The sequence below is a fragment of the Mytilus trossulus genome, chromosome 7 (genome assembly GCF_036588685.1).
Source record: "Mytilus trossulus isolate FHL-02 chromosome 7, PNRI_Mtr1.1.1.hap1, whole genome shotgun sequence".
Taxonomy (NCBI): domain Eukaryota; kingdom Metazoa; phylum Mollusca; class Bivalvia; order Mytilida; family Mytilidae; genus Mytilus; species Mytilus trossulus.
The window spans coordinates 67936525-68224882 of record NC_086379.1 but is presented as its reverse complement, the minus strand read 5'-3'; the positions used below and the strand labels follow the sequence as shown (position 1 = coordinate 68224882).

General features: G+C 32.2%; 7 protein-coding genes across 13 annotated transcripts; 2 read left to right on the top strand and 5 right to left on the bottom strand.

The window, feature by feature from the left end:
• Window positions 1-14647: 14647 nt before the first annotated feature.
• LOC134725655 (modulator of smoothened protein-like) lies at window positions 14648-17421 on the bottom strand. The gene is made up of 3 exons (XM_063589651.1): window positions 17183-17421; window positions 15741-15962; window positions 14648-14905 (listed from the first exon to the last, which is right to left on the bottom strand). Exons 1-3 carry the CDS (start codon window positions 17283-17285, stop codon window positions 14718-14720), a joined length of 513 nt encoding a protein of 170 aa, XP_063445721.1. The 5' UTR covers window positions 17286-17421; the 3' UTR covers window positions 14648-14717.
• A 4248-nt stretch (window positions 17422-21669) lies between these two features.
• On the bottom strand, window positions 21670-34897 carry LOC134725653 (sphingomyelin synthase-related protein 1-like). Of its 7 annotated transcripts, none has more exons than XM_063589643.1 (5): window positions 34656-34897; window positions 24972-25572; window positions 24246-24363; window positions 23437-23587; window positions 21670-22940 (listed from the first exon to the last, which is right to left on the bottom strand). In XM_063589643.1, exons 2-5 carry the CDS (start codon window positions 25556-25558, stop codon window positions 22597-22599), a joined length of 1200 nt encoding a protein of 399 aa, XP_063445713.1. In that variant the 5' UTR covers window positions 25559-25572; window positions 34656-34897; the 3' UTR covers window positions 21670-22596. The 7 variants fall into 7 exon arrangements, with proteins under 7 accessions (XP_063445713.1, XP_063445718.1, XP_063445714.1 ...); XM_063589648.1 differs by lacking the exon at window positions 34656-34897 and adding an exon at window positions 33801-33825; XM_063589644.1 differs by lacking the exon at window positions 34656-34897 and adding an exon at window positions 27559-27662.
• Window positions 34898-40068: 5171 nt separating this feature from the next.
• LOC134725652 (sphingomyelin synthase-related protein 1-like) lies at window positions 40069-47942 on the bottom strand. Its single transcript, XM_063589642.1, has 5 exons — window positions 47830-47942; window positions 45979-46642; window positions 45138-45255; window positions 44672-44822; window positions 40069-44326 (listed from the first exon to the last, which is right to left on the bottom strand). The coding sequence occupies exons 2-5, from the start codon at window positions 46638-46640 to the stop codon at window positions 43968-43970; spliced, it is 1290 nt and encodes a 429-aa protein (XP_063445712.1). The 5' UTR covers window positions 46641-46642; window positions 47830-47942; the 3' UTR covers window positions 40069-43967.
• Window positions 47943-52101: 4159 nt separating this feature from the next.
• Window positions 52102-60982, top strand: LOC134725651 (voltage-dependent anion-selective channel protein 2-like). Its single transcript, XM_063589641.1, has 9 exons — window positions 52102-52260; window positions 53879-53947; window positions 54513-54647; window positions 55261-55381; window positions 57472-57582; window positions 58050-58166; window positions 58934-59084; window positions 59474-59531; window positions 60585-60982. Exons 2-9 carry the CDS (start codon window positions 53884-53886, stop codon window positions 60674-60676), a joined length of 849 nt encoding a protein of 282 aa, XP_063445711.1. The 5' UTR covers window positions 52102-52260; window positions 53879-53883; the 3' UTR covers window positions 60677-60982.
• Window positions 60983-65501: 4519 nt separating this feature from the next.
• LOC134727229 (uncharacterized) lies at window positions 65502-66946 on the top strand. Its single transcript, XM_063591605.1, has 2 exons — window positions 65502-65941; window positions 66442-66946. Exons 1-2 carry the CDS (start codon window positions 65596-65598, stop codon window positions 66855-66857), a joined length of 762 nt encoding a protein of 253 aa, XP_063447675.1. The 5' UTR covers window positions 65502-65595; the 3' UTR covers window positions 66858-66946.
• A 2513-nt stretch (window positions 66947-69459) lies between these two features.
• Window positions 69460-70182, bottom strand: LOC134726619 (serine-enriched protein-like). Its single transcript, XM_063591030.1, has one exon. The coding sequence runs from the start codon at window positions 70180-70182 to the stop codon at window positions 69460-69462; it is 723 nt and encodes a 240-aa protein (XP_063447100.1).
• Window positions 70183-76123: 5941 nt separating this feature from the next.
• On the bottom strand, window positions 76124-280412 carry LOC134726618 (uncharacterized). Its single transcript, XM_063591029.1, has 166 exons — window positions 280302-280412; window positions 279699-279792; window positions 279040-279151; window positions 277811-277985; window positions 274793-274982; window positions 273322-273530; window positions 272347-272465; window positions 271904-272112; window positions 271464-271609; window positions 270701-270874; window positions 270205-270363; window positions 268624-268766; window positions 267913-267983; window positions 263251-263408; window positions 262828-262997; window positions 261934-262120; window positions 261042-261203; window positions 260164-260337; window positions 259723-259873; window positions 259441-259509; window positions 258967-259118; window positions 258202-258340; window positions 257164-257373; window positions 256706-256769; window positions 256108-256271; window positions 255304-255888; window positions 253120-253262; window positions 252263-252404; window positions 251037-251288; window positions 250451-250493; window positions 248838-248989; window positions 248368-248456; window positions 248089-248134; window positions 247167-247415; window positions 245691-245734; window positions 245250-245418; window positions 244021-244596; window positions 243277-243456; window positions 242451-242663; window positions 241854-241899; window positions 241203-241360; window positions 240523-240696; window positions 238820-239026; window positions 236006-236048; window positions 234950-235110; window positions 234320-234496; window positions 232976-233185; window positions 232478-232520; window positions 230546-230715; window positions 230136-230306; window positions 224043-224523; window positions 223186-223349; window positions 222802-222975; window positions 221980-222189; window positions 221701-221743; window positions 221095-221252; window positions 218940-219107; window positions 218253-218471; window positions 215794-215836; window positions 215451-215611; window positions 214164-214337; window positions 213448-213660; window positions 213167-213209; window positions 212759-212922; window positions 205974-206144; window positions 203712-203921; window positions 199755-199797; window positions 199304-199467; window positions 198727-198879; window positions 198266-198518; window positions 197410-197579; window positions 196819-196998; window positions 195884-196139; window positions 192760-192917; window positions 192082-192252; window positions 190187-190439; window positions 189350-189513; window positions 188819-189001; window positions 187893-188142; window positions 187306-187469; window positions 186810-186989; window positions 185728-185983; window positions 183589-183752; window positions 182283-182858; window positions 181451-181615; window positions 180897-181146; window positions 180285-180445; window positions 179212-179388; window positions 176958-177210; window positions 176169-176332; window positions 175539-175703; window positions 174457-174712; window positions 174041-174210; window positions 171237-171392; window positions 170368-170571; window positions 170063-170105; window positions 169353-169510; window positions 168804-168980; window positions 165485-165694; window positions 164865-164907; window positions 164285-164445; window positions 164000-164062; window positions 162932-163138; window positions 162054-162276; window positions 161731-161833; window positions 161182-161335; window positions 159929-160155; window positions 158915-159074; window positions 158240-158468; window positions 157636-157867; window positions 156710-156907; window positions 155792-156101; window positions 154967-155383; window positions 154564-154687; window positions 150942-151036; window positions 150102-150287; window positions 149662-149842; window positions 149144-149310; window positions 148815-148942; window positions 138416-138662; window positions 138043-138214; window positions 137355-137598; window positions 136653-136770; window positions 135976-136154; window positions 135335-135494; window positions 134646-134843; window positions 133078-133314; window positions 132267-132426; window positions 131848-132083; window positions 130835-130965; window positions 126339-126492; window positions 125204-125425; window positions 124871-124964; window positions 118709-118826; window positions 116819-116967; window positions 116133-116266; window positions 115713-115985; window positions 114934-115224; window positions 114165-114313; window positions 113226-113367; window positions 112475-112578; window positions 107159-107362; window positions 106639-106813; window positions 105739-106013; window positions 103561-103716; window positions 103102-103285; window positions 100970-101118; window positions 100125-100617; window positions 98952-99160; window positions 98141-98327; window positions 96759-96929; window positions 95685-96080; window positions 94805-94955; window positions 94416-94549; window positions 94023-94111; window positions 92578-92761; window positions 92445-92516; window positions 92131-92242; window positions 91530-91676; window positions 91215-91416; window positions 90366-90560; window positions 89022-89244; window positions 88372-88669; window positions 81907-81959; window positions 79317-79387; window positions 76124-78487 (listed from the first exon to the last, which is right to left on the bottom strand). Exons 1-166 carry the CDS (start codon window positions 280410-280412, stop codon window positions 77267-77269), a joined length of 30669 nt encoding a protein of 10222 aa, XP_063447099.1. The 3' UTR covers window positions 76124-77266.
• Between the last annotated feature and the right edge of the window lie 7946 nt (window positions 280413-288358).

Here is a 288358-nt window from a genome sequence, read left to right as displayed (position 1 = left end):
CAGATTTGCTCTAAATGCTTTGGTTTCAAAGTTATAAGCCAAAATCTACACTTTACCCCAATGTTTTATTCATAGCCATGGTGGCCATCTTGGTTGGCCTGGTCACTGGACATATTTTTATACGACCGCAAAATTTGAAAAAAATTTCGTCGTATATTGCTGTCACGTTGGCGTCGTTGTTGTCGTCCGAATACTTTTAGTTTTCGCACTCTAACTTTAGTAAAAGTGAATAGAAATCTATGAAATTTTAACACAAGGTTCATGACCACAAAAGGAAGGTTGGGATTGATTTTGGGAGTTTTGGTTTCAACATTTTAGGAATTAGGGGCCAAAAAGGGCCCAAATAAGCATTTTCTTTGTTTTCGCACTATAACTTTAGTTTAAGTTAATAGAAATCTATGAAATTTTGACACACGGTTTATGACCACAAAAGAAAGGTTGGGATTGGTTTTGGGAGTTTTGGTTCCAACAGTTTAGGAATTTGGGGCCAAAAAAGGGCCCAAATAAGCATTATTCTTGATTTTCGCACAATAACTTTCTTATTAACTGTGTATGTAGATTCTTAATTTTTGGTCCCGTTTTAAAATTGGTCTACATTAAAGTCCAAAGGGTCCAAAATTAAACCAAGTTTGATTTTAACAAAAATTGAATTCTTGGGCCTCTTTGATATGCTGAATCTAAACATTTGTACTTAGATTTTTGATTATGGGCCCAGTTTTCAAGTTGGTCCAAATCAGGATCCAAAATTTTTATATTAAGTATTGTGCAATAGCAAATTTTCAATTGCACAGTATTCAGCAATAGCAAGAAATCTTCAATTGCACAGTATTGTGCAATAGCAAGAAATCTTCAATTGCACAGTATTGTGCAATAGCAAATATTTTCAATTGCACAGTATTGCACAATATTGTGCAATAGCAAGAAATTCCAATTGGATTTCAATTGGAGTTATCTTTCTTTGTCCAGAATAGTAGTTGAATCAACTTAAATCATTGTTTTATACAATATACAATGTATATTCACTTTTACTACCAACTGATAGATTTAAACAATCTTTACCATTCAGTGATAACAAGCACTTTTTTTACATTTTAATATTTTATGATGTATTTAAATGAGTAGTTATTGTTGCAAACTTCATTAGCAATTTGAATTGAGATCAGTTTTGAAATAAGGGAAAGGGGGATGTGAAAAAAAAATTGGAGGGTCGATTTTTTTTCATTTCAGATTTCATAAATAAAAAGAAAATTTAGAGCTGAATCCAGCTTGAATGTTGTGTCCATACTTGCCCCAACCGTTCAGGGTTCGACCTCTGCGGTCGTATAAAGCTGCGCCCTGCGGAGCATCCGGTTAAACTAGATGCCCTAATAATGATTGTGGCTAAGTTTGATTAAGTTTGGCCCAGTAGTTTCAGAGAAAAAGATTACAAAAAGGAGTAGGTCCAGTAAGACCCTTTTTTTGCCCCAAAATATAGCAGTTTTACAAAATTGTTAAAATATAAATTTTAAGTTATTCATTAGGCAGTACAATGATTCTGTTACATAAATATGGGCTGGTTTTGACAATACAATACACATATATCGGGTATAAGCACCAATAAGTCATGCTAAATTACTGAAATCCTCACAATTCTAGCATTTTAGTAAAATTTTAGACGGTTTTCGTGTAAAAAAAAAGTGGCGGCATTCGTGTTCATCCTTAATATTGAAATGTAAGTTGTATTTTTTGATAAAACATAACATATATAAAGGTTGAGGATGAACACGAATGAGGCCACTTTCATTTTTGACAAAAAAACATCTGAAAAGTGACATTTTGGGGCATTTTTTGTAATTTTTTCATATTTGAGCTTAAATCAGATCATTTTTTTATGACTAAATCAGTTGAAATCATTGACATAAAATAATTGATTCAAATGAAATAGACACTTCAGTGGTTAAAAAGGGGTCAAAATCTTACCTCAGATGAACCTGAAATTTGAGGCCAAATTTGGTGCTTACCGGACCTACTCCTTTACGAAAAAATGGTAAAAAATTACTATAAGGAGCAATAACTCCTTCAGGGGTCAACTGAACATTTTGGTCATGTTGACTTATTTGTAGATCTTACTTTGCTGAACATTATTGCTGTTTACAGTTTATCTCTATCTATAATAATATTCAAGGTAATAATCAAAAACAGCAAAATTTCCTTAAAATTACCGATTCAGGGGCAGAAACCCAACAACCGGTTGTCTGATTCATTTGAAAATTTCAGGGCAGATAGATTTACACTTGATAAACAATTTTACCCCGTCAGATTTGCTCTAAATGCTTTAGTTTCAGAGTAATAAGCCAAAATCTACATTTTACCCCTATGTTCTATTTTTAGCCATGGCGGCCATCTTGGTTGGTTGGCCGGACACGCCACACATTTTTTAAACTATATACCCCAATGATGATTGTGGCTAAGTTTGGTTAAATATCACCCAGTAGTTTCAGAGGAGAAGATTTTTGTAAAAGTTAACGACGACGACGGACGACGACGGACGCCGGACGCAAAGTGATGAGAAAAGCTCACTTGGCCCTTTGACCCAGGTGAGCTAAAAATGGGTCAATAAGGCATAAAAATTGGTCAGCTAGGCAAAGAAGCAAACAAACAAGACACAGCAATGATTTCCATCTCTAACCCTCAAAAGGCAGGAATAAACACGTTTCGAACTGATTTTATTCTGATCTACATAATACCAGACCAAAACGCTGTATATTAGATTTTTGGCAGTATCATTGGATCGTTCCTTATGGATTGGTGATGGAAATAAGGATGTAGATTGCCATCCCATTACACCCCATACAGCATTTCAAAATATCAAACTTGTAGGAGATAAATTGAGGATAATATCAAGTTATAAAATAGATGTATGGGATATAACTGTTACTCCTACCAATGATATTTTACTGGCTACAAGCGAACCAGGATTGAAACAGATCGAGGCTCGATCTAATAAAGTGGTAACCACACCCCTAGACAATGTTATTGTGGCTGCTTAATGCAATTATAAACTACACATACTGGACAACTTTGATCATCTACAATACCAAGGTCATAGGTTGGGAATATCCATCATCCCTCACCAACACCATGGAAGGACGCTCTGCAGTATTATATGTCATTCACATGAAATTATTTCCAAAACTGGAAAGCTGTACAAAATGAAAATTTTGGGATGTTAAACCAGTTGCCTTTAATCCATTATGAAAATAAAACATTTAAAAATATGTGAACTGTAAATTTAACAAACAAAGGACAATACAAAATCAATCTGATCTTGTTGTGTAAAGTTCGCAGCTTATAGATGTAACAAATTACATAGATATATGATATAGTTATCAGTAAATGTTTGAGAAAGTATTCTCTTATTCTTTTAATAATTTTCTAAATTTATAACACTTTAACGTACCCTCTACCTCTAGTTAATTAAAAAAATATGTAGTATGAAAAACATGCCGAACACAATTCAGTAACAACATGTACAAGAAAAAAGGGAACAAAAAATACCGAACTCCAAGGAAAATTCAAAATGGAAAGTCCCTAATAAAATGATAAAATCAAAAGCTCATACACATTGTCTAAACCAATGGATTGCAATTGTAGTTTCCTAACTTTTTACAGGCATTAGTTGATTAGTTGAAATCGTTCCCTTCCGTTGAGGTCAGGAACACGTTGGCCAATATTTTCCTTAAAATTGAAAATTGGTTAAATTCAAAAGCATCGGAAAACAGGAGGTGGTTGCACGGCAGACGTAAAAATTTACGCAGCATATCAAATGTGTATATGACTCCATTATGGGAGATGTATACCGTCAGCAGGTATGCAATCTTTCTTGATCTGGATTGAAACCAGTAACAGGAGCTGATAACTCAAAACAAAGGTTTAGTCTTCAACAAAATTTCTTCACTGGGACATCGAGGCGAAATTTCTCAAATAACTTCTGAACTTCAATGACCCCTCATATCATCTTCGGTACTACGATGCAGCCAATTTTCAAGCTAGTTTGACATTTTTATGATCTTATTTTATATTTCATTTCTATCTTTATAACATTCAAGGCAGTCCCTTAAACTCGGGATAAGTGATTTTTGAATTCAAATATGTTTTCTTGCACTTAATCAGACGTGGATACTTGCAAAATTGCAAGGATCCTTTATCTTTATATAATCGTACAAAAATATTAACACATCTTACTTTTCTTCACTTTACACAAATATTTCCCATTCCAGCCTCAAAGACAAATTGAAATAGTTCGTCCTGCTTTGTTTCTCAAAACAAATGCATTACCAATGTAGATACAAGTTTCATTAAAGATTGCATATTTTGGCTTTAATATTGATTCACTTATAGGGTCTTTGTAGCGGAACTAAACACATTTATTTGAATAACAGTTGTTGGCATGACACGGGTTATGTTCTTCTCATATATTTTATAATAGTATGATACTAAATCCATAACGGGAGGGATTGTACCTGATATTCATATGATGAAGACATACACTTTCAATCAGTTTATTTGAGGCCTGGAGCTGGCATGTCAGTTAACTGCTAGTAGTCTGTTGTTATGCATTATTGTCATTTTATTTATTTTCTTTTGTTACATTATCTGACATCGGACTCGGACTTTTCTTGAACTGAATTTTAATGTGCGTATTGTTATGCGTTTACTTTTCTACATTGACTAGAGGTATACGGAGGGTTGAGATCTCATAAACATTGTTAACCCCGCTGCAATGTTGAGCCAGTGCCAAGTCAGGTGCCTCTGGCCTTTGTTAGACATGTATGATTTTTAATTTAAGTTTCTTGTGTATAATTCGGAGTTTAATATGACGTCCATTATCACTGTACTAGTGTACATATTTTTTAAGGAGCCAGCTGAAGGACACCTACGGTGCGGGAGTTTCTCGCTACATTGAAGACCCATTGGTGGCCTTAGGCTGTTGTCTGCTCTATGGTCGGATTGTTGTTGCTTTGACACATCCCCCATTTCCTTTCTCAATTTTATCGTTTCTTCATGAGGGATAAATCCTACTTTTTAAAATTAATTCCGATTCAAACATAAATTCTCGAAAACCGACATTTTCAATATGCCTGATTTCTTAATTGACAACATATTTGTAACGTTTAGATGGGTACTTTTCAACAAACAATCGGCATTCTCTCGGGAACCAACTCTTCATGCCGGATCGTTCCTTAATTCACATGAGACTTGTTTCTATGAGTGGCCGTTCATGTCATTTGCGTGATTATATACGCGTATATGATTTTATACGCGTATGTATACGCGTATATTGTGGTTTTTAACGCGTATATTGTGGTTTTCAACGCGTATATTGTGATTTTATACGCGTATATTGTTAAAATAATCACGTTTATAATTAAATCTTATTTATTTATCATATACGCGTTAATATACGCGTTAATTCCATACATATACGCGTTTATATACGCGTTAATTCCATACATATACGCGTTTATATACGCGTTATTTGCATAAATATACGCGTTACTATACGCGTATGAAATCATAATATACGCGTTAATAAACATTCGTTTGTCTTTTTGTTTTAACCAATGAAAACTGCGTTCTTTAACTAGTTTGTATATCACAATTGTAATGAAGTGCGGTTCCTTCGACCAACATACGTAATTAATCTCAAGACTTTACACCGTTTTTTTTAAATTTAATTTCATTTATATGAAAGTTTGTTGCCTATAATTACAATAATAACGAACAGCGTTTCGGGAATATTTGCTTTTACAATTAAAGCATGGTCCCTTTTCAAAAATCTCCCAACTATTTCCTTGATTTAGCAAGGTATTCTTTGATCGTTTTGCTACGTTTATACGCTATGATAGGCACCTGCCATGGGTGAAGATTTCTCTACAGCGTTTGTCTTTTTGCAGATTGCTCAATTGTTTGTTATAACCTAACTTTACAAGTTTTTGTACCATTGGATTATATTTAGTTGCGAGAGTGAGTGGAACATTCTTTGTCCCATCGGCCTTAAATAAGGTTGTTTTTCTGCTTTCAGAATTTTTAACTTTCTAATAACATTCTCTGTTTTATTTTTACAGTATCATCTTTCAATATAAACTTATTTTGTACATGTTAGTTATTTAAATGTCGATCTAATTCATTGATGTCACTAATTTATTTCTAATATGACGTATAGATTCACTTGCAAACTGTAATACTTGTGAATGTGTGTTTTCGGATGTGGACTAGTGATTGGTAAATATTGATACGTTTCAGTTTTTTTAATATGTGATTTAACATCAAGGATTGCATTCTTATTGCCTATGATGTAACGTCTATGTGAACACATATGAATATTGATAACTTAGAAGAAACAGTTATCAATGCATTAGAATCAATTGACACATAAGAATATACTTTAAATATTCCCAACAAAAAAGATTTTACGGCATCTGTTAAATTTATTCAAAGAAACAATGAATTTGAATTTAATGGACAATTATACAAACAAATTATAGTGGTACATTTTCTGCGACATGCACATATGGCGCCTTCAACCTATGCCAACATTTGATAAAATATATTCAATCTATGCCTACAAACAATATACAATAGGTGTTGTTTTACCGCGCTGAAATACGTCCATTATTCATAGTTCATTATTCAATACAGAGTTGTGAAATAGTTTTAATATCAAAATATGAATAATGAATAATGAAATAGTTTATGTTTCATTATTCAAATTGAAGCGGTGAATAGTGAAAGAAATATAAAAAAAAATGACTATTGACACTAAAGCTTTATTTTGATTCGCAATGATCATAAGAGGGTTTACGGAGGACCTAAATACCACAACATGCGTAAAAATGAGGAAATATGAAAAAGAAGATGTGGTATGATTGCCAATGAAACAACTATCCACAAAAGACCAAAATGACACAGACATTAACAATTATAGGTCACCGTACGACCTTCAACAATGAGCAAAGCCCGTACCGCATAGTCAGCTATAAAAGGCCCCAATAAGACAATGTAAAACCATTCAAACAAGAAAACTAACGGCCTCATGTAAAAAATGAACGAAAAACAAATATGTAACACATAAACAACATAAAAAAAACTACAACCACTAAATTGCAGCCTTCTGACTTGGGACAGAGACATGCATAAATAATGTGGCGGGGTTAAACATGTTGGCCAATTTTGAATAATGAAATGGATATTTTGAATAATGGAATGGACTGATAGGACCCTTCGATCCCTAATTACAGATATATTTTATACCTCAATCGAAAGCTTATAAAGAGTGGACTGGCAAAATGAATATAGTCAATATGTTCCGCAACGCATATTACAGAAGTAACCCAAAAAGTGAAAATCCATCAGTATACGAGATTTCCGATCACACGTATGCGACTGAACAAAACGGTGGTAGTTTTCAATTTTAAATGATGTTGGTTTTTTTTTCAAATAATAAGAACAACGTCTGTCAAAACTTAACAAAATTTATAGAAAATTATGCCAAATATGTATTTATTCATATAACCATCTAGTATACATCAATGAAAGTGAAAACTTAACTTTAAGCCATATACGTTAAATACGCTACATGCAAAACAGACAACACGAATTATTTCAAAACATACTTTGTTGAGTTTTACAATGTCATGACGATTTCTATGAAATAAATTTGTATCAATAGGAAAATAAATCATTTTAATATTAACTTGAAACTTTAAAAAGGTATGTTTTATGGAAGAATAGCCTGTTATTCGTTTGAAAACGAAGAACGTTTCGGTTATTCAATTCCAAGCTAAGTGACGCAAGATCATACATTTTTTTATGCGGGATATATTGACATATATATCACTAAATATACATTACTTTAATCAGTAATTCAGACCTAAAATGACTTTTGTAATGTGGGAACGTTATAAAAACGTTCTGAACATTGGCTGGAATGCGTATGTTCGCAAGTGTAAGTTTTAGCAAATGTCGAATGTCAGTTATGGTCCGTATTGTTTAAAGAACACGACAAAATTCTTAAGCCACGAATCCTGTAATGATATTGCGAATATCAATGTTAAACTCCGGACATTAAACATGTTGTGTCTTGCAATAGAGTGGTGGTCATATGTTTGTGTACCACATATAGCGAGCTTTAACCATCACCATTGGACATCATCGTCATTACAAAATACACTTTGGCCATGTTCATCTATTTTATGAAGGGACATAAACAACTGAAATATTAGTGCACTTCTGGGGCTAATGTCAAAAGAACCCTGTTTTGAAAGAAACGTCTTGTCCTGCTGCTTAAAACTCAAAACATCTCTAAACAAAAGCCAAGAAAAAAACATCTGTGATCCTAATCGACAGTATACTCTAGCCATGATCACATGACTGTAGTCTGTGCAATGTTTCCAATTGTCGTGGTCGTAAAGCCCTACATTCTGGTCTGTATAAGTGATTAGATATCTGAACTAGGGATAGCATTTATATCACACTGCTGGTGGTAAAACAACTTTTTTCTGTGAATTGTAATTTAGAATACAACAGTTTGACTCCCAGTAAAGGTTTATAGTGGCTATATAACAAATAAGCACTTAAATGTTCTGTATTAGAGAATGAAATTCCTCGTCTTTGGTTGTAGTTTTCTTTATAATAGATACAAGCATATAAAAGGGAGACGAAAGACCAAAGCGGCATTAAAAGTCATAAGTCGAAAATAAACTGACAATATAGAAAAGAAGATGTGGTATGATTGCCAATGAGACAACTATCCACAAAAGACCAAAATGACACAAACATTAACATTAACAACTATAGGTCACCGTACGACCTTCAACAATGAACAAAGCCAATACCGCATAGTAAGCTATAAAAGGCCCCGATAAGACAATGTAAAACAATTCAAACGAGAAAACTAACGGCCTTATTTAAGTGAAAAAATGAACGAAAAACAAATATGTAACACATAAACCATAAACCAACGACAACCACTGAATGACAACGACATGGCCAAAAAATGAAGAAAAAAAACACAGACAAACCATAGTACACATAGCACAACCTTTGATAGCCGTGACTACGGTTTCTTGACTTGAGCCGGCTGCCATTTTGTCTGTATGTCTCAAAGAAACATTACAGGCAACAGCACGTAAGTTACCGATGGTTGTTTTAAACAAAGCTAGGGTGATTTCAGGAAAAACAAAAAATAGTTCAGTTTGGTTGTGTCAACAAGATGTTACCCGTGTCATGCGAATCAAAAGTATCAATATGTTACATTCAGGTGTTACAATTGAAACAAAATCTTCTAAACCTTTCGGGGGCACACGAGATAATCCCTCGTTTTCAGTATGTTTCGTGTTTATCTTTGATGGTCTATAAAATTGAGAATGGAAATGGGGAATGTGTCAAAGAGACAAAAACCCGACCAAATAAAAAACAACAACAGAAGGTCACCAACAGGTCTTCAATGTAGCGAGAAATTCCCGCACCCGGAGGCGTCCTTTAGCTGGCCCCTAAACAAATATATACTAGTCCAGTGATAATGAACGCCATACTAATTTCCAAATTGTACACAAGAAACTAAACTATGTAGAGTTTTGCAGAATTTTGTTTGTAATTTACGTCGTTCTCCTACTTTCAGGGGCGGATTTAGGCGGGGCGTGGCGGGCGTGCATCCCCCTTAAATTTGCAAAGTATGGGTTGTCTTCAACTGGTTTCAGTATCAGAAGAGACCATTCCGTCTTAACATTCAAAGTATAAACAGTCAGTTTAATCAGGAACTTTCTGTACTATAAAGTAACTTAGTAACAGAATCAACGTGATTACTAATTAACTGACCGACGATTTATTCAAGTTCTATAAATATTATATACTTCAACATGTTCAAAGGAAGGTGTCGTTTGCAAAAATCTAATTCTAGTATCTAGTATTGGACATGTGAGCTGATGTGATCTGTCTTGTCTCACTTTTCTTCCGTTGATCCGCCCGTCTATCTGTCAACTCTTTACATTTTATTCGTCCTAACCAAGTTTGTCGAGGATGGTGTTATGAAGTGTTAAAGTAATTCATACGTGAACCGGTTTCATTTCACATAATTGAAACCATGTTGAAGGCTAAGACACATTGACAATCTGCAAACAAGGGCTTCTTATTTTTGTGATATTTCTGTTTTTTTGTTTATCACAACTACCAGCACCAATGTCTTTCAAGGATTAGTTGACAGATATTTATGACCTGATATTGATATTTAGATTATTTTAGAAGTGCTGGTGTCTTGAGTGTAGATTGGTTTGCATGGAAACACAGAATCAAAATTAAATGTTCGCATGATCTTCAGCTTCTGTTTTGGGCTGCAGCTTTATAAACTCAATCATAGATATGCAGAATGAATCTCTGACATGTAGTGCGTAAGTTATTGGTGTTGAAGATTTTTCAAGTTTGTAGGAGACCTTGCCATCATAACTGGGAGGTTTTTCGCGGAACCGGAACATATTGTTTTACATCTGTCCGTTCATGATACTAGTGATTGTAGATGGTTGTCAGGTTGGACTTGAAACTTTAATTTCTTGCTGACTGTACCTCACAATAGTTCCAATTGTCTACATTGTACCCCTTTAGAAGAATATTTTAAAAAAATAACCTTATTTTTTTTTAAAGAATATACACTTTGCGTTTTAATATTATCGTCGACTAATATGTTTGAATATCCTATAAAATTCTGCGGCCTGTTTTAATTAGTCAGGGGTTCAGCCCTATCCAAGAAAACTGTATTGACTCAAAAAGCAACAGCGTTAGGTATTTGAGATATGTGCACATTATACGATGGCACAGAAGAGAGTAGTACATTGAGACCTAGCTGGGGAATTTTTGCCTTGTAATTTAAATTCAAATTTCCTTTGCACTTTGCCTTTAATAAATACCATACTTTTTGTTTTTGTAACATTAACTTCAAGTTTCCATAATTCACAGTATATCTGAAAAATATTTAGTGCATTTTGCATACTTTCTGCTGAATCCGCCAGAATGACAGTATCATCAGCGTACAGTATGGCAAACAGTTTCATAATTGAATTTAACTCATTTTGACATTTTCTCAAGGGGACAGCCACCAAATCAATAAAGATTTTTCTATGTCATTCAAAAAAATAGAAAAGAGAAAGGGAGATAGATTCCCTCTAGTCTTACACCAGTTAGACAGGGAAAATATTCTGACTGTTGGTTGTTGTAGTCAAGGACATAGTTGGGAGACTTTTGAAAAGGGACCCGTGCTTTAATAGTATAAGCAAAAAATCCCGAAACACTGTTAGTTATTATTTTAAATATAGGCAACAAACTTTCATATAAATGAAATGTTAAAAAAACCAGGTGTAAAGTCTCGAGATTTATTACGTATATAAAATTTTTACTAATGATACTGACGATCCACCACAAAGTAATATAAATAGAACCATACCAATAGTAAGCAAATACATATAAAAAAAATGTGGTATGATTGCCAATGAGACAATTCTCCACAAGAGACCAAAACGACACAGACATTAACAACTACATTTCACTGTACGGCCATAAACAATGAGAAACGCCAATGCCGCATAATCAGCTTTAAAAGGCCCCAAAATGACAATTTGATATAAAACAATTCAAACGAGAAAAAGAATGGCCTTATTTATGTTAAAAAAATAAACAAAAAAATAATATGTAACACATAAATGAACAGCAACTACTGAATTACAGCCCCTTATATCATGTTCTCAAATCTAGATATCATCTCCCATTTAGAAAAAAAACACGTGAAAAAATGAACCTATTATGTGTTGCTCTCCAAGCTACAAAATGTTTTCAAAACTTAGATTTAGAACATGTTCTATCATAATCATTTGGTAACTAATGTAATTACTGTTTCCCCATGCCTGTCTTGAACATAAGAAATATTTTAAATAAATAACACTCCTAATGCTCAGATCGGTTGTCATCGTGCAACACAGTTAATACATTGTAACACCATATATAGGAAAACATAGAACTCCCTTTGTCATAAGACACTATTACTATTCACACTCATCTGTGTCCACACTTGTTACGTATATTAAAAAGAAGTTGTAGGAACCGCATTTCATTACAATTCTGATCAGTTGTTATATACAAACTAGTTTAAGAACGCAGTTTTCATTGGTTAAACCAAAAAGACAAATGAGTGTTTATTAACGCGTATATAATGATTTCATACGCGTATATTAACGCGTATATAATAATTGCATACGCGTATATTAACGCGTATATTTATGCAAATAACGCGTATATTAACGCGTATATGATACAAAAATTGGATTTAAGTATAAAAGTGTTTATTTTAACAATATACGCGTATAAAATCACAATATACGCGTTGAAAACCACAATATACGCGTTGAAAACCACAATATACGCGTATATATACACGTATAAAATCATATACGCGTATATAATCACGCAAATGACATGAACGGCTACTCATATGTTTCATACAGGAACTTCTTAAGAAAGAAAAGAAGTAAGCCGTATCTTTAACTTCACATTTAGCTTTGTAGATGATTTTCTCTCACTTTATATTTAAAATGGTGACTATGTTTAACGCATGCAATAATGCAAAACTAAAAAGTAGATAATGCTTGCTTCTTTCAGTTTTACGAAGCTCCTTAAAGAAGTCAGCCTAATATGATAAAAGTACCAATCTGCCAGATTGTTTGGTGAAGAAAAAAAACCCAAACGTAACAAATATGTTGTCAATCAAGACATCAAGAATCTTGGTAATGTCAGCTTCAGAGATTTTTTGATTGATTCAGAGTGATTTAATCAAAGTACGGTTTGTTCCTTACGTACTAAGACAAGATACTTGTGTGATTCTTGTATCTACGTTGTCTATTTTTTTATACAACAAAGAAGAACCAACTTTAATTCGACTTTCAGTTTGGAATGGGTGAGTATCTGTGAAAAAAATAGAAAAGTCAAATGTTTTAATACTATTGCAGGATGAAAGTCTTAGATTGTATGTGCTCAAATAGATCTTTGATTTTTTAATATTCATGTCTTATTCACATCTCCATTGTGATATCTTGATGATAAAATTGATGTCAATAGAAAGAGGTTTGTGGTTCACTTGGAAGACTCAGCAACATAACTTTGTTCGTAGGACACTTATATATAATTTAGGTACTCAATACAGTAAGGGAGGAACAGACTTGGTTATTCAGGATTTCCTCATTGGTATATTTCGTGGGGGTATGTCGAATTTCCAGGTGAATTGTAAATACCCAATTCATTTATCAAGCAGTTCATGTAATGTGATGAACATACAAAAACGAAGTTATTTGTGGCTTTATCTGTGGGACAATAACATATTTGTCATGGGTGTAAGATAGGTGATTTGCAACTTTTTCATGGGTCTTTAAAGATTAATGAAGCATATGTATTCATAGACCCATTTTTTTATTATATAATTCAAATCAAAGACCTTACAGCTAATCCTTACGAATGAATATCTACATCTTCTTTCTAGAGTTTGGTCAATTGCCTGCCTGCCAAATGCCCGTCATAATTTGAAGTTTTGTTTCAATTGATGAATTTGGGCTCACAATATTTTTGGCATTTGTATAACACATTTCGCAGAGAAAAGTTATTGACCACATTTAGGTCACCTGTAATAATGTGGCTAGTCAGTGTGTATATGAATGTGGAACTAGCACAGGTGTAATCAGGAGGTTTAGACTTGATGTCATCAATATTGATATCCAACTTATGTATGACAGTATATATGTAATTGAAATTTTAGTTCCATTGGTTTGGTATAGGTTTACGAAATGATAAGTACATACTGATAATTAAAATAGGGAGGTATAACATTAACAATCAAAAATATTTCAAAGAATTACATTTGAAATCAATTGTCCAACATCTTGAGAAGATTTTGTTCATTTGATTACAATTGTCCAGCTTATCTTTAGATTTTGTACATTTGATTACAATTGTCTAGCTTATCTTGAGGTTTTGTACATTTGAGATCATTTGACCAGCTAATCTTGAGAAGGTTTATTTAAAACAATCACTCATATATCTTTCCACTTATTTCCAAACTGAACTGGTACTGTCCTTAATGTTGACTTCAGACTTATGTATAATCACAGATAAAATCACAATTTGTTACTATATCTGTATAATTTTATTACTTCAATGATATTTGTACACAACAAAATCAAATTTAATTGTATGATGTCTATTGCACATCTCCCATAAAGTCAAGATTATTTGCTCATTAATTTCATCTTTAAAAGTAGCAATTTTGATTATATAACAAGAGAATACATGTACATATATTAAATGGATTCCAATATTACAATTCTACTTGATCTATATACAAAATAATTATACATTGTATTCAAACATGAAAATCTTATTGTTCACATATATAGGGAATAGCATGTCGCTAATCTGTTCTGATTCTGATTGCCGTTCATAAACAGTTTCACCATAAACTTTAACTTCTGGATTTTTTTTCAACTGCTCATGTGCTCTACCAAGTGTATTCCAGTCCTGCTGATTGACACACTGTTAAGAGGGGATCTTGAAAATTACACCAATTATTATTTTTTACAACCATGTAAATGATGTAAAGATAGGCTTGCTTTTCTTTTGTTCATGCAACAATGTTAGAAACATTAGTTCTAGAAATGTGGTAAGCAGACTTTACTGGCAAAAAGTTCTGATACAACAGTTATCCATAAAGCCAGAACGAAAAAGATATATGAGATTCCAACTTGGTAATTATTAGGCAACTGATACGGCTCTCCACCAATCTGATCCATATTAAATCCTATAGGGAATACTACTGCAGCTTTACAGAACAGAATCACTGAAAATATAAAGAAAAGCATATGTATGGAACAGCATTTATGCAAGTTACTATAATGAAAATATGCATTCATGGAGAAATATTAATAGAGCAGCTTTACCAAGAGACATTGATTGTCAAAATGCTCATCTAGCAAAATTGGTACCATTCAATATGTTTGTTATTTTGTTAACAAAAAGTACTAATGACAAGAAGCATAAGTCACTCACCTGATATATATTCATAATATCAACTAACGCCTAAAATTAAGAAAGATTAAACTGTTTGACAAAGTTAGCTGCAGCCTTTTTTTTGCATTGATCTCTTAAAGTTTGAAATGTTTTTCCATGATGTTGTTTTCAAATCAAAATCACAGATTGCCTCTGACAGTCATGTTTTTCATTTGATCAGAATCAAAATATTATCATTTGAAAGATTCCTGCTAAGTTTTGATGTTACTGGTTAATTTTAACTAAGTCTAAACAAGAATGTGTCCCTAGTCCACGGATGCCCCATCCACACTATCATTTTCTATGTTCAGATAACCGTGAAAATAAGGTAAAATCTCTAATTTGGCATTTAACTTTTTAGAAAGCTCATATCATAGGGAACATGTGTACTAAGTTTCAAGTTGATTGAACTTCAAATTCATCAATAACTACCTCGACCAAAAACTGTAAACTGAAGCAGGAGGAATGGACGAAAAAGCAGATGCACAGACCAGAAAAAAAATGCCCATAAATGGGACATAAAATTCAATCTAAAGACAATCACTAGTAAGGTTCCTGACTTAGGAAAGGCACATGAACATGTTAGTGTGCTGTACTCGCCAAGGAAACACTACTAGAATACTTACTGGCAGCAAATCCAAGCCATCTTGCATGTTTCATCACTCGATATCTCCAGTGAGATATAATTAGTAGTATTATGGTTGTTGTGACACACATTATACCAAGAATTATACAGATAAATGTCAGTATCCATTCAGCACGGATAGGGGAAGGTGTAAAACACATCTCACTCTGCTGTTGTCCATACATTTCTAGACAGGATTTCAAAAGTCCAATATATGTTCGACCTACAATTAGAAAGATTACTACATTATTATTTTCATTATTTACAAAAAGGATCTTTACCTTCATTCTGTGTCATAAAAAGGTAAGTATTCTTTTCCTAACTAGAACTGATTTTAAGCCTACATGTCAAAGAACATGCAAGTTATTTAAATAAAAATCGTGTTTTTTAACAGACTGTCGGCATTCCAATGGGAACAGACTGTGCCCCTCTACTTGCCGACTTATTTCTTTATTATTATGAGGCTGACATCATGCAGGAACTTCTTAGGAAGAAGATAAGAAGTAAGCAATATCCTTTAACTCTACTTTCCGCTATATAGATGATGTTCTTTCACTAAATATTTCAAAATTTGGTGACTATGTGGAACGCATCTATCCCATAGAACTTTAGATAAAGGATACTACAGATACAGTTACATGTAAGTCGGCTTCATATCTTGACTTACATCTAGAAATTGACAATGAGGGTCGTTTGAAAACAAAACTTCACGACAAAAGAGATGATTTCAGCTTTCCAATTGTGTACTTTCCATTTCTAAGTAGCAACATTCCAGCAGCACCTGCATACGGGCTATATATCCCCCAATTGATACGATATTCCTGTGCTTGCATTTCCTATCATGATTTTCTTGATAGAGGGGTGAAGGAAGCTATTAAACCAAGAGTTCCAAATGGTGAAGTTGAAATCATCCCTTCATAAATTTTATGGACGCCATCACGAGTTGGTTGACCGTTATGGAATAACCGTTTCACAAATGATATCGGATATATTCCTCATGTCGTAACTACAATCCCCTCCCCTTTCATGAATGTGACCTACCGAATTATTTACCGGATTTGTTATCACATAAGCAACACGACGGGTGCCACATGTGGAGCAGGATCTGCTTACCCTTCTGGAGCACCTGAGATCACCCCTAGTTTTTGGTGGGGTTCATGTTGTTTATTCTTTAGTTTTTTTATGTTGGGTCATGTGAACTATTGTTTGTCTTTTTCATTTTTAGCCTTGGCGTTGTCAGTTTGTTTTAGATTTATGAGTTTGACTGTCCCTTTGGTATCTTTTGTCCCTCTTTTGAATCTATTTTCTGAACCTATATATGGTATCAATCAGTTTAGACACATGTAAGTACCTGCTGTTGCTTATTCGTTTAATAAACACAACAGATAAACATTTGAAATGCTATAATTTGACAGTTTCAAGTTGTGTTGTCATTATTTATACCTCCGATATCTGAAACAATCCACCTTGGCATGGCCAAACTTGCCACTGCAAAGACATCAGCTGTAAAAAACAGTGCTCCAGAAATTATACTTAATCGATCCATCGATGCTTGTTATAACTGTCACCAATCTAGTCATTCATATCGGTTTATTTTGGAAAGTTTATTCATTATGGGATTAACTGGTCTCCTTATATATTTCTTATATAATCCAGTGGGTTTTACCTAAAACAGTAACTGATTGCCCCGATATTAAAATCTGACCGAAAACCAAATTTCTATATAAACCTGCTACGTACTATCGGAAATAAATAAAGCTCTTTTTTCATCATCAAGTTAACAAAGTAAAACTTTTTATAAAAATGTCAATATTTTGATAAAGTTGATAAAAAAAATAAATCAATTTAATTTATCTGTTTAAAATAAAATAAAAGTATTCAAACTTGGAGTATTTAAAAATTGAGACTATCACAGTTACTTTAAATAAAATGAGTAACTAAATATATAAAAAAAATACTACACGTTATAAATAGTTTGCAAATTATAATTTCATAAAAAGTGTCTTCTCTTTCGAAAACAAATAAATCTGTTTAAAAAAAAAATGTTTATGTATTTACAATTCGTATAGCGCTTTATATATATATACTTATACGTTTACTTAAAAATTTTCTACATTGGTTAGAGGTATAGGGGGAGGAATGAGATCTCACAAACATGTTTAACCCCGCTGCATTTTTGCGCCTGTCCCAAGTCAGGAGCCTCTGGCCTTTGTTAGTCTTGTACTATTTTTAATTTTAGTTTCTTGTGCACAATTTGTAAATTAATAGTATGGCGTTCATTATCACTGAACTAGTATATATTTGTTTAGGGGCCAGCTAAAGGACGCCTCCGGGTGCGGGAATTTCTCGCTACATTGAAGACCTGTTGGTGACCTTCTGCTGTTGTTTTTTTATTTGGTCGGGTTGTTGTCTCTTTGACACATTCCCCATTTCCATTCTCAATTTTATATTCTCTGTGTTTATTCTGTCAAAGCCATCAATGAGTTCTATAGTGCATTTTAAAAAAGTTCGCATCGGATGTCTATATATAAACTACAAACATTTAAAAATGTATTTCGTGTGCTAGAGTTTGTAAAATTACAAAATTTACATTTGTCTATTATAGTTCCCCGCTCATAGATAATTGCCATTATACATCTAACAGTTCGTGGATTGTACGTCTAACAGTTTGTCGTAGATAATGCGTGTTGCTGTTTTCCCACTCAAGTCAACGGTATTGCCCGTACCAGATATGTGATAGTTCGTCTATACATTTGTTTACTTATGAATGTCAGCCCGACTTTTCTACGACGCGATGCCCAATTTGCCTTTTTTGAAATCAGCCTAATATCAACTCTCCGGACGAATTTGCATTTAAGTCGTATGCAGGATAGTTTTTGCTAACTTAAGTATGACAAGAAGATGTGTAAAGTTTGTCATATTGCCGTTTCGAATTTGCCAAATTTGGCATCAAGATCTTTATACTAGACGATTTCTCAAGTTCCCGTTCATCTTTTTTCGAATCTGCATAGTCGAGGTCTTGATTTCCACAAGAGAACGGAAAAATGGATTGCTGCACGGACGCAAATACTAAAACATATTCTCATGTTGTTCTGTAACACCACTGTTCATGATTAGGGTAGGACTCAACGCTCTCAAACATATTCTCATGTTGTTCTGTAACACCACTGTTCATGATTAGGGTAGGACTCAACGCTCTCAAACATGTCCTCATGTTGTTCTGTAACACCACTGTTCCAGATTAGGGTAGGACTGAACGCTCACAAACATGTCTTCATGTTGTTCTGTAACACAACTGTTGCAGACTAGGGTAGGGCTGAACAGACATGTTTAACCACGCTACACTATCTATGTGCCGGTCCCAAGTCATAAACCTTCAGTTCAGTGGTTGCTGTTCATGCCTGTCATTTATTTTTCGTATTTCTTTTGGTTATAAATAAGTTAGCTATAGCTTTCTCAAATGAATTCTTACATATTTTGCATGTCGGAGCCTTTTCTATCTGACTATACAGATGGGTTTTTCTAATTGTTGAATGTTATACGGTTACATATAGTTGCTTACATCCATTAAATTTGAAATTTGGTGAACACTTTCGTGTCAGGCGAAACAAAGGCAAGTAAAAGAAAACACGCTTAACTCTAAAATAAAAATTTGATAGATATCAAGCGAGGCCAAATAAACTGCAAAGAATTAATAACCAATTATACCGTGTTTAAGCAATTCAATGTTCGCATACAGCTACTAATGGAAAACTCAAGTACTAACTGGTGATGCACTTCGATAAGATAGTTTGAAATATAATACTTATTAAACTTAATCATAACTAATTCCGTGTATATGTAAAATTAAGACGGACTTTATTTCTATTACACACTTGTAAGGATTTACTGAAGATTTAGATAAAATCGTTTTCATTCAAAATAAAAGTTCTAAAAATGGGGAAAAATACCAAAGAGGGGAAAAAATCAATTAAAAAAAGGCCAAGACTAGAAAACAAACTGACGGCAACTACCCACATCACACAAAAACAAATATCTGGATCAATGAGCAACCAAAATTTGAGTGTCCTCGTGTTTTTAGGAAGGATAAGCAGGCGGTTTCTTTTCCGCTAGTGCACCATTTCAAGTTACATACAAATTACCATTGTTTATGATTAAATTAAATACAAATGGTGTTATGGTCATCTTACAACCATTCTTGACTAAACTAAATAGCTGTATTACTGTTGTAAAAGTTTTCGACAGCAGCTAAAAATAAGAGCAAATACAATATGGCAGAAATACTGCCTTGAAAAAGAAACAGGCAAAAGTCCTGCCTCGATTCTACTTGTCCTTATTTTCAGTTGTAATCTGATTTTGCATCCTGCGTCCATCCCTCTCGACAAACCTTGCAGAACAAATGTGGTCCTGGTATATGCATGACATATTTAACAATGGCTGTTTAGCTTGAACAAATGATCTATAAGTCAAGAATGTGACACTTGACTGTGACAGTTGTTATCCATTTGACTGACGTGTTAGAGTTTTTGATTTTGACATTTAGTTGGCGACTTTCCGTTTTGATTTTTTCTCGGATTTCTGTATTTATTTTTTTTTACTTTTTATTCAAACTTTTATTAAATATTACCACAAATATAGAGATTTTTTTTAGAGAAATATGTTTGACCTGCAGAAATTTGATAACTACAATTATTTGACATCAAGCTGTTTCTGGTAATATTTCTTATAGAGCTAACGTTGTCCATTTTGCTGTCAAGATGTAAAATAATAGTTGTTCAACTATATGAGCGCCTTTTCCCTACTTAATATGGAGGATGTCATTCATTAGCTGGTCTTTTGTTTGGACGATACTAAAATGTTTGATATTATTTTCTGCATGAATTGAAGCTCTGTATATATTTGATTTTTAAATAGCAAATGCATTTGATTGCCTGTTCTTGAAGTTCACGTGAGAAACCCGAGACGTCTTTTTAGTTTAGGACACGTGATTTTTTTTTAATATCATTGTTTTACTTTTGGTTGTATTTGTGATATTGGAAGACCGTCTTTATAGAGGTAAGTGAGTTTTTCCGTTAGGTTATCATTTGATTTAAATTGTCTTTGAAGATTTAATGTTTATGGCAGATCTTTGAAAGAGGGACGAAAGATACCAGAGGGACATTCAAACTCATAGATCAAAAATAAACTGACGACGCCATGGCTAAAACAGAAAAGACAAACAGACAAATAAAAGTACAATGGCACACATAGAAAACTAAAGAACACGAACCCCAAAAAACTGGGGGTGATCAACTAGGTGCTCCGGAAGGGTAACCAGATCCTGCTCCACGTGTGGCCCCCGTCGTGACGCTTATGTTATAACAAACTCGGTAAATAGTGTATTTCGGTATGCCACATTTGAAAGGATATGTTTAATTTGTTATATACAAATTTAAAGGGCGATTTAGAGCTTGTAGTAAGACTATACAAATCCTTGTATGTATGTTGACCAATCTTTTATTAAAGAGGTATAAGAAGAAGTGGTAAGAGTTCCAATGAGACAACTCTCCATCCAGTTAACATTTAAAACGTCTTTTGTCTTATACTCGTACGTGTGTTTTGGATGTGTTGTCCTATTGACACATATCCATAAATATTTGTTATTCAAATATAACTGTACTACTTAGTAGTATTAAAAGAATCGGACTATTGGAGTATCGATTTCACACTTTTATAATTAACTGTATTTGCATTGATAAATAGCATCGTATAAATTTCATCAATATAGCATACATTCTATTTGTATGTTTCCTTTTCTAATAGGAGAAGAACATTACACTATAACAAAAAAGAGCCATTATCGTCATGAAAATATTTGCAACAAATCATGATATAATATAACCAGGCTGAAGCTAGCTTTAATTTCATATAAAAGAAATCGAAAAGCGACATAACAAAAAAATAAAATTTATTCATGTAATAATGCCATAAAATTGTATAACAATGATAAAATCATAAATAAATAATAAATAAAAACTTTAAAAATAAAGTTATTGATGATAGTTCAATATGACAATACGATATGAATCCGATTCTCATATTAACGTTTGAGTACAAATATTGTTCAGTGTAAAAATGTAATCTCAATTAAAATCAAAATTACTCCCGTTGGCTCAATGTGTTATAATATTTCGTTTTACTATATCAGTTCCTGTTTCTGACTTCATCAATGTTATCAGATTTGTCAGTATTACTAAGCAACATACGAAAACACACAAAACACTATTCACATGCTTTAAAACAATCGACTTTTGCCGTCACCACTTAATTTAAAATCAAAAATAAGTGTTCCGCAAATTATACTACATGAACTAGGACAACATTAAATTAACTACTAGAATCGATAGACATACCGAAACGATATAGATGCATTGGTTTTGTGCTTGAGTCAATACCGAAACAATATAGATACATTGGTTTTGTGCTTGAGTCCATACCGAAACAATATAGATACATTGGTTTTGTGCTTGAGTCAATACCGAAACAATATAGATACATTGGTTTTGTGCTTGAGTCCATACCAAAACGATATAGATGCATTGATTTTGTGCTTGAGTCAATACCAAAACGATATAGATGCATTGGTTTTGTGCTTGAGTCAATACCAAAACGACATAGATGCATTGGTTTTGTGCTTGAGTCAATACCAAAACGATATAGATGCATTGGTTTTGTGCTTGAGTCAATACCGAAACGATATAGATGCATTGGTTTTGTGCTTGAGTCAATGTATTTTCAAACTGCAATTGAGAATTCAAAGCGATCAAAATATAACGATTTCATCTCGTCGTTAGAAAATACTAGATCAGCTGTTTATCTTATGACAGCAATGAAGATAAATAGTTCCTGAGTTTTGCACACCGTTGCATTGCTGATTCCAAAATACTTGATGGCCATTCGTATTCATTCGGAACTATTCCATCACAATTTGATTCGAAAAAATAAAAGACTGGGAACCATTTCTTAAGTCTACTCTGGTCTCTTGTCATTAAAGTTTTGTTGTTGGCTAGGATGTGGTGATATTGGAATAAACGTGATGTAATATAAAAGGCTACTATCACATCTAAGGTATAATGTCCGTGTCCTGCTAAAATGAAGATAATACCAGACAACCCCACAATCCACACCAGTATGTGTAGAAATATCCATCTTTTTGGTGTATCTGAAATAAATAATAATTAAATTATGACGTTGGTCAACGTACACACATTGATTCCGATTTTGAAAATTGAAGTAAATAACGAAACACTTGGCGAAAAATTAATTCACGAATAAATCGACTCCATCTCTGACTTTATATGTGATCGAAACAATTTTTTATGTACCTCTTTTAAAAAAAAATTAGCAGTGTAGCAATAAGTTGTGATCATTTTCAATTACAATTATATGGGATAGCAAACACCAAAAGTTAAAATGGTCTGCTATTAAATGGTACTCTATATCTTGAAATTGATTACAACTGGCCATTTATATACTGAAGATGTTTTCAGTATGGCTGAGAATATAAGTCGTTGATTTCTGTTTCTTTCTCTTTCCATGTTGTTGGTATTGGTTTTAAAAAAATCTAAATCATAAATCAATAGATTCAAAGTAAGTTCCATATGATATCATGAAGTAGATGTGATGTAACGGAACATATATACATAAGATTTACTTACATTCATTAATGAGAAGAATAAGAGTTGTTATTGTGACTGTATGTCCACTAAACATGTAATCTCCACATGTTTTTAATCCAGAGACTTTCATTCCCATTCCGGAATAAATCTCTAGAGCTCTTGAAAATCGTTCCCAGCCGTTTTTAAATACCTAAAAATATAATTTAAATTGCATGTGCAGTTGCTAAGATTTTTTCAATATGTTGCATCATTTGACTCGTGTTATTTAAGTTCTACATTATGTCTGCTATATCCTTTTTTTTAATACAATTTCAATTGTTGATTGTGCGTATCGATAATTTTGAATTTTGATATCAATCTTTAATGTAAAGATTGTTTTACAAGTAATGTACTAGTATCATGGTTGTAATTTGTCGGAGAAGTCACGTTCAATCTAAACTAAAGTCAAAGCTCAATATACATATCCATACAAGAAATTTTTTATGAGAGACTAAGTTGGCACTATACAGAGTTGTTTTCTGAATGTTCTCTTCCATTCCATATCAATGCAAAGGTATACCGTTTTAAATATTGTCAAAAGCTTTTTGAGTGTTTCATAGTTTCGGCCTTTAACTACTAGTATAATTAATTGACAATGGCCTTCATATTTTTGGGACAAAAAATAATGATGTAAAGACATAGTTGAGGGTATGTTAGATTTGTATTTTTTCCGCAGTTTTTCTTTTGGCTGCGATTCGAACTCATGCTACTGAGATATCGTGGCACCAAATCGCCTTTGCACTATGCCCGACGCACTATAGACCACTCGATCAATTTGATTTATCCTTTGTATAAAAATGATGACATACCAGTTTTTCACAGTTGAAATTTTCTTGAGGCATCGGTAATGAGGTAACGATCACACATATACTGCGAAATAAAAAGATTGAGGCGGCAATGACAAACATTCTTCTGAGTAAAATAAACCTGAAAATATACAAATCGTTTTATTATTAAATTATAGTGGTTGACTACATATCCTTAGTATTATATAGATTACATGAAATCCCAAAGCATGCAATAATTACATAACAGCTTAGGATTAGTTCTATTATTATTAGGTTTTGGAGATCAGTCTGACTTTATTCTGAAAAGTATGATTGAAGATCGCATGCTAAATCCAAATCCCTAAATTTACTTTTACTTTAATACAGATTTGAACATTTCAATAACGTGACTTTAGCATATCTAGAAAGAAAGTACGTGAACACATACCAAAACTTCACTCACTTTACTAAAAAAAAAACCAGCTTTGATACTAATTCCTAGTAAGTTGAATTGTTAGATAGTTGCCAACCTTCTACGCCATCTGGTCTTTGGTTAAGAGTTGTCTCATTAATAATCATACCATATCTTTCAATTTTATTTTATACTTTGTTTTCCTTGTTGGCGATATAAACCCGAACGAAGCCATAAACTGACTTCTAAATTAATAATTTATTTTTATTTTCTGCTTTGAATGAAAGATATTCTCTGCAAACTACTATGTCTTTCTTGCTTAGTTCATCTGAACCTATAGGCCTATATATACGTACCTATATTTGTGAAATACTAATATTATAAAATATGTAATAAATCCAGCTAAAATAACTCCCTCCGTCACTTTATATGCCCATGGTACATAAGTTATACTATCTAGCATAACGTCAGGTAATGGGCGATATTGCTTTTTGTCAGGCATGCGCTCTTGTGCAACTATGATAGCAAAACTAGTCACAAAATGTACAATGAATGTATAGACAATGCTGACACCCGTCTTCCATACTTCTTGATTTATTTTCCGTTTTGACCTATAGTTATGTTTTTCATCGTCAGAGGAATCTAGAATATCTATCATGTAGGAACTTTCTGAGGAAGAGGACGAATGACAGTCATTATGGTAATTTGGAAATTGTAACCGTGAATTCTGTCCACTCTGAAGGTCTTGGATTGCAAACAATAGTCTTTTGATATCGCCTAAAGCTGATATTTTAAGCTGATATAAATCCTTCTCTGTCAATGTTAGGAGAACACGGCCGTCGATTCTGTTCTCATCACATAGTAGTTTCTGGTATTCTTGCAATCCGTTTTCACTTAAAAATTGTTTCACTCTTTCACAGTTCCATAATAAAGGGTCGGACATTTTTCCTATGAAATCTGAAATAAAATGACAAAATAAATGAAATGATAAGATTTTTAATAACTAACTAACTAACTAACTAATTTTATTCAGTATAAAATCCAGTACAAAAGGGTCATCGCTGAAACATGTAAACACATAAAAACATATACAAAACAAAACAACAACAACATATATACACATGACATGCTCGTATCAAGGTATGGAATCAAATAAATTCGTCAATTAAAAATTTCATGTCAAAACAGAATCTGTATATAAAATTATAATGTAATAACATACATCATACAAATTGTCATTCACACGAAATATTACTTCTATTTGAATTCTTCCTTACCAATTTTGAAAACAAGATCAGAAAATGAAACTAGCTTCCTTTAATGTATGATAAATATATATTGCATACATTCTTCGTCTTTCGGAAATGATCAATTGGTGACCGGTATATGATTCTACTGGTCATTTTTTTTTATATTCCTCAAGTTGTTTTACTCTCCCGTGTGGTATATTAAAAGCTGAGGTTCTGAGCAATGCCATGCAGGCAAAATAAATCATGCCGAATTGGGAACAAATTTCCTCCAGGGTTTCAAGCTTGTACGACAATATTCATACCGGCAGTGTTCCAAATTTTGAACTACGATATAAATATGCGACACCAAATCGTTCCTTAATCACTTGTTAAGTTGAAAAATAATAAAAAAGAAAATATTGCCCTTTTAAAAAAAAAGAATGAAAAATATATATTATTACGTTACCTGTTACTTGTTAGCACATTAACACTTCTTAACTATAATATCACCAAGATATCAACGTTCTCACTATTAAACTTTTAATGATAATTAGTCATTATATTATTTAAAAGTCCGTTCTGAAATGTGACCTTCGTGTAACAGTCTGCAGTACTATAGTAACAAAACAAATAATCAGAAAAATCGCTATCGCTAATATAAAGGAAACGTTGAAATTGTTTCTTACTATTGGATTTTTAAGCGATGAATCAATCTAAAAAAAAAATCACTGATTGATGAAGTTATCGTTTTTTTCGTTATCAAATTTTTTAATGACAATATTTTTATAACCGTCGAACATTCAAAAAGAGAATCGAACTCGTCAAGCGGTCATTATTTATCGAATATCTATTACAGTAGCATTTGACAGAAAAATGAGAAAACGGAGAGAGAGAAAAAGAACATATATATTACCGAATTCTGAAGTTCTTGTCAAGCTTTTAATCAAGTTATGCTTTACTTTATATTGGGCCTGTCTGTTATGGCTACCGTTATAATATTTGTTTTCTATTGACCATAACTAAAGAAGGTTAGAATATGGGTTGATATAAAGTATTCAATTTACGTCACGTTTTAAATCAAACTATCCCAGATAATGTCGAGGTATATAAAAATAGAATTACTGCATGAATTCATCGATCACAAATATTTAAATTTCATTCTTTGAAAATATGACTTTTTTACGGTATTACTTTTGAAATGAGATTTATGCAATTTGCAGAAAAAGAATTCACGCAGGAAAAAAAAAAACGTCAATAAATTTCAACTGATTTAAAAGTGGAAAATGTTTTGGGGATATTTCATGTTCATTTCACTAGAAAAGATCACTGTGATTTAAAACCAGTATAAACATGTGTATAGGGGTCAGTTTTATTACTTATTTATTCCGGACTGTAACTTGTCATTGACGCGACTCGACGGTTTCTATGGCAATGCATTTCATATTACAGTGTATAAGTTTCTAAGGTTAGTCAGAACATACAAGAAAGTCCATGTAATTTAAAGTATTTTTTATATCATTTTATACAAAATATTTAAAAAAAATCCAATAATGTAAATCACGAAGGCTATTTAGGATATTAAATACAAAAGAATCGCAAGTTTATTTTTTATTCGAACTTTATCTTGGTGAAACTATAAAAATATACATTTCTGTTATACTTTACAAATTCTAATCAAAATTTAAAAAAAAATGAAAAATCAGTGTAAACTTACGTTTGAACTTTCCTATGTCATAGATTTAAACTACTATAAACTTACTTTCAAAAGAATTAAATACCAGGACGCTACAGTTGTTCACAGATTACAATTGACAGTAATTAAATCTTAAGCCTTTAATTGAATTCGTGTCATGTCCTGTATTTTTTATAGTTATTTTAATCAGGATTAAGACAATACATACTTAATTTCATAAAATTATATTTTTAATCAAGAAACAAAATAAAACACAATATTTTAAATGATAAAATATTAATGTGATTGCCACTCACCATCTGTCAAGTGAGACTGCGAGATTACATGGTTTACAGAGCCGTCTCTGTGACTCAAGTGACATTGGTGACGAGCATCACCACATAATGAATTGTAAATGCCTTAATTTAGAAAGAAAGACCTTTTTACCACAGTACTGTTGGTCCAGACTATCGAATACTATTAGTTAAATATGTCAGGAAACTCTCATAATGTCTTATGATGGCAGTGAAACACACCAACAACGTTTAAACATAGTTTTGACGAGAACTTCTTGCCATAAACAACAGCCCGTATTATCTGGTGATATCTTTACCATTTTGCATTTGTTAGAACACCAAACCGCCTACTGGCTTTTATCAGCTCGGAATGGACGTTACAAACTTACTGTACTGAAAGATACTGAAGATAGCGGAAAGAGAGAGGTCGACATAACCACCTTAAAAGAAGTCATCTAAGTCCCGTTCTGATAGGACATTTTTGACCAAAAAGTCCGAGTCAACTGCAGAGATTGGAACTCCAGCTCTAATGATAGACAATGACTCCTCAACATCTGATGAGCTAGGCAATACCGCTCAACTAATAGAGACGAATGCTACAACGGACGCATCGGCTGAGCAAAACTCTAAGAAAGATGAAGCTCCTTCACTTTCAACAGCCACATAATCACCAAAAGGTCCCGCTTCCACTGTAGGTGCCGAGGGTACATCTACAACTGGTAGAGAAAGAAAGGAACACCGAAAACACAAATAGAAGGAGATGAAAATAAAATAAAAATCACACTAGATCTTCCACAAAAGACTTACTTACTTGAATTGGAAGGAGAAACAACAATACTAAAAGAAAATTGTGACACCTTAAAAGAACAAGGACTGATAGAGAAACAAGACAATGAGGCCATGACCATTGGTTAGATGTCAGAGATAAGAGGAACTTTCTCTTCTCAGAACATTGAGTGAAAGACATCAAAAAGATAACAGAACAGAATAGTTTGTATCTGAATTTATTTAAATAAAGGGCGAGATAAGCCCATGCCGATTTTGAAAAAAAAAGAGTTAAACATGTCAGGCAGAGAGAGAAAAAAAAGTACTGTTGGTCCAGATCTTATATCTGTAAATCTGATCAACTATTTAACAAAACAAAAAATCTATTCAATTTGTTGAAAAAATTATTCAAATTTATTAAAGTATAAATGTGAACGTCAGTCCTTTTGCCGTTTACACATGCGTTTATATTGCGCCTTTCAGTTATGTCTGTAACTACAGAATTGCAGTTAGATGAAACACAGTCTATGGAAGAAGCGTATCGATAAAAACTTTTCTTATATCAATGAGCGATATTGTCTAATATCAATTGTAAACATGCAGACATTTCATGCGGAAAATGTTGTTTTTGGCAACGAAAAATTAAGTAAATACTAACTTTTAAACTTATTGTTCAAATATAAACAACAATTGAGTCTAATTATACATTCAGAAGTTAGCTAAACGCTAACGTTTATGTCCGTGTAAAATTTGAAGTGCTGTGTTTTTCTTATATACATAAATAAGCAATGCGATACTTTTAAAATATCAATGCGATACTTTTAAAATATCATAGCGGTGTTTTTGTTATATCAATATTAGCACTTATTAGTATCAATATTTGACTGCTGTACCCATATGTTTACAATTTTCCCATTATGTCTGTTTTGTTTACGCAACGTTGTAAATATGACAGAATTTGATGAGACTGTCATACACGTGAGAGGTTAAGCGCTATAAAACCAAGTTCAATCCACCATTTTCAAAATGTGAAAAATGCCAGTACCGATGTGGTTTAATAAACAATATCGTAATAAAATAGCTATCACATTATTGTTCACATACTATATATCATTAAGATTTAGCAATTTTATAATGAACGCATCGAAAGAATATATATCTGATATGCTCGCAATGCATGCATGTAAGACTTTCTTTATTGATAAAAATGAAACTAACTTGTGATAAAGATGAATCATACTGTTCTCGTTCAGATTGATTCGACAAAATCTGACCTGTACTCTTGAATCTCCTTTTTTTTTTAAAATTAGACCGTTGGTTTTCCTGTTTGAATGGTTTAACACTAGTATTTTTTTTGTTCCTATATAGCGTGGTGCTTGCTGTGAGCCAAGGCTCCGTGTTTAAGGCCCTACTTTGATCTATAATGGTTTACTTGAAACAAATCATTATACTTTGTGGAAAGTTGTCTCATTCGAACTCATGCACCATCTTCTTATATCTATAAATCTTTAAAATATCCCTTTATAAATAACTGCTCTCTAGACCTCCAAAAATCGTCATTTGGGTGCTGAATCTTTTGTACAGTGCAATATAAACTAGTACACTTCTTAATCTTTAACGGTAACGACAGTTATGATGGTACAAGAACGATTACGTCAATAAAAATTCCAAATAAACAGCACTGAAAGATCAAAATTTATAATTTTAGTATGACGTCGATTTGTGAACAACACTGTGACAAAATTCTCGATAGATCTAAACTTAGCGCAGACTCAGAGGTATACATAATAATTGCTGGTATGTACAATATACTTTCCGCGTAAATATGCATGCATTGGAACCTATTTGCAGACCCTTTGCCGATTTTATTGTTTTAAAAAGTGCAATTAAAAAAAAAATAACTATTATTCTTATTTGGATGCATAATAAAAAGAAGTAATGCATAATAAAAAGAAGTAATGCAGACTCGGACTTCTCTTGAACTGAATTTTAATGTGCGTATTGTTATGCGTTTACTTTTCTACATTGGTTAGAGGTATATATAGGGAGAGGGTTGAGATCTCACAAACATGTTTAACCCCGCCGCATTTTTGCGCCTGTCCCAAGTCAGGAGCCTCTGGCCTTTGTTAGTCTTGTATTATTTTAATTTTAGTTTCTTGTGGACAATTTGGAAATTAGTATGGCGTTCATTATCACTGAACTAGAATATATTTGTTTAGGGGCCAGCTGAAGGACGCCTCCGGGTGCGGGAATTTCTCGTACATTGAAGACCTGTTGGTGACCTGCTGCTGTTGATTTTTTAAATGGTCGGGTTGTTGTCTCTTTGACACATTCCCTATTTTCATTCTCAATTTTACTTGTAAGAGCTCGGAGAAATCAATAGGATAAAATTCGAATATCACGGCCCCATCCATGTGTAAATTTCCAACAATCTATGGCTTTCCTGAATTATTTCTAAAATATAGAAAATACGTATACACATTTGGATTCGAGCGTCACTGATGAGTCTTTTGTAGACGAAACGCGCGTTTGGCGTTTACATCTTATCTATTTGTTTTCTAAACATTTTTTTTTAGCATTCATTGTAGAAATGAATTTATAACAAGCGATACGGATTGTTATTTTGCACTAAGAAATGTAAGCGTATTTATACGATCGGTTACTACAGAGACATATAATATATTATATGTCTCTGGTTACTAGTAAAAAACTAAGGTCAAATCTCTGGTAACAATACAGCGAATGTCCTCGCGGTTGTCGCGATGTAAAAACATTAACGGTACCAATTTTCCTGCACCAGATGCGCATTTCGACAATACACGTCTCTTCAGCGATGCTCGTAGCCAAAATATTTGAAATCCAAAGCTTATATAAAAGATGAAGAGCTATAATCCAAAAGGTTCAAAAAGTATAGCCAAATCCGTGAAAGGAATCAGAGCTTTGCATGAGGAAGATACATTCCATAATTTATAATAATTTCTAAAAATTTGCTACAGAAAATTTAAATAGCACAAAAAAATCCGTATTTACATGCCAGTACCAGTACCAAGGTACTGGCTACTATAGGCTGGTGATATCACCGGGAACTAACCGTCCACCAACAAAGACATCGACCCAGTGGAAGTAATAACATTAACGGTCCTAATTTCCATGCACTAGATGCGCATTTCGACAATACAGTGTCTTTGAAGTGATGCTCGTTGCCAAAATATTTGAAATCGAAAGCTTATATAAAAGAGGGAGAGCTATAATCCAAGGTCCAAAATATATAGCTAAATTTGTAAATAAGCGTACATGGTGATAATAAATACAGTTTCTGTTTCACAAGATTTTTGATTTTCGTTCGATCTGAAGTTGTTCAATTTATAGTATGAGGCTACTCAGTTGGTATCTTCAAAGATCGGGACAACAGCATTTGTACATTTCAATTTGTTTGGAATATTTATTTTACCATTTGAATATTCATTGCTGTATTGAATTGGATTGTTTGAATGAATGTTTTTTTTTTCTTTTAAGTAATGATTTTTTTTTATTTCGATGTTACCCATGTGGATAGGCTATAGGAGTGTGACCTCAAGGGCGGATTCAGCCGTTTGTAAAAGGGGGGTTTCAAACCCAGGATAAAGGGTATCAACCATATATCCCCATTCAAATGCATTGATCGGCCAAAAAAGGGGGTTTCAACCCCCGCCCCCTCCGGATTCGCCACTGGACCTTTCTTAGAATCGAATAGGTCGGTAGACTATTTACAACCGCATTCATATTCCGCCATTGCATCATCACTTCAAATAGAATTTGTCGGTTAAAGCATGTGATTGCAAAACAATAGACTGAACAGGTTGTTAACACTTTCAAATATCAATAGGGTCAATCAACATTTTAAAAATGATTTAAGAATTATGTTTGCGGTTCTTTTGACATGCATTGTGACGTGTCATCGTATTAATTCTAAAACTATAGCAGTTATATTAGAAAAGTATCGCATTCATAAATATTTGATATTAAAAAAATATCGCTATGATATAAGACAAACATCGCATTGATATTTTAAAATATAGCAGTATTTTTGACTTATAGACGATTTTGGCTTATCCAACAATTTAATTCATCTCGATTGCATGCCACATAATTTGCTACATGACATTAATTGAATTTGTACATCTACAAATGATAAATCGTGCATTTATGTCTCATTTATTCAACAATTCAATTTTCTCGTTTAAATACATCTTGCTTGGTATAACTTTAAAATAATTCATGGAAATTATACAGCAGACGTATGTCTTGTTAAACGTCAGCCTGTTTTAAGAAAAGAATCATTACTTTATACCGAGAAATCTTCGTTCCTTCATAAAAATGTAAACATTCGTCTGAGATTTCCCACAATGCAACTCGTTGATATAAGACAATATCGCTCATTGATATAAGAAAAGTTTTTATCGTATCGCACCTTCCATAGACTGAAACATGTCACTTTCACTATGTACGGAAATCTTTTAAACCCTATAAATAAATGGTATTTTAAATTATTTTTTTATGCAAATGTCAATTTCTCAAAGGTACAAACATAAATAAGTATCTGTTAAATAAAACGTTCATTCATCAGAGAACTGTTTGGGTTTATTGCACCTCAATGCAAAACATGAATTCAGGGGCATGGTAAACATAAAATTTAAAATGGAAATGGGGAATGTGTCAAAGCGACAACAACCCGACCATAGAGCAGACAACAGTTGAAGGCCATCAATGGGTCTTCAATTTAGCGAGAAATACGCAAATATCTTCAAAGTCCCTCTCGAACTTGAAATATAAGTAGTACAACTTATCTTTTGGAAGTCACAGCTTTTATCTTAGGTTTGTTCCTCAGTGGACTTCTGAGATTATTAATGTCATCTTTATAGAAATATTCATAAGCATGAAGCATAAACATAAAAGATTTATTTAAAGTCGGTTATACATTTAACAGTACACCATAAGCTCTGTAGAGCTTTTATCCAACATACATGATGACACGCACAATACATAAAACAGATAAAACGCAAAGCACATCGTGCAAAGAATAAATAATCTTATCAAGCATAAAATGCAGATTAACTATAACATGCATGCAATATCTATTATATAAAGCACTAAAAGCAATTCAAGTATCTAAAACACAAATAAAAAGTTATGCCTAAAAATATATAAGCCAGAGTATACAAGATAGATAAATAAATGACCTACAGCTCACTGAGATCTGCAGGAGGAACACTGACACGAACTGTCCTCCCAATAACCAACCAAACTTTTGAACTGACCCAAAGTATTCTTCTTTCTTTATCAGTAAAATCACTATTTATAAACATGTAAAAGTAAATAATACAGAAAAAAATATTTAACTTGCTAAAAACTTGAATTCAGAAAACTGATAACAAAATTTTGATTTAGTGACCATAATTTAATAGTAGAAAAGGGAAGATACCTTAAAATTCCAAGAGAAGAAAGATTATACAAAAACTGAATACAAATTGAAGATGATTTTTTTTTTTAATATTGTATTGGAAACCATAATAATAGAAAAGTTTATTTTGATTTTTTGATAAATGACAATATCCACTTTAAACATTTAAATGACATATATAAAATAATATATATATACTCAACCCAATTTCTATCATTCAGGTAAATAAGCTATGATCCTTTTTAAAACAGTCTATTGAACTGAGGACAGGGGACTCTTGATAAATTTACTTCTACGGTGTATATTAATATTAATGTATATTAATGTTATTTTTTATTTTCATTTAGTTATGTTGTGTCACATACTCAGGGGCGGATCCAGCCATTTTCAAAAGGGGGTTCCCAACCCAGGACAAAAGGGGGGTTCCGACTATATGTCCCCATTGAAATGCATTGATCCTCTGAAAAAAAGAGGGGTTACAACCCCCCGGAACCCTCCCCCTGGGTCCGCTACTGCATACTATAAATATGTAGTTTTATGGCAATAAAGATTTGAATTGAATTGAAGTAAAATCACAAAAAAAAAACACAACACTATTTGTATCCGTTCAAAACACCTTATATGCATATATTACTCACCAATTGCATCTAAAATTTCTCAAATTCTAATACGTCTTGCACTTTTAATAGTAACAACATTCACCTCCTTGCGAAATGTATAAGCCTAGGGCCGAAATACGGTCAGACTAAATCTATTATCCGGTAACACGATTCAAGTTAAAACAGTTAATGGAATTAACATAGGATAATACACACTAGTCAATGGACAATACATACAACATATTTTTATGAATGGAGCCCTTTGATACTATTCGGAATTAAAAAAAAAAAAATTAAATGGATCTTTGTCCACTCATGTCCAATCTTGTTTCAATTCCCTGATAAATTTGTTATTGTCACTGTAAAAAGAAAATCAATACAAAATTGGTTTCATGTTAAAAAATATACTGTTTTATAATGCAGGCGTATTCTGTATCTGTATGGTTACGTCGTAGCTACCAATTCTGGCTTTTTAAATACAACGAGGTGAAGGCACCGTCGATTTACTGACGTCTCGTGAGAACAGATTTAATCTCAACGCTCGTTTCGCGCACAATAATGTCCTCAAGATGGTTCCAGTTAATAACTGTGGACACAAAGAATGAGTTTGAGTATTGCTGAGTTTTACTGGTGGGAATGTCAAAGCACCTAGTATTGTTCCTCACTTGTTTTTCCACTATGTTTGTTGCCTGGTAATTTTCAAACTTCTTCGTTGTGATGGTTCGTCTTGGTCTGGCTGATTTTAAAAAGTCGTCTGGATCGATAGCAGGTACCAATCCCTCAACCATCTTGTACAAAAATATAAGTTTTTGGCTAGTGCGTTTGGCTTTTCGTTCGTGTTTCAGTTTGGCGAGCATGTCTGTTGCGCAGCCATCTTCTCTGGTTTTGTCGTCGCCTGTTATAAAGCGTGCTGCTTGTCGTTGTATACGCTCTAGGTTGTTTGCATCTATTATATTGTAGGGGTCCCATACTGTTACCGCATATTCCATTGTTGATCTAACTAACGCAATGTAAGCGGTTTTCTTACATTCATGTGGGCAGTATCATAAATTCCTTCTGAGGAAGCCAAGGGTTGAGCTTGCCTTTTTGCAACATTTGTTGTGTGTGTGTGCTCCACTTCAGGTCTTCTGGTATCTGCACTCCTAGGTATGGGTTGTTTTGAACTTGTTGGAGTATCTGGCCGTTGAGTGAGTAAAATCTCTGGCTTTTGTTTTTGATGCTCAGGATGTAGCATTTTTTAGCGTTAAATCGCATACCCCATTTATTTGCCCAATCATATAGGTTTGCTAGGTCTTCTTGCAGCAGTTTGTGGTCTTTTTATGTTTTTATGGTTCTATACAGTAGGCAGTCATCGGCGAACAGCCGTACTGATGACTTGACAGTGTCTGGGAGGTCATTGATGTGACATGAGAAGAGTAATGGTCCAAGTACTGTTCCCTGTGGAACTCCAGAGTCCACTTTTACCTCTTCAGATTGTTCCCCCCCTCTACTACAACTTTCATCTTCCTCTGTGTAAGAAACATATTTAGCCAGTTGTTAGGTGGTCCTTGGATTCCATATTCTTCCAATTTTGATAATAGCTTGTTATGTGGCACAGTGTCAAAAGCTTTGGAAAAATCCAGGATTGCAATGTCAGTTTGTAGTCCGGCGTCAAATGCTTTCATGAAGTCTTGCAAAGTGACTAACAGTTGGGTTTCGCATGAATAGCCAGATCTAAATCCATGTTTAAGTGATGTTAAGACTCTGTGTTTATCAAGTTGTTTTAGAATGTGCTTGCATATGATTTGTTCTAGAAGTTTGCAAGGTACCGATGTAAATGAGACTGGTCTATAGTTTTCTGTGGCGTGTTTGTCTCCATTTTTGAAGACGCACGAGATGTTTTCGTTTAGCCAGTCTTCGGGTAGTAATCAAGTGTCTATTGATGTTTGGAAGATGTCAGTTAGTCCTGGTGCTATTTCTGATGCACATTCTTTAAGTATTCTGTTTGGTATTCCATCTGGTCCAGATGCATTTGATGGGTTTGCATCTTTAAGTAGTTTTTCGAGACCTAGTTGTTATAATAAGTTGTGGTATTGATTCATTGATGTATTTTGTTGTTTTAGGTATTGATGTTGATTTGTCAATTGTGAATACGGATCTAAATTGTTGAATTAGTATTTCAGCCTTCCCTTTGCTGTCACTGGTGTGTTTGTGCTTTTGAACTTACCATTTGCTATGGGACTTTTCGTTTAGAATTTTCTTCGGGCTTCGGTTTGTTTATTTAACTTTTTTGGCAAATTAATTTAAAATATCTAGGAATGATCCTTAGATAGTCAAATACCAATTTTGACTTTTTAGTTCGCAATCCAAACAAATTGATTTACACAAAAATATGAGAAATACATACACCTAGTTTCTTTATGCATAAAAAAAAACTCATCATAGATACCAGGAATAAAATTTTACAATATGCCAGACAAAAGACTCATCAGTGACGGTCGAATATTTTTTTTTAAAAGCCAAATAAAGTACGAAGTTGAAGTGCATTGAGGACCAAATATTCCTAAAAGTTTTGCCAAATACAGCTAAGGTAATATATTCCTGTGGTAGAAAAGCCTTAGTAGAATACCGTCTTATTTGGAACACTATAACTAAATTTTATCATATAAAAATCCAATAGCCTATCCAAGGTTGAGGTAAATTGTGTGGACTTCCAATTATACCATTTCGATTCTTAACATCACTGAAAAGACATTACTAGTAATTGTCGAACTTTGCACACTTTCTTTGCGCAAGTTTATTATTGTTTTCTGTTATAATATGCTGATACTTTGATATTATATGCTGATATTTTGTTATTATATGCTGATACTTTTTTTATTAAATGCTGATACTTTGTCATTATATGCTGATACTTTGTTATTTAATGCTGATACTTTGTCATTATATGCTGATACTTTTTTATTATATGCTGATATTTTGTTATTAAATGCTGATACTTTTTTATTTAATGCTGATACTTTGTCATTACATGCTGATACTTTATTATTTATATGCTGATACTTTGTTATTAAATGCTGATACTTTGTTATTAAATGCTGATACTTTGTTAGTTAATGCTGATACTTTGCCATTATATGCTGATACTTTGTCATTACATGCTGATACTTTGCCATTATATGCTGATACTTTGTCATTATAAGCATCTTCGCTAGCCAAGGGTTACGACCCACTCCCGCTCTTTTCATCCTTGGCGGATGGAGATAAAATTTCGGAGACACAGGGTAAGAATTTTTAGTGGTTGCAGTCGAAACTCGCTGCATCCAATCAAAAAGCGCCCTTAACATGACCACGTGAAAATGAAGAAAGTGTTTGTAAACAATTGTCAAGTGCTTATTGTGCAAAAAATCTTTACATCCCTAAACATACGACTATATTAAGTGACAACTTGAATGTTTTTAATCAACTAATAGAAGTTCCTGTGTATGTTTCATGCACAAATGCATGAATGTTTACATATATTTTCGTTTCCGGCTTTAACAAGTGTGTAGAATCTAGACACTACCGTGTTTTTACCTCCAAATTGAAGAGTTCAAGTGCTACAATTGGTCAGGAATAATGAATTCGGCATGACTTAAATCTTCCGACAGATGGCGCAACATTGTTTTCACAAATGTTGGCCCAATCCGCCAAGGGTGAAGAAAGCGGGAGTGGATCGTAACCCATGGCTAGCGAAGATGCATTATATGATGATACTTCGTCATTATATGCTGATACTTTGTCATTATATGTTGATACTTTGTTATTATATACTGATACTTTGTCATTATAAGTTGATACTTTGTCATTATATGCTGATACTTCGTCATTATATGCTGATACTTTGTAATTCAATGTTGATACTTTGTCATTATATGCTGATACTTCGTCATTATATGCTGATACTTTGTAATTCAATGTTGATACTTTGTCATTATATGTTGATACTTTGTCATTATATGCTGACACTTTGTCATTACATGCTCCATTTTGACCTATAATGGTTTACTTTTACAAACTGTGACTTGGCTGAAAAGTTAAGAGTTGTCTCATTGGAACTATATATATGGAAGTGTTTAACGACCTTGACTGGCCTTTCAGCCCTCGCACGGTCGGCTCGGTGCCCGAAGGCGTTTGGTGAGCTTTAAATGATTTGTTGCCATGGGTCAGGAACAAGTAGTGGAGGTCGCAATATGTAGGCCGCCATCTTGGTTTTGGTGAGTTGATTTTTCTTTGTTTACTATTTTGATGTTTTTCTTCACTAACGGCTGCTTTCAGGGCCAGTTTGGTCAGCTTGGCAGCCCGCTAGCCTCGATGAAGGAGTACTGGTAGATGATCTCGGACGTAGTTCAGAAGATGACAGGAAGCGTTATCAGGACCAAAGCCGTGAGGCAGTGAAATGAAGGTCGTATCACCCAACAGCCTAGGATACAGCCCTCGGACGTTAATCGGCATGACACTCCCCATAATAGACAATGGTTTTGGAGGCATGTTAACGCGGGTACGCCAACTACTACGTCTCTCTGTACGGCATGGATTGGTTTCTGTCATCTTAAGTAGTAAGTCGTTGAACATCTAACTGTAAACCCTCATCGAAGATAGCGGGTAAAGGAGAGCTGACCCAGCACGTCCGTTCAGCTGTAAGGACTGAGACGTGACTGTGATTGAACTCATACCACTTCTTCTTATATATATACACAAGATATCCTTTTTATTATTGTGATACTCATTTAGACTCATTATTTTCATTTATAAAATCTTCACAATAATTTATGAATTTACACTATTTCTATATTGTTGAATGGACTTTGATTTGGAAAAAAGGTCAATTGACCTTGATTTTAGACCTGAATTTTGAGTCAATAAACACAAAAGCAATCCGAATTTTATGTGTTTTTTAATTGATCTTTAGAAGCACCAACAAAGCAATGAAGAGTGGATGTTTTTGGAACAGTTACTATTGTAATGTGGTGAAAATTAGTCTAGCCCTGGTGTCAGGTCATTTTTTTGGTGGCTTAAGATATCAACCATAACTTTGAGAGATTATTAATATACAATTTATCACATGTAATGTAGCATTGACATTTGACACATTTTTTAGATTATTTTTGTGAATTTTGTGTGCATTCAAATTTGTATTAGTATTCCAACCTTTCAACTAGAACATGTATATAACAATGTGGTAAAATTCGTCAATTTTTAAAAGGAAGTGAAAACGATATCATTTCCTCAAGGTTTATTAGCAACTGGCGGTTTACAGGATTAAACAGAAGTCTTTTATTGCAATTGTGTCCAGAATTAAAATTTTAGGCACCCCGGTAACTGCAGCAGACATATTACTAACTCAGCTGCAACTGATGCTAAAAGTATTTGTACCTTTTCTACTATTGTGATAATTTCTGTTGGAAATGACATAAAAACTAGCAAGTCAGTATCAAGCAATATCTTTATTTATAGCTTTGATTGGCCGTCTTTCATACACACATACCATAATAAAATAAATATAATTTCAAAGTGCTTTTAAATCCATGTAAACTATTACACCTGTTTTTTTAACAATAAATTGTATGGCACATAATGGTAAAACTGATTAGGAGAAAAAGAGTCCACAAACTAAACCTTGCAAATTAATTCCACGAGTATATCTATACAAGCACTAATAATGTGTTTGTTAAAAATAGATATTTGTCAAATACAGAAATGTATATCTGATGTGAAACTGTGAACAGTACTCTTGATCTGCTCATTTCCAATTTACCTTTTTAATTTAATGACTATTTATAAAACATATTTAATACATCCTGTAATAAAATACTATTGAATGAATTTAATCGATATAATTATTTGGTCTAATACCAACATGATTATATAATTGTACTATTTGTCACATGATTGTATGTTTGGTCACATGATTGTATGTTTGGTCACATGATTGTATTGATGATCAAATGACTGTACTCTTGATCACATGATAGTATTCTTGATAACTCTTTACAGCAAGAAACCCTAATTAATCTATTGCTCCTATTCAAAAAGTAATAATTTATGGAAATACATTATATTCAATTGTCCATAATTCATTAACAACTTGATCCTGTCTATTCCAACCACAGCATTCAGTCAAAATTGAGACAATTTGAAGTTTTGGAGGTACATTCAAAAGCCAGATTTAATTTTTCTTTGTTATGACATTGCGTTGGGAAAATACTTTGTGTTGATATGTTAAAATCATGTTTTTCTTGATTAGAATTAAGTTCCATTTGTGCCAATTTTCCTTCGGTATTACCTCAAATCTTATATAGTTCTATGGAATTCAAACAATAAAGGTTCTTATCTCTTTATAGTCAATGCCTATTTTTGTAGGTCATTTAGAAATAAAATTCACATAAATATCAGATGGTAGCCAAAAGAGAAATCATCAATTTCAGTAAAAATGAGTACATTTCAGAATATACATTCATATTATCTCCCTTGTGTTTGCATAATTATCTCCCTTGTTCCAAAGAATAGCATTTTCTACCTTAAACATTCAATATACAATCTGCACACAGATTAACTGGAAAATTATATATTGATGTCATGTTACAAATAATTGTATAAACAGAAACTATAAATCACATTTTTACATAAATTATACAAGTTTTCTATGGCAACAGAAAAATAGTAAGAACCTAATTTCCTAATTTTGTAAAACACTAACAGTTGATAGACCACTGGAACAGTCTTGTAAACATTCCATCTTATTAACTTTACAAATATTATTTTACATAATCACATAATTAGAAATAATTATAAGTAAAAATAACATATTAGCAATAGCACATCATAACTTTTTTTTATCAACTACATGTAGCAAAACAAGAGTAAAAAAATATAGTAATATAGATATAAAAAGTTAAGCATCTAGAAATGCATAGGTTAAAATAATATTTATATACATTGCATATGAATATAGGTAAGTGTTTTGTTCACTTTTTAACATCAATAACAATTTCTTAGACAGTCAATGAAGGGGAAAAAAGATTTTTTATCATATATAGTCAAGAACAACAACAATTACAATATCATAAATCATTACCAGTATATAACATGAAAGAACCTTTGGTGTGAAAACTCACAAACAAAAAAATATGGAAATAACCCAAAATGGTTTTGGTTTTCAAGATAAAAGACAATACATGTACTTGCATTTTACCCGTATGTTCTATTTTCAGCCTTAGTGGCCATGTTGGTTGACAGGCTATGACTGATGACTACAAATGATAGTTATAGGGCCAGGTGATCTAAAATACAGGTAGTATACCAATAAGAAGACATATCATTGAATATTTGTACAAATTAACCTTGCAAGTAATGGTCCCTCATATTAGATTTTTTTTTAAACATTTTTTTTAAAAACCTTCATCACAATTTGAGGAGGATCTGGTATTAAATGAATGAACTATCATGGAGTCTAGAATTTTTTTTTACATTCCTCCTGTAAACATGGTCCTGAATTCTATATTTTTCTGATTTTTAAACTCATTTGAAAGAGTTCCGAAATAAATGAAGGTGCTCGGAAGGAATGTGAGGTATAGCTCCCCCATAAAGTGTAATGTAATATGTTTTCTTGTCAACCTGTTTATACAAGGCAAAATCACGGGTCATGTTTCAAGTTAAAGTTTAGGTTTAAAGATTTAAAGATGCAGATATGGCCAAACCTAATCCCTGAGGCATCTTTTGTTAAAATTATTATCTATGACCTAAGGACCCAAGTTAGCAAAAATCATTTAAGGTGGTACGTAACACTACAGGGAGATAACTCTGTAAAATCAGCAGAACGTTTTAATGACGTTGTGTTGTTAAGGGAATATTAAGCTTCTCAATGATCAAAATAATTTTTTGTGAAACTGCTATATAACCAGTGTAAATTTTCTGATTAAACGGTTGGTTCAATTTTTTTGAAATTTTTATATTTTTGTCAAAAGTTCAAAGTAAATACTTTGTCAAAATTTTAAGAAAATTAAACGAGCCAAATTAATTTTAGTTCAGGTGTTTGGTACCACCTTAATAAGAATGAAACCTATACTTGATCGGTAACGTTTTTGACTATATTAAAAATTCTAATAAAGTAATTCAGGTTTTCCTATGGAAGGTTATCTAATTAGTAATTACAGGTCATGGTATACTATACAAATTGTTGAGGATTTACGGTATAATCATCCTGCTTCATGAGGAAAGGCAATAGAATCATTACCAGAAGGAACACAATAGAGGCACAAGGGCTAATATGTTACCCTCAGTCATATTCACAGTAATACAAACATAGGAACTAGCATTTTCAATATATACAATGTAAAGACAATCTTGAATTTTTGTACTTTCTTTGGTAAATATAGTTGTGGCTAAATTATATTTTTTTCCCTGTATTTTTATACTCCAGTGACATAAGCCATACATTATCCCTTAAGATACAATTAATATCACATACAAAAATTATCACAGATCCATTACTAATACTTACATAGTCATGCACAATGTACAATTTAACAGACTTTTATTTTATACCCATCACTTGAAACAAGACATTTATTAAGATATGCCATTCTAAACAGTGTCTATAATTTCTGTCATGAAGTTAAACAGGACCCAAGAATTACTTAGGGAAAAAGCATAGGACTTCTCTGGATTCCATATTAAGTTGTGGGAGACATATTTTCGTAGATTTCATGGGTTAACGTTCACCATGAATTCAAATATTTAGCGAAGTATGAATATTCTAAAAGTTTTGTAAGCAAACTTTTACAAAACAACAAAAACACAAACTCAACTGTTCCTTAATTCTCAAATATTGTAGATCCTCCGTAATCAGGCCAATGTGCTAAGTTCACTGTAAAGCACAGATGTCCTATTGTAAGAACTATGTAAATAATATACCCCTTTGATCTTAAGGCATAGGTAATACAAGAATAAGTCAGTAAAAGATCTTAACAAAAAATAAACTACTGATAATGGTGGAAAGTATGTAGTTGTGAAATCAATATATATATCAAAATTTACGAAAACAAAAATGACCAAATTTGTTTAGATATCAACAGTACTGTCTAGTAACATTATTACTGAGACGTACCCAGGATAATTCAAGTTTATCTTTTTCTCACATCTAACATTCAAAATCAACTACAACTAAAATCAGAAAAAAAAAATATACAATAACCTGATTCTAAAACTTAGTGGAGAAACAAAATAAGTGTGATGTCAAAATTACAAATATTTATGTCAGTATAACTTAGCATAAGACTAGCTTAATATATAAATGAAATTGACATTTCACTTATATTAAATCTTCTTTATTCACAGCTTCTTTTTGTTCTTAGAACTGGCTGCAATGTCTGATTTCAATCCAATAAACATGTGTTTAACTTGTTCCCAACTAGGCAGCGGCCATTCAAACTCATTAGGTACAATACCATCACATCTAGACTCAAAGAACGTGAATAAAGGAAACCAGATACGTGTTCTCTTTTTATCACGTAACATAAGTGAACGGTTATTGGCAAGAGTGTGGTAATATAGAAACATACGGGACGTGATGTAGAAAGCTACGAAAACATCTATGGAGTAATGCTCATGGGCTGCTAGAATGAAGAATAGTGCAAACATGTTGGCTACCCATGCTGAAGTATGGAGATAATACATCTTTCTTGGTGTGTCTGAAAAACAGAAAGGCAATATATTAAATAGTGTATTGTCATTCAATGATACTGTCAATTCAGAAATTATTGCATGCATTTACTATTGCGAAATTGTCATTTTAGACTTAAATGCTATTTCAATTTTTGGGATACTGAGAAAAAGCCAGTTTTTTTCATATAAAAAATTTCAAAATGTGAGTTTAAATTATTGTGATTATAAGGCTGTCGCATTTTCCCCAATAATAAAAGCATTGCCATAATTTATGAGTTTATAATCAACTTTTAAAATAGTTCATCCATAACAACACAAACTCAACCTGTAAATTATTACACCAATAAACCAACAATATAATGATAACTTACATTCAGTTATGAGAAAATTGAGCATAGTAACAAAAACTGTATGTCCACTGAACATATAATCTCCACATGTCCTAACACCTGACAGTGTCATACCTAGTCCTGTCCAGATTTCAAACGTTCTACGTAGTTTGGTCCATATATCTCCATAAAGCTTAAATGAATAGAACATAAATAATAACACTCATAGCCAGCATATTATCTCCTTGCAGTTAACATGACTAACAATGTTCATACTATTAATAGCCTATAGCATTCATAAAATTAACTGTTTTGTTTAAGATTGTTTACAAAATTGCTCTTTCAAAATTTCTATTTAGGAGCCTTCATGGGGGAATCCCAAGCAAATAGTGACAGTTGGCAGGTATGGGTTTTCGGTGAGGTTCTAAATGTATTTACTCAAGACTTTTCTTCATTGAAATGTTTTGTTATCATTGGTTAATATATCTCTGTTACCATAGCAACATACCTTTCCTTCACATTTCAGATGTGCACCTGGTACAGACAATGATGTAATCAACATACAAATACAACGTAGTATAAAAATGGTTCCTATCATGGAAAACATTCTTCTCATTAATATAAATCTGTAAAACAACAGTTTTCTTAATAATATAAACTTTAAAAACAAACAAATGTACTAAATCATTGAAAGGATTTTTTTTTAACTTGAGTGGAAAGAGGAAGTTTTTCCAACATACTTTGGATCTCATTGTGTAAATTCTTTGATACATTATTATTGAAAGATTTTTTTTTTATTGCTGTATTGATAAAGACAACTTGTCTAACCACCACTAAAATGTACATGTAGCAATGCTAATGTACATGTACCTGTCCCAAGTCAAGAATTTCATCATTCTCTTCTTCTTTCTTCTATTCAAAATGAAGTGTATGTTTCAAATAATAGATTGTGATAGCTGAATTTATCACAATGTTTGCAGACTGTCGGACAGAATGGGGAATTCTCATTGTTAAAGACTGTATGAAAAGCTCTATATGTCTACACACACTCAGACCATCAATAAAAAAGGTAACTTAGTTGGTTCTTTACTCAACTTCATATTATTTGATTTGGCTTTAGAACTTTTTTAATTTGCATACTATATATTCATGAGTCTTTTTAAGATGAAAAGCTGATCTGGAGTACAAACTTTTATGTCTACTAAGTATCTTTGATGAGTTTTTTCTATAGAATAAAATTAATACAATTTGGTTTGTGTTTAATTGCCATTTGTTTAGGAAAGACTTCTACATGTATACTACATAAACTTTTGTCTTTACCAAAATCTATCATATTTTTTTTTACAAACCTGTGTTTATGAAAGAATAATAAAACAATCCATGTTAATCCTAGTCCTAATGCAATAAGTTCACATGCTTTAAATGCCCATGATATATAGGGTACATTATCTAAGAATATATCTGGCAATGGAGGATATTTCTCTGTATCTGGTACCCTATCATGGACTATAACCATTACAAAGGAAGTCATTAAGAAAACTGTAAATACATAAACGAAACTTAAAGCAGTCTTCCATAGCTCTGGGTCCAAATTTTTGGAGAAATGGCCTTGTCTCAACTGTTGTGAAATTTCATTTAAGTCAACATAATCATTGTCTTCCAAGGATTCACTGCTATCCAAGCGTTCATAGTTTGGTGAAGATGATGACTGTTGGTATGACCTTGAGAGAGGTGTTGGTGTTTTCTGGAATGTTCTGGACCCATTTGGTTGAGGGCTTTGGTTACCATTACTCTGCAATTGTACTTTTCTAATGATAAGCATTAACCGCTTAATATCTCCTAAAACCGTCAACTGTAATGGTGGCTGTTTCAAGTCATTTTCTGTCAGAACCAGTAATGCTTCACCATTGATCTTATGCTCATCACAGAGTAACTTCTTGTATTTTTCAAAACCATTTTCTTTCAACCACTGACCAACTTGTTTACAATTCCATGTAACAGGATCAACCATCACTACAACAGATATAAATATGGTAAAACGACTTTCTTAGAAGTGGGTAATAATAGAAGTTTAACCCTTTCCTACATGGAATTTTTTTTTTACATGCTTGATTTGCATAGGATTTTTTCTTTATAATAAAATCCTCAGGTTTAAAGTATTAAGGCATTGCAAATTTTGTCATTTCATAAGGGCATGTTAAAGTTGATCATATTGGTTTTGGTCATTGTTGAAGGCCATACTGCAACCTATAGCGGTTTATTTCTATGTCATTTTATCCTATGTGGAGAGATGTATAAATGGTAATCATCTTCTGATTCTTATACATTGTATGTCCCCTTGAATTGGTATAAATAAAAAAAATAAACAACTTCATTTATAATAATGTTAATTAAAATAGGCCTACTGAAGCTAAGCTGCATCATTAAATAGTATATAAAAGGTTATGAGTCTCTAAATCTAATTATAATATAACCATGATAATGTGTATGGTATAAGTATATTTTTGATAAGCAATAAGTATGCAGAATAGTTTTGATAAGTCATAAGTATGCAGAATAGTTTTGATAAGTAATATGTAATACAGTATGCAGAATAGTTTTGATAAGTAATACGTATGCAGAATAGTTTTGATGAATAATAAGTATACAGAATATTTTTGATAAGTAATAAGTATGCAGAATAGTTTTGATTAGTAAATAAGTATGCAGAATAGTTTTGATAAGTAATAAGTATACAGAATAGTTATGATAAGTAATAAGTATACAGAATAGTTATGATTAGTAATACATATGCAGAATAGTTTTGATAAGTAATTATACACAGAATAGTTTTGATTAGCATGATTTACATCGGATTGGTTCTCTTTGATATACATGTATATTAATACTCAACTAAACTTTAATGCATTCTATTTTTGGCTTGCCTGTGACAAAAAATTACATAAGGACCTAAGAGCTACAGTTCCGCAGCCAAGTCTATGCTTGTCCAAATAATTATGACGTCTGGCAAGGCTAATTTTTTTTCTTTCTGGGATACATTCCTACAAAAATATGCCAGACATCATAATTTTTGGACTAAGTCTGTGCCAACTTATGGTCCTCTCCAACTCCCATTTGAGAAATTTTAATGCATGTATCTCATGACTCATGAATCTGATCATTTGATGAGGGATTGTAATTATATTTATACAGATGTTAACCTTGATCTTAAACTTCTTTGAACTATTGATGTTTTGCAATTTTACTTAGAACAAGCATTGGCAACAAGGCATGGACCTCGGACCCTATTTCTGGACTTTTGGAGTTATCTTCTCTTTCTTAAAATATAAATTAAATACTTCAAAATCCGTGCTCTGACCCAAATTGAGTTTGATAACAGAACTCGGCTATCAATTTTACATCATCAGAACGGAAATATATGTATTGTAAAACAACATAACACTACCTAAAAAATTCCATGTAGTCATAACTGAAAATTTGATGACCATAAGAAAAAAATTAAGAATGGCAGGTTTTCCACCACAGTCATGTACTTTTTAGACTTTCGTGCATTTTTTTTTATGCCGTTTCTTATGCAATTTCTATACTAAGGTTTATCAGAGACATACAATAATTGTATTATATGTCTCTGGGTTTATACATATTAAAGAACCCGCAAATAAAAACCGTGACAAAGCACATTTACTGTGCCTTGTAATAAAGTTATCATGACAAACTGTGTTCTTCCACAGTCGCCTGAAGATTTCATAATCCTAAGCGAAAAAGTCTAAGTGAAATTTTGCTCGTTAATTTTTATGTCATTTGGTTTCTTGTATGTAATAAATTTATGTATTGTAAATATAAAATAAATGTCTACAACTTTTATTATTTAGTACATATTACTTTACCCATCGTACATTGCTGTTTTTCATGTAACAATAACGCAATGTAACCGTAGCCTCAATAATTATTGTTACATTCGTAATTAAACAGGTTCTTGTCCAACCATGCATTCCGGCATTTAGTCTCCAATGTAACAATAATATTTTTATTATTGTTACATTTCCGTGTAACCGTAGCCAGTGCCTAATTTTAAATCATCTGATCACTTTTGGTGATTATTGAATTTATGGTTAACACATGCCTTTCGCCCTATATCGCATTCTCGAATTCGTCTTCTTGTTTCCACTTTTTCATGATTGGAAATATCAAAGTTTAAATGATTTGACGGATAAATCAATAAAGGGAATATTGCATTCCTACCTTCAAAATCCATTCACTGATACTTGACAAACCAGAATCAAAAGAATAATTGTTTGTTAGCTTTATCTCAAAATCATAGTATTGTCTTTAAAACAGAACTCAAACGCAGTTTCTGCCGTCCTTGCAGTAAGCTCAAGATAATAAAAAACGAAAAAGATATAAGTAACATAAAAGACTTAACAGTTTTGTTAAAACACAATTTTACTTTGATATAATCAAATTATCATTGGAACAAACCAATATGATAATACTAAAACTATGATTAAAAGAAACCTGATTAATAAAAAAAAACAAATACTCAGTATGGCAGATAACAGCTCGGGAACCTCTGGACTCCTTTATTGTCATAAAACTGACAAAGATAAACAACAGACACCTTACATTGCATGTTTTCTCTGGCCAATCAGCCTTTGTCTTGCAATCACATTCCGGCTACAATGTACACTACCAAACTATGTTCAATTGTGTCTATTTGGTTTGTTGTATGTCTTCTGTTTATCATTGTAATTATTATGCATAGAATATGTGTAACCAGGAACATATATATTGTTAGATATACTGTTCCAAGGTGTTGCTTTCTATTATTTTCATGTTCAAATAGAAAGAAATTATTTTTTTAGCAGAATGTATGATTTGAAAATGTATTGGAACCAATTTGATATTTGGCATCATTACTGCTGTTATCCTTTCATTTCTCATTGGCTGTCTCGGAGTCTTCGAAGTATGTATACAGAGAGTCAAGTCCAAGTTTCAACTCGATATTGTGTTCGACGGTTTAGTAAAATGAATACATAGGGTTTTGAACTAAATAATTTACTTACAGATGTAATAATATATGTACATTATTAAAGATACTTAAACTAGAAAATACAAGTACCTCAATATTACAACCATTTTAAAGTCAAACAACGTACTAAATATTGCAAGTAAACTTCCAGTACTGCAAATTTTTAAGTACCTATGCAAAAGTAGCTGTATAGGACCAATACTTTTTATAATATACATAAATGACCTCCCACATTACATCCAACATAGAAAATCATACTCTTCGCAAATGACACTAACTGTATAATCTACCTACAAATTAAAACTCAAAAACAACTGCCTGAAGCTTCAGGAAGACCTAGACAGCTGCCATACAATGGGGAAAAGATTGGCTTACGTCTTTTCATCCGCTGAGACAAGTGTAACATAATGAATATAACAACAAAAAGAAATCCCATCCACTTTTATTATAACATGTATGGACACATTTTAGAATCGGTAAACATGCAAAATACCTAGACATCACCATCTCAACATACCTAAAATGGAACACCCACATCCAACAAACCACCGCAAAAGCAAATCAATCCTTAGATTTCATCAGTAGAAACCTCAAAGTCCAATCGCAAACAATTAAAGAAGGAGCGTACCAAACACTTATAAGACCAAAGTTAGAATACTATTGTATTGTATGGGACCCATTTACAAACGAAAATATAAAATCACTAGAAAAAGTACAGAGACGGGCGGCAAGGTACGAGTGCAACAAATCACAATACAAGCAGTGTGTCTGAGATGCTAAACACCATAAAATGACAAACCTTACAAGAACGACGATTACGAACAAGGCTTATAATTTTCCACAAAATTGTAATTCAAAATATTTATATATAGCCATTCCATCGCATAACGTAGTACAAGAGAGCCAGTCTACTACGAGATCCACCAATGTAGACTGATCTTACAGACAAATTCGATGCAATAAAGACAGCTATAATTTTTATTTTTTCTGTCAAACCATCAAATATAAAAAAGAAGATGTGGTATGATTGCCAATGAGGCAACTATCCACAAAAGACCAAAATGACACAAGCATTAACAAATATAGGTCACTGTACGGCCGTCAACAATGAATAAAGCCCATACCACATAGTCAGCTATGAAAGACTGGAACAAACAAGTGAAACTGCGAGCTACTGCTCACTGTTGATACCCCCGCCGCAAGTGGATAATATTAATAGTGTAATAATATGCAAGTGTTCGGTAAACAGGAAGCTGTCGAGTGATGAATCTGAAAACGCATCACACGGTATAGCTGACTTATATAAATCCTGAAACCAAATTTCAGAAATCCTTGTATTGTAGTTCCTGAGAAAAATGTGACGAAAATTTTCAACTTGGCTATATATTGTGTAAAATCATACTAGTGTTCGGTAAACAGGAAGTCGATGAATGATGAATCTGAAAACGCATCACACGGTATGGCTGACATAATATATAAATGTTGATACCAAATTACAGAAAGGTTGGATGTGTAGTTCCTGAGAAAAATGTGACGAAAGTTTCATGGGACGGACTGACGGACGGACGGACGGACGGACGGACGGACAGAGGTAAAACAGTATACCCCCCTTTTTTGAAAGCGGGGATATAATTATCCTTTGAAATCACTAAAAACACAACTATAGAAAACCTCAACTTACAATGCAGCACTCACTCACGATGTGCTCCTTGATACCTACCCTCATTTGAAATAAACGGATACTCTTGTTTTTATATCTTATACCTAAAAAAATTTAATACAAAATGTAATATTTAAAACTAAATAAAAAAAAATGAATAAATTAAAAACAAAGAAAAAAATGAAAATACGAAAATATATGACCAAAAACAACTTTAAACAAGAAATCATTTGTTAATCAAAGTTTTGACCAAAAAAATATCCATTATCAATTTATTTAGAAACATTTACCAGGCATGCGCCGGAAAATAAACATCACGGTACGTTGATGGTTGCTGTACCAAAAGAAGAAGAAAACAGCCCCCTACTGTAAAATCAAAGAAAAACGAAATGAGTAAGAATAATGAATTAAGGCATGTTTGAGCAAGGTTTAATTCGCCATTTTCTCGTGACACAAAAAAATGCATTTACCAAGTCAAAAATGTGGTGACGACGATTATTCGGACATTCGTTTTATGTGTATGAACTTTTGATTTGTAGTTTGGTAAGGGAATTTTAATTTTAATTTTTTTTTATAGGAAAGGAAATAACTGATATCAACTCGAGAATCGGTGTGAACATGTTCTTTGGGGTATGTTTACGGGATCAGTATACTTAATGTATGTTTAATTCTAATACTGGTTCCCAAAACAAAGTATTAAGCGTGCATAATATCAAGTCAAACAGGCTCCTAGTTGTTATACCATAATTAAGATTTTATATAAATGAAAAGATATTTTGGTTAAGTGGTTAAAGTTTTAAAACATAAGTTTAAACGCGTCGTGTGACAAATAAAATGCAGTAATTAATTTTGTTTGACAAAAATTCGGAACCGGAAACTGCGTAAAAGTGACCTTGATTACTCTCTTGTCCTCTCTGCAGAAACGGAAAGAAGCGAAAAAGCGTGTAAGGATTAAATATTTACTTATAGCATCAAATTTATGCATGAAAAGGGTCTCTGTTTAAACATCAATACAACAGCTTTTAAAATCAAGCAAATAAATTAACTATTTAATGCGAACAACGCAGGGTAAAACTTTAAAAAGATCTGTCTCGGACTCCGTGTCTGACCTCAACGAATTCGAAAGGATATTTCGTCATGGAATATCTGTAAAAATATATGGAAAGACCGTGACAACTCGTCCCAGTGCTAACTCGGCCCATGCCAAATCGACTTTCGTTTTCGCTAACTCGTCCCTGACCAATTCGACTCACTTGTTCATCATCTCCCCACTCAGCATTCTCTGGCCAACCAACTCCTTAAAGCCTAAAGGAAAGGGTAACATCATGAATAATTTAGGTTGCAGTCTGATAATTGACTGCTCCATAGTCTTACATGCAAAACAGCTGATCTTTGAAAATAAAAAATAAAAAAATGTTACATAGAAAAAAAAAATTCATGTTCATATCATGTATGTATTAATGTGAAATTGTGATTTAATCGATAAAAAAGGGGATTTTGCCACGAAGAATAAAAAGTAACGCAATCCTGAAGTCAAAACATTTTTTTCTACTTTCTGTTTGCTATACACCTTATCGCTATTTAGTCCATTCCTGGAAAAACAGTCATTTATACAACTTCCTGTTTAGGTCATGTGGGCCGAAAATGGAGGTCATCAGCAGTGAGTTGAGGGAATGAAAACTTTAGAAAGTGATCATCAAGAAAATTTGATATAGTATGATCCACTTTTTTCGAAATTAAAATTGAGGTAAACAAATATTCTGTTTGAAGTATTTACGGTAGATTAAACAGGTCTCATTAAAAAGTATCATGCATGGTGAATTGTTTAAACAGGGTCCCAGATAGCTTCGACTGGATAAAAAAGTTGTGTAATTTTAGAACTTATCCGGAATGGAATAAATAGCGATTAGGTGTATTTTTACAAGGCTGCACCACTTCCAGTAAACATGATATCCTTCCACTTTCCTGGATTGATATCCCCAAAAAATGCAAGATTTTTTTAAAAGTCTATACATGTTTCAATTTAGCATAAACATATAATCAAACAGAAAAAAATGCACTATTTTGTTTCCCTCCCATGCACGGGAAATTGGAGTTGTAATACAAGATTGGTTCCTTTAGTTAATTCCAATAAATTAAAGATATCTTTATTACGTCTGGACATCTACAGAATTTTGGGCGGGACATTGCATTGAGACCCAATTTTGCCATGAAATCTTCATTGACAGCTAGAAATTTTCCATCATAGCGTCATGTTTTTTCTACCGTAATGTTAAATATTATTGTGAATTTTGTGATTTCAGATAGTCTAGTAGTGTCAGAAGAGATTTTAAAGATCTTTGACCCCATTTTTTGTGTCAGAAACCCTAATTTTGTAAAAAATTTGATCACAATCCATATTTAGACAGTATCAAGCTTAAATATATATTGTGACCAAATTTGCCTCAACTGTCCATTGTTGACCTTTGCAGTCGTATCAGGCAGTGCTCAGCAAAGCATTTTATTATAGTATATGATCATGCCTCTCTTTCTTTATATAGTTTATTAATTTTTTTCTTAGGTACAATGGCACCTCCATCATATTCCGATTTAGGAAAATCTGCCAGGGATCTCTTCAGTAAAGGTTACAGTACGTACTTTTTGATATGAACCTTGTTCAATTGCAGCATGTTTTTTATCTTCATATATATATGTTACATTTCTGACAAAGTTGTAAAATAGCGGACATCTATTAAACAAATGTAATAACAAATTATTCTGGAAGGAAATTTAGTTGACAAATCCAACTTGCATAATTTTGGATGGTTATGTTGTAAGATAGCTAGTCTGCTGAATAATATTGCACCAGACTACACTAAAACTTTTCAAAGTACGAGTCCTAAGACCAATATTCAAACATTTTTTTTATTTGTCTAAACAAAAGTTTAGCTGTCATATTCATGTTTACAAAGTTGACTCAAATTCTCGTATTTGATTTAAAATATACTAAAACTATTTTCCTAATTATCAAAAAGTAAAACAATCTAAAATGCATGGGATTGATGCTATCTAATTAACCATCCAAATGACCTTTGAAGAAAATACATAAGTCGCGCCCATATCTGACTGTGACATAAAAAATAATAGATTTGAGAACTCCTGTAAGTTTAACAGGCAATAGTAATTTATTGTGTATGATTGATGATATTTTTCAGACTTTGGCACCAACAAACTAGAGGCTAAAACAAAAACAGATAGTAAAGTAGAATTCACAAGTAAATTAGACCACAATCACGATACTGGTAAAGTTGCTGGTAGTTTAGAAACCAAGTACAAATGGAAAGATTACGGTAAGTTTACTTTCAAATTACCCTTGAACTCTGATTTATTGACCTAAACAAATTATATACACAGACCTCAACTAAGTAATCAAGTGTTTGACAACCTTGTCCCTTGTTTATTTATATTTTAATCATGTGAAATGTGCATCACTATGGACATGTACACTATTTGCTATGAAAATACATCAGTTGTAAATAATCAACAGTAAGGTAATAGGCCATGACTCATGCCTGGGCCATTTTGTATAAGATGCATAAGTTATATATAATCAACTGTGAAGGAAATCGGTCATGAATCAGCTTGAGGGCACATGCCTTTTTTACATGTGATAGGGTAGATGTGGTTGGTCAAGTGTGACATTTCTAACAATTGCGCATGTTCTGATTGTATTTTTGTCATAAAATTTCCTCATTTTAGAAAATATCTAAGAATGAATAAACAATTTGTTTCTCCATCTTGATAAGTCATTAAGATAAATACTGAAAATATTTAGAATAAATCACATGAATAAAAATAAATACCAGTGTGTGTAAATTACAATACTAATCTGTGAATGAAAATAGTTTACATTGTACATGGCATTGCTATCTAGAATTAAATTATTCCTGATATTTTTTCTAGGATTAACATTCAAAGAAAAATGGACAACAGACAATGTGTTAAACACAGAAATAACTGTTGAGGACCAAATTGTTCAAGGTTTAAAATTAGCATTTGACACAACATTTGCTCCACAGACAGGGTAGGTAAAAAAATAGGGTCAAATCAAAGACTAGAATTTGGCAGGAAGTTTAATAGAAACTTTTAATACATACATGTAAATTAAAGATTTCCACTTAAATAAATGCAGATGAGATATTATTTTAGAATGCCTAAACCCAGCTAATAATAGATTCACCAAAATTGAAAATTGCAATACTAATACCCGAAAGTCCCAAGATAGAGAATGTTTTCTTTTTCAAAATCAGTAAAAGGCAATACGCCTGGAATGTTATGTTCTTCTGAATATTGTAAAAGATCGTAAATCAATCTTACGTTATGCCCAATAAAACATCCACTGATGAAGCCAGTTCGATCTAAATGAATCAATTTGTTTAAAACTTTTTAAAGACTACTAGCAATAAACCCGAAACCACTTTTCGTTTCCGGACAATATCTTGTGTGTAAGTCTCTTATATTGTACCAAAAAGTTTCATATCACAAATGAAAGGCTGGGAACAGAGGGTTCAACATCTGCAGACATATCAGACTGCACTCAGCGAAGCATTTTATTTCACCTCTGAATCTTATATAATCTTTAATAATTTATTTATGTATTCAATATCATAAAGTAATGAATGATTGAATTTACATAGACCTTCACCTTGAACAAAAGAATTAAATTCAAATTCTAAAACTACCATTGAATGATCAGAATGATTATTTTCAATAACATACATAATCTGATAATAAAAACAGGACTATCCACATAAGGTCTATACAATCACAAAAGTTTGTTTTCTGTTAATCTATTATTTAATAACATCCAATGCTAAGCAATTGACATTCAATTTTTTTTCTCTTTTAGCACTTTAAATTAAAATTACTAAACAAAATTGATACACCTTGAATTAGAGGAAAATGAAAAGATAAAACATTCAAATCTCTCATGGATCGCTGACAGCATATTCAATTTCAATAGTAAAATGCTTATCTTGAAAGCAGTATATGTATTTTTTGTTTTCAGTAAATTAAACATTTCTTTTGTTTTTGCACTATCCCGCAAACCCTGGCAATTTACTGTTTAAAGTTTCACAGACCCCTTAAGGTAAATACATTTACACTAAACATGTACATACCAATATTCAATATTTCATCAGGCAAAGATGCAAATGGTCTTTAAATGAATGTTGAAATCCTGAATAAAAGACTGAACTCTCTTATGTGGGAACAAAATGGTTAAATATATCAGGAATCAATGAAGCATGTTTGACTGAAGCTGGCCCCTCCCTTAGTTCAGTCAGTCCAAAAAGGTTGACATGGCCATCCTACATTCCGTAGTCTGCGGAATCCACAAATATTCACTCTGTTGTAAAAGAGTTTGAAATTTTTATTTATTTCTTAAACATTAAAACTGTCCTTGATTTCTACCGAACTTGGACAGAAGCTTGTTTATGATCATAAGATGCAAAAAAATGTAGTATCCAGAAAAAAAATTGTTAAAACAACCAACCTGTTTATAAATCCGTATTTAACTTATAAATGGACTTAGTTTTTCAGCCAGTTAACATTGCATACACTTTGTGGTTAAAGTTTTAAAAATTTCAATAACTTTCTTAAACTATCCTGGATTTCTATCAAATTTGGACAGAAGCTTGCTTATGATCAAAAGATGGTATCTTAAAGGAAATTTTGTAAAAATAAATTTCCTGTTTTTCTTTAAGCTACTTAATTATGTACATAGTTTTCTTCCAGTTAACATTACATACAATCTGCAGTTAAAAGTTCCTAAACCATTTAATAGCTTTTAAAATTATGAAAGAGATACACTGAGTGCCAATAAACCCCCTTACATTTTTTCTTTTAATAGAAAGAAGCAAAGTCAAAAATGAAAGATATGTAAGTTGGCAAAAAATGAAAGTGGCAAAAAAAAGGTTGTTCTGGCAAAAGAAGTGGCAACAAATAAAATATACCCAGGGAAACCCTGACTGTAATTGAACATTTTGTATGTACATTCTAAGTCTTAAGCCTGTAGAATTGAAAAAAATATTTCAGAAAAAACGACGAGTTAAATTTTGCATGGTTCATTTTAGCAAATGTTTAGAGGTATATATCACCAACTTTTTTTTTCAGAAAGAAGCAGGGAACAATTAAGACTGGATACAAACAAGATTATGTAAATATGGAATGTGATGTTAACTTTGATTTTGCCGGACCAGCTGTGAATGGTGCCTTAGTATTAGGGTAAGGTCATAATATGTAACACAGCTCACCAAAACATTCAATTGTAAGGTGGGCTTGCCTGTGAAATAGATAATAGCTCTGTTAAATCACACAATTATTGTGGCAATTGCAAAAGGAAAAACTTCAATTTTTGTACAAACTGTTCTGTTCAGAAGAGGACACATAAAGATTTTATTTCTACCAATACATAATAGACCTCTTAAACTCAAATGGCTCAATAGGCAAGCTAATTTTAAGCTTAATTGGTCCTGCAGTGCCAGTTCTTCCCTGGCCTGGTGATCAGCAGGGGAGTCCTGTTTAAAACACTCCAGTTTGAACCAACAAAATTTGCTAAATGCACACACAATATATGATTCATGCATTTTCCAATAAAAAATAAATTTTCTTTTTGACTAATTATATTTAATGATATGTGACACTGATGTGAAATTGATATTGTAATGTTAAATCTACTCTCTTTATGACAGGTATAATGGCTGGCTTGGTGGATACCAGATGAGCTTTGATACTTCCAAATCAAAACTTTCCAAGAGCAACTTTGCTGTAGGTTACTCTACTGGTGACTTTACACTCCATACAAATGTGTAAGTACATCTAAACATACCTCTAAACATCAACCCAACAATGTTAGATCTGTAAATTTGCTTTCGCAAATTTTTTGTTCTTCCCTCGCCGGGATTGGAACCCATGCTACTGTGATATCGTGACACCAAATAGTCTGCACTGCAGCCGTCCCGCTAGACCACATGACCACTTGGACTCTACAAAAATAAAGCTTTCGGTGGCCATGTGTAACTGTTACCTTTCCTCGTCAGTTTTAATCTAGCGGCGTACTACAGTACTTGATATATAAGGCATGGAGATGTTATTGTATAAGTGATAAAAATCATACAAAATATGTATTATGAAAGGAAAATTTAAAAGAATTTTTAGGATTAACTCCTAGAAATAGAAATAGAACAAAATGAAAGTCATAGAGTATGGTATTAAGAGTAAAATTTCTTCAAAACCACTTTCAAGTTTGAAGGCACATTTCCTTTTCTTAAAAAAATCTCATTTGATTTTCCTCACGTGACGTTCCATAACATATTAGTCAATTAAGGTTAGTTTTGTCCTTTCAGCACACTTTAAAGTGGTGTGCTCACATTTTATTTGTCATCACATTGCCTTTTAAAAACATATTTAGTGGCCTGATATACTGATTCACTGATATACGGTATTGTGAAATTAAGCATGGGTGTCTAGAGTAGATATTTTATGATTTAATTTTAGACTCTTGCATCTTTGTATCTTAAAAAAATGACTATGAACATTTTACCTGTGTTTAAAAAATGAATGATTTAAAATGTAGAAATGATGGAGCTGAATTTGGTGCATCTATTTACCAACGAGTCAGTGATGATTTAGAAGCTGGAGTCAGCCTCAACTGGGCCGCAGGAAGTAACGCTACAAGATTTGGATTGGGGGCCAAATATGTATTAGACCGAGATTCTTCAGTCAGTGTAAGTATTCATTATGACAAAGTTAGAAATGTATTCCAGTCAGTTTCAAATAAATAAGAGTTTAGTATCAATTTCTCCTTTTGATTTTTAGCTTGCTGTCTGCTCCAGTATATGTTATTGTAATAATTTGGTGTTTTTCATCCATTAATTTGCACACAAATTTGCTCCTCTGCAACCACTGGGTCAATCTTAACCAATCTTGGATATGATTTTGAAAAAGTTTGTCTTTACCTCATTACGGTTGTTGCAAAAACATATTAACAAATATTTTACACAGATTCAGGATTATGTCACTCAAACACAATCTAAATACTTGAAAATCTGTTACATTTATAAACATTGGCTTGGTTATAAAGTTTTATTATATGAGACCATGCTTTTTATTGTAGTTGAAAGTAAACAACAGCAGTCAGATTGGAATGGGATATTCCCAGAAATTAAGAGATGGTATGTAAAAAGTACAATTTATGAATTGTTTTCATGTTTGTTATTAACAATCATCTGCCCTTTATAGAAATTAAATAATGTGGAATAAAAACAAATGTGTAATATTTTAAAAAGAGTCTATAATGAACTTTGCTGATAATTCACTAAACTATCAAGAACATATGCTAGACCAATTCAGACCACTTTAGTGTTATTAAAATTACAATACTGGTGTGTCAATACCCAAAAATTACTAGTTTTTTTACAGTAAGAAATGATAGACATAAACAATGGACTTAAGATGTTTATCAAGGTCAATTTTCAAAGACTAGATTGAATATATTAAAGAAATTCTATATTAAGTAACCAAAATATTTCAATGCTAAGCATTGCATGTAAAGAAGCCTCATACTAACTGATTCAAATTTTTATCCCAAATAACAAAGTATGTACGTAACACCGGCCCAGTAGTCGGCACTTTGGTGTTGACATGAATATCAATTATATGGTCATTTTTATAAATTTCCTGTTACAAAACTTTTAATTTAAAAAATAACTAAGGATTTTCTTATCCCAGGCAAAGATTACCTTATCCGTATTTGGAAACTTTTTGGGAATTTTGGATCCTCAATGCTCTTTAACTTTGTACTTGTTTGGCTTTATAAATATTTTGATATGAGCATCACTGTTGAGTCTTATGTAGATGAAATGCATGAAATTATAATCCTGGTACCTTTGATAACTATTGTAGCACAAAAGACAGAAGATGAAATGTTATTTAGAATTACATTACGATGTAAATGTAATGTTGTTAATTTTATTTCGAAAAATCAATACAATTTTAATGTCATCAATTACATCTTTAAATGTAATTCAAATGATATCAATAACTTTAGCAAGTAATTGACTGCTGCTCTGTTAGACTAAATCTTTAAAGTAAAAAGTTGAATAATAGATAAAGAAAATTTGATGAAATTAAATGATGTTTGACAAAATATACGATTTTTTTGTGTATCAAAAAATCTAGTTTAATTTTGTAACTGAAATATTTACATTTTGTCTTTGTTTTTGTAGGTGTTAAACTTACTCTGTCAACTCTCATAGAAGGCAAGAACTTCAACCAAGGAGGTCATAAAATAGGACTTGGTTTAGATGTAGAGGCATAAGTGATATCCATGCAGACATTGTGTTGTTTTTTATTTTAATTTGCATTTCCAGAATGCATAGGTGTCTTTATTCCAAGATAAATAAAGCAGAAAGACATGATGATCATATAAATGACTGTAATAAATTGATTTAACATTTTAAGTTTTATTAGCTTCAGACTGTTGTGAGAGGTTCTATATATATCAGGATTAAAATATTTGTTCAAATTTATAACCATTGTTATCATGACTAAACGCATCTGCCTAACACTATCATGTCTTCTATGTATATCTATGTATTCTGAGGAAATAAACATGTGATTGTGATTCTTTATATTTACTTCCAACCTCTGATTCCAATTATCCATTTTATGAAGCTATGAGCTGTTAACAACACTAAACTTCGGATATTGATTCATTATTGATTTGAGAAACAGTTTTTGTTCTGCAATTAAAACTAGACTGATTATAAAGAAGAATGAGACAACTATTTACAAGAGACCAAAATGACACAGATATTAACACTTATAGGTCACTGTACGGCCTTCAACAATGAGCAAAGCTCTTACCGCATAGTCAGCTATAAAAGGCTACGATATGACAATGTAAAACAATTCAAACGAGAAAATTAACAGCCTTATTTATATAAAAGAAATGAACGAAAAACAAATATGTAACACTTAAACAAATGACAATCGCTTATTTACAGGCTCCTGACTTGGGTCAGGCACATACATAAATAATGTGGCGGGGTTAAACATGTTAGTTTACTTTTATAGTGATTTAAAAGACATAGGAGACAAAATAAACAAAATAGGCAAATGTTTGTCAGTCGACCAACAACTCTTGGGGTTATCATAAACATAACATAGGTTAACACACCCGTTATAAAGTATTGAAAATATTTAGGGGGGGGGGGGGTAATAATTGTTGAATAAATTACTTTTGTAGCTACATGTATCAATATTTGTGAATTAAGAAACAGTTGTGTTTTTGCAGATATTTAATTTTGTTGTGTCAAAATCAGCATACATGCTTCTAAAAAAGATGTGTACTTTTTTATTTGATTGAAATCTACAGTTGTATCCCACAAATAAGTGGACCTGCTCAAGATGAAGCTGCATGTTATCTAAAATGGATTGAGATCCAGCTGTTCAAAATCTTCCTCTATAAAACACATTTTCACCAACACTATCTCGTTGTTCTAAAAAGTACTTTCTTAAAACACTTGCACTGCTCAATCTAACTAATAACTTTGTCTTCAGATACATGCAAAAGGTCATTAGACTGGGTTCCAGTGGTAACCCTCTCATAAAAATTTGATTTGTTTAGAAAATACTGTTTGTGTGCAATTCAACACACAAGAATTATAAATTGATTACTAATTTTTGTTTGCTTAGTATCAAAACTGAAGTGGAAAATATTTTCATAAAATTTTGGGTAAAATAAAAAAACTAGTAATAACTGAAAAAAATGTAGGCTAAAGTAATTGTGAAAAATGCATGCCACTAAATTGTGTATACAACCAGAAATACATGGAAGCTACTTCCTGAAAAGAGATTGCTATCAAAGATTGATTCTGGAGGGGCCTTGTTTGGGCTAAGAATATGATATCACAAAACGAACCAACTATTTTCTATGCTTCCAAAGGACATGGTATTTATTTAAAACATAACAGATGACCGTCCCCTCGGTCTTCACACATTCATCATCCGGTAACGCAAGGTAGAATTTCTACAACCTGTTGTTTGCATGGGGTGCACAATCTAGAGAAAAGTTGTTTTAGTGCTTTACATGAAGTATCCACTCAAGTGCAACATTATTTACTTGAAAATGTAAAACACATGTTATTGCTTTACAGTCATTATTTCCTTGAAGGAGGTTGCTGCCTATTGGATTTTGGCTATCAATGCACAACTCGCAAAGTTATGTTAGAGGATTAATACCAATTAATTACAGCTGTAATGACTACAGTTTGATCTACTGAATGTTTTATATTAATTGTAAAGTTTGATCTACTGTAAGTTCTGTGATAATTGTACAGTTTGGTCTACTGTTGATTCTGTTATATGGTCCTAGACCACCATTGTCGTCCCTTGATTTTCGTTGTTCACAAATATAGTCCCTAGTGTTGACAGTGGGTTACTTGCCATTAATTTTTATACCCCTTCCAAATTTATTTCTCCATGTTCAATGCCTCAAATTGCAAGTAGGGGGATGAAATTACACTGTAAAATATTTGGGTCCAGAATTTTAAAGGAATGTAGTGATTTGGTCCAGCTGAAAAAGGTTGAAAATGAGCTCTTCGGAAGCTGTCAAAAGATTTCAAGACGCCCTAAACATAAAATTGTCCATATTTTGAGTTAAAGGCGATGAAGTTTTCTATAAATTTGATTTAATTTGTCCCAAAAGTAGTACAACACACTGTAAAAGTTTCTTTGAGAAAGCACAGGTGGGATTTTTTTTATTTTCATTTATGTTCTAAAAGAAATGCACTACCAATTAATTGTGTTCTCGGACCATATTTAAACAGTTTGATCTACTGTAAGTTCTGTGATAATTGTACAGTTTGGTCTACTGTGGGTTCTGTTATATTTAAACAGTTTGATCTACTGTGAGTTCTGTAATAATTGTACAGTTTGGTCTACTGTAAGTCCTGTAATAACTGTAAAGTTAGGTCTACTGTAAGTTTTGTAATAATTGTACAGTTAGGTCTACTGTAATAACTGTACAGTTTAAGCTACTGTAAGTGCTGTTATAACTACAGTTTGGTCTACTGTGGGTTCTGTAATAACTGTACAGTTTGGTCTACTGTAAGTTCTGTAATATTTGTACAGTTTGGTGTACTGTAAGTTCTGTAATAACTGTACAGTTTGATCTATTGTTAGTTCTGTAATAATTTTACAGTTTGGTCTACTGTAAGTTCTGTAATAACTGTACAGTTTGGTCTACTGTAAGTTCTGTAATAACTTTACAGTTTGACCTACTGTGAGTTATGTAATAACTGTACAGTTTGACCTACTGTGAGTTATGTAATAAATGTACAGTTTGGTCTACTGTAAGTCCTGCAATAACTGTAAAGTTAGGTCTACTGTAAGTTTTGTAATAATTGTACAGTTAGGTCTACTGTAATAACTGTACAGTTTGAGCTACTGTAAGTGCTGTAATAACTACAGTTTGGTCTACTGTGGGTTCTGTAATGACTGTACAGTTTGGTCTACTGTAAGTTCTGTAATAATTGTACAGTTTGGTCTACTGTAAGTTCTGTAATAACTGTACAGTTTGATCTATTGTTAGTTCTGTAATTATTTTACAGTTTGGTCTACTGTAAGTTCTGTAATAACTGTACAGTTTGGTCTACTGTAAGTTCTGTAATAACTACAGTTTGATCTATTGTTAGTTCTGTAATAACTGTACAGTTTGGTCTACTGTAAGTTCTGTAATAACTACAGTTTGGTCTACTGTAAGTTCTGTAATAACTGTACAGTTTGATCTATTGTTAGTTCTGTAATAACTGTACAGTTTGATCTATTGTTAGTTCTGTAATAACTGTACAGTAAGGTCTACTGTAAGTTCTGAAATAATTGTACAGTTAGGTCTACTGTAAGTTTTGTAATAACTGTACAGCTTGGTCTACTGAATGTTTCGTAACAAATGTACAGCTTGGTCTACTGTAAGTTCTGTAACGCCTGTACAGTTTGGTCTACTGTGGTTCTGTAATAATTTTACAGTTTGGTCTACTAAAAGTTTTGTTATAAATGTACAGTTTGTTCTTCTGTGGATTCTGTTATATTTGAACATTTTGATCTACTGTAAGTTCTGTGATAATTGTACAGTTTAACAGTTTAGTCTACTGTGTGTCCTGTTATATTTAAACAGTTTGATCTACTGTGAGTTCTGTAATGATTGTACAGTTTGGTCTACTGTGATTTCTGTTATATTTAAACAGTTTGATCTACTGTGAGTTCTGTAATAATTTTACAGTTTGGTCTACTGAATGTTTTGTTATAAATGTACAGTTTGGTCTACTGTAAGTACTGTAATAATTTTACAGTTTGATCTACTGTAAGTCTTGTAATAACTGTACAGTTAGGTTTACTGTAAGTTCTGTAATAATTGTACAGTAAGCTCTACTGTAAGATCTGTAATACTGTAAAGTTAGGTCTACTGTAAGTTCTGTAATAACTGTACAGTTTGATCTACTGTAAGTGCTGTAATAACTGTACAATTGGTCTCAGTTTGGTTTACTGTAAGTTCTGTAATAACTGTACAGTTTGATATACTGTAAGTTCTGTAATAACTGTACAGTTTGATATACTGTAAGTTCTGTAATAACTGTAGTTTGGTCTACTGAATGTTTTGTTATAAATGTACAGTTTGGTCTACTGTAAGTACTGTAATAATTTTACAGTTTGGTATACTGTAAGTTATGTAATAATTGTAACTTGTAATTGTACGTATATTTTTTTACTGCAGTTTGGTCTACTGTTAGTTTTTTGTTATAACAGTTTCAAACTTTGGTCTACTGTAAGTTCTGTAATAATGGTACAGTTTTGTCTACTGTGAGTTCTGAAATAATCGTATAGTTTGGTAAACTTCGTCTACAAAATACTTATAAGTGACGCTCGAATAAAAAAAAGGTTAAAAAGGCCAATTTGAGTACGAAGATGAAGCACACCTGAGGTAATCTATTTCTGTGGTATAGCAAAGCCTTTGTATTTCAAAGGTATATAAATTTTATAAACAGTTAATTTAGAAGTATGACTATATCAATGATAAGTATGTCGGCTTATGTTCCTTGGTACTTAGACCTTTTTGTGTCCGACTTTTTAGGACTAGGTTTATTGTGACGTTTCATTCGGACGACGTCATTCATTCCGGCCATTGAGGAACAGAAGCCGTAAATTTTATTAGAGATTCACAAAATGAAACGATGAATAATGGAAAGGGATTTATCAAGAAAAACACTTGTTGATGAGTTTTATGAGAACGCGGAAAACAATAGTGATCTTGTAAGATATCGTAAGTTTGAAAAAACTGTTATTGTAGAAGTGAAAAATGAGGGCGTTATCCCTAACAACAGACGTTGCAGAAGAAAAGGACTTTCGTACTATCTATCAATGAACGGTTCTGGTGTTAATAGTTCGACCCAAGCAAGCACCCGCAGACCCCCAAGATTTTTAGAAAAACTTGATAGAAACACGCAACAAAACTTCAGCATTGATGACGTGGAGAAAAAGATGACTGCTTCAGAAAAACTTCATAAAGAACAATTAAAAGCTAAAGGTACTGTATTCTGAAGACAAAAAAATACAGGATAAAGATAAGGCCTAAATTCATAAGTTTTGAAACTAAATTGTGAAATTTGAATTATATTTTGAACTTGTTGTAATTATTAGATCAAATACGATTATTACTGGCTGGTATTTTCTCGGCATTTTCCTTCGTCCGTAATTTAACGTTTTGTTAATTATGAAACTAACGATCTTATACCGGGACGAGTGAGCTACTAGGGTTACGAGATTTTGTCGGTTACTTGTTGAGTACAGCTGAAATCAGCATTAATGTTTTCCAATGTATTTAATATTTCTCGTCTGAAATAAGAGAATATCTTATTTCAATTCAATGCTTTGATACCAAGAGCAATCTCTGTTGGTGATTCTGTATCAGTGTATTGACACCGTTGTGTATAAAATTGTGTACAAAAGGTCTTTTAATCTTCACTCATCTCTGATATACCCACTATTATACTCATTATGCTGTATGAATATTACTTCTACTTATAGGAGAAACAGCTAGAAAATTCGAAGAAAGATATGCAAGGCTGAAAGAGAAACGGGAACGGAAAGAAACAGAGAAAAGACAGCGTATCGAAGAAAAACTGAAAAGAGCGGAAATGATCAGAAACGAGAGTAATAGAGAAAAAATTCCCAAAACAATAGATCGTATTTTGCGAGCCCAAGAAAGAAGGGATATGCAACGAAGAAAAATACTTGATAGAATCGAACGAAAAATGAAAAGAGATGAGGAAAAAAGAAACCAATTACAAGAAAATAAAAAAGTACCCAGCCGTTTTCAGACAGTGAAAGAAAGATTAGAAGACATCGAGAGACAGATAAATCCCGTTGAACTTATTCTAAGTAGCCGTAATAATGATAAAATGACAAATTATCGGCAACACAGTCCTCAAGTATCACCATAAACAGATAAAAACTGTAACCGACGAATAAAACTGCACAACTGACGAATAAGATATTGTAGATCATTATACAAACCAAATTTTAAAAATAAATAAATAGTCATTTGAAAATCGCTAATTACAACATTTTAAGACCTTGTATAAAAAAAAATACCAAAGGGACATTCAAACTCATAAGTCGAAAATAAACGGACAACAGTAATCATAATACAACATAAAAAAATTCAATGAGATTAACACGAACTGTAAAAAACAAAACAAAACAAAAACACCCTGAGGTAATCTCAACCGTGATCTGGAAGGGTAAGAAGTCCTGTTCACGTGACATATGGCACCGATATATTGTTATTTTCGTATACCTCAAAAAAATCAATTTTGTGGAATTTTGTTCTTATTTGGCGTTTTGAGAACTAAAGAAAAATTCAGAGAGTCTAAACTCTTGAAATGACCGATTAAGGACTAATCATTGTATAAAATATGTGAATGGGAAGCTTGTTACCTTACCGTACACCTATACACTCGATAAAAAAGATGCGACGAGAGAAAAATATGCATTCTACATCGGTTTTACGATTCGCGTAAGTCTGCTCTTCTACATTATTTAATTTAATCGATTCTGTGTTAGCTTTCTCTGTCACATTTTCTATCATGCGTCTGTTCTGACACAATTTAACAGTTCCCAATACATATAAAATAACACTACTGTCAGATTAGCTGCATGCATGACTAAAAAGGCGAAAGATATCTGAGGGACATTCACACCATAAGTCAATAAATAATAACAAAAATAAACTGCCAACGCCATGGCTAAAAAAGAAAAAGACACACAATAACTGTTATAATAATAATATATGGTTATTACATTGCTATTATATATTTTCCTGGCAATAAACTTGATAGATGGGGTATAATCAATTGTTCAAGATACTGGTATAAAGGATATCAACACTGCATGCCCGGCGTACCCACCTCCAACGTAGCAAAAAATCCTACACTCTGTGGGCTTCAGCTGGCCCCTAAACAAAAATATGTACAAGTTAGGCAAACACACTAAACTCAGAAGCAATCTCATGATATACTAAAGAATGACCATTAATATTATGAACGTTTCCTTTTTTTTTTTTTGCTATTCTTCATCAGAACAGTGTGTTTTCTATATTCTATCAGAGTTGTTTGCATATTTTTAGCTGTTTATTACAGGTTGTGGTGACTTTTCTATCAGTGATATGCTCTCTTATCTGACCCTTGTCCAAGGAGAGGATGATATACGCCCCCATGTCAGGAGTTGGGGGAATTGTCTATAACAAGGATGCTGTTTATATAGATCTGGGTGGCAGTCATTCACATACACAAGCTGACGAGGTAGAGAGGCCACTTTATAGATCATCATTGTATTACAATATTGATCTTTCTTAACTGACATAAAATATGTATACAAAATGTGCTTAACTTAGAAATGTTAGTGAGGTAGAAAATGAAATTTCACCTATTATATGTAAAATAAAATTTACGTTCTAATCCAAATGTTATGCAAGAACCTTGAAGCGACCTGAAGCAGAAGATTAATTTCAGTTTTATCAACTTTTGGAATATTTTTTTTTTTAAAGCAATGAAAAATATTTTGTTGATTACCAAAATAAGTTTATCAGGAGATCTAAGGTAAATATCATCTTAACAAAAAATATTTCTTAGACTATACTAATCCTTGATTTAATTTATGTCATCTAATAAAGGCAACAGTAGTATACAGCTGTTCGAAACTCATAAATCGATTGAGAAAAAAAAACAAATCCGGCTTACAAACTAAAACTGAGGGAAACGCATCAAATTTAAGAGGAGAACAACGACACAACAGAAACACAACATTAAAATGTAACACACACAGAAACGAAATATTAAAACAATGGAAATTTTCCTGACTTGGTACAGTACATTTTACGAATAAAATGGTGGGTTGAACCTGGTTTTGTGGCATGCCAAACCTCTCGCTTTTATGGCAATGTTAAATTTAACATTAAAATAACATTACATGACAGGACTACAATACAAATAAATGAGAGACCACATAGGACAGAGATACACATGAAACAAAAGCTAACAAAAGGTACCAGGTTTAAAATTTAATACGCCTTCGTCTACACAGGGCTAACCAGTGACGCTCTAATGAAAAAAGTCCGAAAGCTAAACAAGTACAAAGTTGAAGAGCACCGATGACTAAAAGTTCCAAAAATTTGTGCCAAATACGGCTGGGGTTTTCTGCCTGGGATAATTGAGTGATTATTTTTTATGACTAGTTAAATCAGTATGATAATGTGTTGTTTCTGTATACTCATTATTATATAGCATGTGATGCAGTGATGATCATGTGATATTGATGGCTAGCCAGTGAAAATATGATTATATGATACGTTACAGTTATTTTGTTTCATACATGGTGTACGTTCTACCCATATCAAAGATCATGCACCAACAGCAAGCTATGAAAATAAAATCAAATCTGTAGGTGAATTTTACTCGATATTTAATATCACAAATAATAAGCACATTGTAAGTACATAATTAACAGTATAGCACTAAGGTTTAAACAATCAGTCAGCACTTAAAGTCAAAGGTCAACACTGTGTTGTGTTAAACTGAATATCTTCTCTAGGAGTTGTTGTCCAGTTTTATGGTGACTGTATCTCTTGGCAGATGGTATGATTGTTGAAATGGTTCCTGATTTAACACAGTGGTTGACAAAGTCCCAGCATGCTCTTTCAAGGTCATCCAGACCAAACTGTGATGCACCACATAAAAGTCCAGCTACACATGAACTGTTGATGTCCACAGAACCACTGTGTATGAACTGTATGATCTTTCTAAAGTCTTCTGGTTCATACTTCTTTACAACAATTGTCACTTTGTCTGTTTGAATGGATGCTTTGTTTTTCTTGTCTTTTTTGTCAGCTTTTCTCTGAAATTCAGCTTCTTTCTGTTTCTTTAAGATAAGATTGTACAGAACTCTGCTTCTTGTTCCCAAGATGGCCTTGACACCATGAACTTTTACTTTTTCTGAACCAACTTCAAATGTTACATCACAAAGTTCTGGTATGGATGAGATGACCTTTAATTGTTCTGTCAGAGCTTGTGTATTTCTGTAGCTCATCTTTTCTTTTATCTTGACTGGATCCCTGTTGTAGCTGATAGGTATCAGTCTGTTACTCTGTAGTTTCTGAGTTGATGTGGATGACTCGGAGTCTGATGGTGTGGATTCATATCCAGAGGAATAGTCATCCTGATCCACTTGTTCAAAGTAAACTAAAGCCAAATTTGATTCACATCTATCCATTTTGTAAGTGTTGTATATTTGTGTGTATAAACAGAGATATAATTTGAATTGATTTTAACTTTCATATCACTATATTTATATACATGAAATACTATGAAATGAATTGCTCCTTTTTGACAAGTAGCATAAATGGCATTAAAATATAGACATGGAGACATTTCTGCCAATTACAGTTCCACTGAGTTGTTGGCTTGTCTTTGGCTTGCGGTCATCAAGGTATTCAATACAATTTGTTGATTAGTTGATAAGTTAGTAAAACTAGTTTGATTAATCCTTTTGTATCATTATCAGTGGGGAAAAAATCAGCAAATATGATTAATGAATTGTAATTAGATCAATAATGCTTATAATATATGACATATAAAATTATCTTTTAAAAACACAATAAATACATAAATCATTTTATGTTTATATACTCTACCATTTTCAGATTCAAATGTTTCATTTGAAATTATGAAAAAATGTCATATAGATTGTGAAATATTATTTCATTTAACTAATTGTGTTTGATTCGTGCATATTTATATTTTAATAAAGGTAATCTTTTAAATTTATACTTTTTTTTCTCTATTTACTCAAATTAATAAATATCTGCACTTATAATGAAAAAGATATCGGCAATGCTAGTTTTACTTAATTTATAAGGCCATAATTATGTTCAAAAGGTAAATCTACAAGAATATAATTATAAACAATCAATTGATAATCCCAATACACAAATATAACAGCATGAAATTACTATTCAAAGAAATTCTAAAAAAGTACTATTTTCATTTAAATTTCCAGTCCAGTCTTAAAATTCTCTCCAAAATTACACCAAATGAAAGAAATGCTTTGAATACTTATTCATAATGAAACCATTATATTCCAACTAATTTAAAAATTAGTAAAAAACAGCAGTTGAAGATGAATATCATGTTATTTTACATTGTCCTGTTTATAATGATATTATTATAAACAAGTTCTTTTTACCAGAGACTGTTTTTACTGAGGTTCTTAAAATTGATGAACATTTTAATAGTTTAATGTAAAGTGACATGATATTCACCTTCAACAGTATTAAAACAATTAAAAACGACATGAAAAATATGAAACAGCTTACTTGAGAAAACACTTTCTTTAACTGAAATGAAATTTTTTTTTTTGATAGATATATCCTTACAATGATAAAAGAATATTGCTACTTGTTTAAGATCACTAATTAAAAATCTACCAAGTAAGATGTGAGCCACCTTCTGTCTCAATTCTTTAAAAATTAAAATAACAACGACATTGTTTTCATTTTGTTGGTATGCCGACCGTGCGAGGGCTGTATAAACAATCAAGGTCGTTAAACGCTTCAATTTGCAGTTGATATAACATGGCTATCCCAATGTTTCGGGTTACCATGCATTCCTAACCCTAAATGAAATCTTGGTTTAATAGCTTCCTTGTGAGAAAATGCGAACTCTAGAAATGCCCCCACCAGTACGTACGTATGCCGGACAAGGAAAAGATGGCCTTCGTTATCGACAATTACGCCAAATATAGAACAGACGAAATCATAAGAAAGGAATATATTAGATGTGTTGCATATACATACTCGGCAAGAATAGATTTATGATTTGAATGTATCCGTTTTTATGGATTTGAATGCGGTACATATATTTTTAATTCGTCATTTTTGTATAAATCAAGTTAGGTTTTTACTTCTTGATTTTAAGCAGGAGACAACAGTTATATACATGTTATGATTGACAATTCATAATATATGTACAGCTGGCTAACGGACGGCGGAGGACATCTGAGCGCATTGATAGGACATTTGAGCAAAAAAAAGAGGACGTTTGAGCGCCAAAGTTGAACCAATTTGAGAGTCAGAATTTTAACCCATTTTAGCGAAAATTAAAACTGTCAAAGCCCATTTTAGCGAAATATTTGTTAACCCTTTTTAGTAAATAGTTAATATATAATAAATTAAAAAATGTTTAATAGACTCAAGACATCACATTTATAAAACATGTCCATTAAAATACAGCACTAATAGACTCAAGACAGCACAACATAAAACAATATTAAACTTTTTAATTAAAATACAGCACTAAAAGTCTAAAAGGTTAAATTAAATGTTAAAAGTCTGTTCTAGCCTGGAATTTATAACCTAAGAGAACGTACGTAATGGGTTCTAGATATACCCCCTGTACAATACTGTTCATAGAATTGCATTAGGAACTGCTCTTTCTCTTTATCTTTTCTCGATTGTGGTGCCCATTTCTCTATGCTTCGTATCTTTATATATGTTGTTGTTTGTAATTTTATAAAAGTATCGAGGAAAACATAAATTGCTGGGCGATATAGTAAGGTGAGCATTATTCAACCAGGTAAATTCGCTAAAATAGGCTACCGAAAATCCCACTAGTAGTTTTAATTAAATGTCCTGCGTCCCTAACGGAAGAGGTCTTCAATGATCAATGAAATAACATTACTGGAATGAAGAGTTGTCTCATTGGCACTCATACCACATCTTCTTATATCGTTTCATCTGTAAAAAAATCGGCGCAAATGAAAGAAAAAGTCGGGTCAAATGAAATGCAAATCGACGCAAATGCAAAACGCCGAGCCTAACCACATAACACAATCTCACAGATCAAAAATCATAATAGCCATGCATAACTTCATGACTCGTAGAAGAATCTGTTCTCTATGAATTCTGTTGAACCATTTTCCATAAGGTGCAGACTAACAAACTCTTAAGCAGAAATAACTGTTCATGTTTTGCAAATTACAAATTTAAAAATAAGATTCACAACTTAACACACTGTAAAATAAATTGTGCACCTTTGCTTGAATCCTGGAAAGGGGAGAATGTGGAAGCAAGGCAGACTTTTATGATCCCTTTGTATCTATAGCAACAACTGGATGCTGTGAGGTGACCCAGTAATTATACAATTGATTAGTAAATAAAATAAGTGGGTTCATTTTTATTATTCCTTATTTATCATTAGATTTTTTTTTTCTTTCAAAAAGTAAAATTATCCTGTCTCAATTTGTATGATTACCATACTATACTTCTCTTATGGTTTTGTTCTGTAATGTAATTATGTTGTACAGATTTCGTTTCACGAATTTATATTCATTACCATTACTTTTCCAACAGATATGTGACTGTACAATAAACTGATACACTCATAGATATTGGTTATACGAAGACAGGACAATATTTTATTTAAGTCTCACCTCTTCATTATATAAAACATACAAACAGTTGACAAAACAACATCATAAAACATACAAGAGTCACTCTAAAAAGAGTTATGAGAGACTATCTAAAATGTATTTACAGCATTTACACTAAAATTAGCTATATAAAATACATTTTCTTTTCATTACAATGTCATTGCAGATTTTGGCAGGATAAAAGTACATATTTTCATCTGTGAATAAAAATATAAATTCATCGTCATTAGGCAATTGCATAAAACTAACAGATACCAAAACAGCAGTTACAAGAACCTTCATCAGAGTTTACTGCACATAAAATTGATCCCAGTTTTGATAATGTTTTAAAATGTAAGTGTGAAGGATGAATGAATATGAATTCATGTTTTACTTGTAACATCCCACAATTGGTCAAACCTTTGAAAAAGAGTTGCAATGAAAAATAAATCTCAATCGAGAAAACTTTGTCCCTTCTGTATATTTAGACTTATATAGCAGCAGACAGTTTCTTTTGCTGTCAAAGTCTGGCATATTAATTATATAATTTATAAGCCTGGTACCTTTGATAAATAGTATCTTATATATTGTAAATTTTTTTTGAAGACTATGATTTGAACAAATGAAGGATTTTAATATAACATTGTTTCACACATTTAAATGTAATGCAAGCAGTCCTTTTTAGCTCGCCTGGCCTGTAAGGCCAAGTGAGCTTTTCTCATCACTTGGCGTCCTTCATCATTGTTAACTTTTTACATTTTGAACTTCTTCTAGAGAACCACTGAATGGAATGAAACCAAACATTGCATGAATATTCCTTATGAGGTGTCTACCAAGTGTTTTTACTTTGTAGCTGATCCATCATTCAAGATGGATTCCAGCGAGGGACTTCGCTTAAAATAAACCCTATGGACACCACATACACAGGTTTTCTTTCAGAAAATCATTGAATGGAATAAAACCGAACATTGCATGGATTTTCCTTATGAGGTACTGACCAAGTGCTATTAATTTGTAGCTGAACCATTATCAAAGATGGCTGCATAAGCAGGGGACTTAGTTCAACATAAGACCCTAAGGGGAAAACATACAAATGTTTCTTCTAGAGGAGCAATGAATGCAATGAAACCAAACATGGCATAAATGTTCCTAATTAGATGCTGATGATAGGTTGCTACTTTATTGCCGATTTACTGTTCAAGATGGCCACCAGGAGGACCTTAGATTGACATAGAACACTGTGGGGAAATATGTGACCAATGTCTTCTTCTAAGAAACCTGCGAATGGATTCAAACTTTAAGCAAACATGTTATTATGTTCCTTAAGAGGTGCCTTCCAAGTTTTGTAACTTTGTTACTGAATTGTCATAAAAAAATGGCCACCAACGGGAGACCTAGTTATAGGAATTACAAACAAATGTTTTCTTATACGAACCACAGAATAGAATGAAATCAAATATGGATAAGTTGGCCTCAATCATTATTTTGTTTATCTGTTATGATTTTAATTCATTTTTACATGATATCAAAGTAGAACAGGTACGCGACTCTGGCTCTTGAAAGCCTCTTGTTGTACCTTTCAAAAGCACTCTTTGTCACCATTGAGGAATGAAGCTGCAACACAGTGTTGTAGTTGATTTACACAGTAAGTACAATTAAATATAAGTGTGTTAAGAAAACATAGTATCTGTCTGTGTTTTCAGAAATTCTTAGAATATATATTTACAATATTGTGCTATAGTGGATGTACTGACATATTTGGAGGTGTACTGAGTCTTTTAGATTTCCAGTGTTGACAACTGTGGCAAAATTTGAAGCCTCTGGTGCAGAATACACGAAAGTCTAGGATAGGATTTTGACATGAATTTGTTTTCTTGCACAATCATCACTAGGATACACTATTTTACAAATATATTTATTATTATTAAAAGTTTTGTTTGATGATACAAAGTTATTTTAAAAAAAATAATGAAATGAAGTAGCCTAAATTCCTGGCATCCATATAATTTGAAATTGGCTTTGAATTATCTTTCAGTATTAACTTCAAACATTATTTCTTTACTTTGTGTTTATTGTTTTTCAACAAGTTATTTTTGTTATTTGAAATAATCTTCTCAATTTAACCAATGGCATTTGAATTTTACAGTTTGTTCATATATGTTGTGCTGTTGTTACATCACTGTCATAGATAAGGAGAGGGTTGAGTGCTCACAAACATGTTTACCTCTGCATTATTCTTTATGTGACTGTCTACATTGGTTGTTGTTTGTTCATGTCTGTCATATCGGTGTTTCATATTTTGTTTTGTTGTAAATAACTGTAAGCCGTAGTTATCTTGTTTGAATTGTTTCATATTTGTCATGCTAAGGGCTTTCACTCCAGACTTTACTGTATGGGTTTTCTGATTGCCTTTAATTGCTTACAACCACCTTATTTTAACTACTGTGGATAGTTCACATTGGCATTCATACCACATCTTCTTATTTTTATACAGAGGTGATATATATCGACAGACAACATACTTACTATTAAATATACATAATCAGGTCAAAGAAATTACACATTTTGAAAACAGAAAATTTTATTCATGAGTAAGATTACATGAAAGTGTGTTAAGATATGATATACAAAGGTTTGAAAATTTCTCTTCGAATCCTCCCCATTAATATACTAAAAATTCATAAATTAGTAATTTTGTTCTGTGCATGTGTTCTGTGTCATTTTTGATGAAAAAATAATAAGCACAGCGATCAAGTTTAATTTAATGTAGCATTATATAAGAATAAGAAACAATTGAAGGACCACATTCAATAATTGTCTTCCCAGTATAAAAGCATTGGTCTTTCTGACAATGTATGTAAATTGTACAAAAAGCAATCTTTCATTTTTAAATACCTATACTTTTCAGTGAAAAAATAAAGAGATTCATCCGTAGGTTTTTCTTTTCCTATCTATTCAGACCAGACCTTAACTATTTAGAATTTAGAGCTAACAGAACTGAAAATTATATATAAACTGATTTTATGGTTGTTTCAAAGCTACACCATTTTGAATAAAAATTGATGATTTAATTCCTACACAGTTTCATTTTTTTTAAAAGATTTTCCACTTAAAGGTTTAAAGAGTATGGGAAATGATGAATTCTTAAAATAAAATGTATCATTCTGGAAAACTAGCTTTGTTACAATATAAAGAAATCAGATTTTGATTGATCAATATAAACAAAGATTCCAGTGCGTTTAAAAAAAATAAATACCCAAAACCTTTGCTACAAGTTGCAATTTACAAAATTCGGTCCAATAGCCATATATAAAAAAGAAGATGTGGAATGATTGCCAATGACTATCCACAAAAGACCAAAATGACACAAACATTAACAACTATAGGTCACCGTATGGTCTATACAGAACTATACACATCATTGGATCAAGATGTGTCATCACAAGAGACCTTTCTTTATTAAAGAGTCTAGATTATATTGACCTGTTCATAAATTTATAAAATTACCATAAATTTAAAAGGTTTGAATGAATTTACATTTTTGACAATTTCAGGGATCAAACATATGCTCTAATGGCCTGTCTAATACTTATAATTCCTTAGAGAAATTTCATAAAGATAAGTAAAGTGAAAGTTGGTCAACAAACTAATTTTTACTGATCTTCTATCAGTGTTGACCACTAAACAAGACAAGTTTTTACATTTTACAATCAGACATAAATTCAATATAATTGTGATGGCAATAAGAAGTAAGGCAGAATATATAAAAAAAGTAACAGACGGAAAGTATACATAAATAAATATTAGCTAAGTTAATTGATAAAAAAGTATAAAGTATAAAGTATAAAAAAGTCAAAAAATAAGTTCTATCAAAAGTTCAAATTGCCATTCAGTTATCAGTATATTTCTCTTCATCACTGACATCATCCAGGGCTATAGATTGGTTGCCTGTGTTTTTGTTTCGTCTCATTGCAGACTTTAGTCTTGTGCGACTAAATAGCTCTGTCTGATCTATGTCTATGGCCTCTATATCAGACTCAGCCCAGCCTGGTGGTGGTATACCCTGATCCAAGGTCGACTCTCTAGACATGATCATCACATGTTCCTTTCCATAGTCTTCATTATAGCTAGTCTGTGGCAGGTCCATCAGTTCACATTCAACATTCTCTTCTGTACTGCTAGTTTGTTTCATTCTGTTTGGCATAGACTTAAAACCTGAAAAAGACTTTCCCATGGACTCTCCTTCCCATTGCTTCCTGACTTTGTCCTGGTCATTTGGTTCAGGTTCAAAGCCCCAGTTATCATGTTGATTTGCCATAGAAGATCCAGCTGTTATTTGTGGGATAGGTTTTAATACAGGTAGGAGATCACCTACTGGTTGGCTATGCAAATTCATCACATCTTTGTCTTTACAACCAAATTCTGTCATTCTAACCAATTTACCATTACCATCACTATTACCAGAACTGTTGAAAGGTGACTTTTTAATCTTTTTAGAATGCCTCCTTTTCTTCTTTTTCATTTTCTTGGGTTCATTTAGATCTTCCTTTGCTGTATCATGTAGTGACAAAGTTGATGATTCCCTTGACCAACATGTTACATCCTGTTTATCTGTTGTACACTTAAAATCTTTCAATGAAGTCCTAGCTAGATCAGACAAACTATCATCAAATGTACCATCATAGGGTTTCATTTCTAACCTGGGTTTGGAAGTGGTATCTTTCTTGACTGGAAAAGATAACCAACTTGGATTATTAATGGAGCTTTGACGGAGAAATCCTCGAGTTGGGTGGAAGGACAGCTGATCTAATTCCATTGCTTCATTTGTAAAGGACATCATTTGATGTGATCCAGGGGCTGGATGGTCCCCGTTTCCTGTAGTTTCCACATGAGGCACACCATGCTTCTGGAGTAACTTTTCCCTATCAGATGCAAGTAGTATTTTGACAACACCACTAGGTTGAGGATGTTGAAATCCACCCTCTTCCTCATCATCCTCATGTTCATGACAGATATCCCTTCTACTGTTTGATGGACCACTATGATATGACCTTTGTTTGTTGGTGAGAATATTATGGAAGTTTGCAGGTGGATTCTGTTCAACTGGTACCTATGAGGTAAAATATAAAGTTTTCATTTGATTGTATAGTAAAATTATTATTTAGTGTTTGTCTTATTTCATAAGCACTCAATCTCATAATTACAGTTTTAAGTGCACCTGTTTATAACAAGAGTGGACATGGTAAATATCTCATTGGCTAACTGTAATACCTAATAAGCAGCTGAGTCAAGAACACATGATATATCCTTATTGAGCAAATTGAAATAACAGTAAAAATGTAAAGGAATATATAGAAGGCAGTTGTTGTAACCATTATCCTGTCCTCTTTTCATGGAAGGTGAACTGCTGAGTTGGACTTGTCACAGGTTTGTACTTGCATGAGAGATATGATGGGTATTACTTGTGGAGCAGGATCAGCTTACACTTCCGGAGAACCTTAGATAACTTCCAGTTTTTGGTGGGGTTTTTGTAACTCAGATTTTCGTTATTGTGTTTTGTCTATTGTCAACGTTTGTATTTTAGTTGATTTTTGTTTTGCCATGGTGCAGCTGTATTCAGTTTGTTTTTAACTTTGGTATCATTCACCTCTCTTTAATTAGAAGAAAATCAAAATGTATAAAAACATTCATGAGGATATCCTTTTAGAATATAAGTATTAAGACAGTGGCGAATCCAGAAACTTTTATAAGTGGGGACCCACTGACTTAACTAAGAGGGGACCCGCTCCAATCACGCTTCAGTGATTCCATATATAAGCAAACAAATTTTTTTCCCAAAAAGGGGGGGGGGGGGGGCGCCTCTGTAAGACAAATATGACTGTTAAAAGTCCCGTAATTCTGGAATGACAATACAGAAATGTTTGTATCATGTACATTACCTGTCCATCATTATAAAAATCCAAATCATCTTCAACAGAGGTTTTCTTCATAAATTCTTCTCTAACATCATCTAAATAGAATTTAAATAAATTATAAATGTACCTCACATAAGCAGAAGTTACCTTATTTAGCAATGTGAACCTGAGGAAAATAAAAAAATTGTACAGTAAAACTAAGAGCACTGAAATGTCAGGCCAGCTTTACTGATTATGATGTAATTATGTTGAAAGTATTAAAGTTAAAAGGATTTATCACAATCATTTTTATTGTAAAAGATACATGCAAATGAGGTGAAGGTCAGAAAGGAACCTAGCTGACTTAACATTGACCAATGAACCATGAAAATGGTGTCAAGGTCAGAACTTTACTAAAAGGACTTCAAATTTTTAGTATATATGCTGTGTCATAATTTGATAAGGTAACGGTCTGCTGACAGCCATATCACACTTCCTGGACACATTATTCTTATATTTTTATACATTATATATTGAAAATTAATTTTGTGGAATTGAAGTGCTTTTCTGAATATACCTGTGACGTTCATCTGAAATCTGATATGCATTACACAAAAAGTGCAGACAAGTTGAATTTCCAACACTTGTAAAATTTAATTAAGTCCACACAGAGTGTAAATACAGACAATAACTAAGACAAAATACAAATATTGTTCTTAGTTTTTATGAGAAAATGGCTAAAACATTCCTTTCTTATCTATGAGAAGGATACTTTTTAAAAACAAATGTATTCTTATTTTGAATTGTTTATACCTGTGATAAGCTTCCATGATCCTGATTAATACCACATCATTATAAAGTAAATACGGAATGCCCATGGGACACATGCCACTGCTTGCATACAATGTTATGAAGGGACATAACTCAAGAACTGTAAATGTGACGCTACCCAAATTTGTACTTGAATTGAGTTTTGTGGTACTTTACGTTATGTATATTTTTCATAACATTTAGTTGAGGCAAACTTAAGATTGAGAACGGAAACAAAAATAAAAAAAATTGTCCATTTTTCTAGAACAGTAAAAGCGACACCATCAAAGTTCAAATTTAATCTATGTTTTGAAGGAATAAGCATTGTGTATAAGTTTCATAACATTTGGTTGAGGCAAACTAAAATTGGAGAACAGAAACAAAAAAAATAAAAAATCCTGCCTTTTTATCAGTTGTAAAGTGGCATAACTTTAGAACAGCAAAAGTGACACCACCAATATGTGAACTAGGTCTGTGTTTTGTGGTAATAAGCATACATATGTAGTATATAAGTTTTATGATATTTAGTTGAGGCAAACTAAAGTAAGTGAATGGAGATAAAAGATTCAGCATTTTTTATATTTATAAAGGGTCATAACTCAAGAATGGCAAACGTGACTCCATCAAAACTCAAACTTTATCTGTGTTTTGATGTTATTAGCATTGTGTTTAAGTTTCATAACATTTAGTTGAGGCAAACTTAAGTAAGAGAACAAAAACTGATTTTGGACCAACAAATGCATGTACAGATGGACAAAGGTAAAACATTATGCTAGGGTAGGGGCATAAAAATATGAAAACAACACGACATTTAACATATAGATTTTTGTTTACAATTGTCCCCTGACTGTACTGAAAACCCTTGAGTGCTGCAACCTCCCATTAAGTGCAGTCAAAACTAATATTTCCTTTCTTGATTTTAGTGTGCCATCATCAACTGCAAAATGCATACCAATTATAGTTATTCCAATGTTTATCCCTGATACAGAAACTTTTTCAAGATCTTTATTTTCTCCAAGACATTCTTTGGTTTTATTGAATAAATTGGTTTTCTATGTAAACATATTTGCCTTATAAGTTCAAATAAAAAGAGATCTATAGTAATTGAACTAGTTGTTTTGACAAGTAAATAAAGTATTTTATGCCTCAAAACTTTATGCTTGTTCAATGAATTTTACACAACAGCAAAGGACAAGGTTAACTTTTTGTAAAATTAATTAGGCCTTGAATTTCAACTTTATCATAAAATATCGAATTTGCCACAATTTGGATCTTTGAAAAATTAGGCCTATTGAGGAGGGTCTAAATGGAGGATATTTTCATGATGAATTAACAGTAAAAAATCTTGCTAAATGATGTTAACGGCATTAGGTGCACAATGATAAAATGTACAATATTTTTATGAAGATAAGAGAATCCATTTATTATTTGAGACCTCTGATGAACCACAATAAGGACATCTACGAAGCAAGATAAAATGTTAACCAAATTGATGCTTATGTTAGCCAAAAATGACCGCTGGATGGTAAAGGACATTCCTACGCTCATTAACTGCTAGGTAAAACAAATTATTAGGTATAAATAAGAGTATATCCTAGACTTTCAAATATTCTGCTTTGAGCGTTCCTGATGGAGGTAAATACAGAAAAGGGAGTCAGATACATCCAATTTAAAAACTGTTGTTTTCACTTTTTATAGGGTCAAAATCAACACATTTTGGACTTGCTTTTTAAAAAGGATGACATTTTACATTTTGTAAACCAGAGAGCTTAAGTAAATTGTTGGATATATCCTAAGGTGTCAATATTCAACTTATAACACATACCTGTTTCATTAATAATCCCGGTACGCTCGACCCATTTATCTGGAGGTTTGGGCCTGAAAAAACAAACTTGTAATGAAATATAATAATATGTGTAACATTTACACTTACAAAGAATAACCATAGTAAATTTAAATGCTCATATGTTGTTTTGGCCTTTAAAAGGTCTTTCTTGATAAATTAAGTCTTCAAATAAAGAAAGCTGTTACCTTACATTCAATGAGTACAAAGACCAAAACTATTTTTATTTACCTCTAAGATTCTAAAGTACCTGTGGATATTTAAGGTTGTGTAGACAATGTGATGCAAAGGCTCTTTGTAATTTATGAAATACAAAGAGGTTCCTTCTGATTGTCATTTTAATGTACATGATAATGCCTGAAGTGCTGCAAAATGCTTTACACTTTAAAACATTAAAAAGTTATTAAATATACATACAAATGTATATAATTTTCACTCTGAAAAAGTTAAGGGGACAATGTCAATTCGGAAAGGGTAAAATTATAGCTGTTTTAGATCTAGTATTGTAATGTATAGAGTGAATTAGCTATGGTTTGTAACAAGTTTTAAATATAGACTTACAATATGTATTTTGTTTTCGTCAAAAAGTAAGAAACTAGAGGCTCCAAGGAGCCTGTGTTGCTCACCTCATATTTTTATTTACAATTGATGTATGAAATAATGCAACCGTTTTACTTTAGCTATAGTTTCAAAAACTGCATTTCCCCCCTTTGTTCTATTTTTAGCCATGTCTGCCATGTTGGTTGACAAGCAGGGTCAATGGACACATTCTATAAACTATATACTCTAATGCTGATTGTAGCCAATTTTGGTTGAATTTGTCTCAGTTTGGGAAGACTTTTGTAAAAGATAACTAAAAATTTACGATCATTTTGGTCATGTAAACTTATTTGCTGAACATCATTGCTGTTTACAGTGTATCTCTATCTATAATAACATTCAAGATAATAACAAAAAACTGCAAAATTTCCTTAAAATTAATAATTCAGGGGCAGCAACCCAACAACGGCTTGTCTGATTCATCTTAAAATTTCAGGACAATTGTCAAATTTGCACTAAATGCTTTAGTTTTAGAGATATAAGCCAAAAACTGCATTTTTACCCCATATGTGCTTACTTTTAGCCATGTCAGCCATGTCGGTTGGCAGGTGGGGACATCAGACACATTTTTTGAAATAGATACTGTAATTATGATTGTGACCAAGTTAAGTTGAATTAGTCTCATTAGTTTCAGTGTAGAAGATTTTTATAAGATTACAAAAAATTGTTAAAAATATACTATAAAGGATAATAACTCCTTATGGTGTCAATTGACTATTTTGGTCATGTTGGCTTATTTGTAGATCTGACTTTGCTGAACATTATTGCTGTGTACAGTTTATCTCTATCTATAATAATTTTCAAGATGATAACTTAAAACTGCAAAATTCCCTAAAAATTACCAATTTAAAAAACCTAACAACGTGTTGTTTGATTCATCTAAAAATTTCAGGACAGATAGAGCTTAACCTAATGAAAAATTTTACCTGTTTGAAAAATTTACTCTTAATGCTTTAGTTTCAGAGATATAAGACAAAAACTGCATTTTTATACACTGCTCACTGATGATACCCCCGCCACAAGTGGATAATATTAATAGTGTAAAAATATGCAAGTGTTCGGTAAACAGAAAGTTGTCCAGTGATGAATTTGAAAACGCATCACACGGTATAGCTGACTTATATAAATCATGAAACCAAATTTCAGAAATGCTTGTATTGTAGTTCCTGAGAAAAATGTGACGAAAATTTTCAACTTGGCTATCATGTGTAAAATCATACAAGTGTTCGGTAAACAGGAAGTTGTCAAGTGATCAATCTGAAAACGCATCACACGGTATAGCTGACTTGGATAAACCCTGAAACCAAATTTCAGAAATCCTTGTATTGCAGTTCCTGAGAAAAATGCGACGAAAAATATTCATGGGACGGACGGACTGACTGACAGACAGACAGAGGTAAAACAGTATACCCCCCCTTTTTTAAAGCAGTAGCCGGGGTATAATAATTAACTTTTATCAGCTTAACTGGTTCAATTTTTTCAAATTAAGCTAATAAACATTGATACTGAATTATTCACTTTCAAATCCATATTCATGTGAACTTCAATTTAACATCGTAGAAAGAGATAGAATTACGCATGTATTGTCCGTGTATAGGTATTTAAAGGAAAAGAATGTCAACGTTGAAAGTGAAACTAGGTAAATAATTTGAATAACTGATTCGATCCACACAAAATCATTCTTATAAAGATCAAAACGAAGACAAACATTTTTTTAATCTACAATACAAAATTTAACAGACCTATAAAACTCCAATTCCACGAGTTGCTTAATCTATTTATATCTATGTGTATGTTTACATCGCTTATATGGTCATATAAGGTCAACTCGATAGTTAATTAGATGGCGTCTTGGCTAAAATTCACATGAAACGAAGCTACATCTTGTTGAGACCATGTCCTGTCAATGGTTTAGTTTATACTAGTGCCCCTTTAAAGGAGATGTGACATGATTTTTTTATATTTTTTTTTTGGTAAATAAATATTTATTTATACATAATTACCCCCCAAAAAACATCGAAAGCAATATAAATATCGTTTAAATGGATAAATAATGAATCTAAATGTATCGATCTGTCGACCTACTAATTATGCATATTTCAATCCCGGAAGTCACTCAGAACGAGGCTGTGACGTCAGTGGTTACATCAATCATATTTGACTGACGGGTGTATAGGCATAATTAGCGCAATTTCATTTTCGAATATCTTTAAAAAAAGCATGACAGTGATTAAAAATGGTTCTGTGTGCTGCCAGTGGATGCAACAGAAGGCATAAGACAGTTTTAATTTATTTTTTTTCGTTTTCCGAGTAGATCATCATCTAACCCAGGAAGAGATAGGACTTCCTACCAAGCACTAGTCATAGACTTTGTTCCGCCCACTTTACAAATGTTTGTTACGATCGTGACCCAGAAGTTAAGAAGAATCTCGAGGGATGTCCTACCATGAAACCAAAACTCCAAATGCAGTACCTGATATTCCATTGAAACAACCAACAACAGCTGAGCCCAGTCCACCTATACCTATATGCAGGGAGCTTATAAAAAGCAGAGAAAGGCTGAATATTTTTTTTTTTTCTTCGCAAATATTTTTTGGTTCACTTTATAATTTTTTTTTATATAGTTTAGTCATATTTGTGTATAATTGTACAGCCAAATATATCTCAATATTAAAAATTGGTATTTTGTACCTCCTGTGTGTACCTTACTACCTGTTCACGTGTGCAGGTGTGTACACTGAAATTGGACATAATAAATTAAAAGTCATCAACATTGATCAGAAGTTACAGGTATCGGCACACGTTCTCTACAACGCTTGATTTACCTTTGAAGTTGAAAGCTACAGGTGTCATGCCCCCGGGTGGTGATATGTAAGACATCGGCAATACGCGCTATTGCGTAACATGCACCGAATCTGTGTACATCCATGGGCTCACCTACTGGGTTCACAGGTGAGGTTGGCAATTGTTACGGATATAAGTTACGTAATGCATATCTGTTTAACCTGTTTGAATAAACAATAGTCAATACCTAACTGTCGGATATGGGGTATTACAGAATAGAGAAAAAAGGACTGGACAGTGCAGCTTTTTAAAGGGGGCGGATCGAAAATATTGGGTTTGTGAATTTACTTTGTAAACAATGGAGTACGATAACAATAATTAAATAAGCAAAATAAATAGAGAATTAAGAAGTAATGCTTCTAAAGTAAAAACAAAATTTAAAAAAAAAGCCTGTCAGTCCCCATAACTAATACATAACCTGTAGTTGGTACATAAATTTCTATGAGTTTTCTAATAGAAATAAGGCAGGTATGAAAGGTGTATTGCAATAAGTTATTAGTACTTACCCTTATTATTTTATTCTTTAATTAATAATCATTTTATTTCTTAATAAAAAATAATTGTGAAGAGATGCCAAGTGATGCTTTTAAAATGACAGACCATTGATGCAAGGTTATTGCGGTGAAAAACTATACGCAAAAGGTGATTTGAATGTGCAACGAATATTTTGGCTAGTGAATGTATGCAAGTCTTTATATTGCATAATACATACAGCTGTATTACATAGTTTTTACTTAAATAATGCAAAAACATCCAATTGATACAGACCTGGGAGTAGTAGATTATGTATAAGTATAGACTGAGTTAGTTGAAACATTATTTTATTTGCCGAATTAAAGTAAATTGGATTAGACACAAGTAAATCATACAACATGGACAATATAAAATTACAATTATACTAGTATGATATAATGGACATACATATAAGGCAAACAGTTTATAGAATAATACTAGCTTTCATTCGTAAAAAAGAGAAAAGGAAAGTTTGAAAAGTCATATGATAATGTGACAATGCCGTGTGTACTTATGATGACGATCATGATGTTCCGTGCCAGTAACAGTAACGCTCTATCATAGACTATCAAGGCTTAAAAAAGCTGTTTGACCATTGTATGAAATTTTGAACATGTTTGAAAATTTGAATATTTCGTTCATTCGAAAGTTCAATGTGTTCGCAAATTAATAGTTTTGTATCTAAAACAATGCTTTCAGATAGCCAGTTAAGATTATTGAATAAGGTTTTTCTGCATGATGTGTATTTTGGACAAACAAAGAAGTAATGGTAGACATCCTCAATATCTGACCCACAATGACAAGAAGGATCATTTATAATATTAGCGCTACATAGATCATTGTTATAAATGAATGGGAACATCTCAATTGCGTTATTGGGCAGTACAAATGAAACGTTTCAATTTTATATAATCGTTTATCGTGTTTGTTTCAAATTTCTGTTATGCATTACTGCTCTCTGTTTTCTGTCGTGAAGATAGTCCTGAAACCAATTCAATAAGTTTCCGTCAATACTGTAAGCTTTCATTTTACATATTATATGGCCCCTAATCCAAACTTGGTCGAAGTTAGATAGAAGTCACAAAATACAAAACAATTTAAAGACTGAAGATATACCACACAGAAAAAATATTAAAAAAAGATAAGACAGTACTCATAGAACATTTTCAATGGGATTATTATGGAGGAGAAGAGACATATGGATTTATTTTACTGTTATACAACTTCTTAAAATATTTCTTTTAATACCCCCCCCCCCCCAAAAAAAAAAAAACAACCCTGTTATGTCATACTTATAACACATTTATTGGTGACAGCTTTAGTGATTCAAATTTTACACCAGTCATACTTGGTAAGGTGATAGTTATTCTATTATTTTTATTCATTTGCTTGTTTAAGAAATTTTTCATGAAGCTTGATTAATGAAAAAAATAAAATTTTATCATGCAAAGGATATATCTGACGCCAAAATGAAGCCATTTATAGATATCAAGCCACTTTGACATGTTATTTTTATAACAATTATTTGATTATTGATATCTATTGAATAATTTTAAGTAACAAAGTTACTTCATATATAATAAATCAAAAACTTTGTATTTTCCTAAATTATTGTTTTCTTGTTTATATTAGAAAAATAATTTCGAAAATAAATTGTGACTTTTTGTACTGTGACTTGTTGTCCTGTGACTTTTTGTCCTACATTCTTTATGACCTATCCTTTTCTCTTATTAAATGTAATTAAATTTCACTCAAACATTTTTAAGAAATGTATCTTTATTTTTGGTGAAATTAATTATTGATATAGTATTTTTATATTATATCGACATTGCTTGAAAGATCGTCAATGTCGGATGACGAATTTATATCTTCTACTTTATTTTTTTTCTACAAGTAACGGCTCAAAACGATAAGGTCGAATATCTAAAGTTAGAGAGTTGCCTTGAAAACTGATGCTAACACTGTCCATTGTTTAATTATGCAGAAATATGATTGACTGCGTCCTCATTGAGACATTTTCTCGGCTTGTATCCACTGACGTCATCACGATCACGTGACCGGTATCTCATTAAAAATCAAAGATTACGACAAGCGCTGGATTCTTTGACCATTTAAAGGCCGTTAAATGATGTTTTGACAAAAAAAATTTATTACAATATATTTTTTTACCAATATTTATTAATTAATCCAAAAAAAAAAAAAAAAAAAAAAATTGTGTCACGTCTCCTTTAATCTAGATACCCAAATCATGATTGTGGCTAAGTTTGGTCAAATTTGGCCCAGTAGCTTCAGAGGAGAAGCTAAAAAGGCATTTATGGTCCTGCATTAAATATTATCATAACTGTCAGTAAAAAAAATTTGATTTTACTCATTCATTTTTCTTTCATGCATGTATGAAGACCTTAACTAATGTATATTTGTATATTCAGGCAAGGACTTATATACGTCCCTGATTCAGGCTTTAGAAATATATTAAAATATAGTTAGTACCTAAATTTTATTCTGCAGCATACAATCACTATGATAGAAATTATAATAATAATCCCAACAGAAAGACCAATCACAGCTTTAACCCATGTAGCCAATCCACAGTCAGGACAAGAACAATCATATCCACCATACTTGTTAGTGCAGGTGTAAGAATCTGGACAAGGTTTGCTTAAGCATTCATCCACATCCTCTTCACAATGTAGTCCGGTAAACTCTGGTGGACATTCACAGTCATAATAGAGATCAAAACTCTCAGCTCTGTGAGTATCTTCACAAGGGTAGTTACTGGCGTTCTTTGCTGAAAAAGAATTTATTACAATCATGTCAGTTAATTCCAAAGATATTTAAGAACATTCCTGCTAAAATTGCCTCAAATGGCCGGAGTCAATGTTTCAGTATTGGAAAACCTCCAAATCAGTCAGACTACAGCTGTTTTCAAGAATTAACCAAGTGTGACATAGATTATGGAACAACTTTATGGCCATGACAATGCTGTGCACAAATAGAGAAACCTCTATGTGTCACTGCAGTATCTCGTAATTTACCAGTTATAACTAAATTTTTCAACCATTTAATATAAATACGCCACAATGAGCTTTTTATCATCACTATAGTTCAAACTATCAACAGGTTAAAACTTTGATTTTTACCTTTACATTCCCCTTTGTTTTGACAAGGTGATTCCATTATAGCAACCTGTATGGTAACCACTTCAGATGAGCTGTTCCTATCATCCGTCACATACAGCTTTATATAGTCATAACCATAGTAATTGTCAGGTTGAATATAGGTCACTGTGATATAGATCCATGACATATCTGTTACATTGTAGGGTAATGTTTGACTGAAATTCCCACAAGGTAAACTATCAATCTGAAATAAAACATAAAGTTTGGCATAAGATATTTTTCTTTGTCAGTTGTTTGGCAATGGCAGATCTAGAACTTTTCCTGAGGGGGCCCACTGATTGACCTAAAAAGGGGGGGGGGGGGGGGTCACTCCACTCATGCTTCAATGATTCCCTATATAATCAACAAAATTTTTCCCACGAAAAGGGGGGGGGGGCAGGCCCCCCTCCCCTGGACCCACCTATGTTTGTCATACTTTTTTTTTACATGAAAAGATGAATTTATTGTGAAATGTTTATTGTCTGCATTTATTTCACTTAGTACAAAATGTAGTAAGTCATATCTATATCAATGCATTAAATTGTACATGTCAAAAATTAGCAAAACATGTTATATCTACAAAGATGGAACTTCATTTTAACCTGACTTAACTCAAATTTGATTCACCATGAAATTCAGAACTAAAATTCGCAGACAAAGTACTTATGTTCAAATGATTTAAGAGTCCAACAAATACTGTAGTTCAAAATGACATTAACAACGGTATACCATAATACGTCCCGTCTAAAAGACGACGGGCGTATAAATACATTAAGATTATTACAAGGCAATATAAATATATTAACAAGAAGACTTGACTAAAACTAAAATTGGATCAAATCGAGCAACTGAAACATGTGAACCTAATAAAGACTTCTCAAACAAAATCTTAGCAAGAAGGTATGTTCTGAGAAGTGATATACAAGAAAAAGAATTATACAATAGATCCATAAATTTAAAGATGATTAAAAGGTGATGTTGAATATGTGTAAATCAGAAACCAATACAACAACACAAGGAGAGAACATATGTTTTACTACCTACACACAACATAGTCAAATATTTTGAAAATGAAAATTGACAAATGCTTGCATAAAATTGAAAATTGAAATGGGGAATGTGTCAAAGAGACAACAACCCAACCATAGAACAGTCAACAACAGAAGGTCACCAATAGGTCTTCAATGCAGTTAGAAACTCCTGCACCTGGAAGGTTTTTCCTAAATAGAGTAATATATAAGGGAATTCAAAATATAAGTGTAGAAAGAATGTTCAACAATCAACTTGCTATAGCCTTATAAATTATTTGAGTGTTACAAAACTAACCAATGGATCATGAGGGCATGGTCCTATACCAGGAGGGATCAACTGTTGTTGGGAAACTGTAATATTTCCATGATCAAGTTGTGATACCATCAAAGTTAAATTGTCTTGTACATCAATATCATATGCTCCAAACACAGCCTTGAACTGGTCAGACCAGATGTGTTCTGTGTAATTGGTTTTCTGTTCTAGGTATACCTATAAAAATGAATTCTCTATTAGTGAAATGAGAAAAAGAAACAGTTTAAGGGTAAATGAAAAGATCAATTTTAGACAAGTATGACTGTTTTTTTATTACACTGCTTCATAGTCTTTCCTGCTTTTTCTTTTATATGTTTATAATGTGTGTTTCATAATTTAAAAAGAACAGTTCCAAATGAGAAAATTTGTAAGGGTTCCGAGGAACCCAGTGTCTCGCCAACTTTGCTGTAACTCCCAGGCTCAACAAAAATGAGGAAAACAATCAATAAAAATATTCATCTTGATACTATCTTTTGATTGTAAGAAGCCTCTGTCCAAGTTTAGTAAAAATCCAGGATAGTTTATGAATGGAATAAATGTTTTAAAAACTTTAACTGCAGACTGTATGAAATGTTAAATGTAACTGGAAGAAAAACTAAGTTCATTTATAAGTAAAATACAGACAAACATGTATTTGAAGGACTCCTTAATTAAATGTTTTGTAAATTGGCAGGTATGTACTAAGTATTTACTGCATCAAAATCTGATTGACTCACTATGACTGGTTCCTTGTTAAACCTCAACAATAAAGAGCTTTGGTTCTGAGTAAGGAAACAATATGGTATCATTCTGACTGATAACATAGATTGTTATTGTGACAATAGAACTTACCACAACTGGTTCACTACTATCCTCCAACAATATAGAGCTACCATACTGAGTAAGGAAAACAACAGGCTTATCATTCTGACTGATGACATCTACTGTTATTGTGACATTAGAACTGGCTACTGGAATATCTGTCTGATGTTCTGTTAGAAGTATGTGTATGTATTCTGTTCCAGCACAATCTGTACATGGAGTATACAAAAGCCTGAAAACAGATGACATAGATAGTTATTGTGACATTAGAACTGGCTACTGGAATATCTGTCTGATGTTCTGTTAGAAGTATGTGTATGTATTCTGTTCCAGCACAATCTGTACATGGAGTATACAAAAGCCTGAAAACAGATGACATAGATAGTTATTGTGACATTAGAACTGGCTACTGGAATATCTGTCTGATGTTCTGTTAGAAGTATGTGTATGTATTCTGATCCAGCACAATCTGTACATGGGGTATACAAAAGCCTGAAAACAATTGACATAGATAGTTATTGTGACATTAGAACTGGCTGCTGGAATATCTGTCTGATGTTCGGTTAGGAGTATGTGTATGTATTCTGTTCCAGCACAGTCTGTACATGGGGTATACAAAAGCTTGAAAACAGATGACATGTATAGATTATAGGGTTTTCTTCACATTGATAATGTAAAATATCAGCCGCGAGCCACATTGTGAACCTTTTTGGTGAGTGAGTGTATGGAACCAGCTAAAAAGGTTCACATTGTGTTGAGTAGTTTCTAACTTGTATAAAAATTGACAATACCGGTAATCCAGTTTATGTATATAGAATTGAAATAATTAACCTATTTCATGTATTCTTGCTGTATAATCATATTTCCAGTAGTAAGTATTATTTTTGCTTTGAAAACTGTATATTTTTTTCTGTGTAAATATGTCCCTTGAAAATTTTGAACTTACATTCCATCAGTAGTGAGACTAGGAGTACCCATGGAGTACGTAGAATCTTCTAAATAAAACAATATGGTATCATCTTCATCATCTGTTGCCTCTAGTAAATACTGAAGGGTACCTGAAATATAGACAATGTTGTTATAGGACATCTATTTCTACATTGTTATGATCTAGACAAGTTGATGGAATTTGCAATAACATTTTTAACTAGATTGAGTAATATATATTAGGCAAATAAAATAAATTATTGTAATTTCAGAGCAATTTTTCATAAAGATTACTTTGAATTATGTCCCTTATGAAAGTTATCCAGATCTTACCTGAATCTTCCTCCATAGTTACATTCTCTGGACTGACCAATCTTGGTGGTGTATTGATTATAGTAGTGGACACTATAGATAGAGAGAACTGTGTCTCTTGTGACAAATACTCAGGCTGTGAAGTAGATCTTACCTGAATCTTCCTCCATAGTTACATTCTCTGGACTGACCAATCTTGGTGGTGTATTGATTATAGTAGTGGACACTACAGATAGAGAGAACTGTGTCTCTCGTGACAAATACTCAGGCTGTGATGTAGATCTTTTCTTACGACTTATTGTGGAATTTTCTTCTTTGGACTTCCAGGTACTACAAACCTATAAATTCAATTCATTCCAAGATGAGATGAGATACAGTAATAATAAAGTTTGTATTTATTTAAGAGGGTGTCTATGGAAAAAACAGGCAGTGGATGGCACATGACATATTCACACCTGCCAACTATTTAAAATGCTCATTGGGGTTTTGCGTGATGGCTGTCATAGTCATAAAAAAACTTCAAGGGGCCCTGCAAATACATTTTAATGTTATTTTTTGGCTCCTTCATACTTTAATAAGCCTAAATTCATTGTAAAATTAATTGTTTTGTTTAAATTGAGGACAAAAATTTCTCTTTCAAAATTTCAATTTGGGAGCCTTGATGGGGAAATCCCCCACAAATAATAACAGTTGGCAGGTATGCATATTTTGTTTTCAAACTTTTTCATCTATTTCATATCACAAATACATTCTTTCTCAAAGTTAAATTTTGTTTCTTTATTAACTGCAACAAATAAAGAGAAAAAAAATACATAGAAAGCACTGAAAATTTATTGAAAATGGGAGATAACTCTTCATTTTGTACAAAATTTTGTTGCATTGTTAGTTAACTTTAAAATCATTTTCTGAGCCATCCACTGCTGATTCAAAAATATCTTTGACATATATATCCTTTGTATGATATAAACATTGCATTTGAACCAAAAATTCAGTGGGGAAAAAATTATGTTGTGCCACCCATATCATAGGATTTGCCTGATGTTTAATTGGACTGCCTCTGAAGTTTTAAGTTTTGTTATAGCTATAAATGCTTTCAAAAATCAAAATTCATTTGTGCACAATAACCAGTTTAGAATGGTGTCCTATGGTTTTGATGTTTATTTGTTGTTTTTAAATATGGCCAAAATATACAAGTTGTTGTGTTTAAAGTTTCAAAATAAACATTGGCAACATTTGGTTACAAAATATGTTTGATCTAAGTTGTTTTGAAGCTTTTAAAAGATCCAAAAATAGCAAAGGCATCATGTTTTGACAACATATTCATAATGTGCTGTCTACTTGTAGCATATATTGTACTCTAATGAACACTGAACAATCAACCACTATAAGACCAAAGTGTGGCTTTTTTCATATTCAAAATAAACTTAAAATTTAAGACCAAATTTGGGTAAGAGAAAACCTAGGTTTTATATTGGTATCTTCTCTTTAAAAACAAGCTAAAGCTATTTTTTTAAACCTCACATTTTAGGATATTGTCTCATGGATCTCTTAACCCATAATTTTCATATTTATATATTTATAAGAAACATTTAAACTTGCCAATGTAGTAGTACTTCCATCAGGGTTTATTGTCTCTGTATCATTAAGGTCACCACAAGTCTTACTGGTCAGCTCCCATTGTTTATCTACTGTAAACATACATTAACCCATTGTTGTAGCAATAAATCTATTTAGAGGAAAATAGTGCTCTTATCTTCAAATTTTCAATCTTAGGAAGCCTTAACCTCTGTTTAAGAAAAAAATCTAAACTCGTCATCATACACTGTATGGCTATAAATGCTTTGAAAAATATGCAACTTGTTAATTTATGGATAGATATGTTTATTTTCATACACCCTCTCAAATATGGTTTGCATGGTTTAAAGGTTTCAGGCTTGACCCTTTCTCACAAGTTTTTTTAATTTTCTTTTTTAAAAGGTTATCAGTTTATACCTGGATTCCAGTGTGTCAACATGATCCTTTGATCTCGGTCAGAAGTGGTATCAAAATAAGTTATGTTGACTGGTCCTGGCATAGGTAAATGTCCAATAGGTACCAGAGTAAAGGAAAATATACTTGTTGATAATCTGTAATAAAAGGCAATATTAGTGGATATATTTATAGAATTATATCTTAAAATCAATGAAACCATGTGAAAATCAGTTGCAAACTTTTATGTGTCCCATTTACCACTTAAGTTTATAAATACTTCACATTGTATTAACAGAAACATACATCAAGGTATACTAGCTTACACTTGTGTTTGGTGACATTATCTAATCAATAAAAGACATGATGCAGTCAAATAGACTAATTATGCACAAAACATGTCATTTACCCACCTTCTATAAAGAAGTCTGTCTACTGATTCCATGGTAGTATCAGGATTTACTATATAGGGTTGGAACTCTGTAGAAGATACTGAATCATAAACAGTGGTTAAATCTGTGCTATCTAATGGTTCCATTAATATACTCTGTCCTGAGGCAAGTCCTGAAAAATAACAAAAAATCACATTTATTATACTTAATGGTTACATATGCTTCATCACTTGCTCAAAAAACTTACCATCAGGTTGCATAATGAACAACCGGATTTCAAAACTCTCTATCAATAGCCTGCTTGATAACAATACAGTTTTTGGTGGGGTTCATTTGGTTTAGTCTTTAGTTTTTGATGTTGTGTTTTGTAAACTTGTTATTCAGTGGAAATCATTTGTAGCTGTATATCATTTTTGTTCTTGCTTTAATGTTTTGTACATAAATCAGGCCTTTAGTTTTCTCGTCTGAATTTTTTTACTTTTGCCATTTTGAGGCATTTTAAAACTTACTGAGGTATTGGTCAAACCCATTGTTGAAGGCCATAGGGTTACCTATAGTTGTTAGCTTCTACCTCATTTGGTATCTGGTGGCGAATATATGTCTTCTTATTTCATAATGTTTGTTTTTTCATCATCTTTTTTATTGCCATGGCATTGTCAGTTTCTCTCGACTTATTATATTTCAATTTTCTTTTTGCCTCTCTTTACTAACCAACAGTTGTACAATAATAAGCAACCAATACCAATTTACCTTAAATACTCCCATATAACATTTTTAAGTACTGAGTTGATTATTACAGTAATCACCAAAACTATGTGTCTTATTCATCAAAGAAAATATTCACAGCATCTGTTTTTATTGTGCATCATTTAATTGACATTATAATGGTTAATATACTCACCATCAGGTGTATTTATAAAAAGTGTATCCCCTACACTCCTCCTCTTCCTCCTGTTCCCTGACATATCATACTCCACCTCCAGAGGTTCACCTCCCACTGAGGTCTTCATTACAGCTTTATCATCCATCATTGTAACTGTTCCCAGGGATTTATTACTACAGAGGTAGGCATCATTACAAGCTCTCAGTGTTATAAACAGAGTTCTCCCTGGCTCCATGTGGAATGTATTAGAAGTGGAACTACTTTGATCTTTCCTCAGCTCATGTAAGTCATACAATTTGTACTCATTCATGTAAATAGAGCCATTCTTTATCAGAACAGTACCAGACATGTTGACACTGATGTAGGTACAAGGGAAAATATCATCACTTATCTTGGATGATCCCAAACAGATATCTATAATATAAAAAAGTCTATACATAGCAACAATATTAGTATGTATGGCAAACTTACATACACAGCACAGATTTAAATCCTTCTATGAATCTTTTTTGTACTAAATTCTAGGTGCAACATATTGATATTGCAAATGTAGCATAATGTCCAGTGGCAAATATTTCATGCATATCAATGATGATTTTTCATTTCTTTGCACATGCAAACCATGTTTTTTTTTTTTTATACAATTGTAATTTTTATCGTTAAGGGTAATGTATTTGTTGTTTTCTGTTGAATGTACAGTGACAAATCTTTAATGCATGTTCAGGATGTGTTTTTTCAGTCTTTTAACTAATAGAATAAGTATTCTATCTTCAATGTTATTCTATATAATTTAATTTTGGATGTAACATGTCTTCTGATTGGCTGACCTTGATTTATTTAAAAAGATTCAGCCCATAGACATAATTTAGTCATGTGACTGTGACGTCATCAACGTTTTTTCATGGTTTTCTATGGTTTAAAATGGAATTTAGAATTAAATTTTAAGAAATGACTGTAATATTTTTTCTGTCTTTTCGAAGTAACATAAAAAATGTGGTGCACATTGTTAAATAACCCACTATGCTATGTTATTTCTCCATAGACATAAAAAATATTACAGTCATTCCCTAAATGTACAAAAAAACTGTTTACCATATCTTGTAACTGCTTCATCTTCACTCAGGGAAAATGAGAAGCCTATAGAGTCAGGGTCTGTACCACGTTTAGAATCAGAAGGGGTGACAGGTCCATCAAAATCTTCAGCTCCTACCACTGTTGTATTGATGACTTCAACATCTGGTGGTTCCAATAAAGCTACCACACCTGAAATATTTTTAGTATTATGGAAGAAAACTGACAAGTCATTGGATATGAATGTGTAGCTTGCATACATCTGAGACTATTTTAACACATATCATTTGTGTTATTGTGGTCCAAGCATATATTCAACTTCAAAAAACAATTACTCATGAAACTTACATTTCAAATTTTATATGTTTAACAAGATATTGAACTAAGATGGTTACAATCAATTTCTTGATCAGAAAATTGGTCTCTTACCTGCCAACTTTTGAAAATGCCTGTGGGGGTTTTAGCGCGCGACAACAATTTCAAAGGTTACAATTCTTTGCAACAACTATTTTGCACGTGCTGTTTTGTAGTCTAGAAAAAGTGTCATATTTGTAAGAAGAGCTTACATGCCCTTTTCTTAAGTTTATTTGCATGATTCTAGTTTTTATATCAGCAGAAAATATGAACATGTAGCTGTTAGACCAGGAATTATTTTCATGTGTAAGGATACTAAATAGTTGTTGACTTTTCCAATTTAAAATTATACAAAAAGAAGGACCTTTATCAGGTTGGGAACAACACCTAGGGATCCCCCCTTAATGTTAGGACATTAAAAAACACTTTTTAAGTACAAATGAGCACACATTCATATTATTTGAAGAAACTTTTCCCAAAGAACTATACATCTTATGATCTATTTATTATCTTCATGGTAGTACTGCATCATTGAAGTTTGTCAATCAGCCATGCTTTTATTCTTATTCTGTGTAAGAACCTCCTTGCAGTTGAAAAATCATTTGCCATGTTCACGTTTTTACAATCTGACAACAAACAGAGGAATACAACACAAGTTCAATATCTAGCATGTTAAAATAATCTTGAGAGAAAACGTTTTTGATTGGCTGATTAATTTGATCATGAGAAACACACAATTTGATTGGCAGAACACCACTTTCCTCTATTGAACACAGTTCAAAATCGGGAACATCAATATTTTTCGTGTAGATTTTCACCAAATCGTGTTTTAGAGGGTTTTTCAGGAACACGATCGTGCAATCGTGACAAAGGGTCAAAATCGTGTAGTACACGCCTAAATCGTGAAAGTTGGCAGGTATGTCAGGTCTTAATTCAATTAAACGAAGCAACATAATTTCTTTTAAAGAATATATTCATAAAGCAAAATCTTGTGGGACACCAACCACTTGAAAAGTATATTATTCATAGGTATAATGCTATTTATATACCTGTATTATCATTCCACTGTGTGATTTGTCCTGCACCATTCTGACAAATTATAGAGACATAATAGGTTTGGTTACTTTGCAGTACTCCCTCGAGTGAGCTGTTTATACCAATCTGTCTGACACCAAGTGATGTATAGGGCTGTATCTCCTCTCCACTAACTGTTGTACCAATAGCCCATAAATTATCCTGTAGTTATATTTCATTTGAATTCTTTAATCATTATCAATACATTGAAATTTTCAAGGATATGTTTGGAGTTCTGTATATACATAAGTAATTCAAAGGTCTACACATATAAAGCGATATGTGACATATTACAAATTTCAGATGTTTTAAAATAGATTATTTGCATTAAAAAGAAAGCTGTCATTATGATAGCACACAAGTTTTACATCAATAACACATGAATTCTTGATTTGGATGACTAAATGAGATGTACAAAACCCTAGCTTTTATATATCCTTGTGTTTGACACAGATGCAGCATAAACACCGCATGTTTGTATAAAATAATATGTGTCATTTGATAATAAAATTTAAATTCTAGTTGGGTGCTGTTTGTGAGACATCATATTAACATGACTATATGGAGCCAGCTGAGGACCACCTTCGGGTGTGGAATTTTCTCACTGTGTTGAAGACCCATTGGTGCCCTTAATTTTCAGTTGTTGTCTGCTCTTTGGTTGGGTTGTTGTTGCCTTGACATATTCCCTATTTCCATTTTCAATTTTATAACTATATGTTAGTTCCAGTAAATTCACAGATTCTGCATGTGACTGAGTGGATGGATTTAAATTCACACAAATTTTACCTTGATTAGACTTTCATCATCATAACAGTACCAGTAAGCTTTGATAGTGTCACTGGATGCTTGGTACTTCACAGGTGTAAACTCTCCCTGGGTCACATCTATATATATCTGGGTCATGACTTCAGGTTGAAACACAGGTGGGGTCAGGTCAACATAGAATCCATCTGATGACCCTTCAGAGGTCATACCTGATCCTAACAATACTCTCACTAAAATAATACAAATTCAGCTATATGTAACTCTCTGTAAGCAAATAATAGCATGTACACATGGATTGTCACTGTCTGCAAGTGGAATTCAAAACCCATTGTCATCTCAAATATAAATAAAAGGAGTAGGTCCGGTAAGACCCCTTTTCGGCCCTAAAATATAGCAGTTTTACAAAATTGTTCAAATGTAAACTTTTAGTTATTTATTGGACAGTAGAATGGTTCTGCTACATAAATATGGCCTGTTTTTGACAATACAATGCACATATATCGGGTACTAACACCATTAAGTCATGCCAAATTACTGAAATCTTCAAAATTCTAGCATTTAAGTTAAATTTTAGACGGTTTTCGTGTAAAACGGAAGTGACGATTGCGCCAATTTAAAGAAAAACATTCATTCGTGTTCATCCTTAATATTGAAATGTAAGTTGTATTTTATGATAATACATAACATATATAAAGGTTGAGGATGAACACAGATACGGCCAGTTTCATTTTTGACAAAAACCATCTGAAAAGTGACATGTTTTGGCATATTTGGTAGTCTTTTCATATTTGAGCTTGAATCGGAGCGTTTTTAATGACTAAATAAGTTAAAATCTTTAACATTAACTAATTGATTCAAATGAAATAGACACTTGAGTGTTTAAAAAGTGGTCAAAATCTTTCGTCAGATGAACCTGAAATTTGAGGCCAAAATCGGTCCTTACCAGACCTACTCCTTTATCCTTCAGTACTTTGAATTTGGACTAAATTATTTTTTTTCTGAAACATGACATGCCTAATATCTTTTTTAATATTAAAGGAGTAAAATTGGATAATACTCATTACTACGTTTTACATTTTTTCTGATTTTTTTATATTTTTAAATTGCAACCACCAAACAAATATTTGATGTAGAATGGTATATGAATTAGAGAATAGACAAAGACAGCAAATCACATATATATTTTTTAAATACCTGTAGTATAATACATGGCTGTTTTGTTGTATTGATGTCCTGTTCCATTTTGTGCCAGAATATAAGGTTCAAGATTAAGGTCATTGAGGGTAAAGGTCACAACAGTTTGCTGATTAATATCACAATCAGACTGACAGTTAAGTAAAGAACACTGTGTATTACAAGGTATACATGGCCTAAATATCTCTCTGTATGGTACAACATCTGTCTGTAACTTTTCTGTACCAATTCCAGCCTCAAACTTTATCACTGGATTAGTGCCTCCTCTGAACGGATCACCATAGCGACATTTATTGCCAATTTTAGGTGGGATTATTAGATCTTTGAAGTAAGCTTTAGCTGAGAAGACATTAAACAGGTCAGATATATCTGGAATGTAGTTGTTACGATTCCATACGTGAAGTACAAGTTTGGCAGAAGTACTAGGTGGTTCTATACCACAGATTTCTGTTAATTCTTCATCATCTGCATACACTTTTATACACCAGTTTATCTGAGAAAAAAACCAAATGTATGGTAAAATGGGCGTCTTTCACAAACTTTAAAAGTGAAATAACTGAAAACCATTGATCTACATCTGTATCATATATGCCAATTGTGAGAGGAAAGCAATTCAGTTGTAAGCCTTGTCATCTAACATGTCTAAATGAATCATAACAAAATATTTTTTGTTTAATTCAATATTTTTTGTTTAAATTCAATATTTTCACTTAGCCAAATAAGAGAAGACAACTCAGATAATATATCTTTTATTAAGGAATATTTAGTAAATTTAACTGTTTTGTTTTGTAGCAAAAAATTGATCACCATTTTATTGGTGTAATGGTAGTAAGAAGTATACATACATTAACTTCATCATCTTTCTGTGGACTGATGACAACTTTGTACTGATGATATGCTGCAGATGGATCAAAAGATAAATCTATTTTTGCCTTCATTAATCTCTGTGTATTGTTGTAGGCCTGACACCAAGTTACTACCTGTGGTACATCACCTACAATATTATATCAACTTTACATATGTATAATCAAAAAATTATGCAGTACTGAAAAAATTACATTTTTAACGTTTTGCAGCTTTAACAAGTGAAACTGCAAGCTACTGCTCACTGATGATACCCCCGCCGCAAGTGGATAATATTAATAGTGTAAAAATATGCAAGTGTTCGGTAAACAGGAAGTTGTCGAGTGATGAATCTGAAAACGCATCACACAGTATAGCTGACTTATATAAATCCTGAAACCAAATTTCAGAAATCATTGTATTGTAGTACCTGAGAAAAATGTGACGAAAATTTTCAACTTGGCTATCATGTGTTAAATCATACAAGTGTTCGGTGACCAGGAAGTTGTCAAGTGATCAATCTGAAAACACATCACACGGTATAGCTGACTTAGATAAACCCTGAAACCAAATTTCAGAAACCCTTGTATTGTAGTTCCTGAGAAAAATGCGACGAAAGTTTCATGGGACGGACAGACTGACGGACTGACAGACAAAGGTAAAACAGTATACCCCCCTTTTTTTAAAGCGGGGGTATAATTATTATAAGAAAGGTACAGAAAACTAGAGGCTCTAAAGAGCCTGTGTCGTTCACCTTGGTCTTTGTGAATATTCAACAAAGGACACAGATGGATTCATGACAAAATTGTGTTTTGGTGATGGTGATGTGTTTGTAGATCTTACTTTCTTACTTTACTAAACATTCTTGCTGTGTACAATTATCCCTATCTATAATGATTGGCCCAGTAGTTTCAGTGGAAAATGTTGGTAAAAATTAACAAATTTTATGAAAATTGTTAAAAATTGACTATAAAGGGCAATAAATCCTTAGAGGTCAACTGACCATTTCGGTCATGCTGGCTTATTTTTAGGTCTTACTTTGCTGTAAATTATTGCTGTTTACAGTTTATCTCTACCTATAATAATATTCATTACCAATTTAGGGGCAGCAACCCAAAAAAGGGTTATCTGATTCATTTGAAAAGTTCAGGGCAGATATATCTTGACCTGATAAACAATATAATCCCCTACCAGATTTGCTCTAAATGCTTTGATTTTTGAGTTATAAGCCAAAAACTGCATTTTACCTCCATGTTCTATTTTTAGCCATGGAGGCCATCTTGGTTGGTTGGCTGGGTCACCGGACACAATTTTTAAACTAGATACCCAAATGATGATTATGGCCAAGTTTGATTTTATTTGGCCTAGTAGTTTCAGAGGAGAAGATTTTTGTAAAAGACAACAAAGATTTTCGAAAAATGGTTAAAAATTGACTATAAAGGACAATAACTCCTAAAGGGGTCAACTGACCATTTTGATCCTGTTGACTTATTTGTAAATCTTACTTAGCTGAACATTTTTGCGGTTTCCAGATTATCTCTATCTGTAATAATATTCAAGATAAAAACAAAAAACAGCAAAATTTCCTTAAAATTACCAATTCAGGGGCAGCAACCCAAAAAAAGGTTGTCTGATTCATCTGAAAAATTCAGGGCAGATAGATCTTGACCTGGTGAACAATTTGACCCCTAGTCAGATTTGCTCTAAATGCTTTGGTTTTTGAGTTATAAGCCAAAAACTACATTTTTGAGGAGGAGAAGATTTTTGTAAAAGTCAAGGACGACAGACGCGACGGACGCCAAGTGATGAGAAAAGCTCACTTGGCCATTTGGGCCAGGTGAGCTAAAAAGTTATAATGCTTCATAAAACTTCCATTGCTGCAACAAGTGACCTGAAGAGTAAATTCACTGTAGAAGCAGTATTAGACTTCAAAGAAATACGATGTATTGCGTAAATACTTAATTTTCAACATCCATTCATTTCTTGTACTTTCATATTGTATAAACCAACATCAGCCAATGTTTATGCTAAAATCAAACGCAGTTTAACTACCATAAAGATTTTTTTTCAGAGAATGATCAGTTTTAATATTGAAACACGACTTAGTGGCTATATTTTCACCATGTATATTTACCTGTCAATATCTGTACACCACATGCTGTCTGTGTTATAGGTACCTGTGTATCTATTGGTACAGTAACTATAGAATCATCAGGATTCTTTACAATCTCATAGTGAGGCTTTATTGTAGTAGAATAAGTGGTGACAGGAGTTGTGGTTATATCATCATACAATGAACAGTTACAGAAGGAACATGCCTACAAAATATATTGAATTTCTGATAGAGAATCGTTTGCAGCATTTAAAAAAAATGATGAAAGCAAATAATGTTTTTTATTTCAAATATCAGTTAATAATAGGACATGCATTTTTAAATATATATATACATAATTCATATTACAATGAGAAAAAGTTTAGTCACGAATTACGGTAATAACACTGTTTTGATTACATTTCATATTCAATTATTATCTTTTTCCTTATTTCAACATAATTCACATTTTATCATAAATTTTATACAACAGTATGATACCTGTGGAACTGGATCTTCATGACAACAGTCACAAATATTGAGAGTCCAATCTTCTTCAGTTATGTAATCATAAGTAGCTATCCCATCTTCAGGACCGTCCCATAACATAATCCCAGTAACTGGAATCCCTTCCCCACCAGCTGCCTTGACTGATATCTACAAAACAAATATACTGCATTATAAAAGGACTATCCAACAATCAGTGTTTCATTAATTTAATTATATGTAATCAATGATATCATCCTTGGAGTTCAGAATTTTTGTCATTTTACCTTTTTGGGCATTGGTCTTTCATATTAGGTATTATCTAACAAACATGGCCATTTCAGGAAACTTTGACAAAAAAGTTAATCACCATTGACCAAATTATGTAAATGAAAAGAACTAATGGTCACTATACAGCAATCAACAAAGAGGCAAACCTATACCATATAGTAAGCTTTAGCTTGATGAAATTAAAACAGTTGAACCAGGTACCTCCAGTCTGATTTATGTATGAAACAATTTAATGAAAGAAATTAAAATAGACAACTACCTAAAACAACCACTGAATAACAGACTTCTGACAAGCACATACAGGGTAAAACATGTCTATCATCCCAGATTTTTTTTGGTAATAATTCAGGTTAAAATAATGATCTACATATATATAGAGAATAATACATGGCAAAATCCGTATCATATGTCGTATCATCCCGAGACATCAATATCAGCCCAAGGGCCTTTAGGCATATATTTCAACAGAAGAGTATAATATAATTATATGAACTGTTTTCTGATCCATAGCACTGGGTTACCTTCAGTTCTGCTTTTGCCTTGTTTCAAAGACTTAAAATAACTGCTCAATTATTTATACGAAGCACCTGGGTTACCTTACAATCTGTTGTTTTAAAAATATTTTGTTTATTATTGTATTTATTTGAGTGTTTTGTATTTTTTTATAGTTGCATTTAGTGTGCCAAAAAATATGTTGTGAAAACTTGATGTTCGTGACGTCACATACAATGTGAAAACTTGACATTCGTGACGTTACATACCCAACAATGACGTCATTCAAAAAATTGACCTATTTTGAGGAAATTTTTTCTTAAGCCAAAAAAAAACAAAAAACTGAATTCATGAAAAAAAAAAAAAAAAAAAAAAAATGGTATGCGATATGGGGTATGCGATACGGGTTTAGCTATGCGATACGGGATATGCGATACAGGGTAGGTGATACAGACTGGAAAAACGAAACTTTATTAGATATACAAAATAGCTGTATTTTGTACTAAATATATGATAAATAGTAATATCTATAGTAATATCTATAGTAATATCTATAGTAATATCAGTGATAGACCGTCAGCTTTCTTTGAATGTTATCTGAATGGTTAATTTTTCTAGTCTAAAATATATATGAAGTGCTTAAGTATATTATAACAATGTTCTATATTGTTTATTCTCTTATGGTTGGGGCCTGTTATCTATTTCTCGCATGAATAGATAATTCTCGCATCACACTGTCCGGAGTGTGATACGAAAAAGTGATACGAAAAATGCGTTAATTTGATTGGCCAACGAAACCTCCTGAAACGATATTGCGGCATTTTCATTGGCTATTCTTTAGGTCATTGTTGACAGTTAAAGGTCACAATGATGTACATTTCCTCCATTGCAACGGAGATAAGCGATTTCTTCAATAATATAGAAAATTCGCACACTTTTTACCTAATTATATATTCTTATTCAAATATTATTACATTCTGAAGCGTACAAAATGTTTAAAAAAGTCTTATGTTGAAGATTGACGACGAACAGGACATATGACGTCACAATGCAGTTATGTTCAAGCGACTGTGTCGACGTATAGCGGATTTTTTTTATTAAGCACAAAAAGCATGTTTACCATAAGAGAAATAGGTTTCACAACTCGGGAGAATTAGATATCGTTTGATATCAACTCTCTTTATTTAATTTAAATAGTAATAACAAACTCGCCACAGGCTCGTTTATTATTATATTGAAATTAAATAACTCGAGTTGATATCAAGCGATATCTAATTCTCACTCGTTATGAAACCTATAATTGTTTCTTTTTATAATTTGGATATGAGATTTTGAATCAAAATGATGAACATGAAATTGACAGCTAATTTTTCCTTTAATCTAACAAAAAATTCTGTATAGTACTTTTACCTGATATGTTCCACCATTTTCAAATTCTGCTGACCTGATGTATGCCCCAGAATACATTTGTTTCTTATTAACATCTCTTGCTAACTTTATACTGATAGCATTATCATAAACCAAGTTCTGGACATTCTCTTGTCTGTGGATAAGTGACCATTGTTGACCACTGGGATCTTTGAAGCCTATCTGTTGTAGTTTTTTCCAGCCTGGGTCCTTAATCATAGATACAGCCTGGACAGGACACGATGGACCTTCAGGATTTGCCAAGTGTAAAAATGTGCCTATAACAACAAACATATACATTCTGACATTAAGAATATACACTGAGAAACTACATAGAGAAATAAATCTATGCACAATTCACATATCTGTTTCTTCAAATTAGCATTGGAAAAGACATTATTTGTTGTTTTTAAGGGGTCTTGGTGGCAAGGTTGTCCATGAAAAAGTCAGATGAACTCTGCAAGAAATACATGTATTCTTTGCAATCATCCCATGGACTAAATATTGTTGACCTATTGCTTGTAGTAAACATATTAAATCATATAATGCATCATTACATTGGTATAGTTTCAAGGTGATTCCATATTAATGAAAACATGCAGTACTGTGGATTCATTATTATTTGTCGGATACCAATTTTCGTTGTTTACGTGGGTACAGGTGAACCACAAAATTACAAGCTCAATGAATGACAAATTTCCTATAGACTTGTAGAAAGATTTCAGCAAAACCACAAAAATAAATATCAGCAAACATGTAAGTTTTCCTTAACCAACAAATAGTACCCACGAAAATAAATGAACCCACAGAAGTATCATATCATTATATATCTAGAAAATTAATGAGGATAAAAAGTCTGATATTATAAACCCATTAAATAATTTACGTTTTACACAATCTAACCTGTAACTGTAGTTGAAGAGCCAAACCAAACTCTGTCATTAACAAACTCTGTACCATCAACCACATGTCCTGATGTTGGTTTCGAGGAGTCATATAATATAGGAGCAGATTCTGTACTGACAAACTGTCCAGCATGATTGGTGGCAATAAGTTTTATTATGTATGGAATGTTTCCCTGTAAAATGTAATTCAAAAGTCACCATTTGTAGTTTTTAACCAAATAGAAAATCAGCTTCAATGCTTACAACAAAACAACTTAATTTAAAGAAAACTTGATATAAATCCCAATGAGGTAATTAAAACCCATTTATAATTTGAAATACATTTTTGTAGCATACAAAAACATAACAATACATATAAAAATACTAAAATTAGTGCATCTGAACTGTGTATTAATCTTGTTTTTATTCAAAACAGTTCATATGACGAGATTTATTGTTGCAAGTGGACCACAAAATTATCTCAAAAAACAGCTGTGTCTAGCATTCTTTAGGAATTGTTATCTTTTTTAGTGTCAAACCTGAAGTTGAAGTTCTGTAAACATATATTGAGAATAGTTGGAACTCAAAGTTATCCAGTCCACCATCAGAACTTCAGAGCTTTGATCTGTACAGGAGGATTTATTCCATAGCGATATTTTGAATGAGACAATGCCAGATTCAGGATCACTAAAGCCTTCCCATGTAACGATTAATGTGGTGCTGTCTGGAGTGTATGTAACATTCTAGAAAAAAACAAAAACAATAAAACCATTAAAAGTCATTAAAATGCAAAAAAGTGTGGTTTTTCTCCTGCTTTTTCTGATCACCACAAAATAGCCATTAGTTCAAAAGATAGCTTTAAACACCAATCAATCAATCTTAGTCTAAGAGTAATTATATTCTATGAACTCAGACCTAAATTTTACTTACAGCATGATAATTCTATGAATTACATCAACAATAAACTTATTTGTCTTTGCGCCTGCAGAGCAAAATAAATTGTTATCACAGAGATTTGTCTCGCCTTCTTGTAATTTTGATAACGCAAATGTTGAAATTAAAATAGCAATACTACAACATGTTAGTTATGTTAATATTCAAAGTCGATAAACCATGACTGAAAGTAAATGGCTGAACAATCTACTTGTAAATGAGATATGCCAATGTTAATATAATTGCATGCTAAATACTATTGACTTATCAAGTTATAATAAGTCATCCCTTTAAACAAACATAAACACAAACATTAACTTAAAAGTTTCAAATTCAATGACCCATGATGAGGGGATGGGGCTTTATTATCTTCATAGAAATAAGACTTGCACATGCTAATAAATTTGCATACCAAATATCATTGACTTAACATTAGCAGTTCAAGTAAAGCTGATCTAATTACAAACTGATACATATAAACTAAGCATATGTTTCAAAGTCAACAACCCATGACTGAGGGGAAAGGGCCAGATATTATTCATGGAAATAAGATGTTCATATGCTTATACAACTGCATTCCAAATATTATTGACCTTTCACTAGAAGTTCCCTATAGACTGACCTTTTCACAGACTAATATAGTTCATGTAAAATAATCAAAGTTTTCAAAGTCAATAGACCATGACTAAGGGGGTGGAGCCAAATAATCTCCATGGTAATGCGATATACCAATGCTTATACAACTGCATACCAAATATCAGTGACCTATAAACAGTAGTTCCCCATAACCTGACCTTATCGCAAACTAATATAGTACATGTAAAATAAGCAAAATTGTCAAAGTCAATAGACCATGACTGAGAAGGTGGAGCCAAATTATCTCCATGGTAATGAGATATGCCAATGCTTAAACAACTGCATGCCAAATATCATGGACCTACCACTAGTTTTTTCGCCATAAACTAACCTCATCACAAACTAATACATGTAAATTAAGCAAAAATTTCAAAGTCAATAGACCATGACTGAGGGGGCAGGGCCAAATAATCTCCATATACAGCTATACAGTCTAAAATTTTACCATGTGATACAGCTATATATAGAATGTCTGAAATCAAACCACGTAATACAGCTAGTCAATGTCTTAAATCTTACCACTTGATACAGCTATACAGTATGAAATCTTACCACATGATACAGCTATGCAGTATGAAATCTTACCATTTGATACAGCTATGCAGTATGAAATCTTACCATGTGATACAGCTATACAGTATGAAATCTTACCATGTGATACAGCTATACAGTATGAAATCTTACCATGTGATACAGCTATACAATGAAATCTTACCACATGATACACCTATGCAGTATGAAATCTTACCATGTGATACAGCTATGCAGTATGAAATCTTACCATGTGATACAGCTATGCAGTATGAAATCTTACCACATGTTACAGCTTTGCAGTATAAATATTACCATGTGATACAGCTATGCAGTATGAAATCTTACCATGTGATAGAGCTATGCAGTATGAAATCTTACCACATGATACAGCTATGCAGTATGAAATCTTACCACATGATACAGCTATGCAGTATGAAATCTTACCACATGATACAGCTATGCAGTATGAAATCTTACCATGTGATACAGCTATGCAGTATGAAATCTTACCATGTGATACAGCTATGCAGTATGAAATCTTACCACATGTTACAGCTTTGCAGTATGAATCTTACCATGTGATACAGCTATGCAGTATGAAATCTTACCACGTGATACAGCTATACAGTATGAAGTCTTACATGATACAGCTATGCAGTATGAAATCTTACCATGTGATACAGCTATACAGTATGAAATCTTACAACATGATACAGCTATGCAGTATGAAATCTTACCATGTGATACAGCTATGCAGTATGAAATCTTACCATGTGATAAAGCTATGCAGTATGAAATCTTACCACATGATACAGCTATGCAGTATGAAATCTTACCATGTGATACAGCTATGCAGTATGAAATCTTACCATGTGATACAGCTATGCAGTATGAAATCTTACCATGTGATACAGCTATACAGTATGAAATCTTACCATGTGATACAGCTATGCAGTATGAAATCTTACCATGTGATACAGCTATACAGTATGAAACCTTACCATGTGATACAGCTATGCAGTGTGAAATCTTACCATGTGATACAGCTATGCAGTATGAAATCTTACCACATGTTACAGCTTTGCAGTATGAATCTTACCATGTGATACAGCTATGCAGTATGAAATCTTACCATGTGATACAGCTATGCAGTATGAAATCTTACCATGTGATACAGCTATACAGTATGAAATCTTACCATGTGATACAGCTATACAGTATGAAATCTTACCACATGATACAGCTATGCAGTATGAAATCTTACCACATGATACAGCTATGCAGTATGAAATCTTACCACATGATACAGCTATGCAGTATGAAATCTTACCACGTGATACAGCTATGCAGTATGAAATCTTACCATGTGATACAGCTATGCAGTATGAAATCTTACCACATGTTACAGTTTTGCAGTATGAATCTTACCATGTGATACAGCTATGCAGTATGAAATCTTACCATGTGATACAGCTATACAGTATGAAATCTTACAACATGATACAGCTATGCAGTATGAAATCTTACCATGTGATACAGCTATGCAGTATGAAATCTTACCATGTGATACAGCTATACAGTATGAAATCTTACCACATGATACAGCTATGCAGTATGAAATCTTACTTATGATACAGCTATGCAGTATGAAATCTTACCATGTGATACAGCTATGCAGTATGAAATCTTACCACATGTTACAGCTTTGCAGTATAAATATTACCATGTGATACAGCTATGCAGTATGAAATCTTACCATGTGATAGAGCTATGCAGTATGAAATCTTACCATGTGATACAGCTATGCAGTATAAAATCTTACCATGTGATACAGCTATGCAGTATGAAATCTTACCATGTGATACAGCTATACAGTATGAAATCTTACCATGTGATACAGCTATACAGTATGAAATCTCACCATGTGATACAGCTATACAATGAAATCTCACCATGTGATACAGCTATACAATGAAATCTTACCACATGATACACCTATGCAGTATGAAATCTTACCATATAATACAGCTATGCAGTATGAAATCTTACCACATGATACAGCTATGCAGTATGAAATCTTACCATGTGATACAGCTATCCAGTATGAAATCTTACCATGTGATACAGCTATGCAGTATGAAATCTTACCACATGTTACAGCTTTGCAGTATGAATCTTACCATGTGATACAGCTATGCAGTATGAAATCTTACCATGTGATACAGCTATGCAGTATGAAATCTTACCACATGATACAGCTATGCAGTATGAAATCTTACCACATGATACAGCTATGCAGTATGAAATCTTACCACGTGATACAGCTATGCAGTATGAAATCTTACCATGTGATACAGCTATGCAGTATGAAATCTTACCACATGTTACAGCTTTGCAGTATGAATCTTACCATGTGATACAGCTATGCAGTATGAAATCTTACCACGTGATACAGCTATACAGTATGAAATCTTACATGATACAGCTATGCAGTATGAAATCTTACCATGTGATACAGCTATACAGTATGAAATCTTACCACATGATACAGCTTTGCAGTATGAAATCTTACCATGTGATACAGCTATGCAGTATGAAATCTTACCATGTGATACAGCTATACAGTATGAAATCTTACCATGTGATACAGCTATACAGTATGAAATCTTACCATGTGATACAGCTATACAGTATGAAATCTTACCACATGATACAGCTATGCAGTATGAAATCTTACCACATGATACAGCTATGCAGTATGAAATCTTACCACGTGATACAGCTATGCAGTATGAAATCTTACCATGTGATACAGCTATGCAGTATGAAATCTTACCACATGTTACAGTTTTGCAGTATGAATCTTACCATGTGATACAGCTATGCAGTATGAAATCTTACCATGTGATACAGCTTTACAGTATGAAATCTTACCACATGATACAGCTATGCAGTATGAAATCTTACCATGTGATACAGCTATGCAGGATGAAATCTTACCATGTGATACAGCTATGCAGTATGAAATCTTACCATGTGATACAGCTATGCAGTATGAAATCTTACCACATGATACAGCTATGCAGTATGAAATCTTACCACATGATACAGCTATGCAGTATGAAATCTTACCATGTGATACAGCAATACAGTATGAAATCTTACCATGTGATACAGCTATACAGTATGAAATCTTACCACATGATACAGCTATGCAGTCAGTTCTTTCTATGTAATACAGGTTTAGACTGTCTCAAATCTTCCCATGTGATACAACTATTCAGTGATTGATCCATAACTTTTTGTAAAGAAAAAGGGGAGGACACTGACTAACATAAGGGGCACCCCCTCTAGTCATGCTCCAATGACTTTTTCACAAAAGAGGGGCGGGCCCCTTGGATCTACCAATGCTATCATAATTTTTAAGACTGTCTGATTTTTTTTTTAAGCAATTCATTGTCCGAAATCCTACACTGTGATACAGCTAAAAAATATCTGAAATCTTACCCTGCCATACAGCTGCAGACTTTCCTAAATCTTTCCATGCGATTTAGCTGTAGAAAGTTTCAAATATTACTAATAGTATACAGTTAAAGAATATCTGAAATCTTACCCGCCATACAGCTGTAGAATTTCCTAAATCTTTCCATGCAATTTAACTGTAGATAGTTTGAAATATTACCATAGGATACAGCTTAAGAATTTCTGAAATATTACTGAGTGATAATAGGTATAAATATCCTAAATCTTACCATGTGATAGTCAGGTCCACAAGTTAATTCCCCTGCTTCAGGGGGTGATGTGTCAACCATGAATGTATGTCTGGAAAGGCTGCACTCTCCAGACTTGTCAGTTCCTGGAAAAAGCATAATCTTATATCTAAGCACAGAAGATACCTTAATACAAACAAAATAAAACAAATTGTAAAGTCTTGTATTACACAACAATTTAATATAAAATGCAATATATAAAGAATTTGGTAGATGATTTTCTGAGAATAACTAAAATTTGAATTTTGTATCCATAATATATTCAAATGTGCATAAAATAAAAATACATTGTTAACGTTGTGTTTTGAAATTAATTAGGATTCCAACTTTGCTACATCTATGCAAGAAATTGTGTAATTTGCAAATAAAGCAATACCTGGATATAAAACAATTATGTTGTCAGTGTTACATACCTGCCAACTGTCACTATTTTTGCGGGGATTTCCCCCATGGAGGCTCCCAAATTGAAATTTTGAAAGAGCAATTTTGTCAACAATTTAAAACAAAACAATGAATTTTTTAATGACATAAGGCTTATAAAAGTATAAAGAAGTCAAAAAACAACATTAAAATGAATTTAAAGGCCCCCTTGAATTTTTTTTAAGGACTATGGCAGCCATCTTGCAATCAAAACCCCCATGGGCATTTTGAAAAGTTGGCAGTTATGGTGTTATTTATGGATAGCCATCCTTTTCAATATTTGCAGTAGATTAAGTCAGTTAATTCAACCTACCTAATACCCAAGCTGTGTAGGCTTTTCCTTCCTTTAGATCTAAATTTTCTACTTTGTAAAAGGTATTCTGGTTTATATTAGTCACAGGAAACACATTAAATATCCTGGATTTTTCTTCCTCTGTAGACTTTCCTCCATCAATCTGTTTAAATTTATATCGTTAATAATATTCAGCAAAACATTTCTCACAAGAATGTGTCCCTTGTACATAAATGCCCCACTCGCACTATCATTTTCTATGTTCAGTAGACCGTGAAATTGGGGTAAAAACTCTAATTTGGCATTAAAATTAGAAAGATTATATCATAGGAAACATGTTTATTAAGTTTGAAGTTGATTGGACTTCAACTTCATCAAAAACTGACTTGACCAAAAACTTAAACCTGAAGCGGGACAGACGGACGAACAAATGGACGCACAGACCAGAAAACATAATGCGCCTCTACTATAGTAGGTGGAGCATAAAAACAGAACAAATACTCTCGAATATTAGATAAGCTGAAAAATTTCTCAAAAAAAGGCAAAACAAAGAAATAATAGTTTCCCGTGACATATAACCTTAAACAGATAATATTTTCAAATAGCACCAGCCTCTTTTGAAATTTACTGAGTTTAAAAGGTTAAGTCACTGCATTTGTTTGCACCTGTCTTAGGTCAGGAATCTGATGATCAGATGTTGTTATTTGTTGACGTGGTTCATAAGTGTTTCTTGTTTTTCGTTTTTAATATAGATTAAACCATTGTTTCCCCTTTAAATTGGTTTGGGACCCTTTATGCATATGGTTTGCTGTTTGGTATGAGCCAAGGCTCCATGTTGAAGATCCTACTTTGACCTATAATGGTTTACTTTAACAAATTGTGACTTGGATGTCTCATTGGCACTCATACCACATTTTCTTATATTTAAGTCATACAAATAATCTGTTTTCTGGAACTTACATAATGTTTACAGTCAGTGCCAGTAAGACCTGTGTAGTTGGACACAGCCACATAATACATCAATATCTCTACTTTTGAGGAGAAACCCTCAAACTGTATATCTAGATATGTATCTGTACTGACATAGTCTCCCATCACAATGGTACCAGCTGTAAGGAAGAATTAAAATAAGGTGTGTAAATATCTTGATGAATATAGGTAATGATATATTTTTTTATTTGTTCTCTCTTTATTTTTTGAATTATACTGTTAATTCAGAAATTATTGTGTAGATTTATTGTGATTTTGTCATTTAAGACTGAAACGCTTTTTAAATTTTTGCAATTTTATTGAGAAAAATCCTATTTAATTCATGTAAACAAATCAAAATTTGAATTTAAATTATTGCGGTTATTATATCCCTGTCGCATTTTTCACATAATAAAAACATTCCAATAATTTCTGAATTTCTGAAGTTAGTATACAACATACAAGTGAATCAATATTTAGTTTATTGCTAACTTTTTTATATTGGTAAACAAAATTATATGCACAAAAAATAAGAAATATAAACAAAGCAATTAAAAATAGAAAAATGTCAAAAACTGATGATTAAGGACATATGCCAAGGAAATCAAAAGACTTCTTAGATGAACCAAAATGACTAGGCTTGAGGATTTGATAAATAATTTAAGCAGAACTTTTTAATATAATATACAATAATATCTTAATTGATTGATTGATTGCTGTTTGACGCCTTACCCAAATGACAGACATGATTGTAACTTACCATTAACTCCACCATCATATCCAACATGAAATCCGTTTGATGTTACTATAGCAACAGAGTGGGATGCACTGTATGCTTTTACGGTAAAGTAATACATCCCTGTACCTGGAACCAGGTCAAGGTCATAAAAGGTCACCTTTTTGTCTTTACCAACATTTGTAAATGGAACAATATTATCTCTGGTTTTTGAGAATCTCCTGTCTGTTCCCAAGGCAACCTCATAAAATTCTACTGCTTGGTTTTTATCCTGGTATTCAATGTTATTTTCATTTACTTGGAGGCCAGGATTTCCTGAGAAATAGAAATTGGTAAAGAAATATCAAAAGAAATTTTATGGTTATAAAAAAGATGAAAGGCAAATTTAACTTTGATTCATTTCAACAATATTTTCAATCACAACTCTCAGTATCATAGTGACATGTAAGCATCCTGAGTTTGGGTAATTATACTGTTTTAAACAAATCATAATTCTTTATGAATGATCCCACTTTTGAAATCAAGAGTCTTTTATGTCTAGGCTATTACACAAATCATGTTACACAGTAAATTCCTATTATGTGTTTTATCATTTTATTAGTGCACCTTTATAAGAATCTTTACTTTCAAACCAAATGTTCAAACTGTTCATTTACTGTATCTCCTTCATAAATAGAAAATTTTTGCATCTAAAAGAAACAACAAAAAAACATTAGGAAAAAAAAAGAGAAAAGAAGATAAACCAATAATATCTTAAACCATATACCGGTAATATTTAAAGCAAAAAATAAGACACTGTCTACCTGAAATAACATCAACTTGAGTTTGTGTACTGACTGGGAGACCAAATCCATCCCAATTAACTGTTACCATGGCCTTAGAATTGAGGAAATTTAGATCATATCCTATCAGGTCTCCATCAAATACTTTTCCTGGGATGAGAGGTTCTTGTTTGACTGTGACACCATTGGATCTGATCATGTAGGTATAGTTCAAGGCATTGGTCACTCTCAGTAGAGAATAGTATAATTCTCCATTCAACATCTCAAGTTCATCATTCATTCCAGAAGTTTTAACTGCAATATAAAATGTATAAAATTAGCTCCAGAATCTTTCTTTTAGTCCACATTCACTAATTCTCAGAACATGAATATGCAAGTAACACTTGACTAAATTCTGAAGTCAGCAATGCCATTATCGTGTTGAACAAAAGTATTTCTTACCTCCCACATTCAGCCAATCCATGACAACCATCCCATCAAGCCTCTGTATCAGCCAATCAAATCTAATGACAGGACAAGGGTCACCTGACACATCCCATGATGCCCTGTAGGTGTCAAAACTTTCCTGGAAATCACTGAAAACCAAAGAGGTTAATACTATATTTATTTTAAGAAAATTGCCTTTGACATAAAAAAAAACAAACTGTAAGGGTTAAACAGGACGGAGTGCTTAACTACTTTTGCTGTTGTCTATGTTTTCAGTGTGACAAAATGAACTGTACAAATTTGGTAGAAATCCAGGATGGCTTAAGAAAGTAATTAAACTTTCAAAAAAATAACCACATAGTGAATATTTGTGGATGCATCACCGCTGGAATGTAGGATTGCTATGTCTCACTATAGCGACAAAGGTTGAAAGCTCAACAAACAAATCATCACTGGACATCTAATATTGTATCTAAAAATTTTTGAAATTTAGAGTATTGTTTTTTATTGGCACATCTTTGATAGTCTTTGTTAAATTGACTCTTGGCGATTTAAGGCTTGGCAAAATGTGTTTTAACAACTGTCAGGTGATTTCCTATGTATGTTGCCACTAGATGTTTTTGTGTCAGAAAGTTGACATCGGAGTTGTCATTGACCTATACTACATGTCTCTTTTTATTCATACATACAAACAAACTTACATATCCACATTTGACAATTCTGTGACATCAGCAATACCAATATGTGATAAAGGAGATAGTCCCTGACTTAGATAGGATAAGTATAAACCATTGGATGAACTAACACTGGATAATCCTGCTCCATTGGTACCTTTAATGGATACATAGACCTACAAAAATATCAAAAGTTATATACTGAATAATCCTGCTCCATTGGTACCTTTAATGGATATAAATACCTACAAAAATATAAAAAGTTATATACCAGATAATCCTGCTCCATTGGTACCTTTAATGGATACATAGACCTACAAAAATTATATACTGGATAATCCTGCTCCATTGGTACCTTTAATGGATACAAATACCTACAAAAATATAAAAAGTTATATACTGGATAATCCTGCTCCATTGGTACCTTTAATGGATACAAATACCTACAAAAATATAAAAAGTTATATACTGGATAATCCTGCTCCATTGGTACCTTTAATGGATACAAATACCTACAAAAATATAAAAAGTTATATACCGGATAATCCTGCTCCATTGGTACCTTTAATGGATACAGACACCTACATAGATAATCCTGCTCCATTGGAAACTTTAATGGATACATTCACCTACAAAGATAATCCTGCTCCATTGGTACCTTTTATAGAAACACACACCCACAAAGATAATCCTGCTCCATTTGTACCTTTAATGGATGCATACACCTACAAAGATAATCCTGCTCCATTGGTACCTTTAATGGATGCACATACCTTCAGAGATAATCCTGCTCCATAAGTTTCCTTTTATGGATACATGTATCAACAAAAATATCAAGAGAAATAGACTAGATAATCTTAACCCTAATAACTCAGTCTCTACTAGAAATCAGTCTCTCCAACATGCAAGGGCCTGAATTCCTTACACAATACAAACTCTTCATGAATCCTTGTTTGTGATTGATGAGATGAACTATCGACAATCAACTCAATTTTATTGAGATAGGTTAATCCTGAGCTAATTTTAAATGTTTGTTTTTTTGAAACTGACAATGTTTCTGGGCATAATTTGTTGAATGGTTTCCTGCTGTCAGTCATCTAAGGTTATGTTTGTACCGGGTTTACAAATTTTGCTTGAAAACAATTGCAGACATTTTGTTTTTGCTATCTTAGTGGATAAATGTTTACAACTTAAGGTGGTACCCAACACTTTCACTAAAATTAATTTGGCGCGTTTAATTTTCATAAAATTTTGTCAAAGTATTTACTTTGACCCTTCAACAAAACTGTAAAAATTTCAAAAGTTTTGAACCAATGGTTTTATCAGAAAAATTACACTGGCTATATAGCAGTTTGACTAACACCAATTTTGATCATTGAGAAGCTTTACATTCCCTTTACAACACAACGTCATTAAAACATTTAGCTAACTTTACAGAGTTAGCTCCCTGTAGTGTAAGGTACCACCTTAACAATAATTATTTGTACATCTTGCTGCAAGTACAGCTTCTCAAAAAAGTAGTACATATATGAGTTTTATATCATTTAGTAATAAACTGTTATCACTGAGATATGTCTCGCTTTTTTATAATTTTGATAAAGCAAATTATGTTGAAATTAAAATAGAAACACTATTACATGTAAATTTTGCAAATATTCAAGGTCAATGAACCATGACCTAAGGTACATGACTAAACAATCTCCATGGAAATGGGATGTGCCAATGCTATAATACAATTGCATACCAAATACCATTGACTTATCATAAGTAGTTCACTTTAAACAAACATAAACACCCACTAATACATGTCAACTAAGCAACATTTCCAAGTTAATAAACTATGACTGAGGGTCCGGGTAAAATAATCTCCATGGGAATTATGGAAATCCATCTTCAAGCGAAACAAAAATAAATTACCTTTTTCAGACCATTTAAATTCAGTCCAGTTACTGTATAATAATTGGTTTCTGCTTGTATAGTGAAAAAAGATTTAATCTGTCCACCTCCTGGAGTAGTCCCCACAGCTATCTCATATCTATCAGACAAACATAAATACATTATAAGTATGTTTTAAATATTCAAATATATAACATATACCGACTTATTAATATTTTGTTAGTTTTTTACTAGACTAGTGCAGAAAGTAGACTGGCACAACTTTAGGATAGGTTAAATAAAAAAAAAATGTCTCAAAAACATATTCTACGAGAACAAAATTCAATCAGTTAACCTAATATTCAAATCTATACACAAAGTAATTTTCTAATGTATTTTGTTTATAAAAAAAACTGTGTTATGCAAGAAAAAAAACACTTGAATGATGAGGAATAGAAAACAATATATATTTTCAATTTTAACTAACAATACTTGTATTTATCGCTATTTATTGCTATTTAAATAAAAAATCTTTGATCTTTCAGACTGATAATTTCCTTCCTTAGTGGAGTAGAGGGGTATGAAAATAATTGCTAAAAACGAAGGGACCATGTGGCTTTGCTAATGAAATTGACAACATTGTAATCGGTAAATAGTTATCAAAGGTACCAGGATTATAATTTAGAACGCCAGACGCGCGTTTCGTCTACATAAGACTCATCAATGACGCTCAAATCAAAAATATTTATAAACCCAAACAAGTACAAAGTTGAAGAAAACAGCATTAAACAGATTATCATTGGCCCTCTCAACTTGATCACTTTTCTCTAACGGCTCATGCAAGAAAATGTTCCTTCATCCAAGCATATCTTGGATGTGCAGGATGAAGGTCATTCTTAGAATATGAGCCTGAGGCTCGAAAGTAATGAATTAGCTTAACTTCTCTTTGAGGGGTGAAGCTTACATATAATATCTCTGTTTAAAGAAACAAACTATAGTATAATACCTGACCAGACCATATAACTGGCCAGTGACCTTGACCCTAGTATATAAGCACCTGTTCCATAATAACTTGTCATAATTTAAAGCAAGTTTGTGTCGACCAAATATAAAACCCAGTGGAAAAGGGTGGGTCTGACTGATAATCCCTAGGGTGGGAATTAATTACTTTCGAGCCTCAGGCTCATATTCTAAGAATGACCTTCATCCTGCACATCCAAGATATGCTTGGATGAAGGAACATTCTTATTCATATTTCGCCTTCGGTCTCAAGTAATGAATTAGCTTGTTTAAAGTGTAGACACAAACTAAAAACAATTTTTATATAAATGCCAACATTTAATAAAGGATAAAAATCACAAGATCATCCAGTAACTACAACTGAATTGTATTTGTGTTTTAGTACTGATACTATTTACTTTCCTGTGATAGAACTTGAAAAAGTTTTACCATATGTCCAAACAAAACTGTTGCCTTAATGTCCTTAATAGAACATCCTGAAGCAAAAAGCACTTAAAAAGAGGTTCCTCTAAATGAGTTAACCTTAAAACCTCAGATAAAATTAGAACTTTCTCTAACTAACTAAACTTTACGAAAAAACTTAGATGAATTCTCTCACCTATTTTGTACACAAAACTTGATAAATCACTGTCTTAACAACACAAAGTTTTGGTTTATCAAAACCTTTGATCACCTCATTAGGTAAACTAACTAACAGATCTAGTATTTTTCAAAAACTCATGTATATGAAAAAATAAAGTGCCATGTCTCTGAATGAAAGACATAGAATGTAAATCTACAGCTGATAAAGATAATACTTTAAGGCAGATGTACATGTAGTCAAGGCAAATAAAGACACAAGTATAAAAGACAATCATCAATGTTAAATACTCCAATGAATATTAAGAACCTAAAAAAGATAGCACTAAATTCATCTCCCAAGTGAAAGAGTATCTAACTCTTCAATTGCAGATTCAGGTTTAAGCAACCTTACACAAATACATGTAGTAAACAAACAAATTAAGTAACATCTTTTTCTTAAAGGATAAAGTCTGTTTCAACATAGAACAAGGAAAATTCACATTAAACATGCTGAATATGAAAAGCTTGTGTTTACAAAAATTTCAATAATCAATAACATCCTTTTTAGATGGTGATAAGGAATTGATCACACCAAATAAGGAAATTTCTCAAAAAATATTGATAATGCTTGATTATAGATGCAAGGTCTCCAAGATGAAGTGTAAATATATTTTACAAATGATTCTGAAATCTCCTGTTTATATTAAAGTGATTTCTGAGTATAATACACACATTTTTACCCTACTGCACAATCAACCCTTCAGGTGTTGGTTCACTTATATTTTTTACAATATACAGTTAAATTAAGTCTCTTCCTGACGGAAAGACATTATCTTCAGTATACAACATTGTTACTAATTTTTATGCTTAGCAGTTTAACTGGCAAATAAATTAAAATTGGTCTTAGCAAAGAAAACCAACTCTGAGCAAGCCAAAAAGGATAACCAAAAGCCTTCTGAACTTTATCACAAATAATTTTCTTTATAATTATCCCCAACAATGAAAAAGATGGGAAAATATAAGGTCTTAATTCTGATCATGAAAAATACAAACATCTCTGAAAGGAGCTTGTTGGTCTAAAGACAATGAAGTAATTATCTACAGATTTGAAAATGAAAATGTAATAATAACAAAACAAATACATCTTTCAATTGCCATCCTTTTGAATCTGTAAAATTTTTTACACATAAGATAAGCATCAAAAATTTTCTTACCAGGAATATAAAGAGCTGTGATAAAAATGTTCTTTCTTGAACACCAAGCCCAAATAATGAAATATTTGTAGTAAGTATGTTAAGTGACAAAGAGGTTTAAAACCTCCTATTGCATAATAAAAGCTACTGAAATAGTATTTTCTGATTGTATAACTCTCTGTGACTAAAACTTTTTCTCCAAAAGAAAAATATAGCCAACAATACTATGAAATCTATATTAAATGAGTGCATACTCTTAAAGAAGCTCCAATAAATTCTACCAACAGAAACATTTTCTTCAAATTTGGATCCCAAATCCTTCTTTTGTCAGAGGAATCTGGTTCAATTCAAAAACTTATTTGGATGGGTCTATAAATCAAATTTTTAATTTCTGATTTAAAAATGTTAAAAAATGTCACCTATTGATGATAATAAACACTGTAACAACTATACAGTGTTTCAACATTATTTCTCGTCATGTTTCTGCAATGTAACATTCCCACAGATACTGCATTAAAAGCATTCGTCACAAGACCAATATATGATGTAAATCATCAAAAATACAGTTACACAATTCTATTTAAGAAAAATTTCCCAAGGGAGATAATTTTACCATTTCTCATCTGTCAGAAAAAACTTAAATAGCTCAGTATCAATAATGAGACAAAGGAAAACAATGTGCTTCCAAGGAATGAGTACCAACTTCTCAAAATTTATTCCGAAGCACAGCTTATCAAGCATTTGCACCACTTCTGTATTCACAATACAATCATCTAAACTCTGATCCATAATAAAAGAACCATCAATGTTTAAACTATAGCATGTATATACTTCAAGTGACATTATTTCAGAAATACATAACACAGGTTTTAAAACCTTAGTAAAAACTCTTGATGCAGAAGCCAATCCAAAACAAAAAACATGAATATCATATCAATGTCTTTTCCACATGAATCAGGAAAATGTGATATAATCATAAATGATACTTAAATATGCATCTGTGAGATCTATAGATGTTAGCTCTCTCTCTCTATATATATATAGATAATTATTCTAAAAAGAATTACATCTAAACAAAAGATAAATGGTCCTGCTCCAAATGCTGATTAGCCACAAACTAAGTTTGTTTGAATTTTTCAAATAGATACAGGCCTTGAAGACCAATCTTTCTTAGGAACTAAGAAAATATAGGAAATAAACTGATTTTCCAATGATCAATCAACCTCTTAAACAGCTCCCTTAGCTATAAATTTTTGGACTTATGAAAATAATTCATCCTTATGAAAGGTGAAATGTATTTAATTCAAAAATGATAAACCTTGTGGTACATCATTAAGAATAATTTTATAATCATTTCTTAATATATCTAATATCAATAGATCATTAGAAACACTTTCCAAATCATAATATTTAAGTTATCTACTGTATATATAGCAACTGGTTGAGAAAAGTGACCTCTTCGAAATTCTCTGTTCCCTTTTTGGAAACCTCTCCCTCTCAATGAAGGGAATTGCCTACTAGTACAGTACACTAATTGACCAACAGAGCATCTGCAGTTAAAAAACTGATATTGCCTTTCCCATAACAGCTTGGAGTAAATTAATTGTTAGACCTAGAACCTCTTCCAAGGAATCTATAATTTGCCTTAGAATCTTTGTATAAACACAAGTTTGCTTTTTGCAATCATAACTAGAAATGTGAAAAAGCAACTATCACAACAGAATTACAAAAAAGTTTTATCATCTAAATATTTCTGAGCATCTCCTATGGGTTTAACCAGAAACCCATGGTCAAACAAACAAATAGAATTTTACAATAAAATCCTTGTATTATCAAGAACCAATGGCTCATTCTTACAACAAGAAATAGCCAACTCAACAATAGGGGTGATGATCAACCCCTAAGAAAGTATCTCTGGGTTTCCTGCATATTTGAAACCACAGAGTGGGCCTGTCTAGGCAATGCCATTTCGATTTTTTTATTTATCCTAGACACACTAGGATTGTCACAGTTCTCAGTGTGATAGTATTATTTCCTCTATGAACTTTATATTTTCCTGATTTTATCAAAATCATGATTAAACTGTTCAACAAACAGGAAGAGATAATGGACCATTAATCTCACTAAAAGAAGCTTTAAAGGCTTCTGAAAACCTTAATGCAGGATCAAAAGACGTATCAAATTCAACTCCGGCTGGACTATCATCAGCCATGGCACAAACTCCAAAAAGAGGTACATACACCGTATCATTTCAGAAGATCAGATCAAAAATTAGAACTAAATCTTAATGAAAGTAAGCCTCTAATGGCAAAATTCAAATAAAGCAGCAGGTTTCTCTACAAACTCTGCTAGAGTTGAAGGCAGTGAAACTGTCTCAAACCTCACGATTCATACAGGTTCTTTTGCTTTGTCAATTATTTCCAATTGCCATATGCCAATATGACCGATTATAAAACTACTAGGTTTTATAACTGTTTAAGAAGAGGATTCATTCAAAATACCTCTTGATTTCCTATTAAAATTATCATCTTTAATTTCTAAAACATTCCAGAGGTGATGAAAATCATAACCATCACCCTAGTAAGTGTAAACATCATTCTAAACATCTTGCAAAAACAATACATTTGCATAAACAAATTCAGCCATTGTAATAAATGTGTACCTGTGCAGGTAAAACACGTGTAAATTGTGAAGAGTACTCACGACCTTCAGGTGAATAAAAATACTTTTAAATATCTACCTGTTTAACAAACAGGAGTATGAATTAAGTAACACATGTGCCGTACATCGTACTAATGCAAAAACTTAATGAAAATATAAAATTGTCATACATCGTAGACAATAAAATATTTAATTAAATTCCCATGAACACTTGTCATACATCGTAGACAAGAAATTTTTAAATTCATTTCCATCAACACTTGTCATACATCGTAGACAATTGAGGAATTATTATTTGTAAATAACAAAATAACATTAGAACTTGTCGTACTTCGTAGACAAGTTAATGTATCTTTAAGAACTTTCTCCCAAATATAAGATAAAAATAAAATAACTAAAAAGAACTTACGTGAAGTGTCCACTTCCACCCTCAAGAAAAATAATGACAAGTTATTATGGAACAGGTGCTTATATACTAGGGTCAAGGTCACTGGCCAGTTATATGGTCTGGTCAGGTATTATACTATAGTTTGTTTCTTTAAACAGAGATATTATATGTAAGCTTCACCCCTCAAAGAGAAGTTAAGCTAATTCATTACTTGAGACCGAAGGCGAAATATGAATAAGAATCAATCTCGTTGAGATTATCAACAATAATCTATAAGTATCAGTTCAATGACAAAAATAACAACTCTTAACTGAGATCTCATATTTCATTAAAATTTTCCAAATAGACTGAGATATAATTATCTAAAAGTTTTTTCCATACCCAGCTATTCCAGATTGTTCATCAGTAAATGGTTGCCAGGTAACAGATACTGAGGTCAGAGATTCTGAACATGTAGCATCTAGAGCATCACATTCTGAAATACAGTAAGTATTTGTGGGTTAATTGATCTGTTCACAACATTTTAAAACTGTTGTGATGTTTTGGATGCCAGGAACAGCATACCAAAGTTTTGCCTCTGTGACTCTTACATAAAAAATATGACTCAAATCTATTTGACTTCATTGATCAGAATGAAAATATAAAGGTAACTAATACTTATAATGCATTTTAAAATTTAAATGTCAAACTAATCAGTATGTTTCTCTGTATTACCTTCATCAGTTGTACAAGCTTTAGCATTCATCTGTACTGTAGCTGCATTGTCAGTCACATCCATTCTGTAGGTCGTATGAAGGTCAATCACTTTACCAGAGATAGGAGGTGTGGTATCTATGGCAACAGGTCCAGAAAAACTGTACGACTGTAGTCCCACAGTGTTAACAGCAGTGATAGTAACATAGTAAGACTTCTCATGTGTCATCAACTCATCTGCATCTATATAAAACAATTTCTGTCTTATGCCACATCTTAAGATTTTCTTACGACCTCTATGCTTACAAAATTTTAAGATGGTTTAATGCAAATGTAATAACAAGAAATTTCATGTAAATATTGATGAATTAATTAAATATTTGATAAGACTCTTAACATTTGTAACAGATTTTGCATATTCTTTAACCGTTTTTATTTTTAATTCCCTTGGAATAATAGAAAGTTTTCAAAATAAAACATTACTAAGATATAAGAAGATATGGTATGAGTGCTAATAAGATAACTCTCAATCTAAGTAAATTTTTTTAAAAGTAAACCATTATGGGTCAAGGTATGTCCTTCAACATGGAGCATTGGGTCACACTGAACAGCAAGCTATAAAGTGTCTAGTGTAAAACCATTCAAACTCGGAAACCAACAGTCTAATCTATATAAAAATGAGAAACGAGAAACACGTATCAACTACATAAATAGAGGACAACCACTGTCCATCAGATTCCTGACTTAGGACAGGTACAAATATTTACTGCCTGATAAAGATTTAACTGCAATAATCATAAAAATATAAAAATTTCAAGACAACTAACTTCATAGGCTTCAAATGATTTAGTCTTTATTATCAGAAATCATAGTGTGGATTCTTCACTTATTACAAAATTCCTTGACCTGCATCACCCTTCTGACAACATATTGTAAGGCCTCAGTCAACGTGATTTTAAAAGCCTGACTAAAAAAGTCCACCAGCTTTAACCTTTTTTAAATAGAAAATGCAAATATTTTATAATCTAAACACCTTCCCATAAACACCATGTAAATAGTAACAGTTAAGTTTAACATTTATTATTTATAGCAAGTTTTGTTTTGTTATTTTTCTTCATAACATGCTTTAATACTAAATTTATCATAATTTACACACCATTTATTGTATAACTGAATGTATTTCCATCAACTTTTCTGTTGCTGAATATGTCAGAAAACCCTTCTTGAGAACCAAGTGATATAAGAAACTTCTCTATTGGGCTTTCATTATCCTGAAAACCAGTCCAGGTACACTTTACTGGAACCTTAGCCTGAAATTAAAACTTTAAATTTTAATTCTATTCACAGATAAAGAATCAATTACAGTGTCACTTACCAGAAAATCATACCTGCCAACTTTTCAAAATGTCCAGGAGTTTTTGTGTGAAAGATGGCTCTTATAGTCCTAAGAAACCTTCAAGGGGGCCTTCAAATGTATATTCATGTGATTTTCTGGCTTCTTCATACTTTTAAAAGCCTGTCAGGGCCGTAACTACTGATGAGGCAGGCGAGGCAACTGCCTCCCCTAAATTTTTCAGACAAATTTTTTTTTTTTAAGTAATAAAATGAAAAATTGATAATATGTACACGAAGAACTTGAATGTATATATGTTAAAACTACACAAGGTTACAGTTTTTAACAGTGTTACCATGATACGTGATAAATCTGTAATTTTCTGGAGATTTGATGGAAAGTGAACCGGTGTTGGTTTAATTATTATCTTGACTTCTTGATAATTCCTGGGGAAAAGTTGCAGTTTAAAAAATACTTGTTAAGGTAAGTCAAACACATACCAGATTAACCAATGATTACACCTGCCATACTTATGATAAACAAGATTCAAATGTTTCAAAGAGACAAAATCTACCAGACTAGAGTCAGCGAACTGTATATATATTATAAACATTTCATTCAGAACAGCCTGTCATTAAATAGCCTGTCCTACTCAGAGGGCAAGTTATACCAGCCTGCACTGTCTGGTAGTAACAGTTTCACACTGTACCAGCCCGCACTGTCGTATAGGACAGATTGTTTTATTAGGAGGACAGGCTGTGTTATAATTATATTTGTATATATATAATTGTTTTATTGTTCATTGTTACTTTGTATCGGCAAGAATTGTGGGGATATTTTGGTTCATTGTACATAGCATAGATAGTTATAGTTTTTGGTATTGACTTGTTGTTTGTGGACAACTTGGATCCAAGTATTTACTGGAACGTTCTGTCAATCGTTTTAGATATAAACGCCTGGTTACACGTTACAATTCGTTCTGGGCTGTTGGATCATATTTGTTTTTGTGTCTAGTCAGACAGTACCTCTTTCGATCACACGAGAACTTTATGGTAAATGCCAAATGTAGTTAACCATGTAGTTAGCTTTCAACAATATTGCAATTAAAGGTCTTCAAAAAATATCTTGCGTTCTATGATCTTGCTTTTTATGGGTTTTTTTAACTTACCAGTTTGATTTCTAACAAAAATTTCTCTATACAGATAATATTTTTTTGTTTGCAGTAATGTCGTTTAAACAGTCTAAATTAGAAACGTTTTTCGGTAAAACTACATGTAGCCGCGAAGACTCAGAAGAACCCATCCAACCTTCTTTATCTGAGGCTCCTTTAACTTCAATATTAACGAACACTCCATCTACATCATCTGGTTCAGTCATTTCCTTGCTGTTTCACCATCAAGAAGATCCAATAAAATTCATCGACAGAACTCTTTCAGAAAACGAACGCAAACAAATTTTGGGGCATAAATGGGAACCGGACAAGAAGTCCGAATATCCTGTGAACGACAAGGGCAGAAGGTATAACCTTAAATGGGAAGAAAAACGTCCATGGTTACGTTATTCGCCTTCAAATGCCAGTGTATTCTGTGCCTGCTGTATTGCGTTTCCGGTTGCCGTATCAGAAACACATCCAGAGTTCGTAACTATTGGCTTTAGAGATTGGAAAAATGCCACAGGAGACAAACGAGGCGCACTAGAAAAACATTCAAAATCTCAAAGACATCAATTGTCCCAAGAAAAAAGTGAAATGTTTTTGATGACAGTCAAAGGAAAGAGTATCCCAGTCACAGAGAGCATCAGTAAAGCGTACCAAGAAAAAGTTCAGAGAAACCGAGCTTGCTTAATGTCAATAATCGATGTAGTTATCAGATTAGGACATATGAACATTGCATTTCGTGGTAATTGGCTAAAAGATGAAGGAAAAGAAGACGGTAATTTCCAATACTTTATTGACTGGAAGGCAAATTTCGATGATGTCCTGAAGTTACATTTGTCGACTTCACAGCACAAATATTTATCCCCAAAAGTTCAGAACGAATTTATTCATTTATGTGAACTAGAAATCCGTGATACTATCAGAGATCGTTGTGGAGAGTCTGAATTTTTCAGTGTCATGGTCGACGAGACTAAAGATGTTGCGGAAAAAGCACAGCTTTCGATTTGTGTAAGATACGTCAGTAAGGAGAGAGATCGGTATGAGGTTAATGAAGATTTTTTAGGGTTTGTAGAAGTTGAGAGAACTGACGCAGAAACCCTTTGTGATGCAGTTTTGCACAATCTTGGACAGGAATGGGGTTTTGACTTGACGAAGTTGAGGGGACAGGGCTATGATGGCTGTGCTACAATGACTGGTGCGATATCTGGAGTTCAGAAAAGAATTCAAGATGCATGGCCGGAGGCGAAATATTTCGTACATTGCAATTCACATCGTCTTAATTTGGTGATAGTCAACACTTGTAATAAAGTTGTTGAAGCTAGAAATGCACTAACCATACTTGGTAAGATAACATGGTTCATATGTGGCGTGAGCAAACGGAAAGCCATTTCAATGAAAGAGGTCAAACAAGGAAACAAAGATTTCGATTTACTCTATGACAATGAAGATGCCCTGTTTGAAGCTGCAATGAGACAGACCACGATCCCGAAACTATCAGAGACTAGATGGACGTCTAGGGTAGACACATTGTCTTGACTTTTGGCTCACTATAAGTCTCTCCTAAATGTGCTTGAAAATGTACAGTCAAATTCTAAAGGTCAGGCCGCAGCCGATGCTTCTTCATATCATGCAGTGCTACTTAAATTTGATTTCATCCTTGTAACAGTAATGTTACAATACACCCTAGGCTATATCAGACCGTTGTCCATTCTGCTTCAGTCTGAGGCTTGTGATCTAGTAAAAGCTCATCAGGAGGCTAGAGATCTTCTGGTAATATTTCAAGGAATAAGGTCGGATTCCGATGCTAAGTTTCACGATATTTACGAGAGGAGCGCATCAATCGCAACTGAAAATGATGTGGTACCAACAAAACCAAGAAGCACGCAACGGCAAAGGCACAGAGCAAATGCTCCAGTCGAAAGCATCGAAGAGCATTTTCGTGTTAACTACTTTCTACCGTTTATTGATCATATCATTTCACATTTGGATTCGAGATTCCCGGAAGAGCTGAAGGCAATTTTCTATGGAAACTACCTTGTGCCAGCGCTTGTAGGAAAAATAAAAGAAGAGGTGGTCACTTCAATGAAACAAGAATACTCGGTTGACTTGCCATACCCAAATGATTTTGGGCAAGAAGTTCATAGATGGGTGGCTAAATGTCATAGAGACAACTTGTCGTTAGTAACGACGCTAACAGGTGCAATTTTGTATGCTGACCATGAGTTATATCCAAATATCCATTTGGTATTAAAGTTGCTACTTACACTGCCGGTCGGCTCGTGTTCGTGCGAGAGATCTTTCTCTGTTCTCCGACGGTTGAAGACATGGTGCAGAGCAACAATGACGGAAGATCGGCTATGTGGATTAGCATTGCTGCATGTTCACCGGAATGACGCTGTAGGGCAAGTTAGAGCTGAATCAGTACTTAGAAGATGGGATTTATCAGGAAACAGGAAGATTCACCTTGCATTTACCGCTGATTAAATTCAAATAAAACATTTTCAAAAACCAAAATTGTATGTTTTTATCAAGGATTTGAATATAAGAAGATGTGGTATGAGTTCCAATGAGATGACTGTTACTATCCATCCAAGTCACAGTGTATTTGAAGTTTACAATTAAAGGTTTAAGTACGGTCTTCAACACAGAGCCTAATCACATCCCGAACAGCAATCTCAGTCTTTTTTTTGCATAAATATTGCTTACAGGTTCAAGCATTACTAATGAGTCTTAAAGTAAGGAAAACGGGTCATATTAAGCCATTTTATTGAGAAGAAAAAATCAGCGGTCACAATGTATTTGTTGGTAGTAATTATAAGTCAAAGTACGGTCTTCAACACGGAGCCTTAGCTGAACCCAAACAGCAATCTCAGTTTGTTTAATTATGCATAAAAATTGCTTCCAAATTCAAGCAATACTAATGATTCTCAAAGTAAGGGAAATCGAAAGAAAACGGGTAGTTTTTTTAGAATCTACCCAATCAGGAAAGGTGACTACTCCATAATTCTAATATATCTATTGATTACAATACTACCTGACTTAACCTAATCGGGACAGGTGACTACTCTCTTATTAATTGAATAATATGCTACCTACCCTTACCAAATCAGTATAGAAACAATTCTCTTATTATGATGTACCAATTGATTACAATGTTACTTACCCCTACATATTCTGGACAGGTGACAACTCCCTGATTTGGTACTGATGTATCAATAATCACTGAATTAAATGTCATTTTACTGATGGATCCAGCCTTGTTTTCTGCATACACTGATATTATGTTGGGCTTTCCTATAAATAGTATAAATTGTATATGTAAGTACAAGTAACCTAAGAGCAAAACAAAAGGCTCTTCTGTGCTTGTGCTTCTCACCTGAATCTATGTGCATCTCCAACAATGGTCACATTATAAACTAGAATATAATTTTAGATGACTCCAATTCTCATTGTTTCTGATCTATTTTTTGGGTTTACAGTTCACTATTATTGAAAAGTTTAATTGAACAACGGAACATTCAAAATATTTTTTTTCTTCAGAAAGTGAAGATTATGAATAAGCAATTGGGTGAAAATGTTATTGGACTGCGCTTCAAAGAAACATTATTGCCCTTAAATAATGTTTTTTTTACCATTTTTTGTGGTTTTGTTTATTAAATTGAAAACTGTAATTGAAAGAGAGCACTTTTAAATGGTGAGGTGTTGATTCAGATTGATTATTTCAGCTATGTTTCTTTATTTGTAGATGTTAAATTGCTGATAAATTTTGCTATTTAAAATTGCTCTCTATCTATTATTATTTTCTAAATAAAAGGCAACATAAAAAAAGAATAGTACTTTATTTAAGGATGATTTCAGCCAAGAATCCTTTAATTGAGTTTGTAGGATTAGAGGGGATTTATTTTTTTACAAAAGAAAATGTAGATAATAACATAAAACAGATGACAAGTGATAAGAGCCAAGCATTTATAATGTGCTATCAAATAAATAGTAGTAATTAACTTTTAATGTTTTGTATAAAATACATTTGGGAAGATGATTATTTCTCAAATCTTTATAAGCCATACTTTAAAAAGAAAATTTTCCAAAATTCTCTCTTTTTTGTAGCAATTAAGTTTAATGAATGATTGTTGTTTAATGTCCAGTAGCAAATATATCATGCATAAAATCATTTACCGGAAATATCTGCAACTACAGTAGACAATGGAAGTGAACTTTGTTGATTTGGTGTAATATTAACTTCTGTAACCGGAGCCACATCTCCTCCAAAAGGATAGGTCCCTACACTGAACCAAGCTCTCTGTATGCCACTCTCTTCATCACTATAATGCCACAGGGCTGACAAGGAATCCACTGTTTTCTGATAAATACTGGCCCCACCTTCTATTTCAGAGGCATCTCTATCTGTGAGTCTGTAAATTGGTTTCAGATAAATTTGATAATAAAAACAACAATGGGGAAAAAAATATCATTGTAAAAGGCAAATCAAAGAATATATTATAAAATGATGTAAAAATAGCAATCACACTAGTAATAAAAGGCACTGGTTTTTAAAAACAAAAGGATAAATAATTTTACTATCTAATATACATTACCTGTCTAGTGTAACCACAGGCGGTGAAGTGTCTACAGTGAATCCATCAGAAACAGCCTCTAAAACATTGCCATCATTGGTAACAGCACGAACACTGGAGTAATATTTTATCTCTGGTTTAAGTTGTACATTGGCTTGGGCAAAACCAGAACTGGATATTCCTGATAAGTAATATAAACCAAGGTAATCAGTTATAACAAAGTTTTCTCAAACTTTGAACTTTATAAACAAGAAAGAGTTCCCAGAACAAGGATGCCCCATCTGCACTATCATTTTTTTATGTCCAGTGGACCGTGAGAATGCGGGAAAATCTCTAATTTGGCATTTAAATAATAAAGATCATATCATAAGGAACATGTGTACTAAGTTTCAAATTGGTTGGACTTTAACTTCATCAAAAACAACTTGACCAAAAACTTTAATCTGAAGCGGGACAGACAAATGGATGGACGGACAGATGCACAAACCAAAAATGACCATAAAGGGGCATAAAAATCATGTATCTAAGACTAAAAATATCAATCAGTAAACATCCAACATTCAGATTTAGTGTAAAGACATAATTAACTGTAAAAGAAACAAAAGACCTTTTATAATGCAAAGATATAGGTATTGTCAAATTGTAGAACTGTGCATATGTGTATAACAATAATATTTAGCGCGGTTTTAATTTACTGACAACTAAGTCAATATCCATACCAATAGCTTATTTTAAAAAAATATTCCCAAACAGCTCTTTTTCTTCTTTGTTTTTAATACATTGTAAGAGAGAAAGAATGTGAATAATTAAGGTAACATATTCTTACACATACCATTGCCAACAACCTCTGACTCTTCTGAATGAACTAGTCCATGTGTAGTGTAGGACATAACGTCTTCTCCACCAGGAGTTGTACCTACTGCCCATTCATAATCCACAACTCCATGTAAATGACTCTCAAAACCATTGAACTGTAGTGTTGTAGTAGAAAAGTCTAACTGATAATCTATATCTTCATTTAGAACTAAGGTATTACCATCAGTGCCCTCAGCTCCATCTATCACCAAACCTGTTATAGAGATATTGAAAAAATTAACAAATGTATATTGCTTACTGTGCTGAACATTTTTGTGGTTTACCTTTTATCTATATCTTTGATAATAATCCAGATAATGACCAAAAACTGCAAAATTTACTTAAAATTTTATCTATATCTTTGATAATAATCCAGATAATGACCAAAAACTGCAAAATTTACTTAAAATTACCAACTCAGGGGTGGCAACACAACAACAGGTTGTCTGAATTTTTTTTGGGTCAAATTTGCTCTAAATGCTTAAAATTTCAGAGATATAAGCCAAACTGCATTCCCATCTCTTTACACCCCTATGTTCTATTTTTAACCGGAGTGGCCATCATTTATGGTAGCCTGTATCGGTGTCATCTAATACAATTTTAAAAACAAGATACCCTAAGGATGATTTAGGCTAAGTTTGGTTCATTAATTTCTGTATTTTTGTAAAAGATAACAGACGACAAAGGAGGATGGATGCCAAGTGATGAGAAAAAACATATTCTGTTCCAAGATTTATGCTTAAAGCCTCCTACCTGGTTTGTCTTCATCCACCACAACAATAGGTGTAGATGTGACAGGATTGCTCTCCTGTCCTAACACTGTATTCCTGTCATACATACCTGGTTTGTCTTCATCTACCACAAAAATAGATGTAGATGTGACAGGATTACTCTCCTGTCCTGAAACTGTAACCCTGTCATACATACCTGGCTTGTCTACATCTACCACAACAATAGGTGTAGATGTGACAGGACTACTCTCCTGTCCTGAAACTGTAACCCTGTCATACATACCTGGTTTGTCTTCATCTACCACAACAATAGGTGTAGATGTGACAGGACTACTCTCCTGTCCTGAAACTGTAACCCTGTCATACATACCTGGTTTGTCTTCATCTACCACAACAATAGGTGTAGATGTGACAGGACTACTCTCCTGTCCTGAAACTGTAACCCTGTCATACATACCTGGTTTGTCTTCATCTACCACAACAATAGGTGTAGATGTGACAGGATTACTATTACTCTCCTGTCCTGACACTGTATTCCTGTCATACATACCTGGTTTGTCTTCATCTACCACAACAATAGGTGTAGATGTGACAGGATTACTCTCCTGTCCTGAAACTGTAACCCTGTCATACATACCTGGTTTGTCTTCATCTACCACAACAATAGGTGTAGATGTGACAGGATTACTCTCCTGACTTCCCAACACTGTATTCCTGTCATACATACCTGGCTTGTCTTCATCTACCACAACAACAGTTGTAGATGTGACAGGATTACTCTCCTGTCCTGACACTGTATCCCTGTCATACATACCTGGCTTGTCTTCATCTACCACAACAATAGGTGTAGATGTGACAGGATTGCTCTCCTGTCCTGCTCCATTCTCTGCCTTCACACTGACATAATACACCGGTGTGTAAGTTATCAAGTCTGTTAGCTGTAGTGTAATGTCAGGTATGTAGATATCATTCTCTTTTCCAAAAACTGTCCAAGACAGGATATCTGTGCCACCTGAATACATAAGCATTTTTCTGTTTTATGATAGTTGAAGTAAATTCCAATATCAGGTCAGGAAAAGTTATACATATTTTTATTCTTCTAGAAAATATGGGAATAGAATATGAAAGCCATATGCAAACAGTGAATTTCCTAGGAAGTACTATACTTATAAGCCTTACTTAGTACGACTGTTGAAGTAGGCTTAATTTTCAAGGAGGGATGGTCATAATTATGATGGATTGTGATATAAATATAAACTCTGAAGTTTACTAGTCTTACACAGAAAGACAGATCGGTATTCACATGGTACCTACCCAAACACATTATTTTGACCTCAAGCATAGCAGATTTTGCTTTACTCTGAAATGTAGCAAGCTTAGGGCAGAAGCAGCAAATAGAGTTTTTCAAGTCTTTCATCTGACCTAGCTTGGCATGAACCTAAGGAGGTGAGAATACTACCACCAAATTAAAGAGGTGATTGGTTTTATACAATGAACACTAACCATGAGTTGTTCCTACTGCTACTTTAAACTTTGTAATGCCTGACTGATGATCATCTGCTCCCCAAGCTGCCTTGATCCCAGTGGTATCAGCTTGCCACACATGTCCATCTATAACTGTTTCTATTCTGCCTGCTAAGCTTCCTACATGAAGCCAGTGCATCTAGAAAAATCAATAATTGTCATTTTAAGTATTCATACAGATTGGTAAATCAAAGTTCACAGGTCAATAGCTTACATGGGACCTTTATGCAAAAAATGAATTTCATCATTTCATCATTACCTGTTTTAATTGATTGTTTGATTATTGTTTGTATAATGTCCATTGTCAATACATTGTAATGATCATTTGTTTTATAAAAAGAAAATTTTCTACATGTTTTGAAGAGGTCAAATATAAAAAGAATATCCTGTTTGGTAACCATTTTGGTTGGCTGCATGCATGATCTGTACAACTCTTGACAAAGATATGTTCCTGATATATACTTGTTTTATTCAAGAATATGTGTCCATAGGAAACTTTGACCCACTCACACTATTCTTTGTCTATGTTCAGAAAAACCTTGAAATCTGTATTTTGTCATATAATTTTAAAAAGATAGATATTTCAAATTGATGTAATGACCAGAGCTTTTGATACTTACAACAGGTGGAGTAGTATCTATGACAACACCATCAGTCTCAAATGCTGCTACAAATCCTGCCTTGTTAACAGCTCCCACCCTCATACTGTAGACTCCACCCTGGTGTAAAGACAAACCTGTCTGTGTGTAATGGTTTATACTGACATCAGTCCCAAGATTTAACCATTCACCATAAATTGCTAAAACATGATACAAAATATGTAAATAATGGCAATATATCTTTTTATTTTTCTATTTACAATTTCTTCTTACTATCTTTCTTTTTGAAAAATTAAATGTGTTAACAAAACTTGCTATAAATGAGTTATAAATTAAAAGTGCTTCTGTGCAGGAAATGGATAAATCCTTTGGATATTGCATCTTGATGTCGTTGATACCTTAAATAGGTGATTTTTATACTGTCGTATGTTGTACTGTTACACCACTGTCCTAGATAACAGGGAGGGTTGAGATACTGCTAACATACTTAACCTCGCCACATTCTGTATGTATGTGCTTGTCCCATCTACGGAGCCTGTAATTCAGAGGTTGTCGTTTGTTGCTGTGTCACATAGTTGTTTTTCATTCTTTTTATTGTACCTATAGTTGTTAATGTCTGTGTCATTTGGTCTCTTGTGAAGAGTTGTTTCATTGGCAATCATACCACATCTTCTTTTTTACATGTAGTTTTTACATACCTGGTATAACTTGGGATCTCACACCTTCATGATGTTGATATATCTGAATTTTGTAATGATCCAAACCAGATTCTTCATCTATAAACTCAAAGTTACTGGACAGACTTGTCACATCAGACTGAAAAAATGTCAAATACATGTACCTTGCTAAAAGAAGTAAAAGTTCCATGCAAAAGTAAAAAGTCTTGTTTTATAAAGTACACCTTTAATAAAAGTCTCCTGGTTAATTATAGGTATACATTTGCTTTTATGTATATCATTATGGATCTTAGTTGTACAGTGTAACCTGCCTAATCTGACACCTGAGTATGCCAACATTCATGGTCCTAAAATATGCCTATCTTTGCAGAAAAAACTTGAGTATTCCAACTTCCTGCTTTATCCGACATTTTCTTCTGGTCCCCCAGTATGTTGGATTAGACAAGTTACATTGTAGAACAGTTTATGGTTATCTAACTTTAAAAGTATACTTCAAAATAATTTTAAATGTAAAAATTGCAAAGCTGAAGGATTCAAAAGAAAGATTTAAAATAGCTGACATTTAACCCCGAAGTAAGATGGTTCACATGACCAGCACATAATGTCAAGAGATGACATTTGGAATGAATAGGTAAAGAATCAGTTTGACTATCTACTAAGTTCCAATATTATTTTTAAATTACAGTGTCCAGTTTAATATTTAAAACAAAATCTAATACAAACCTGAAATGTTTTATCTTCTTTCAGCACAGGTCCATCTCCCAAGCTTACAAGATCAGCTGGTGTCAGGTCAACAACGAATCCACTTGTCTCATTGATAATTGAGTTCAAGGCAGCATTTGTGGTTTTTAACTTGACCTTGACATGGTCCTTGTGATGAAGGTGAAAGTTCACCCATTCTATACTGACAGTTTCCTTTGGGAAAGTAACCCATTCTCTAACTACTTCAAAGTCTTTGGTGTTGTTACTTAAAAAAAAGTGTAACATGGATGAGGGTCGTAATGGGGGTACCTTCATGACAATAACTGTAAAAATTCTTGCCAAATGACGTTACCTGTAATTTTTGGTGTATGACGACAAAATGTACACTTTCTTTTTTGGTAATTATTTGAGACCTCTAATGAATCACAATAAGGATATTTTGACGAATCACAGTAAAATTTTAACCAATATGACCCTAATGGAAACTGAAAAATGACTGTTTGATGCCTGACAAATCGTTTTACAGCACTGTATGGGTCAAAATAATGACTTTGGGAAGCTAAGCAAAATAAAAATTTGTATTTTTTTAATTAGATTTCTGTTGCAATACTCTCTCTCCTAAAACTCAACATGTATGTGAAAATAAAAAGATATGGTATGATTGCCATTGGCAGAGACCAAATAACATGCATTAATGTAGGCAACTTACTTTGAAACCTCCACCTGTACACCATACTGTTGTATACCAGATTCTGGATCATGGTAATCTTTCCACTGGGCCCCAACTTTAGCCGTACTTGGTGAAAACTGAAGATCTATAAACCCTGCCTGAACCCCATCAATAACTTCTCCGGATTCTGGCTCGGTTAAATCAACAGTTACTAAAATAAAACAGTATTAAGATACCAAATGTTTTCCTATTTTGAAAGGAACTTGTGTTTTTCTTGATTTCTTTAGTTAATCTTTTAATGATTTTTTTTTTTTAGAAAAACCAAAACACTTTATACTTACACAAAACAAAAATATATGGCATCAATAAAAGCTAGGTCAAATTATTTTTTCTTTTATTTGTTGACTCATACCTCCATCAGATATAGCAGCCACTTTCTGTTGAGCTATTCCACCATTATAAGCCCAGACAATGGTGTAATATGTCTTGCCATGTTCTAAGTCTTTGTTGACAGAGACACAGGTCGTATGGGTTTGTCTATCTATTTCTGTTGTATTAGCTATATCTGTGTTATTGATATTTCTCTCAGAACTAACTCCCACCATATACATTGATATCCCTGATTCTTGGTCATAGAAATGTCTCCAATTAGAGCAAAGCTATAAAAGAATAAAAGTCTTCCATTCAATTAACCTTGTCACTATTTGTCCGCCATTACTGGACATTACAAAAGTTCCTGCAAAATGTTGACATCATTATGGAAAATATTTTGACACCTAAATGGAAAAGTGATTGTTGTATGACGTCAAAAGTTCAAGGGGAACATATTTTCAAATAGGGATTAGTTGTAAATATACTCTTTTTAGTTCAAAGTTTGAAACAGACTTTTTTTTCAAGTCAACCTGTATACTTTATCAATATGTGAAAACATGACGATGACTTAAAAAATTAAACTTCCATGATGAAAGAATTATTAATGGGATAGCTTGTTGAAAGTCGTTTGAATTCTGTCTGGTACTAATAAATGTTACAAGTAAGTTTTAAAAGTTTTGAACAAATTGACTGCTTCCATAAAAGTGCTTTATGGTGACTTGAGAAACACCAGTATCGCTCAGATTACAATTCTACCTTGAAAGGTAAGTTTGTATTTAGCCTATAAAATACTTATTTAGCCTTGAGAATTGAAAGGTCAGTTTAGCCCATTCATACAATAGAAGTTGATAAATTTGGCTTCATGCCATTTACATTGTCCAAAATTAAGGCCATTTTATTGTTATTGTGATGTTGTTTAGTACATAAGAACCCTATATTCTGACCAATACTTCAACTTTGTGCATCTTGATTTAATTGTTCAAAATATGTGAAAGTTGAATTATTAGGTTTATTTTAGGCCTTCTTATTGTATATTCTTTTACATGGTAGTTTTTTTTCAGATATAAAACTAGAGGCTCCAAAGAGCCTGTGTCGCTCACCTTGGTCTATGTGAATATTAAACAAAGGAAGCAGATGGATTCATGACAAAATTGTGTTTTGGTGATGGTGATGTGTTTGTAAATCTTACTTTACTAGTCTTGCTGCTTACATTTATGTCTATCTATAATGAACTTGGCCCAGTAGTTTCAGTGGAAAATGTAAATAAAAATTTACAAATTTTATGAAAATTGTTAAAAATTGACTATAAAGGACAATAACTCCTTAGGGGGTCAATTGACAATTTCGGTCATGTTGACTTATTTGTAAATCTTACTTTGCTGAACATAATTGCTGTTTACAGTTTATCTCTATCTATAATAAAATTTAAGATAATAACCAAAAACAGCAAAATTTCCTTAAAATTACAGATTCAGGGGCAGCAACCCAACAATGGGTTGTCAGATTCATCTGAAAATTATAGGGCAGATAGATCTTGATCTGATTAATAATTTTACCCCGTGTTGGATTTGCTCTAAATGCTTTGGTTTTTGAGTTATAAGCCAAAAACTGCATTTTACCCCTATGTTCTATTTTTAGCTGTGGCGGCCATCTTGATTTGATAGTTGGGTCACCGGACACATTTTTAAAACAAGATACCCCAAAGATGATGATTGCCAAGTCTGGATTAATTTGACCCAGTAGTTTCAGAGGAGAAGATTTTTGTTAAAGATAACTAAGATTTACGAAAAATGGTTAAAAATTGACTATAAAGGGCAATAACTCCTAAACGGGTCAACTGACCATTTCGGTCATGTTGACTTATTTGTAAATCCTACTTTATTAAACATTATTGCTGTTTACAGTTTATCTCTATCTATAATAATATTCAAGATAATAACCAAAAACTGCAAAATTTCCACAAAATTACCAATTCAGGGGCAGCAACCCAACAACGGGTTGACCGATTCATCTGAAAATTTCAGGGCAGATAGATCTTGACCTGATAAACATTTTTACCCATGTCAGATTTCCTCTTAATGCTTTGGTTTTTGAGTTATAAGCCAAAAACTGCATTTTACCCCTATGTTCTATTTTTTGCCGTGGCGGCCATCTTGGTTGGATGACCGGGTCACGCCACACATTTTTTAAACTAGATACCCCAATGATGATTGTGGCCAAGTTTGGTTCAATTTGGCCCAGTAGTTTCAGAGGAGAAGATTTTTGTAAAAGATAACTAAGATTTACGAAAAATGGTTAAAAATTGACTATAAAGGGCAATAACTCCTAAACGGGTCAACTGACCATTTCGGTCATGTTGACTTATTTGTAAATCCTACTTTACTAAACATTATTGCTGTTTACAGTTTATCTCTATCTATAATAATATTCAAGATAATAACCAAAAACTGCAAAATTTCCACAAAATTACCAATTCAGGGGCAGCAACCCAACAACGGGTTGACCGATTCATCTGAAAATTTCAGGGCAGATAGATCTTGACCTGATAAACATTTTTACCCACGTCAGATTTCCTCTAAATGCTTTGGTTTTTGAGTTATAAGCCAAAAACTGCATTTTACCCCTATGTTCTATTTTTTGCCGTGGCGGCCATCTTGGTTGGATGACCGGGTCACGCCACACATTTTTTAAACTAGATACCCCAATGATGATTGTGGCCAAGTTTGGTTCAATTTGGCCCAGTAGTTTCAGAGAAGAAGATTTTTGTAAAAGATAACTAAGATTTACGAAAAATGGTTAAAAATTGACTATAAAGGGCAATAACTCCTAAACGGGTCAACTGACCATTTCAGTCATGTTGACTTATTTGTAAATCCTACTTTATTAAACATTATTGCTGTTTACAGTTTATCTCTATCTATAATAATATTCAAGATAATAACCAAAAACTGCAAAATTTCCACAAAATTACCAATTCAGGGGCAGCAACCCAACAACGGGTTGACCGATTCATCTGAAAATTTCAGGGCAGATCGATCTTGACCTGATACACATTTTTACTCCATGTCAGATTTCCTCTAAATGCTTTGGTTTTTGAGTTATAAGCCAAAAACTGCAGTTTACCCCTATGTTCTATTTTTAGCCGTGGCGGCCATCTTGGTTGGTTGACCGGGTCAGGCCACACATTTTTTAAACTAGATACCCCAATGATGATTGTGGCCAAGTTTGGTTCAATTTGGCCCAGTAGTTTCAGAGGAGAAAATTTTAGTAAAAGATAACTAAGATTTACAAAAAATGGTTAAAAATTGACTATAAAGGGCAATAACTCCTAAACGGGTCAACTGACCATTTCGGTCATGTTGACTTATTTGTAAATCCTACTTTATTAAACATTATTGCTGTTTACAGTTTATCTCTATCTATAATAATATTCAAGATAATAACCAAAAACTGCAAAATTTCCACAAAATTACCAATTCAGGGGCAGCAACCCAACAACGGGTTGACCGATTCATCTGAAAATTTCAGGGCAGATAGATCTTGACCTGATAAACATTTTTACCCCATGTCAGATTTCCTCTAAATGCTTTGGTTTTTGAGTTATAAGCCAAAAACTGCAGTTTACCCCTAAGTTCTATTTTTAGCAGTGGCAGCCATCTTGGTTGGTTGACCGGGTCACGCCACACATTTTTTAAACTAGATACCCCAATGATGATTGTGGCCAAGTTTGGTTCAATTTGGCCCAGTAGTTTCAGAGGAGAAGATTTTTGTAAAAGTTAACAACGACGACGGACGACGGACGCAAAGTGATGGGAAAAGCTCACTTGGCCCTTCGGGCCAGGTGAGCTAAAAAACAAGTGAAACTGCGAGCTACTGCTCACTGATGATTCCCCCGCAGCAAGTGGATAATATTAATAGTGTAAAAATATGCAAGTGTTCGGTAAACAGGAAGTTGTCGAGTGATGAATCTGAAAACGCATCACACGGTATAGCTGACTAATATAAATCCTGAAACCAAATTTCAGAAATCCTTGTATTGTAGTTCCTGAGAAAAATGTGACGAAAATTTTCAACTTGGCTATCATGTGTAAAATCACACAAGTGTTCGGTAAACAGGAAGTTGTCAAGTGATCAATCTGAAAACGCATCACACGGTATAGCTGACTTAGATAAACCCTGAAACCAAATTTCAGAAATCCTTGTATTGTAGTTCCTGAGAAAAATGTGACGAACATTTTCAACTTGGCTATCATGTGTAAAATCATACAAGTGTTCGGTAAACAGGAAGTTGTCAAGTGATCAATCTGAAAACGCATCACACGGTATAGCTAACTTAGATAAACCCTGAAACCAAATTTCAGAAATCCTTGTATTGTAGTTCCTGAGAAAAATGTGACGAAAATTTTCAACTTGGTTATCATGTGTAAAATCATACAAGTGTTCGGTAAACAGGAAGTTGTCAAGTGATCAATCTAAAAACGCATCACACAGTATAGCTGACTTAGATAAACCCTGAAACCAAATTTCAGAAAACCTTGTATTGTAGTTCCTGAGAAAAATGTGACGAAAATTTTCAACTTGGCTATAAAATCATACAAGTGTTCGGTAAACAGGAAGTTGTCAAGTGATCAATCTGAAAACGCATCACACGGTATAGCTGACTTAGATGAACCCTAAAACCAAATTTCAGAAATCCTTGTATTGTAGTTCCTGAGAAAAATGTGACGAAGGTTTCATGGGACGGACTGACGGACTGACGGACGAACTGACAGACAGAGGTAAAACAGTATACCCCCACTTTTTTAAAGCGGGGGTATAAAAATCTGCTTGATTTTATAGAAATAGACTATGCTTGCAGGTTATCTATTACACTGTCTTTTTTTTTTGTTTACACCAAATCTGACAGATAATTATTTAGTTGCAAAATATTTTTACAGCACATTTCAGTCAGTATGTAGCTTATGGTAATATCTTTGGTTAGCTTGCTTGTTAGCTGAACCGTGAAGTCATTGTTAGGCAAGGTAAACTTCCCTCCTTTTAAAGTAGCTTAGTCCTACAGAGAGATAATTTTTTTATCTGTTGGGCTAGTCTATTATTAAAGGAGGGAAGTTTACCTTACCTAACAATGACTTCACGGTTCAGCTAACAAGCAAGCTAACCAAAGATATTACCATTAGCTACATACTGACTGAAATGTGCTGTATTTAGAGCTGAAATTTTTTCTATCTTTAAATGTGCATAAATGAACGTTAGAATAATCCTAATGTGAACAAGAATGAAAAAAAATGAGGGATACGATTGCCATAGTTTTCATTGACACATGCATAGCAGTTCTGCCAAATTTTCATTAAACAAATGCATGAGATTTGGCCAAAATTCAAAAGATCAAAGAGGAAAGAAATAGATCCAAGAATACTGTTGCAAAAAAAGCATGAACATGCGCGAGTCTCAAGCATTTTTGGCCGGTAACCCTGGTACAGCTGGATAGTATAAATTCTCTAAACTAATTCAACTGCACATGCAAAATGTAACAATCTGAATAGTCACTCAACTTAAAGAATAGCCAATCCTCGTTACAAGTGTATGAGCTATGTACTTATTGTGTGTTTTATCAAATTATATATAGTTATCCTGTACTATTGTAAACTCGTACCATTAAAAAAAAAAAAAAACTCGTACCATTGCTAACTTGTACCAACTTATTTAAATGCATTCAAATGGTGTTAAATGATGAATATACATGATATACGTTACTTTCACCCAATACCTCTTAAGTCTGTAAAATGTATATAATTTGAAAGTACAATGACCAATTTGTAGCTTATGTTCCTTGTATATTGGATAGAAAATACTGTGGCAGATGTAGATAATTAAGGTATATACAGTTTCACCCGAAGAAAATTTTTCATGAATAATAAAATCTTAACAGTTAGTCAAAATGATTGCCAAAATTATTTTTACTGTCTATAAATAAATGTAACAATGAAATTTAACTGATTCCTGTTAAGGGGGTCCGGATTTTCCCTGCAAAAAAAGCACATGGCTTTCAACAATTGTAAACATAGCATTCAATTTGTGATCATGGATTACATCTTTAATGAACTTAAATTGGATATATACATATTCAACATGTTCAATTTTAATAAGTTACAGTTAAAGCAATGTTTTAACTTTCCTCTGGATTAAGTTCTACAGTGGCGGATTCAGAACTTTTCCTAAGGGGGAGCCCGCTGACTGACCTAAGAGAGGGCCCGCACCAGTCATGCTTCAATGATCCCTTTTTTATCAACCAAATTTTTTCCACAAAAAAAAAGGGGGGGGGGGGATCCGCCTATGTTCTAGTTTGAAAGATCAGTTAAAACATTAATGCTTTAAAACATTCTTTATTTTTGTCTAAGTTTTCATTTAACTCCTGTGTAAAATTCAAGTAATTCAACTTTATTTCTATTAAGTTTACAAACAGAAATCCATAAAACATCATATTTTTTATATATTTTTCTGATTGTTACGACTTCCCAGTAGTACAAGTTAACTTTTTTGGTTCCAATGCCGTGGTACGAGTTAACTTGCTTCCGTATCTTATTACCGTAATTTTAGGAGGAACCCTAAACTGGACCCCTATCATATTGTGTTCACTTATCGCTACACTGACCTTCAGTGCGAAGCTATATATAGAACGGCGGACCAGTTTAGGAGGAACCCCATTTCTTACTCTTTAATTATTGAAGTTCCCTTGGGTCAGAGGGCATGACTCCTTTCCGTACACACTCCTCTGTTTACATTGAGATCGTTCTTAATATAATACGACGTTTACCGGAATTAACGAGTTAATTCTTCTTGACGAATACTTCGAAAAGGGAGACAACTCGAAACGATAACATGGAAGATTCCATTTCTGCTGAAGGGGTGTTATAGGTAATTTTTACGATGAAACATTTACTTTAATTTAAATTATGCATGTGATTTAAAATTATGCAACAACAATAGCCCTCCATATGCAGACAGACATAGAAAGAATCCCATGAGTTTCAAATTAATTAATGAAGCGGGGAATCACTCAATCTGATACCCCTTGAAATCAGGAAAACTACACGCATGTGGGGTCTCACTAATTAGCGACAAAAAGCGTCAAGAAGCGACAAGAAGAAAAATAATAAGTTACAAAAAGCAACAAGAAGCTATTTAGCGACAAGAATACATTTTGTTATCACATACATTAAAATATTTTTTAGGATTATATTGAAAGATCAACAAGAAGCTATTTAGCGACAAGAATACATTTTGTTATCACATACATTAAAATATTTTTTAGGATTATATTGAAAGATGAAGAAATAAAAAAAATTTGATGAAGAGATTGTGTACTTTTTATTATCATATTGATAGATGTAGAAATTAAACATGTGTAAGAGCACTCGTACGTCCTAAACTAGAATATGCTTGTTCGGTTTGGAACCCTCATACTGCTGAACAATGCAATGAACTTGAGATGGTTCAACGTCGGGTTGCTAGATATGCCTGTAATCGTCATCACAACACCAGTAGCGTTACAGACATGCTCCATACTTTAAATTGGCCTACCCTACAACAACAAAGACTTAAAACAAGACTTATATGTTTTATAAAATTGTACACCATATTGTCGCTGTGCCATCAACATTACTCATACCAACAGACAATAGAACCCGACAACTTCATCCACAAACTTACAGACACTTACTTACAGTTAAAGATTGTAACAAATATTCATTTTTTCCGTATACTATTACACAATGGAATGTACTACCTCCAAAGGTAGTACTTTCTCCCCCTTTAAATATTTTTAGAGAACAGTTAACACCTACTGTTCTCTACAATATAGAACAGTAAACCTAGTAGTTATGTAAATAGTTTTAACCACATGTCATGTTAGTATTTGTTTATTTTTTGGCACTTTATTTTGTAAATATTTATTTATTATTATCCTACGCATGCGCAGCAGTTAGTAATCATCAAAAATCTGATGGATAACTGGATACCATAAGAAGAAGAAGAAGAAGAAATGTAAATAAAAACAAAGATTTGTCATCTTCCTTTTGAAGGATTTAATAAAACAAAAACATGAAATATTATTTCCTTCCTAACTGTACAATTAATTTTTCCTGATAGGACCAACATTAGCTGTGGCTTCACTCTAAGGTAATACACAATTAAGAGCAACAAATGAGATTAACTAGGTGCGTGTCCTTTGTTTTATTGCAACAATAACATCCATTAACACCTTCATCAATTACACGCACCAGAATATAAAATTATTGTACCGAATAGTGAACACCTGTTGAAAACTCAAGATTGTCATCAGTTTCTTTTAATCTTCAATCTATATGCATAAACATGATAAATATCGTTAAATGAGACAATACACTAAATAAAATGATGAAAAATATTCACATTTTAATTATGTTTTCCTCTTGTTTGATTTCAGTTCTTAATTTGTATTTCACAATTTGTGTATGAATTTTCTGGACAATTATGCACAAATAATGCATTTTGCAAGTTAATTATATATTGTACAAAAATGGTTTTAAAAACAAATAAAAAGACAAAATATACTTCCTGTGATACCTTATAAAATATCATGTAAATAAATGTAGCAACTGAATTAGATTTACAAGTTTCATTTCCCCCCCTATCAAAATTAACTTTCCTGTCGTTGAAATTGTTTTCTTTTGCATATTTTTTAAATATTTATTTCGAATAAGTAATATAAATAAAAAAATGTTTTCTTGTCGCTAAATAGTTTCTTGTTGCTAATATTATTCTTCTTGTCGCTTCTTGACGCTTTTTGTCTCTAATTAGTGAGACCACGCATGGACATTAATACATAAACAAACCGCGACTTGCGATTTGGAACAAGAACGTTCATTAAATGATATGATGAATGCTTCTCCATTTCTTTATGAGAGTACAGTATCAAATATCAGTTTCATAACGGTAAAATATAGAAATACTCCACTTCAGGTTCTTGTGACAGAAATAGAATTATCGATCGGCTTTCAGAGAACTCTCGCAAGTTATCAAAATTTGGGAATTCCCTCTGACGTGTTTCTAAATTTATAAAAACACTAAATATAAATACTGTTTAATTCTGATTTTCCGTATTGATAAAAACACGCATATAAGTCAAGGAAAATATCATACATGAAGATTATGAGTAAAACATTACAAGAAAGTTGTTTATGTTCAATTGTTTTGCTTGTTTTTACCTTTTAAAGCAAGACAATCATAAGAATCTGAGATGTTGCCGAATGTTTAGAATAAAACGAATGACGTGAGGGAGTGTATCATAGGGTCAATGGTAAAAGTCTACAGATTGCTTGACAGCAATCGTATCCCAAAAATCAACCAGGATATAAAATTCCAAATATTAATTTATTATACTTATATCAGTTCATATAGAATAAACTTTTAAAGATTATATTGATTCCTATAAACTGGAAATCTCAAGCCACTGTTTTGCATGTTTACAATGTAGGTCATGTCCCAACAGAAAATCAATAAATATGACAGTACGTGTACTCTTAGCACAACACATAAGGTCACTGTGAAATAGACATCTAGGGCATGAAGCAGTCAGTTATACCAAACCAGTTTGAATAGATGTCTAGTTTAAAACCAGTTTGACTAGTATCTAGTTAAGTCTTGGAATAACAATGATGTGTCCTATATTTTGACAATGTAAATGACATGAGGACCTGCATGGGTTTTTATTAATATCTGTATTTTTTTAATTTTTAGTGTTTTTTTTTAACCTTAAAAAATGACTCTCATTCTGTAAAATTCTCATGAAAATGATTTTACTATTTAGTATTTCTGTTACAAGATTATTTATCAATTCTGTACATTGACCTTTATATTATCAGTATTGCATTACAGTTACCTTTCCCTTTTTTTTTTTTGCACAGTTATGCTTTATACTTTTGCACTGCACTATTCTCTATTCTTTATTTTGTTGTTCATTTTCTTGATTCTCTATTTTTTTGTTGCTGTTACCTGTATTCTCTATTCTGTAAACCCCATTCTGATCCTCATAGGTAAACTCCTATTGTATGAATGGGATAAACTGACCTTTCAATTCTCAAGGCTAAACAAGTATTTTATAGGCTAAATACAAACTTACCTGTTAAGGTAGAATTGTAATCTGAGTGGTACCGGTGTTTTTCAAGTCACCATAAACTCTATTGGGAATAAAACATCTACGGCTTATTTACCAGTTTATACGGTACTACAACCAACCTGTTTTATAATGCAATCATAATCACTGCTATTAGAAGTTTCAGTATTTTTCTAATTCTAACAAGAACCATAATTGATAAATGCAATGAAAAAGTAATTGTATTTACATTTAATTAAAATGCTGCCTGATAGATCAAAATGAGTAAATATAATAATAATTTGACCTGTTGATACTCTTTGGTGAATTGCAGATCAGTCCCCTGTACTGAACCATCCAACACTTGTCCTGCTATTGGTGGTGTGTTGTCAACAATTATAGCTTGGTTTGCTACTCCTATTTTTCTCAGATCCACTGCAAAATTAGGATACATAAGTTATAATGTTAGTCACTATAAATTTTGTAGGTAAATTATTGATAACCTCACCTTGCATAATGACATACTTGCAAATTTAGAAACAAATGTAATTTGCTTGCTCTTTTTCAAAATAAAATTAACAAAAAGAAGAACATTAAACCATACAAATATACTTTTCAGTTGAGCCTTTGTTATACCTCCATTGATGACCTTGATTTTGACCCAGATACGAACACCATCTGTAAGCTTTACTGCATACTGTATATCTGGACTATAGCCCATTCTTTTCCAGTCCATTTCATTACAGTCTCTGGCTGAATGACCCAAACATAAATCGTTGTATACCAAACCTGAATGAGGGTCACTGTAAAAAGGATAGAAATTGATTTTAATATATACTTAAACATCAGAAAACATAGTGCATGTTTATTTTAAATTTGTTTTGTTGTCATTGGATACTATAATTTGATTATGAAAAAGCTTCTACCGTAGTTCCATACATTCAATGAAGGTTTGACAAAATAATTGATGTCTTAAACACCTATAACGACAGACTGTACCTAAATGTTGACACCAACAACATGTAGGATTAGTGTTGCTTCTCAGACTCAACAAAAGGTATGAAAACTTTCAGCTGTTTTTGAACTAAAGTAAAACAAAAATACCAAATTCCAAGGTATATTGGAGCATATCTGTTATCTGTTTCTATACATACCCAGATACATGAGAAGCTTTCAGTAAGGGCAGATCTTCATCATATTCTATTCCATATACATCATAAACCTCTGGTCTGGAGTTATCTACTGTCAGTGGTGTAGAATGACAAACAGTTGTTACCAATGGCCCTCCATACTTTACATCATTTAATGCCCTGACAGTAATGAAGTACTTTCCATCTGAAATAAAATATAATATAAAAAATATTATCTACTGGTTAAAATCTGTTTCATTTGGTTATTATAATAGTTGTATTGTACAAATGTCATACTAGTTGTCATCTTTTATAAGAGCAAAAAATAACTTTAATTCAAGAGTCAACCAAAAGGTAAGGGACAGTATATTAGAAATTTAGTCCACTGTTTCTTGAAAAAAGTTGTGTAAAGTAGGTTAAGGTCACAGAAGTATCAGTTCAAATGTTGAAGATATAATAAATACCTGGTAATTTGGTGTAAGGAGCTGGTATAGGACTTATCATAGCACTGTGTGTCCACTGTGATTTATCAAATAAATGTTTATGAGGATCATGGTCAGCATGTACATCATCTGTGCATTCAGTCAGGCCGATAAGTACAGTGTATCCCAGAATTCCAGATTCTCTGTCAATAAATCCATCCCAGTTGGCTAAAATGAAGAAAATGAATTAGACCTAAATATATACATATTTAGAAATCCAATATATGTTACTGTAAATTTCTTTTAACCCTTTCTCCATATTAGATATGGTCTTAACCAGTCTTATTGGTGTCCACTAGAACAACTCCAGGATAAGGAGAGAGACTACTGTTTGTATGTTTTAAAACTTGATTGATTGATTGGTGTTTGACACCTCTTTTAGCACTATTGTATTATTTCTTGCAGAACAATTTGTATAAGGGGAGGAAGCTGAGGTGTCAACAGAGATTATCTGACCTTCGGTAGAAAAACTGACAATCATAGCAAATTAAGATTGGAGTTGAGCGAAAAAGCCACATGTAGGGTTTAAACTCACCTCAATTCTTCTAGATGTTTCTTTTTTCAGTAACAGGCTCCTAAGAGGTTAAGTTTATATATGATAAAACTGTAATAAATTTAAATAGTTTTCTAAGTCTATGCCTAAAAAGATGAAGCCTGCTTTCCATGTGTTAGAATGCTGCTTGATCTTCTTAATTGCTGCTTAATATTCTTTAAGTGTTCTTGTGTCATATATTGTTAAGTTTCATTTGCTTACTTTTTCCCAATATAAAACCCCACTTGATTATTTTAGTTGTTACTTTGGGGTGGTCATGTGATACCTACCAGATATAAAGGTATTTGCCCTGGTGAACATCAGATCAAACATTGGTGTTGGACCATTGAATACTGTCTGGGAACCAGGTCCATCAACTATCAGTCTACAATGTATATATTTAAAGATGTCAATTAATTCTAATTCAAGTAATTTTTTAATTTGTGTTTTTTTAAACGCGTTGTCACATCTTTTTGCAATAATTTTTACAGGCAGTTTCCATGTATATTTTTTATTTTGCAATTTCAATACAGAGTAACTAGAGGCTCTTTAGAGCCTGTGTCGCTCACCTTGGTCTAAGGGAATATCAAACAAAGCACACTCTCCAACATTGCAAACGATAATAGACCATGGCATATGTCTCTATTTTGTTGATATTGCATTACTGATCTTTAAGTCTGTTTAGTTTCTTTGGCTTATTAATAGATCTTGCCTTGCTGATAATTTTTGTGATTTAGAGCGTTTATTTTTCTTTTAAATTGAGGCATAACAGAAAAAAAAGTTTCTATTTTTAAATATCCTAGTTTTCATGATAAAAAGCAACAGAGAAGAAAAAAATCATAAAATTTGTCATTTATGAACCTAAAAGAAATTGTCTCACAGTTTTGACGACTATTTAGACAATTGATAGAGCTCATTATTCTGAAAAAAGTTTACTTTCAGATTTTCTGTATTTTTAATAATTAAAAAAAATAATAATCAAAACTTGCATTTGACCCTATGTTCTACTTAAAGTCATGTCAGCCCTGTTGGTTGGTAGGCAGGGCAATCTTACACAATTTTTAACTAGATACCTTAATGATGATTGTGACCAAGTTTGGTTAAATTTGTCTCAGTAGTTTTAGAGGAGAAGATTTTTGTAAAAGATAAAAAAAAAAAATAGTAAAAATTTGACTATAAATCTAAGGACAATAACTCCTCAAGGAGTCAATTGATCATTTTGGTCATGTGACTATTTTTAGTAGATCTTACTTTGCTGAACAATTTTGCTGTTTAAAGTTTATCTCTATCTATTATAATATTCAAGATAATAACCAAAAACTAAAATTTCTATAAAATAACCAAATCTGTGACAGCAACCCGTCAATAGGTTGACTGATGTGTCTGGAATTTTCAGGGCAGACAGATTTTGTTCTAATGAACATATTTATCCCCCAGTCAAATTTGCTTTAAAAGTTTCAGTTTCAGAGATATAAACCAAAACCATCATTTCACCCCTATGGTCTAATTTTAGCCATTGCAGCCATCTTAGTTAATATGCAAGGTTATCAGATAAATCATAAATGTTTATAACTAAATACTTTAAGGATGATTTTGTCCAAGTTTGGTTCAATTTGGCTTAGTAGTTTCAGAGGAAAGATTTTTGTAAAAATAAAACTAGAGGCTCTAAAGAGCCTGTGTCGCTCACCTTGGTCTATGTGCATATTAAACAAAGGACACAAATGGATTCATAACAAAATTGTATTTTGGTGATGGTGATGTGTTTGAAGTTCTTACTTTACTGAACGATTTTGCTTCTTACAATTATATCTATCATGAACTTTGCCCATTAGTAACAGAGAACTATATTTGGTAAAAATTTACATAAATTTATCAAATTAATGAAAATTGTAAAAAATTGACTATAAAGGGCAATAACTCCTTAAGGGGTCAATTGACCATTTAGGTCATGTTGACTTATTTGTAGATCTTACTTTGCTGAACATTATTGCTGTTTACAGTTTATCGCTATCTATAATAGTATTCAAGATAACCAAAAACGGCAAAATTTCTTTAAAAATTACCAATTGGAAGGCAGCAACCCAACAACCAGTTGTCCAATTCATCTGAAAAATTCAGGGCAGATAGATATTGACTTGATTAACAATTTAACTTCTTGTCAGATTTGCTCTAGATGCTTTGGTTTCATAGTTATAAGCAAAAAACTGCATTTTACCCCTATGTTCTATTTTTAGCCGTGGCGGCCATCTTGGTTGAATGGCCAGGTCATCGGACACATTTTTCAAACTAGATACCCCAAAGATGATTGTGGCCTAGTAGTTTCGGTGGAGATTTTGTAAAAGATTACTTAGATTTATGAAAAATGGTTAAAGATTGACTATAAAGGGCAATAACTCCTAAAGGGGTCAACTGACCATTTTGGTCATGTTGACTTATTTGTAGACCTTACTTTGCTGAACATTATTGCTGTTTACAATTTATCTCTATCTATAATAATATTCAAGATAAAAACCAAAAACAGCAAAATTTCCTCAAAATTACCAATTCAGGGGCAGCAACCCAACAACCGATCGACCGATTCATCTGAAAATTTCAGGGCAGATAGTTCTTGACCTGATAAACATTTTTATCCCATGTCAGATTTCCTCAAAATGCTTTGGTTTTTGAGTTATAAGCCAAAAACTGCATTTTACCCCTTTGTTCTATTTTTAGCCGTGGCGGCCATCTTGGTTGGTTGACCAGGTCAGGCCACACATTTTTAAAACTAGATACCCCAAAGATGATTGTGGCCAAGTTTGGATTAATTTGGCCAAGTAGTTTCAGAGGAGAAGATTTTTGTAAAAGATTACTTTAATTAACAAAAATGGTTGAAAATTGACTATAAAGGGCAATAACTCCTAAACGGGTCAACTGACCATTTTGGTCATGTTGACTTATTTGTAGATCTTACTTTGCTGAACATTATTGCTGTTTACAGTTTATCTCTAACTATAATAATATTCAAGATAATAACCAAAAGCAAAATTTCTTCAAAATAACCAATTCAGGGGCAGCAACCCAACAACCGATTGACCGATTCATCTGAAAATTTCAGGGCAGATAGATCTTGACCTGATAAACATTTTTACCCCATGTCAGATTTGCTTTAAATGCTTTGGTTTTTGAGTTATAAGCCAAAAACTGCATTTTACCCCTATGTTCTATTTTTAGCCGTGGCGACCATCTTGGTTGGTTGACCGGGTCAGGCCACAAATTTTTTAAACTAGATACCCCAATGATGATTGTGGCCAAGTTTGGTTTGATTTGGCCCAGTAGTTTCAGAGGAGAAGATTTTTGTAAAAGTTAACGACGACGGACGCCAAGTGATGAGAAAAGCCCTTCGGGCCAGGTGAGCTAAAAAATAAATAAAAATACTATGAAGGACAATAACTCCTAAAAGGGTCAATTGATCATTTTGGTCATTTTGGCTTTTTTAAAGATCTTACTTTGTCGAATAATTTTTCTGTTTACAGTTTATCTCTATCTTTTTAAATAAACAAGATAATAACCAAAAACTAGAAAATTTCCTTAAAATGACCAATTCAGGGGCAGCAACCCAACAACAAGTTGTCTGATGCATCTGAAAATTTCAGGGCAGATAAAACTTGTTCTGCTGAACATTTTTACCAATGTCAGATTTGCTCTAAATGCTTTAGTTTCAGAGCTATAAGCCAAAACCAGTTACCCTAAGGATGATTTAGGCCGTTTTGTTTATTTGGCCCCGTAGTTTCAAAGGAGAAGATTTTTCTAAAAGCAAATGGACGACGACAACGATGGACAACAGACCCAAAGTAATGAGAAAAGTTACTTTGAATAAAAACAAACACACTAAATCTACTACAACCTTCTACAACTACTGTTACAATAACTTACCTATGATTCTGAATTTTAGGATGTACACCTTTACAGAGTAACTTCCAGTCAGATCTGTCTTCAGGTATTAAATCCAAACAGGGAAGTATTTCAAGGTAATCAGCTGTCTTGTTCAAAATAAAGCCTTCAAAATATTGTTGATTGCAAGTAGTTAATTGATTGTCACAATAAAATCTGCTTTTCTTCATTTTTGCATAATTAGTATTTATCAATATTTTTTTAAGGTATTAAACTTTATTTAATTTTCACAATTTTTGGTGTAAATATAAAAGAATTAGCAAAAAAGTCCAATGTTCAAATTAACTTGAAAGCAAACAAACTCATTGATAAATGAACAGGAGAGTAAATGATTGTTTCATATAAAATATATATATCTTATTCTTTATGTAATTATGATATCAACCTGTTTCTGGGGTAGTTGTATCTAAAATGACTCCTTGTGTGGTAATTATACTATCATATCCTAGAACATTGACCAGTCTCAGGTTGAAGTAGTATGTTTTATTATGTTGGAGTTGTAGGTTTTCATAAACAAACTGCTTGGACTTGCCAATACCAAGTCTCTCATAATGTTCAAACAATCCAGACTTGGACCTTGAATAGTGATGTCCCTCAATGGCTTCCATAAGTTCACATACTGCATTTCCAAAGTCATAATTAAAACTCATACACTTAGTGTGAGGTAAATCTACACAGGCCCTGGCACAATCTCCTGGACTATTTCGTTTTGTGTCAAGAGCTGATTTTGGTCCAATCAATCTTCCAGCTGTTGCTCCAGTAAATAATTGGTCTAAAACCTTTTTATTAAAAGGATCTGAACCTATAAAATAAAAAAAAAAATAGATATTGTGAAAACATAGCAACTAATGTGCAATAAATACTCATTGTAAACAATGAAGCACTTGCTGTACTTTATACTCACTACAGAAAGAACCAAACTCATATCCTCTGCCATTTGGCATGTTTTAATAAAACATCATTAATGTAAAGCTATTTAATTGATACAGAAAAGGTAGATAGGCTTATGTGGATCAAGCATAAACACTAAATCAGAGAGAATCGCTCAAGAAAATCTGCATAGAAAAATGAGTATTGTGATATGGTATTGTAAACATGACAGAAATATTGCTCATAGATATATAGTGCTGCTGATATGGTGAAATCATTATGTATTTATTGAATTGGAAAATTCAACTAATATGGATATCAGAAATCAAATAGATTATACCTAAATTGTTATTTATCTGATTATGATCAAGGTCAACATTATCCCAGGGCACCATCTGGTCCCCAAAGATTCCTTTCCCATATCCTGCTCCAACTTGTACTGTCTCAAGTTCAGAGTCCTCATACACTGTCACATAGGCCCTCAGTACCTCAGGGTTACTTGTAGACATAAACTCCTCTTGAAATCTTCCACCGGGTACAGTCACATCATAAGTTGGTAGACTACAAAATGCTTCTGACCTTTGACCAGAGTTGTTTTCTGCTATCAAGGTGAAATAGATTGGAACTCCTGTACCTCTACTGATCAATGGCTGAAAAAATATGGTGTTACAATAAACTTTCAAAAGTACATGAAGACAAACTAGTAACTTGATTTTAGTTATGTAGTAAAAAAAACAAAAAAACTATTTTTATTTCAAAGAAACCTATGAAAGAAGACTGAAACCTACTGTTTAATTTTAGTTTCTTGTGTACAATTTGGAAATTAGTATGGCGTTCATTATCACTGAACTAGTATATATTTGTTTAGGGGCCAGCTGAAGGACGCCTCCGGGTGCGGGAATTTCTCGCTACATTGAAGACCTGTTGGTGACCTTCTGCTGTTGTTTTTTATTTGGTCGGGTTGTTGTCTCTTTGACACATTCCCCATTTCCATTCTCAATTTTATGTTATTATTTCTTACCAAAAGTTTCCCAAATGGTTAATTTTTATCCATAACTGTACAACAAACTTTACAAAAAAACAGTGAATATATTTAAATCAATCAAAATGTACAATGACCTCCAGCATCACAGAAGCGACCTCTGGTGGCAAACAATGAAAAATAATCATTATACCAATCTCCTTAATAAATGTGGATGGTCTTTTTTTGTGTATACCAACATTAAAGTACAGTTTCATAAACCTATAATAACTTTACCTCCTTAATAACTGTAGATGGTCCTCCGAGTTCATATTCCTGTAACACATCAGACCCTCCTGGTACAGTTCCCACATTTAGGTACAGCTTCACCAGACTCCTATCATCTTCAGCTCGGATAGAGATTTCAAACTCTGGTTCTGTGTAATCTAAGTTTGGTGTTTGTTTAACATAACAGGAAGATGTTGATCTCTTTTTCTACAAAAGATTAATTGATTTTCACCAAACATTAATTTCTCCATACACATTGTTTTGTTCTTATGAATGTGCAACAAGCATTCAGAACCATTAATCTTTAAAGTGTCAGTCTTTGTAAGGATCAAGCAATTCAAATAAAAATAAAAAACATGGTCAGACGAAAATTGCCTGGTATTTCAAATTAACTCAAAATAGTTTTAGTTTGAATGATAGCAAATAACAGATTTATCTCCCCTTAAATGTTAATTTGAATGCATTTCAACCAAATTGCATCATCCATTACAGAACAAGAAACTGAAAATTAAGTTATTTTTGTGAACTACTACCGATTTAAAAGAACTGAAATTTATGTAATATTTAGAGGGAAGTAAGAAGTATAAATAAAGAAATGAAGATTAATTGAAGGTACATGTAATACTTTTAAAAAGTTTAGTTTCAATCATTTCAGTTGTCTAGCAAGAAACATAGAGTATATGGCAGGAAGATCAATAAACGGTAAAAATAATGAGCAAATTGAAATTTTTCTGAATGAAAATATCATATTAGCTCAAATTGTCTTTTTATTGGCAATTTGTACACTTTTCTTTAGACCTTACAGCCTTATATTTTCTCTAGCTGGGTTCACTCGATATTCTTTCTAATAAAGTCAGTATCAAAAACAAAAACATCATCATTCTATATAAATTGCACCACTAGTATGATACTATTATTTATAAGCAGAATTTTACCTTTCCATTGACCCCAGAATCTGTAACAGGTGATATTTGTGGTGGGGAAGTATCTTCCTCCTTCTTTCTATTATCAATTATCTTAGCATTAATGCTTGGAGATTTGTACCGCCATAATGTACCACTAAACAAGGTCTTAGTAAACCTAATTCCCCATGGTAGTCTGACTTCTAAAGTAACTTTAGCTGTCAACTTCAGTTCTAAAGGTCTCAGTTCCAGGTACATAGACAAACTGTTAATCATAATAATATGTGAACTCATTATGCATAAAATTAAATGATTTTTTTTAGCAATTATATATATCTAATTCAATCATAAGGTCAACAAGATTGCTATGCTGTAAAAAAAAATGGAAAAGGATCAATTACATTAGATGCATTATTTGTATGGAACATTTCCTGAATCACATCTAATCATCTAGCATTTGAGCATCCCTTAATAATTTGGAGATCGCTTTACCTTACTTAAGGACAGGCTTAAATAGTCTTTTTCTGCCTTTATTTTGGAGTCAAATTTAAAAGGTATCCAACATTTTCATTATGAATTTTGATTTTTTTCTCCTTTTTCACAATTAAAAGTCTTGGAAATGAAATATTGTACTTACCCAACATCCAGTGGAAATTTACTGAAAGATATTTCTGCAGTTGAAGGAAATCTGGTATCCATTATGTAACCATCTAACTGTAATTTACCACACAATACCCAGAAACAAATTCCAACAGAACCATAAGCTTTTGCTCCAGCAAAAGGGACTACAGTAGCAAACCCAGTCATACCCAAAACTTTTACACCAACTTCAAATGCCATGCCGTAATAACCAAAAGCTCCAAATTCTGCAAATAATTTATCAAAAGTAAAAATTGTGTAACTCATCAAACATAACCTATCTTATAAGTGGACATTTATACAAAAAGTATTCTGTTTTGTCAAAGTTTACTTTTGGAAGTCAGTTTCTTTAAGTAGGTCAAGATTAAAGAGACTGTTAATTTCAGTGTCATTTGGTCTCTTGTGGAGAGTTGCCTTATTGGCAATCATACTTCTTATTTTATAAGTTGTCAAATCCATATTTTAGAAGTTTCAATATCACTTAAAACAAAACTCCCCAAATATACTAATCAACTCTATTTTTGAACTTGCAGGAGATATTGCAAATGAATCCATTTAGTATTTACAACTATATCAAGATTTTGCACAATTCATAGGTTACAAAAACTTGTTATTTATCAGTTATTTTTAAAAGACAAAAAAACAGATATTTTCAGAAGACCAGGATACTTACCAAGTCTAAGAATAAGTGGACCAACTGGTATATCATGATAAATTGGTGGAACGATTACAATGTTTGTTCTAGGAAAACTAACATCTCCCTTTACTATAATGTCAGTACGTTTAAATATATTTGTTGGATCTCCTAGCAATTTATCAATGAACTCTGATAGCTGTAAATGAAATAACAATCTTAAAATCAACATGTTTTAACTATGAAAGAGATATTATTTACAATGTTTCATTCTATAAAAAATATTATACATCAACTTTACAAATGTTATGAAATATAAAATTACTGATTGAATATTTTAGTTTGATAAAATCTAAAATGATAAAAATCATACTTGACCTTCTTTTAGTCACAGGAAATATCATATTCAGATTGTAAAAAGATTTCATCAAAGCAGTAGCAAGTTATTGCACAAACAATGCTTTGTGTATAAATTTTCGCTACTTTAAAGACCTGCTTCTCAGCTTAGCAAGTAGCATCAATAAGTAAGAGCAAAAACTGTTATGACTACGGATGGGGTTACTTGTCTTCATGTTACTAAGTAAACTGGCACATAAAAAATAGCCCTCAGCATGCATTAAGTACAATGCAGGATTGATAATTACTTCACATCTACATGTTCTGGTCCTGAATATTTGCCACTAGAAGTAAAATAGCTAATGATCATCATATACAATGGGGTCTCGGTTGCCAAGTGGTGTAAGTAGTTGAACTACTGTAATCAGTAGCCTGTCAACACTGAGGTTGTGAGTTTGAACGCAACCTGTGTTAGTGCGCACGACTCCAATCTTAATTGACTAGGGTTGTCAGTTACCTATCGAAGGTTGGGGGTTTTCTCTGGGAACTCTGGTTTCCTCCACCAATAAAATTGGTCGTTTACAAAATAGCCTAAAAGTTACACTAAAAAGTGGCGTTAAAACACTAACAGTCAATCAACCATAACAAATGCTGTCAAAACAAATACACTATCTATATATGAACAATATTAAAATAAAACGGCTTAAAAAAACTCACCAGAGCTTTGGCTAAATCTTTAAGTTGACCAAACAATTCTATAATAAGAACTGGGTCAAGATTTCTAAGATCTAACATGGCTTTAATTTCTCCAATGGTCATATTTGCCAGTTTTTCTCCTAACATTTTTACTCCAGAATTAGACAGGCCTTTTCCTACTATAAATACTTGATCAGCACGACCTACAATATCTGTTGCTGTTGACAGCATGTCTGTTATAGCTTTAGCTACAATAAAAATCCTCTTGTATTATATCAATCATTAAATAATATATTAATACTAGATTTCTTTTACAGTAGCTGTTGTAAACATGTCTGCTTTAGCTACAACAAATAGTAACAATAATAACTTTAAAAAAACCCAACTCAACTTTCAATAGAAACAATGCTAAAACTTTTGTTAGAAATTCATTTTTTATGATTAAATTTTTATATTTAATAGATTAAAAAGAATTATATTATTGATATTGAAAAAATACAACATCATATATAGTTTTGTGAGTTGATACATGTATTTTCATATATATTGTGGATTTTTTTCATCAGGAATAATGAATTTCTCTTATAATTACACCTTATGTAAGAATGCTGCATTTTGATTTTGATTGGTTGAGAACCAGTGTATTTTTTGCACACTCTAACTTTTTTTACTACTTTCAAAGGAATTTGCCTTTTTTTTAACCACTGCAGGGAATATGCTGTTCTGGATATTCCTTTTTTACCCTCAAGAGCCTGTTCCGGCCAAATTATTCGGAACTTCACTCATTTATCCCCACTGTTAAGACAACAAACATGGTTTAACATTAATGATTGAGTTTAACCAAAAATTGTAAGAGATATATACATGTAAAGAGGGAAAACAGACGTCTGTACAAATGAAAGATTTAATGATGGAACAACAATGACATTTACACATATAGATACCATGACGTTACAAAAATACAGCACTAACGTACATGTATAATTCCTGCAGTACTACGATTACCATTCACATGTACAGACAGTATCAATCAAAATCTATTTGGTGTAATTAAACAGATATATCATGTTATGGAGGGTATTTTTCGCAAATACCCCTCCATAACATGATATATGTGTTTAAAAGAACTCTTCTGACATCAATAGCTATTCCATTCTTTCAATGTGACAACACATTGTCCTACACAGGTAAAGCTTCTCAAATTGAGGAAATATTTTATTTCTCTTGCAAGTTTGAGAAGACGAGATTTTGTAATTTGTAAATGATCTACAAACCTCCATCAGCATCACTGACAATATCTACAGTCCACAAAGAAGACATTGTAGTGGGACTATTTTGTCCTAAAGCTCTCATGGTAGACTTGATTCCTGTAGTGATATCATCATCCATTAATTGACTTGGCTCTAAATTGCCTGATCTCACTTGGTTCTGTAAATTAAACATTAACCTATATTATATAGATATAACTACAAAATAGGGAAAATAACGGCCTTGTGATCTGTGAAATCAAAAGTTTTCAGTTAGTTTACAACAGAGATAACTGTATTGTATTTGAAAATCTGACTGCATCAATTGGTGATTTGATGGTCGCAAATTAAGTTTACTGGCAACAGTAAGCAGAGCATGTGAACAGGTATTTAGGACCATCAAACACCAATTGATGTCTTTGGTGTTTGAAATACAAGATTGTTATCTCAATTTTAATGAAACAATGTAAATCATAGATTTAAAATTTATCATACATCGTCTGTGTTTACATGTGTTTTTTCATGGCATCAATTGTGAATTTATATTACATTTATCACATTTGTATGAAAACTTACTTCATAATCTTTGGCTTCTTTTAAGAACTGTTGAACTTGTTCTGAAGATGCTAGATCATTGTACAAGTTTCTAAAACCTCCTTGGAGATCTGATGGATCAAGTCTGCATGTTAAAAAAGAAAGAAATTGTTAAAATAACTAACAAGTCATACATGTTACCTTGTAAATGTTCTATATCAACAAGCATAGCTTTACTAGTTAATTAATTTTATTTGGTACATAGTTTACAATACCATATATGTGGATTTGTTTATCTGTGAATCTTCACACAGTTGTTTACAAAGTGAAAACAGAATATCATATCAAATAACTTAATAACTCACCCGTAGCCATGTAAAGCATCTCTTTTCTTTCTCTTTTTTCTCTCTGGTAAACAGTCTGGTTTTTTCAAAGTAACCTCTTCTGCTAGTGTCATGTTTGTACAAGTTGCTCCGCTCAAGTGACATATTTTTACAGACAATGTCACTTTATACAATGTAGAGGAACTTTCTACTACAGCCATACTCATGTCAAATACATCATTCACCTTTTCAGAAATTGTTGATCCTGTAACAGAATAACAAGGACTTATACTGTTTAAGAATGCAAATTTCCAGCTTTTTTTATTAACATGGTCATTTTACATAATTTGGTAACATTTTGCTAAATCAGTTATTTTTATGAATGTTGTTCGATGTAAGAAATGTTAACACACCAATGAATGTAAATAAATTGTTACGTACTGTAATTGTAAATTACATGCTGTTGTAGAATGATTTATTTTTTAAGCTGCTTGTCATGGGGGATAATACATGATTATTTAAGTCCAAAGTTAAAAACTGTTGAAAATTTTCAAACAAATACTTTCAAAAAATATTTTTTGAATAACTGATATCAATGACAAAATAAAAGAAGAGAGTGTGTGAGGACATGAATGCCCCAACTCAAGCTTGCTTATAATACGTGATAATAATTTAGGGACAGATGAACCGTCCATGGTTAAACTTAATGCCACCTTTACCTTCAAAGAGGATATAAATATAATCAAACTGATAATGACAAAACTATCTGACGCCCCAAATATTGATCAGAAAAAATACTATAGAAGACAGGTTTTTTATCATTTTAGATATCTGAAGCAGTGCCTGATTTTTTAAAATGCATCAACAATAAATCCTTGTTATTTATCTCCTTGCATTTAAAAAAAGGTTTTACAACAAACCTGTCAGTGAATCTAGTCCAGTTTTGGTCCATGATTGTCTCTCAATACTGGTCATCATCTCATCACATTGAGTAAGTTCGTATGTAGTATATACATTTCTAGTACCAGTCATGAAGTTAATCTCTGTACAACATTCTACACTGTGACAATCACTGGACATTTTACATCCTGGTAAATAGGACACAGGAGCTGGTACATCTGTACAACCTAAAATATATGCATTTAATGTATGTATTGTCTTTTTATTTATACCATAATTTATTTGTTGTTTCATTTACTGATTATTTTAAAGATTCACAATCAACCTGAGAAGTCTGGCAACCTCTGTAATTAGAATGACTTATTATCCATGCATGAAGGAATACAATGGATAAAGAGCCTCAAAAGTGTGGAAGTATCTAACCTCTGTCATTACAGAAATTGAACCTGACTGGCTCAGATATGAACTAGATGTACATATGTATATTTTGTCAAGTCTGGTAATCTTAAGTGGTATTTTTCAAGTAAATGTTTATGGTGAGAAAATTTCTCATTCTTGTAAATTTCCTCGCTTGGTGTATCTGTGTTGAAGATGTTCATCTGGATTTATAGTATCGTACTAGAGGTTTTCCCATACTAGTCTATGGAATCATCAAATGAAGTAGGTCTCATTGATAGAAGTTGCCTTAAAAAGAGTGGTTTTTATGGGTTTCAAACCATAATCATACTAACAATTGACAAAGAGGAAATGATTTCCTATATTTACAACAACTACAATGCTAAATTGATGAGAAAGTAAGGAACAATGAACATCAATTGAAGGTTTTACCGCAAGTCAAATTGATATGTTCTTAAATCTTTTATCGTTGATCACTCTTGCTGCTTAAATTTCATGCCTATTTATAAAAGTTTTCAAGCTAATTGACAACTTTTTTTTTAAATAATCACCTATGGGCACACACTCCTATACATAACTAATTGATTGTTTCAGACGTATTGTTTTTTTAGTAGATTTTGTATTGCTCATTATTTTGGGCCAGGTGAGATTATAAATAAACATTAAGTTGTACAGGTGCAAGTATAACATACCATTCAGAAAGTTTCCAATATATTCTGTGCACTGAGATGGTTTCCAAAACTCAAATGCCAGTCCTGAAATACATAAAACAACAAATTAAAAGAACTTGATTCATAAGATCTTATTGTTCTATACACAATTGAAAAATCAATTAATTTTTTTAATTTGAAAACCTATTACTAAATTTCTTAATTAGGGTAGTTGGTTCAAGAAGGTTTAGTGACTTTTAGCAGAAAAAGGTCATGTGATAACAGCTGTTCATTTTTTTTTGTAAATCCCATTAAACTAGAACTTACCTCCAAATGGAACTGTCACCGAACAGTTGGCATACATGATTTCAGCATTGTTTAGAACAGTGTATTCTTTCAGACATGTGTTCTCCTTGGCTTCAAAACAGAGTCTGATACTGGCATCTACCAAGAACTTTCTCTCTGAAGGAATGTTGTATACAATAAACCTGTAATATATCAGTAATGTCACAGTTATATTACCATAAGAATTATCTCATCCTTTAAAAATTATACATTTTATACAAAAATTTCCTTGATCATTAGGCCAATTTCTTCTGAAATTAATCTGCATACGTTAAATATGGTATTTTAAATGATATACCTGTATAGAAACCTCTTTATTGCAAACATATTTGATGCATTTACAGAAACTTTGACCGTTGCCATTGATATGGTGATCTGAAAATCGTTATATTTACCCATAGACCCAAGTATATTGCAATCAGATATACAGACAGACTGATAAAAGAACCATTCAAACTAGTCCTCCCCCACCTTTCATAGTGAAAGGTATTATTTTATAATTTACAAAGAGGAATATAGTTATCTCAACTCTCTTTAGAAAATAATTCCAATATGCACTGACCTGAGTTGGACAACACCATGAAGCTGCACATTTTCAGTTTTACCTGAAAGTAAAAAGTATTTTTGTTCATTTATCTTAATTAAAGCCTTTAATTTAATAGATTAATAAATCTTAAATGAATAGCTTCAGATTGAATAGATTAGAAAGATTAAAGATTTTATTCTAAGAGTTAAAAGATTGAAAGAAAAAAGAAAGAGGTTTTTGTAAAATTCTATTCTCTTCCATTTATTTCTCACATGTTTCAAAAGTTAATTAAAAGTACAATTAACACATCGATTTTGTCTGTTTCCTGGTAAAATTAACATAAAACATTTATTGTGGGGTTCTTGTTGCTCTGTCTTTGGTTTTTCTATGTTTTGCTTTGTTCTAGTTGACCAAAGCTGTGTTTTTACTATGCAAAAAGCATGATTTTTTGTCAAACAGTGAAAATCAATTTCAAAAAGTACAATCAAATCAACTCAAATGATGAAATGTTAAAAACAAGTTGATTTTTTGTAAAAGAAGGAGATTTGGACATCCTTGGCTAGCATCAGGTCCAAAAAAGGAAGTTATCCTTATTTAAGGTAAAGGATGGAGTCTCCTGTCATGAACTGGTGTGTTTCTAGGTATGTTTTACATACCCCACTGATAGTTGAACAGGTTGATTTCATGGTGTAGATTTTCTATTCTCACAGTCAGTTTATAAGTACAGGTATCCAGAGTAAGAATGGTCTGTAGAGATCGCTTTAGAATAGCAACCTCCACACAACAAGATACTTCAGACTGAGATGGTGATATATAACATGTTATCTCTTCTGGTAAGGATGGCTGTGTCACATTATTGGAAGTCTCTGAAAAATAGAAAATTTAAGAAATGTAACAATTAGTTTTTGATGGGAAAAATGTCACCTCTATATACCTCTCTGAATTGAAAAAAAAAGAAAAATCCAAATAACTAGAGGCTCACCGTGGTCTATGTGCATATTAAGAATTTTGATCATGTTGTCTTATTTGTAGATCTTACTTTGCTGAACATTATTGCTGTTTACAGTTCATTTCTATCTGTAATAGTATTCAAGATAATAACGAAAAATGGCAAACTTTCTTTAGAAATTACCAATTGGGGGTCAGTAACCCAACAACCAGATGTCCAATAGATTTAAAAATTTCAGGGCAGATATACATTTACTTGATGAACAATGTATCCCCTTAACAAATTTGCACTACATGGTTTGGTTTCAGAGTTATAAGCCAAAATCTACATTTTACACATATGTTCTATTTTTAGACGTGGCGGCCATCTTGTTTGGTTGGCTGGGTCACCTAACTATATACCCTGATAATGATTGTTGCTAAGTTTGGTTAAATTTCGCATAGTAGTTTCAGAGTAGAAGATTTTTGTAAAAGATTACAAAAACTTACAAAAAAATTGGTAAACAAGAACGTGTCCATAGTACACGGATGCCCCACTCGCACTATCATTTTACATGTTCACTAGATCGTGAAATTGGGTTCAATACTTTAATTTGGCATGAAAATTAGAAAGATCATATCATAGTTAACATGTGTACTAAGTTTCAAGTTGATTGGACTTCAACTTCATCAAAAACTACCTTGACCAAAAACTTTAACCTGAGCTTCACACTATCTTCTTCTTTGTTCACTGGACCGTGAAATTGGGGTCAATACTTTAATTTGGCATTAAAATTAGAAAGATCATATCATAGGGAACATGTGTACTAACTTTCAAGTTGGTTGGACTTCAACTTCATCAAAAACTACCTCGACCAAAAACTTTAACCTGAAGCTTGACGAACGAACGGACAAACGAACGAACGGAGGCACAGACCAGAAAACATAATGCCCCTCTACTATCGTAGGTGGGGCATAAGGGCATAAAAATGAGTATAAAGGGGGGCAATAACTCCTTAAGGGGTCAACAGACCATTTTGTTCATATTGACTTATTTATAGATCTTACTTTTCTGAATATTTTTTCCATAAACAGTTTCTCTCTATCTATAATAATATTCAAATAATAACTAAAAACAGCAAAATTTCATTTAAATTACCTATACAGGGGCAGCAACCTAACAACAGGTTGTCTGATTCATCTGAAAATTTCAGGGCAGATAAATCTTCACTAGCTTAACAATTTTACCCCATGTCAGATTTGCTCTAAATGCTTTGGTTTCAGAGTTATAAGCCAAAATCTAGATTTTACCCCTATGATCTATTTTTAGCCACGGTAGCCATCTTGGTCAGTTGGCCAGGTCACCAGACACATTTTTAAATTAGATAACCCAATGATAATTGTGGCCAAGTTTGGTTAAATTTGGCCCAGTAGTTTCAGAGAAGAAGATTTATGTAAAAGTTAACAACGACGGACGACGACCACAAATGTCAAGTGATGAGAAAGGGCCAGGTGAGCTAAAGATCGCTTTATCATCTCAATTATTATACATGGCACCATGATTCTGTGCTGTTCTCAGTAAGTATATTGGACAATCAAACAAGTGAGTTAATTAGCAATCAAACTATTGCTGAACATATTCAAATAACATCAAATATTTTGTCAAATATATATTATGGTTTCACAATAGATATAAAACAAGAATGTGTCCATAGTACACGGATGCCCCTATTGCACTATCATTTTCTATGTTCAGTGGACTGTGAAATTGGGATCAGAACTCTAATTTGACAATAAAATTAGAAAGATCATATCTAAATGAACAAGTTTCAAATTGATAGGACTTCAATTTTATCAAAAACTACCTTGACCAAAAACTTTAACCTGAAGTGGGACCTGAAGACAGACGGATAAAAGAACGGAAAAACAGAAGCACAGACCAGAAAATATAATGCCCATAAATGGGACATAATAAATGGGACATAAAAACATGCATAGAGGACTTATTCTAGTTTATATGCTATATAACAATACAATATGAAAGATATAATTAAAACAAGGGTGCACACGCTAAAATGTCTCGCCTTCTTTACTAACCATTGATATTTTGTTGATAGTCCCAAGTATAAAGATTTATTACAACTGTCACATAAACTTAACATTAACTAAGATAACTAAACAAAGACCAATGAACCTTGAAAATGAGGTCAAGGTCAGATGAACCATGCCAGGCAGTCATGTACAGCTAACAATGCTTCTATACAACAAATATAGTTGACCTATTACTTATAGTTTAAGAAAAATAGACAAAAAACACAAAAACTTTACACTGAGCAATGAACCGTCAAAATTAGGTCAAGGTCAAATGACATTTGTTCGCTAGACATGTACACCTTACAATCATTCCATACAACAAATATAGTAGACCTATTGCATAAAGTATGAGAAAAACATACAAAAACACAAACACTTAACTATAACCACTGAACTATGAAAATGAGGTCAAGGTCAGATGACACCTGCCAGTTGTACACCTTACAGTCCTTCCATACACCAAATATTCTAGCCCTATTGCTTATAGTTTCTGAGATATGGACTTGACCACCAAAACTTAACCTTGTTCACTGATCCATGAAATGAGGTCTAGGTCAAGTGAAAACTGTCTGACGGGCATGAGGACCTTGCAAGGTACGCACATACCAAATATAGTTATCCTATTACTTATAATAAGAGAGAATTCAACATTACAAAAAATCTGAACTTATTTTTCAAGTGGTCACTGAACCATGAAAATGAGGTCAAGGACATTGGACATGTGACTGACGGAAACTTTGTAACATGAGGCATCTATATACAAAGTATGAAGCATCCAGGTCTTTAACCTTCTAAAATATAAAGCTTCTAAGAAGTTAGCTCATGCCGCCGCCACCGTAGCCGCAGCTGCCTAAGCCGCCAGATCAGTATCCCTATGTCTAGCTTTCTGCTGCAGGCTCGACAACAATTGATACTGAGAAGTGTCATTTTTATGATTTTAAAGGATTTATTTACCATTCACTTGTCCATCGTCTGCACCCAGGTAAGGAGGAGTTGTCAGGTTACATTTGTCAGAGAAGTCCATATAGTCTGGTAATCCTAGCACTGTTAACAAATCATTGGCCACCACATCAGATATAGTGTAATTCAGTGTCAGTCCTCTGTTTCCCAACCAAGTGTCTATTGAAAACTCTAAAATATAACAGTATTCTCATTAAATTGAGAGAAAAAAATCATTGCTAATCTGATAATTAAAGGTAAAATATATTGAAGTATTCTATTTAGAATACCATATTGAAGAATGTAAATGTTAAAAAAAATATCCAGAGAACACTCATGAGTATGACGGGTGCATGAGCATATTAGCAGTGTTGGTTGGTCATGGCTTGAAAACACCAACTGTTTAATGTATGAAAGTTTAATTTTACATGTCAAACCTCACTTTCTAATTTGACAGGGAAATCATTTTATTTAATTGTAAACAATAAAAAAATGTGGGGACAAAAGTCTCATTATTTAACATGGTTTCTCATTTTACTACCTATCCTATTTGAAAAGACCAACCTGAATCAAGGAATCCAGCATCCAATTCACACATGGTTTTATTAATCAAAGTATCTGTCCAAAATATTATTTCATAATCACATGGATGTATATCTGCATAGCATACTGACATATTCAGGTCTACTTTATACTGGTCTTCCAAGTCCACTATTTTATACCTGGAAACAATGAGATATTTTCAGTTAAATGTTGGCATCTAACAGCATTATTAGGACAAAGAACATTTCTCAATATCAACTTTTAAAGTTTTTGTATTATTTTTTTCCCTTCATCTTGAAATTATCATTTTATTTCCTGTTTGTTCATGGACTTATCCTCCTTTTACAAATCTGGTTTAAAAAAAATCATGTCATGAAAAATGTTATTGCTTACCAAAGATTATATATAGTTGTGAAAATTGTTTTTATTATTCGTTGATCAAAAGTGATAAAAATATTGTATATATTGATAACAGCTCACAGAATATGTAAAATGAATATAGAACAAGTCCAGGATTCCACTGTGTTGATTAGGTCTTTCATTTCCTTAATCTAAAAAGTCTGAATATATCTGGAAATTTCTACTATCCTAGAGTGGAAGAAATGTTCTTTTCAGCTGGTTTTAGTCATAGATGAAAGGAGATATTATTGATAAACAACAGAATCATAAATATCCATCAAATTTCTTAGTTTTTATAACATGTAAATAAGAACAATAACAACAATACTTACATGATATTTACAATACCAAACAAAGAGAATGTGTGATCCTTATCTGTAAAATATATAAATAAGTATAAATCAAAAGTACTGAGAATAAGCTTATTATCTCTGCTTCATATAAGGTCGATCAATTATCTTGGCTCCAAATAGGGTGGAACTTACTAAGTATTGAATGGTAGATATCAACTGATAGAATAGGTATAGAATACCATAATGGGGATGCTCAAAAGACACCCCTCCCCTCCAAAAAAAGATTATTTCTTTTTTTAAATTTATTTATAATACACTCAGAAAAGTTACAAATTGAAACTAACCATATACAAACTGATTTAATTTGATCTTTGTTGTTTGCTCTCCAAATTTTAGTTGTAATGTATTTCTACAGTTTTCTATTTTGAGAGCAACTGTTACAGATTTGTTAAGTCTTGGCAGATCAACACAGCATTCTATACCATTACACACTGATGGTACTGAACAGGACAACCAGTCAGGTAGATCTGGTACTGACAAACTACAATCTGTAAAATACAATCAGCTTTGTTTACTTGTTGTAAAACTATAGCAAGTTCAGTATTTGGTACAAACACTGACTTATAATATCAAACAGCCTTAAGGTCGTCTATCAGGTCTTGTAGTGATAAAAATAATTATCAACAATCAAAACATTAATCTATTGATAATTATATAACCAATTCAATTGCATTTAAACAGAAAATATTCTTTAAAGTATAGTTACCATAACTTACAGGTGGTAAAATGAAATAAATCATGCAATAGGTTTCACTAGCAGATTTTTTTATAATGTTCAATTATTTTTACCAAAAAAATGATGTTTTAAAAGATTCAAATGTTTGAATTAGTTATTTATTTAATTTGGATAGAACATATAGGTATATTTCATTGATTGATAGGCTGATTTTGGTTTGGATATCATAATTTCACATACATATTTGACATTTGAATAGAAACAGAAATTGTTTTAGCCCACTTTTTAAATCAAATTAGAATATACACTGTGTCTTTTTATTGCTGACTTTAGCCTATGAACACCACTATGCTTATGCATGTAACTTTGACTATTTAGAATATTATATACTAGTACTGCAATAAGTAATTGTTTGAAAAAAAAATTGTTTCCTTTAATTCTTATTCAATTAAACAAACAAATATAGTATTCTCTGACCTGAACTTGTATCCAGCAGAACACCAGAGCAGGTATTGTCGTCAACAAATCTGGACATTCCCCACATCTGCATCAGCTGTAGAACTGCCCATTGTGGTAAAGGATCAACATTCTGAAGCAAACCATTGTCACTTATCCAGGACTCCATACTAAAGTCTGAAATATAAATATACCATGATACAGCAACAGTGTGGTAAAGGATCAACATTCTGTAGCAGACCATTGTTAACCATCCAAGAGTCCATACTAAAGTCTGAAATATAAATATACCATGATACAGCAACATTGTGGTGAAGGATCAACATTCTGTAGCAGACCATTGTTAATCATCCAGGAGTCCATACTAAAGTCTGAAATATAAATATACCATGATACAGCAACATTGTGGTAACTGATCAACATTCTGTAGCAGACCATTGTTAATCATTCAGGAGTCAATACTAAAGTCTGAAATATAAATATACCATGATACAGCAACATTGTGGTTACAGATCAACATTCTGTAGCAGACCATTGTTAACCATCCAGGAGTCCATACTAAAGTCTGAAATATTTAATATACCATGATACAGCAAAATTGTGGTAAAGGATCAACATTCTGTAGCAGACCATTGTTAACCATCCAGGAGTCCATACTAAAGTCTGAAATATTTAATATACCATGATACAGCAAAATTGTGGTAAAGGATCAACATTCTGTAGCAGACCATTGTTAACCATCCAGGAGTCCATACTAAAGTCTGAAATATAAATATACCATGATACAGCAACATTGTGGTAACTGATCAACATTCTGTAGCAGACCATTGTTAATCATTCAGGAGTCAATACTAAAGTCTGAAATATAAATATACCATGATACAGCAACATTGTGGTTACAGATCAACATTCTGTAGCAGACCATTGTTAACCATCCAGGAGTCCATACTAAAGTCTGAAATATTTAATATACCATGATACAGCAAAATTGTGGTAAAGGATCAACATTCTGTAGCAGACCATTGTTAACCATCCAGGAGTCCAAACTAAAGTCTGAAATATTTAATATACCATGATACAGCAAAATTGTGGTAAAGGATCAACATTCTGTAGCAGACCATTGTTAACCATCCAGGAGTCCATACTAAAGTCTGAAATATAAATATACCATGATACAGCAACATTGTGGTAAAGGATCAACATTCTGTAGCAGACCATTGTTAATCATCCAGGAGTCCATACTAAAGTCTGAAATATAAATATACCATGATACAGCAACATTGTGGTAACTGATCAACATTCTGTAGCAGACCATTGTTAACCATCCAGGAGTCCATACTAAAGTCTGAAATATAAATATACCATGATACAGCAACAGTGTGGTAAAGGATCAACATTCTGTAGCAGACCATTGTTAACCATCCAGGACTCCATACTAAAGTCTGAAATATAAATATACCATGATACAGCAACATTGTGGTAAAGGATCAACATTCTGTAGCAGACCATTGTTAACCATCCAGGAGTCAATACTAAAGTCTGAAATATAAATATACCATGATACAGCAAAATTGTGGTTAAGGATCAACATTCTGTAGCAGACCATTGTTAATCATCCAGGAGTCAATACTAAAGTCTGAAATATAAATATACCATGATACAGCAACATTGTGGTAAAGGATCAACATTCTGTAAAAGACCATTGTTAAGCATCCAGGAGTCCATACTAAAGTCTGAAATATAAATATACCATGATACAGCAACATTGTGGTTACAGATCAACATTCTGTAGCAGACCATTGTTAATCATTCAGGAACTCCATACTAAAGTCTGAAATATTTAATATACCATGATACAGCAACATTGTGGTAACTGATCAACATTCTGTAGCAGACCATTGTTAACCATCCAGGAGTCCATACTAAAGTCTGAAATATAAATATACCATGATACAGCAACATTGTGGTAACTGATAAACATTCTGTAGCAGACCATTGTTAACCATCCAGGAGTCCATACTAAAGTCTGAAATATAAATATACCATGATACAGCAACATTGCGGTAAAGGATCAACATTCTGTAGCAGACCATTGTTAATCATCCAGGAGTCCATACTAAAGTCTGAAATATAAATATACCATGATACAGCAACATTGTGGTAAAGGATCAACATTCTGTAGCAGACCATTGTTAACCATCCAGGAGTCCATACTAAAGTCTGAAATATAAATATACCATGATACAGCAAAATTGTGGTAAAGGATCAACATTCTGTAGCAGACCATTGTTAACCATCCAGGAGTCCATACTAAAGTCTGAAATATAAATATACCATGATACAGCAACATTGTGGTAACGGATCAACATTCTGTAGCAGACCATTGTTAATCATTCAGGAGTCAATACTAAAGTCTGAAATATAAATATACCATGATACAGCAACATTGTTGTAACTGATCAACATTCTGTAGCAGACCATTGTTAATCATTCAGGAGTCAATACTAAAGTCTGAAATATAAATATACCATGATACAGCAACATTGTGGTAACTGATCAACATTCTGTAGCAGACCATTGTTAACCATCCAGGAGTCAATACTAAAGTCTGAAATATAAATACATAATGATAAAGCAACTATGAGGTCAGAGTTAAACAATATAACAATTAAAGATCTTTAAGTATATGTCAAAAAAGCAATTCCCTATGGTTTTTCTGATATATTACTTTCTTCCTTTTTTTTTTATCTACAAAACCAGATTGTTCTTCAGTAAACAACTTTAAGGAAACAATCAAAAACCCACTCATGTAACAATATTGGTACCTTTTACAGGGAAATTGTAATTCCAATCACACACAGATTTGGGAAGTTTGTAATCCTTAAACACTACAATGGACTGGTAACAAGGTATAGACACATCTGCATCAAGACAGGCTTTCAATGTCAAGTCTACCAGATAAGTTCCTTCTGATGTCAAGTCATTCACTGTTAGCCTAAAAATAGAAGTCATATCAATTAATAGTTCATTGTATTACTAGCATTTAAAATCATTATTTTTTTTTCATATTGAAAAAATATTTAACTCAGATGAAAGAGAACTTTTAGTACAACTAAAGTACAACCTTAATCTGATAAATCGTTTCAATTATGCCATTTCTAAAACATTTGCTACCGGATGAATTGTAATCTTAAAGAGGTTGCCATCTGAAATAATTTCAATAAAGAAAAAACAAACTTACTGCAGTCTAAGCAGACCAAACAGCCACAATTCTACTGGTGTTCCCCACTGTAAATCTAACAGATTTTTCTGTAGGGTGAATGTTTCTATTGATACTGTCAGAAGTGATTTACATGGATCAATATCAACAGAGGCCTGGAATGATTGTCCTATCTTGTCGACACTAAAACAACAGGATACTGAAGTACAGGTCTCGTGTATATCACAGACGGTTGTTCCTGGTAACAGTGGAAGATCGGAGGTCAAAGTATCACAATCTGAAAAAAAATATAATCAGATATAAGGAAATATGATATTATGTATACTGGGGACTTCTTGTTAACACTGCAACAATAACAAATACATGCAGGTGAGTTATTGTAACCAGGCAAGTGTCTCTGATATAACAGAAGATAGACAGATGTGTTTTATAAAATAGGAAAGTTTACACTCCTGAAGTCTCCCTTTCTTCTATTCACCTATGAATTCATTCTAGTAAAATATGTAAACAAGTAAAACTTAACCAAATTAAACTTCACAAAAATCATTAGAGCACACAATGTAGGTCAGAATGACAAACTTTTGACAAGATTATAGATTATCCTTCTTTTCTTTGCAGGTTTATCAATTGGGGAGGGGTTGGAGGGGTCCAGATATCAAAATCCCTGGCTTAAAACACGAAATCCCACTGTCTGGAATTTAAATGAATCTAAATCTCTACATCCCGAAATTCAAAAAAAGATTTCCCAGATTCCGAAAGGGTCAATTCAGAAATCCCAAGCTTAAAAACACCCCATCCCGAAGTCCTGATAAAGGTCCTATCCCCCCTCATCGATGCAGTTCAATTAGATGCTGCAGGTCATACATAGAGCAGTATCATAGAGCTGAATCAGATGTATAGATAAATATCATTATAAACTAATGGATACAAAGTATGGAATACAAGTTAATGTGATCAACTTTCTTTACAAAGGTGTCAGACTCCTATATACACTTTGTATCCAAGTAAAAGTGTTGGCCATACCGTATCTGAGTACCTAGTTTACATAACAAACATGCAATAAGATTATAGAATCTTCTTATATATAATATGTTGCACCTTACCATTAGTCCATCCATTACTTGGATATGGTGTTCGGCTGCAGGGGACATTCATCATGAAGTCAGATATTCCTAAACTCTCCATTAATTGTTTCCTCTGGTAACCTGTTAAACTATCTTTAACACTCAAACCTAACTCTTCTTTCATGAACTTAGTGAATGAAAATTCTACAAAAATGTACAGATAATGTATAAAGGTACAGATGATGTATACAATGGTAAACTTAATATATATATAAAGAACTCAGTCATTTACCATTAAGGAAAAAAAATCAAACATGGTGCATTTTAAAGTAAAGAAAAATACAAATAAATCATTGACAATATGAAGTCTAATGAATGAAGGTTGTAGAAGTCATGTATCTTCATAACTTAATAAAATAACTAAAGTATAGACCTGAATTTAAAAAGTTACTTTTCCAGTCACAGACAAAATTAGGTATAATGGCTTAAGAAAGTTTGGGGAAGATAATTGTGCATGGTACTGTTGCTTCATACCAACATTTATACACATGTGCCTGGTCAAGTCACCAACAGACTTGGGTAAAATTAGTTAGTACAAGAAGAAAAGTGTACACATTCCTGTTGCATTAAAACAAACATTTATAAAAATGTATATATATGTGAGTGTACCTGGATCTATAAAGTTACTTTTCCAGTCACAGACAGACTTAGGTAGAATAACATTAGTTAGTACAGGGATTCTTATTGTACATGGTCCTGTTGCTTCAAAACAAACACTCAGTTGTAGGTTGACAACATACTGTCTCTTGTATCTCACATCTTCTATGTCATAGCTATTAAATATAATAAACAAACACTCAGATGTATATTGACAACATACTGTCTCTTGTATCTCAAGTCTTCTATGTGGTAGCTATAAAATATAATAAACAAACACTCAGGTGTATATTGACAACATACTGTCTCTTGTATCTCAGGTCTACTATGTCATAGCTATAAAATACAATAAACAAGCACTCAAATGTATATTGACTATATACTGTCTCTTGTATCTCACATCTTCTATGTCATAGCTATAAAATACAATAAACAAACACTCAGATGTATATTGACAACATACTGTCTCTTGTATCTCAAGTCGTCTATGTCATAGCTATAAAATACAATAAACAAACACTCAGATGTATATTGACTACATACTGTCTCTTGTATCTCACATCTTCTATGTCATAGCTATAAAATACAATAAACAAACACTCAGATGTATATTGACTATATACTGTCACTTGTATCTCAGGTCTTCTATGTCATAGCTTAAACAGGGAGAAAAATCTAATGTGTTGTCAGAGTTATATATATAAAATTTTGAAGACATAAAAGATGGGTTTGCTGAGGAAAATCAAATTTAAACATTCAAAATGTTAATTCTTGTACATTATTATTTTTGGCTATACTTACTCAAGTCGTATAACTCCAAATAAATATACACCATCTTGTTTACCAAACTGATAATCAACTAAACTAATGTTGACAACAAGTTTCTCAATCTGTACTTGTAATGTATATTGACAGGGATCCAGTTTTAGACTGGTACTGAAAGATCTACTGAGGAGATCTACATCTGTACAACAGGTAACTCCAGTGCAGTCATTAGATAAGTGACATGTGGTACCATTAGGTAAAGCAATGAGATTTACTTTCTTTAAACAATCTGTTTCAATATAAAACAAAAAGTTTTGAATAATGAAAAACAAATTATGACAAGCAAACTTAAGATTCAATAAAAAATCAAAGAATGTAATGTATGAGAATTATCAAGTATAAATAGGTCACAAATAAGATCTAAATTCACCTATGCTTAATACACCTGATGAAAGATACCTTAACAAGAGGCTGTCACAACGACAGCAAACCGGATTTATTAGCATTTATTTGTGTCTTGGCAATATCACAAGAACCATTACTGATGATTGGTGAAAGTGAAAATCGTCAATATCAAATTTGACCTCTATTTCGTCCTCAGTATCAACATATTAAAATTTGAAAAGCTTAGATTGAATGGTTCGTGAGTAAATACAACAACCTGAACGGAAACACCATTTTACGATCTTTCAAGAACCATAACTCCTGAACGGTAAAAGTCAAAATCGTCATTATTGAACTTGACCTCTATTTTGTCATCAGTAACAACATATTAAAATTTGAAAAGCTTTAGTTTAAATGGTTCATGAGAAAATGCACGGATACGACTGGAAACACCATTTTTCAATCTTTCAAGAACCATAACTCCTGAACAGTAAAAGTCAAAATCGTCATTATTGAACTTGACCTCCATTTAGTCATCAGTAACAACATATTAAAATTTTGGAAGCTTTGGTAGAAAAGTTCATGCGTAAATGCACAGACACAACTGGAAACGCCATTTTACGATCTTTCAAGAACCATAACTACTGAACGGTAAAAGTCAAAATCATCATTATTGAACTTGACCTCTATTTTGTCATCAGTAACAACATATTAGAATTTTAAAAGCTTTAGTTGAATGGTTCATAAGAAAATGCCCGGACAACATTTGATTGCCACCCGCCCGCCCGAGCATCCCCAAATCAATTGTCACAAAAATCCAGTTAAAAATTGGTAGAATTTGAATCCAGCCTAAAGAATCATATGTATGGTGATTTTGATTCCCGCAGGAAGAATCACATGTATGGCTCAACAGTACAAAGATCTAAACTACACCATGTTGCAAAATCAGTGGAGATGCTATGTATGATTAATTAATCTTGACATCTATATCACTACAAACTTTTAAACCTGAAATTTCCAATTCTCTAAAAGATCACTTCATTTTACTTTAAAAGAGACCATAAGAAAAATATTTGTTTAATGCTGATCATAATTAATGAAATTCAGTTCTGTTCTTTAACATGTGTTTTTCAGTGCTTGTTTGATTGATGTTTAAACAATTTATATCTTATTAATACCACTTACTTAATTTAAAGCTATTTCCTATGACAACTAATACATTATCATAGACTTATTATGACATAACAAGAAAGTACATGGATGCCCCACTCGCACTATCCTTTTGCATGTTCTATGGACCATGAAATTGGGTAATAATCTAATTTGGCATTGAAATTAGAAAGATTATACTATAGGGAACATATGTACTAAGTTTCAAATTGATTGGACTACAATTTCATCAAAAACTACCATGACCAAAAACTTGAACTGGAAACTTCCACTTTCATTTTCTATGTTCAGTGGACCGTGAATTTGAAGCCAAAAGTCTAATTTAGCTTTAAAATTAGAAAGATCATATCATAAGCAACAAGTGTACTAAGTTTCAAGTTGATTTGACTTCAGCTTCATCAAAAACTACCTTGACCCGAAAACTTTAACCTGAACGAACGGACGCACAGACGGAACCCCAGACGAATGAACGGAGCAACAGACCAGTAAACATAATGCCCCTCTACTATCGTAGGTGGGGCATAAAATTTTTTATTGACAATGTAAGTTTTATTCATTGTGGAAAGCCATATATACAGAGGTCTGTAGCTATTTAAATCTTTGTTCTTTGGTTGAAATTTGTCTCATTGGTAAACCACCACATCTCTTATCTTTAAATTACTGGTTGAAATCATGTTTATTGAACAATACCGCATTAAAATAAGTTCATATACCACAGCCCATCTTTTTTGTTTACCATTATTCCATCCGTCCTGGTTAGGTATATAAGGAGTATCTTCTCTGTTACACTGGTTTTCTAAGTAGAATAGAGCTATACCAAGTTTGTTTGACAGCTGTAATAATACTTCTGTTGGTATGTCGCTAAATGTTGGACTTAATCCTTTACTGGTTAAAAAGTTTTCTAGTGAGAAATCTGAAAATAGTATTACAATGTTAATTAAATAATTTGCTTATCAATAAAATATCTAAATACACCCTCTTCCTTATTTAAAAGAAACACTTTCTTCCAAGTTCTTCGAAGTTCAGCCATTTAAAATCAGAAACAACTGATATTATCTATATTATGACTTAAGTGCAAGATAATGCAAAAATTAAGAAATTGATGTACACCCCCACCCACCTATACAAGAAAAATTTTGGTTATGTTTGTCTCAGTTACTCAAATATCACTGCAATATCAATTTTTCCATACTTAAGGGGGCTCTTGGGTATAAATCAAATTTGTTTTTCTAAAATAGGATTCGCTATATTTTTTTATAAATGAACTTTATCATAAACTTAAAAGTAAAATAAAATAAAAAATGGGATCACCGTTCATTTAAGCTAAAATCTGCCTCTGGAAGAAGCATACATTTTTGTTAATGTCCTTTTTTTCTGTTGAACTAATAGGAGAAAAAGAGGAAATATCGAAATAAAAAAAAAATAACCTAATTACAGAAATTACTTAAATCTTACAATTATTTAGTTTATGTTCAGCTTATTTGAAAACAATAATAAAAAATATCGGTCACCGATGATTTAAAAAAGATTTTTCAAATTTAATGCCAAAAAATGGCATTTTTGCACCAAAGGGAGATAATTTGGAGCTTTTTTAATTTTTAAAGTCATCTGGGGCCAAACCAAATCAAGTTTTTGGGTTGTTTTTTGTACCATATCATAAAGTAACCACTAATAGTGTAATAAATAAAATTTGTAACGAAAAAATAAAGGTTTAATTTTTTGATAAAATTTTGGTACTCACGAGCCACCTTAATCTTTTTTGTAATGATTAAATTTGTTTTATTTACAGCTAGAGGGGAAACACAATACCTGATATAACAAAGTCAGTTTTCCAGTTACAGACTGGTTTAGGTAACCTAGTATCTTTAAATACATTCAGAATTACTTCACATGGACCACCTCTCTCCATACAAACAGATATATCCATGGTTAACAGTAACTTGTCATCAACAAGATTTTCTACTGTGAATCTGAAAGCATATCAATTCCATCGTCTTTCAATATCATACATTAATCAATGTTACAAACATCTTTATGTTTTAAGTAGTAAAACTTTACAATAGAAAGCATTTTTAAATATGAGATACTATGGGACCAAAATGATCAATGTTACAGTTTCCAGGAAGATTCCCTATAACATTGCTTTGTTTCCTGTTTGGTCAATATCGGCATTAATATTCCAGTCTCCTACATATTCACCTAATATTCATTTAGTTTCTCAACCAGTTTTACTTTGTAATATTTGTGTTTTATTCATTATTTACACTTCTACTCCTCAAGAAACTTACCATCTAACTTTACTTATTATTTACTCATAAGATTAAATGTGACTTACTTTATTCATTATTTACCCCAAAAATTCTCCAGCCATTAAATACCTACTTCTACTCATAACTTGCCCTTACTTTAAATGTTACTTACACAACATTGAAGAGTCCAAACAAAGAATTAGTTTCTGTGCGTCCCCATACATAATCAACCAGTGAATATTCCAGATGAACTTTCTCAATATTGACAGTCAATTTATAATTACAAGTGTCTATGTCCACAGAAGCATGAATATTCCTGTGTAATCCAGGCAGATTTACACAGCAGTCTATACTGGTACAAGAGTGTGGTATGTAACATACACCATAGGGTGAGAGGTCAGTCTTGTCTGGAACAGAACAATCTGTAAAAAAAACGTTTCAAAATTTTTTGTTTATTTACATTTAAAAAATATAATACTTATGCCAATTACTGAGTTCTATATATATTACTAATTAATTGAAACAATTTCTGCCAAATCTGAAACTAAAGATATATCTGTTTTTAAGAGATTCTGAATGATGCTAGCATCTTGAATGTTTCATCATCCAATATTAAAGTTACTTGTACATGTCTGCTCAAAATTTAATAGCTATCAAAATCTACTCTAATTCAAAAGTTTTATGTTTCGTCATGATAGATGATTTTTTTTACAAGTTTATACAAACCATCAATCCATCCATTCACAGAAGAGTTATATGGTAGCTGTGTCATGTTACACTGTTCTGTCAGTAGGTATTCAGATATACCTAGATAATCCATTAAATTTGACACAGCAAAACTATCAAAGGTAGATAATCCACTATCAGACAGAAACTCAGACAAGGAGAAATCTGTAAAGGATAAACGAAAGACATTTACAAGGTATCTTGAGCTTTTGTAATTTGTCTTATATTTTTGAACTTTCAAAATTTCCCCCTGACAACCTGTCAGACAATAGTTTTTTAAGTTGACAAAATGCATAAAAATACAATAAATGATGCTCGATAGCTATAGTTAATACTTTTGTCTTTTAACAAAACAACAGGCATATATAATGATCGTAATGGAACTCTGTGGATAAATTTATTACAAGCTTTCAAGAGCTAAATAGACAGTGTGTCAACACTACAATGAATTTCATTTTTATGATTATCAAAAATTAGGTGGTGTACCTTGTAGGGAGATAATTTTGACTAAGTACTGTAAATTCAGAAATTCTTGTGTGCATTTAATATTGCAATTCTATCATTTTAGACTAAAATTCAGTTTTAATATTTGGGGAATCTAGAAAAACCTTGTTTAGTTTTAGTTTATATAAATAAATATAAAGGGTGAATTTTAATTGTTGTGATTATAATCCTGTCGCATTGTTCGCAAAAATAAAAACCTTGCAATAATTTCTGAATTTACAGTGGAATCCCAATTGCTTACCCTTACTGCAGTGCATAGATTCAGTAAACAGTTTAGATAAAGATTTAGTAACCAGTTCAGACAAAAGATTTAATAACCAGTTCTTACCCTTACTACAGTCCACAGACTTAGTAACCAGTTCAGGTAATGTTGTATTGAGTTCACTGTATTCTGTATTGATGAAATGATCTGGTTGATAAGCTGTTGTATTGAGAAGATCTACATCAATGCCAGATCCTATCCCTACTGTTATAATTCTGACATTCTTACTGCTACAAAAAGCTGCTTTATCTATTGCTTTGTTTCTGTCTGATTTACCATCAGTAAGAAGTACAAGATAATTTTCAGCATTCCTTCTTTCCCCTTTTACTATTTGAAACATTTCTTCACAGGCAAATTGGAATGCATCTGCAATATCTGTGGTAGCTCCCTTACGATAGTCTGCTGAAGAAAGCCATGATTTTATTTCTGATTTATTATAACTACTATTCAGATCAAATAATGTCCTTGATGTTCTAGTTCCTTCAAATAAGGACATGCTGACACGAATCAAGTCTTCACGCACGACCAATGTATCAATGGTATCTGCAATGGCAGCCATGGTATATCTAAAATTATCTTCTCCAACACTTCCAGATTCATCAACCACAAACACAATGTCAGCTGGTAAAATGGTCTTACAACCTGTTAAATAAATTCTTATCAACTTTATCAAGATTAAATTTTTTATAAAATCAATGAGAATTTATCAATGGCACACAGATGATGCCCAAGCTTAAATATAACACTATATAGAGAGAACTTTAAAAGTGGTGAAATCCAAAATCATCCTTGATCAGTGTTTTGTGGTAATTAGCATTGTGTATAAGTTTCAAAACATTTGGTTGAAGCAAATTAAGTTTATTTATTTTTCTATTTATGAAGGGGCATTATTCCAGGGTGGTAAAAGTGATGCCACCCAAATTCAAACTTGATTTGGGTTTTGTGTTAAGGTGCATTGTGTACAATTTTTATAACATTTGGTAGAGTCAAACTAGTGTTAGATAATGGAAACCATTTTCAGTATCTATACATGAATGGACCAGGGTAAACCCTAATGGCCCCTCAGCTATAGTAACTTTGTATCTTACCTGGATATAAGGTTTATTCCAGTTACAGTTAGGTTTGGGTATCAGAGCATTATTAAATATAACATGGTAATCACAGTCTTGTCCATCTGACTCCCAACACAGACTCAGGGTCATGGAAAACAAGTAACTTTGTATCTTACCTGGGATATTATAAGGTTTATTCCAGTTACAGTTAGGTTTGGGTATCAGAGCATTATTAAATATAACATGGTGATAACAGTCTTGTCCACCAGACTCCCAAAAAAGACTCACTGTCATGGAGAATAATTAACTTTGTATCTTACCTGGGATATTATAAGGTTTATTCCAGTTACAGTTAGGTTTGGGTAGCAGTGCATTATTAAATATAACATGGTGATCACAGTCTTGTCCATCTGACTCCCAACACAGACTTAGTGTCATGGAGAATAAGTACATGTGTTGTGCTGGTAAATCATCTATCATATATCTGAAGTTATGAAAAATAAAGAAATTAAAGATTAATTTAACAAAAATAACTAGAGGCTCTAAAGAGCCTGTGTCGCTCACCTTGGCATATGTGATTTAAACAAAGGAAGCAGAAAGTTCATTACAAAATTGTGTTTAGGTGATTGTGATGTGTTTGTACATCTTCCTTTACTGAACGTCCTTGCTGCTTACAATTATCTCTATCTATAATGAGCTTGGCCAAGTAGTTTCAGTGGAAAATGTAAGTAAAAATTTACAAATTTTATGAAAATTGTAAAAAATTGATTATAAAGGACAATAACTTCTTAAGGGGTCAATTGACCATTTTGGTCATTTTGACTTATTTTTGAGTCTTAAATTGCTGTACATTATTGCTGTTTACAGTTTATCTCTATCTATAATAATATTCAAGATAATAACCAAAAACAGCAAAATTTCCTTAAAATTACCAATTCAGGGGCAGCAACCCAACAACAGGTTGTCCCATTCATCTTAAAATTTCAGGGCAGATAGATCTTGACGAGATAAACAATTTAACCCCTTGTCAGATTTGCTCTAAATGCTTTGGTTTTTGTGTTATAAGCCAAAAACTGCATTTTACCCCTATGTTCTATTTTTAGCCGTAGCCGCCATCTTGGTTGGTTTGCCCGGTCACAAAACACAATTTTTAACTAGATAGCCTAATAATGATTCTGGCTATGTTTGGTAAAATTTGGCCCAGTAGTTTCAGAGGAGAAGATTTTTGTAAAAGTTAACTAAGATTTACGAAAAATGGATAAAAATTGACTATAAAGGGCAAAACTCCTAAAGGGGTCAACTGACCATTTTGGTCCTGTTGACTTATTTGTAAATCTTAATTTGCTATACATTTTTGCTGTTAACAGTTTATCTCTATCCATAATGATATTCAAGATAATATCCAAAAACAGCAAAATTTCCTTAAAATTACCAATTCAGGGGCAGCAACCCAACAACCGGTTGTCCCATTCATCTTAAAATTTCAGGGCAGATAGATCTTGACCAGATAAACAATTTTACCCCTTGTCAGATTTGCTCTAAATGCTTTGGTTTTTGAGTAATAACCAAAAACTGCATTTAACCTCCATGTTCTATTTTTAGCCATGGCGGCCATCTTGGTTGGTTGGCCGGGTCAAAACTTTTTTAAACTAGATACATCAATGATGATTGTGGCCAAGTTTGGATTAATTTGGCCTGGTAGTTTCAGAGGAGAAGATTTTTGTAAAAGATCATGGAGATTTACGAAAAATGGTTAAAAATTGACTATAAAGGGCAATTACTCCTAAAGGGGTCAACTGACCAATTTGGTCATGTTGACTTATTTGTAAATCTTACTTTGCTGAACATTATTGCTGTTTACAGTTTATCTCCATCTATAATAATATTCAAGATAATAACCATAAACGGTAAAATTTCCTTAAAATTACCAATTTAGGGGCAGCAACCCAACAATGGGTTATCTGATTCATCTGAAAATTTCAGGGCAGATAGATTTGCTCTAAATGCTTTGGTTTTTGAGTTATAAGCCATAAACTGCATTTTACCCCTATGTTCTATTTTTAGCCATGGGGGCCATCTTGGTTGGTTGACTGGGTCACAAATTTTAAACTAGATACATCAATGATGATTGTGGCCAAGTAGTTTCAGAGGAGAAGATTTTTGTAAAAGTTAACGCCGGACGCCAGACAACGGACGCCAAGTGATGAGAAAAGCTCACTTGGCCCTTCGGCCCGGTGAGCTTAAAAGGCATACATATTTAATTCATCAAAGATTTTGAAAAATAATTTATTTCTTAACAAGTTTGTTAATTTTATGAAAAACGTTGCTGCACATAATTTTTTACAGACTATAATTTGACACCTTTCTCAGTGTTAAACTTTACTGGTACATTGTTAGTATCACATGACAGAGATGACATAGAAAATCAATCTGTTTCTTTTCAATCATAATTATCTTACCTGACACTGACCACTCCATATAGATCAAACTGTTTCCATTCACCCCATTCATAATCATCTAAAGTCACTTCAAACTCTAACTTCTCCACTCCAAACTTTAGTATGTAATTACAGGTATCTACTATCAGGTAACTGTGGAATGATCTACTGATAAAGTCTACATCCCAACAGCACTGTATACCCATACAGGTAGAATCCAGGTAACATGTAAGGTAATCAGGTAAGTCAGGTAACTGTATTTTACTGTCAGGACAATCTGAAATAAACAGGTAAAATCCAGGTAACAGGTAAGGTAGTCGAGTAAGTCTTGTAACTGTATCTTACTGTCAGAACAATCTGAAAATAATCGGTAGAATCCAGGTAACAGATAAGGTAGTCAGGTGACTGTATCTTACTGTCAGAACAATCTGAAAATAATCAGGTAGAATCCAGGTAAAAGATAAGGTAGTCAGGTAACTGTATCTTACTGTCAGGACAATATGAAATAAACAGGTAAAATCCAGGTAACAGGTAAGTCAGGTAACTTTATCTTACTGTCAGGACAATCTGAAAATAAACAGGTAGAATCCAGGTAAAAGGCGAGGTATTCAGGTAAGTCAGGTAACTGTATCTTACTGTTAGAATAATCTGAAAATAAACAGTTAGAATCCAGGTAACAGATAAGGTAGTTAGGTAAGTCAGGTAACTTTATCTTACTGTTAGGACAATCTTAAAATAAACAGGTAAATTTAAGAAACATTGAAGTTAATCAGGTAAGTCATGTAACTCTATCTTACTTTTCAGAGGACAATTTAATAATAAACAGGTAGAATTTGGGTAACAGGAAGACTAGTCATGTAAGAACAGAAACTCTATCTTGATGTCTGGACTATCTGAAAATAAACAGATAGACCCTAGGAAACAGGTAAGGTAGTCAGGTAGATAGATAATTCCATCTTATACTGTCATGTCAATCTGAAATAGGTATAATCCATGAAACTGTTAAAGTAGTAATTGTTTAAGTTATATCTAATAAAAAGTCCCAAAAATGATATTTATTTATTTGCAGTTCATAACAAACAGAACAAAATGATATGACTTACCAGATGTCCATCCTTGATAAGCATTAACAAAAACAGATTCTGGGTCTGTATAATCACATTTATTGTCATACAGGAACTTTGACAGTCCAAGGTCTAACATCAGTTGAGCTACTCCATCTGTTGTTAAGGTAAAATTAGGCTTGAAATCAGTCTGTTTGTACCAGTTTGACAAGGACCAGTCTGAAGTGAGGAAACAAATAAGAAGTTAATAAAGAAAATAGTTAAGTATAAATTGATAAAATATCATCCACTTACCAGATAATTCTCCTGTGTTTACCCATCTCCTAAAATGAAATATGATATACATAATAAATTGTAAATTATCAGATTTATTCAGTGAGATAGTTAAATTATCAAAACTTTCTAAGGCTTGGACTTTAAACTTAACTTAAATATCTCAATTGAATATTACTAATAATCCACTGGTACCAATGTAAGAATCTATATGCCACTACTGTCTAAATGTTGTAGCTTTCATTTATATAATATTTCTTACCTTGATTAATGAAACCTCTTTGCCAACTGCACTGTATTTTTGGCAGCTTTGTATTTGAGAATATATCAGCCTGTACAAGACAAGGTCCTCCATCATTTAAACAGACTTTTATGCCCAGATCTAAATAGTAAACGTTCTCTCCACTCATATCACTGATTTTATAGCTGAAAATCATATAAAAATCATTTAAAAACCCTGTAACCACTTCCATGTAAATTATCTTTTTAATAGTTGCAATTGAAAATTTGATAAATTTACTGTTTAAAAAGTTATCATACTGACTCCAAAATATAATATTCAAAAATTCTTTCACATCATAATAAGATCTCACTGCTGGTTTGGATTTCTTAAATTGAAAAGCATTTGCATTGGTACATATACTGGTAGTACACTCTATTTTTACTACAATAGTTTGACTGTTTTCCCTGTGCATCAAAACAATCAAAGACTTGAAATACTTGGTTTTAAAAATATTCATGTACTATTGATCCTGCAGGCACTACAATAAAATAGCTAAAACAGCTATCAAAGTAAACTTTTGTCGGTAATATACACTAGCATTGGTAATTGAACAGATTTTAACTTACTCTATTTCTAAAACCCGTCCAATATGAAATTGTTTCTGAATATTAAAATCTGTTTCATATAGGGAAAATTCAAACTGATATTTCTCTATACCAAGGCTAAATGTTTGGTTACATGGATCTACAGTGAGGAAAAAGTGTATGTTTTTGTTGATCAGGCTGACAGGTGCACAACAGGTAACAGATGTACAGGTAGAATCCAGGTGGCATACTAAATCATTAGGCAAGTCAGGTAACACAGCACTTGGGCAATCTGAAAAATACACAGGTATAAAACAATTAACTGATGTATGTGACGAGGTAGAATCAAAGTAACATACTACATCACAAGGCAAGTCAGGTAATATATCATTTAAGCAAGGGGGAATACAGGTAAAAAAGCAATTAACTCAGATATAAATAGAGTCAAGGTGACATACAACATCATCAGACAAGTCAGGTAATACAGCACTTGGGAAATCTGAAAACACATATAATATAACAGGCAACTGATATCAAGTAGAATCATGCTCATTGCCAGCCATGGACAATTCAGTTAAATTACAATAAATGCCAGAGAAAGACAGCTAACGTTATTTCTGAAGTATATTCTATGATATGAAAATTCACAAAGCCCCCTTCAAAACAATGGAACACTGTGAGGTCAAATACCTAAAATGGCACATAACCCTAAAGGTATGGGTTAAGGAGAAGTGATTTTATTAGGAAATATGCAATATTTAAAAATAACAAAATATGATATTTGATTGCATATGAGAATAAAATTGAGAATGGAAATGTGTAATGTGTCAAAGAGACAACAACCTGACCAGAGAACAGACAAAACATTCCAACAGAGTTCAATGTTATTTAGAAACTATAAGTCATTGTTTGGAAATAAATTTGATCAAATTGATGGTTTTTTTTTTAAATTACTCGAGTAATTTTACCTGAATTCCAGCCATTACTCTGTACATTGCTGAATGCTATATCTGTTGCAGGATTACAGCTTGGTTCTTGTAGGTATTCAGCTATACCCAGATCTTCTAGAAGTTTTGACGCCATCAAGTTGGAGAGTTGTGATAAACTTGGTGATAAATTATGATCTGTCAGCCAGGAAGTCAATCTAAAATCTGTAATCAATTAAAAACCAGTATGATATTATCCTAGTCTAAGGGATGATAGAAAAACAAGGTTTCTTAACATATCCATTGTTGTACAGAATAAAGGGTCATAACTCCTGGACATCTTAAGTAAATCTCATCATAATCAAATTTGACCACAAAAATAAAAATTGGTTTAACACATTTGCCTGGTTCTGTTTAATCACAGCACAAAATTGAAAAAAAATAAATTAAGGTAAATGACAAAAGGCAGCTTTCAAAAAAATACAACTAAAGATAAACTATCAAAATTGAATTTTATAACATTTTATTTTATATAATTTTGAAAAGTTTGATAACTGATTCATTAACGCTTACTTGGCACTACAAATCCTCCTGTCCAATCACATGGCTGTTTAGATATCTTATAATCCTCAAATATTACATAGTTATATATACAGTCTCCATCACTCTCAAAACAAAACTTTATTGTTAAACTGAAAGATAGCTTCTCTTCAGCTTCCAAATCTTCTATGGAATAACTGAAAATTGAAAAAATATACAAACTTTATAAGGGAGAAGTATCACAGTATTGTATGATCTCTAACAAAAAACAGAAAATATTTAACAATGCATCACTTATACATATATAGGGTAGTTTTTTTAAATTAAGGCAGCCCTCAGTGTTTTACTTTTAAACAATGTTTGTGACACTCAGAGTCATACAATTCAGGGAGAGAAAGAATACTGTAAATTCAGAAATTAATGTGAGGTTTTTATTATTGCGAAAAATGCGACTGAGTTGTAAACGCAATAATTATAACTCGCATTTTGAAATATTTCATATGAATTTAACAGGATTTTTCTCAAAATCGTAAAAATTAAAATCGCATTTAAGTCTTAAATGACAAAATCGCAATTATAAATGCACGCAATATTTTCTGAATTTACAGTAGAATAAACAATGTGTCTTAACATATACTGTAAATTCAGAAATTATTGCGAGGTTTTTATTATTGCGAATAATGCGACTGAGTTGTAAACACAATAATTAAAACTCGCATTTACTAATATTTTAACTGAATTAAGCATGACTTTCTCAAAATCGTAAAAATTAAAATCGCATTCAAGTTTAAAATGACAAAATCGCAATAATAAATGCACGCAGTAATTTCTGAATTTACAGTAACATAGGGGAGATAGAGAGTTCATTACCTTAGTTTGATGATGCTACCAAGGGATATATTGTTCTGTGCATTGAAGTTGTACTCAGACAAAGATTCATTGATGACAAGGTTCTCTAGTCCAATACTAAGTTTGAGGTTACAGATATCAATCAGGACATGGAATTCTACAGACATATCCAGTAGTGGTATATATAAACAACACTGGATCCCTGTACAGTAATCTGGTAACCGACATGCCATGTTGGATGGTAGTGTTGGAAGTGATAAGTCTGCTTCACAGGCTGAAAATAAAACAGATATATCTATTACATTTAAACAAAACTGGATCCCTGTACAGTTTTCTTGTAATTGGCATGCCATGTTCAATGGTAATATTGGCAATGATAAGTCTGCTACACAAGTTATAAAATGGAACACTTGATATCTAATAATAATGATTCTGAGCAAATCGAACATATAAATACTTAATTCCTTAGAATTGGTCTGGTAAAAAACTAGAGGCTCTAAACAGCCTGTGTCGCTCACCTTAGTCTATGTGAATATTTAACAAAGGAAGCAGATGGATTCATGATAAAATTGTGATTTGGTGATGGTGATGAGTTTGTACATTTTACTTTACTGAATATTTTTGCTGCTTACAATTATCGATATCTATAATGAACTTGGCCCAGTAGTTTCAGAGGAAAATGTTAGTAAAAATTCACAAATTTTATGAAAATTGTTAAAAATTTACTATAAAGGGCAATAACTCCCAAAGGTGTCAACTGACCATTTTAGTCATGTTGACTTATTTGTAAATCTTTCTTTGCTGAACATTATTGCTGTTTACAGTTCTTTATCTATAATAATATTCAAGATAATTAACAAAAACAGCAAAATTTCCTTAAAATTACCAATTCAGGGGCAGCCACCCAACAACAGGTTGTCCGATTCATCTGAAAATTTCAGGATAGATAGATCTTGACCTGATAAACAATTTTACACAATGTTATATTTGCTCTAAATGCTTTGGTTTTTGAGTTATAAGCCAAAAACTGCATTTTACCCCTATGTTCTATTTTTAGACATGGCGGCTATCTTGGTTTGGTTGCTGGGTCACCAGACACATTTTTTAAACTAGGAGATACCCCAATGATGATTGTGGCTAAGTTTGGTTTAATTTTGCCCAGTAGTTTCAGAGGAGAAGATTTTTGTAAAAGCTAACGACGGACAAATGTTTTTGTTTATAATTTCAATGGCTTTTTTTAGGAATCAACATTAAAATAAGAAATTTCAACAAGAACTATATGTTTATTTTCCTGGCTAAGTATTGGTAAGAGGCCATGTTTGCTGGAAACAAGATGACATACAGCAAGTGATACAATTAACAAGCTGATATTATACAAATAAACGACAAAAACTTGACTCAGGCTTTTCCAAATGGACATTTTTAAAATCAATCCTACAAATATATGAAGATTTCAAACTGATATTATGCAACCCCAATTCTAGATAAGTGTTAAAAAAATTGTAATAAGTGTTATATCAATAAACAATTTAAATATTACACAAAATGCTAAAGCAAAGAATAGTTTCCCTGTTCGCAGTAAATATAACATACTTCCTTTTTGAGTCAGAACCTCAATCAAAACTCCAGTGTGGCACATGTATTTAAAGCATTAATGAACATGTGTATCAAATTTCAAGATAATGTGACTATAACTTAATGATGAACTACTTAAAGTCTAAAAATTAAAACATGACAGACAGATGATCACTGCTATCAAATTGTGGCAGGGCATACTTAAACTTTATGCTGGATAGTGCAATATGACTTACCTCCAGTATTCCATCTATTAGTATCAGTTTGATAGGAAGACAACCGACATTGAGGACTCAGTAGATAACCAGCTTTACCTAATCTGTCTTAATATAGTAACTTACACCCAGTATTGAATCCGTTAGTATCAGCTTGATAGGCAGACACCCAACATTGAGGATTCAGTAAATAACCAGCTATACCTAATTCTTCCATCAACATATCAACATAATAGGACTGTAGCTGTTGTCCCAAATCTATTTTGTTATTATCTAGCCAGGCAGCCAAGGAAAATCCTGTTAAATATATAAAATTTTGTTCAGTTTGTCTATCCAGCTCAACAGCAAACATGGTGACACTGTATTTGTGGTTCAAAACTCCCCCTCCTAATTATCTGATCAATACTGCATTGTTCCTCTTGGTCAAGGAGGACTACATAATTCAGCTGTCCTGCTGAGGCAGTCATTTCCTGTCAGAAGGTTTCTGAATAGTTTTCTAGCTATTTAGCTAATTTTGTAAGGACTTAAAAATCTGGGTCGTTTTTCTCTGTCAAATTAATGTATACAGAAGTCAAGTAACCAGATTGATGATTTGCAGCATCAACAACATGGAGGTTTGTAACTATTTTTGTAAAATATTAGGACAACAGTTTACAACTGAATTTTTTTAATGATTCAAAATTGCAAATGCCATGCAACATTTATCTTTTGATTCTGAGCGTAAACCAGATGTATTTATTTGATTATTATGATATTCCTTGAATCAACTTACAAACAAGTTTTCCAAGAGAATTGTAATTTTACCTGGGAATCCGTGACTGAAATCACAGAAAGGTATTGGAAGTTTATTATTTTCCAGTATCACCATCTCCAAAGCACAAGGTCTATTAGCTTCATAACAAATACTGATGTTCAGACTGATAATAAACATCCTCTCATTGTAGAACTCATCAATCTTGTAACTGAAAGAAAAGAAAATTATAAAGTTATTTTTATTAAAATGGTGTGGTAAAGAAAGGAATAAAAACATTTCATTTCAATTATAAACTAAAACTCTATCCGTCAATGATTGTAGAACTTATCAATCTTACAACTAACAAGAATGTGTCCTCAGTACACGAATGCCCCACTCGCACTATCATTTTCCATGTTCAGTGGACCGTGAAATTGGGGTAAAAACTCTAATTTGGCATTAAAATTAGAAAGATCATATCATAGGGAACATGTGTACAAAGTTTGAAGTTGATTGGACTTCAACTTCATCAAAAACTACCTTGACCAAAAACTTTAATCTGGAGCGGGACAGACGGACGGACGAACGGACTAACAGTTGCACAGACCAGAAAACATAATGCCCCTCTACTTTCGTAGGTGGGGCATAATAAAAACAATACATATAAAATAAATGTTGCATAATAGCCAAGTAGACAACTATCCACTAGAGACCAAATAATTTGGAAGCTATGAGCAAAACCCATTCTGTACAGTCAGCTATGAAAGGCCATGACAATAACAAAATGTCAAAAAGCTTATATATTTTGAAAACTGTAAAATATTGAAGCTAGTGTTAAAAATTAAAATAATCTATTCTTTCCTTCTTGTAAAATGGAAAATCAAAGCGCTGTAAGCACTGAAGGAAGTTAACCAAAAACCAAGGCAAATGTAATCATGAAAACTGTGGCAATGTTGCTTCAACATTAATCATTCATTTATAGTAAATTTATATTAATCTAATGAGTTAATTATTAAGGCAAATAATTTATATGTAATCAAGGTTTCAAAAGCAATGCATATATCAATGTATATTTTTATTGTCAGTCTGCAGTGATACAAGTACGCAATGATTGCAGTTGTTCTACTTGGAAGTTAACATTGGTTTTAGTTGACTGCTAGAAGTACAAGTTGAGGTCTGACTGACTGGCACTTATTAAATGTAAATAATTTGCTATTTTGTCCCATACATGAATATATATGGTTTAGGGTTGGAGATCTGGGCCGTTTTTAAATTCTAAAACAGGAGGGGTGGGGTGACCCCCAGCGACTCTCCCTATATTTAATTTGATTTTTAATATTGTCTCAAACATGAATACATATGGTTAAGCTGGGCACTGGTGAATCTAGAAATGTTCATAAGTGGGGTTCCACTGACTGCGCTAAGAGGGGGCCCGCTCCAGTCACGCTTCAGTGATTCCCTATATAAGCAACCAATTTTTTCCCCAAAAAGGGGGGCCCTGGCCCCCCTCTTAATCCGCCTCTGAAGGGGTGGGAATCTCAACTGTTTCCAAGTTCTCAAACAGGAGGGGGTGGGTGACTCCAGGGACAACTCCTTTATTTTATTTGATTTATTATAATTGTCTTAAACTTGAATACCGGAATATGGTTTAGGGGTGGGGATCTCAACCGTTTCCAAGTTATCAAACAAGAGAGGGTAGAGTGGCCTTAAGGACGCCACTTATATATCATATTATTTGCTTGCATTCATGTATTATATAATATAGTTGCATTATTTGTGAAAATAAAGTAAGAAACTTCCAGCTACTTTAATTGACCCTACAAAATTGAGAAAAAAATACCGCTTTAAAATTTCAGCAATTTGTTTACACTTTAAAAGCATCTCACATGCATTATCATCATTTATCACTGATAAAGAAAATTTATACTGTAGTGTGACCATGAACATATATATTGTTAGATACACTGTTCCAAGCTGTCACATTGTATTGGATTTTGACAATAAAATTTGTCAAAAAGTATTAGTTTTGAGTGTCTGTATAAAATATTTTCTGCTGAACATTTCTTTCTTAAACATATATCTTTTGCTTTTCAATTCTAGTGTTTATATTCATTTACTATGCATAGATGTAATTTGTCACCTGTCTGGATTTTTTTGTAGTTGACCGCCAAACCCGGAATTACCCTTATCCGCTTCCAGAATTGGATCCGATATTGTAAAATTTTGTCTTCACGGCAGCCATTTTATTGTGTTTACAATTTCGTTTTTGTCAATCAGATACGATTTTAGTCGAATTTAAACACTATTTGTCAGCGATTTTCTGTATAAAGCTAGCGGTTGAACAAAATAAACATCGCTGTCATGAATTATAATGATGAAAATAAGTTTTAGATCGTTTATTTGGAGACTGTTGTGAAAAGGTTTGCAAAGTTATTTCTTATTTTCTTTAATTGGACGGTGACTCCGTCGGGTGTACATATAGCTAGAAACAAAGTCGAATTTCCGACTGCAAAAGTTGAATGTCGCGGACCACGGACCACCGCTAATTTGAACACCTGCCTAGAAATTGAAAAGATATAAAATTTCCTCTGCTAGTTTGAAATTGCCGCCAACAGCATGAACAGTTGATCTTATTATATAATAGACTACTGACGTTGTACTACGTATTGATGACAAACAATATTCCTACGACTTTTGCAATTTGGGAAAACTTAACTACTTGTCTTTAGAGGTTTTCGGCGATTAAATATTTCATGCATTTGTTCTTTCACATCTTAGCCAAAAGCACAGGGGGTAATAAACTACACAAGGATTCTTAATGTGCTCTACTTCCTATGTGCAATTTCAAAACTTTTGGGAAAATCGACGATCATTTAAGGTTTTTCTGGTCATATTTTTTTTAATCCAGAATGTAAAGTATGAAAAAACAGTCCAATAAGTTATAAATAACATAGTAACCAGCTAGATGATAACAATGGCACGTATTTCAGCATTTATTGGGTAGGACACAAATCCAGGGTGCTGGCATAAGGCAGCTTAACTGCCTAAAAATATACATAAATTCAAGATATGGATTCTTCACAATTTCACATCAGATGCTTGCGGTTCTGTGTTGAATACATTTATCTTGGATAGAGAGTTGTCTCATAGTCACTCATACCACATCTGCCTATTCATATAGTTAATTTCATATACCTCACTCTAACAAATCCCATCAAAGAGAAAGTTTGTATTTCACCATAGTCAATATCCAGCATGGTTGTAGTATGTTTATAGTTCTCTACACCAACAGTAAAGGTGTTGTGACAGGCATCCAGTACTACATAGGTATTGACAGATAATCCTAGTTTATCTACCTGTATACAACAATCTATACCTGTGCAGGTATCAGACAGGTAACAGGAGATTCCAGTAGGTAAATTTATAGGTATATCTACAGAACTATTACATTCTAAAATGAAAATATTTTTGTTATAATCGTCAGTTTTGGCTGTTCAAGAAATATATTCATAGCTGTTGTGATGCATTTCTTTACAAGATCTTTAGTATTTTTTTTTTATTGTTTTACTGTAAAAATTATTTTCAACAGTACAACACAAAGCATGTGTGAAAATCTGGAATCACAATACCGGTAGGTTATCTATCAACAAATTTTGATATCACAAAAACTGAACATTATTAACTCCATTTGTTATGAACCTGTCTAAAGACAGAAAGCTGTAATTCTTTTTTCATAATTGTTTTGGTCATAAATCATGTTTTTTTTCATGTTCAGAGCTTTTTTGTTCTTAGCTGACTAAGACAATGCTGTTATAAACCATCAATATAAGTCACATAACAACCCTACAAGGAATCAAGTTGTGCCTACAATGCAATTTTCTATATAATTATTATATAATTTTTTTTATACTTTTTTTAAATAGTTGATTTTAGAACTGATTTTTAATATGACTGACACATTGCTGATTTAAATTTTATAAATATCAGGCAAGAATTGTACACTTGATGGCCCTAACTAAACTGGATAGACTGATGCCTAGGGGTTTGATCCGGTGCACCATGTTGCTAAGGGGACATCATATGACATCTTTAGAGAACATTTTTATTATTTATTTTAAGGTGTAACTTACTGTCTAGATTCCATCCCATATTATTTGAAGGTTGATATGGAGGCTGATTTCTGTCACACTTTGGATCTTTCATATAATCATCAATGCCAAGTTTATAGAGAAGCTGTGAAACAAAAACTTCCTGTAATGTACCTGTGTCTGTTATACTGTTTTCAGCCAGCCAAGTAGCCAAGGAAAAGTCTACAAAAATAATTTGTAGAGTAAACACACTTTTATTAAGCAGTTTAAAAACAACAATTGAAAAATTAAATGTTGGATTCTTAAAGCTATCTAGAACTTTTAGCTTAATAGTGATTAGAGATGGTAAACAAACAAGAATAAACATTCAGAAATGTCTCACTGCCTCTACTAATAGAGTTTAAGTTGAAATTCTTTTGAATACAGGTTTTTACTGCAAGTATCGACAAACTTAACATTTACATTGATCCATATAAATGAGGTTTTAACTTTACACTCATCTTTCAATGAAACAAATAAATTTGATTGATTGTTTGTTAGTTGGTATTTTACGCCACTTTCATCAATCATGAGTGCCTGGAGAGAACCACCTAGTCAATCATAATTGTTCTGAAACAGCTGCATATACCTTACCTGACTGTAAGAATCCCATACTCCAGTTACATAAAGGTTTAGCTAATTTAGCATTGGTTAAGATTGGTAAATTCACTACACAGTTGTCTGGGTCCTTCTCCTCCATACAAATATGGAAACTCAAGTCTACCATGAACATTTTCTCACTCTTCAAATCAAACACTTTATACCTAAAAATAATTTATAAATAATCAAAGAATGAATCAGAGGAAACCAATTTTCCTTATCTTAATTTTATGAACCTCAAGCTTTGCAATTTTCCAAGTAAAAAAGAGGCATCACACTAGAACAGTAAAAGACTAACTGTCCCAATATCAAAGCTGTCTACGATTTTGGTTCTTAGTATTGTTTATGAGTTCCATAAAATCAAGACAAGAAAATTTTTAATAAGAGTGTAAAAATGAAAAACAAATTGCAATTTTCCAAGTTATAAAAGGGCATAACTCTTGAACAGTAAGTTATTCACTGCCCAAATGAAACTCTTTCTGTGAGTTTTGGTTCTTAGCTTTGAGTACAAGTTTCATAAAATTTGCATGAGACAAAATTAAGTTACAGTGTGGAAATAAATGGGAAAGACAAAAGTTGAAGGGTTACATTTAATGCCCCTTTGTCTACGTCTAGGGCATAAAAAGTTTTTGTTCCATGGTTGCACTAATTGACAAAAGTATGCCAGTCAAACAAGTTATCTCATCAAAAATAATAATAGTCATCTCCCTGACAACAGAAGAGTGAAAGACATAATTAACATATATACTGAAGAGAAACATTGATATTCATTTCTTCATGGAATTATTAATTTCATTAAAATGTTGTAAAACTAACTGACAAATTAAAAAAGAGTATTATTTATACATACTTGAGAATGATACCTCCTTGAAGTGAGAATTTGTGAATTTCTCCCATAGTATACTTCAGCAGAGATATCTTTACATGTAGTTTCTCTATAGTTAAGGACAGAGTATATGTACAAGGATCTATATTGATCTCATACATGATGGCTCGACTGATTAACTGGACATCCATACAGCAAGATAAAGCAGAACAGCTTGGTGGTATTACACAGGATACTGATGAAGGTAAGGTCAAGGTCAAATAACTACTGGTACATTCTGTGGATAAACAAATTAAATAGGTCTTTAATGAAAATGGATCATACCAATTTGAGTGCAAGTATTTTGTTTCATATTAATACTGACACATCAAATATATGTTATATATAAATTCTTAAATGAACAACCTGTACATGTTGACTACTGTTTCCCTTACTAATTTTGGTAAGTAAACAAATATTCTATTCAATGTTTAAAAAGTACTTACCATTTACAAATGGATTACTTGCTACATTACATGGAGAATCAAGGAGAAAATCATTAAGTCCAAGTCTCTCTAGCAAAATCTGTCTAACTGCTGTTGGTAACTGGTCTGATAATGTTTCTTTCTGTTCTTCTAAAATCTTGGTAAGGGAAAAGTCTACAAATATATACAAAGAAAAGGTTAATGACACTATAAATCAGTTAATAACATGAAATTTGGAAAAAATAGATTAAAATAAAGTCTTGTATAATAAAGTATACTTCAAATAGTATCAAGTGCAAACAAGCATTTGAACATCTGAACATATTTATTGTTGCATAAATTTCATAGGTATCAAATTTTTTAGGCATATCAACTCTAAAATGACAGAAATGCAAAATATAATTAAAAAGATTACAATTAAAAAGCTTTCAATCTATTTTAAACACAATTTTTAAAATTCAAAGAAATTGAATTAGGAGCACTGTATTGTATTTATGTTTTTAACTTAATAGACATGTTACTAAATGTTACTAAAATGGGATCATTTAGAATTAAAAAAAATCTGTGCCCCAGTCATACAACAACATTATGTATCTACCTGGAATATTAAATCCTGTTCCCCATTCACAGAAAACTTTAGGTAATCTGTAACCACTGAATACAGTCATGGTAAAGTAACAACTTTTCTGTGATTCAAAACAAACACTCATGTTCATATCTATCTCATATTCTTGATCAACTGATATGTCTTCTATCTTGTATCTATAAATATATTACATTTTCTAAGCTTATCATTGGTTTTCATTGACACAAGTTGTAAGCAATTTAGATAATTGACAAGAAACTTTGTAATACACTTCAATGAAAAATTGTGCATTATATAGTTTTTTCTGTTCATTTTTGTTTCTCATTTTTAACTGAAACAAAACCATGTTGCTTATTTTGGTTTTCTAATATCTAACGATTCTGCTCTTCAGTGAAACAAAATGTTATTGTGGGTAAATACTGGTCAAAAGACAAATTAGAAATACTTATTGCAGATCACTCACTCTACTCTTATAACCTTCATCAAGTATTTCTTTTCCAGGGTTCCTGTAGGAAAAAAAAAGAAACTTGAAGCATTCAAATATCAATAAGATGCAGTGTTCAGTAACTATGAATATATACACAATGTGTTCTTTATCTATGAATATATATACAATGTGTACAGTAACTACGAGTATATATGTTACAGTAAATAGGTGAAATTAGGAATTACATGTAATTACTAAAATTCAGGAATTACAGGTAATCCCTGGTGCACTTAGTTAATACAAGTAATTCCTGAAACGTCCCAGTTATTACCAGTAATTACTAATATTAAAATGATTTTTTACACCTATTTACTGACTGCTAAAACAATGTTGTATTATGGTCAGGTGATCAAAAGTTATGGTTATACTAACTAAAAGATCAGTTAGTACAGTACAGTAATTCTTAAATGGTTGATTTCTATAAAAAAATATCTTGAATAAATATGGACTTTCAAATATTTGGTTAAATCCGAGTAACTTTACTTTTAATCCAAAATGGTTCAAGTTGAGCATTATACAGATAATTTTGACCAATTTCAGCAGACATGGAAATAAGAAATGGAAAATTCTCCTAAAGAATTATGTTTTAATTTTTTAAAGAAAACTTTGAATTTTAAGAATATTTAGACTTACTACCTGATACAGATAAGATAACGTTATGTAGGTTAAGAACTGGAGTGAACTGTTATGCGCATAAGCTTCGAGATATAAAAAAAAAATATATTATATTTTTTTTGTTGTTAAATCATTAATAAAAATGATATAGTGAAATTACAATTCACTATTAGCAGCCAATCTGGTTATATTTTGTTAAAATAGCTGAGAAACAAAGTTGATGAGTTGTGCACTTGCGAGTGAATATTTGGAGATCTTTGAATACGTATTCATGTGACCTTCAATTCAACCTCTAGCTGGAGATGGGTTATCGATGTATTAAGCTATTAAAGTTGTAAGGGTTTTACAGAACAAATAGTCTACTTTTGCTGTTAATTGCAGGCTCAACAAAAATGAGGAAATAATATTAAAATTTTCCTCTAGATACTAACTTTTGACTAGAACTGTAAGAAGCTTCTGTCAAAATTGGGTAAAAATCCAGGATGGTTTATAAAACCCTAATGTTTTAAAAACTTTAACTGCATAGTGTATGAAATGTTAACCGAGAAAACAACTCTAGTCCATTTATAAGTAATGCGAAAAAAAAAGGATTCTTTTTACAAACTTTACTTTTTGATATTAACTTATGATCATAAAAATTTTGCTTCTATTCATGTTTGGTAAAAATCCAGGATATTTGGAGAAAGTTATTTTAAAGTTCTAAACCACAGTGCATGATAGAGATTTTAGTTTAACCAAATTATGAAAATCAATTTGAGATAGCTATCATTGTCTTGCATGCATATATTTACAGAGTTACAAGACCTATAAAACAACCATTTTCCAGTTTTAATTTACAAACACTAAAGAGTATGCACTTTTGATGTGCCTTATATTCCTACATCCTTAAATAAGCTCCCTTAAAATCCCTATTCCTTCACTTTCTTATTTGGTATCTTCAATTATGTTTTAAATTTTAAAACAAAACATCAAGTTAGTAAATAGCTGTAAAAATGACCAAAAAAATCAGTGATTACCAGTAATCACTGAAACAACTAGTAAATACATGTAATTACTAAATTGGCTAGTAATTACAGGTATTTACTGAAACGTTCAGTAATTACATGTAATTCCTAATTTCACCTATTTACTGTAACATATACACAATGTGTTCAGTAACTATGAAAAAAAAGTAAAAACACAAAAATACTGAACTCCGAGGAAAATTCAAAAAGGAAAATCCAAAATCAAAAGGCAAAATCAAAAGTCCAAACATATCAAACGAATGGATAACAACTGTCATATTCCTGTCATATATACACAATGTGTTCTTTATCTATGAATATATATACAATGTGTTCAGTAACTATGAGTATATACACAATGTGTTCAGTAACTATGAATATATATACAATGTGTTCTTTTCTATAATATAAACACAATGTGTTCTTTATCTATGAATATATACACAATGTGTTTTTTATATATAAATATATATACAATGTGTCTCTATAAATATAAACACAAAGTGTTCTTTAACTACAAATATATATGCAATTGGTTTTTTCTCTATGAATATATTAACAATGTGATCTTTTCGATAAATATAAACACAATGTGTTCTTAAGCTTTTACTTAACATTTTTTTATTTTATCTATGAATGCCTACACAATGTGTTCCTTTTCAATGAATATATACACAATGTTTTCTTTATTTATGTGTTGATTACACTTTGTGTGAACAACTGTGTGATAAAATTTTCAAAATCTCTATATTTAGCAAAGAAGAAATCCACAACCTTTGTTTTAACAACATTTCAAATTCTCTTTATAAGACAATGATTTAGGAGTTGTGAAAGGGAGACAATCATCCAGTATTAGACTATGTTTAGGTATGGGAAACCACAGAAATTATTCAAATCAAAAGTAAAACCAGAGATGCATTATTTATAAAGACTATGTGGAAGTTTCCTTGAAATGTGCGTCCTTAATCTCAGAAGAAATTGGTCCTAATAGACAGATGGACAGATAGTTATCAAAGGTACCAGGATTATAATTTAGTACGCCAGACGCGCGTTTCCTCTACATAAGACTCATCAGTGACCCTCATATCAAAATATTTATAAAGCCAAACCAGTAAAAAGTTGAAGAACCAAAATTCCAAAAAAAATTGTGCCAAATACAGCTAAGGTAATCTATGCCTGGGATAAGAAAATCCTTAGTTTTTTGAAAAATTCAAAGTTTTGTACACAGGAAATTTACAAAAATGAACCCATTATTGATATTCATGTCAACACTGATAACTTTGATAACTATATACCCCAACAACATTAAGGAGGGTTATAATAATAATCAAGTATTCTTACCCCACTGTAAGTCAAAAAGATCAATGTGTTCTGTTAGCTTCTCACTACCAAACTTAAGGTAGCGATTACAGGTATCTATCTCTACTACGTTAAGGAAGGTTATAATAATTAAGTACACTTACCCCACTGATAGTCAAAAAGATCAATGTGTTCAGTTAACTTCTCACTACCAAACTTAAGGTAGTGATTACAGGTATCTATCTCTACTACATTAAGGAAGGTTATAATAAATAAGTACACTTACCCCACTGATAGTCAAAAAGATCAATGTCTTCAGTTAACTTCTCAATACCAAACTTAGGTAGTGATTACAGGTATCTATCTCTACTACGTTAAGGAAGGTTATAATAATTAAGTACACTTACCCCACTGATAGTCAAAAAGATCAATGTCTTCAGTTAACTTCTCAATACCAAACTTAAGGTAGTGATTACAGGTATCTATCTCTACTATGTTAAGGAAGATTATAATAATTAAGTACACTTACCCCACTGATAGTCAAAAAGATCAATGTCTTCAGTTAACTTCTCAATACCAAACTTAGGTAGTGATTACAGGTATCTATCTCTACTACGTTAAGGAAGGTTATAATAATTAAGTACACTTACCCCACTGATAGTCAAAAAGATCAATGTCTTCAGTTAACTTCTCAATACCAAACTTAAGGTAGTGATTACAGGTATCTATCTCTACTATGTTAAGGAAGATTATAATAATTAAGTACACTTACCCCACTGATAGTCAAAAAGATCAATGTCTTCAGTTAACTTCTCAATACCAAACTTAGGTAGTGATTACAGGTATCTATCTCTACTACGTTAAGGAAGGTTATAATAATTAAGTACACCTACCCCACTGATAGTCAAAAAGATCAATGTCTTCAGTTAACTTCTCAATACCAAACTTAAGGTAGTGATTACAGGTATCTATCTCTACTACGTTAAGGAGGGTTATAATAATTAAGTACACTTACCCCACTGATAGTCAAAAAGATCAATGTCTTCAGTTAACTTCTCAATACCAAACTTAAGGTAGTGATTACAAGTGTCTATCTCTACAAAGGCTGAAAATGATTTCTTCAAAAATCCAACCTCCATACAACATTTCACAGCAGTACATGTATCCTCCAGTACACACACAGCTGTATTTGGTAGAGCTGGTAATGACAAGGCTTGGTCACACTCTAAAGGAAAGAATAACAGTATCAGTATTCTTTGACCTGCTATTAAAACATCTAAGTAACTCAACTAAGAGAAGGTAAATTAATACAATATAGTAATGCTCACCATACAACTTTCTAAAATTAACTACAGCTTATAGAATGAAGTAGCTTGAAACTAAATTTTTATCTTTAAAATAAGACATAGTTTCCCCTTTCATCTGCCATTTATAAAGGTTTTATACAGATATGTTGTTAGATATAGGAAGATGTGGTGTGAGTTGTGTTGTCTTGATATCCAAATAGCATCAGTTTGAAACCTGACGAGGGAAGAACACAAAGGAGTAGGTTCTGTAAGACCCCTTTTTGGCCCCAAAATATAGCAGTTTTACAAAATTGTTAATTTGTAAACTTTTAGTTATTTATTGGGCAGAAAAATGTTTCTGCTACATAAATATGGGCTTTTTTGACAATACAATGTTGTTGTCTTGATATCCAAATAGCATCAGTTTGAAACCTGGCGAGGGAAGAACACAAAGGAGTAGGTTCAGTAAGACCCCTTTTTGGCCCCAAAATATAGCAGTTTTACAAAATTGTTAATTTGTAAACTTTTAGTTATTTATTGGGCAGAAAAATGTTTCTGCTACATAAATATGGGCTTTTTTGACAATACAATGCACATATATTGGGTACTAGCACCATTACTTCATGCTAAATTACTGAATTCTTCATGATTCAAGTATTTTAGTTAAATTTTATATGGTTTCCGTGTAAAACGAAAGTGGCCGCATTTGTGTTCATCCAAAATATTGAAATGGAAGTTGTTTATGGTGATAATATATAACATATATAAAGATTGAAGATGAACACAGATCCACTTTCATTTTTGACAAAAAGCATCTGAAAAGTGACATTTTTTGCATATTTGGTAGATTTTTCATATTTGAGCTTGAATCGGATCGTTTTTAATGACTAAATAAGTTAAAATCTTTCACATAAATTAATTGAATTGAATCAATAGACACTTAAGGAGGCTCGAGTGTATAAAAATTTCAGAAAAAAATTAAACATTTGTTTTTCATTACAAATTTTATTTATTACCTTTTGGAGTTGTTACTTTATCATATAGTACCAAAAAAAAAATCAAAGCAATAAATTCGTGTTGGCCCCGGATGACTTTTAAAATTTTAACATCATTGAAAAAGTTCCAAATTATCTCCCTTTGGTGGAAAAATGCCATTTTTGGCTTTAAAATTGAAATATCTCTTTTAACTCATCGGTGACCTATTCTTTTTAATATAACTTTGATATATGCTGTACTTAAACTAAATTATTGTAAAATTTGAGCGATTTCTGTAATAAATTTCTTTTTTTTATTTCGATATTACCTTTATTTCTCCAATTAGTTCAACAGAAAAAAAACACTTTTATGCTTCTTTAGAAGGCAGATTGTGAGCGCAAATGAACGGTGACCCCATTTTTTTATTTCATTTTTCTAATAACTATAAGATAAAGTTCATTTATAGAAAAATATAGAGAAATCCTATATAAATGATTTAGACCCGCGAACCCCCTTAAGTGTTTAAAAAGTGGTCAAAATCTTTCGTCAGATGAAACTGAAATTTGAGGCCAAAATCAGTCCTTACCGGACCTACCCCTTTTCTTCTGCTAATTTTTTGATTTAATATTGTTGTGCTGATGTTCAGAGTTATTTTGAATATCATAAGTTTTTCAGCCGTGTATCACCTCCAATAATGATCCGATGGATGAATCTGTCATAGAGTTTCACTTGTTGATAAATACTTCTTATTTCTGTGACTGCATCTTATGACCCTTTTATGACTGATAATCTAGCTAATCGGCAATCAATTTCCATCTTATACCATGTACTGTCTTACATTTCTAGATTCTACTGACTAGGAACGATAACACTAGGCCACTGAAAGCTGAATTATTAGTTCAGTCTTGGTGGCTGAGTGGTCACAGACACGGACACAGTCCTGTCTCTATATCCCAATAGCATGAGTTCAAATCAATGATACAAGGATCATTACTAAGGTAACTTCATTTACTCACCTGACTTCCAACCTTGATAATTTGGTGTGTAGTCAACTGATGTCATGTTACAAGGATCATCATTCAGATAACTAGATATTCCGAGATCTTCCATCAGTTTCTGTATAAAATGTTCTGTCAAGCTGTTAAGTACCTCCCCAGCATCTGCAGTGTACTTCTCCAGAGAAAAGTCTAAATTGAATAAAAGAAATTTTTTTTCAGCAGTGAATAGGAAAACATAACATACAATTTTTTGGCAGTGAATTTGTTAGTTAAAAAGATGCTTTTGAGTAATTTTTCATTCCATGACTTTTTAACATGTGAAAAGAGTCAAGATTCCATTCCATATAGATATGGCTATTAGCATTAAAGGGATAATTCACGATTTTTCACTTTTCATCTTATTATTTTCATAATACCATAAAAAACATATTCACCAAGTTTTATTTTGATATGAAATCTAATAAAGGAGAAAATTAAGAATTATTAATTTTATTTCTTCAAACTTCCTGACTTATGTGACGTAGTTTAAGTCTTTAAGCATGCCGGGAGTGAAAATAATCTCATTTTAAATCTTAATCGTTAATCATCTTATAACTCTATTTAAAGCACATCGACGACGTTTGGTGTAGCTATTAACCAACTAATAATAAAGATGGAACAGCGCTCATCTCGAAATTAGAATGTACGATTTATATTTTAATATTTTCTGTAATGATTAAAGTGATACAAGTAAATCGTATAAAATATTTTTTTATGATTTTTTTTTCCCGACGAATATTTTGAACAAACATATATAACTGAAAGTATTTTAAAAATGCATGTTTGTACTTTTTACCTTTTACGTCAGTCTAGTGAATATGTGCTGCTAGTACATTTACATAGTGTCCAAATACAGCCCGCAAATACAATGTGTTTTGTACTTTGACACATACATAAAGTTACTACCTGTTGAATGCGTGGTTAAATTCAAGTTAATTAAAAGATTAACATTTTGTATCTTTTGATCTTTACTCGGTGAATTTAAGCCGTCACGGTTCACTTTTCTAGGTGTGAACAACATTTTGTATGAATGATAAACGGGGGAATCTTAATATTTTCCATGAGCTCAGTTAATTAATTTAATTGAAAAATTTATAAATAATGATGTCCTTATAAACACGAGTAAATGAATTAAAAAAAAAATAAGAATCGGTGACCTTGAATTTTTGAAATAGATAGTAATTACCAACTGCAGTTATATAATTGGGTCGTTCAAAGCGAAATATTCAGGAAGAAACGTCCGTATCAAAATAATTTAATTAATTCCGCGTACTAATTCTTCAGCTATTTAAACGAGAATATCAAAAATGTTGACAGAAAATTGAAAGGTCAACTTTGTCTTATTGGAACGGAATTGCATAAGAACGATTTTTTTTAATTCTTTGTGATTAAATCTTGCAATGAGCTTTCTATTTTATTTCAATCAGTGTATGGTTTCAACACCGAGGCCTTCAAAGTCTTACATGAATACCCAATGATTTGTTTGGATAACCTGGAATTCAAATGATGGAATCACCATTGTTATAAATACACAAGCTAATCTAACTTTTAACTTCTACCTAATATTTAGCCAAGATTAAAAGACGTCAAATTAACTTAATCAATTAACTTTTTCTCAATTCCTTGTTTTCTAATGATTGTCAGGCACCAGAGCGTGGTTGTTTTTGTAAAAAGAAAAAAAGTTTGATATATAAGCGTTTTTAATAAATCTATACTATAAGCTAAAATGTCTAGTTCAGAGAGTGAAAGTTCAGATGTATCCAGCTCCCAAAGTGAGACAAATTTTGACGAGTGTGGTCAATTTGGGTACATATTAGAACCGGAGTACACTGAAGAAGAACTCCAACAAATTGAAGCAGAAGAAACTTCTAGACAACAGGATATTATAAATAATCCTCGCAAGTTTGACACCAATTGGTGTTCATGTAAAAACTGTATAGTCATGCCATTGCTGGCGGAGTGTTTCTGCTGCCACGAATTTACGCTATTAGAAGAAAATATGAATTTGGGTGGATGTGTCACTGAAAATACAGATTTTAGAATAGTTTGTTTAAACCCCGTTGTTCTTGAAACAAGCTACATAAGTTTCCTGAGATACAAGCGCCATAGAGGGAGAGCTCCAGACGTACTTACTAACAGACAAAGCAGGCTTATGGCTTATCGTCAGTTTGTGTGTTGGGTCAGGAAAGGTCAACCACTTGGCAAGAAACACAGAATAACCCTACCAACTTGTGTAGTTAATGTCATTAAAAAAGAGTTTCCATTGTAGGATGGGGTATACGGAGGATTCAAAGAATGTGAAAGTGACACTTCAGACTCTGAATAGTTCTAAAATCATTTTCACGATTAACCAATACAATTTTTCACAGAATGTTTCAGATTCATTTCATTATTTGTGTATTAATAAACCTATTTATAAACTATTTAATTTTGAGGTCTAATTTTATAGAGTTGCTTGTTGTATATATTAACATGAAGGTTTGGTATACCACAGTACCACGGAGCGTTGATATCATTTGACACGAGATCCTCCCGAGATGTTGGTGGGGTTCTTGTTGGGCAACCTAAACCAGTTTCCGATGATCTGTTTTTTATCCGTTTTTTGTTTCTTTTTGTCTTTTTATCGTTTATTGGTTATGTTTTAATATGACGTTGTCAGTGTGTTTTTTAATACTAAATATGACTTCCCGTTTTGGTACCTTCTGCCTTTTTACAAACAAGACCTTGAAACTTAATATTGGAAATGTATCATGCTACTACACAATGCAACAAGTTTGTAAGAAAACCTTATATTGAAAAAATGACAACTCATTTGAATTATTGAATGTACATGTACAGAAAGACAAACGAATACCGTATCTAGAGACAACCACCAACTAAGTATCATCTTCGTGTCATAATTGCGCATGCTTGTCTCTTCACATACAAGTAAACGCAAATTTCCTAAGTGCAAAATATTTCGTAAATGCGCCCGCTTATATCGAAAATAGGACAAGAAAGTATAAGATAGTCATCCATAATTCTCGGTTAAATTCTCTAGGATTTACTCCCAACAATGTTGTAAAATGATGAAGTTTTCTTTTTCTTAAATTATTCATTACAACTCAAGACCATAACTTAAATTAAACATTTGATAATCAAATACAAATAAAACAATCTGACAAAACATAATGAAAGTTATTGTGTACAAAAGCATTGGCGGATCCAGAGGGAGTGGTTTCGGGGTGTATTTCAATCATATTAGGGGCATACATTGTTAACAGGATGTATAATACACCTAACTATCTTTTTGATGGCACTTTTACCTGTGCACACCTGGGTAAAACAGCTGGGTCAGGAATTGTGTAATGTCCCCAGTTTATTAGCCTGGAGGAAGTATCTAGAATACCTGAATGTGACACTACTACACGACCTCTGGCAATAATTCAAAAGATCGTCGGTTTTCATATTAGAGTAAAGTACCTGAAATGAATAAAATCTATTACAGATAAAAGACTTTTTTTGCATATTATTTTCGAAAAAATCATTAGAATAATTATAGGTGCTTATATGTTATATAAGTTATGTTTATACATAATTTGATTTTAATTACTCAGTAGTCATTATTTTAGGATTTTCCCAGGATGTGTATTTTCTTTGCTGTTGAGATGAAACAGATTTATTATCATATGTCAATCAGTTAGATATGAAGTTTATCACATGTTCTTAGCAGGAGGTCTAATTTCATCAGTTCCAATACAAATATACATGTCTTGTTAATTAGGGACCACTTGTGGCATTTGGCTTCCTTTGTCCTTTGTTTCTTGATACATTAATCTGGGTGCAGTTTTAACTCCTCCCACTTAGGAGTATCCCATTAACAAGTTGTGTATTAAAAACCTGTGTATGCTGCCTTGAGTATTCATTTATCTAAATGCAGATTAAGTAGTTATAGAATAATCTTGGCTAATAGTGCTAATAGTGTTTTAGCTAAAAACTTGCCTCCCACCGACCCCTCCTTTCACCTTCAATATTGCCATGACAGGGGAAGCAATCTCAGCATTATGTTTATTGATTTCATTTATGAAATTTTATCACTGGTTGTTTCAAAAATTTCACTCATCCCCCAAGAATTTCTGGGGATAAACTGTCAAATTTCATACAAATTCATTCCAACACCAATTCAACATCAACACTACTAGGCTTCCTCATAGCCTCCTTATAGGCTTCCTCATTGTCTCATTATAGGCTTCCTCATAGCCTCATAGGCATGATAGCCTCTAGGAATGATAGCCTCATAGGCTTCCTGATAGCCTCATTGCATTTATTTTGAACCATCGTTCCAATTGGGTTGGTGTGATGTCAAGCCAGGGGTCTATACTTTGCTACTTTTCAGTATGCACATAGCTAGGCTCTTGGTTTAGGCATGGAGCAAAAAATTAAATTTTTTAGCTGAGTAGTTTCCCCAAGGGCCAAATTATAATTGTGATGTATATATATAAAATAAAAGTTGTAATTAAATTATGATTTATGTTTAATTCAAACATGGATACCAATGGCATTGCTACACAGTATTTCCCAGGAGTTTTTACAAGATAGGTGATAGCAGGAAAAATTAGGTTGATAATAATGTGAGCACTAAATCCTTAATTTTACATATCATGAGTTCAAACGGTGTGTTCTGAAAGAAATCAGGGGTAATTAAATTATTTAAATTACTATGAAATTAATATGAACTCATTATGTGTGACTTTGAGGATTTTGTTCACTGACACATTTATTAGCAAAATTAAAATATAGGGCCGAAAGTTAGATCAGGATGGTTTAATTGTCAGGTCAAAGAATTTGCAAGAAGATATGAGGTTGGATGTTTTGATCAGGTGTTAACACACATTTCCCTATTACATAACAGATTACCACAGAAAAGATACAGTATAAACAAAAGACAATTAAAATAAGATTAGAACAGCATCACATCAAACAGAAATAAATTTACCCTAAAAAATATTTACAAAGAATCAGAACACAATGCAAACATGGAACAAATGACAATTAAACATATTCAGGATCATTTCTGAGAATTTTGTATAAATATGCTTTAACAACTTCCAAATTAGTGTCCACCCACTAGATGTATTCCTATCATAAATATAGTAAGAAAAATTACTCCTACGATTGACAATAAATCATTACACATTTCGTTAGCCTAGCTGTCAACATTTTATATCCCGAAACTGCTTAGTCTTAACTTGTAGGACCACGCAACTGGGTTGACCTAGTAGACAAATAAAAAGAATAACATGGGGTTGGTAAGATCTATTAAGTTTCAGTTTCCACACGAATCGGGGAAGACATACGCTCCCATATACCCATCACCCTTTCAACCTTTTCTATGGGGCAATATGGAAAAGGCGGGAAAGGGGGTGGGTTTTTTTTTGGGGAGGGGGGGGGTTAAACAGCATCTGTAATTATACTACATGTAAATAAAGTCTTATTTTTAAACCAATTTTATTTTAAGCAAATGAACCTTTAAATATTTTACGTAATTTTTATTTTTTTATGTACACACAAGGACTCATATAGTTAATTCTATCAATGTAGGAATCATTTATGTTTAAGAAAATCTTTATTTCATTAAAATCCATCAACAACTTTTAAAGTTTCAAGGTGTACAGTGTGGTTTCTCCAATGATTCTCTACATATTTTTTTATCACAAGGATTGTTAAGAAGTTACCTTTCCCTCTATATACGTCCCTGGTACACATACGTTTTTTGTGCACCAAATAAAAAATTATACTTCATTGAACTTGTGAATTTACGACAGAAAGTCACAAAACAAAACGTCATATATAATTCAGTTTCGAGTTTATTTTTCTTTAAACGAGTAAACGTATAAATTAATTAATTCTTTTTTTGGTTTGTTCTGAAATATTATTTTTAAAGCAAGTTTTAAACAGAATTTATTAAATTGATATAAATGACATCACATGATTGTTATAAAATCAAAATGCCGAAGTGGCTAGGTACCTTTTATGGCTTCATTGTGCCAAGAAATATAACCCCCCTTGCATGATTGAAATCAAATATCTATTATTTTAAGGCTTATAAACAAGTTCATAAACTTAAATTGAATAAATATAATAAATAATATAATATTTGAAGATTTTTTTCTTGTATATATTCAAAAATTATCAACAAATTTATTGTGACTTTTTGTCTGTGACCTTTTTACCCGTTTACTAAAATACTACTTGTAAACAACAAAATCTGTTAATAATGCATGAATGTCGAAACACTGAACTACGTCCTAGTTGAACATCCGTACACTTGACAAGTCATTTTGATACTGAATATACGATATGCCATGCTTGTTTTTTCGCTTTGTGGTATTCAGATATTTTATTCAAATATACTCACCACGTGACAATTTGGATCGGAGATGCCGTCAAAATGGCGATAAGTCGAGAAGTGATAGTGGGATTTTGATTTTGATTTTAATCACTCATCTAGAAGAATTGAACAATAATTTTAACAAATCTATGATTATTTATATCAAATAAACATAATATAAAATTTTCATTTTTTTGCGAAGTTTCCCTTTAACATATACAGCTTTGTACCACGTTTGTGTTTTTTAAGGATGATACAATTACTCTTATGGATTAGTTCCTAGGTGTGTCATTCCTTGGTTTATTGAAAATTTAAAGACCATTTCCAATCTGCTTCATTAGAAGGCTATATAGAGCAAAAAAAATTTTCAAAACAGTAATGATCGAAAGCTAACCTGGAATAGAGAAATCAGCTTCCCAATCACAAAGTACTTTAGGTACCAGAGCATCTTTAAACAGGACAATCTCATACAGGCAAGGTTCATTGGACTCAAAACAAATACTCAGGTTCAAGTCAACGCGGAACTTTCTCTGTATATTCAAATCTTCTATTCTATACCTGAAGCCAATAAAAATTACTTATTGGTAAATGTATGTCTGTGAAAATTGTTTTTTTTTATAATTTTGATATAAAATCTATAGGTTAATATTTTTTGAAACATCTATCTATCAGAAATAAAAGCTGGTAGGTAATTCACTGCTTCTTGGGCACTTATCTTTATAATATTAATAGTTTTATCTTTAAAAAAATGTTGAACAATAAAATCATAAAAAAAACAATCGCTATAAAATAGACAACATACCCAATTCTTACAATTCCTTTCAAATTGAAATACTCAGTGGTCCCTGAAAAGAGAGCAAGTAAAGGAATTAAAATAATTATTTAAAAATTGCTCCATTGTTACTTAATTGTAAATAATACACATTTATTACCTAAATATACAACTTAAAGCATCTGGGCAAAATACATTCAACAGCCGAAAGTTCCCTTTCTGACTACAATAACACTGTTTTATAAGATGAAATTGATACTGATAGAACTGTAAAAAAACAGTACTTTAAAAAAGATGCTGAAAATTCTTACCAAATTGATAATCCATCAAACTTATGGGATCCAGCTTGAGTTTTTCTATTCCCAGTTTGAATGTGTTGTCACATGTGTTTAGATCAATGTAGGCGTGAAATGAACGATGTAAGAAATCCACGTCTATACAGCAATCCACAGCTGTACAGTGAGCTGGCATGAAACAGGAGGCTGGAATGGTTAGGTCTGGGAAAGGAACAGCTAGTGGACATTCTGAAATAAAAATACAATATGGATACTGTGCTGTTAAAGCATTTCATAGGAATTGACCAGAATATCCTAAATGCTTTAGAATTTCAAAGATGCTTAAATTCATCAGTATATAAAAATTTTGGATTTATTACTGCTTCAATCCTTTGAAATTGAGAGAAAACTTGAAGTTAGTTCAAAATGTCAACATATAAAAACACTTTCAATGTTTCAACTGTGTTTACAATCTGCAAAAAGGATTCCCAATCATTATTGATAATGATTAAAAATGCAAGTGATAGCAATATATCCATTTAATTAATAATCATAGAAACTAAATTTTTGATAAATTGATAAAACACATATCTGTGGAAAATAGTACAGTATTTTTAAAATAAATCTTTATTCATAGGAAATTGTCACAAAGATTTAAATTACTTAATTCATTATTTATAAATAATTTTTTAAATAAATCCAGAAATAACCAAGTTGGGTCAAATATGTAGTTTGTACATATATAAAATTACCGTTTTTCCAACCATTGATAGATGGACTATATACAAGGCTTGACCTCTGACATGGAGTATCTTGAAGAAAGCCACCTATTCCTAACTCTTCAATCAGTTTAGCAGCCATTAACTCAGTCAGCTGATCTTTGCTGGGCAGAGATAACTGGTTTATGTAAGACTTCAAGGAAAAATCTGCAATACAAGAAAAAAACCAAGTTTGATATACAGGTGTTTTGAAATCAATAAAATTGTGAATGGAAATGGAGAATGTGTCAAAGAGACAACATCCTGACCATAGAACAGACAACGGCAGAGGTTCACCAACAGGTCTTCAATGCAGCAAGATATTCCAACACCCGGAGGCGTCCTTCAGCTGGCCCCTTAACAAATATATATACTAGTCAGTGATAATGAACACCATACTAAACTCCAAATTGTACACAAGCAACTAAAATTAGAAATAATACATGACTCACAAAGGCCAGAGGCTCATCGCTTGGGACAGGCACAAAAAAAGGCATACAGTTATTGCGAAACTTCATCAATTTGCAAATGAAGTCAAATGGAGTGACAATGGTTGGTTTACAAGCTTTAACATAAAACTACATCACCACATTTTTTGGGGTATTGTCATAGATAAATATAGTTATAACATACATTTGTACTGAGGTTACAGGCAAATCTATCATTTCATTGTCATCACCAACTGGAAAATAACATAAGTTTTACCTATTAGAAAGCGAGAAATTGGAATTGTAGCTTAACCCTTATGAAACTGAATTGTTTGCTGCAAATTTGCAGCAGACTTGCTGCAAGCTTGCGGTAAACAAAAAGTTTGTCTGAAATAGTGTTTGCAGATGTTTGCTGCTTGCTGCAAACTTGTGGCAAACATTTCTGAAAGCTTGCGGCAAGTTTGCAAAATCATTAATGTTTGCCGAAAGACTGCCAGAAACTTTAAAATGATAAAGAATGTTTGCCTCAAGATTGCAGAAAACTTTGACCATTCAATATGTTTGCCGCAAGATTGCAAAAACTTTGACCATTCTATATGTTTGCCAGAACATTGCAGGAATTACACAATATTGACTGGGCATGCCTAGTTGGCACTTCCTGGATGCTAACAATTTGAAATTGTGGCTAGGTCATGTTGGTTGTGTTTGGAAATGTATTTCACATATAAGAGATCAAGGAGGCAATGTTTGCCGCAGGGCTTATTTTTTGGTAAGGGAAATTGTCTGTAAAAAAGACATTACATTAAATTTGTGGAATATCTTAAAAAAGCATATATGAAATCCTATTCCATACCTTTAATGTTGAATCCAGTATTCCAATCACATGGTATTCTTATTAGAGCAGCATCTTTCATCAATACAGATTGATAAAGGACCGTATCATCGTCTAGTTGTACAGTAACATTGAGGTTTACTCTGAATTCATTCATATCTTCTGTGTTGTCTATCGCATACCTAAGAAAGAAAAGAATAGGAGAGTTGTATTATGTCGTTCTTGGTGAAATAACTTATCATTTAAACATGACAATAAAGAAACAAGTTTTAAAGTTTTCTGTGTTTTTTCTTTTATATTAATCATTCAAATAATTAAATAAAGCAGGTCTATGTTACATAATATATAATGTTATCAAACTTACTCTATGGAAACAAAATCTAGAAGTCTGAGTTTTCCTCCAATATCTGAAAGAAAAAAAAATATGTGTCATAGAAACTGTTAATAATCTAAAAGGATATACACCTCAAATTTTAATAGTTAACAAACTGATTCAAACCAAATCAATAAGTCCTTGTTTTTGGAATTCTAACCAGATGCTCCGCAGGGCGTAGCTTTATATGACCGCAGAGGTTGAACCCTGAACGGTTGGGGCAAGTATGGACACAACATTCAAGCTGGATTCCGCTCTAAATTTGGATTGTGATTAAATAGTTGACACAGCATAGGTTTCTGACACAGAATGAATGTATTCAAATGAACTTAAAATTTTTGTTTCTCTTAGAGCAATTCACTATGCTGTTGAATATTAATCCTCTCAAAAAAATGTTTGAAGAAATTTTCTTTTTATTTATGAAATTTCAAATGAGAAAAATTGAACCCAATTTTTTAATCACATCCCCCTTTCCCTTATTCCAAAACTAATTTCAATTAAAATATTCTAATGGAGTTTGCAACAATTACTACTCATTTAAATACATCATAAAATATTAAGATGTAAAAAAAACTGCTTGTTATCACTGAATGGTAAAGATTATTTAAATTTATCAGTTGGTAGTAAAAAGTGAATATACATTGTATATTGTATATAACAAAGATTTAAGTTGATTCTGGACAAAGAAAGATAACTCCAATTAAAAAAAATTCTTGAAGATATTTCTTGCTTACTATACTGGACAAAGAAAGATAACTCTTAATTAAAAAAAAATTTGCTATTTCACAATATTGTGAAATTAGATATTTCTTGCCATTGCACAATACTGTGCAATTGAAAAGACTTGCTATTGCACAATACTTAATATAATAATTTTAGATCCTGATTTGGACCAACTTGAAAACTGGGCCCATAATCAAAAATCTAAGTACATGTTTAGATTCAGCATATCAAAGAGGCCCAAGAATTTAATTTTTGTTAAAATCAAACTTAGTTTAATTTTGGACCCTTTACACTTTAATTTAGACCAATTTTAAAACTGGACCAAAAATTAAGAATCTACATACACAGTTAGATTTGGCATATCAAAGAACCCCAATTATTCAATTTTTGATGAAATCAAACAATGTTTAATTTTGGACCTCGATTTGGGCCAACTTGAAAACTGGGCCAATAATCAAAAATGTAAGTACATTTTTAGATTCAGCATATCAAAGAACCCAAAGGTTTCATTTTTTGTTAAAATCAAACTAAGTTTAATTTTGGACCCTTTGGACCTTAATGAAGACCAATTTGAAAACAGGACCAAAAATTAAGAATCTACATACACAGTTAGATTCGGCATATTAAAGAACCCCAATTATTCAATTTTGATGAAATCAAACAAAATTTAATTTTGGACCCTTTGGGCCCCTTTTTCCTTAACTGTTGGGACCAAAACTCCCAAAATCAATACCAACCTTCCTTTAATAGTCATAAACCTTGTGTTTAAATTTCATAGATTTCTATTTACTTATACTAACGCTATGGTGCGAAAACCAAGAAAAATGCTTATTTGGGTCCCTTTTTGGCCCCTAATTCCTAAACTGTTGGGACCGAAACTCCCAAAATCAATACCAACCTTCCTTTTGTGGTCATAAACATTGTGTTTAAATTTCATTGATTTCTATTTACTTTAACTAAAGTTATTGTGCGAAAACCAAGAATAATGCTTATTTGGGCCCTTTTTTGGCCCCTTATTCCTAAACTGTTGAAACCAAAACTCCCAAAATCAATCCCAACCTTTCTTTTGTGGTCATAAACCTTGTGTCAAAATTTCATAGATTTCTATTAACTTAAACTAAAGTTATAGTGCGAAAACCAAGAAAATGCTTATTTGGGCCCTTTTTGGCCCCTAATTCCTGAAATGTTGGGACCAAAACTCCCAAAATCAATACCAGCCTTCCTTTTATGGTCATAAACCTTGTCTTAAAATTTCATAGATTTCTATTCACTTTTACTAAAGTTAGAGTGCGAAAACTAAAAGTATTCGGACGACGACGACGACGACGACGACGCCGACGCCAACGTGATAGCAATATACGACGAAAATTTTTTCAAAATTTGCGGTCGTATAAAAATATGTCAAAATTTTAAAATACACAAATGTATCATCAAATAGCTTCCCCCAATTTAGTTCTTTCTGAGAATAATGCAGTATCAAAGTCAATATAAATTTAGGAACATTTGAGATGCTTTCAGGCAAGCTTGAGGTCATGTTAAAATCACTAAAAATAAACCTTTAAATAAAGAAATTTAATGTGTTTTGCTCTTAAATAGATACAAATAGTCAATTATTGTGGTGATCTTCTGTTTTAATTAATGAAATTGGTATTTTCCTTTGAGAAAGAAAACAAAAATATAAGAAAGGGTGAAATGTAAGCTTTATCATTCTAGATTTTCATATATACCTAGATGATAGTTAAATATGGTTAAATCTTGTTTCAATTTTTCAATGGCAAATGATATTTGTCTTGAGCAGATTTCAACATCCATCTTTAAATCTATGTTTCTCTTCAAGAATTCCACTCTGATACAACAATCCACTTTTGTACAGGTATCATCTATTCTGCAGGTCAAAGATGAGGGGAGATTAGGTAATGTCATGTTGATTACTTCTGCTGGACAATCTGAAAAGAAGATAAAATGTAATTTACAGTAATGCTCAAATATGACATGGATTATTTAATTTCCTGAACTTAGAACTTAAGTATTTCTTTTTCATCTACTGTAAAGATTCTAGAACAATGATTTATATCAATATTTGTACATGTACTGCCAATTCAATCAAAAAGTTCCAATAAAGATTATGTTGTACCTTTTAAAGTTTCTTTTCCTACTCAGAAAAGACAAAGTTGATAAAAGAATATTAAATAATTCTAAATAAGGATGCATTTAAACTAAGCATACCAAGTTAAAGAATCAAAGCTCAAGCCTACTTAAAGGTGAGTATATATTTATTGAAAATAAATCATCAATGACAAGGAACGACACAATTTACAGCCATGTAACAAAATCAACTTTTCAGATACTATATTTATATTTATATACAGATATATGTATACAACACTTTTTAAAATCTTTTCAAAGATACATACTGTTGGTCCATCCATTCACACTTGGTGTGTAATCCCCCAGATCACACTGTGGTGTAAGTAGATAGTCAATCACACCCATTTTCTCTAGAATCTGGGAAAGGATTACATCAGGTAGATTGTCTGTAACTGTAAACCCACTGTCTAAAAGCAACTTGGAGGGAGAAAAATCTGTGATGAAAATAAACCAAAAAACAATGAATGAATAACATTTCAGCATTGTAAGGTTGCAATCATAATTTAGAAAATAAAATTGCTTTACAGCACGGCAGGGTAAATATCACTTTCATTTTGCTTTGTAAGTTATTAAAAGTATAAACAATCCAGGAATTGCAGGAAAAGTAAAGAAGAGGACATGAATAGGAGAAAAAAAGTCATCATGAAACATGTCTAATTTTTTAAGACCAGTAAAATATTTGTTGCCAGGGATCTTTTACTTGATTAGACATTCTGACACATTAAATAAACCAAGCACTTAAATCATTATCTCCATCCTGATCTGAGGACTTATTCATACATCAAGCAATATAAAAGGAACATCCCATCAGCATAGGTTATACTATATATTGTTAACTTACCAGTCATACTTATATTTCAGTTACAGCTTAGCTTAGGTAAATAAACATTCTTAAGAATATCCCATGTAAAGATACTTACCAGTCATATTCATATTCCCATCACATCCAAGTTTAGGTAAATAAACATCCTTAAGAATATCCCATGTAAAGATACTTACCAGTCATATTCTTATTCCCATCACATCCAAGTTTAGGTAAATAAACATCCTTCAGAATGTCCCATGTAAAGATACTTACCAGTCATATTCATATTCCAATCACATCCAAGTTTAGGTAAATAAACATCCTTAAGAATATCCCATGTTAAGATACTTACCAGTCATATTCTTATTCCAATCACATCCAAGTTTAGGTAAATAAACATCCTTCAGAATGTCCCATGTAAAGATACTTACCAGTCATATTCATATTCCAATCACATCCAAGTTTAGGTAAATAAACATCCTTAAGAATATCCCATGTAAAGATACTTACCAGTCATATTCTTATTCCAATCACATCTAAGTTTAGGTAAATAAACATCCTTTAGAATGTCCCATGTAAAGATACTTACCAGTCATATTCATATTCCAATCACATCCAAGTTTAGGTAAATAAACAGCCTCCAGAATGTCCCATGTAAAGATACTTACCAGTCATATTCATATTCCAATCACATCCAAGTTTAGGTAAATAAACATCCTTCAGAATGTCCCATGTAAAGATACTTACCAGTCATATTCATATTCTAATCACATCCAAGTTTAGGTAAATAAACATCCTTAAGAATATCCCATGTTAAGATACTTACCAGTCATATTCATATTCCAATCACATCCAAGTTTAGGTAAATAAACATCCTTCAGAATGTCCCATGTAAAGATACTTACCAGTCATATTCATATTCCAATCACATCTAAGTTTAGGTAAATAAACATCCTTAAGAATGTCCCATGTTAAGATACTTACCAGTCATATTCATATTCCAATCACATCCAAGTTTAGGTAAATAAACAGCCTTCAGAATGTCCCATGTAAAGATACTTACCAGTCATATTCATATTTCAATCACATCAAAGCTTAGGTAAATAAACATCCTTCAGAATGTCCCATGTAAAGATACTTACCAGTCATATTCATATTCCAATCACATCCAAGTTTAGGTAAATAAACAGCCTTCAGAATATCCCATTTTAAGGTACTTACCAGTCATATTCATATTTCAATCACATCAAAGCTTAGGTAAATAAACATCCTTTAGAATGTCCCATGTAAAGATACTTACCAGTCATATTCATATTCCAATCACATCCAAGTTTAGGTAAATAAACATCCTTAAGAATATCCCATGTAAAGATACTTACCAGTCATATTCATATTCCAATCACATCAAAGCTTAGGTAAATAAACATCCTTCAGAATGTCCCATGTAAAGGTACTTACCAGTCATATTCATATTCCAATCACAGCCAAGTTTAGGTAAATAAACATCCTTCAGAATATCCCATTTTAAGGTACTTACCAGTCATATTCATATTCCAATCACATCAAAGCTTAGGTAAATAAACATCCTTCAGAATGTCCCATGTAAAGGTACTTACCAGTCATATTCATATTCCAATCACATCCAAGTTTTGGTAAATAAACATCCTTCAGAATGTCCCATGTAAAGATACATGATCCAGAAGGTTCTAAACAAACTGTTATGTTCATATTGACAATATACTTTTTCTTTCCTTCTAGATCACTCACTGAATACCTAGAAATTCACAAAATCTAAATAAGTAAACCTTTTAATAAACAAAATGCACGTGCATAAGTCATCTGAATATAAAGATTGAAGCCTCTAGGTTTACTATCCTCTGAAATATAAAGCTTAATACAAATACTTTACAATGTGTTGCTGTCAGATTGTTACCCCTTTGTCCTGCATTTTGAAACTTTTGTCGCATTTTTTTTAAAAACTTTCTATTTTCCATAAAAGATAGTTTCTGTTCTATATGAATTCTTGGCCAGGTTTTCAATATCACCAACGTTATTGACTTTTTTGGAGGTATCTCTCCTTTTTGTGTCAGTCACAAGATTTTTTATGCAATTTGCAAAGGAAAAGCAGTAATTTTTCAATTTAAAAAAAAAAAATGAGAGGTCTATCTTAACCCTCGATCCTCTTTTTTGGTTCCCCTTAAAATGACAATAATCAAACTTACTGTAAAGTTATAAGCTTACTAAGCCTGATCTCCTGGACTTTATCTGAAAAATTATGTAATTATTAAAGAGAGCTACTCACTACCATCCCTTCTAATGAACATATATAATATTGATAACAATTATCCTAAATATTTTTATAAACTAAGCCATAATAAATCTATGTATTTCAATAATTCCTGAGAAAATTGTGGTGAAAATATTTCTAAGTGAATATTTTTACTAAAAACATACCTATATCACTCAAGTATAATAAACAAAGACTATACAATTGTACATACCAAACTCTAAGTTAAAGTAAGCTTGATCTAATCCCAGGTTTTCTATTCCTATTTTAAGTCTGTGTGAACAAGCATCTAATAACAAGTAGACATGGAAGGTACGACCAATCTGTGGGATTTCTACACAGCAGTCTATACCAGTACAGTAATCGGGAATTGTACAGCTTAAACTTCCTGTCAAATCTTGGAGAGGTACATTTGAAGGACACACTAAAATATAAGGGTAAATATTATTAGCATAAATATCCCTTACAGTTCAGGCAGATGTACATAAGTTACAATGTAAAAAAGTTTTAAATCTTACAAGCTACTTCTTTTGCTTAGGGTTGAAGGCCTGACTATGACTTTGGGATGAAGAACAGTAATACAAAGACTATTCCTTAGCTTTTTGTGTTTTTGTTGTGCATGTACTGATTTTTTCATCTTTGAGATGATGAACAGCAATAAAAGTGCTGTTCCTTTGCTTTTTATGTATCTTTTTCTGTGCATGTACTGATTGTTGTGTCATGGACCCCATATCCTATCTTTTCTATCAAGGTAAATATTAAAGTAATAAATCTATCTAAATGATGTTTCAGAATGTTCTTGACAAATCTGGAATAGTATGCTTGATTGACATAACTAGCAAAATATAAGAATTATCTTACAAAAACGTCTAATTTAATGCTCTAAAATGTGTTACTATTCTACCAACCATTCACTGCCAAGATTGGTTATAGAAATGTTTAACTTCACATGCTGCAAAATATTGGGTCATATGTCACAGACTCTAAGTTAGTGATAAGTCTTTAGTTGAATTATTATTAAAAACAAATAGCCTACATATTTTCCATCCTTTGACATTAGGAGTATATTGTGATGATTGTCTACTGCATGGTACATTCTGCATCCATTGTGATATACCAAGTCTCTCTAGTAATATGTCAGCAGCATATGATGGTAACTGTTGTGTAACATCCAACACAAGGTTCTCAGATAATTCTTTCAAAGATATGTCTGAAATATAATGGCATTATAAGCAAATAAAATTTATAACTTTATCAAAGAGGGACCCAGGAATTCTATCTTAAAATGAACATATAAATACAAAATGTTTGAGCAAAGTCTACAGTGGTGATGTGAACATAACTTTGATCATGGGCATGTAAACATTTTTTTTTGCTTAGTAAATATGGCTATACAGAATAAAAACTTTAAAATCTGTACCTTCAAAAGACAAGTTACTTTTCAGGTCACATATAGGTTTAGGTAACCTAGCATTCTTCATGACTGTTGTTGTAAAAACACATGGTGCATTAGCTTCAAAACATACACTGACATCCATATCTATAACAAACTGTTTCTCCATTGTTAAATCTATAATGGTATAACTGAAGAAAAAAAAATAATGTGAAATTATACTTTCATTATATTTAAAAAAAAATTTATCAGAATTTATTTATCAATAATTTACTAATTTTCAAATTTTATAAATTCCTTTAAACTAATTGCAATCCAAGAAAATTTATTTTAAATATGGTTTATTTATCTAATAAAAGACAATAAAAACTTTTTTATATATGATTTTTTTTCCCCAATATTTTCAGTCACCAATATATGTTAGTCTGGAGTGTTGTTTTTTACCAAACTGATAGACGAACAAGAATGTGTCCAAAGCATGGATGCCCCACTCGCAATATCATTTTGCATGTTCAATGGACCGTGAAATTTGGTAAAAAATCTAATTTGGCATTTAAATTAAAAAGATCATACCATGGGGGACATGTGTACTAAGTTTCAAGTTGTTTAGTCTTCAACTTCATCAAAAACTACCTTGACCAAAAACTTTAACCTGAAACTCCCACTTCCAATTTCTATGTTCAGTAGACCGTAAAATTGGGGTCAAAAGCCTAATTTGGCTTTAAAATTAGAAAGATCGTATCATAAGCAATAAGTGTAATAAGTTTCAAGTTGATTGGACTTTAGCTTCATCAAAAACTACCTTGACCAAAAACTTTAACCCTCTACTATCGTTTGTGGGGCATAAAAAAAGTAAAATCGACTAAAAAATTGACATAACTTACTCAATCCTAAAGATATTCATCAACCTGAAGCTTTGTTTCTGACCAAACTCATAGTTTAGTAGAGGTACATCAAATGTGAGTTTCTCTATTCCTGCTGTTAGTTTGTAGTTACAGGCATCAAGTTTGATGTAAACATTTATAGATCTACTAATCTGTTTCACATCTATACAACAATCTATACCTGTGCAGGTATCAGACAGGTGACAACTCATTGTGTTAGGTACTGCAGGTAAACTAAATGGTAAGGTTTTCTCACATCCTAAAAGTATAAAATAGTCATGAGTTTTTACACCTGTACAGGTATCAATCAGGTAACAACTCATTGTATTAGGTACTGCAGGTAAACTAAATGGTAAGGCTTTCTCACATCCTAAAAGTATAAAATAGCCATGAGTTTTTTCACCTGTACAGGTATCAGTCAGGTAACAACTCATTGTATTAGGTACTGCAGGTAAACTAAATGGTAAGGTTTTCTCACATCCTAAAAGTATAAAACAGTCATGAGTTTTTACACCTGTACAGGTATCAGACAGATGGGTTGAAAAATCATATTGTTTGGTTGGCAAAATCATAATTTATTAATCCAAAATACATGAATGTTTGTTAAGAGAAGTAACTGTAAATATCCAGATTATATCAATTTATCAATGAAATTAACATTATTTTGGTAGGCTCGACTACTTGAACTATATTTGGAATTTCAAGGATCAAATAATGGCTCCAATCATACCTCATCCTGTGGTTAAATTTTATAGGGTAAAAAAAGTGTTAAAAGTTTGAAACATACAATGTTGTATAGTGATCACAAGAGACTGTCACAACGACAGCAAACCGGTGTCATATGGTATTTTGAACCCCCTAAAAATTGAACCCGGGGTCAAAATACCATGCGGTAAAATGACCCCGGGGTCATTATACCGCATGGTATTTTGACCCCGGGGTCATTTTTCACATATGGTATTTTGAACCCCCCTGCGGTATATTGAACCCCCCTGTTTTTAAGAAATAGTATTGCAGATAATCTAATTTACAATTTATTGGCTATTATTTTTTTTTATTAGAGGTTATGAGTAGGGGGTTCAATATACTGCAGGGGGGTCAAAATACCATGGCTATATAAAATTTTGCAAAATATCTTTTCCAGTATGCCAAATACATATAAACTACTTATTGGAGTATTATAAAAATTTTAAAAATTATAACTATGTGAAGGAGTTAGAATAGCTTGAATTTTTGAAATTCAAGGTCTATGGTAGGGGGTTCAATATACCGCAGGGGGGTCAAAATACCATGGCAAAGTAAAATTTTCAAAATATCTTTTCCAGCATGTTAAATACATACAAACTACTTGTAGGAGTATTATAACTATGTTAAGGAGTTTGAATAGCTAGACTTTTTGAAATTTAAGGTCTATAGTAGGGGGTTCAATATACCACAGGGGGGTCAAAATACCATGGAATTTTTTTTTTTTCAAAACATTTTTTCTAGCATTTTAAATACATACAAACTACTTATTGAAGTATTATGACTATGTTAAGGAGTTAGAATTGCAAGAATTTTTAAAATTTAAAGTCTATGGTAGGGGGTTCAATATACTGCAGGGGGGTCAAAATACCATGGCTGAGTAAAATTTTCAAAATATCTTTTCCAGTATGTTAAATACATACAAACTACTTGTAGGAATATTACAACTATGTTAAGGAGTTTGAATAGCTAGAATTTTTGAAACTTTAGGTCTATAGTAGGGGGTTCAATATACCGCAGGGGGGTCAATATACCATGGAAATTATTTTTTTTCAAAACATTTTTTCCAGGATGTTAAATGCATACAAACTACTTATTGAAGTATTATTACTAAGTTAAGGAGTTAGAATAGCTAGAGTTTTTGAATATTAAGGTCTATGGAAGGGGGTTCAATATACCGCAGGGGGGTCAAAATACCATGGAAATTATTTTTTTTCCTAATATCTTTTCCAGCATTTTAAATACATATAAACTACTTGATGGAGTATTATTACTATGTTAAGGAGTAAAAATTGCAGGAATTTTTGAAATTGAAGGTCTATGGTAGGGGGTTCAATATACCGCAGGGGGGTCAAAATACCATGGAAATTATTTTTTTTCCTAATATCTTTTCCAGCATTTTAAATACATATAAACTACTTGATGGAGTATTATTACTATGTTAAGGAGTTAGAGTAGCTAGAATTTTTGAAATTTAAGGTCTATGGAAGGGGGTTCAATATACTGCAGGGGGGGTCAAAATACCATGGAAATTATTTTTTTTCCTAATATCTTTTCCAGCATTTTAGATACATACAAACTACTTGTTGGAGTATAATTACTATGTTAATGAGTTAGAATAGCAAGAATTTTTGAAATTTAAGGTCTATATAAGTAGTCAAAATATTGAACCCCCCCCCTACCATAGACCTGAAATTTCAAAAACATCTAGCTATGATAACTCCTTAACATAGTTATAATACTCCAACAAGTAGTTTGTATGTATTTAACATGCTGGAAAAGATATTGGGGAAAAAAATAATTTCTATGGTATTTTGACCCCCTGCGGAATATTGAACCCCCTACTATAGACCTTAAATTTCAAAAATTCTAGCTATTCTAACTCCTTAACATAGTTATAATACTTCAATTAGTAGTTTGTATGCATTTAACATCCAGGAAAAAATATTTTAAAACAAATAACCCCTGCGGTATATTGAACCCCTACCATAGACCTTAAATTTCAAAAGTTCTTGCTATTCTAACACCTTAATATAGTAATAATACTTCAATTAGTAGTTTGTATGCATTTAACATCCTGGAAAAAATATTTTGAAAAATATTAATTTCCATGGTATTTTGACCCCCCCTGCAGTATATTGAACCCCTACTATAGACCTTAAATTTAAAATTTTCTAGCTATTCTAACTCCTTAACATAGTAATAATACTCCAACAAGTTGTTTATATGTATTTAAAATGCTAAAAAGATATTAGGAAAAAAAATAATTTCCATGGTATTTTGACCCCCCTGCGGTATATTGAACCCCCTACCATATACCTTAATTTCAAAAATTCTTGCTATTCTGACTCCTTAACATAGAAATAATACTCCAATAAGTAGTTTATATGTATTTAAAATGCTGGAAAAGATATTAGGAAAAATAATAATTTCCATGGTATTTTGACCCCCCTGAGGTATATTGAACCCCCTACCATAGACCTTAAATTTCAAAAATTCTAGCTATTCTTACTCCTTAACATAGTAAAAATACTTCAATAAGTAGTTTGTATGCATTTAACATCCTGGAAAAAATATTTTGAAAAAAAATAATTTCCATGGTATTTTGACCCCCCTGCGGTATATTGAACCCCTACTATAGACCTTAAATTAAAAAAATTCTAGCTATTCTAACTCATTAACATAATATTAATACTCCAACAAGTAGTTTATATGTATTTAAAATGCTGGAAAAGATATCAAGAAAAAAAAAAATTCCATGGTATTTTGACCCCCCTGCGGTATATTGAACCCCCTGCCATATACCTTAAATTTCAAAAATTCTTGCTATTCTGACTCCTTAACATAGTAATAATACTCCAATAAGTAGTTTATATGTATTTAAAATGCTGGAAAAGATATTAGGAAAAAAAATAATTTCCATGGTATTTTGACCCTCCTGCGGTATATTGAACCCCCTACCATATACCTTAAATTTCAAAAATTCTTGCTATTCTGACTCCTTAACATAGTAATAATACTCCAATAAGTAGTTTATATGTATTTAAAATGCTGGAAAAGATATTAGGAAAAAAAATAATTTCCATGGTATTTTGACCCTCCTGCGGTATATTGAACCCCCTACCATATACCTTAAATTTCAAAAATTCTTGCTATTCTGACTCCTTAACATAGTAATAATACTCCAATAAGTAGTTTATATGTATTTAAAATGCTGGAAAAGATATTAGGAAAAAAAAAAAATTCCATGGTATTTTGACCCCCCTGCGGTATATTGAACCCCCTACCATAGACCTTAAATTTCAAAAATTCTAGCTATTCTAACTCCTTAACATAGTAATAATACTTCAATAAGTAGTATGTATGCATTTAACATCCTGGAAAAAATATTTTGAAGAAAAAAATATTTTCATGGTATTTTGACCCCCCTGCAGTATATTGAACCCCCTTCTATAGACCTTGATTTTCAAAAATTCAAGCTATTCTAACTCCTTAACATAGTAAAAATACTTCAATAAGTAGTTTGTATGCATTTAACATGCTGGAAGATATTTTATAGAAAAAATATTTTTGTGGTATTTTGACCTCACCCCTCCCCCTTACCATGGTATATTGAACCCCCTACTATAGACCTTGAATTTCAAAAACCCAAGCTATTCTAACTCCTTATTATAGTTTTAATACCCCAATAAGTAGTTTGTATGTATTTAACATGCTGGAAATAACATGCTGGAAAAGATATTTTGAAAATTTTACTTAGCCATGTTATTGTACCATGGTATATTGAACCCCCTACTATACATCTAAAGACCTTTCATGTTAAAATATCTTGCTACTGTAACACCTTTAGATATTTATTATACTCCAATAAGTAGTATGTATTTATTTTAATAGCTTGAAAAGATGTTTTGAAAATTTTACTTTTTAGATTAACTGAGCCATGGTAATTTGACCCCCTCCCCCTTTTTTACCATGGAGAATTAAAATTTAAAAGTCTACCATTCTATATAAATATTTTTAATTTCAAAGAATTAAAGTGTCCAAGCTACATTGTTTGGTTTTAATGCTTTAAGAAGTTTTTTGAATGAAATTTTGTTGGTTAAGACTTCAGAGCGATTATACCAAGCAAATATTTTTCTTTTAACCAATCATTGAAAATTGACCTCCCCTTTTTGTATTAATGATTTTTAATATTTGATTAGCTTTTTTATAATGTTAAATGTCTTATTAATCATCTAGAATGAAAAAAACAGGGGGGTTCAATTTACCATGGGGGTTCAATTTTCCATACAGGGGGGGTTCAAATTACCATGGGGGGGTTCAATTTACCATAGCGGTATTTTGACCCCGGGGTCATTTTACCATGGGGTTCAAAATACCATATGACACCGGATTTATTAACATTTATTTGTGTCCTGCCAATATCACAAGAACCATAACTGATGAACGGTGAAATTGAAAACTGTCAATATCAAATTTGACCTCAATTTTGTCATCAGTATCAACATATTGAAATTTGAAATGCTTAGGTTGAATGGTTCATGAGTAAATGCAACAACATGAATGGAAACTTCATTTTTCGATCTTTCAAGAACCATAACTCTTGAACGGTAAAAGTCAAAATCGACATTATTGAACTTGACCTCCATTTTGTCATCAGTAACAACATATTAAAATTTAAAAAGCTTTGGTTGAACAGTTCATGAGTAAATGCACGGACACAACTGGAATAGTCAATTTTCAATCTTTCAAGAACCATAACTCCTGACAGTAAAAGTCAAAATCATCATTATTGAACTTGACCTCCATTTTTTCATCAGTAACAACATATTAAAATTTGGTAAGCTTTGGTTGAACAGTTCATGCTTAAATGCACGGACACAACTGAAAATGCCATTTTCCAATCTTCCAAGAACTATAACTCCTGAACGGTAAAAGTCAAAATTGTTATTATTACACTTGACCTTCATTTTGTTGTCAGTAACAACATATTCAAATTTGAAAGGCTTTGGTTGAACGGTTCATGAGTAAATGAACCGACAATACTTGGTTGCCACCCACCCAGCTGCCTGACCGTCCGGCTGCCTGACCGTCCAGCTGCCTGACCGTCTGGCTGCCTGACCACCAGCCGTACATTTCCAAATCAGTAACCGACATTTTTGTCACAAAAATCCGGTTAAAAACTGTCCCCTGTCTGATTTATAACAGAAATATTTGTTGCACAAACTGACAAAAGTATACAGAGACAAAGCAAAAGGCCAAGGTTATTGCAAAATAGCCCCAACATTTACAGTGAGGGTAAAGTATTGCATGATATTTCCTAAGCAGAAAAATTTTAATCTTTAATACCTATGTTCCATCCATTAGAATCCCTAGGACTATAGGGGGACTCTGATCTACTACATTGTATATCCCTTAGTTCTGATGCTATTCCTAATTCCTCCAATAACTTGTCTAGTACCAATCCTGCTGCATTATTAACTATATTGTTGTCTAATGAAAACTTCTGGAGAGAAAAATCTGAAAAAATATTATATCATAAAGTTATGTTAGCAAAAGAATTTTCAAAAATCAATGCAAAAAAAGATATACTTACATACATTACTATAACAAGTTATACTATCTAATCTAGAAGTTATGGCACAAATTATTCTATAGATCATTTTTAATCAAAATTAAGGTTAATATTGTAAAATAAGTGATTTTGGTCAAGCAAATAAGTTATGAAGAACTGTTTGACAAGCAGAACATAAATATACCTGGTATTTTAAATTCACTGTGAGACCAGTCACATCCAAGCTTTTGTATTTTAGTATTTTCAAACAAGGTCTTTGTAAATAAACATGATCCACCTCCTTTTTGTAGGCAAACTTTTATTTTCCCATTTAGCATATAACTATTCTCCCCTTTTAAGTCATGTATTGAGTACCTACAAAAGATAATAATCAAAATTTTGCAAAAAGAAATCTCGTCTCTGTTTTTAACTGTGCTGAATAATAACTTAAAGTAATAAGATCTCGGTCAAACTACAAACTACAAACTTGCAAAGCAGCAATAATCACTTAACTAGAGGCTCTCAAGAGCCTGCATCGCTCACCTGATTCTACCTTGGTTTTTGATATCATATAAAAAAAAGATAAAATTTGGCTACAAAGTAACAACACTTGGCCAGCACCTCATTAAAAAGGGAACATTTATGCTATGTTTGGTTTAAAACAATTCAGTGGTTCTCTAAAAGAAGGCATTTGTATGTATTTCCCATATGGTCCTATGTAAAACTCAGTCCCCTGCTGGCAGCCATCTTGAATGATGGATCGACTACAAAGTAACAACACTTGGTCAGCACCTCATAAGGAACATTCATGCCATGTTTGGTTTCATTCCATTCAGTGGTTCTCTAAAAGAAGTCATTTGTATGCATTTCCCGTACGGTCCTATGTTAAATTAAAGAACCTTAGTGAGCACGCTCACATACCCCACGTCCCCACATTGTCATTGGAGAAATTAAATAAGTGTAAGAAAAAAAAATATATAATAAAAATTAATTTCCTGCCAATATGCACATCTAAATAGTATGTCCTTATTATCTACAAAATTTAATGAAATTCTGTTATGTGGTTTCAGAGGAGTTGAGATGACAAACTGTTGCAGTAGTACATTAAAGTAAATAAGTTCAAAGGGACGTAACTCCTAGAAAAAAAATTGAATCGCAATTTCCCGTCGATATGCACAACTACATAGTATGTCCTTATTATCTGAAAAGGTTTCGTAAAATTCTGATGTGTGGTTTTAGAGGAGTTGCGATGACAAACTGTTGAAGTAGTACATTAAAGTAATACGATCAAAGGGGCGTAACTCCTAGAAAAAAATTTAAATTGCAAATTCCTGTTGATATGCACAACTACATAGTATGTCCTTATTATCTGAAAAGGTTTTGTGAAATTCTGTTGAGTGGTTTGAGAGGAGTTGCGATGACCAGAAACAGGACTGACTGACGGACGGACAGACGGACTGGTCAAAAACATTATACCCTCCGCAACTCGTTGCGTGGGGTATAACTAAGTCCCTGCTTGAGGCCATCTTGAATGATGGATCGGCTACAAAGTAACAACACTTGGTCAGCACCTCATAAGGAACATTCATGCCATGTTTGGTTTCATTCCATTCAGTGGTTCTCTAAAAAAAGTCATTTGTATGCATTTCCCATAGGGTCCTATGTTAAACTAAGTCCCTGGATGGTGGCCATCTTGGATGATGGATCGGCTACAAAGTAACAACACTTGGTCAGCACCTCATAAGGAACATTCATGCCATGTTTTGTTTCATTCCATTCAGTGGTTCTCTTAAAGAAGTCATTTGTATGCATTTCCAATTGGGTCCTATGTTAAACTAAGTCCCCCGCTGGCGGCCATCTTGGATGATGGATCGACTACAAAGTAACAACACTTGGTCATCACCTCATAAGGAACATTCGTGCCATGTTTGGTTTCATTCCATTCAATGGTTCTCTAGAAGAAGTTCAAAATGTAAAAAGTTAACTACGACGGCGGAGAGAAGGGCCAGGTGAGCTTAAAATGACAACTAATAAGTCACCATACAGCCTTCAACAATGAGCAAAGCCTAAACCACACAGTCAGCTATAAATGGCCTCAAAATGACAAATGTATAACACTAATTATTGGTGTACTTACTCCAGGTAAATTATATTCATCAGTGTAAAAACTTGAGTTTCACCTAAAAATATATATAATTATAAATATTGTTATAAATGTTATATATTTGAACTGAAATAAAGGATGGAAATATTGAATACTACCTTAAATCAGAAAGTACTCTATAATATGACCTTCTCCATTCAACGCATAAAATTGAATGTCACTTATATATTCCTTCTCTACACAGCGGTGTACATCTTGTACGGCAAGAAGGGTGCCCCTGTTCAAGATTGGTTACTGCTAGATGGAACAAGTCCAAGGATGTTTAAAGATTATTCATTATCTCTAAAAAAAATATATACACAATCAGTTTAATTCAAAATCAAAAGATATCAATCTTCAGAAATAATGAATCTTAGTTCTTTTTAGCTGATATTAAGTACCACTCAAATATTAAAAGTAAAACATTGCAATAATTCCATTTCAACAATATAGATAAATCTTACATTTATGGTATTATAATAAAATTCTTACCCCAGTTATAATCTAGCAGAGAAATATAAATTTTTCTTCTTTCAATACCCAAAGTGAGCCTCCAGTTGCAGCCATCTAACAGAGCATAGACATTAAAAGTTTTACCAATCTGATCCACCTCTATACAACAGTTGATTCCTGTACAATAACTTGGAATGTAACAAGTCATTGAAGTTTCTATAGGAGGCAGGTTAACTGACAATGGACAATCTGAAAAATAAACAGGACCAATATAAACAACAGTTGATTCCTGTACAATAACTAGGAATGTAACAAGTCATTGAGGTTTCTATTGGAGGCAGGTCACTTGCCAATGGACAATCTGAAAAATACATAGGGTCAATATAAAGAAATAGGAAAAGGTTTTATTCATTAGGACCAATCCTATCTATTTGTGGCTGGAAAATGTATATTAGATTTGCCCCAAAGTTTGTCCTCATGTGCAAAAAGTGTAAATTTGGAGATTTTTTCGTTTTTTTTCTCAACCTAAAAGACTGAGGGAAGCTTAAAGATGCATTCAACTGTAGTTTGCATACAGAGTGGATCCCAATGAACTCATTAATCATAACAGTTCTAAGTTAAGAGGGAAATTGATTGGGGTACACCAGTCTAAAGAAGGTCATTTACAGCAAAAATCTTAAATTTGCAGATTTTTTATCGATTTTTGACTTTAACTGGACCTGCAACAGGAAATAGTTGTTGCCTATGCATATTTCAATAATAAAAACTATCAGTAGTTATGGGACCACAGATGAATTATCACGTTGTGATTGGTTAAACGCTGTCACTTGGTGACCCCCTATGAGACCGTATGGGGTTAGTAAGTTTCATATGGGGTTCATGACGCGTTAATGGCGACGTCATCTTTTAATGTTGTTGTGTTTCCTTGTTTATTTTTCAAAAAAAAAAAGCAGCAGAAAAAGTCCAGCGTCCGATAAATTCGTTATACGGTTAACTACTGACCCCCTACGTATCCATAGAGGGTGAATAAAATTCATAGGGGACTCGGCCTCCGGCCTCACCCCCTATGGATTTTACTAACCCTCTATGGATCTGTATGGGGTCAGTAGCGAACCATATAACTTATATTATATGCCCTATGGTTCAAACATTTGTAACGCATGGTAAGGGTTAATATAGGTCATTGAGACTTAAATGTCACTGGACATACACTGAAATATATATGCACTTCAATAGCAATGTGTAAGTCTGAGGTTTATATCATGTTATAGATTCATATTGATAAAAGCTAGCAAACAGTAATTAAGTAAAAAACAAAAATCTTTTACCAGAACTCACATCTTCTAATCTTTATACAATCTTCAAACACCACAAGAATCCTACCTTTACTATTCCAGCCATTTTCAGAGTCAGCAAATATTCCAGCATATCTATCACAGGGAACAGCGTTCATGAACTTAGTAAGACCTAATTCATCCAGTAATTTATTAGCTACAGCACTGGTTAAAGTATTGCCAATGTTCTCTCCTGTCTTCTTTACCCAGTCAGTAAATGATATATCTGGAAGTTAAAATTTATTATATAGCCCAATGTGCTGTATAATTAAGGCACTGTCCATTCAGATTTATTACATAGCTCCATTTATTAATATTAATGCTATGAACATCTCTTCTTTTCTTCTAAAATTACTTAACAAAAAGTAGGTTAACGGTCCATATGAACTTTTTGAAATCTTAACAATAATATAAACATTGACCTTTTGAGTGTAAGAGGAATTAGTTTGGAGCAATATTGATAAAGAAATAAGCTTTTCACGCTTTCATACCAAGCGGTAAGAATACAAACCAGCAAATTATTCCAAAATTGTCCAAATCAGAAAAAAATGCACATTAAAAACTATCAAAACCACACCTTGGTATCCTAATTTAAAAAAAATGTTTGGCCTGCTTAATTCCCAGTATATTAAACCTATCTTGATACAATTAATATAGGATAGTTGCTAAATAATCATACCTAGCAATTGCCCCGTCATCTCCATGTCACAGAGAGGTTGAGAAATGAGCTGTTGATCAAATAGTTTAACTGTTGTACTACAGTCTTCTTTCTCCAAACAAATCTTCAACTCAGCATCAACTATCAGTTTCTTTTGTTCTTCTAGTCTTTCTATTTTATACCTGCAATGTATATGGTTTAAAGAAGACCATTTGAATGCAATTGTAGAATATTTAACTCCAAACATTTATTAGATATTAAAGTGTCCACAAACAGTTGCACATTTTCTATCTGTCATTGGGCAGTAACTCCTAAAATTTTATTTGTTCTATAAAACTTTTTCATAAGTGTAGATATGAGACTAATATATTTTCAAAACAGGTTTCTTTCAAACAGCATAACTCATGTAAGAATAATTTCTTTACTATTTAAACGATTCACGACATTGCTGATTTAATAATAATCTGACAAGAAATGTAGGTCAGATAGTGCTTAATTATTTCAAAATGGATTTTAAAGGGCGATAACTGTAACAATACTGGGTCGATACGAACTTTAGATCTCATCCAAGATATTTCTGATATAAACATTTCAAATGTAGGCTTAATAGCCTTCCAATGCAATTTTTAATATTATCTATATTTTAAACAAGAATAACCTTGTGTAGAGGTTGGGGCATAAAAATAGTGAGCAATCCGGTCCAATAGTCTTGTGAAAATGCTTGTACATTCTTAGATACTTATCTTTGCAACAGAAAAATGAGCAAGAATGGCTTTGTTGAAATCATCTATTATTTCAAAATAATAAATCATTTTTAAAATTTGAGCTAAAAAGGGCAACAAAAGTTTAGTTGCAAAGGAATTATTAAAAATCAAAATTAAAAAACAAAGTTTGAATACCAAATAAATGTTCATAAGATCAGCAACTAAGACCAATTAAGGAACAAATGATATTTAGCTACATTTAAACAAAATGAACATTTTGATGCAGCAAGCCCATGTACAATAATTAATCAAACAACAATTTCAATAGAATGAAGTCAAAGCAGATCTATATTTCTTATTTCTCAATACTTACTTTATTCTGATTATTTCTACTAATTTTTCTTCCTTTACTTCACCTATTTTAGAAAAAAGTTTAAAAGAGTAGTATATTATCTAAGAAATAGCAATAATTATCTCTATTTAAAACATTTCCGTGCACAAGCTGAAAAATGTCTTGCCTGCTTTATTTATCATGATTGAATTTATGTATGTTTACAGTGTGCAATATGACGCTTTATTGTCCTTTCCTACGCCTGTATCACCGTCACTTCATAACTTATATCAAGGCTTCAAAACAAGACCAGGCATTATCAGGGATGTCACAATGTGAGAAAAGTCATCAGTGACTTCACTATGGAAGAGGAGACATTATCAAGCTTGCTTTCATCAAGCGTAAAACTGTCTTCAGGTGGTTGAAGTCATAAAACTTGGCTCAGTGCTTGGAGCACAAAAATCATTCTCAAAACATGAAATTCAACATTTTGATTGGTTGATTTTGGAGTATGAGTACAACAAACCGAGTCCAAAGTTTTATGACCGCAAGTAATAGAATGATAAACAGATAATCTGGTTTTCTTCATATAGATATCGTAAAATAACAGCAGCATTGTGGCTTGCGGTTGATTTTTTTATGATATCAATGTGTAGAAAACCTGATAATCTATACTTACTCAGGTATCGCCAGACTTTACATTAACAATAATGCATGTGAATAAGGAAAAAACAGAAGAATTCTGTCAGACAGACATGTACATTTTAATTACATTATACTCTCTGAATTCTGAAATAAACCAGATGCTCCGCAGGGCGCAGCTTTATACAACGGCAGAGGTTGAATCCTGAACGGTTGGGGCAAGTATGGACACAACATTCAAGCTGGATTCAGCTCTAAATTTGGATTGTGATTAAATAGTTGACACAGCATAGATTTCTGACCCAGAATGAATGTGGTCTTATGAACTTAAAATTTTTGTTTTGCCTTTGTGCAATTCACTGTGCTGTTGAATATTAATCCTCTCAAAAAAATTGTTTGAAGAAATTTTCTTTTTATTTATGAAATTTCAAATGAGAAAAATTGACACCCCTCCCCCAATTTTTTTTTCATCCCCCTATCCTTTATTCCAAAACTGATCTCAATTCAAATTTCTAATGGAGTTTGCAAGAATAATTACCCATTTAAATACATCATAAAATATTAAAATGTAAAAAAGTGCTTGTTATCACTGAATGGTAAAGATTGTTTTAATTTATCAGTTGGAAGTAAAAGTGAATATACATTGTATATTATATATAAAACAATGATTTAAGTTGATTCAACTACCTATTCTGGACAAAGAAAGATAACTCCAATTGAAATTCTTGCTATTGCACAATATTGTGCAATTAGATATTTCTTGCTATTGCGCAATATTGTGCAATTGAAATTACTTGCTATTGCACAATACTGTGCAATTGAAGATTTCTTGCTATTGCGCAATACTGTGCAATTGAAAATTTCTTGCTATTGCACAATACTGTGCAATTGATTATTACTTGTTATTGCTCAGTACTGTGCAATTGAAAATTTCTTGCTATTGCACAATACTTAATATAATAATTTAAGATCCTGATTTGGACCAACTTGAAAACTGGGCCCATAATAAAAAATCTAATTACATGTTTGGATTCAGCATATCAAAGAACCCCAAGAATTCAAATTTTGTTAAAATCAAACTAAGTTTAATTTTGGACCCTTTGGACTTTAATGTAGACCAATTTGAAAACAGGACCAAAAATTAAGAGTTTACATACACAGTTAGATTTGGCATATCAAAGAACCCCATTTATTCAATTTTTGATGAAATCAAACAAAGTTCGATTTTGGACCCCAATTTGGACCAACTTGAAAACAGGGCCAATACCGGTAATCAAAAATCTAAGTACATTTTTAGATTCAGCATATCAAAGAACCCCAAGGATTCAATTTTTGTTAAAATCAAACTAAGTTTAATTTTGGACCCTTTGGACCTTAATGTAGACCAATTTGAAAATGGGATTAAAAATTAAGAATCTACATACATAGTTAGATTCGGCATATCAAAGAACCCCAATTATTCAATTTTTGATGAAATCAAACAAAAGTTTAATTTTGGCCCCTTTGGACCCCTTTTTCCTAAACAATTAGGACAAAAACTCCAAAAATCAATACCAACCTTCCTTTTGTGGTCATAAACCTTGTGTTTTATTTTCATAGATTTCTATTAACTTATTAAGCGAAAACCAAGAAAAATGCTTATTTGGACCCCTTTTTGGCCCCTAATTCCTAAACTGTTAGAACCAAAACTCCCAAAATCAATACCAACCTTCCTTTTGTGTTCATAACCTTGTGTTTAATTTTCATAGATTTCTATTTAATAAAACTAAAGTATTTGTGCGAAAAACAAGAAAATGCTTATTTGGGCCCTTTTTGGCCTCTAATTCCTAAAATGTTTGGATCAAAACTCCCAAAATCAATACCAACCTTCCTTTCGTGGTCGTAAACCTTGTGTTTAATTTTCATAGATTTCTATTTAATAAAACTAAAGTAACTGCGAAAAACAAGAAAATGCTTATTTGGGCCCTTTTTGGCCCCTTATTCCTAAAATGTTGGGATAAAAACTCCCAAAATCAATACCAACCTTCCTTTTGTGGTCAAAAACCTTGATTTAAAATTTCATAGATTTCTATTCAAGAGTGCGAAAACTAAAAGTATTCGGACGACGATGACGTCGCGACGCAGACGACGATGCCAACATGATAGCAATATACGACGAAAAAATTTTAAAATTCAAAATTTCAATCAGGTAAAAAAATAAAGAGTAAGACTTACCCCATTGGTAATCCAGTAGCTGATATTCAAAGGTAAATTTTTCTATTCCACCTCTGATAACATAATTACAGGTGTCAACATACAGGTAAAAATTCAGGTGTAAATCCAGGTAATCAAAGTCTAGACAGCAATCAATTCCAGTACAATAATCAGGTATATAACAGGTGACTGGGCCTGACAAAGCTGGGGGAGTCAGCCCTGAACATTCTGAAAATTACAATAATCAGGTATATAACAGAAGACTGGGAAGACAAAGCTTGGGGAGTCAGCCCTGAACATTCTGAAAATAACAACAATCAGGCATATAACAGGAGACTGGGCCTGACAAATCTGGGGGAGTCAGTGTGGAACATTCTGAAAATTACAACAATCAGGTATATAACAGAAGTCTGGGCCTGTCAAAACTTGGGGAGTCAGTGTGGGACATTCTGAAAATAACAATAATCAGGCATATAACAGGTGACTGAACCTGACATAATTGGTAAAGAGTACTGGAGACAGTGCTAGTCATTCTGATATTATTGTTATTTAAGCTACGGATCTACTTACCCTTCCCGAGCACCTGAGATCACCTCTAGTTTTTGGTGGGGTTTGTGTTGTTTATTCTTTAGTTTTCTATGTTGTGTGATGTGTACTATTGTTTGTCTGTTTGTCTGTTTGTCCTTTTCATTTTTATCCATGGCATTGTCAGTTTATTTTCGATTGTCCCTCTGGTATCTTTTGTCCCCCTTTTTAATTGTGGTTATCCTGCAGAATTATAAATTCATTACTATAATGACTTAGTTTGTTTTATTTGCCTCCTTTTCAACCATTTCATTTTCTTTATTATAAATTATGTTTTAATATTTCAAAAACATACACATTTTGTACACATTACACACAGGCACATGTCTCAGATTTGTTTTTTCTATATACCTTAATATAACACATGGTACTAAACTTGCATTTAAAAAAAATTTCAGGTGGTGATGAAGTTCCGTTATATGTCACTTTATAGGCTGTCAAAACCACTAAAACTTGTTATATCGTAAATCTAAATTGATTTATCTTTACAATGGTGTATAACATGCCTACATTCGATGTCCGAATCATCAGTAGCAATCCTACCAAAGTATGTCAATCGTAATAATTTTGTAAACCGCTAAAGAATTGGCAATAAACTTGTCACATCTCCTTTTATATCTCAGTTCCAATTGGTCAATTCTATGGGAAAGTCTAAATATTCTCAGAGTTGTCTGATCTTGTTTCATTTCATATGTAAAGTCAAGAGAGTCTGCATGACATTGACGTCATGGGAAAATTTGTAACTTATTAGAAATACCACAAACAACACTTATTAGATTTTTTTCATGGTATCTTATACAATTTTACTAACAGTTTTTTCTGAAACAATTTTTATAATTAATCATTTATTGTGAGATGTGTATTGCCAATTTTGTGTAGGTTGACAAAATAATTACGATTGGCATACTTGGGTAGGATTGCTACGGATGATTCCGACAACAACAGCATCATTGTGAAGATAAATCAATTTAGATTTACAGCATAACAAGTTTTAGTGGGGTTGACAGCCAAGACACAGCATTTTTAGTGGAATTTTGTCACCATATGACATTTTTCAAATTCGCGAGTTAAGTACCTTGTGTTATATAAAGGTATAGGGGGAAAAACATTCTGAGACAAGTGCCTGTGACATTACATACCATTATTCCAACCATTTACAGCTGGGCTATACATATCATCACTTCTGTTACAAGATGGGTTCTTCAACATAACATCAAGCCCTAACTGTTCCAGTAATAGTGTACGGAATTCAGTCTTCAACTGGCCCTTAATATCTGTTCCCACTCGGTCAGCCCATTCAGACAGTGAAAACTCTGAAGAATATAAAGTTACTTAATTACAGAAAGGCATATTTGTGATTAGTAAAAGTTTTGATGCACAAAATACACTGGTGTTAATCTTGTTTAATCCATGTAAGTTTATTCTGTTGTAATTAATAACATAGTGATAATTTGCCATAGAATATTTTCACTTTTTATTTTTCCCTAGTTGAAAGAGTTTATTATCTGAAAATATTAAAGATATACTAAATTCTCAAAGAATGTTTATTAGAAACCTAATAAATTATATTTTGAGTGACCTGTGAACTCTTAACAATTCAAACAGAAAATGGATGGACAAATTGGATGGATAGGGATTGATAATTTGTCCATAGGAGATGGTAATTTACAATAGGACCAACAAATTGGAAAACAATGAAAATCAGTTGACTGAAGGTTTCTGGTCTTCATAAAACTTTAAGAATATGATGACTATGTGAATCTCAGGTTTAAATACTCTTCAACCAAAAGACAAGATGTTAAATGGTTATCCTTCATACCTTTAAAACTATAATCAGCATACAAATCACAGATTGGTTGGGGAATCTCTGTTCCATCAAATATCTTAACATCTGGAACACATCTTTCTTCAAAGCAAGCTTTGGCTGACAAATACACTATAAACTTTTTCAATCCAGCAGGCTTCTTAATGACTAGTCTACAGAAGACATTAACATCAAAATTAACCAAAGTGCATGCAATAAATTTGTCTTAATCAGATCTCAAACATTTGGGTCTTTGGTTGACATAATGACCTAGAACCCAAACTATGTCATGATTTTCTGAAAAAAATGGTTTTGACCAGTTTGACAAAAATTTGTATAAACAATATAAACATGTTTGTAATCTGTAGTTTCATATTTTATTTGGCATGTTGTATTCAGGGTTTTTCATTTAATAAATTATTCAAGAGACAGAAACATCCTCTTTACCCTATTGACTACAATATACAGCCAAACTCGAAATTTTCAAAATTAAAAATGCCTTTTATCTTTCTGAACTATCTGAATCTTGAGTGAATAAATATCTTAACTGGCAAGGTGGACTGTTAGAATCTTTATTTTTATATGAAATGAATAATTACCCCTGTATATAAAGTAAAATACTGATATCCTATGATCTATTAAAACAAAATGTTAGATGTCACTTACTGTAATTGTATTACACCACCAGCAAGATTGATCTTTTCTGTTTTTCCTAGAAGGATTAAAAACATCATTTTATATCTGATTTTATATGATATATTTCATGCATTACTATTCATTGAACAATAGTGCTTATCTTCTGTGATTATACATTCCACACTACTATGACAATGTGGATTTTTTTCCCCATTTGTTTGATACAATTTTTTGTGGATTGTGAGGGTGAACGACAAATTTAAATGTTCAGCAAAGTACACATTTTTTAAAGGCTTGTTTGTATGCAGACTTGGGTAAACCACAAAATAATCCATGAAAATATTATTTTTTTTTCAATCAAAGAAAATTAGTAGCCACAGATATTACTAAGCTGACATGCATCAACTTTAGATATAACTGAATTTACTGTATCATTATCTCAATAAAAAGATAGATATCTTTCATTATTGTATTTGTATAAAAAATGAATTCAAACTGAGACTTGAATAAATTTGTTGGTCGATTGGTATTCTTAAAGGGAAAAACAGCAGAGTAATAAAATATTAAAAAATATAAAATATTATCATAACCTTAGTATTCATATTTGATAAAAAAAAAAATACATACCCCATTCATAATTAATAAGCTGGATCGTTTCATTAATTGTGTTGACGCCATAGTTTAAGGTATATTCACATGGGTCAATGATGAGGAAAGGATGTAAGGTTAGACCAAGACCAGGAATTTCTATACAGCATTCCATCCCAGTGCATGTGTCCTTAAAATGGCAAGCCATGTTGTCTGGTAGTTCTGGCATTCCAAATGTTCCTAATGGACACTCTGCAACATAAAAATAATTAAGTAATGGAATTTTCATGATTTCCCCTACTTACAGGTTAAGTGATCTAAAAGCATTTTTTTTAAGATTCAACATGTTTTTTAATTTATCATAACATAAGATGGTGAATTGGACAAGGATTGCATGACATGTCACCATGGTCAAGTTTCATTTATGGTGAAACCTTTTTTATTTTAATTTTTTCTTTGTTTTGAGGTTGAGGAGGGGACATAAAACATATACATATATATATATATATACTAAGTTATATGATTGAAAAAATGATTTTGAAAGAACGTTTTGTATATTATTCAAGATTAAGCACGCCTCTGGGTGCAGGAGTTTCTCGTTGCATTGAAGACCCATTGGCGGTGGTCTGCTTTTTGGTCGAGTTGTTGTCTCTTTGACACATTCCCCAATTCCATTTTAAATTTTATTAATAGGATATCAATTAACCAGAATAAACAATCTTTTAAATTTTCTGTGTGGTTGGGTTGCTGTCTTCTATTTCATTAACATATACCCACATCTCCTTATATTGAAGAGATGTATATAACAGGGGATGTCTGTGTGATGCCTTCTTCTTACATTTGTATCTCATCAAACTTAAATTACCATTATTCCATCCTCCAACATTTGGAGTGAAAGGTTTTCTCTCTTTGTCACAAGTAGGTCCACTGAAAAATTCATACAGGCCAAGTCTTTTTAATATCAATTGTTTCCCACCTTCTTTCACTCCATCCAAAACTTCCATACCAGCTTGTTTTAACCAATTGGAAATGAAAGATGATATATCTGAAATAGAAGATAATAAATATGATTGTATTCTGTGGGGATACTTCACAGTTTACACAATACATTTTTAAATAAGTTTTACAAACATTTACTTACATAATTATAATGCATATAAAACTAGTAAAAAATGTTTCTGTTTAGAAATTATCTTAAATATCTTTCACAATTCTATGCACACCTTACACAACAAAATATTTCTATTTACCTGTGTACATTTTTCTTTTTGGCAGCATTTTGTTTAATTTTGTTTTTCTGTAATTGTTCATCATATAACACCTTATTTTGATTGACATTTCAATTGATATTTTATAGTGTGTCTTTTTTATGTTGAGATGTTACACTATAGATTCAGATAAAGGTTGATACTTTATTATATGTTTAAATCTGCTGCATTTTTTTGCACCTGTCCTAAGTCAGGAATCTGATATTCAGTAGTTGACATTTGTTGATGTGGTACATAAGTGTTTCTCGTTTTTTCTAAAGATTAGACCATTGGTTTTCCTCATACCACATCTTCTTATACCTATATGTTATTGATCTTTCTTTGTTCAAACTTGGACCTACCTGCACTACAGTCTATAGATTTTGTAACAATGTCTGGCAGAGTTTCCTGTAGCTCAGCATAAGTTGTATTGATGAAATGATTAGGATCCTGTACCACAGATAGCAACTCTGTCCTGCTAATACCATCCCCTATCCCCACGGCTATGATTGTTACATCATTATTTCTACAGGTATTCACGCCTGTCTGTGTGCTCCCTCTATTAGACTGACCATCGGTCATCAACACTACATAATTCTTTACATCTCCTCTGTCTCCCTTGCTGGGGACAAACATGTCTTCACATGCATACCTCAATGCATCACCAATATCTGTATATCCTTGTTTATTATAGGCTGTATGAAGAACATTCTGACTTATTCCAGGTTTGTCATAGCTGGTATCCAAATCAAACCCTGTCCTAGAGGTACCAGTCCCTCCAAACATAGACATTCCAACACGGATTAGATTTTCTCCTATGGCCAGTTTGTCTGTGGTCTCTGATATAGCTTCTAAGGACAAAGTGAATTGGTCTTGACCAACACTTCCAGACTCATCCAAAACAAATATGACATCAGCTGGTGTAACAGTAGTACAATCTAAATATATTAAATACAATATATGATCTAAAATGGCGAAAGAGGTTTTTTAGATTTTATTCCAGGTAATAGTATAATTTTCAATCACTTATAATACATGTAATTTGACTAAAACATATGCATTATTTTTTTATATAAAATAGATTTTGTTTTTGATGTGATGTTGTCTCATGCACATTTGTCCATCTACTAAGGTATACTACACCAAATACTACACTAATTATAGTTATGAAAATAAATATATTTACTATAACATGCCTTAAACTTGTGGATTTGTGTTTGTACATAATTTTGGAGATTTTATGAGCATTATTTGCCATTTAAACCATGTTAATAGAATAAATCAAAACATTTGTTTTCCTTTAAAGCAAAAGTTGATACATACCTAGGTTTAAATGCTTTAATTTAAATGGAAAATATGAAAATTTGATTCAAGAAGTTTTACCCTGTCCATATCTGTTTTTTGATTCCTAGTTTTCTAAAAATAAAATCTTTGGTTTATAACACTGTTTTTGTATACCAAAAATGAATGTTTTCTATGTCTAACTAGTACTTTGTATTATATCAATGGTCACCCAATTTCGTAAAATATATTCACTGAGATGCTGTGAGGAATTCCCATATCAGGTTCAACGGACAATAAATTATGCTACCTTTTATCCAGTCATAAAACTCTTGAGAACAAACTGGTAATGTTTGCTGTTTTAAGATATGAATTCCTCCATCAGGTGCACAGAACAATTCACCATCAATAGGAAAGCAAATAATGATCTTGGCATCTATAATAAAGCCCTGACTGTCTTCCATCTTGTCAATAGTGTACTTTAAGAATGATTTAAATATAACAATCAACTGTTCATTACATATATTTCATGATGTTTTGTGCTAATTTTTGAAGTTGCAGGAAAAACAAAATCAAGTCAATAGAAACATGTTATAACAAAAAAACTCTCTAAATTAATTTTAAACTGAATTTGACCAATAAAGTAGATAATAAATGTGAGGTTTAAGTTTTAAAAATTGGATTAAACCAAAGTATGCCAAGTCTATTAAAGCATAGAACCAAAATATTTGAAAACTTACTCAATAGAAACAGGTGCTGGGTCACCATTTCCAATAGCCAAAACATTCTTCTCACCTACAATATAACATGAACAGAATGTTAAGTTCAAGATTACACTCTAAAACTAAAACAAACCAGGTCAGGGCTTCCAAAATTTTTCTGAGCCAGCCGGACATTTCATATCTGATCCGAATTTTAATCCCTAAGACAAAGTCACAAAAGGCAATTATGGTAATCAGATGGCCATCCCATTGACATTAAATTAAAATCGATATTAAACTTTACTTTGATATGAATTTGATGTTCTGACATAAAATGTTAAAATTGACATTGCATCATTCAAAGTGTGCACATCAACGTGCTCATATCTGCATTAGACTCTTTATTTGTGCAAAATGAAGTTGTCTAGAACTTTATTTTCGTTTTTAAAGTCAAATTTTTCAAAACCGGATGTTGACTTGACAATGGTAAAACATGGACCATAAACGGATACGTAAAATCTGTGTACGTTCACATAGAACTACTGAGCGAAGAAGCTCTTTCCATGTTATTTCTTCAACAAAACACTTGAAATGAACATTAGATACAGGCATTAATGATAGTTTTAGCATTTTTGAAGAAATGTAGGATGCATAATTGAATTTCCCACCTGTGCACATGCGCACACGTGTTCTTGTTCATACAACGTAGTTCTGACGATTTTTCATTTAAAACCTTTTTAAATGATTTATCAAACCATGTTTATAAATGTATTTATTATATATTTTAAATCAATTAGATACAAGCTGCTGAAATGTACGAAAATAATTGGGAATGGACCGATTAATTTATACAATGTACGGTACTGCAAATAGTTTACCTGTCACCTGAACAGGTAGTTTTCAGCTGTCCAACAACTAATTAGCCATGATTAAAATTAGAAAGTACTAAAGTAGGGGTTGTTTTGATAGTAATTAATCATCATGTCACTTTTATGACCGGAAATGTATGGCTGTTAAAGGCAAAATGTTGGGTCAAAAAGATCGTGAATTTATATGTTAAAATGACCGAAAAAGCCTTTGAAACTAAAAAGTATATGACTGTTTCATGCTTTGCCCAGCCGGTCTTTTACCGGACATTATACAAATGACCGGAATATATGACCGTTTTGGAAGCCTTGAAACAGACACACTTTTCAGATGCTTTCTTTGAAATATTTCAAAAATGCATAGTTAAATAATCTGCAAAGGCAGAGAGAAAAGTTTATGGAAGTAGCATAAGTTAGATGTTTCACACTTTGACATGCTAAGTATATTACCACTTGTAATTCAAAGTATTGGATGGTGTCTGATAGATCGGAAAAGCACTCACACATTACAACTTATCACTGTCAAGATAGTGATGTCATTTGTTCAGTAGAAATATTTGTTGGATAAATGGATCTATCTTTTCTAATTTGAAAAACAAGGTAAATATAAAAAATATAGCAACATACCCTTTCCATGTATATAATTGAATATAATTTTACCCCAATTGTAATCTAGAAGAACTTTCTTGTATGTATATCCACCAAATCTGACATCAACTTCAAAGTCACATGGTTCAAACTTAAACCAGAATGGTATATGGTATGTGACTGTTCTATCTCCCAGCGGTAATTGGAATGATAAGTCTATACAGCAATCCAAACCAAAACAATTATCTGTCATCTCACACTGTAACATAGTTCTAATGCTAGCTGGTAGGTACTTCTGTGGGTTAATAGTAACAGGACAATCTAAAATATATTTAAAAATAATATTTAAGAATTGAATGCTTCTTTTTGTAACTCAATGGGGTGTAAAAGCGTTGACCGAAGTACATTTTGTATGAAGCACAGAGGCACTTCATTTTAAAAATGTGTGCACGGTCAAGGCTTTTACAACCCAATGAAGTTACAAAAAGAAGCATTCAATACTTATAATTACATTTTTTTAGCTAGGATAATGAACACACAAATCTTATCATTTTTTTTATTTAATTCACCTGTGTCCTTTATTGTCAGACCTTGTGTTATCATGGATGATAAGTTTTATTGTGTAATGCAATTGCTTAAGGAATAACATGTGATGTGCAGTTAGCCAATCAGAAAAATGCATTATAATGAATAAAATTGAGAAAGAAAATGAGGAATGTGTCAAAGCGACAACAACCCAACCATAGAGCAGACAACAACTGAAGGCCACCAATGGGCTTTAATGTAGCAAGAAACTCCCGCACCCGTAGGTGTCCTTCAGCTGGCCCCTTAAAAAAATATGTATACTAGTACAGTGAAAATGGACGTCATACTAAAATGTATTTATTTAAACAAAACATCTTAACATTGTCTTGAGAGCAAGTATAATACTATCAATTCTAAAAAAATGTACTTCAGTTCTTTAAATTGGCCTTTCTAAATATTTGTAAATTACCTTTTGGTCCATCTTGAACATTACATGGTCCAGTTTGAAAATGTTTCTGCAAAATAAAGAGGAAATTTTCTATTACATATCTGAGTAAATGCACAATTTGACATGGTACTTTTAAATTTGTAGATGCAAAGTGTTATCTAAAAATGCACAAGACAGTCTTGGTCTATGGTTGACTATAGAATGAGTTATCTGGAAAAGCTATGCACCTTTTATGCAAGTATAAATTCCAAAATGACAAACTTCAACTATCTCCCAAAATAGCAAATATGTGATACTTACATCAAGTCCAAGGTATTTCAGAACCAAATCAAAAGCATCTTCTGTCATTTTTCCTCCTATAGACTGTACCAATTCAAGGATAGTTTCACCTGAAAAATAAGTGGTTCCAATTAAACTAACCTAAAACAAATTTTTAAACAAACATATAAACACAAGTTTCAAAGTCAATAAACCATGATGATGTGGAATATCACTGACCTGCCGATAGTGTTCCCTCTTAAACTGACCTAATCACATTCTTTAAGATGCAAACTAAGCAAAAGTTTTAAAGTCAAAAGACCATGACTGAGGGGGTGGGGCCAAATAAATAATTTAACAGATAAAAAATCTGGCATTGTCTTCTGTTTTTTATCATGGTTTTTTCATTGGCATATACTTGTATCTCTGTTTAAGAAATATATATTGATAATAAGGTTAAAAATTTGGCAATTATCTCTGTGTAAACTATAACAGATACACATTTTACCTACCTGAGAATGTGAAGTTTTCATTACAAATAGGAATAGGTATTTCATGGTCCTCTAAATACATCTCGTCAATCACACAGTCACCCTCAAAACATATTCTCAAACCAAAATCTAGCTTAAATACTTTCTTGTCTGTATCTTTATCAATGGAGAGGCTGCAACAAAAAGTATTTTTGCCAAATTTTCAAATAATGAAAGCTGAGAGAAGGGAGTAGTCAGTTTTTGTGTTTTAAATAGAATATTTGACATCATTGATACTAGTACCACTTCATGATATTCAGGGAAAATTAAGTATCAAATGAACAACTGATTTTCATGAGCAGTAATCTGATTAATGCAATAGTCCTTTTACGTCACAAAAATACATCTACTAAATATTTATCATTTCAATATGAAATATATAATTATTACATGCATGCTATTACAACTCAGTAGTCAGTACTTTGGTACTGACTTGATTATGACAAACATTTCGTACTTTGCTTGTTAATATATTTTGAAACGATTAAGAAACTCCCTCATGCAAAGTTGGCCTAAAGGTGGCTTGTGGGTACAAAAATTTTAGCAAAAAATTAAACCTTTATTTTTTTATTACAAATTTTATTTTTTACACTATTAGTTGTAACTTTATGATATGGTACAAAAAACAACCCCAAAAAATGATTTGGTTTGGCCCCAGATGACTTTAGAAATTGAAAAAGCTACAAATTATCTCCCTTTGGTGCAAAAATGCCATTTTTTGGCCTTAAATTTGAAATATCTTTTTTAACTCATCGGTGACCTATATTTTTTATTATTGTTTTCAAATAAGTTGTACATAAACTAAATAATTGTAAAATTTAAGCGATTTCTTATATTAGGTTATTGTTTTATTTCGATATTTCCTCTTTTTCTCTTATTAGTTCAACAGAAAAAAAGGACATTATCAAAAATGTATGCTTCTTCCAGATGCAGATTTTAGCTTAAATGAACGGTGACCCCATTTTTTAATAAAATTCTGATAATATGCTTTCAAGTATTAATGCATTGCGAAAAACAAATATTTCATCAAATAAATTTAAGTTAAATATTCTTATGATATACCTTTTCATATTGGATACAAATTTTATTTAGTCTACTCCAGACACTTTGTAGTCAAAGCTTTTCAACTGAGGTACTACACAGGCGTCAAAAGGCGTCATTATGGAGTAAAGGGGGTGGCGTCAAAAGGCGTCACTATGGAGGAAAGGGTTAAGTATATGATAAAGTTCATTTATGAAAAAATATAGCGAAATCCTATATTAGAAAAAAAAAATCATTTATACCCAGGAGCCCCCTTAACAAGATTGGCCTATTATCTTAGTTCATTTTTGATTATATAGCTCCTTAATTGTTTGGTTTTATACATCTTTGACTTTCAAATGTTTGCCTTTGAGAGTTCCTGATGAAGGTAAATCCTTATAAGGTGTTGTTTTTCCAGCTATATCCAATTACTTTAAATACAAACTTTATACAACTTTTAGCAGGTACAGAGTGTATTGAGATATATGGCATATGATCTACAAATAAATTTTAATTAACTTATTTAGCAATAAAATAAACAAAAAAATCAAAAGATATTGTGTTATCATACTTACAGAACTTTAAAATCCTTTGTAACTGTGAGTGTCTCTAGTTTACCTGGAAAAGACAATATGATACAGGTTTGAAAAGGAGGCTGTAACACTTACCTAGTAAATATATCATGGTACTAGTGTTAAGTGAGATATTGATACAATAGTTGGATAAAATAAACATTAAGTGTTAGGCAAAAATATGTGTAGATCCATAATTAAAAGTTAATATTTCTTTGAAATTTATTGAACAAATCAAAACTTTACCTGGTTTAATGAGTACCAAGTCAGAGTTGATAAATTACTTTGGCGGTCATTTTTTGGTTTCATTGAAAGGAATTTTCAAGTAGGATATTTTTTACGAACTTTTGCTTGCTCTTATTTCAGAAAAGAGTAAAACAGATATTTGTATGATGTCATTTGTCAATTGTCACAAAATCTTGAGTCAAGAGTCACAAATACTGAAAAAGTTATGCCTATAAGTTGCATGGTATAATAATATCTATGTTACTTACTTTATTTATGCAAAAAGAAGTTGTACTAACGTAGATGCCTTTTAGTTATGTTGCTATATACATAATTAACTTATCATTTCAAATTTATAACTCACCCCATTTGTAACTGAGAAGAATAACTGACTTTGTCTGAGATTCAATCCCATAACTCAACACAAACTTGCAGAAATCTAGCTCAAGGAAAGCATTGAAGGATTTGGAATAATTAAAGAAACCAATGGTAAAAGATATGTCAACACAGACATCCAAACGTAGGCAGTCATTAGATATTGAGTAGTACAGATGATCTTTCAACCACGGATTGGTAATTTCTGGTAAATTCAAGGTGGTGCCAAATGTTTCACATCCTGAAAACATAAAAATACAAACTGTATAGATATTTCATACACTGATAACTACTGGTGCTTAATTTTACATGGTCAAATAGATAAACAGTGAAATGACATTTCTTTAAACAATACCTTTATTGCTCAGGTCTATCAATTTTGATTGGGGAAAAGCTTGCTTGAATAAAAAATGTGCAGCAGATATTTTTTTGGTATAATATTACTTCATCACAATATTTAAGGAATTTCATTGTCATCTAAAGTTTTAAGTAAATGTATATATATATATGCACTAAATACATCCTTGACTTATTGACTTATTTCAACTACAAATATTATTACTGTACACTTTTTCTATATTCATCATTATTTTAAAACCTTGATATTTGTAAATCTGCTTCAGCGTTAGATGCACTTTAATAATCTTATACAGAATAATTCCATCTATCCCCAGTTCATAACCAGTTGATTAAGAACATTAAAAGTGTCACTAAAAAATAAAACTTTTGACTATCAGTATGAGCTGCAAGTCTCAATTATTAATTTACATTTTCAACACTTACACATGATTACTGTTTTGGGCTTTTTGATTGAATGCAGCAGTAATCTGATGTACAGTAGTTGTCGTTTGTTTATGTAATATATACGTGTTTCTCGTTTCTTGTTTTGTTTATATAGATTAGACCGTTGGTTTTCCCATTTGAATGGTTTTACACTAGTAATTTTGGGGCCCTTTATAATTTGTTGTTCGATGTGAGCCAAGGCTCTGTGTTGAAGGCAGTACTTTGACCTATAATGGTTTGCTTTTTGAATTGTTATTTGGATGGAGAGTTGTCTCATTGGCACTCACACCACATCTTCTTATACCTAGTTACAACTGTAACTAATGAAACACTTAACCTATTGGTTCAGAAATTATGCCTTAATCTTCCAAGGGTGGAGAGGAGAGTGCCATATCAGAAACAAATGTACCATGTGGTATACTCGTTACTTACGTCCATCATCAGTTTGTAACCTGGATACCAGATCTCCGTGGGTACCAGTCGTACTCAGTCCTCTTTCTTCCAACTTCTGTTTGAGTTGGGATAATTTCATTTTGTCTGGTCTCACACATGGTCCAGTGCTTTGTAAGAAGTCCTGAAGTATATATTAATTAGTCATATCTACCAGCAGTATGAGTAAATATACCAGCCAATGGCCCTTTTATTGTTCCTTAACACCTATTCAAATAATTCTCTAAATCTGACACTTTATTATCTAGTCAATATCTTAGGATTCTTGACCTGCTACATTGCTTTTAAAATCAAGAATGTGTCCACAGAACATGGATTCCCCACTCGCACTATCATATTCTATGTTTAGTGGACCGTGAAATTGGAATAAATTCTCTAATTTGGCATTAAAATTAGAATTATCTTATCAAAGGGAACATGTATACTAAGTTTCAAGTTGATTGGACTTCAACTTAATCAAAAACTACCTTGACCAAAAACTTTAACCTGAAGGGGGACAGACAGACGAATGAAAGGACGGACTAACAAACGGACGGACAAACGAACGGACGAAAGCATGGACGGATGAACGAACAGATGAACGAACAGACGGACGCACAGACCAGAAAACATAATGCCCCTCTACTGTCGTAGGTGGGGCATAATAATATACTTTCATTTACAAACTTTTTTAGTGCATTTCCTGAATCTCCAACAATACCTTATTTGTTCCTTTTTTTACAAAATAATGTTTAGCCCTTTATAGCATATTGTAGTGATAAATAATTTCATTTTATCGAATTACCTCTGAATACAAACTATACTACATGTATGATGTATTGTATAAACTATAAATGTACCTCTGGTAGACCAAGTGCCTTTAATAATTCATCTTGTAATTTATCCACAGCTTCCAGTAACTTTTTTTTGGCTGCCTTTTCAATTCTAGATTTAATGGCATCCAGGTCAAAATAATCTTTGTATTCAAAATTCAAAACCCACTCTGAAATATATATCCTATATGATTAATATTTAGAACTTTTAAATCTGCTACTGTGTAAGTCCGAATTTCTTACATTAATCTCAGATGTTGTTTTGTGCAAAATATATTATTATTATTATTATTTACAGTGCTTATATAGCACTTATCTAAATAAGCATTTACTCTAAGCGCTTTACAATGCATATAAAAAACAATTATACAAGTACATATATATAAAATGATAAATAAACACAATTTAAACAAGAGACTCCCTGAATTGCTCACCTTAATTTTTTTGGTTAAATCTCTCATCAATGATTATTTGGGCTTTTCAATTTATTTAAATGTTCTTTGAATCGTCCTATTTTCTTTAAAAGATAAAAAAAAAAAAAAATTCTCCTCCTATGTTCTATTTTAGCCATAGGAGCTATGTTTCTTGACATACAAGGAAATAAAATATAAAATGTATACTAGATACTCTGAAACTCATTTAGCCTAAGTTTGGCTGAAATTGATACAGCAGTTTCAAAGGAGAAGATTGTTTAAAGTAAGTCAACATGATGAACAAATTGTGAGAAAAGTCTGTAAAGGGCAATAACTCCTTAAGGGGTCAATTGACAATTTTGGTCAAATTGACTTATTTGTAGATCTTCCTGTGCTTAACATTTTTGCTATTAACAGTTTATCTGTATCTATAATAATATTCAAGATAATAACCAAAAACTGCAAAATTTCTTTAAAATCATCAATTCAGGGGCATTATACCTGCAAAACCAATTACCTGATTCGGCTGAAAATTTCAGGACAGGTAGACCTTGACCTAATAAATACTTTAACTTTTCTTGACTTATTTGCTCTAAATGCTGCAGTTTTTGAGATATAAGCCAAAAACTGCATTTTATCCTGTGTTCTATTTTTAGCCATGACAGCCATGTTTTTTGACGAAATAGAAAAATAAAACACAAACTTTATTTTATACACCCTACTGATCATTCAGTTGAAGTTTGGTTGAATTTGGTTGAGTAGTTTTAGAGGAGAAGATTTTTTAAAGTTAGCAAATATGATGAACAAATTGTGAAAAATTGTCATTAAAGGACAATAACCCCTTAAGGGGTCAATTGACAATTTTGGTCATTAAACTTTTTTGAAGATCTTACTTTGCTGATCATTTTTGCTGTTTACAGTTTATCTTTTATCTATAATAATATTCAAGATAACGACCAAAAACTGCAAAATTTCTTAAAATTACCAATTAAGTGGCAGCAACCCAACAATGGGTTGTTTGAATCATCTTAAAATTTCAGGGCTGATAGATCTTCACCTAATGAACATTTTTACTCCATATGTGATTTGCTCTAAATGCTTTTGTTTTTGAGATATAAGCCAAAAACTGCATTTGACCCCTATGTTCTATTTTTAGCATTTGGCGACCATGTTTGTTGATAGATCAAAACTTCGGATACAATTTATAAACTAGATACCCTAAGGAACATTCAGTTAAAGTTTGGAAGTATTTGGCCTAGTAGCTTCAGAGGAGAAGATTCTTGAAATAGTTTATGACGACAGACCACGACGACAGACGACAACGACAGACGACGCCAAGTGATGGCATAGCCATGTGAGCTAAAAAGAAACAAAAAATTATATATCTTTGTGTCAATGGCTCAATAGAATCAAAATAGAGACCGTAAAAGAAAAAAAAAGTATAACTCAAAATATGAAAATTAAAAATTATTCATCAAATATAATTTTAAATATAGATAAATTTCAATTTAAAAAATAAAAATAAAAAATAAAATCAACAGAAGAGCTTCAATTTCAAGGAAATAAAAATGCAATAAAAAAAAATAAGTCAGTAAAAGAAATGACTAAAAATAAAAAGAGTAAAGGAAATAAAAATGCAATAAAAAGTAGGTATGATACATTAAAATATATACTGAGATCGAATAAAAGTCTAAAATATATAGATAATAGTAAATTTGCTTTTAGAATCCATAATTAAGTATACAGCTCATGCATGTATCAACCAAATAAAAATTCAAATAATCAAAGCATGTTATACCTGTGCTACAATCCATGGTTTGTATAACCAGATTAGGTAAAGTTTCTGGTAGTTTATCATAATCAGTTGATAGATAATAATTAGGCATAGAATAGGCAACTTCCTTCAGTAAATCTTCATCTGTATTTGATCCAATCCCTACAGTAGCAATTCTTATTCCTTTAGTTTTACATGCTGCAGCCTGAACTTTGACAGGATCTGCACCAGAATTAGATTTGCCATCAGTTAATAGAATTAGATAGTTTTGGGCATCAGATCGATCACCTTTCTCCTGTACAAACATTTCATCACAGACATACTGGAAGGCATCTCCTATTTCTGTGTGTGAACCTTTCTGATAGACTGCATCACTTAGAACTTGTTTGACAGCCTCTTTATCATACTCAGAGTTCAGTTGTAACAATGGCCGAGAAGTTCCTGCTCCAGCAAATAAACTGACACCAACTCTGACATAGTTTTCAGCAATTGCCAGTTTTTCCACAGAATTGACCAAGGCATTCATCGAATCTCTAAAATTATCTTCTCCAACACTGCCAGATTCATCAATGACAAAAATTACATCTACAGGAACAACAGTTTTACAGTCTGAAACAGAATTCAAATGCTAATGCAGATCACATAAGACTGAGCATATTCTAATCATTTTCTAATGGAAACAATTCAAAGAAAATCTTACTTCAATTTTTCTTAAACCAACCCCATAAACTTTAAATGCAGACAACTTACATGCACAAGTAGCAAAGTGTATATACAGCAAAATGCATTGAGCGTGTAGGTAAAGGTAATATTGACTTTATATAATACCTTGCGGCCATGTTATAGTACCATCAGCTTTACATATTGGTAATGGCAATACAGCATTTGCTAGGAGACTAATAAAAGCCACACAGTTACTAGTATCTGAACTGTCACAGAACCCAACACCAACTGAAGCAATTAGTCCAACATCTGTCTTCTGAATGTCATACCTAAAAAATAAATGAATAAAAATAAATTCAACAATTTCAACCACAATCTTCTGATAAATAAATATATATTGAATTTAAAACTATCAAAAATATCATCTATGGTGGGTTGGGCTGAGTTTTCAATACCGAAACACATAAGACAAGAAAGTGAGGGATCCAACAACGAGAAGTTATATAACTTACTTATGTGTTTTTCAGAAGAAGAGAGCAATGAAAAAGCTAGTTCCAGTTTGAGACCTAATTTTAATTGCCACTTTTGACCAAAATAGCATTTACAAGAACGATACAACAACGAATATTTTCTTTCAATATTCGGGAAATGTCTTAGAAAAACCAGTTTCAAATCCAGATACTGTCAAATTAGATTAATTTCTAACCATCTACAACATTAAAAGTATAAAGAAAGTGACAGAAATGTATGGACAATATCTTACTTTATCAAGCAGACAAGATCAAGCAAATCTACATCAAATCCTGTAGGTATCTCATCTGATACTCCTGGAAAAATAAATATAAAACATCAATCTAGTATGTATCAGGCAATTGTATTAGCTTCCACATTTTGTATAAGGCTCTAAAATATTCTTTTCAACATATTTAATTTATGTGGACCAGATAATTTTATACAGTGCTGTCAATTTGGGATTTCATAACATGGTGTAGGACCAGAATAATGATACTCAAAATTTGTATCTATTGTTTTTTCTGGGTTAAAATTGAACCACAAACAAAAGAAGATTTTTTAATATTTGTATGCAGACTTTGGCAAAATCATGAAATACACATATTTTTGTCAATCCATGAAAATTAGTACTTTAATACAGAAATAAATGATTAACTTGTGTTTGAAAGCACAAACTCAACTATTCATCATTGTTTTATGTTGACTTACCATCATATCCCATATCAAACTTGATAGTATAATTGTAACCTTGTAATCCAACACTCAACGTGTAGTCACATGGGTCATATCTGGCGTAGGCTTTAACAGTGTACAGGAACATGAACAGTTTGACATTAAGACAACATTCTACACCTAAACACATTGAGTCGTAAGTACAATAAACATTGTCTGGTGTAGTTATGGCCATCCAGGGACATCCTGAAATAAAAGTCATTTATACATATTCATACATTGTATGGTGTTGGTGTCATGGAATAGAAGTTCCTTCATAATATAATTAGTTCCAAATGGAAAAAATATTCTGGAATATTACATCCACAGGAATAAATGTTATAGTAGATGTTCCTAACAGAATAAATAGTATAGAATATTTGTTCTATCAGGTACAGGTATTTGGCATTGTTTGTAATTAAGTTTCCACTGGAACTTCTGTTAGGTGGAACAAATATACATTGACATGTATATGTCAATCAGGTACACCTTTAAAATAAATGTCATATGCACAGAACACATTGTATGGGTTGTCATCATTCTCCCTGGACATCCTGAAACGAAAAGCTCCTTAGAGCCTAAATTGTTCAACTGTATAAATATAGTCAAAAATTGTCATTGTAGTATAAGGAATCATCTGATAATCTTGTGGATATAGAAAAGATGTAGATTTTGAATTTTTTTAGCCTTTTTGCTCAGTCAGATTTTTTCATAGAACTATTGATATCAAGATGTTGAACATTAAATGCATTTAACTGCTTTGTGCTATGATTAGCCATGACATCATGATCATTGTTGTTGACAAAAACAGAAACTTTATACTATAATCCCTAAAAATAATTCAGTAATTTAAAGTTTCTTTTAAATATGTTCTTAGAGCTGATTGAAACAGTGGTGTGAAAACTTCAACTGATAATATATGTATTCATCGCATATATTCAATATTTTAAATAATATTATATCATTAAACAACTTTGACATTGGTTTGAGGAATGTTATCAAGTTTTAGTCTTTCTATAGGTAAATATCACCTACTGTTATCTGGTTTAGTAAGTCTGGTAATCATCTGTTCTCTAGTACCAGTTGTTGAATGACCTCTGTCAAATAATTCTTGCTTCAACTCTTCTTCTGTAGCTTTAGCAGGATTCAAGCATGGTCTGTTATCTATTAGTTTCTTTTGAAGAAAAAAAAAAGAGTTTGTTTTGTAATAACATTTTTCCATGAATTTCAATTAAGATAAATAAATGGAGAATGTGTCCATAGGACACAACTGATGCATGCTTGCAAATAACATAATAAAGGGACATAACTCAACAACAGTAAAAGTAACATCAACTCAATTTGGACTTGATTTGAGTTTTGTGGTAATAAGCATTGTGTATAAGTTTCATAACAAAAGGTTGATGCAATTTTAATTAGAATTGGAAAGATAATATTCAGTAATTTTACCAATTGCAAAGGGTCATAACTGTGAAACAGTAATAAGGATAACACCCAAATTCAAATTAAGCTGCTTTTATAACATTTGGTTGTGGCAAACTAAAGTAAAAGAAAACAGAAACAAATTTCCAATCCTTAACACCTTAGATCAAGTTCTTTTATTTCTTCTGTGCACTTTTTCTGTGCACATTAGAGCAAGATGAGAAAAAAAAATAGTTATCTGTTTTATCTATTGAGGCTAAAGAAAAATTGTTGCAGGGTAACATATTTTTTTTTTAATTTCAAAGCAGAAAACAATCAGATAACTCTTTCCCTGCATTACTTTTCTGCCTTTTTTAACTACAGAGTTTGTAAAAATACCTTTATAGTCTTGAGAACTTCAGCCAACTTTTGTTTGCTCTCTGTCATTCCCAGGAGGTCTAGAAACTCGATGATGGATCCAAGTTTTAATCTAGTTAAGGAGAACTTCTTGAAAAAACTGTCAGCTTTCTTCATTAGAGTTACAAACATTTCTGAAATAAAAACAATACTATGATAATTTGCATTGTCTTTAAATGTTACATTTGTTCAATCAAAGCTTGAAACAGGTATCATAATCATAAAACAAACAGACTGCAGGCCAACAAGATGATTGTGCTATAGACCCACTTTTTAAGTGGGGGTATAATTGTAATATCATGACCCCATTAAATTTTTACAATCCTCAGCAAACTTCCTTAACACTATTTAACTATTTGATTGTGGTGTAAGGATATAATTTAGAAAGGAACATCAATATAATATGGATGACTGAATAGGATTGAACTCCTATTTTAACTAAATATTTCTTCAAACCTTTAGCTCCATTCACAATCCCTGTTGTTACTTTAGTCTTTACTTTTGAAAACATTCCTTCAGGCTCATCTAAAATTAAAAGAAAGGATCAAGTGAGTTCTTCATTGTGCAACATAAAGGACAGATCATAGAATATTCTTCAAGGACATTTAAAATAAATCACTTTGAAAAATTCTGCTAAAACAATATTCAGCAATGTAACCAATTGGGATAACTGCAATATCACAAATTTTGTGATTTATTTCTTATATCACTTCTAATTCTTACAGAGCTAGGGATTACCTTTGATAGTCTGTATATCTGTTCCAGGATCATCTGACTTAGGAGGAGGGTCTATAGGAGTAACATCAGTATTCTGTGTATCTGGAGTTTCGTCCACTTCTTCCTGGCCTTCTCCATCTGGTGGTATTTTACCTGCATCTACTGTGTAACCCTAAAACAACAAATAATGTTCCTCTTTCAATTGTTACAGCTTTTATGACACATGTACAAAGCTGTTATAATAGTATGGAGAAGTTTCAAAATCTCTCAAATCTTATACAAAGTTTCAAGTCAGATAAGCTTACATGTATATCAAAGTTGATGAAAATGCTACCAAAGGACCATTTCAACACATTGAGACATATAATGACTTTACTTTCAAATTATATTAGTCGGGTTGTTGTCTCTTTGACATATTCCCCATTTCCATTCTCAATCTTATCAAAACTAAAACATTTTTACCAATTTTTCCAGCTTGTAATCATTACAGTGTTGTACATAAGGCTGAAAAAATATAGGTCTGCTTTCTAGAAATCTTGTTGGTTCAACAAATCCTCCATCTTTCTTAATGGCAAGATGTATGTGGTTCTTACATGGTGATGATGTAGCTGTTCCAATAGTCACACCTCCCCAAATCTGATCGAATAAAACAAGATAAAAAAACATTATTATATTGTACAACACAGGGAAAATACATTTTTAATACTTTAAATTCAAAAATTATCGAGTGCATTTATAATTGAGATTTCAACAAAAGCTGTATAAAAATATATGCATCAGATATCAGAATGGGAGTTCTTAATATTGAGATTCTCACCCAGACAAGACACATTTTTTTGCATTAATAAAAACCTTACAATAATTTCTGAATTAACTATTGAAAATTTATCAAATCACAGATGATATTTGCCTTTGTTAAAACATGTTTAAAAATCGGTTAACCAATTTATTTTTTATTAGGCTGTCGCAAGTATAGGAAAAATAACACAAATTTAAATTATTGCTAATATGTACAAATTAGATTGTTTCTTATTCAACTACTTCAAGTATTTTGAAAATCACGATTCGCGAAATTCAACGCTGCAAAAAGGGATAGAGAGCGCTTTAAAAGTATCCGTGAAAATAAGTTGGTTTAGAATACATTGTTCACTTCATTAACATGTTGGGATATCTGAAATTTTTTGCACAGTAGCTGTTTTAAAATATGCCTTTTATGCATTTTTTGAAAATTCTGCTATAGAATTAAGAAGTTTTGAAATCTCTCAAATCCTATGCCAACTGTATCAAGTCAGATAAAAACACATTGACTTCAGAACTCAATATACAAATATCTTAGTTACCATATGCTCTATGTAATTTTCATCAGATGGATGAAGAATGGTATCTTTTGGATCTACATTTGTGATGTAAATTTCAGTATTCTTTAAAGACTCGTCAGCTTTTATCAAAACCTCATTTGGATTATCTGTTAACATGATATACCCAGAGAAAGGAGCCACAACCTGAAACAATAAAGAAACATTCATGAGAATCAAGTTATACTAATCATTTCAAAATTTTACATAAAAAAGTAGTAAATCTGCAAGAGTGTTATAAATTGTTTGTCAGGAATTTCAAAGCTACTGTGATGACCATTAAATGTTACAATAATTGCATCTTATATTCTCTCTGAGTTCTCTTAGACATTTTATTTTATCTGTTATAGATGGCAATTTTCTCTGCAAGATAAACCATCATAAAATCTTGTATGCCAAATGCTTGCTGTCATATAACATTTTCAAGCAAGTTGGACATCAGTAAAATTGCAAGTGAATCTAAAGGGATAAAATCTTTCTCCTTAACAATTGACAGTGTTCTTCTATGCAAGTTCTACACTTACTACATCACTTGCTACTAATGTCAGATTAAAACCACTGCAGAAGTATTCATGATCTCTAAACCATACATACCAACTTTCAAAATCTCCATGGGGGATTTAAAGCACAAGGGGACCTCATGCTTTTTATAATTTACTTTTATATTGTTTGAATGAGTATGTACGTGCTTAGATAACTTTTTAACTTATTTGAATGCCTGTTTTACGGTGTTCAGTTTATGAAATATAAAGGTCAACACCTCTCATAGGATATATCCCCATTAAATCATGAAATTTGACAGGTATGTCTAAACAAAATGCAAACTTAATTTTAGACTACAACCATCAGTGTTCTAATAAACAACGAATTTACTCACTATTTCCCCTGCCACTATTTCTAAGTCAACACCACTGTTTGAGTATTCTTGGTCTCCACTCATTAACTTAGAGGGATAAAATCCTTTTCCTCTACAACCATCAGTGTCCAGTCTAATTGTCCTGGGAAAATCAGGATGTGCTTTGGTCCCAAAAATACCATCAATCAAGGACTTTCCAAGCTGATATCTGTATTCAAATTGACAATAATTATGTATTGTGAAAATAAAGCATTATGAATTAAGCAAGATGGAATGTATCACTTAAGCTTCTCACTTGGCTCTATTGCTAATGAAGACTTTATCATGCACATTCCCTAATTCAGAATCCATAGATCTTGTTGTGCTGTAAGATAATTTCTGCATTTTACACTTTACAATAGCGCTTATATTTTTCAGGATAAAAGCCAAAAGCTGCAAAAAATATTGAACAGATTTTTCTTCAAATTTCAGCATAAATACATCATCTAGATCGAGTGCTGATCTTTTTTACATTTTTTTTAAAGGATGAAAACAGATCGAACAACTGAAGATAACCACTTATCAGATTCCTTATTTACAGCAGGTTGTCAAACTAAGGCGGATTTTTTATTATTTGTCAGATACAAATTTTCCTAAATTTAATGGGTACAGAGAACCAACTTATTGCAAGCTTTCTATATATATAGATCCCTGCACATTTTGCCAAAACCACGAAATCAAATATCCATAAAAAATGTAAGTTTCCTCAATCAATGAAAATTGGTACAGAGGAACATAAATGAATCCACAATAGTTTTTTTAATCAATTCAACCATTCTTGACTTGGATCAAACAAATTATATTAGATGGATAACATAATGTTCAAAAGACATCATTTAACAATATGTAATTAGATGTTCATATCTTTTAGCTTACCCTTTCTTCAGAATAGCATAAGCCTCTTTAACTGATTTGATGACCCCAAAAACAGTTTCGTAGGCTTCAAAAAATGGACCAGCTAGATGTCTGAGAATGGTTCTGAAAGGATTCATCAGTTCTTCTAAAGTTGTAATGATTTCATTCTTTATAGTCTCTCTCAATTGGGACTGAAATAAAATACTTAACATGTATATATCTTGCAAAATTGTCCATCAAACAAGATTAAGTCTGGCCACAGTTTTTTTATTAATAATTCTCAGGTACACATAATTCTAAAAGGTCTCATAAGTAAATATTTGATTTTCGATTGTATTGTAATTTGTATGTGAGGGTCTCATGGAAGATTTTCTTGCTGTAACTAACTATGTTTACCCTTTTTTAATTAAGAATTCATTATTTTTTTATCATTAATATCATTACCGTTGTATTTTTTCCTTTGGTAAATGTAGCCACAGGATCTTCCTTGAAATCTTCAATCCATTCAGGACTTCCCTTCTTAACTATTTCTATTGCTTTTTCAGCCTCATCAATGATCCCTTTATACTCAACACTGATATTCCACCAGTATGGCTTCTCATCTTAAATTTTATAAATATATACAATGTATTTATAATATTGAAACAAGCCAGATTAGGATTTTTTTTATATCAGCTAGAGTTATCTAATTTCAATGTCAGTATAAAAGAGCCTATGGCGAATGAGTTAGTATGGATGGCATTAAATTTTGAGAGTTGATATCGATATCCAATTGTCATGAGATGATAAACAAACAAGAATGTGTCCATAGTACATGGAAGCCTCATCCGCACTATCATTTTCTATGTTCAGTGGACGGTGATTATGGGGTAAAAATCCTAATTTGGCATTAAAATAAGAAAGATTATATATTAGGGAACATGTGTACTGAGTTTCAAGTTGATTGAACTTTCACTTCATTAATCAAAGAGCTGAAAGCTCTGAAGAAAAATGACGCCACTGTCTCTAATATTGGGATAGTTTTTATGCAAGTCTTGATTTTCACATACCGTAATTTGTTTAACAATGCAACATGTCTCGTAAGCATATAATTGATATTCGTATATGTGTATGTGTGAAGTGAAGGTGCCAACTGGCTGGGTTTTTTTTTAAGACAAATGAATAGGTCAAGACTACCTGAATTGTACAAATAAATCCCGTGGAAAGGCTTCTATATTTCTCACTGGTACATAGGCTGAATCCGGGTCCATTCGCGCCCATTCACGTTTGCGCCAACTCATGTTCGCCCCCTTTCACTTTCACACCCTACATGTTCGCAACTAATCTTAATTGGTTTTGTGTTTAATAACTCTGTAAGCAAGTGTTTTCTTATAAGTATAATTGTTGTCATTGTCTCAAAATAAAGTGAGACAGCATTTTTTTTTGTGTTGAATAAATCTTAATCATGTTTTGGATAGCGTATTGTTAAAGATAATAATAATCCTTTCTAAATAAAGTGGTATTTTGTCAACGTTTTATTTAGCGTTGAATAACTCTTAATCATGTTTTGGTTAGTGTATTGCTATACTTTGTTTCATTGACCTCTTTCATAATGAAGTGAGATTCTGACTATTTTTTTTTCTGTGTGTTGAATAAATTTTATCATGTTTTGGTTATAATAGTGGATTGCTATATTTTGGTTCCTATATTTTATTGTTTCGTTGTTTCAGATCAAAGGGCTTAAAAACAATTATCTTTTGTGTTTTTCCTTTAAAATCTTCAATGTTTTACTCATACCAAGCTATAAATACATTCAGTATTTACACCAAAGCAATTTAAAACAACAATCATGATTTTCCAATTATTCAACTTGAATTTGAATTAAAATTGGGCGCGAATGAGTAGAGTGCGAACGAACCTTGGGTGTGAACGTGCGAGGTGCGAAAGTGTATTGGGCGCAAACAGACCTGATACCACATAGTCTGAACCCCCTTCTCCCACAAAATATGAAGTAAATTAAAAACAAATTGTTCAGAGAACAATTGAAGTCTTTCCAATAGAAAAGATCTATTTTTATATTGAAATATGAAAAATCAGTTTAAAATGTTAGTTCCTATGGCTTTATGACGTCCTATTAACCTATGACCTTGACCTCAATTTCAAGGTCACAAACCATGGACCTTGAATCAAAATATCCTAGGTCTTTAATATGTTTGGTTAATGAGTACTACCACTTGACGCGTAATTTTAAATGTAAGATGGACAAAAACTCCCTTTTATTGTATGCGCAGCCTTTCAACCAAAATATACAAGTAAGGACATGTCGCAACTAATAATTTATGAAAAATTATTTGTCAAAATGTCATACAGTATTTGAAAAGAAGTGAAAATAAGCCAAAATCAAAATTTATAATATGACCTTGACCTTTGACATTGACCTCATTTTCATTTTTAGTACCAATGACCTCATGAAGACCTTAGGTCTCTATCAGTTATGGTTTACCAGTTGAAAATGCATATCGATTGAATCAAATGAAAAAGGGGGAATAACTCTCATATGGAGTCCCCATAGAGCTATGGTTCAAACGAATATTCTTATCCTAAATATGTAACGAGCAATTTGGTAAAATAAAATCTTTTACAGTTACGAAGGAGAGGTGGCCACAAGAAAAACGGTGTTTGGGGAGATAACTCTTACAACATAATGTATTTTGTTATAATTACATTTGATATATGTTTCATTATAATACTTTATTCTGATTGGCTAACTGCACATCACATGTTATTCCTCAAGCAATTGCATCACTCAATAAAACTTTTCATTCATGATAACACGTGGTCCCACAATAAAGTGCACAGATGAATTGAATAAAAAAGTTATAAAATTCGTGTTTTCATGATCCTAGCTAAAAAAAGTAATTATAAGTATTGAATGTTTCTTTTTGTAACCTCATAGGGTTGCAAAAGCGTTGACAGTGTGCACATTTTTAGAATGAAGCGCTTACACTTACGCGCTTCATACAAAAAGTACTTCGGTCAACGCTTTTACACCTCAATGAATTTACAAAAAAAAAGCATTCAATACTTAAATGCAGTTGTAAATTTTTAAAGCAAAAAGAGTTAATACTAACTTTCACTTTTTTGGATGTTCATGTACATTATGTATGTATTTATTTTTCTCAACTACATGATTTTTTTGGTGTATTTTTAATGATATATATGAGTAGTCCAAATAATTATTACGTCTGGCAAGGCTTTTTAAATTTTATTCTGGGACACCTTCCTATGACCACAAGGCTATGTTAATTTTTTTCTGGGACGCCTTCTTAGGAAGCCTTCCTACGAACGTCTTAGGAAGGCGTCCCAGAAAAAAATAAAATAGCCTTGTCAGACGTCATTATTATTTGGACTAATACATGAGATATTGGATATTTTTATGCATTATTTAACCAGTTGAGTCTTTTACAGGATTGTTTGTTTAATGCTGTTTAAACATTACTGAAAAAAAAACCACCTTAAATTTGCTAATTATTTGGCATGAAAGTTTGATTTATTGAAAGGGACTCATAGTTTTCCATTTAATTTTAATAATTGTCTAATGGTTAAAACAATAGCTTCGTTGTTTACTTTTATACACAACAACATATTCACTTCGGTTTCGTTGTTTACCTAATATTCACTATGTACTTGGTAACAGTTATTAATTAATTGAATAGAAAATATTATAATAAATATTATTGGAAGCCGAATTGACGTCAAATAGGTGCCGATTTGACTAGATGCCAATTTAACCAGGTGTCGACTTGACTTGTACGTTTCAATTCCTCTGCGATCGTTTGCGGTATTTTCTTGAGAAAACCTATTTTCCATCTTCAAAGAGAAGAAGAAACTGCTTGAAATGATTCCCGAACGCTTCGTGATTGTTAAAATAAGTTTAATTCACTCAAAAAACAATTTTAAAACTTGCGATGTTTAAACAGGAAGTTTCAAAAGCACGTGTAAAAGAAGAAACTAACCGGTGAGAGTGGAAATCCGTACATAACATATATCACTATAGTACGACTTTAAAAGCAAAACAGTTTCATCCTTTTGTAAAACAGTCTTAAATATACCTATCACATTAATGTTTGAAGGGTCTTAAGCTTATTCAAACCATATAAGTCGGTATGAAACACCAAAACGGAATGATAATAACCGATTACGTTTTGTAGTTTACAAAATTCTGGACTGGTTCCTGTCAAACTACAACACTTTGTTCGACTGTAGTGGAATAAAAACAGAAACCAGTTAGTTTGTAAACTGGTTCCTGGCTGATTACTACACAATGCTCATGCATAATGATAACACAAGCACATTCCAGTTTGTATTGAAATTAGTAAATACGAAACCAAGCGCGGTAGGCAGAGAAATCAGGTCGGTAGTTATGGAACAATGACTGCGTCATTTTCCAAAAACTTGAGCCTGAAACAGGACAGACAGTATGACAAACCAACAAACAGACGAACAGCCGAAGGGTCACACAGAACCAAAAACAAAATATCCAATACATGGGGCATAATAAATGGGGCATAAAAATAATAAAGGTACAATTCGCATGTCATGTACTATAAATTTTTTCATGAAAATTGCAGATTAATTCTGCAAGGTTTTAATAGAAAACAAATAAACTTTTAATTTTACGTTTACTTTTTTTTATCACAATTATTCTCTTATGACATTACAGTTATTCATTGGTTCCAAAATCTTTTTTCTCTGCACATGGTTAACTGATAGGGAACTTTGAACTACAAATCCTGCAGATTTTTTTTTTACTGCAAAGAAATGTAGGAAAAATTTCCTACAACTGTCAAATTCAAGGGATTATTTTTTTTTCAACCTTTTTTCGTATGCAACCCGATGTGACGTACTATGGTATTACACCTGTAACTGACCAGAGAAGATATATGTTATTGTTTAACATTCCCCAAAAAAATCTAGTGCCCAAAACACAGGAATGGCAAACTTTCAAAAAAAGTTTGAGTCACTGTTCATTTGAGTGAACATTAATTTATCTTAAATGTACATACTATATTCCTTTAAAAGTTTTATTACTAAAAATGTATAATATTTCTGTCTTCAAATTCATACCTTTTAAGAAGAAACATGCCTCTTGTATCTGATTTTTCAGTTTTTTTGCTTCCTTATAAGTTGCATATACCCTGATAAAAAGACAAAAACATATTTGGTATAATACATCGCAAAGCATACAACTGAGTGAGTTAAGTCACAATACCAATGCTTACATGGTATACTCATGTGTGACTTATCCAAAAGTACAGAGGAAAATTTAACATCTTGAATAAATTGTTGACACAGAAGTATGTCTTACCTGCATGTAACATTAATATTAAAATGCAACTGTTGAAATTGAAAAAAGAAAAAACTTTATCCTGTATTAATATGAAAAATTGTCAAAGTCATTTAATAGACCAGGACAAAGGGGTAAAACCAAATTAAGTCTTCATGTAATGGAGTAATTTAACATCAATACAACTGCTTATTCTAATATCATTGAATTACCATGAATGTACAATATGGACAAGTAAGGAGAAGTTAATGGACTAGGATTAAGGTAGAGTGGTAAAATAACATCCACAGGAAAGAGAAAGCTAACAACCATCAGCAGGAAAACTTGCAATTCTTGTCAATGAGGATTTGAGTTTAACACAACAGTAGGATATAAAACTCATTTCAGATTAGTAATAACTGTTGTTGAACTACTAAGCCAATAAGCCGCTCCTCACTGCCCTCAAATCAAAAACATATGTTCATCTGATCAATCTACAATATACAACTTACTGGTACACTCCTAGTCCGATCTTAAAGATGGAAGACTTTGGGTTCTTTCCAATGATCCTAAATCCTTCAATTATCCCTACTACACCTTGATATAGCCTATCACCCATTACTGGTAATTTAACATTGATCAACTCGTCTAATTTCTACAATGAAATGCATTCTTTAGTTCTGATTATTAGTCGCATCTCATTCACTATCATATTAATTTGTGCTTATAGATATGGAATAACTGTATGCATCTCCAAAGGAGTAGGCCCAGTAAGACCCCTTTTAGGCCCAAAAATAAAGCAATTTTACAAAATTGTTAAAATGAAAATTTATAGCTATTTATTGGAAAGAAAAATACTTCTGTTACATAAATATGGGTTGTGTTTGACAATACAATGCACATGTATTGTAAATTTGTTTGTTTATTAACCCTTGCCATGCTGAATTGTTTTCAGAAAATGCATCATTAAGTCATGCTAAATTACTGAGATCATCACATTTTACCATTTAAGTTAATTTTTAGACGATTTCTGTCTTAAATGGAAGTGGCTGCATTTGTGTTCATTCTTAATATTTAAATGTAAAACATAACATATATAAAAGTTGAGACTGAACACAGATGTGGCAACTTTCATTTTTGACAAAAAACATCTAAAAGGTGACATATTATGGCATATTTGATAGATTTTCATATCTTACAGCTTGAATTTGAGCATCTTTGATGAATAAATCAGTTCAAATCTTTCACATAAACTTATTGAATAGACTAAAGAAGACACCTATGTGTTTAAAAAGTGTTCAAAATCATTCATCTGATGAACCTGATCTTTGAGGCCCAAATCAGTCCTTACCGGACCTACTCCTTTATTAACCCTTACCATGCGGTAACGGTCATATGATGGGTGTACCAAAATAACCATTATTTGGCTCCAATGGCGTTCCATACTTTTAGAAGTCCACTTTATGATACTTATTTTAAAAGTTATGCATGTTCCATCAACCTGAGGCTATCCATATTCACGTTTCTCATGTATAATTAATTTTGAGCACAAACACGGACTTGGAAAATTGACAATGGCTAAAACTCGGTTTTCTGGAGGGGTGGGCTTCACATCTGTATCTTACACAGGAAGTTCAGAGGCATAAAACTTGCAAAAATAGTGCAAACCCACGGCCATATAACTACTGATCGTTATTATTATTGAAATACGCATAGGAATCAACTACTTCCGGTTTTGGGTCCATTTTAAGTCAAAAATCGACAAAAATCGTGAAATTCAGTATTTTTGGTCCAAATGACCTTCTGAAGACTGCACTTTTTCAAACTTCAGGTGTGTGATGTTTATGGACATCCTATCATGTGTATACTCCTTTTATATCTCATACCTCTGTTATGTTAGGACCAACTAACTTTATTACTCAGTTGATTTTTGCACCCAACAATTTCTTTACAAATTATATAGACCAAACTTATCACTTATATAATGGTATTAGATAAAAGATATATTTTTCAATACTAAGTTCTGAAATAACCATTCAGACTTTAAAGTGAATTCATTAAATTATGTATTTGAAAATCATCTATATACTTACATTATAAAATGTCATAACATCTGTCTTGATGTCATTAAACAATTTCTCTACTCTGTGGACAAGACTCTTTACTGGTTTCAAGAATGCAGGTAGCTGACTTTCATCATACTTGCCTATAGCTTCAACTGCTTTTTTGGCTCTTGATCGAAGATCAGCAACCTTAAAGCCAACAAAAAAGACTAAGTCAAACTTTAAAAAAAAAATATATATTCAAATCTGTATTCAAGTAATCTAGACAAAAATATGATGTTGACTTAAATGGAAACATTCATATTCTAAAAGTATAATGAACTCAATATGTGCGTTGATCATTAATAATGCAAATTAAACATACATGGTTTCTTTCGCACCTATTTATGGCTCACAAAACCTTATAATTGAGGATTCATCTATTTTCATGGGTACCATGACATGAAAGGTCACAGTAAATAAAAAACTGTACTTTATCATCATAATAATCATGTAGTATCATCAATAGCGGTTATAATCACTTTACCTTTTGTGGTAATGTTTCCAAAGCAGCTATGAAGTCTTCTATAATGCCTTTGATCCCTTTTCCACTGATGATTTCTTTAAACAGGTCTACACCTGACTTAATACCATTCACAATGTCTTTGATCACTTTGTCAAATCTCAAAATCATTTCAATGAACTGTTTTCCATTTCCTTCCTGTAAAATATAAGGTAAAAGTAAATATTTTTTATTAATTGTCTATATATTTTGAACAGTAATAATAGAATTGAATCATACACAAGAAGCTCTAAGAAACCCAAATCTCTATGTCCTAAAGTGTTATGTTGACTTGGTTTTTTTATCCCCCACCTCCCCCCACCCCCAAACCAACTTAGTGACTTTAATGATAATATTATAACATATTATCTGTATTTAGGTATGACATTTTTTTTTTTTCAATACTTGGCAGAATGTAAATAATTTCACATCTTAGTTTGTTCTCTCGTTTGAGTAATATTTAAATATTATTACCTCATGGATAAAAAATTATAGAAAAAAAAATTACGGATTTTTACTTTTCAATTAAAACTAGATGTGTCAAAGCAACACGAATGGCCCTGTCCCAAAAAGTTGAAAAATCTGCAATTTCAATAACACATGTGGAAACAAACATGATGGTAGTCTCACATTGATATGTTCATAATTATAAATTTTAAGCTGTTAACAAAAAAAACAACATTTGAAATAGTAATATGAGAATTGTTCTGTTCTTAAACTAACCCTGTATACAGCTTAAGATACTGACCTGAAATATGTTGAAGTTATATGATGTATCTCCTTTATAACAGAGTCTGGCAACAAAGAATGGAATGTTGATTCCAATCATTCCCACATGGACAATAGCATAGGCTTCATCGTGGGCACTCACTTTGAAATGGCCACTCAAAGGAGCTGTTTAAAATATAACCAAATGTTTTATAGAATCACATATAGGGATTGTTTATTATAACAAATGAACTAAATGATGTAAATATTTGGTTTGTTAAACCCCTGCACTCCATGATTTTAGGGCCTAATTTTGGCTAAAATCCTGATATCTATTTTATTTTCCTATAAATCAATATTTTCTGCCTAATTGGTGTACGATTTTTTCCCCTTTTGTTGAACTTTTCACACATAAAGTCATCAACTTGAAATATTTTTTTACCATGAAACAAATATCAGTATAAATGCCAAAAAACTTACCAATTTTCAGATCAAGGTAATTTTCAAGGACTATTCCAAAAGATGCACCAAGTTCTTTGGTTCCAACTTTTTTCTGCCAGTCTACACTAGGTGTAGATAGTTTGAACTCTAACCCATCCCAGAATCCTCTCTTATGTCTTTGGTGACCTTGAACCTCAATTATATCTGATGCATAAGGATCAACTATGCTGCTCTCATTTACTGAATGTCTACAATAGGACAAAATTTATTATTATAATGAAACATTAGTTCATTTTGATTTGATAATGCCACAAATTTCAGGGCACCAATTCCATATTTGATCTTTAGAAATTGTGTTTGCAAAAGCAGACTCTATGTTACTTAATCTATTTTTAAAGAACTTATCCCCATAAAATTCATTCTTGAAAATTAAAAATAAAATGTACAAATATGACCAGAAGAATGCTGACTCTATATTTTACCTGCTATTTAAAGGAGAAATTGTTTTGGATTTTGAATGTGCTTGATACAGTAACAAGGCCTCATATCGAACATTTTCATCTTCATCATATAAGGCTGTTTTCAGCATGGTTTCAGCTGCCTGAAAATAAATATGTTAAACTATACACTGATTCATGGAATCATCAGGTAATTTTCACGAGTATTTCTACTCGAATCAAATGAACAATTAAAAATAAAAAGACTTAGGAGCCATCATCAAGTAGAAAAAATGTGATGAAAATTTTCAACTTGTCTATCATGTGTAAAATCATACAAGTGTTCGGTAAACAGGAAGTTGTCAAGTGATCAATCTGAAAACGCATCACACGGTATAGCGGACTTAAATAAACCCTGAAACCAAATTTCAGAAATCCTTGTATTGTAGTTCCTGAGAAAAATGCGATAAAAAATATTCATGGGACGGACGGACGGACTGACAGAAGGACAGACAGAGGTAAAACAGTATACCCCCCTTTTTTAAAGCGGGGGTATAACAAAATATGGTAGAAGTGTACATAGCCTGTGGCAAGGTGAGCTCAAAAGTAGTCATATCTCACCAAGCTTTAAGCAGTTATAAAAGCAAACAAGTTTAGGTATTGTCAAAGATATTACTTTACTTGATGGGTTAATTGATATACTGTTTTTTCCACTTTGAAATATCGTACAATTTACTCCTGCATTGCACGGAATCATGTCTTACTGAACAATATAAAAATAGTCCTTTGGGAAATCTACTCTGAAGTACAGAGCCTGATATCAAATTGTAGAACAAAATGATTATGTATCAACTTGTTGAGAACTTTGCTTTTTTTTTAACTTATTTTTTTATCTGAATAAGTCTGTCAGCTAAATAACTATAAATTTCTATAATATACGAACTACAAAATTGATCATTAACAATGAAAAGTAACATCCATGAATGCTTTCAATATTAATAGAAAATGGACAATATTTACCATCTCATGTTCATATTTTCTAAGAGCATTGATTCCAGCTCGTTTTATCCATGGAGAGTTTGTTGTATTGACATGAGATACAATAAAGTCGTAGGAAGAGTCCATTCCAGCATTGCCCAATGTTTCTAGAAGAACAACATGCCAGTGATCATAGACTTCCTGCTGTTTGGTGGTCTGTGTGGCCCTTTTTACTTTGTAGCTCCAAGGATCTGTGCAATGGATGAAGATGAAAAAAAAATGAAAAAATATCATGTCTATGCATTCTCTTAACAACTTTTCTTGTATTATACATTTTTTTAATCATAAAGGATTTGAAAGTAGTACAAATTTGTTTATGGATTGTAAAATAAAGGTCATATGCGAAAAAACATTTATGATATTAAAGATTTTAAAAAGGATGGGACAAAAACATTGCAAGCCCAGCAATATTAAGGTATGCAGTATATAACAATGTCTGAAAAGTCCCTTTAGATCTGCATGCACATCATTTAAAACTTCTTAACACAAAATTGTCTCTTTTACCATGCAAGTTATTGTTCAGATAGTTTCCTTAAAGTTAATTCAGTGATGTTAGCCTTTTCATAACTATTTCAGGCAATTCATTATTAAGAGGTATTCAAAAGTCACAGGACAGTGGTTAACTGACTATACAAGGTGCTTACACCATGCGTACACTGTATTGATTTTTAATAGCTAGAGTCAAAATTACAGAAGACTCAAAGATAAGTTATAACTTGGTAATTGGTTATTCAATCTTTTATATGATATTTGTCAAGACTAGGAAAACAATTGCCATTTAAGTTGAAAATATGTCTACTATTTTTTATTATACAAATTTAATATAAAGATATATTCAATTAAACTAAAAATTCTATGCAGACTCAAAGTAACCCCGATTATATGCTGATGAATTTCTTTTTACAAGAATGAAGTACATCTAAAATTAATATGAAGAAGGCGCTACCTTAAATGCCAGCTTTATAATGTCCTAGATATTGATTGGTTGTTTAACGTTCAGTGGAAAATATTTCATGTATGTTCAGAAAGAATGTCCAAGGCTACAATAACGTTTTGTCTATGTCTAAAATAAAATTATAAGTTCAGATGGAAAATGCTATTTTTCTTGAAAAAATATTCTGATTCCCAAATTGATGAATAAAAAAGCATAGGACAGAAAAATATTTTGAATCCAGATATTTGCCAAAAATGATTTTATCTTTCAGATATGCAAAATAAATTTAACTTTTATATATATCTAAAAACATAAAAACTTCCCAAACCACACATGTCAGTCTGTACACAGTATTTTTTAAGTGATTAAAAAGACTGTATTTGCCAATTTGTTATGATAAACCTTAATACCAGTGTTAAATTATAATAGGTTTATTTTTGAAAATAAATATCAAATTATAGGAATGATACAAGATGGAAGAGAAATGGAAAAAACAAATTAATAATTTAAACTTGTTACCATGAAGCCCCAATTTCTGATGGACTTTTTCTATGATGTCTGCTGCAGTTTTCTGATCTCCAGCTTTAGATAGTTGATTTACCACAATACCAAGGGTAAGTAATGCTCTCTGGTACAACTTTCCAGTGTACAATGATTGTGGAAACTTATTTCTATTGAAGCACAGATCTTCAATGGCAAGTAAAAGACTCTGAAGACACAAACATATAGAAATTACAAATACAAAACTATGACCACTTATATATATAATTTTAAAATGCAGTCATTTCATATACTGTACATGTATGTATTTTCTTTATTATGTCAAATGGTTGATTGAGTGATGTTTGATCTTCACCACATCAGTGTAAAATTCTGTATATGCCCGTTCTTAGTCAGGAGCCTGTAAATCAGTGGTTGCCGTTGTTGGTGGATATCATATTTATCTTCCTTTATTAATTTGTAGATAAACCAGGCAGTTAGTTTTCTTGTTTGAGCTGCTTTACCATTTGCCATTTCAAAGAATTTAAGAGCGTTCTATGCAGAATGTGTTTTTTTCTCACTGTTACTAGCTTCTGTGGCATTTGGTCTCTGATGGAAAGATGTCTTAATGGCAACCATACCACAACTTCTTATTTTTATAAAAAGGTATCAAATTTTGTTAAATGTAAATTCATAATTAGGTCTTTCCACCTTTCTTGTGGAAAGACCTATTGAATTTGTTCTGATTATTATTTTTTTCTTCCGCCTAATTTTTTTCTTGTGGTGTAAAAATGTTTCAAAAGATGTCGCTTAGTTTTTTTGTATATGATATCATTCAGTCTATACGCTTTTAAAACTGACCCTGTTTAACCGAACACTTTTCTTTGTAAGAGTTATCTCCCCAAACACTGTTTTTCTTGTTATCAGATCTCCTCCACAACCATAAAAGAAATCGACAAATTTATTTTTCCAAATTGCTCGTTATATCCTCAGAATGTTACGTTTTATTTTCACCGAAGCTTTACGAAGACTCCATATGAGAGTTATTTCCCCTTTTGTAATGAAATAAATGAAATAAATTTGTTACTGGAAAACCATTAGTGATAGAGGCCTAGGGTCTTTTGATTTGAGGTCCTTGGTACAAAAAAATGAAAATGAGGTCAAGGTCAAAGGTCAAGGTCAAAGGTCAAGGTCATGTTCAAAAATATGATTTTGGCTTGTTATCTCTTATTTTCAGAAATCCTATAAGATATCGACAAAATATTTTTCACAAAATGTGTGTTATGACATGGCGTAACACGTAAATTTTAGTTAAAAGGGTAAGTAAACATTTGATGCGACTTTTCCCCCTTTTATATCTTATATTAGTTGTATGGTAATATAACTCATTATCATTATAAGGGTGCTATAAACAGTTTCGTATAAAAAACTAGGGGTTATTCCCTGACTAAAAATAACCATGGAGGGAAACCCCTGTTTATTAACTCAATTGGTGCAAAAGTATCATGTTTTTTGTGTTTGATTGTAAAAAATAGTTAATTAGCTTTCAATTAAAACAGGTTGAATGATTGAAATATTTTTAAAAATTAAATTAACTTTACATGTTTTGAGGGGAGACAACTTTGTAAACATCCTGTTTTTTTGGCAGTGAAAATTGAAAACTTATTTGCAGCCACTGTAGCTCTTTTCGGAGCAGGAAACCGTACCCTGAAACAAGATTTTTTTGAAAGGCCAGGTAAAAACCTACAAATTTCATACAGTTTTGATTATGAAAAATGTGCATGGATCATGTCTTCATGTCTGTGCACATGACCTGGTTTCAAGTTTTTTCTGTCAAAATTAGAGCTTTTTTCCCCCATGTTCATTGGATGGAATGTTTTTAATATATTAAAAGTACACATTATTTTTATTTCATTATAAACTAGAGAACATTCTGATTCCAGTGATATCAAGTTTTATACAAGTATCTTTATTAATCAGTCCACCACTAAGGGTCACTTATGCATGGTCCCTAAAAATGTGACGTCATAGAAAAAAACTGTTGATTGCACCCTAAAGTAAAGGCTTAGGGTCTTTTGATTTAAGATCCTTGGTCCAAAAAAAATAAAATTAGGTCAAGGTCAAAGGTCAAGGTCAAATTCTAAATTTTGATTTTGACTTATTTTCACTCTTTTTCATTAACCTTATAAGATTTCAACAAATTATTTTTACTAAATTGTTAGTTGCGACATGTGGTAACTTATAAATTTTGATTGGAAGGGTGTGAAGAGAATAAATGGGATTTTTGCTCCTGTTATATTTAGTATTATGCGTAAAGTGATATTACTCAAGAACCATACATAATACAGACCTAGGGTCTTTTAATTTGGAATCCTTGGTTTACGACCTTGAAATTGAGGTCAAGGTCATAGGTTAATTGGACTTTCTAGATTTTGACCTTTGCTTGAAATTCATATTTATATATCATTTAGCCATAGGAACTGACATTTTCAACTGAATTTTAATATTTTCATATCAAAATAGATCCTTATTTGTGGAAAGACCTTCAATTGTTCTTTGAACAATTGGTTTTTAATCAAAATATACTTTCTTTATCACTACTGCACTGTACTTAATTTCATATTTAAAGAAAAGAAAAGCACAATCCTAGTCAGTTTAGATTGTAGGTTGCCAAGTATTTAGTTTGAACTCACAATCTCAGTCTCAACAGACTTGTGGTACAATAGATGAACTACTTCAACCATTTTGCTAACTAGGTCCCTTGGGAAGAACTCATTTTACAACTCTTAGAGGTTGTGTGACCTTTTTAAGCCAATTTACTGATCCTTCTTAGCATTCTTCAGTTTTCAACTGGGAGTCAAAATGACCAACCCACTTTCTAGAACCTTCCATTTTAATTTTTGATCTAGTTATTGATATCAAACAGCCAATAATTAACTTTTCATTTTTATGAAGCTATTTATTTAAACTCATTGAACTACGGAAACAATTATGTTCTCCTTATTTTTTTTATATTTAAAATAAAACAATGAATATATCACAATAATAATTTACTACCTGATGAGGTGGTTTTCCCAAAGTAGGTATATGTGACAACAATCTTATTACAAACACTGGTTTTGGTTCTTTAGAGTAGACAATAAACTTGGCTAACAATATCTGGCTTAGATCTGTAGACAGACTGGCAAAGGCATCTATCATAATCTCTGTTTCTTCTTGGTATCTTATCAAACTAAAATACATAAGGCCATAAAAAAGACTAACAAAACATACGACACTTCAAATTCTCTTTGCCAAAAAAAAAAGAAGAACAGAGCTTTTGTTATTTTTTTCAAATATTTGATTAATTGGATATTTGTTCATACTTACTCTTCATTTTTTAAGAAAATGATACTTGAAACATATTGTATTTGCTAATTTTAAAAAGATGACTTTTTGATGAAGTTGCATGGCAATGTTTTGGTACATTTTGCTTTTTCAGTAAACACTTTATCTGTTAATAAATACTGTGAATGTTTTGTGTATATCTAAATATTTTTACCTATGTTGAAAGACATGCATAGTATCAAATCATAAAAATACAAATTGTATAGTCTCTAAGAAATCTTGTAAGATTTCCGCTGATATTTTTGCTTAATAGGTGCAATATGGGTACTCGGTGCAATTTGGGTACTTTTACGTTACCTACCTACCCACTGTCCAACCTTTGGGAAGGGTTTGGGCAAACCAAAATAATTTTAAGTGTGGCCTAAGTGTTATACATGAAGAAATTGTTTTCTTAGAATATCATTGTTTATAATCAGTTTAGAATTAATTTATCTAAAGACAGATAAGAAGTTGTCAGAGTATTGACCCTACATTTAAGCTTAAAACAGTTCTAAATTTGGATTGTGATTGTAAATTTGACGAAGCATAGGTTTGTGACAATTTTTGATGAAATCAAACAAAAGTTATATTCAGGATCCTTTGGACTTCTATGTCCAATGATAAAAGAGCCCCAATTTAAAATCTCTAAATACATGGTTAGATTCAGCATTTCAAAACACCCCTTTATTTCATTTTTTTTTTTAAATCAAACAAAGTTTAATCTTATACCATGATTTGGACCAACTTGAAAACTGGGCCCAAAAATCCAATATTTAATAACAGGTTTAGATTCAGTATTTGAAAGAGCACTATATATATCTAATTCATGTTGAAATGAAACACTTATAAATCTTACAAGTAAAAAAATGCATTTTTTCTTTTTTCAGTTAGCTTGCACTTTTGTGTGATTCAAAACTTACTTTGGTTTTGCAAGGACAAAATATTCTCTTCCCAGTTCTTTAAAGTCATCATCAGGTAACAGTTTTAAAGCTTCTAACATGCTGTGGAAACATGAGACAACTTCAGGGGATCCTGTATAACATTATCAGATAAGAGTATTGTTAATTGGTGAATGCAAATTTCACAAAAAAATGTTTGTAAAAAGTAAGATCACAAAAATGCTGAACTGTGAGGAAAATTCAAAAGGGAAAGTCCATAGTCAAATGGCAAAATCAAAAGCTCAAACACATCAAATGAATAGATAAAAATGTTTATTGAATGGAAGAACTAAATACTGGGGCTGTCAAACTGCCAATATATTGAGAGAAAACAATTTAATTTCAAGGGTTTAAGTAGTATACAGGGACAAATAAACATGAGCTTAATGTAAAAGCTGCTAATTTTTCACCTTATATATTAAAATTTTGCTTTTATCAATATATATATACATGATATAAATTTAAGTATGGAAGAAAAAAAGCTATAATCACTACTTAACAGTGACTTTGACCTATTTTGAACCCTAATTTTCAAATCTTCTTATCCTACCCATACAAATAGTATATATGGTGGGTGGTGGGTGAAACAGACATAGATCATACAGGACAAAAACTTTAGCATATTTTGTTATTTTACAAACCTTCTGCTGGTTCTATCCTAATGCAGTAGATCTTCTTTTTAATTGTTTCTTTTAACTGAGCAATTTTTTGGGCATTGTATTCCTTCTTTTCATACTGAAAATAATGTTAAATTTTTAAATCCAAAGACCATATTTTAAGGATTATATCATATCATTATATTCATATATATTTTGGTTAGAGCCATTCATTAATGACAGGAATAGGTTAGATAAGGCCCTCATTCTGGCTAAAATTTCAACTTTTTAGGCCTTTACCGCAATCAATTATAGATAAAACAATGATTAATGAAAAAAAAATCATTTTCTTGAAAATATATGTACTTAATGTGGCTCGTTTAATTTTCATAAAATTTTGACAAAGTATTTACTTCAACCCTTTTACAAAAATATAAAAATTTCAAAGTTTTGAACCAACCATTTTATCAGAAAAAATACATATATAGCAGTTTGACAAACACCAATTTTGATCACTGAAAAGCTAAGTGTTCCCTTTACAACACATCGTAATTAAAACGTTTAGATGACTTTATAGAGTTATCTCCCAGTAGTGTTAGGTACCACCTTAAGTTTGCTCTAGATGTAAATGATTTCAATAACACTTACATTGCCAATGTGTATGCTGTCAGTTACTATGCCATCTATAGGTCTGTAGGGTTTTTCCTTGATTAATTCTTTCTTCAAAAATGTTAAAACGCCTTTGTTTGTAGCAGACATTGTAGGATTTTCTGTAAACACAGCAAATCTTTCAGTAGCCAAAATAAGTTTCTGAACAATAAAAACACTTAAATACAAATACAAAGCAAACAAATCAGTATATTGTAAATTCAGAAATTATTGCGTGCATTTATTATTGCGATTTTGTCATTTCAGACTTAAATGTGATTTTAATTTTTGCGATATTGAGAAAATTCATATAAAAAATTTCAAAATGTGAGTTTAACTATTGTGATTATAACCCTGTCGCATTTTTCGCAATAATAAAAACATTGCAATAATTTCTGAATTAGCAGTATTAGATTTAATTACTTTTTCTGAACTTATTTAAACATCTTTATCGGATCACACATTGTGATAGGTTAAACGCCATCACGTGGTGACCCCATATGAGACCGTATGGGATTAGTAAGTTTCATATGGGGTTCATGACGCGTTAATGGTGACGTCATCTATTAATGTTGTTGTGTTTCATTGTTTATTTTTCAACAAAACGCTGCAGAAAAAGTCCAGTGTCCAATAAATTTGTTATACGGTTAACTACTGACCCCCTAAAGATCCATAGAGGGTGAATAAAATTCATAGGGGAATCGGCCTCTGGCCTTGCCCCCCTATGTATTTTACTAACCCTCTACGGATCCATACGGGGTCATTAAAGAACCATATAACTTATAGTGTACCTTTGTTATTCTCTGATTGATATGAACAGGATGATACAGTACTTTCACCCAAATATGCTCAGGTGCCTGTACCAAGTAAGAAAGCTTGTCAAATGTTGTTTCTATAGTAATATTTGTCCTGAAGGAAGTTGGTGTTGGGGCAAATCTTTAAAAGTCTGAAGGATATTCACAACTTATCTAGACTCAGTCAGATTTCTAGAGCTTGACATATTATGTAGACATCTCTTAATGCCTTTTTGTTTTCTGTGTGGCTAAGTTAACTCTTCTGGTGTTTTGTGTTTTTGGGTTGAAGTTTCATTTATGTATACACAACACCTTCTTTATTCATATTCTATAATGAACCAGTTTCATATAAAACATATATTACCCATTGAACTGAAGTCATTCATTGCTTTAACTTTTCTCATGTCTTTTCCAGCATCAAAACTGAAAAAAATAATTAAAAAGTTATCTGATATGCTAAAAATTCACAAAATCTTAAAAACAATCTTAAAGAGTTATTCAGTAAGCAGGCTTTGGTTGTACTGCCATAAGTCTTGTAGTTTCAAATATACCTTTTCGAACCTTAACACATATACCATTTATTGTCACCTTTATAGCCATATATATTCATTTCAAGTGTGATATTTCGTCTTTCTCAATTGTTTTTAATTTTGTTTAATATACTTAAATTATTCCATTAAATTTTATTACTTGTTGTCCTTATGAAGTTCATTTTCTTTGGTTGATAACTCTTTCATCATATCAGGTATATCCACTTATAAATCAGTTCATTTAGTATTCATGTTTTTTTACTTACTTAGGTGCCATTTGTGGAGATTCAAATTCTTCTTCCACCACAACTTTTTTAACTGTTCCCAGATCATGATCAAAATGCAGAACCTGAATGAATCAAAGTTAATTGCATGAATGAAATCATTCATGTCCATCAATGTTTAAACAGGAATTAATTCATATTAAAGACTGTTCACTGGGCATAAAAATGAAAACAATTTAAAAATTTGACCAAAAAGGAATGTTGTTTCTCGCTGTTATTTCAATAATTTCAAAACAAAAAGAACACATGTACACGTAGTGTCATGCTACATATACCTTTGCTATTCGTTACAAGATTTGGAAAACATGAAGATCTAAAATTTCACAGTTCATTATTGTTAATCTGCTACTCAAATAGGAAAGCATTCTGTTCAGAAGTATATAAGAAATGTAAGTACATAAGAAATGTGTGGTAAAAATATTTCCGTTTATGTAACATATTGAACAAGAATGTGTTATGAGTACACAGATGCCCAATCCGCACTATCATTTTCTATGTTCAGTGGAACGTGAAAATTGGGTAAAAGTTTGATGTAATCCAAGGCTCCGTGTTGAAGGCCGTACATTGACCTATAATGGTTTACTTTTTTTTAAATTGTTATTTGGATGGAGAGTTGTCTCATTGGCACTCACACCACATCTTCCTATATCTAAGATCTCTAATTTGGCATTAAAATTAGAAAGATTGTATTATAAGGAACATGTGTACTAAGTTTCAAGTTGACTGGATTTCAACTTCATCAAAAACTACCTCGACCAAAAACTTTAACCTAAAGGGGGATGAACCACCAGACCAGAAAACATAATGCTGATAAATGGGGCATACAAATTCAAAGTATTGGCAAACAGATCAGATAAGTGCTAACATGTGACATTAATAACTTATCACTGTAAAGCTGCTGATCATATGTTAAGTTATTGTTTAAGTAGTTTTTTTTATTAAAAGATTGCGCAAAACTATTTATTGAACCGAAAGATAAGGTGATTGCAACCTATATATAGCTAGTTCCCTTTCCAATAGTGGTGTTAAATCAAAATGGTTCATCAATTACTATGAACATATAAATGTACATTGTACTAAAAAAAAACATGAGCATTTGAAATTAGGGTCGTTAGGTTAAAACATAGTAGTTTCTAAGTTTGGCAATATATCTTGAAATAAATGAAAAATGTGTCAATGGGACCCAGATGATGCCCCTGCCTGCATAACATTAAACAGGGACATAACTCAAGAACTGTAAAATTGACACAAGCCAAATTCAAACTTGATCTTTGTTTTGAGGTAATAAGCATTGTGTATAATTTTCATTACATTAAGTTGAGGCAAACTTTAGTAAGAGAATGGAAACTAATTTCTGGATGAACTGATTTACAAACAGAAAAGAGAAACACTTATATTAATCCCCCTCTGCTGGGGAGGAGTATAATGAAATCTTCATCCTTACTATAAAAAGCCAACCATAGAGTATTATTTTATATTATATATAAGTTACTTCAAATGAAATACATCCTCATTACTCACCTTTTGATGTACCCCTTTAGCATTAGGTATTGGTGTACTATGTCTGACTTTTTTAAACTGGATTCCATCTGCAGTCTTAACAACTGAGTAGGATGCATTATGATGACCTATAAACAAAAATTAATATCAATTTTTATCCACACCAATACTTATTGACTTGTGTGGTTTAAATGACAAGTCAATTCTAGGGTTTGTCAACATGCAAGTTGATTTACTGGATCTGAGAACCCTTTCAGGCCTTTAAACACAAACAAACACTGTGTTGGCTACTGCTAGTAATCTAAGGCATTTCAATATCATGTTAACAATGGATATAAAAGGCTAAAATGTGAATATAAGATCGTATTTCAATGTTAAAAATAATTGTCTTATCCAATGATTACACAACCCTCCAGTCCGACCCTTCTAGACTTATGATATTTTACCTTCATTTCCATGCTCTTCAGTTTTATAAGTCCATTTATTCTTTGCAGTATTATCCTATGAAAAGAAATAAAAATCAAGTTGAACTCAAATTAATCAAAATATAAATACAAAAAGTCATTAGCTATTTAGCCATATCTAGTCAAAAAGCTAAAATACTGTTAATTCAGAAATGATTCCAATTTTTTAAAGAATGGACAATTGCAAGGTTTAAATTTAATGTAAATAATGCCACTAATGGGCATCAATTAATCTGAGATGCAATCATAACCAATTATAATTTATAAACATCATTTTGCATTTCGAAAAAGTCTGGGAAAAAAATATTTCCTTTTAACAAAACTTCGGAAAAAACAGTCAACTTCTGGTCACATAAATTTGAAAGTAGTCAAAATAGTTTAAAATTTTTTATCATATGCTGGAGATGAATTAAAAATGTTACAAACAATACCAATTTGATAAATATAAACGATGTCTGTGATCTGACAGCAAGGAAGGCATGTGATCCAGAGAAATCGTTGGGGAATGCCATGGTATTTTGACCCCCCTGCGGTATATTGAACCCCTATTATAGACCTTAAATTTCAAAAATTCTAGCTATTCAAACTCCTTAACATAATTATAATACTTCAATAAGTAGTTTGTATATATTTAACAAACTGGAAAAGATACTTTGAAAATTTTACTTAGCCATGGTATTTTGACCCCCCTGCGGTATATTGAACCCCTACTGTAGACCTTTAATTTCAAAAATTCTAGCTATTCAAACTCCTTAACATAGTTATAATACTCCTACAAGTAGTTTGTATGTATTTAACATACTGGAAAAGATATTTTGAAAATTTTACTTTGCCATGGTATTTTGACCCCCCTGCGGTATATTGAACCCCCTACCATAGACCTTAATATTCAAAAATTCTAGCTATTCTAACTCTCTAACTGAGTAATAATACTTCAATAAGTAGTTTGTATGCATTTAACATCATGGAAAAAATGTTTTGAAAAAAAATAATTTCCATGGTAAATGTATATTGACCCCCCTGCGGTATATTGAACCCCCTTCTATAGACCTTAAATTTCAAAAATTCTAGCTATTCTAACTCCTTAACTTAGTAATAATACTTCAATAAGTAGTTTGTATGCATTAAACATCCTGGAAAAAATGTTTTGAAAAAAATAATTCCCATGGTATTAAGACCCCCCTGCGGTATATTAAACCCCCTACTTTACCTTAAATTTAAAAAAAAAACTAGCTATTCAAACTCCTTAACATAGTTATAATACTCCAATGAGTAGTTTGTATGTATTTAACAAACTGGCAAAGATATTTTGAAAATTTTACTTAGTCATGGTATTTTGACCCCCCTGCGGTATATTGAACCCCCTACCATAGACCTTAATATTCAAAAATTCTAGCTATTCTAACTCTCTAACTGAGTAATAATACTTCAATAAGTAGTTTGTATGCATTTAACATCATGGAAAAAATGTTTTGAAAAAAAATAATTTCCATGGTATATTGACCCCCCTGCGGTATATTGAACCCCCTTCTATAGACCTTAAATTTCAAAAATTCTAGCTATTCTAACTCCTTAACTTAGTAATAATACTTCAATAAGTAGTTTGTATGCATTAAACATCCTGGAAAAAATGTTTTGAAAAAAATAATTCCCATGGTATTAAGACCCCCCTGCGGTATATTAAACCCCCTACTTTACCTTAAATTTAAAAAAAAAACTAGCTATTCAAACTCCTTAACATAGTTATAATACTCCAATGAGTAGTTTGTATGTATTTAACAAACTGGCAAAGATATTTTGAAAATTTTACTTAGTCATGGTATTTTGACCCCCCTGCGGTATATTGAACCCCCTACCATAGACCTTAATATTCAAAAATTCTAGCTATTCTAACTCTCTAACTGAGTAATAATACTTCAATAAGTAGTTTGTATGCATTTAACATCATGGAAAAAATGTTTTGAAAAAAAATAATTTCCATGGTAAATGTATATTGACCCCCCTGCGGTATATTGAACCCCCTTCTATATTCAAGCTAATCTAACTCCTTAACATAGTAATAATACTCCAAATTGTAATTTGTATGTATTCCACATGCTGGAAAAGATATTTTGAAAATTTTACTTAGCCATGGTAATTTGACCCCCCTGCGGTAAATTGAACTATTCTAACTCCTTAACATAGTTATAATACTCGAATAAGTAGTTTATATGTATTTAGCTTACTGGAAAAGATATTTTGCAAAATTCTAAATAGCCATGGTATTTTGACCCCCCTGCGGTATATTGAACCCCCTACTCATAACCTCTAAATAAAAAAAAAATAATAGCCAATAAATTGTAAATTAGATTATCTGCAATACTATTTCTCAAAAACAGGGGGGTTCAAAATACCATATGTGAAAAATGACCCCGGGTTCAATTTTTAGGGGGTTCAAAATACCATATGACACCGGTAGCAAAAAATAGTGTCAAGTTACATGTACATGTAGTTGCCTCTTTGTTTCTTAGTAAGGATAGTAAAATTATGTATTTTCTCTAAGTTGTTTAAATCACTTGAAACTAGGTGAGACTTGAACAGTCAGAAGTGATAAGAGGGTGGTAAAGGGTTATTATGGTGCAAGGTGATCGCCGTTTTTTATTTCACGTTCAACATGTTTTTACTTTTTAATTTGACATTCAGTTGTGCAAGATGGGTGCCTCGTTCAATGTGTTCTGCTTAAAAAATTTTACGTGCATCGTGATTTTCGAAGTCTTATTTTGCGTGCACGGTATTTTTCAAACACTTGGCAGGGATTGTCAAGAAATACTCTTTTAAAAGCCGTAAACCAAGTATATCATAAATGTGTATACTAAATCGGGAATATTAAGTAAAACAAAGAGTTAATATATAAAAGAAGACAGTCATTCAGTCACAAAAGAGGGACGAAAGATACCAAAGGGACAGTCAAACTCGTAAATCTAAAACAAACTGACAACGCCATGGCTAAAAATGAAAAAGACAAACAGAAAAACAATAGTACACATGACACAACATAGAAAACTAAAGAATAAACAACACGAACCCCACCAAAAACTAGGGGTGATCTCAGGTGCTCCGGAAAGGTAAGCAGATCCTGCTCCACATGCGGCACCCGTCGTGTTGCTTATGTGATTACAAATCCGGTAAATAGTCTAATTCGGTAGGTCAAATTCATGAAAGGGAAGGGGATTGTAGTTATGTAAAGCAAAATTATATCCGGGTGAAATTTGATCCGGAGGAAAAAATGTCACAGTAATTGTTGTTATTTTTTTATCCGGAGGAAAATATTTCCCTGGGATAATTCTTCCTTTGCCGTGAAATTCTATCTGGGTGGTTAACTTATTGAATAGTCATTAGAAAAAACTTATCCTTTACAAATACTATGAAATAATAAAAGTTTATTTGAATTAAACCTATATTTTGCGTATTTTAGTATTAATGGGAATTATTTCACAAACAATCATTGAAAACATTTCCTGAAAAAATTAAAAGTAAATATCATTCTTTTAAAAAGAAAATTATCATTAAACATAAGAAAGAAAACCAGAAATAATTTCAAAGATCGTAATTGTGAAATAATATCATGATTAAATAAGGTAAGTGAAATACATGTAAAAGTGAGTTGTTTTCAGATCTCAGTACAAATATCAATTAAAACATAAAGGTAGAAATATAGTTGCATTACTTACTGTTAACAGTAATGGAAGAATTTGATTATGATAATATTTTTAACTATATAAATAGTCTGGGATAAAGATGTTGTTGTTGATTATATGGAATTCAGATAGATTATAGCATAACAATATATTGGCACAAAAGCAATTTTAACAGCTGGATGGAATTTACCTGTGAAATAATATCTGTCTTATTAAAAACTTATATGTTGTAAATCATTTTGTTATATAAATGAATATATATATAAAAAATAAGATTCAAAGAAAAATTTCACCATAAAATAGATTCAGAAATATATTATATTGAATATCTTTAAAAATATAAATTGCTCATAATTACCTCCCTTTGATAAATTATGCAAATTTGTTTTACCTTTGTGAAACATTTTATAATTAAAGTCAGGTATATATTGATTGCGAGTAACTTACATACTAGTTATTGGGAGTATATTTCACAAGGTTCTGTGAAATATGATACGGCAAATATATACCGGTACATACTATCCGCATAACACAGATAGATTTTCACTCCTCCGGAAAAATTCTACCTGTGAAATACCATGCCTGGAAAAAAATTACTGTGTTAAATTATCCTCAGGATAAAATATCACAGAGGAAGAAATAAACCGTTACAGTTACGTCGTAAGGAACATATCCGATATCACAAAGGTGCACATAAAAGTATTTATTTTCCGTGCAACGTTCATTACAGAAATTATTTCACGTTCAACATGAAATTAGGTCTTATTTCATGTTTTTTTTTCGTGCAAGAACCTCCCCCCCCTCCCTT

Bases quoted from the DNA above. Each gene is read 5' to 3' on its own strand.
- LOC134725655 (XM_063589651.1), bottom strand. From the start codon at position 17,285: ATGGATCGATTAAGTATAATTTCTGGAGCACTGTTTTTTACAGCTGAT. The intron at 15,963-17,182 runs GTATAAATAATG...TTCTAATTGTAG, and splicing joins GATTGTTTCAGATATCGGAG to GTCGAACATATATTGGACTT. The intron at 14,906-15,740 runs GTAAGTATTCTA...TTATATTTTCAG, and splicing joins ATGGCTTGGATTTGCTGCCA to TGATTCTGTTCTGTAAAGCT.
- LOC134725653 (XM_063589643.1), bottom strand. From the start codon at position 25,558: ATGTCCGACCCTTTATTATGGAACTGTGAAAGAGTGAAACAATTTTTA. The intron at 23,588-24,245 runs GTATGTCATCAT...TTATATTTTTAG, and splicing joins ATTTCAACTGTGAAAAACTG to GTATTTAAAAACGGCTGGGA. The intron at 22,941-23,436 runs GTAAGTAAATCT...TATTTATTTCAG, and splicing joins TATTCTTCTCATTAATGAAT to ATACACCAAAAAGATGGATA.
- LOC134725652 (XM_063589642.1), bottom strand. From the start codon at position 46,640: ATGGTTGATCCTGTTACATGGAATTGTAAACAAGTTGGTCAGTGGTTG. The intron at 44,823-45,137 runs GTATGTTGCTAT...TATTCATTTAAG, and splicing joins ATCTGAAATGTGAAGGAAAG to CTTTATGGAGATATATGGAC. The intron at 44,327-44,671 runs GTAAGTTATCAT...TCTGTTTTTCAG, and splicing joins CAATTTTCTCATAACTGAAT to ACACACCAAGAAAGATGTAT.
- LOC134726618 (XM_063591029.1), bottom strand. From the start codon at position 280,412: ATGTCTGCTACAAACAAAGGCGTTTTAACATTTTTGAAGAAAGAATTA. The intron at 151,037-154,563 runs GTAAGTTATTGT...TATACATTGTAG, and splicing joins CCTAAAATTCAGAATCATAG to ACTGATAGTTGATGGACCTG. The intron at 115,986-116,132 runs GTAAGAAATACT...TTTATATTGCAG, and splicing joins GGATTGGCTGAATGTGGGAG to TTAAAACTTCTGGAATGAAT.
- LOC134726619 (XM_063591030.1), bottom strand. From the start codon at position 70,182: ATGGATAGATGTGAATCAAATTTGGCTTTAGTTTACTTTGAACAAGTG.
- LOC134725651 (XM_063589641.1), top strand. From the start codon at position 53,884: ATGGCACCTCCATCATATTCCGATTTAGGAAAATCTGCCAGGGATCTC. The intron at 55,382-57,471 runs GTAGGTAAAAAA...TTTTTTTTTCAG, and splicing joins ACATTTGCTCCACAGACAGG to AAAGAAGCAGGGAACAATTA. The intron at 58,167-58,933 runs GTAAGTACATCT...TTTAAAATGTAG, and splicing joins TTTACACTCCATACAAATGT to AAATGATGGAGCTGAATTTG.
- LOC134727229 (XM_063591605.1), top strand. From the start codon at position 65,596: ATGGAAAGGGATTTATCAAGAAAAACACTTGTTGATGAGTTTTATGAG. The intron at 65,942-66,441 runs GTACTGTATTCT...TTCTACTTATAG, and splicing joins AGAACAATTAAAAGCTAAAG to GAGAAACAGCTAGAAAATTC.